Source organism: Canis aureus, chromosome 36 (assembly GCF_053574225.1).
Source record: "Canis aureus isolate CA01 chromosome 36, VMU_Caureus_v.1.0, whole genome shotgun sequence".
NCBI lineage: Eukaryota > Metazoa > Chordata > Mammalia > Carnivora > Canidae > Canis > Canis aureus.
In genome coordinates this window covers 2408640-2696997 of record NC_135646.1, presented here as the reverse complement: position 1 = coordinate 2696997, position 288358 = coordinate 2408640, and the positions used below count along the sequence as shown (strand labels likewise).

The 288358-nt window shown below is 44.4% G+C and overlaps 2 protein-coding genes and 1 long non-coding RNA gene across 5 annotated transcripts; 1 reads left to right on the top strand and 2 right to left on the bottom strand.

The window, feature by feature from the left end:
- Nucleotides 1-122150: 122150 nt before the first annotated feature.
- Nucleotides 122151-221551, bottom strand: PAX3 (paired box 3). Of its 3 annotated transcripts, XM_077885682.1 has the most exons (10): nt 221362-221551; nt 219831-220066; nt 218343-218472; nt 217124-217258; nt 155109-155314; nt 143262-143427; nt 142207-142421; nt 124182-124428; nt 123721-123751; nt 122151-123539 (listed from the first exon to the last, which is right to left on the bottom strand). In XM_077885682.1, the coding sequence occupies exons 1-10, from the start codon at nt 221444-221446 to the stop codon at nt 123443-123445; spliced, it is 1548 nt and encodes a 515-aa protein (XP_077741808.1). In that variant the 5' UTR covers nt 221447-221551; the 3' UTR covers nt 122151-123442. The 3 variants fall into 3 exon arrangements, with proteins under 3 accessions (XP_077741808.1, XP_077741809.1, XP_077741810.1); XM_077885683.1 differs by lacking the exon at nt 122151-123539 and having other exon boundaries at nt 123608-123751; XM_077885684.1 differs by lacking the exon at nt 122151-123539 and having other exon boundaries at nt 123608-123751; nt 218343-218469.
- Nucleotides 221552-241763: 20212 nt separating this feature from the next.
- RNF228 (ring finger protein 228) lies at nt 241764-242766 on the bottom strand. Its single transcript, XM_077884829.1, has one exon. The coding sequence runs from the start codon at nt 242712-242714 to the stop codon at nt 241764-241766; it is 951 nt and encodes a 316-aa protein (XP_077740955.1). The 5' UTR covers nt 242715-242766.
- A 550-nt stretch (nt 242767-243316) lies between these two features.
- On the top strand, nt 243317-246147 carry LOC144305759 (uncharacterized). The gene is made up of 3 exons (XR_013372827.1): nt 243317-243532; nt 243873-244105; nt 245093-246147. It is a non-coding gene; the product is annotated as an uncharacterized LOC144305759 (long non-coding RNA).
- Nucleotides 246148-288358: the final 42211 nt, after the last annotated feature.

The following is a 288358-nucleotide window of genomic DNA, read 5'->3' as shown; positions in this document are numbered from 1 at the left end:
GTTTTCCAAATACTGGGTGAAAATAAACTCCTTTTCCATTAACCCCTACCCACCCCCACCCCCACCCCACCAAGGGCTCTGCAGATGGGGCCAAACTTTCTCAATTTTCAATATTCACTCCTGCTGTACCATTAAGACACCCACACTCAACAGATAATTGTGAGGTCAGTAGGAACGTTGGGTCCCCACCCACATGCCCATTCTAGAGAGAGCCCACACTGGGTGATCGGGGTGCAGAGCCACAGAAAAACTCGAAATGTGAAGACAGTGTTTTCGGAGGGAGGCTCATGAAGATCCTAATCAACCGGGTAAACGCTCCCCGTGCTGAGTTGTCACTCCTACGTTCTCCTTCGCATCAAACTTTTCTAACAGTTTTTTTTTGTTTTTTTAGATTTTATTTATTTATTCATGAGACCCAGAGAGAGATGCAGGCAGAGACACAGGGAGAGGGAGAAGCAGGCTCCACGCAGGGAGCCCGACGTGGGACTCCATCTGGGTCTCCAGATCGCTGAGCCACCCGGGCTGCCCCCTTTCTAACAGTTTTTGATGCTTTCTCGTTTCTTAGGCTTTTTGATCCAAAGTCTCTGCACTAAAAACATCCACAGAATTTCAACCCAGGGCAGCCCAGGTGGCTCAGCGGTTTAGGCCCTGCCTTTGGCCCAGGGTGTGATCCTGGAGACCAGGGATCGAGTCCCACATCGGGCTTCATGGAGCCTGCTTCTCCCTCTGCCTGTGTCTCTGCCTCTCTCTCATGAATAAATAAATAAAATCTTAATAAAGATTTTTTTTAAAAAAAGAATTTCAACCCAAACTTGTAGCACGTGTTACAAGGTGCCTAGTTGATAGGTGCGCTGTCAGACTCGGGGAGCGCATCCCACGAGGGCCTGTCCTGTGGCAGGAACCCGGCGGGCTGCGGACCGTGGAGACGGAGGTGGGATTCCAGGCCGTGGGTAGAGCTCTTTCCCTCTCGGGACCGCGGCCTCCCTGGCTGATTCCACGAGTTAACGAGAGCGCCTGCCCGCCTAATTCAAGGTGCTGCATTCCTGGACAGCCTTCCTTCCAGACGTTCTCGGGCCCAGGGCGTCCTCACGAAGGCGTGCTGGGGTCACTCTGCTTCTTCCGTGATGTGACAAAGTCCAATCGCAGCCACGCGGCCAGCAGGTAGCAGAGCCGGGAATCAGCCCCGATCTCCTGATGCCGGCCTCGAAGCCGAAACCAAAGTTCAGCTGCATCTCAGACAAACAAAAAAATCAGAAGGTCATATTCACTGGAGTGCCCTGGACCTGTCACAGACACACAACCAGCAAGGACTGGGTGCGAATCCTCTGCTGTGTCTCGATCTTTTTTTTTTTTAAGATGTTATTTATTTATCCAGGAGAGACAGAGAGGCAGAGACACAGGCAGAGGGAGAAGCAGGCTCCATGCAGGGAACCCAATGCGGGACTCGGTCCCAGGACCCCAGGATCACGCCCTGAGCCGGAGGCCGATGCTCAATCACGGAGCCACCCGGGCGCCCCATTTTCTTTGTTTTTGACTAGAGTTTCCAAGCTCAGTGGCCACATCGGGCAACGCAAAGCACGAACAGTCCCCGAGAATGTCTTCTGGGTTAGGGGCTCAGGTCACCCCTTCACCTACACCAACTGGCTGAAAGCTCACGCTTCTCCTATGAGATTGGTGGTGTAAATGGGTAAACCAAGGCACAGAGAAGCTGAGTAGAAGACCCAGTGGACTGGGAGTTGAACCCAGGTAACCGAGCCAGAGGCCTGGGCTCATATCTGCTGAATGATGTGTGTTTCAGCTTCATGGTTGGGCCTTCCCTTTACAACAGGGCTCCTGACCCCTCTGTACCACGGACCCCTCTCAGATTAAAGTCTGGAAATGCCTCAAATAAGATACATAGGAGTACAAAGAAAATATGTTATTTTGAAAGCCATTATTTAAATGTTTTTAAAACTAAATTTATGGAGCTCCTGGGTGGTTCAGTCGGTTAAGTGTCTGCCTTCGGCTCAGGTCATGGTCTCAGGGTCCTGGGATCGAGCCCCGTGTCCGGCTCCCTGCTCAGTGGAGAGCCTGCTTCTCCCTCTACCTGCCACTTCCCCTGCTTGTGTTTTCTCTCTCTCTCTCTCTCTCTCTCTGTCTCTCTCTCTCTCTGCCAAATGAATAAATAAAAGTCTTTTATTAAAGAAACTAAATTCATAACACAATAGTATATTTGATATTATATCAAATAATTGATATTTTATATCAATGAGGAGCAATATCGGGTGTCCAGCCAGCAACTCCTCTCCTTAATAAGTGGTGACAGACGTGTACAGTGATAAAATATCTCATTTCTTGTGGTGTCAAAGTCCCAGATGCTGCTAACACTGCTGTGGTTTGTAGCCTACTTTCTTAATTGAGGGAAATGCTAAATTTCAGATTCAGGGTGTGGAAAATAAAGATGCTACTTTTTCCCATCCCCATTTGTGTGGACCCTTTGATTCCCTTCTGTTCCTCTTGAACAGACCAGGGGGGACAGTTGTCTCCCTTTAGAATCTGTTTATTAAAAAAAAAAAAAAAAAATTAAAAAAAAAAAAAAAGAATCTGTTTATTATTGGGATGCCTGGGGGGCTCAGTGGTTAAGCATCTGCCTTCAGCTCAGGGTGTGACCCCGGGGTCCCAGGATGGAGTCCCACATCGGGCTCCCCGCAGGGAGCCTGCTTCTCCCTCTGCCTGTGTCTCCGCCTCTCTCTATGGGTCTCTCAGGAATAAATAAATAAAATCTTCAAGAAGAAAAAAAAGGTTTTAGAATCTGCATATTGTTTACAGGTAAAGGACCTCTCAGCAACCTGATACTTTGAAATAGATGCGACATTCCCTCCTTAAACATCATTTGATGGTTTTAACGCAGCCGTGGTGGAAACACGGGAGTTTGCACGTATTGAACGTCCTTGAAGGGCCCCCTTGTTCTGTGTGACCTTAGCGGTTTACCTCTGCTCCGTGAAGACTTCATCAAAATCGTTGAGCCCTGATGCCACACCGCTGGGCGTGTGCTGGGCAGTGGGTGCCCCCAGCTGAACAGCCAAGCCAGCCCTCCCCAGAGTCCAGCTGGGCCTTCACCGCGGCGCCTGAAATGTTCCCTTTGCTGAAATTCTGTCTTGACCCTGTCGCAGCACTAGATGGCACTGGCTGCCTGATATTCTTCTGGAGGCTCGGGCCTTGCCCCCCACCCCACCCCACACCCAAGATCCACTTCGAAATGAGACACTATCTGGCAACTCTATCCACAAACACAGAGTTGACATCTCTCTCTGAAATGAATTAAAGCCCTCTGCGTTCTATCTGTGTTTTATCTTTTAAAGACCATGACATCACTTTGTGCCTTTGATTCTCCAGAGGCTTTTTCAAGTCCCGTGGGGACTTCAGCAGTTCAAGATGTTTCACACCCATCAGAACTACCCTCTCTCAAACGCCGGGCGCCTTCCCCGCGGAGGCAAGGCCTGGGGAAGCCTGACTTGCCGCCTGGATGCGGGCTGGCCCCGGAGCGCCCGGTTAGGGCAGTCAAAGGGGTCTGTAACGGGCCTCCTGCCCTAGGAGCTGAGCCGCCGGGGGCTGCAGGGCTGCGGAGAAATCAGGTTTTGGGGCCCCTGCTGCTGCCGTTGTGATTCATGAATAGGGCCGGGGCTGTCTTCAATAAACGATTGAACCGAAGAAACACTCTTTGGTGATATGGGATTGGTGAGAAGTATTTTTAAGGGAGTAGTAAAATGTAGCTGTGGCTTAAAACTGTCTCTTGAAATAAGCTCATGCGTTGTATTATCAACTGAAGTGCCGCATGGGCAGGGAGCAGCCCAGGATCTCTCCCTCGCAGTGCTGAAGGCCTGCTGTTGTCCCCCCTCGGTGCAAAACCTATTACTGCCGCCAACTTTTCACAGCTTTGCGTGCTGCGGGCGAGATGACAGGAGGCAGATCTGTGAGTGCCGGCTCTGCATTTATCAGTTGGATCACAAGGAAAGGATGTGATTGATTACCACCGAGGAGGGGGTCCCCCATCCCCTCAGCCTCTGATGGGACTCACCTCTTGATGGGACCTCACATCTGCGTGCGTGGGATCTGACTGCTTATTCTAAATATTTATACCTCCCTTTGCTATCCAAAGCCAAACTTGATTTAGCTTCCCCCAATCGAAAATCTGTTCCCAGGATCTATCAACCTTCAAAATGTTGGTTACATCTCCTAAAGTGAAGATCGTCATGAATACAGAGAATATGGATCTTCCCTTCCAACAAGGAAACGAAAAAGAAAAAGAAAATAAACTCTCGAAGCCCAGGGAGTGTTTGTGAGATGGAAACTTCTATGAGTAACATAGAAGATCAAATCAGCTTTGCAACCAACAGTTAGCACTAATTTTACCTATTCTGTACTTTTTGAGAATTTTTTTTCTAAAGTGCCAATCATCATATCTATTTTATTTGAATGCCCTTGGTTTGCCTATGATATCCTGTGAAAATGATTTTGGACTGTATGGCTAAAGCGATTTGAATTTCCTGCACTTGGAATTCCATGGAGCTTTAAGAACTGTGAACTTTCGATAGAGCAAAAGCATAATGTCACTGAATCCCTCTGTCCCCATTTTCTTACTCAGCATGGTACATAGGTTTTCACTCGATGGGTTCTGATATATCTTCTACCATCAAAATACAACATCCTTAAATTTATGCCAATGCTGGCAGTTTTCATTTTGTGAAGGCAAATGTTTCCATCATGTTTCCATCTACTGCTTGGGGGCAAATATGCATGAGTCCACGCAAGGAAGGGCAGCCTGAAAAGGAGTGGGCTGGCACTTGCCAAAGCCCAAAATGCTTGACCGAGTGAAACAAGACTGGATCACAGAAGGACTGTGTGTCATCTCCGGGTTTGCTCGTAGTTGAATGTATCTGTTTACACAAGAAGGACAATCTACCTCCATGTGGAATTTGAAAAGCACCCGGTTGCCATGCCCAACGGCCCCCACCAGCGCGCCAGGTCCCAGAGCACCCGAAAGAGGACAGTTCACCACTGCGTGCAAGCAGTGACCCCAGGATCCTCCAACATCAGGAGGCAAGGAAGACTCTTTCCTGGATGGGGAGACAAGGAGGGGCTCAACCCCAGAATGTATTCCGTGTTTTAGTCCCAGTGGTTCTTTGAAATATTTCAAGAGCAGTTTCCCCTTTATAATAATAAGAAAAAAAAATGTAAGGAGGCACTTCAGTCTCTGGACATGAAATGTGAAAGAAAAAAAAATATGCTTTTCAGTTCTAATAAACTTGTCTCCCTAAGGGTTCCAATTTGTTTTGTTGTTGTTCTTCCTCAAAATTATTACCTTTAGGTCTGGAAGTGAGAGAACTCCTTCCATAGGTTCCTTTGGGAAGTGCTTTTTAAGCATTTGTTTTGACTTGAGTTGGCCACACTCTTTCTCAGATTGCCCTACAAGTCAGCATGGAATTATTGCCTTATGCCCGCAGAAAACAAAGTGGCAAGTAGTAATAATCGGAAGGGAAATACAGAACAGAACTCGGGATCTTGAAAGAGTTGACTTACTTCCCAACCAAAGGGTTAGTGGGTGGGGGCAACGATATTCCGTGTGTGTGTGTGTGTGTGTGTGTGTGTGTGTGGGTGTGGGTGTGAGACATACCACATAAGAATTATTTTATATTTCAAGAATTTTGTCTCTCTGGAAAACCAACTGTGTGGCAGACAGACTCACCTTTCCCACTGTGTTTGGACATGCGCCCTGGCTACTCTTGCCTCTGAGTCCTTTCATCTGACCTGCTTGCATGATTAGACTACCGATCAATTAACACACCTCTTGATTTTCTGCAATCTGTAACTTTGTGCTTTCGGATGATGTGACAATCTCGCTGCAGGCGGCTTCAGCCAGACGACAGATCTGCCAGTTGCCTCGGCCTGTCCCGGGGGGTAGGGAGGGGTGGGGGGGGACATGGACTACATTTCAGGAAAAACAGACTGATTTGTTCAGGTGTGAGCAGTGGTTTCTTAACTGCCAAAGCATTCCAGTTCGACAAGATGTTCCAGGAAAATATAATTTTGGAACCAGTCGGTTGAGCTCTAGGTAGGAGAGACTCCCTAATTGCTCTCAGGTGGCCAGAGCAGAAGCCCAGGGAGCAGGGTCTTAGGCTGCCAGGAGCGGGTAGGGGGCCCGGAGCCTCCTGAAGCAGAAGGTACAGGCAGGAAGGGAAGGAACCCGGCCAGGTGTCTTTCGAGACAGAAGCTCCTGGAAAGAGCCAGGACCGAGTCTCGGGCAGAGGCTGAAGGCGGCATCCAGGCACGAGGTGCAGGGCATAGTCAGCCTCGATCACTGGTCTCAGATGCCCTAGGACCTCATCGGAGCCACCCTCTGCTGTTCTGCTGTCTGCATGCCTCCCTCTCTCCGGCCCCTTCTTACTACTTTATCTCCCACTTGAAAAAGGTCTTGTTATTTAATGATCTGCAGCATCTTGACAAATGAATCCAGCCCAAATTTTTGAGCATGTCCTGGAGCCACTTTCTCCCTCATTGCGCTTCACATAAACGTGAACAAGGCGCAGGGTTGTGGGAGAGAGACCGCAGAGAGATAAATAAGGCAGCAAGCTCTCTTTGTTTGGAAATTTGGTTATTTCCTGAACACTTAGTTAAATTCCAAAAATCTCGCTGTGCCATGCTATTAAAAATCGGTTCTCTCTCAGCTGTGTAACTGCAGTGCATGCCTTCACTCAGAAAAAGGATCAGGGACTACTGATGGTTGAAGACCACAATTCAGTACTCCCCCCGCCCACACACACACCCCAGCCTCAGGAGGAAACCTACCTTCTGGAGGTGCCGGTTTACGGGTTTACAGGTTCAGGGAGAAAGCATCTGAATGTATAAGCTAAGACAACCTCACACAGAGATGATGAGAAAACACAGTTTGGGAAAGGCTGATCTTCCTCAGACGGTCAGAGAATTTAAAGTCTCTGGTTTGCGGCAGGATTTCTCATACAGTTAAATCATAAATAAGGTTTCACAGGGATCAGAGTCGGGTCCAAATATTAAATCTATCACTACCGACAATCAGTCTGTCTGAGCTGGTGTCTCCAAGTACGAACTTGTTTGGCCTTTTGATGCATCTGAAAATCTTTTTAGTTCTGAGAACAGATTAAATGCACAAGTGCCTTTCCCAACTCCTCCTACACATTGCCAAACTGGCTCAACTGATTGTTTCTTCCCTCCACTATCTGAGCATAGGATAAATAATCACATGTATATTTGAAGCACAAAGGGGAAAGTAATAACGCCTGGAGAATTTGAATAAGGCTTAGCCAGAGTCTGAAGCACTGTTGCTTTGAGAATGCAGTGAGACAACGTGATCAGTGCCATTTGCTACAGAACAGCGATGGTCTAAGTCATGGCATCAGGCCATTCTCCTCATTCTCCTGTTTAAAATGGACTCAGAGCACTTCTCATTTACCCTGCAGAGGCATTTTGAAAAATGAGATAGCACACGGAGCTCTAGAGTGGGGAGGGCTTTCTCGTGCAAGATTTCATTATTGCCACTGTTTGCACGTGGAGATTTCATTATTGCTATTTTCATATCAAGACTTTTTTTTTTTAACACTGTGCCACATCCTTCACCCAGTGTGTAACTCCCAGTAAAGAAGAAAAACATTTTATTTGATCTGACTTACAAAAAGAAAAGACAAAGGAAATTCAAATTAGGTTATGAAACAGGGTAAATAGTTTCACCAAATTCAAAAAATAGTAAAATTCAGTTTTATCAACAGTGTAGTGAAAAGGATATTGGCAAGCATTACTGGGGACACTATAATTAGCGTCAGTCATTGGAGAAAGGTATTTGAAAAAGGACATTCAAAGTTCCCAACAAAATAGCCTAAAATATATATAAAAAACAAAAACCTTTAAATGCAAGACGTTCAACAAAGAAAAACATATAGTGGCAGAAAAGCTGGAGGTAATTCTAACATCTTCTAATAGTATAAGTGGGTGAATTTTATTACAAACTTAGGATCCTGGGGGCACCTGGGTGCTTCCATTGGTTAAAAGCATCTAACTCCTGATTTTGGCTCAGGTCATGATCTGGGGGTGGTGAGATCCAGCCCCACATTGGGCTCTGTGCTCAGGGGGGAGTCTGCTGGACAGTCTCTCTTCCTCTCCCTCTGCCTTTCACCTTCCCCCTCTCTTAAAACAAATAAACCTTAGAATCCCGATTATATGGTCAACGTTGTCCTTATTTTCCAAGAAGCAATAGAGAAGATACTTATAGTAAACTGTGAATCTCAAAAGCAGAACACAATTCAAAGAGTGCAAAATGACATACACAGCATTATTTTTAAAACGTCAAAAGATGGATATGAATAAAGACAAAGCGAATATGCAAAAATGATCATAAGTGCAAGGTTAAGAAAGTGGGATACTTTGCCTTTTTGAAAGAAAGTTTAACTCTGCCAAAAAATGGGGGCGGGGGGAGAGATTCTGAAAATCAGAAATAGGATAGAAGTCACAGCCTCATCAGAAAAATGCCCAAACCAAAGATAATGCGTCTTCGTGGAAGGCCCAGCTGCAGAAACACAAAACCAACCTCAACATTGTGAGTTTATTCAGGTAAAGTCATCGGCCGATTCAGGCTGAAGCGTCAGGCCCTGGTTTTAGTTACTCGACTTGAAAACCACCTCCAGGTTGTAGGGAAATGAGAAAGGGGAAGCTCGGGCTTCTGAAGAGAGACTTGAAAAGTTAAATATGTTTCGTCTGGGCAAAAAAAGATTGAGAGGTGATCTCATTTCAGTGTTTGGATACCTGCCCCAGATAATTCCAGGCCCAAGGATGTGACCTGTCCTCTTCACTCAGAAGCAGCAGAAAGCTGCAGGAGGAAAGGGTCACAGGAGAAAGATTTCCACTCAAAGATCATTACATGTTTCTTCCACTTTTAGTCTGAATGACAGGATACAGTCGCCTCCCCGTCTCTAATCCGGGGAGAGTAACACTTGCCACATAAGTTTTAATGGACATAACATCTGTACGATACTTTGAGCTTTTCAGATGAAAGATGCCATGTGAATGCAAAGAATTATTGCTATTATTTGCGTCTTCTGTCTTCCCTGATGGTATGAGTCTCCTTGTGACATTTATGGGACCCCTCCAGCCAGCCAGCTGCTCTGCAACATGTCATCCCGGGGATATTTTAAGTCCCTCACGTGGTTCCGATCGTCCCCAGAACACGAGCAGCTGAAATGTTAATTGTGTGTCTTGAAGGAAGTAGAAGTCACAATACCCCTGCAGGGCTCAGGGGTCAAAGTTTTCCCTAACATCCACTTGAAGGCTCACGTCCCGGCATCACAGTGGTGGCATGTTTGGTGGGTCCTGGCTCTCCATCTATTTCCTTTGAGCGACATCATCTGATGGCAGAGCCTTGGACAAATCTGCTCCTTCCAAGGCCGCTTTTTTAAAAGACTTCATCCAGAGTCAACTGACATCTCTGAAATCCTACCCTGTGTGCCTGGCCATCTGCAGAGCTTCCACACGCGCCACCCCATTTTGTCAAATAAATCCCCCCCCCAACCCGTGAAGTAGCAGTAGATGCTTCTTCTAGAAAGAAAAATTGTGGAAGGAGCAGGAACATTGAAAGAAGCAAAAATAAGCCAATAAATAATCTAAAATCCCAAAACTCAGAAAAGCCATCACTGTTGGTGTTTTTGATGCACTTCTCAGGGTGTGCAAGGTGGGGGGGAGTGTGCACACATGTCTTTTTACCCACTTGATATTATTTTATGAACATCATCTAGTGTTAGGAAATCTGGTTATAAACACCTATTATGTCAGGGTGACATAATATTCCATCCGAGGGAGGGGCTCTACGTTTTTACGCTTTGCTGTACCTAGTTTCTTTAACATCTGCGATTCAAATGCATTAGTGGATTGTTTGTTTAAGATGTTCCTATTGGACCTTTGCACGATGGATGTGGTCTTCAAAATAACCCAGCGAGATGAAAAGAGCAGCTAGTCTTCTCATTTTTTATGGCTAAGGAAGTGGACCCAGAGGGGTGTAGTCTCCAGACCAGGGTCACACATCTGGGAAATTGAGGGACAGCCAATTCACCAGGCCAATCCACCTGAAGGCGGGTCTTCCCCAGGGCATAGGGCTTGCCTTCCGTGAATGTCTAAACTAAACTGGATTATCTGATTGGTTCCCACGTAGGCTGTCCCTCTCAAATTGTGCTGGTACAATGGATGTCAAAAAATGGCCCTTCGCAGTGGTTTAGCGCCTGCCTTTGGCCCAGGGCGCAATCCTGGAGACCCAGGATCGAATCCCACGTCGGGCTCCCAGTGCATGGACCCTGCTTCTCCCTCTGCCTGTGTCTCTGCCTCTCTCTCTCTCTCTCTCTCTCTGTGACTATCATAAATAAATAAAAATTTAAAAAAAAAATGGCCCTTGAGGGGGGCACCTGGTGGCTCAGTGGTTGAGCATCTGCCTTGGGCCCAGGGCATGACCCCGGGGTCCCGGGATTGAGTCCCCCAACGCGCTCCTCGCAGGGAGCCTGCTTCTCCCTCTGCCTGGGTCTCTGCCTCTCTCTCTGGGTCTCTCGTGGATAAATAAACAAAATCTCTTTTAAACATGGCCCTTGAATAACAGAAGGTGAATAATTCGTAGAGTTCTTGAAAAAAAGATGCCATTTGTCATTTCCTAAACACCTGCTTTCATGTGACTATGAAGGGAGGGCACGTGGACAGACTCCCTCTGTATTTACAAAACACTTTCACGAGACTGTAATTTCTCGTCTGATTTCCACGCTCACCTTCCAGGTCAGGCAGGCCAGGAAATAGGGTCCCTACTTTACTTCTGAGAACATTTGAGGCCCAGAAAGAGCCAGGGACTTGCTGAGGCGGCCGGAGTGATCTTGAAACCCAGTTTGCTGACTCCTGGCCGCGCATCCCAGGGCTGGGATGTCCACGCACCTCTGACTTTGCAGCCCGTGGATCGTTGTCAGTCCTGCTCCCCTCTCGGCTTTCCCGGCAGTGATCCTCCAGCTCTTGCATCTAGAAATAGCTCCATCCCCTCTTCCCATAAATTCTTCCAGGCTTCTTCCTTCCAGTATTGTTGGTGTGAATAGAAAGCTACTTTTCCTGATTGAAAACGCTGCAGCCCTCGGCGCCAAGGGGCACACCAAGGTCACGGAGGACGCCGAACCGATGGTGGGCACCGGCGCTGTGCCGAAAGCCTGGTATTGACCAGCGTGCCCACCTCGACAGCTCTTGGGGTTCTGTTCACAGAGCCCGACCAGGGCCTCCGGACTCCGGCACCAGTTCCCTCTAGCACATTCCCTCTTAAAGCACATTGCTCCAAATGCACTTTTCTTAGCTTCACGTGAAATCACAGAGAATGAGAGCCCCCCAGCCTACCTATTTCTAACAAAACCTTAAGGCAGGCGTGAGTTGGTAACCCAGTGGCTTTACTTAGGGAACCAGGTGCCCCTATTACAAGAACCTGCATTTCATTAATGATTTCCTTTTTTTTTTTTTTAAGATTTTATTTATTCATGAGAGACAGGGAGAGAGGCAGAGACACAGGCAGAGGGAGAAGCAGGCTCCATGCGGGGAGCCCGATGCAGGACTCGATCCCAGGACCAGAGCCGAAGGCAGATGTTCAACCAGAGTCACCCAGACGTCCCTCATTAATAATTTACTTTTTGAAAATCAAAGATCTTGAGAATAAAGTTGTGTCACCCAGTGAAATTTCACCAAGAAGCAGAGCAACGGCAAGTAGATCCAGCCTATTGTGTCTTGGCCAACTCTCAATTACAACTCACACAATGCTGTCTCCCCACCTCACCCCTGCCTCCCTGCATCTGTCGCCATAACTGTAACATCGATGGATTCACATTCGTATAGTTTTAGGCTGGTTCAGAAATTCCAGCTAAAGAAGTGTCTGAGATATGTCTAAAAATGGATAGCTGAGGAATACAAGAATAGAAGATGTACTCCACAATCAAAAATGTTCCTAATAGCAGTATTTTTTTACTTCACAAATCATAGTGCTTCACTTCCTGGGATCTGATGTAACAACTGGTATGAAACTTCAAGGAGAGTTTCTGTTCTGGCTCAATAGAACTGTATAAACAAAAACAATTGAAAGAATCCAAAGAAAAATAACTGCAACCCAATTGTAACCCAATTTGGATTCCATATTTGCAAGGAAACTAACCTTCACATCTTCTTTGCTTTTCCTTCCCGGGGCTGAGCTACAGTGATTTACATTCTTAACCCCCCATGAGACTGGATGATCTGAAACTACCTTCCAACTGCTTCTCTGATCCAGGACTCACTGCACTCCAATCAGCCCTGAGCATCAAATATTAACTCATCTCCCGGTTCTTAATCTCTTCCCTGCCAACCCGTCTATCCTAGCTCTCTATGCAATTGTTTTCCCCAAATACAAAATAGATCTTGTCACTCCCGCAGGTGTGCTTCCTTCATTTTATAAAACCTGACAGCCAAGTGTCATCTCTATAGGTCTCTTTGGCCCATCTGTCTAGATTTTTCTCCCAGCAGATTCTTTCTCAAAACCCGCTGGCCCCCACAGCTTCCCACCCACATTAACCCCACTTCCGTGTCTACAAACTTACAAGGAGAAAAAGGAGGACAGAAGGAAGAGGAGCACCATTCACAGAACATCTCTCATGCACTAGAGTCCCTGTCAGCCACCAAGGGCCACATTTCATACCAAGGCCTTGAGTAGGATGTTTGAAACCATCCCCTGGAGGCTGCTGATGAGAAGCCACTCAGTCCAGGGGTACCAGTGACAGCGAGAAGGATTGCTAGGGTACAAGGGAGAAGCAATGTGACTTGCAGATAGCCAGGTGAGAGCCCACGCAGGAACTGGTGACCCAGGAACAGCATGGCACACGCTGTGCTATTGCCCTCCTGGCACCTTATCACAGCCAGGACTGAGAATCACTGTCCTCTTCTGCTTGCTCCCTGTTGCTACTTTCAAACCATTACACAAACCTTTTCTTTGCAGAAGTTAAACCCATCTTCTTGTTCCATCCTCCACAACTTGCTCCTGGGGGTGCCAGTGAACCTCCCTTGGAGAACTTGGAGGGCCAACTCCAGCATTCAGTCTTCTGTCTGCAGCCAGATGTCACGATCGTGACCTCACCATCCGCGGGGACAATCTAGCTGACGGGCTCTGCTCAAAGCTGTTTACTCTTCATGACTCCAACAATCTTTTGGCTGCTCCTCGTCGTCCAGAAGTGCTCCACCTGGCACGCTTGACTCCAGAAGGCCAAGCCTTAACCACACACCTTTGACCTCATGGCTCTCGGTGAGTCGCCAGCTTCTCAGCCCTCTTTCATCTCATTGCTCCACACATTCATAGAAACAGACTTTCCTGTCCAGCCCAGACCCCATGGACCCGAAGTCAGTTCTCTCCCCTCTGTAGACAGTATTTATTCCTCCAACTTCAGAGAGAAGAAATATATGAGATTGTTGGACCCATATGCCCTCAACTCCTAACCCCTTCCTAAAACTTTGTCTAACATAACCAACATTTTCGCTTTCCCGAGTCAAAGGGAGAATTGATCTTACTCTCAAGCAAGGTTATCTTCCTCCCCTGGAAACTCCATTGGTTAGCCTTTCTTTCTCCATTGTTTTCAATCTTTCCCAACTTCTTCCTTACAGAACTGTCAGTAGGTTCAAGTGCCTCCCATTTTAAAAATCACTTCTGCTTCCCCCTGGCTATTTTTGCAACCCTCTCTCCTTTTCTTCTCAAGTATTTCCCTAGAAGACTGCTCTAGATGGTAGCTCAGAGCCTCTCAGCCTTCATTTATGGGTATTTTTATTCAAATGAGATGATTCAGTAGGTCTAGTTGGGCAGGAGAGTCTGAACTTCTCACAAGTTCACAAGTAGTAGGCCAGTGGAAAGGGTCTCTGGACAACCCACTTTTTAACTCACATTTACTCTTCAATCCACTGTAATCTGGCTTCCACCCCCCACCCCCACCTCCACACCCTGGCAAGATCACCAATCATTTCCAATTTGTCAGATCTAATGAATATGTGTCAAACGTTATGACATTTTGGAGGTATATCCAGTTTACTATTCCTTTTGTGAAACTCCTCCCTTGACTTCCATAGACACTACACTCAGGACTTTTTCTCCTTCCCCGACCACACAGTTTTAGGCTGCACACCTGGCTCCTCTTCCATCTTAGTCTGCTTTGGGCTGCCATAACAAAATACCATTGATTAGGGGCTTACACGACAGAAATTTTGTTAATTTTGTTTTTTAGCTTCTTTTTTTTTAAATTCAATTTGCCAACATATACTATAACACCCAAAACAACAGAAATTTATTTCTCACAGTTCTGAAGGCTGGAAGTCCCACATCAAGGTGCAGGAGGATCAGTTTCTGGTGAGAGCTTTTCCCCTCACTTGCAGATGACTGATTTCTTGCTGTGTCCTCACATAGCCTTCTCTTTGTGCGTGCACATAGAGAGGGAGCTTCTCCTCCTCCTCCTCCTCTTCCTCCTCCTCCTCCTCTTCTTTTTCTTCTTCTTCTTCTTCTTCTCCTTCTCCTTCTTCTCTTCTTCTTCTTCTTCTTCTTCTTCTTCTTCTTTCTTTTCTTCTTCTTCTTCTTCTTCTTCTTCTTCTTCTTCTTCTTCTTCTTCTTCTTCTTCTTCTCCTTCTTCTTCTTCTTCTTCTTCTTTCTATTGGATTGGGATCCATCAATACTATTGGATTGGGATCCCAACCTTGTGACTTCATTTAACCTTAATTATCTCCTAAAGATCCCATTTCCCAAAATAGTCTTATTGAAGGTTAGTGCTTCACCATGTGAGATTTGTTTTATGGATAATTCACTCTATGGCATCTTCCCTTGTTCTATCTCCAAAAGTTCACATGGTCCAGAGTTTTGTCCTGTGCCTTCTTTTCATTCCTCATGTCATTTCCCAACCGTCTCATTTGCATTCCTGGCTCCAGCTACCATTTATATGTGAGAGCTGTATCTTTATTGCAATCCCAGTGTGTGTATCCAAACACCTTCTGGATGCTTCTACCTGAATGACCCACAGGAATCTCAGACTCGATATAATCTGCTCCTTCTGTTGCCTTTTCATCTCCATAATCCATCAATCATACCAGACAAGCTGGATCATCACTTCAGCAAGCCTACATCTCCTGCCCACCCTCCCCTCCTCTCCACCCAAGCCATTCACACTCCTTCATACCACTCTGTTTTTAGACCAGGACCTTCCAAGCAGAAAAGTGGAAGGCATAAGAGTAGTCATTACAGTCAGACTGCCTGGGCTTAAATTCCAATTCCGTCCTACCACTTATTAATGTCGTGACCTAAGGCAATATTCTCACTGTACCTCCTCCTCCATCAAAAGGTGATGGTTATAGTAATACTACCTACATCACTGTGTTGTTAGAAAGAGTAAAACAAATAATCCATTTACTGCTTTTAGCTTGGCACAGAATGAAAATTCTATTAACATTAGTTAATATTATAGTTGTTTATTCATCATTTCCACTCTTCCTAGAGTATCTGTCTCCTTCCTTATCTCCTTAGCAAATACCTACTCATATTTCCAAATTCAATTCAAAGGAAATGTTCATAAACTGATGTATGGTGATTGCTGCACAATCTGATAAATTTACTTAAAAGCTTTGAGTTGTATCCTTGAATTGAGCAAATCACATGACTATAAAAAATGCTTCAAATAAGTTATGTTTCAAAAATTAAACAAAAATTCAGCTCCAGCATGAATTATTTTTTTGTTTTTCCCTGGTCCCCAAAGATTAATGGCCACTCCTCTCTTTATTGGACCTACCTACTTCTGTCATGGCTCCTATATTACTTGTGGGCATTTAAGTCTTGTTTTGAGCATCAAGTCTTAAAAAGCTTTGTCTTATGTCTTTGTATCTCCAGCTCCTAGACCAGTTAAATGAATTATAGGATGAATAAATGGTAAGTTCTCCATGAACAATGGTCCCACAAGGTGCATGCATTTCATTTAGTTGATGTTCATGTCTTATATCTCTTTAATATTTGGCAGTTCTCCAGCCTTTTTTTCCCCATGCTACTTATGTGCTGAAGAAACTGGATTATTTATCCTGGAGAAGTCCCACATTTTGAGTTTGGCTGATTATATTCTCTGAGTGGCATTAATCTGTTCTTTTTCCCTGTGTTTGCTATAAACTCGTAGTTAGATCTAGGTTATATTGAGAACTGTGAAGGGTCTGAAAGATTTTATCTTTCTTTTTTTTAAGATTTTATTTATTTATTCATGAGAGACAAACAGAGAGAGGCAGAGAGATAGGCAGAGGGAGAAGCAGGCTCCCTGCGGGGAGCCCAATGTGGGACTAGATGCTTGGACCCCAGGATCACGACCTGAGCCAAAGGCAGTTGCTCAACCACTGAGCCACCCAGGCACCCAGATTTTATCTTTCTTGCAAGCTAACAGGTCAGTCTGTCTCAGTTCCATGGATGCTGGCAGAAGACAAAGGACAGTATTACAACGATAACAGTAGCCAGAGCATCAGCTCCGTCTCGAGCGCCAATTCCCACAGAGTGACCCAAAGGAGAATTTTACAAGCTCTCCAGGTGATTCTAATGTGCAGCCAGGCTTAAGGGCCGCTGATGGAGAAGCTTGATTGGATTCAGTAAAAGCTAACTGCCTCATTATTTGGTGTTCTAGCCCCAGTGCTTCACGGTGTGCTGGGTACCAAGGCAGTTCTCAATAAATTATCATTGCTAACATTTATTGAATATTTATTATATATTCTAAGCATCTTACACATCTTCCCCACTTAATTTCCCCAGCAGTCCTTTGAATTAAGTACCAGAGCCATCATTCTCCCGCTTATATCTAAGGTGATGAGGCATACAAAGATGAAGTGACTTGCTCAGAGTCAGGAAAGTGGCAAAGCCGGAATCAAGCCTACACTCCAGTGAAAATGCTCTTTGTTCACTACACTATAGTTCTAGACAGGACTGCAGAATGAACGAATATGTACATTTCCTGGTTCCTCGAGCAATGATTGCTTTGTTGTGCTAAATCAACTCACAAATAAGAGATACAATGCCTGTTTCTCTTCTTTGATGGTTAGACCTGGAAAGACCTTACTCCAACCCTTTTGATTTTTCACAAATAAGGAAGGTAGAGTAAAACAATGACATGAAACAAAATGACGTGTCCAAGTCACATGGCTCATTAGTGGCAGAGCTGGAACTAGAACACAAGTAGCAAAGTGCTACACACAGATGAGAACTTGGTAAATACTTTGATGTTGATGAAGTGTTGGAAAACAAATATAGCTTTTCTGTTTCCTTTGAAAAAGATTATTCCAGTTTAACTGAAAAACACATGCTGGAGTTCAGAGAAAGAAAGGTATTTTCAGCGCAAATGACTCTTGCCTGAGTGTATTCTTTCCTCTCCCCCTCATATGAGGTACATGAAGGAAAGGCCTTGGGCACCAGTCCTAGAAGATGGTCACACCACTGGCCTCCATTGGTCAATCTCTTTGGTCTGAAAAGGGAAGGAGAAAAGCAAACTGAAGGGGAGATGGAGTTAGTCACTACCACCCATCCTGAGTGCTCACAGTGGGGAGCCAGATGCTTCCTGCTTCCATGTATTCAAATATAAAACATGTGTACTTTATATTCACAGACAGTGTTCAAGAGCATCACAGGGCATAGGACACTTTTGGAGACAATATTTAAAAAATAAGAACCTATGTTGCCTTAGTTACTTTGGCTGCCTGCCATTTCTCTTTTCATCTACCCCTCCTCCATTTCTCAGGATGACCTGTATTTCCCGGAGGAATATGACTCAAAACGTACTTTCTCTTTTACTCATTCAGTCATGGGACAAAAAAAAATTTTGAGCACCTAGTACATCAAATCCTGTGTTAGATGAAGGTTATCACAAAAATGAACAAAAATGGGGTACTTATCTTCATGAGGTGAGAGAAGACATTAATCAAATGAACATACAATTACATAATTATAAATTATATTAAGTGCTATGAAATAAAAAGGGGAAAGAGAAGATAGTTTTTTTAAGCTTTATTTATTTATTTTAGAGAGGGAGAGAGAATATGGAGTGGGGAGACTGAGAGAGGGAGAGAGAATCTCAGGTAGACTCTCTGCTGAGCATGTGGACCCAGACACAGGGCTCAATCTCAGGACCCTGAAATCATGACTTGAGCCCAAATCAAGAGTTGGACACTGGAGGTGCCTGGGTGGCTCAGTCAGTTAAGTGTCTGCCTTTGGCTCAGGTCATGATCTCAGGGTCCTGGGATGGAGCCCTGAATCGGTCTCTCTGCTCAGTGGGGAGTCTGCTTCTCCATCTTCCTCTAATTCTCTTTGTGCTCTTGCTCTCTCTCTCTCTCTCTTTCTCAAATAAATAAATAAAATCTTGAAAAAAAAGTTGGACACTTAACTGACTGAGCCATCTGGACACCCCAAGAGAAGGTATTGAATAGAAGAAATCTAATGTAGATTGAATCTAGGAAAAGGCCCCTCTGACATTTTACCAGAGATCAACATTGGTGATTTTGGTCAGAGCAAATATAATAGAATGATGAGGACAAAAATATTTGAGAGCCTTCTATATCCAAAGCACTAAACAAGGTTGTCAATAAATGATAGGCAATCATAAAGGTTAAGAGATAATCAATAAATAAGAAACAGTAAGGTGAAAATGGAGTATGAATTTACTCATGACCTTGGATTACTGTGGGTGAAGCATTTAGACACTAGGTTGGCTCTGAATGAGTCTTTCAACCTATTACCTAATGTGCCAAGTCCTGCACTTGGTTTCCAAAGACAGATTCAAAGAGACAAGTCCTCTGAATTGCACAATGGGTCTGAATCCCTTGTTCAGACTTTATGGAGATCTTTACAGACAATAGTTACCCTGGGAAGACCATATTATATGGCCCAGACTAGTCCTGGGGAAACTGGTGGAAACTAATGTGAATGCCAATTCTGTGTAAAATCTAGTAGTACCCGTGTAATTTCATCACATTATTCACCATAGGAAAATAATAACAAACAGTTCCCTGTGAAGTGCTGATTTGCAATACTAGGAAAGCATGTAACCTGAAATATTAAAATGCAATTATTAAATAACTAAGTTCATTCAGCCACAGACATTAATTGATGTCACTACTCCAAAGCATACAACATGATTAAATTGGCCATGGCTGGCTAACGTGGTATTTTCAAATGTCTTCACAAAAGATTTTGTAAAGACAGACCAGGCAGTTATTGTGGCACACAAGTAACAATTAGTCTATCTAGGACTTTCCTCTCTCTTGAAAACAGAACTTCCCTTCTTTTGGAGAACTATTCCTCCCCACTTCTTTATTCCCCCATTGTTACAATTAGGCTTAAAGGAGTCTTCCTTTTTTTTTTCTTCATAGTTCCCCTCCCTGGAACCAGTAACTGTCCCTAAGATGGGCCTACGACCAAACCTGAACCAAGTCTAGTTCATTACCCTCCTTCCCATGGTCAAGGGTCCAAGAATCATGCAGGTAATCTGAAACAAGGCCATCTGATGGTCCTGAGATTTTTTTTTTTTAACTGTTTCTGGGAGAAAAGTCCCTTTCTGTGGATGGCAATGCTGGTAAGATATGATCCCAGGAGCTATTGGTATCAAAGCCACGGTTCTAGCTTCATGGAGAAAGCTGGTCTACAGAGAGAAATGAAGATGAAGCATGGAATTCTAAAAGCATTCCCATCCCACTTTCAGTCTCTGAATCCCCTGGAGCAACCCAGGTCCCTGTATGCCTGAGGCTGTTCCTCAATTCTGTGACCCTTCCACCCAACCAACATCATTCACATTTTACTTGAGTTGGAGTTGAATTTCTGCCCCTGGAAACCATAACCCATCAATTTGTTAAAATGACTGGGACAACTGCATCCAAGGTGCAGGGCTCTTTTCTACTCGTGTAGATATGAGTAACGTAACAGAGCACTCCTGCCCTTGTCAACCACACAACAGAAGTGAGAGATAGATCTCTCTCTCTCTAAACCACTCAGGCATCTTTGTGAGATTCTTATAAGAGAAAAATGCAGAAAAGGACTTTAGAGCACAAAAAAAGTAAAATTACTTGATGAGATGAGCAGTGTCTCATGAACTTAAGAAAGATGGCTTGATTTGCATCATGAAGGATAAGTACAAGCAATCTAGACAGAGGGAACAGCATTTATAAAAGCTTAAGGCCCTTATAAGCCCTTACAAAAGCTTAGAATTTCAAGAAAGCATGACTGACTTTGTTTTACAAACTATTCCTTCTTAGGGTAGGGAAGTTAGAAAAAAATTTTAATTGATTCAAAAGACTACATTATGATAAACATTGGCAATAGCAACAGTTCATTGCAAGCTGGGTGTTTTGATTATTAAAGGTATTCTGCTGGGATGCCTGGGAGGCTCAGTGGTTGAGCCTTGAGTGGTTGACCTTTGGCTCACGTCATGATCCCGGGATCCTGGGATCGAGTCCTGCATCAGACTGCTTGCAGGGAGCCTGCTTCTCCCTCTGCTTGTCTCTGCCTCTCTCTCTGTGTCTTTCATGAATAAATAAATAAAATCTTAAGAAAAAAAATAAAAGCTATTCTGCATAAAAGCAAGATAACTAATTTAATCCAATTCCAACTAGAAAAGATTTGTCTCAAGGCACTGTGTTCTTTACCTATGGTGAGAAAAATAGGAACAAGATCCAGTTCCTGGAACGCTCCAGAACACCACATAGCAAGTATGCACAAAGGAAGCGGCCACTCCATCTACATGGGGAACAGATGAGATTCCACAGAGAAGAGAGAACTTAAGATGCTACTTGAAATGCTGTTAAAATTTCCTCAAGCAACTATGGATTAGAACAGAAGCTCTCAAAGTGTAGTGTGGGGCCTACTGAGACCCTTTCAGTTGATCCAAGAAGTAAAAATGACATCATAAAAATCCCAACTCATTATATGCCCTGTTTCCATTTCATTCTCTTATAAGGGTACATTAAAGTTTTCCACTGTAGAATTAGGAAATCTGCAAAATTCAGAGAACCAATATTTTTTAAATAACCATTGCATGATGCTACAAAACCACATATGGATAAAAGACCCTTCAAAAATTGCAAGAGACACCATTGAATTTTGAAATAACAATATATGAAAATTTATCAACATGGTTTCAAATTCCATATAACAATAACTTTTGTGAAACTGTGATTTGTCAAGACTTGGTACAGTATGATAGAAAATTATCCACAACTAACCAGAAATTCTCCTAAAACAACTCTCCCTTTCTAACTATATTTATGTGTGAAATCAGATTTTCTCCATATACTTCAACTAAAACAATGTATCCCAGAAGTTGAATTTAACTGTCTTCTATTAAGCCAAATGTGAAAGAGATTCATAAAAATGTAAAACAATGTCTATCTTCTCACTCAATGTTTTTATGTTGGGAAATATGGTTATTTTCACAAAATATTATTGTGTCAACATGTATTATGGGTCAAATTATGTCTCCTAAAAAATGTTGAAGTCCCAACTCCCAGGACCTATGACAATGACCTTACTTGAAAATTGGATCTTTGCAGATGATCAAGTCAAGATTAAATAATGAGAGTGGCCCTATTCCAATGTGACTGGTGTTCTTAAGAAAAGAAATTTGTGTACAGAGACAAACATACACAGTAAGGAAACGGTGTGAAGACACAGGAAAACATAACCTGCAAGCCAAGAAACACCTAAAGTTCCCAGGAGTTAGGAGACAGACGTGAACAGATTCTTCCTCACAGCCCTCAGAAGAAACCAACCTTGCCTGCACCATGATTTCGGACTACAAGTCTACCATACTATGAGACAAAGAATAAAGTTGTTAAGCCACTCCTTTTGTTATAGCCGCTCCAGGAATCTAATACAACATGTAATTAGCTTATTATTTTCAATAGATTCACAAAAATATTCTTTTTTGCAATTTCCAATATGATAAATAATTGTAGACAGAAAGCATATAAGCAAAAGCTCTTTGAGTCCTCAATAATTTTTAAGAGTGAAGAGAGACCCTGAGAGCAAAAAGTAGGAGGACCACAGGATTAGAGGGCTCCCAGTAAAGGGACCACATGAACTGAGGCATTGGTTCCCAAATACCTGTCCCTGGATGGCTACATCAGAAAAATACAGACTCCAGGGCTTTCTCCATACCCACTGAACCAGAATCTCCAGAGTTCTGTCCCAGGAAACTGTATTCCCAACATGCCCCCCAGCTAATTCTTACATATAATTGAAAGCTTAGAGACAGAAATGCGTTAGAGGCAGAAATGCCCAAAATAGGTTGAGAAGGGTTTCAGCCAACTCCTTTGGTTTGCAAGAATACAGATGCTCAAGTTAGTTCAAGTAATAAGGAAGTTTCTTGCAAAGATAACTTGTCACCCCTGGAGGAGTCAACTCCCTCCCAAAACAGGTGCTGTAATAGATTCCCACCTCAGAAAGCACTGGGCCATCATAGTAGCTCCAGGGATGCCAGCAAGCAAAAGTTTGTGGCTCGTTATGTTCTTAGTACGACTAAGCTTTATGACTTTGCAAGAAGAGTCCTTCCCAGTGGGCTTCCTTCTGTCCTTCCTCCAAATATCTGCTTCTTCATACTTCTGGCTGCACATAGTTTTGGCTTATGATGCCTCATATTCACCCCAAGGCAACGTCTTAGCTTCCACTTTATTGCCAACTAACAGATTCCTTTGTCTTTCTTCATTTCAATCCTTGAGATGGAAAATCTGATTGGTCCAGTTTGTCTCCTGGGGCCAAGTCATGCTCAAATTTACTGGAGAGGTAATGACTTTGCTGCCCTGGAATCAGATGCTCATATCTGGTTTACTAATCTGTGAGCACAGGGCCTAGACAAACAAGATATTAAACATGAGAGCCAATCATTCAGGCACTATGGGCAGGGAACTTTTCCTTTAAATCATGCAGTGGACAAAACAGATATTAAAATTGTCATCCTCAGAATGATTTTTGTTTATGCTCTTGTAATTCCAAAAACTTTCAATTTAAGTTTTTTATCAAGATAACTGATTTGACTAACTCTCAGGCTTTTTGATATAAGCGCGATCATAGCTAACCTGATGGATTGGTTGGTGACAGTAAGGATGTTGACAAAGATCCTGAGAAAAATAGTGTAGGCATTTCCCTCTGACCCTCTAATTTAACCACTGTTCATTTGCTAACTGACATAATTCTAGCTCTCATTCCCTTCCTTTTCCTTTTTCTTTATTCTTTCCTACACAGCCCTCGATTTTTTCCTCCTCCTCTTTGTTCTACCTGCCTCGTGATCTTAGATTTTTTTAATAAATAAATAAACAAATAAACAAATAAATAAATAAATAAATCTCAAGGCACTTTCTAATTCCATTAGTTTTACATTGGGGTTTGATTAGGTTCTTGAATGATTTTTATATAATGGTGTTGTCCTTTGTTTTTTTATTTTAAAAAAAGAACAAAAAAGCATACATATATTAAAACATTTATCATACATTTAATAACCACTGGGTATTTCAAATATTTGGATTGCCACTTTAGAGCAAGCTATAATTGTTGAGATAGGGCAGATACCCCTTCTTTTGTATATTGGTACCCATAGATTTTAGCATGTGAGACAGTTTAGTTTTGTGTTTGGGTAAATTATTTTTGTGTGTGTCATTGTATAATTTTTTCTGTGTGCTTGTATATATATGTTTGTAGTTTTCTTGGTATGTGTGTGTATCTTTCAATTGAACAAAATTGCATTGTTTTCTTATGTTGTGCTGTATATTTTTCATTTGTTACTCTGAATTGAAAGAAGACAGTTTCTATTTTGACTAAATTGTTGGATTGCTCAAAAAACAAGCAGAAACATCTCCAAGATTTTGTTGAATCCAATTAGTTATATGCAACTTGTAATACATCTGATTCTTATTATATGCTTTTGTGTTTTCTCCAGTAAATCAGTTGAAACTAAGTGACTATGACATTTGACCTACATAGTGAAGGTGTAGATTTGAATTTGCATATTTTATTGTTCTTTGTCTCCTACATGTTAATGTTCTTCTTAGGACACTTCTAAAAAATTAATGTGCTTTTCTGTAGGTATGATAGCATAAACAGCATAGTGTATCAATTGTTCTTTAGGGAATATCATTGATTCAAGTTCATTTAAAACAACTCAGGTTTCCAACTCAACCAATTCATTGATTTGTAACAGAAAGTATTGGCTCACAAAATTCAAAGTTGAGGAAAGAGAAAAATCTCAGGAGAGGTTTGAACAAGATTTCAGCACCATTTCCCAATAGTTGTTCAGACTCTGCTGGCTCTGCCCTCAGATCAGCTTCCTTCATTATAGCAAAATGGCCTCAGATACCATATCACCCAGAGGCAGTGAGAACTTATGTCCTTGAAACCATTGAACAAAAGTCATCAGCTTCTCCATTAAGGACCAACTCCAATCTTGTGTCCACCTTTGAACTAATCCTCATGGCCAAGAAAATAATATACATTGGGTGGCTTAGTCCTGGTTGAATTATATTCAAGGTGGCTTCCCCTCTCATGGTAGCAAAATGGCGATAGCAATTCCAGGCTGTTCTTCCATAGACCACTCATTTAGAAAAGAAAGCACTTCAAACCCAGCAACTACGAAATGAAAGCCCGCAGCTTCACTCTTCTGGTCATAAACCCATCTGTGAACCACTCATTATAGCAGCCAGTGAGGCAAAATTACTCTCCGGCCAGGCTCTTCAGGGTCCACTCAAGAAGTTAGGGGAGGGGAGGACTGATCTTACACCAATAATAGCCGTTCAATGGGGAGAGATGAAGTGTATGTTGGGAAGCCAATCAGCAATGCCTTTTGCACCAATGATCATCCTAGTGCAAGTAGACACCACCTTCTTGCTCTTCTATTCCATGTGTACCTCTCCCAAAGATACATGCTACCTTAAAGAACACAGCCTTTCCTGATGTACAGATTACATTTTGCAGTCAAATACACATGACTTTATTTGAGTTGACTCTGCAGAAACCTGCTGGGGAAACGTCAGTACAGGCACATTAACTCTACTTTTTTTCTGAAGTCTGGTAAATCTTTTTTTGCAAATCATAAAGGAAGTCGGTCCAAGACACAATTCCTCCACACACCCAATTACTTTTAGCTTTTTGTTGCTGTTTTTCAAATACTCACTTTCTACCTAAGCACAGCTCAATTTTGAATTTTTTATTTATTTTTGTGTCTAAGATGGGGGGCTTGCAAAACATATCATAGCACCTTAAAAACACTTCATAATCAGGCTGCACTCCAACATCCATGCTTTTAAAATCAGGCTGTTGTGAATTCTCCAAGAAGTCCAAGAACAACTGTGAATTACTTTCTTGAGCTTTCCTGCAGGTGCACAGGAAAGAGCCCCAGCCAGCAGACTAGGAGGTGCCAGATCAAGGGACAAAACTTCACTCTCCAGTTGAAAAGAAATTCACCTGGGGACCTGCTATCAGAAAAAGCCTGGATAAAACCTTCTAGACCTATGCAATCAGAGAAGACATCTCCGTCTCCTCCAATGCTTTTAGTCTCCTCTTTATTTTCCAGGGACTGAAAAGTTTTGCCAGGAGCACCAGAGAAAGAAAAATATTCTAGCCGTAGCCATGGAAAATATTTATGGGAAAACTCAAAGCTTTTGGAAACTCTTCCATTCATACATATCTTCGTAATTGTAAGAAATGTCACATTTGAAAAACAAGTGAAATGTTTGAAAATACTACACTTCTATTTTCAAAGTGGTTCCAGCCTAATAAAGATTAGACTTTTTAGATCATCTTAAAGTTTCATGGAACAGATCTCTTCTAGAAACCTTCATTAGCTGGTGTTTTTCCCTAGGGATCAAATAATCACAATATCACTAAAGCGTAGTATTATATGGGAAATTTTTCCTTCTGAGGTATTCAAAACAAAACAAAAAAATCAGTGTATATTACAGGTGATCACAGGAGACTATTCCAGAATGCTTAACTCAACCTGTTGACCACTTAATGATGACCTCTCTTGTCCAATGCCAGTTCTCTCTCCGTTCGGTTTAACATCACATTTCCCCAGGCATCCATAACCATTATGGTCTCTCTTCCATTTCCCAGAATTACCCTGGGTAATATCCCTTTTTATGTTTGTTTTGAAAGCTAGAAATTGTGTTTTTTATATGCTACATTTCCCACATGGCATGCGTGTGGTATGATGTGTAATTGGATGTTTTCCACTAATCCCTACTGTTGCACAGGTGGGTAAGAACCAGAAACTGATTACTGGAAAACTGCAGGCCCAAAGGACATATGTTTATGCACTTAGACATTTCTGAAAAGTGAGGCTGGGTCATTATTCCCATTTCCATCTTCAGTGGCCATGATTAAATCATTCCATTCTGAGGATTGTTGTGTTGCTAAGTAAACTTCCCTAGTGTCATTGTTATTTGTCTTAATTGGTTCTGAAAGCTAATCTACTTTCTATTTGTAAAAAGTTTCTGTAAGTTTCTGTTTTATGAAACATTCCAAAAAGTGGAAAATTTAGGAGCAGGAAAATGCCATTCATTGGTTTCCAAACCGAGATTCTGTCGAAGGGACTGAGGGCCAATGATACCACCTCTCCAGTGTTCAGAGAAAACTGAGAGAAAGACCTACAAACCACATATTTGGAAATCAGTATTAGCTGAAGACAAAGAAGGAGAGGAAGGAACCAAGGCTAGATGGGAGGATGTGGCTTTAAAATTATGATGGTAAGTGCTGATACTTCTTTACCTTTGAATTTAACAGGCTTGTCCATTTCTCTGTCCCTAGAGCTGAGAAAATACAAACTTCTGGCCAGCAATAGAACAGAATGTCCAGTTGCTGTAGGGTCATAGATACGGAAAAAAAAATAGGGAGAGAGCCAGAAAAACAGAGAGAAAGAAAGAAAGGGTTATGTCATGTTCTTTCTCCCAAACTAACCCATCAGCTAGCCCTTCTTCACCCCCTGGAGAGAAATGAAAGCAAGCCAGTGAGCAACAGGAGCTTCCCCCTTACTTACGTCTCCCACATCATGGAACCATGAGGCAGTACAAAAAGAAGTTCTCTGATCACTGGAACATACTACATGTTCATGAATGTGACGAGAGATTTCCCTTGTCCTAAGGACCTGAATACAATCAAAGTGCCACCAAAGCTGGTAGTGTTCTCACTTTGAGAAATTTCCAATAAAACAGAGCTATGAAAACAAAAAATGCAGTTAAGGAGCAGTGAAACATTTACAAAGCAGTTAAAGAGCTCAGAGAATTCCCTGATGCTCACTATAAAGTGATTTAACCTATCATCTCACCTTTCATCATGGTCAATCTCCACCTGGATAGCTAACCTCAGTGTCTCAGATAAGAGAGTCATGAAACTGACGTTGAGAGCAGATGTAGCTCAGAGGATGCTGGTGCTGGTCCTAGGTTGTGCTTGCTCTCTCTCAATCTCTCTCTCTCTCCCTCTCTCTCTCTCACATACACGCACATACACACATACACACACAAGATGTAAAACTATAGATGTGCCTGTTGAAAAAGGGGTAGACACGGAAGATATCAAGAGGATGTGGGGACATAACTGAGAAGTCTGGGAGCACAGGCATTTCAAACCCTTACCTCTACATGGATAATTACACTAGACTGGCCTTCTGGAAAAGCTCTTGAGACTAAGAAAAGTAGACTCTGATTTCAGTGAAAGAATAGACCAACCTTGATGGCAATTAACTCTCATAGATTAAAATCCCATTTTCCTCCAACAGAAACCAAGAAAGACCATGGGGCCCCCATTTGGAAAGAATAGAAAAAGGAAACCATTTCCATGTCCCAACGAGGCTGGAAGTACAGGCTATCCAAAAAGCTCAAGGAGATTGATACAAGTCTAAGAGGATGTACTTTTAAATTCTCACAAGGCTTACACATAAAGAGGGGAATATAATGAAATAATAACTTGGGGCTCTTGATTTCTGGTTCAACAAGGTGTAATATTGAAACATTTGCCAAAATTGAATTTCTTAATTATTTTTATTTACTTGGCCTTTATTTTTTTTTTAATTTTATTTATTCATTCACAAGAGAGAGAGAGAGAGAGAGGCAGAGACACAGGCAGAGGGAGAAGCAGGTGCTAAACCACTGAGCCACCCAGGGACCCCTTGCTTGGCCTTTAAACTGTTTAAAGGAACAATAACTTGAAAATAATTTTGGCAAAAGAAATATGGAATCACAGAGCTTTCAGAACCCAACAATTCCCTGGAGAGAGGAAAAGGAAGTCCGGAGAGAAGATATGGCTTTTCTGATTTCACAGAACTCCTTAATCCAGTGTCTTATCAGACATCCATTGTACTCCCTCTTGAAGCAGTGCTTTTCCAGCTGCACAGCTTCAGAAGAGGATCCACATGATCACCTTTATGATCACCTTTATACAGCCCTCCATGAGTCCTCTGACATGAAAGCCCCATGCTTTATAACCATCATTTCCAGAATATCTCAGAGACCAGCCATTGACAATTCCCATGTGACCAAGGAAGTAGTAACTGTAAAGGGAAGCAGGATGTTGACTTGGTTGACTGGCTTTTGATTCGGTTCTCCTCTTTTCCTAATAAATCTGTTTTGAGCTGTTGGGTCTTCTATGATATGAGGTACCCTTCTGAAAGTCACATGTTAAAGGCAGTCTCAGGGCTTCATTGGCCCACTTTATATTTGCAGAAGGTCTAATGGAGTCAGAGCAGGTGGACTTTATTGCCATTGTCAGAAGGGGCAACACTGCTAGGGACAGCATGCCGTGTCTCACGGCTTTGCTTCATAAATAAGCATACATTATTGCTGACGGTCTCCATACACGAATCAGGGATTATTTCATTCTGAAGCACATAAAATTTCATGTGAATTCCATTTTTTGTGTCTTGAAGTATATTCTTTATAGAGGATACATTTCTCATCTGATATCCATGGTGGAATGTATCTAGTATTTTAACGACATTGTTCTGGTGGACTCTTTAAAACTATTATGTTTCGGATGAATCATAAATCAGAAGATGAGGTTTTTAGAAGAGCTGTGCAAACAGCTGAGCAAGGATCTAGTAAGATCATACATTTCTCATCTTTATTAAGTTTGATCTTTACAGCTGACGTGATAAAAATGTGGGGAATACTTCAAAGTAAAAAGTGTCAGTTGTCTAATTTTAAATAAAGACAAAACTCTTTAAACTCCTAATACATTCTTTTAGTGCCATGAACTTAGTGCATGTCTAATGTGCTGCACTGGACACCTTGTGTGAACAGAACAAAAATGTGTCTGTAGGAACCGGAGAAACTAATTCCTATGAATTCTGATCATCCAAAGAGAAAGTCACCCATTTACGAAATAGACTGCCTCACACCAAATTTCTCAGAATGTTGGTAAGCATTTTTTTAGGAAACAAAAGATCTCCATGATAAAATATATTGGTGCATGTTGAGAATACAAAGTCAAGGTATTTCTCCATTGCTGAACTTCTCAGAACTGTGTAGGTGCATGCGTGCATTATAAATCTCAACAATAAAAAAAAATAGGGGATCCCTGGGTGGCTCAGCGGTTTAGCGTCTGCCTTTGGCTCAGGGCGCGATCCTGGAGTCCTGGGATTGAGTCCTGCATCGGGCTCCCAGCATGGAGCCTGCCTCTCTCTCTCTCTATGTCTATCATGAATAAATAAATAAAATCTTTAAAAATATATATAAATAAATAAAAATAAATAAATAAATCTCAACAATACATGTACGGTATGCAGGTCTCAAAAATATCTAAAAATTTCCTTCCCATGGCACCTTTTTTGGAGCCACTATTAATCAGTTCCATGAAAACGCCATGTAGAAAAAGACATTTCTGCATTGAATTCAATCATAGAGTTGGTTTTCATGTTTTAAAACTACCACAATTATAAACTGGGAGCTAGTCGTTGTGTGACAGAATTCTTTGGATCCCCCTCTGTGGTTCTTCTAGTGACCCACCCAACCTCACTCATTTTCTGCCATCTTCCTCTCACTCTACTTAGCCCCACGCAAGCACACCAAGCCTACTCCTGCGTCGGGATTTAGCATTTCCCGTTAGTGTGCTTTAAACCTTCTTCCCAAATATAACCATGTAACTATCTCCCTCCTTTCATTCAAGACTCTACTAAAAGCACTGCCTCTATTATTCTTTATTATTCCTTTTCCCCTTACCCTGTTTTATTTTCCTTCATAGCACATAACATTATCTGGCATGACATCATCTATCCGTTTATTTCTTGAACATCTTGATTCTCATACTGACCACCTGAACACAGGGATTATGCTTCTTTCACTCCCGTACTCCTACTCCCTAAGGCATTGCCTGTTACACACCTGGACATAAATAGTTATTGAAATAATATGTCAAAGAAACCTGCAAGAAAAAGAGGAATCAAAGGAAGGCCTAATCTTTGACTGTGTTAGAATCAGTTCTGTCAAAGGAGCTTCAGGCATCCTGAGTTAACCCCCTGGCTGGAATTGATCATATACATTTCAACCTCCTTGTTCTCTTTTCTTTCAGTTTTGATGGTAGCCAGTGGCAACCCAAGTGAGCATTGAAGAAAGAAGTCCAAGATGAATATCGAGAAAACTATGTTCCTCCCCACCAACTTTGCCACTAATGTGGGCAAGTCATTTACACTCTCTGGACCTCCTCTTTTCATTGTTCATCTATTAACTAGGTCCATAGAACACAGCTTGGAGAAATTCTGCTTTACAGATATGTTAATATCGTTGGTCTTAATCAATTGTTGATGTGATCTATGTTTAGGCAAGTTTAACAGATTTGGGGTTAAAGAGTGAGTGGGTTATTATTGCAAAAATTCTCGGGGATCAGGGGATCATAATATATATATTATGATCCCCTGAGGTGAGGGATAATATAAGCACAGCCCTACAAATTTCTTTAACCAAAGACCCTTTTAACAGCTCCTAAAACCTTCTTCCTTGAAGCACCAATTTAGAAAATACTAAATGTGATCTCCAAGGCAACTTACTGTGTTAACATTACCTGACCATGACACTATCACTCAGGGGACAATCCTAATACGATTGAAAAGAAAAGCCACAAACAGAAGACCTTTAAAAATATTACAGTCACAAAAAGAATATTACAGTCATTTAAAACTTGATAAGAAGAAGACAATCAAGCAAAAATTAGGTTTGAATAGACATTCCACCAAAGAAGATAGCCAAATAGCAAGTATAAGAAAAGATACTCAACGTCACTAGTCATTAAGGCAATGAAAATGAAAACAGCAATGAAATGCCACTACACACCCGTTGGAATGACCGTAATCAAAAAGACTAACAATACCAAGTGTTGGTAAAGATGTGGCGAGACCCCAACACCCAAGGTCGCTGGTGTGAATATAAAGTGACACAGCCATTTTGGAAAATAGTCACATTCTTAAAATACCGTATCTCCAATGATTCTACCACCAGACATTTACTCAAGAGAAGTGAAAAATGAAAACTTCTCAAGTTTTCATGCAGCGTTATTTAGAGTAGCTAGCTAAAACCTGGAAATATCCTAAATGTCCATCAACTGGTCAATGGATTAAAAAACGTGGTTTACCCCTCCAATAAAAAGGAACAAAGTACCTATACATGCAATAGCCTAGATGAACCTAAAAACATGAAGCCAAGTGAAAGAAAGCAGACATACGATACCACATGTAGTAAGATTTCATTTGCATGAAATGTCTAGCAGAACAAAATAGGTAGAGACAGAAAACAGATCAGTGATTCTCCAAAATGGCTGTGAGGACTTAGTAAATACCTGTAAGTCCTAGTTTCCTTACCTGTCAAAAAGGAGAAATAGGGCAGCCTGGTGGCTCAGCAGTTTAGCGCCGCCTTCAGCCCAGGGCATGATCCTGGAGACCTGGAATCAAGTCCCATGTCGGGCTCCCTGCATGGAGCCTGCTTCTCCCTCTGCCTGTGTCTCTGCCTCTCTCTCTCTCTCTCTCTCTCTTGAATAAATACATAAAATCTTTAAAAATTATATTTTAAAAAAGGAGAAATAGAATATTTATTCCATAGGATTATTACAATGACTCAAATAATACATATAAAGTCCTTGGTATATAGTGAGTGCCCCCCAAATGATAGTGATTACGACACTCACAATCCATTTTACCAATTGGTCCATTCTCAGCCAAGAGCAGATTCTATTTATGTATGCCCTGCCCCAGATCCCCTTGACGCACTTGAGTTCACCAGCAGGGATGGTGGACAGTTTCTAGTACAGTCAACTTCCCCCCTTTAGCACCAGTATTGCTCTTCTCTGCCTGAAGGTTGCTCTGGCATCACAAAGACTTGCTCAACCATAGTCAGAAGTTAAGTGCCCAGCTAGAGGCAACCATCCACCCAGGGAGGATGAAGGTTGGTGGATAAATTAACCAGGCTCTCCATCCTCTGGCAGTACATTGCTGAGGCGTGTTCTGCGCAGTCTGGTGGTGGTGGTGTGAGGTGGGGGGGCCTCCAAAGTGATAAAGCCTCAGTCACCCACATGAGTAACCCACTAACTGACTTGCCTCTCTTGGATTTTCTCCTTCCCTGTCACTTCCCCCATTTCCTCACATCTGCTGTCTGTGATCACTTCCCAAATTAACTTACAACCAAACCCCTACCTTAGAGTCCTCATTGAGCGAAACCCAAACTAAAACAAATGATCTGTGCATGCTTAGGAGATCTCAACAGTTCATCTTATCTGTAAAACAGAGTAATAGAGCAGAACAACTTTCATGATTCTAAAGTCCGCCCTATTTATTTTTGTCCACATTTCCAATGAGCCCATGAAAAGAGGAATCTACACTTTTTTTTAATCTTTAAGTAGGTTCCACTCTCAATATGGAGCCCAATGATGGGCTTGAACTCCTGACTCTGAGATCAAAACCTAAGCCGAGATCGAGTCTGATGCTTAACCGACTGAGCCACCCAGGCACCCGTATAGTCCTGTCCCAGTTTTAGGTGAAGCATTAACTAACCTGACAGAGTCCCTGTCCTGTTTTTTGGAAGACAGCCAATGGGGAAGAAGGGTGACTTCCCTGCGACTTCCATGCCGTGTGAAGCCCAAACCATGTGGAAAGGACATGCAAGGAGAGAGGGGCCTCAAAGGGAAGAAGCCATCCGGGAAATAGACCCAAGATCCCCACTGCCCCAGCTAATGCCTAGTGGAGCAGAGACAAGTGGCCAAGTGAGCCCTCTGAATTTCTTGCCCCACAAAATCACAAACAAAATGAATGGTTACTCTGAGTCACAAACTATGGGGTCATTTATGGCATAATAATAAAGAATGAAAAATTGTAAAGTAATAATTAAAACAGAAGAATGCAAAAATTCATAAGATGTTTTCTAGGGATTAGACTGACTTCAGAAAAAGAGCTGTAGATATTGTTTCAGAAATCGTGGTGAAGGTCCTTTCAGGGAAATAGAAACAATGAGAGCACAATCCTATTTGAAGTCTCACTTTTTTTTCATTAGCAGCAGAGTAATGAAAAACAGCCACCCTGCATATCCAATTTCCCCCAATACTTTAATTCTTTTCTTAGGCTGGAAGTTTTAACAATTCATCCTTTACTACAAGTTGAAAAAAATACCTAATGGTTTTTTAAACTTTTTTATTTCTGGGCAGCAGATTTTGAAGGTGAAGCTTTAATCACATGCTAGTCTTATAATCACCGCTGGTTTTCAACTAAAGTATTACAAATTGGGCTTTAGTTCAATTTAAACTGCATGGGCCAAATCCTACCCTTGGTTATTACAGGCAAGTCCCATTGAAATCATTAGTAGTTGTACATGTGTAACAGGAGATAATTTGGCCACATGTGCTTTCGTCTCCATGTGTGTCTACACAGTGCAGGCACCGGGGCTGGGCTGTGTAGGGGAAACATCTTGTGCTATTTGGAATGAGTTATCTTTTTGCCATACTGTGTTCATGTCAACATGATGAAAAGAAAATGTAAATGTAAGGACAAGCAGCATTTCCTTCCATTGCTTTTAGCATGCTGCTGGCTCCTGGCAATGCTGGCTCTCAACACAGTTGCCGCTCCTATTGGTAACCATGAGGAGGGTCCCGTCTGCCCTCCTCCCTTTGCCCACCCCTGCCTCCACTCACAGTTGATCAGGGGGGCAAGGCTTCAATGTCAGGTCCCAGTTCCAATTCTGCCATTAGCATCTATCTTCCCTGGCCAAGTGTTCACTTTTGACTAAACAAACAAATGTTCAATGCATAGGCAATCCAAACAACTGGCCAGAGGACTTTTTTTTACAGAACATTATGGGGGATACATTGTGCTAATTCAACAGTCAACAGACTCTTTTGAGCATTTAGAGCAGTGGTTCTCAATCTTTAGCCTACTTCAGGATCACTTTGCAGAACTTATTAAAAGACAGAGTACTGCAACATCACTCGGCATCAGGGAAACACAAACCAAACCATGATGTGACACCACCTCACACTGATGAGAATGGCTAATGTGAACAAGTCAGGAAATGAAAGATGTTGATGAGGATGGGGAGAAAGGGTAACTCTCTTACACTGTTGGTGGGAATGCAAGCTGGGGCAGCCACTCTGGGAAACAGGATGGAGGTTCCTCAAAAAGTTAAAAATAGAGCTGCCCTACAGTGAGCAATTATACTATGAGGGATATATTCCAAGGATACATACATAGTGATTTGAAGGGGCATCTGCACCCCAGTGCTTATAGCAGCAATGTCCACAATAGCTAAAAGATGGAAAGAGCCCAGATGTCCATCAACAGATGAATGGATAAGGAAGATGTGGGATAGATAGATAGATAGATAGATAGATAGATAGATAGATAGATATAATATTTGGAATATTACCCAGCCATCAAAAAGAATGAAATCTTGCCATTTGCAATGATGTGGATGGAACTAGAGGGTATCCCACTAAGTCAGAGAAAGACAAATACTATATGATTTCACTCGTATGTGGAATTTAAGAAACAAAGCAGGTGAACATAGGGAAAGAAAAGGAAAAATAAAATAAGAAGAAAACAGAGAAGGAGGCAAATCATAAGAGACCCTTAACTATAGGAAACAAATTGAGAGTTACTGGAGGGGCGGTGGGTGGGAGGATAGGGTAATTGGATGATGGGTGTTAAGGAGGGTATGTGAAGTAATGAGCACTGGGAGTTGTATGCAACTGATGAAGCGCTAATTCTACCTCTGAAACTAATAATATAACATAAGTTAACTAAATTGAGTTGAAATTAAAACAAATTTTTTAAAAGACAGAGTCCTGGACACCCCACCTACAGAATTTATGAAGTAGGCGGTTTGGAATGGGAGACCTGGGAATCCCCTTGTGAGAGTCTCCAGATAATGCTAATGCTGCTGGTCCAGGGACCATGTTTTGAGAACCACTGTTCTACAATGCTGTAACACTCTAAACATAGTGCCAAGTAAGATATGGTTGTGAATGTACAAATCTTATACTCTAGCAGGGAAGATAAGAAGGCAAATCAACAGTTGTAGTATGGTCTGATGAGGGCTATTGCGGGAGAAAATTGTAGGCTTCCTGGTGACACACATAAGCTGATTTATCTTAAGAAAGAGGGAACTGCATATAATATTTAGTGATTAAAGAAACCAATTGTAGGAAGAAAGAAGAAAAGAAAGAAAAGAAGAAGAAGAAGAAGAAGAAGAAGAAGAAGAAGAAGAAGAAGAAGAAGAAGAAGAAGAAAGAAAGAAAGAAAAAAGAAAAAAGAAAGAAAAGAAAAGAAAAAAGAAATTAAAAAAAAGAAAGACTAGTTGTAGTGAACATTGGCTGTTCCTGTCTGCCAATATCCCTTGATCCTTCTGATATCAAAATAACTGTTTTCCTTTTGGGAACTGACTACCCTTGCTGACCATAGTCTTGTCAGCATCTACTGTCAGTTATGTGGCCCTTCTTCTCTGCCACTGGGAGCTATGTGACCCAGATTGGTCAATCAGAGCCCTTTTGGGGGGATTGACAATGACAATGGGAGACAAAGAGAGTCTTTATCCTTCAGAGATTCCCAGTAATAAGGACCATGTATGGCTGAAGCTCCTGTGAACCTTCCTTACCACCATGTGGGCAGAGCCAGGTTGAGGATAAAGCCATGGATGATCATATTTTGTCAAAGATGATCATGAAAATGTGTCCCATCTCATACCCTTCTTTGACATGCCTCCTAGGAAACAATAGGGCCTATGTTCCTTTCTCTTGAATCTGGAAAACAGCAGAAGGGGCACCATGTGACTTCTGAGACTAGGACATCAAAGGTAAACCAGGTTTACCTAGTTCTTTTGGGATGCTTGCTCATGGAACCCAACCAAGCAGGCGCAGGGAGCGGATCCATGCCAGTGTTCTGGCCAACAGCTCCAGCTGAGGTCCCAGCAACCACTAGCACCCATCACCATTCATGGGAACAATCCAGCCCCCAGAACCCCAAATTGTCTCCAGTTGAGGCCCCAGACATTGTAGAGCAGAGCAAAGTCATCCCTGCTGTGCCCTTTCTGATTCCTGACCCACTGAATACCACGAATATAGTGGAAAGTTTAGGGTGGTTTGTTTTACGGCAATAGTAACTAGAACCAAAGCCAGCCCAAAGTAAACAACAGCTGAGATGGGAGAGGAAGAGAGAGGGAATGGACTTTAATCCACCTTCAACTTAATTTAACCCCCAGCTCCAACCTCGCCTGAAGTAAGACCCACCTGATCTCAAGCATCCTAACTCCATGAACTAATAAATTCCTGGTTTTGTCTTAATTATTTCAAATTAGGTTTCTGTCAGCTTCAATGAAAACAATCTGAGTGCACCAACTTTTAAGTATCACACCACCAAAAAAAGAAAGAAGAAAGAAAGAAAGAAAGAAAGAAAGAAAGAAAGAAAGAAAGAAAGAAAAGAGAAAAAAAGAAAAGAAAGGAAAGAAAAAGAAAGAAAAGAAAAAAGAAAAGAAAAGAAAAAAGAAAAGAAAAAAAAGAAAAGAAAAGAAAAGAAAAAAGAAGAAAAGAAAAGAGAGGAATACATGCAATATTGAGACAGCTTGGTACTTAGTGCCTCTTAGGATGATATAATATGACTAAAAATCTCAGAAAATTGTTCAAACAGCATGGAAATAATACTAGAATCAGGACAATGTCGGGTATAGGTGAATATCTCAATCAGGCACATCTCGAAATGAGCCAGGACCCTGTACTAGAATGGCTGGGTTCTCCTCTCAGGTCCACCTCGTACATATGGCCAAGTCCTGTGAGATGCACCGAGGTCAAACTGTTGAAAATAAAACATAATACCAAGTGTAGGGTGCTTCTGAGAAAGAGCTGCAGAAAATCTGGGAAGGAGTGTTGGTGAAGGTAAAAGAAAAAGGGCAAGGAAACTACCAAATGAATGAATAATAAAGCATGATTTTGACAAATCTTAGCCATTCTGTGACTTTTGAGGAGTAAACATTTCCTATGGACTAATATTTCCAATGCATTTTTCTTCCTCCAGGGTTTTTTTGAGTCTCTCCGCCAAAAAATAGGCTTTTTTTTTCCTTTTGGGCCTGATTATTTATTCCCAATCATACTAACTATAAATATATATACATATATTTATATACATATATATATGAGAGTTGTGCTTATATATATATGTATATATACATATACCCAGGAAAAAGAAAGGGAAAAATTTAATTTCTTTGAGATGTATCATGATATCATTCTTCTATAGATACCCCAAGAAATAGGAAGAGAAATTATCTTCAAAGTTTACAAATGAAGACAAAAGACTTCAAATGATTCTTTTCCCTCTATTCTAAGCAACAAAAGGCGAAGTCAGTCTTCTTTAACACATTATGTCAATTATTGTGATTAGCCAAAGAAAAATACCCTCCCACACAGTAAATCAGGTTGACTTAGTTCTCTGCAAGGACAAAGTAATAGAATACTGAACTTGGAGCCATGGTACCTCCACCTAATAATAGATTTATTGCTTTGGTCAAATCATTGAACTTCAGAAGTAAAATGCCTTCATCTGCAAAGTCCTTCATCCCACCCATATGAATGCTATGAGTCTCAAAACAAGTCACATGAACATTCTTTACCAACCCCAAGTCCTACACACCACGAAGAGCTGTTCAAGTTCATGTTACACAAGGTAAGTCAAACATATTTAGATCGGATAACCTTCACGTTTCCCACATCTGTATTGCTGCTAACCCTCATAACGGAAAGTAGTCTAAGTATATTATGTAGGTGACCTAAAAGTCACCCTTAATATATATCCTAAAATAAGCCCCTGGAAGCATCACTGCACAGAGTCCTGATAGCATCGTCCAGAGCTAGAAATTCCATTAGATTTTAAGGCATGGAGAACTAGTGGGGAAAGTTACTACTAAAAGAATCCACCGATTAGACAATTTAAGCCAGTCTCATCTGCAAACTCTAGATTTGATTGGAAATCTCTGTGGCTAAATGCACTTATTTAACACAAATGATTTGATGGAACAGTTGTTACCAAACAGACCCCTTGGCCCTCTAAGCTCAGGACTGACCCCCTGAACTCCTGAACTCAGGAAACTCCTAGAAGCTTCTTGCCTAACTGTCAACTTCATCTTTTAGAAACTAACAAATTGCTGGAAGAGGAAAAAAAAAAATTTGAGGAAGATACCTGGGCAGAATCAGAAAGTGCCAATTACCTTGGCTTCATTATAATGTTAAAATCCCCCTTTGAATATTCATCCCAAGCCCCCCAAAAAGGAGCCTCCTCAGCCCTGTTCCGAGAGTCATGACTTTGGAAATCTTCCCAATGCTCTCCTTATTTGTATAACTTTGTGAGGCATCTTCACCTGGTGTGGTCTCCATCTATAGCTCCCTGAGAAGTGACCCACTTTGGTCCAGTGACACAGTTAGTGGGAGGCAAGCAGCGTCAATAGAGAGCTTTCTCCTAAAGCAAGTGTGCCTTACTTAAGAAAGAAACAGTCTAGGACACCTGGGTGGCTCAGTGGTGGAGCGTCTGCCTTCAGCTCCAGTCCTGACCCTGGGGTCCTGGGATCGAGTCCCACATTGGGCTCCCCGCAGGGAGCCGGGAGCCTGCTTCTCCCTCTGCCTGTGTCTCTGCCTCTTTATCTATGTCCCTCATAAATAAATTAATTAAATTTAAAAAGAAGAAAAGAAAAGAAACAGTCTAAGCATCAACCGAAGGGCTGATGGCTTAGCAGCTGGCTAGGTATGGAAAACCAGAAGTAGCCTAGGAGCGTTGGCCCCTTTCTCTTCTTAGAAGCTCATAATCAGGGAGGGTAAAATTTTCCCAGTCATGACAATTCGTGACAAGACATGACTTCCCATGATACTGAGGACACAAGTTCTTCACTCCATAGGTGGCATATGAGTCTATGACAACTCTCTTATGCTACTTCCTCCTTCGGGAGCCACCCAAAGGACAGGGCTGTGTGTCAGGGGGAAATCTAGGGGCAAAAGTCAAAACAACCACTTCCGTGAGTAGAAAATCTTTTGATTAAACTTCTACCTTAGTTCTCCACTTACCTTTCTCAATATACCCACAACACAAAGTATCACCATTCAGGCAACCAAATTATCTCATAGCATTATCAGATAGTGTCAATGAAACTCCCAAATCGCACAACCCCCTCTGTGGTCTGAATTGTGCCCCCAAACAATCATATGTTGAAGCCCATATGTTGAACACCCAGTACCTCAGAATGTGACTATTTTTGGAGATAGGGTTTTTTTTTTAGATTTTATTTATTTATGCATGAGAGACACAGAGAGAGAGGCAGAGACACAGGCAGAGGGAGAAGCAGGCTCCATGCAGGGAGCCTGACGCGGGACTCGACCCTGGGAATCCAGGATCACGCCCTGGGCTGAAGGCGGCGCTAAACCGCTGAGCACCCCCGGCTGCCCTGGAGATAGGGTTTTTAAAGAGAAAGTTAAGCTAATATGAGGTCTTTGAGTGTGCTCTACTGCAGTATGACTGGGGCTTTATAAGAAGAGGAGAATAGAACACAGACGGACGCAGATATCAGACTGTGTCAAGCCACAGTGAACAGAGAGCTGTCCGCGAGACAAGGAGAGAAGCCTCAGAGAAAACAATCCTGCCTGTACCTTGCTCTTGGACTTCTAGCTTCCAGAGCTGTGAGGCAATAAATATCTGTTATTTAAGCCACCCAGTCTATGAGATTTAGTTATGGAAACCTTAGCAAACTAATATACTATCCATTTGCTTTTAGCTAAAAAATTATCTAGGGCACAGCTGTTTACAGATGTCTATAGACAGAAATCCCATATTATTCCGTAGTAAGTGCTTTTTAGAGACTGGCCCATTTCTGTGCTCACATAGGTGTTTTCTAGAGTCACCAAGTTAACTTGATCAAGTTAGGAAGTTAATCACACTCTCCTACCCGCTTCCTACCTGTCCATTACTTTTCCCCCTCTCTTCGGCTTGAAAAGTAGAGCCTGGTGTGATTTCCAAAAAATTAAATTCTGAGCCTCCTTGTGATTGAAGACAAGTGAATTCAAATAAGTCTAAACACCTCAGTATCCATAAAATGGATGTCCATTTTATGTTCCATTATCCTTTAAAGGTTCTTGGACCGAAAGGAACTATTAAGACAAAGTTTGGTTTCATCTTTCAATTTGGCTTCCAGTCTACCACCTTATGAGCCAACACGCAGATTCAACCTTGAACATAAACTTATATCCACTTTGTTCTAGACAACCACATCACTTCCATTCTGGTGTTCCTCTTCTCATTTCTATGATTCCATCGTCAGAGAGCTGGGGTAAACGTGTCTCCTCCCTTCCCTCCAGGGGAGAGAAATGAGTTTTTCAGTCATGTAAATAGACACAGGTTTATGGCTTTCTGCCTTCTGAGTCACAGATCAGAAAACAGACTAAAGATGTTATAAACAGTTTTGATTATAGCTGCTGTTTAGATGTTTAGGAAACAGCATTTAATTCTGTCACTCAACCACTTCAAGCAGGGAAAATCAGAAATTATATTTGTAATAATACGATATTTACCTCAGCAGAGTTTATTAGAATGTCATTCAACAAATTTTGTGCAGTAATTGCGATTAAATTACCTCCAATTGCCATCAAGGGCAAGTAACATTTTCTCAGATTTCAGCATCCTGGTGGCAGGTGTCTTCAACTCTTGACTATTGCATGGATTTTAAAGATGAATTAGATTAAATCATCAGTTACAGCTCTATATTTATTTTATCTTTCCTTGTTGAATTAAAGTCATCAACATATTTCTGTAGCCTAATATGAGGTCCTTTGTTTTTCCGCTTATTTTATGGGATGTGGTGTTTGTTATTAGCATGTTGTATTTTAAATACTTTGTTCAGCCTCTTGAACGTTACAAAGGAAAAGAGAAGTCTATAATCCATTGAGGAGCCCATTTCTGAAAAACACCACTGTGGCATCAAAGAAATCTGCTATATTTGTTTAGATAAATTGTAACTACAATGCAGTGATTGTCTCTGACAAGAAGTCAGAAAACTTTGATAGTTATAAACGTTGATAGTTATTAAACAAAAACAGACAGTGAGAGGTCTATGATGTACAGGGGAATAATTTTCTCTTTGTGTGTTTTTGTTTATTACTGACCATGAAATAAATGATTCAATCCTTCTCCAAACTGTTACAGAGTTAATACGTACTTATTCCCAGAAAGATAAATCTGTGCCTTGTTTAGCTCTAGGTATAATGTATCTGTTGAGAATTAAAAATGTGTTGGCACTCTTTGGGGAGAAAGAAAGTGTTTATTATGACTTTTAGCCTCATATTTCTTTTTGCCAATTGCCAACATGGTCATTCTTTCACAGCATTGCCTGGTTACGATTGAAAGCTTCATATAAACGCCCCTTCCTGAAGTTAACAGCTCTTAATCTTCTGTTTCTTGCAGCATTTTTTCTTAATGTGCATTGGTTAAGGCTCTTCTTGTCACTGGCTGCTTTCTAGCAAAAGCTACCGCCATATGGCCTCAGTTCAACTAGTAAAGGATGGTTTAAAAGTCCATAAACTACTGAAATCTTCAGGAAAAAAAAAAGAGAGAGAGAGAGAGATTGATGTTAGAATTTTTACTACTGTCTTACACAGCAGCTGCCACAGTTGAGGAAATTTATGACTATAATACCTTCTACTGTGTTGAAAGGAATCCATAAATGAGTCTTAACTTTACATGAGGCCAGACACTAGCATTAATCAAAACTGTGATGGTCTATTATCAACAAAGCAAATGTATCACCAAAATTATATACAAGTAAAAGATAAGCCATTATCTCTGTGACCTTGGCTAAATCACTTTTCTTCCACAAACCTCTATTTCTTCTTAATCTTTCAAAAGTTCCTTCCTAGCATAGAATGCTGAGATCCTATGACCTGTAAAGGAATTTTAAATGTCTCTCTATAAATATCAATTTGGGGATTTATATTCTGGAATATATCTTCTGTTTACTTGGAAGATTGGAGGTGCAAGTAGATCTGATCAAAATTAGTCACTGCCTGGGAACAAAGAAACAACCAGATGTGCAGCGGGGTCTGCTCTGCCAGAGTTCTTAAGCTGAGACATTATAACCGAAGGCAACCCTTGGAATGGCTTAATGCACATACCATATGCATAAGCGTATAACCAAAATTTACCAAGCATTCAAATTAAGCATATACAACTCATTACAAATCTCTTATACAACCATATCTACAAATAAACTATGCATATGTGAGTTTCATTTAGATTACCCATACTTCCCCCAACTTGGAATTAGAAACAGAGTTGACATGGGTCTTTGTTCACTTTTCTGCTGTGTTCACAGGAGTCCAGCCTAGTTGAATGTCAGGTTCAGTCTCTGAGCAGGTCTTCGTGCTTCAGACATAAGCAACATGTTTCTTCCATCGAGCCAGTTAACATACATGAGTTAGGAGAACCACAAACAGCAATAAAGTGGACCTGACCTATCATTTATAAAAATGTTTGGCTTGAGGGGCGCCCAGTTGGCTCTGCTGGTTAAGCATCTGACTCTTGATTTTGGCTCAGGTCGTGATCTCAGGGTCCTGGGATCGAGCCCCACATTGGGCTCCACGCTCAGTGAGGAGTCAGTCTACTTTGAGAATTCTCTCTCTCTCTCCCCTCTGCTCTTCCTTCTGCTCGTATTCTCTCTCTCTCTTTCTCTGTCTCTCTCTCTCTCAAGTAAATAGCTAAATCTTAAAAAAAAAAAAAAAAAAGTTTGGCCAGAAAGATTTACACATTTATATTTAGAAAACACAAGTAATTCTCATAGATCCAAATTACAGAATAATTTAGAATAGCCAGAACTTTGGGAATGAGAGTGGACAACTAATGCTACTCATTTTGCAACACCCTTTCTAGACTCTTTCTTTGCCTTCAAAGTTTTCTATGTTCCTTCTCTCTCACTCATAGGAGAAAAGGCTATTTAGTTACCTCTCAGGAACCTCAGATGTTGTTTTTGATGGGAAAAAGGATCCAGAAAGATAGTCCCCTCTCCCCCCAAATAAATGAATTCTCCATCACTAGAACTTCCTAATTCTTGACTACAGTTCCTTCTAATGAGTTTTTTAAGCATGAATATTGAGAGTCTGTGCAGGAGACGCTGCCAGGACCTCACCCATATCTGATACAGTCCACACCAGAGGTCACCTGCAGCTTGGTCAACCCTCCTTGATTATGCTGACAGCATCTTACCTCAGTCACCTTCTTCCATCTTTCAGCACACTTCATGTGACCAGAGGAGAGAGCAACAGGGGAGACTGGAGATGTCAGGAGTTAACAGTTGAGTGAAGAACAGTGAGTGGATAAATACCCTAACCTTTGCACCTCATGAGTTGGATTATCCTGACTGCTCTCTCCACAGTCTCTCAGAGGGTGCCCCTATCCCTTCACCCCATTGAAGAGCTGGATAGTCCCACAGCAGTGACCCCAATAATTAATATACTCTTAGTTTCCTCTACACCCTGTCCTGCTTCCTAACACCCTCTCTGTGCTTCATGAGATTATCTCCCCAATTAACTTTTATACCCAAATCTTTGTCTGAGATCTGTTGTGCAGCCATTCAAGATAAACAAAGAGCAGAGAGCATCAGAATTTAAGCTGGGGGAAGGAAGTGGAAAAAACGATCTGTTCCAGGGACCCGGCTGAGTTAAGACAGGAGAAACTGACCATTGCCAGTAAATGTTCAGGCACGAAGCTGGTCAAAAACATAGATGCAGGTGCCATTAAGCAAAAGAGAGGGATCTTCCTGCTGAACCAGGTGTTTAAGGGTCAAGATGGAGGGATATGAAATGATCACAGGAGGAGGTTCATCAAACAAAGATGGGCCAATTTTGAGCACATGAGCCAGGCAGGAAAAAGATGGAGGCAGAAGCTAATTTAATTAAATAGCTAATAGAGTTAATAGATAAGCTTTAAGTCTACATGTCATAAACTAATGATACTTCAGGGAATTGCCGTAGAGTCTTCGCTGAAAATGGAATCGTGAAACTGGATTTTCCTTGGGAAGTCGAGTTGTGCCAGAGAAAATGTATGTCTGATTCTACTTTGCCAGTGAGATGAAGCCAAGTTTCACGAGCATCTCTCTACCCCACAGGGCATGGTGACTTCTGTGTCTAAGGCATAGATCTAGAATCCAGGTCTTCTGATTCCCTGAGTAAGGCATGTTGTTAACCAGTAAACATCTCAGTACTTTAAAATGCAAACACACACACACACACAAACACACACACACACACACACACACACACACACACACACACCCCAGTCATATCTTAGATTACTTTGGCACATATTTGATGATTGAGTGAAATGAAAAGAACAAGGGCTAAAAAAACCACTAGTGTTTATTCTCAAATCTTCTCATTCACATAAAAAAATAGCTTTTACTGTTGAAAGACTACTCTTCTGTTTCCATTATTGTTGAGTTTCAAAGATAATAAAATAAAGATCCTAATTCCACCAGGGTGGAATCAACACATCAACTCTGCCGATTACATCATGGGTTTATTCCATCTTCCCAAGGCTTGCATTCTTTCTATTGAGTTTGATGTGCCAGGTCCCAAAATTGGGAACTGCATCAAGACAAATATTTTTTAAATAAAGTAAGCATCGTTGGTTTCAAGTATGATTGCCTCAAATATAAGCAACTACACAAATTTGAAACATGTTGGATGAAATGGTAGAAGAAAAACAGAGGAAGAAGCAAAGTAAAAATAGAAGCCCTATACATAAGGGCATAGTGTATGAAGCAGAGGATTCCTTCTGAAGTTATATGAAGCCAGTGAAAAAGATATCACTTGGAACATAGTATTGTGCAATTCTAGTCAATGTAAGAGGCAATCAAACTGTTTCAGGGGGGCTGAAATGTTTGAAACATGAGGACAAGTGTTGGCCCATTCAATACCTCAGAGAAAAGAAAACTATGGGAAAATTTTTTCCAAGGGTATATGCATGAGCCAAATTCTTCACTCACATACTTGTACATGGGACCTAATTCTGCACTTGGATATTTGTGGCAACTCCGCATTCTGCAAACTTAGTGCTTGTGTGAAACAGGAGTTGAGCATATGGCAAACTTCAGCTTGCATGGCAATGTAGCTTCTGTTAGCATTAAACTGCTCATTAGTATGCAATGGAACCTTTTAAAAGGAAAACAACATTAATAACTATAAGCCATTTGTAAGCTATTTTAAAAGTTGGAATTCAAAATAAGATTGAACAACACACAGCAAATATGGGCATAACCTGCCATCCCCATCCATCAAGACCCTCTACTAGAACCAGCCCAATCTAAGAAAGGATAAACCCAAATTAGCAGCCTGTGACATGTTTCTGAGAGGCACACCACAGACATCTGGGGAGACTCACAACTCATAGCTTTATATCATTGGCATGTTCCAGGTGGAGAGAGGAAGGGGTTTGCCTGGGTGAGGGAGCTCTCAGCTGAACCTCCCTAGAAGATAAATGCTTCCCAACCCTTAAGAAAAGAGCTCATCTTAGGCTTCACATCTTGTTTTCTTCCTCATGTTTATGTGGCCGCTATCCTCAAACTACAAAGCAGAGAGATGAGCTCTTGCTTTAAAATTTAAAAAGCTTTGAAAGATAGCAAATCACGTCTGTGAGCAGAATGGTAGGCAGTCACTGTGTTTTCAATATTACAACTTAAAAGTGAGTGGCTGTGGTATTTCAAGGCACCACACACCCACAGTCTCCTTCCTCTTCTCTGAATGGTTGGGCATACTTGACATTAACCTATCAAAACACATGCATCTGCTTGTGGGAGTTCCTTGGATCTTCCAGGTCCGTTCTTTCTTGGCAAAAATTAGACTTGACAACTATGGGGTATGCGGCAAGTACTAAGTGGAAGGACTTAGAAGAGGAAAACAATTAGCTTTAGCCCAAGTTCATTTGGGGTGGTATGGAACATAATGATGAAAGACAAGATGTTGAGAGAGGGAAGGATGGAGGAGAGAGAGAGAGAGAGAGAGAGATCTGAAACTTGAAATGAAAACTAGAGACAACTGAAATGTGTTAAGGATTGAAGTCTTCACCTGTCTTCTCTCTTTTCTGTTTTTTTTTTTAACAATAAAAAAAAAGTCAGAGCATAGAATGTGATGCCATTCAGCAGAAACATACCCCACACAGAGTGTACCAGGGGAATTGCTGCATTTGGCTGAATCATTGCCTGACTATAAATGGACAGAGTGTGAAATCAAAACAGAAGTCTAGGTCAAGGTGCTTACCGAAGAGCAGACAGGGAAAGGACAGTTGTCCATTGGAGAACAATAAAATAAAATGCCCTTAATTTCAGAAACTAGAGAAGGAGAGCATATTACATTATGAACATGATCAACAGAGCCCATTGCCAGAGGAAAAAAAAATTACCAAAGGAGTGCTAAGCTGCTACACAAGCCACAGAGAAACTAGATTATTTACTCAAGAGAAGGATCTCAAGAGGCTGCACGGAAAAGGCAATGGGAACAAAGAAACTGAGTCATTTAACATGCCAAGAGAAATAAGCGGTAGCAACAACATTTTTTAACCCTAATTTATGGGTAAAAGAAGAAAATGATCAGTCTCAGCCAAGAAAAATAATAGCTCTGCATATCTTCAGCTATTGGATCTTTGCATTCCTAAATACATGTCTGTGGTCTGTGATTTTCAAGTCCTTTTGTGAGTGTGAAAACTGACCTCCATAAACTTCTCACTAAGCTATTCTTCTCCTTCCAAAATGCAGATGAGATATTTACTATCCTGACTCAGCTGGGGCACTCCATACCCATAAGAACATTGTCATGAGGATTTTAAAGCTCTTTGATAGTTTAGTGAGCATTTTCCTTATTGCAAATCAGTCCATCCTCTGCATTCTGAGGAGGCAGAGGGCAGAAGGGAGCTAGTACATTGTTTGTGTGTTCTTTGGCCTTAATCATAACAGAGGAAAACCTGGAAGTAAAACAAAAGCCCCAACAGGTATACTTCAATTGTGTTTGCAGAGTTTCATTTCAGTTATTAATAATGAAAAAAGACTCAGCACATTTGATTAAACGTTAACAAGTGTTAATGCTGGGTGGTGAAAACAGATGTTTTTTGTAAATTAGTATTCCCTTTATTTTTTTAAGTACTTAAAAATTTCAAAGGAAAATTAGTCAAAAATAACATAAGCTCAACGGGAGAGTGTATGGTACAAAGTTTAACAGAGAGTGTCTGAGATCTCTACCAGCAAGAATCACAAAATTTAAGAGATAAATGCACAGAATTTCTGAATTGCCTCTCCTGTCATAATGATGAGTTTCAACCCCAGCTATAAATGGCCATCCCAAGTGGGCAATTTGCATAAAGGACTTCTCTTGTCTGAAGCTCACCTGAGGCCAAGTAAGAGTGAGACTCAATGAATGCAGGGCCCAGACATCTGTATTTTGTAAAAGCTTCTCTGATGATTCTGAATGTGTGGCCAGCATTGAGAACAACTCCTATCCTTTGGGATGTGTTAACCTGGGATGGAATCAGAAAGAGTGTGACCACAAAAGGAGAACCAGGAGATCCAGGTTCTGGACCCAACTGTATGACAAGTTGAGTAACCTTAAACAATTCATGTAATCTATTTGGAATCCACTTCCCTTTTCTAGAACATGAAAGCACAGAACTAGATAAATGAAGAGGTAGTGTCCCTGTTCCAGCGCTCTATGAATTATATATAAAAAGAAGAAAACAATTCAGCATTGATAAGTTAATTGGAAATGTTTTCTATAACCGTATTTTCAGGGAAATAATAGATTTTGCACTCTTCAATGTAGCTAACATGTTTGGCTGACTTAATTTGTCAAAGATTCCTACGTCTGGCTAATTCTGGAGAATTCTTTTAAGCCACTGTTGGAAGAAGGGATTCCATCTTTTAATTAACAAAGATGGCTCTTGCACTTTCAAATTACAACAGTAAAGAGATACTCATTTAAAAGGGATAATTTTATTAAGTAGCTTCTTTCCCAGCAAATGACCCTAGAAAAACCTTAAGGCCTTGGGTTTAGCATTCAACAAACTCCTTCCTCACTTCCCCAAGCTGCTGCCCTCCCTCTTTCCAAATCTTCCACCCTCATGAAAACGACCAGCGCACCCATATGTGCCCATGTGTACCTTAAAGTCATGTGTGTAAAGCCAGCCTGTGGCAAACTGGTCAGTCATTTTGGATGAAAAGGAAAATGCTTTGACTCATTCATTTTTTAAAAAATGTTAGATGCAGTCAATGAGAGAAATTCTCTTTTGTAGACTACCAGCCCAAAAGAAAAAAAAAATTACCCAGTGGCCACATATAAGTCAACACTGTGGCGTCTTGTGACATGACCTAGAACAAATGGATTAGGAGCAGGGGGTTGAGAGAGCAAGGGGGCCCTGGGAGCCAGAACTAGACAGTGGAGGTAGGAAGGAGGCACATGACCAGGCCAACAACATGGTTTTTAAAGTGGATGATAATAGATCACCAGGCTACTACCAATCCTGCTGGGATCACAAACAATCACTTCTTCAATTCTGGCAACAAAAAGTAAGGCTCTTCTCCCACAAGGCCTAGAGAACTGGGCAGAGTATTACAACTAGTAATTGGGCACAAGAGGATGTGACAGGAACTTGGATACATGACCCGGGCTACATGGTAGGATTCAAGATCAAGGCAGAGAGTAGCCCAGCAACAAGCTGAGCATCCCAGAGGTAGAACAGGGATGACTGGTTATTGAGTCCCTTGCGTGTAAATGGGGACACTAACCTGCCCTCTAAGACGCATACTGAAGACCGGGACTGAGCTGGCAGTTTGGGTTAAGAGGTCTCTCCTATGGAGAAAAACAGGGCAAGCACCACAGTTTTATAAGAAGCAACTTAGAATTAACTTTAGTGAGTTTTCCTATTTTTAGGAAAAAAACCTGAAATTGAATCATTATCTAGCAAAAGTAGCCACAATGTTATGCCATAAGATAGCCATTAATTAATGGATGTGGAGGAAAACTAGGTATACTCAGGGAACGTGAAAAAGCCAAAGGATTAGAAAGAGGGAAAGATCTGGAAAACCCTAGGAAGAGAGACAAAAAGAGACAGGGCAAGAGAAAGAGAGGAGCCAGCAAATTCCACCCATACAACTTCTCGTCTCTGAAACATCGGTCATCACTCTCTCCTGCTTCACGAAGTGTCCCTCTGGCTTCTGTTTTTTGGTTTGGTTTGGTTTGGTTTCTAAGATTTATTTTTATTTATTTATTTATTTATTTATTTATTTATTTGAGAGAGAGTGCGTGTGAGAGAGAGAGTTTGCACGAGCAGGGGGGAGGGGCCAAGGGAGAGGCAGAGGGAGAAGCAGGCTCCCTGAGGAGCAGGGAGCCTGACAAGGGACTCGATCCCAGGACCCCTGGATCACAACCTGAGCCCAAGGCAGACGCTTAACCGACAACCACCCGGGGGCCCTCACTTCTGTTTGAATACCTGTTTCCACCTTCCCTGTTGCAAGGACAAAACGAGACCCTTCCATGCAGAGATACTAGAACGTCCCTCCTCTCAGCTCTTCCTTACCACAGGGCCAGTCACTAGTTCTGGCACACGCACCTCTAAAACTAGTCTTGACCACTTTGGGTCACTTGTTCTTCTCCTTCCTATTCCCCCTCCAGCCGATTGTAACCCCCTCATCTCTTTGGCTCCACAGGACCTCACATTATCCCTGAGACTTCACCCAGCTCTGTGTTCCTGGAATGTCTCGGCTTCTTATTGTAGCCCCAACCATGGTTCCTTCTCCATCGCAACCACCTTGGAAGACGTCTTTGCTACAGAAAACAAACCCAGCAACTTGGGGAAATGATAGTAGGAAGGCCTACAACACAAACTAGATGCAAAAAAGGATACTTCCTCTGACCTACAGCTGAGAAACAACCTTCTCCCAGTTGATTTGTATCCACATCATTTAATTACATAAGACAAATGGTGCAGTGAACTATGGCCTTTTGGTAAGGATCACAACCATTCTGGCTTCGAGGGGAAAGCATGAGGTTTTCAACAGCAGGATTTATTGTGGAAACCCTGCTAAAGCTCTCCGAGGAGGGTGAAGAGGACACAGAGCAAGGACTTTCAGGCCACAACCATCTCCGACCTCTCCTTACATACCAATATCTGGGTGTAGATGTAGAAATAATGGCAGTGGGATGGACGGTCCTTCATGAGCCTCGGCCTATATAATAGCTTATTCAGCCCTTGTCTTTGGTCTGGCATCTTAGCATAGCCTACTAATTATTTCGGCAAGCTCAGAATCAACTCTGTTAAGGTCAGAAAGACTATTAAAATCTCAGTATTTCTCAATATATAGATCTTAATGTTATTTAATGAGTTTAAGTAGTAGGACAGGTATGTGGTGTTTGTTGCATTGTGTAGAACACAACGAACTGTTTATATTAGTTCTTAAAGGAAAAAAATCTAACTATAGAAGTCTACTCAGTATAGACTATATTTTCCTGGAATGTAAACTTAACATATGACAGAGACCGCTTTCACCTTGAATAACATGGGTTGTCCTCTCTCTGCTTCTCTTGGTGAGCAAGCCATCCTTCCTTCAGAGAACACTGAAAATTTGCTCAAGTTTAGATGGCACTTTGCTGACCCCTCCTGTGCAAGGGTTAAAGTATATTAAGCTATTAATAATAGCTCAGGCTATTTTCCTTTTACATTTGCAAATTTTGAGAGAAAGAAGGCTTTCCTTGGCTTTTCTAGGTGAGTCTGTCATTCCATGAATCCAGAGATGGGGAGGGAGAGAACGGCTAGAAAGTGCCCCCACACTTATGTCCTTCCTTCTCCTTGCCCAAAGGGAAAACACTGTTATTTACACAGATTATCTTTCTGAGGGTCTTTCATGAGTCCTTTCTGGAGTCCTTTCTCCCAAGAACAGAAGCATTCTCTTTTATAGAAGGGGGGAAGCATCCCTTCCTTACTGAATTTAATCATCATTCTCAAAAGAGACAGGTACTTTCATTCTGCACTTCGGTCGTGGTTGACCTCTAGAACTTTGTCATATGAAAATAGAATGAATTTCGCATGGGATGGAGAAGCCCACAGAGCCTTCATTTTAGGGAGACTTGAAAGAGACCAAATAAAATTGAACTGTGTTTAAATCCAGTTTTGAAATTCACTAATCTTAAAAACTTTCTAGCATTACACAAAACCTAGAGGACATAAAGAAAAAGATTAAAACATCCTTAGGAAAAAAATATATATGTATGTATATATGTAGATAGGGCAAAAAACAAAGATACCCAGAAAAAGACAAGATTTGCCATCATATGCTTAGAGCTTTAACAAATCAATAAAGAAGAATGAATAGCTAATAGAAAAATTAGCAAATACCATCAATAGTTCACAAACAGCTAATAAATATATGAAAAGAACCTTAATGTCACACATAATTAAATATATGAAAATCAAACATAAGGGAACTCTTATTTTCTCAATTACAAATTGAAATTTTTCAAATACTTAACTGCTTAAAATCTGATATGCCGGGGGAATCCCTGGGTGGCTCAGCGGTTTGGCACCTGCCTTTGGCCCAGAGCATGATCCTGGAGACCCGGGATCAAGTCCCATTTCAGGCTCCTTGCATGGAAACTGCTTCTCTCTCTCTCTCTCTCTCTCTCTCATCTCTCATGAATAAATAAAAATCTTTAAAAAAAAAATCTGATATGCTTGATGGTGGCATATCAGAAATGGGCTTTTTCATTGATTGTTGGTGAACATACAAAGTAATGCAACATTTTTGGAAGACAGTTTAGTAATATCTATCAAAATATTAAAGATACATACATTTGACCCAACAAACCCAATGGATATGGTCTCTTGAAAAAAATAAATGTATGTACAACAAAAAAACTAGAAACAGTGTTAATTTGCATCAGGAAATGATGATAACTCTTGACAACTGTAGAGAGAAAGTGAATTAGATGGATATATGTTACGTTAGATTACATAAGATTCTGTAATTTGCTAAGATTAAGGCACAAGAAATATATATTCTATAGTCTCCTTTGTGTAAACAGAAAAGGACAAGTATAAAGAGAAATGTTATTATCTGCATAGATATCATTGTGTGTATTCACTTTCTGGAAGAATAGGCAAGAAACTTTTAAGAGAGTTACAGGGCTCCCTCCACTCAGGCTATTTTCCTTTTACATTTGCAAATTTTGAGAGAAAGAAGGCTTTCCTTGGCTTTTCTAGGTGAGTCTGTCATTCCATGAATCCAGAGATGGGGAGGGAGAGAACGGCTAGAAAGTGCCCCCACACTTATGTCCTTCCTTCTCCTTGCCCAAAGGGAAAACACTGTTATTTACACAGATTATCTTTCTGAGGGTCTTTCATGAGGCTCATTTCTATTGTGATCAGCTCTTTGTAGGCCACAAAGCCCTGTGGCACTCACTACACCTCAGAGGCTCCAGCAGCTTCTGCTATGTCCTGGCAGGAAGTTCCTCCAATAACTTGGAGCTAGGCAGTGCAGAAGATGTAGGGGGTGACATTCATTACCAGCCATCACAGGCATAACCTCGCCAGGCTAGTACAGGACCATAGAACCACAAAGAGAGCCTCTCACCAGATACAATTACTCTCTAGCATAAATCATTTTGAAATACCAGCTAAAGGGGCTAAAGGTAGACAGACCAGAAAAGCTCCATTTCAGGAAAATTTCAAAGCTCCTTCTACGAGTGTGAATTATTTTCTTTGTCTTCACTGGTAACTCATTTTTCACTCATTTGTTTTTTCTTCATCCCATTTCCCTCACCTCCAAAAACTCCTCCTATTTTTTTTTTTTTTTTAGGAAGAATGCTTTCTTTGTCTATGTGAGTACAGATCAATGAATTTCCAAATACAGTCCCAAATCCATATGCAGTTGCTATATTCATTCCTCGAAAAAGTAGGTTTAAATATACGTTACATCAATATTTTCAGCCCTAGACTCTGTTAATTTCCAATTCAGTGGCATGGGAAAATAATAACTGTTGTTATATGCATTTTTAATTTATGCCCTGTAAAAACACTAATAGATAAAGAATTTTCCAAACTGGAATGGTGATGACTGAATCGAATTTTTTTAGGAGGATTATTTTCCAAAGAGCTGGTAGGGAAGCATTCCTGAACAGACTGAGGATTTTGTAGAGCATTAATTTCATTGCTCAAGTCTATTTTGGGTGCACATTGTCAACAGATCCTAGTGGCCAGTTTATTTCAAATGCACAGTTAGCATACTTCGCATACTAGGAAATAATGCCAAAAGAAAGCATAACCGAGTCCATGGCCTCAAGTCTTGATCTACAGGACACAGAGAGAAGTCAAATTAAAATGCAGACACAGTGTGATAGGGTGGAACACATGACTGTAGAAGTCTGAAGTCCTGGCTCTAGTCTCAGCCTTGTCTCCACCTATTGGTGAGACCCAGAACAAACCCCTAAAAACAACTGAGCTTCATAGGACAATAAAGGAAATGGGCTTGATAATCATGGAGGCCTCTCCCACCTTTCTTGTCTTGTGAAGGTGGGCAGAAATGTCCTTACTAAAAATCCATTTTCCAATGAGACCTTGTATTTCAAGAAGCTATCATTCCTGCCTCTGGTAACTAAATTCATTTGACCTAAAAACTAGTTTCAAGGGAAGAGGTTCGTTGTCATGCTTGGAGACCATACACCTGACTGTTTCAAACACCTCCCAGACCTGCAGGATCTCAGACCTGCTCACATCTCAGAAATGCAGAGATAATGTGATTCCTTTATGTCTCTGATTGATCTTCCTCATTAACCCACATCAATCTGGTTAGTGAAGAAATTCTATTTTAGGTGGATGCAAGGAGATGAGGCTGATTCAGTAATGTAAACAATCTCTTTAAATCAACACACTACATCTTTTCATGGGAAAGAGCATTGGAGCCAAGCAGAACAAGGTCATGACCTTGACTCTGGCACCTGCTAGCTATGGGAGCTGGGACTAGTTACCTAATCCCTCTCACCCTTAGTTTTCTCATCTGAAAAGTGGGGGAAATGGGTTTGTTATAAGGATTAAATAAGATACTTCAGGTAAAGAACTAATCCCATTTTTTAAAAAAAAAATGTGAAGTATCATTACCACCATTCTTGTCCCATTAATCCCACCACAAACCATAATATCTGCTCTTGGACCCTTCCCACATCTCCCTGCCTTTTCTGCTTCAATGTACTTTGGCTGGATTTTGAAATCTGTCTGATTGTCCCAACCTGCTTTGGAAATCTCACAGTTACTGAGCAAGAGTGATGATCTGGCGGGTGGTAGGGATGGGGAGGTTGGTAAGCATGGGACTCAGCATCTGAAGATTTTGGTTTCAAAGGCTCTGCCATTTACTGGCTGATGAAAATGTGCAACTCCTGCGACTTTATCAGTTTATCCTTCTCAAGTTAAGATGAGGATAAAATAACTATCATACTGCAAGGGGCATTCACTGTGAGGCTCCGATAAGAAAATAAGCTTAAGAGTGACTACCACTTGCCTTACTCAGCAAACATTTATGGGGATTGAATGAAGACGTGAGTAACACAAACGAGGGAATGAAATGTTGTAAAAATTCCAAAGTGATACCAAAATAAGGCCTTCTGATATATTTGTGTGAAAAGAGATTTCCCAACAGCAACTGCCTTTATTCTGCTCTGAGCTCCTACTCACTGTTACCAACTTTCTCTCTGTCATCTGTTCTCTAAACTAAAAGAAACCACCATGTTTTCTCAGCAAGGGTCAGGACCAACTAGCTGCCTCCCACCACATCAAACTTCCAAAACAAAAGTAGTAAATTCTCACTTTGGTTTCCAAAAATTTATGTATTTCACATCTTACAGATAAACTCTTTGATTATCTGTCTAGAGTTGGTAGCATTATGAAATAGATAAGAAGTATGAATTTGTTTCCCAACATTCTGGTGTAAGGCAACTTTTTGTGACCTGGTGTTGCCAAAGCTAAAACCTGAGCACTTAGTCTTCTGTTACTCAGAATCAGTGAGGTCTTATCAAAGGTGTTACTACTCCCAGAATTCAGTGTTAAAGCAGGAATCAGGTGCCTACCTTTAGGGAACCCACCAACCTCTCCTCTGCCCTTTGACCCCCCCCACTCTGTCTTGAATAATCCAAAGGCAAAACTCTATTCTCTCTTAGGGCAAAAGAATTCCCTCCATCTGACAAAGCCATGGTTACCTTCTTAACACTGAAAAAGGGAAATATCTCTCTGTTGTTCACAATGAGCCAACAGCAAAAAATGAGAGTTGTTCATTTTTCCATCAGAAAATTCATCCTCGGGATCCCTGGGTGGCGCAGCGGTTTGGCGCCTGCCTTTGGCCCAGGGCGCGATCCTGGAGACCCGGGATCGAATCCCATATCGGGCTCCCGGTGCATGGAGCCCGCTTCTCCCTCTGCCTGTCTCTCTGCCTCTCTCTCTCTCTCTGTGTGACTATCATAAATAAAATTAAAAAAAAAAAAAGAAAATTCATCCTCATATGTATAACTTTGCTCATTACATCACGGCTCTGCTTCTCCTGCAACAGCCTCCACCTCTAACGGTGATGGTGGATGGGGTGGAGACAGATGCTGATGTTGCCGAAAAGAAATAAGTCATGGGAAGCAAAACGAACTAGGAGGCAGTTTGTATTTACCCAACTTATTGACGCAGTTTACTTGGACTTGGGATACCAAGCGAGGCTCATGGTTGCAACAGACTCTGGATATGGAAGGCAAAAAAAATATCACTGGAAGGATATTAAAGATGAAAAATCATCAATAGGCCAGAGTACCCAACTTAAAAAATGAATGAGCACCAGGGAAATCTAACAATTTGGCAACTGAAATCCCAACAAAAATTTTGCAACAAGAACTGCCTGGTCCATACAACATCCTACTGATGTGACAGTGACTCCTAAGCCTCCTACATCTTGGCTTCCTTCCTTCAGAGCCAAACTTCCCAGGGGCTAGTTGGCCAAGCCCACATCATCTGTCTTCTTTGGCTACAGTGTCACACACACACACACACACACACACACACACACACACAGGGAGCAGACTCGTCCTCTCAAAATTTATCCCTAAGGAGGGAGTTCTCCCAAATGGTGAGATGGGGGGAGTTCATGTAAAAGAGGAGATCACGTGGTGGACACTCACCAATTATTGATCCGTAGTAGATCTCTTCTTTTCTTGGTCTGAGTTTCAATCATCTGCCCATGACAGTGTTGGACTCAATATTATCTAAGGTTCCTTCCAGCCTTCAGAGCTTCTACATCACTTCCTCTGACAGCAGGTTGTGTCTGTGAGGGCTGTCATCAGGGAGAGCTTAGATGAGTGGTATCTAACCGGAGGTGAGGACACGACACATGAAAGAGTGACATTAACCTCACCATCAAGAAAAAAAAAAAAAAAAGGCCTGATACTCCACGGACGTGTCTCCCTGTTTACCTGTCTAGTCCCCCATTTGTTTCTTCAACCGCAAGGGAAATTCCCCACTTCCTTTCCCATGGGCTTTCTCCACGCTGATTCTGCTCTTGGGTCCCTTTCAGAACCAAACTGTTTGCTTCTCTGGACCAAAGCAATCTTCCCGAACTTCTCCAAATCCTCCACTTCACGGCCTCTGCACTTGAACCATCCATCTAACCAAATCTCAAAAGCTCACAATTTATTTATTAAACTACAGTGTAATCATTCCCAGTTGTCCCTCTTTCCCCTTTAAAGAGCTAAACTGGTTGTTCAAAACCCAGCATTCCAGCTCTTTCAGGCTTCTCTTCTCTCGAGCCTATCGTTTTGTTTTTGTTTTTTGGGATTCCTTTTTCATTTTGGATAAAAAATTATCTTCTCATCACCAGTGACTGAAAACAACCAATTTTAATTGTTTATGTCCTTTTTAATTTGTATTTATTTATTTATTTATTTATTTATTTATTTATTTATTTATTTTTAAGCCAGAGTTTCAGATAACTCTCCGTATTCATTTTCTGCGCAGCCACCTCCAGCTGCTCCATCATTTCCATTTAGAAAGCAGGACAATCATTCTGCAATGATTTGTTCCTTTCTCAGAGCTTCACACAGCTCTCCTCGCATTCTCCAGCGGGTTATACACATGCTATTTTTGTTAAGTCCCACATTCTTCTTTTTTCAGAAGGACTGCGGTTCTTTGAGCTTTAATTATGGTGTCTTAAAAGATTCCTCAGCTGCTTTCATGCTCGCGAATTTTATACTTCCTCTTATTGCACCTTATTCACCGGATTTCTTAATTCCCCAAAATTTACTTTCTGGAAATCCGATACCTTTGTATAGCTGCATTGTTCGAACCCACATCTTATTATTCTCAAAGTGAGTCGTCTGTGGACACGGACCTTTTGCCTGTTTGCTTGCTATCTTCAAATGTGATTTTTTTTTTATTTCTCCTTCCACTCTACTGCAAAAAAAAAAAAAGTATATTATTATTTCTTTCCTGAAATTTCAAATCTTACAGGTAATCAAAATTCTACCCCCAAGCCCTGTTAGAAGGACCAGACCAGAATTACTGAGCACAGTGCCAATCTTTGTTTACAGCCACCAGTGATTCCTTTCTTGGTGACATGAATTTAGTCTAGAAAGAAGGAAATATTGTCTATGATCCCAATATTTGAATCCTATTGAAAAAAATTAAGAAGGCGACTAGTTTTCAGACAAGTTGGAAATTTGCATTTAAATGTACAAGCATCTACCTTTTTAAGAGCAAGTTATGATAAATACAGAACTGAAACATGGAAGAATGAAGGTTAAAACCACTTCCTGGAGCAAACGTAGTTCTTGGAATTCTTTTGGCTCAAATGTAGGGTTATTACCGTAAAAGTCGTCATGTACTGCAACCCTGTACTGACTTCAAAGTGAAGTATCACAAAGACGATCACTCTCAAACAGGAGAAAGGGGATCTTGATGGAGGCAAGGCAAATAACATATGAATTCTGGTTGGTTTGAGTAGAAAGAGAACTAGTAATTGAGGAAAAAGTTTTAACCAGAAGGATTTGAGTCCATTTGATTAAAAGTATTTTTAAAGGTCTCACATAAGCATCCCTGAATATTAAAGTTTCTGAGGTTTATCCATCACTAGTCATTTTCCAATTAACTGTACATCCTAATACCCCCTGATCCTGGTTCAATGGCTTCAGTGACTGATAATTTTGTTTCTTTTCAGAACAGATATTTAAAGCTGAAGTCTTAGGATTGTGATTACAATCATTTTTGTGGCTTCGAGTTTGCAATCCTGACTCTTCAGAGGCTGTTTATTTCTCCCAGATCATTATTCAGGCATCAGGTGGCTTCCGCCAGGTAAACTGGGGTGCAGTTGTGTAGATGTGCTGTTTAGGCTTTTCTTAAAACTTGGTAATACAACATCAAAATAGCACAGTTAATTTCTCTCTTTAATAAAAGTTATAAGGAGCCATATGAAATAACTATTAACTGCTACATTTGCATCCATGTGTTTACAATGTTACACACATTGATTTAGCAACAAAAAATGAAAAACATACAAAAAGTACAATATGGATGAGTCTTAAGGAATAATGTTGAGTTGGACAAACACAAAATTAGGTATATTCTGTAAAAAAGGGAGCAGGGAAATGTATGTATTACAAACGTCATTATCATATAAAAAAGAGAAGAAAGGGTGAGGAGATATTCCAAATTAAAGGAAGCTAAAGAGACATGGCAACGAAATGCAACAAGTGACCCTAAACTGGGTCCTATACTAGACAGAAACCTTCCCTGGAAGGGGAAAATGTTACAATGGATTATTGGATTATGGACAGTAGATTGTATTGTATCAATGCAAGTTCATAAAGTTGATTATGTCACTGTGCTGTGGTCACATACAAGCATATCCCCAGTCTTAGGAAATACACACTAAAGCATGTATGGATAAAGTGCCATCATGTATATGACTTTCTCCTGACTGGTTCAGAACAATTATGTATCAATAGGGAGACAGATCACACATAAATAAAGCAAATAAGGTAAAACATAAACAATTGATAAATCTGGATAACGTGCAAATGGGAGGTCTTTGCACTATTTTATTTTTGCAATTTTTCATTTCCAAATTAAAAAAGAAACACGTAACGATATACGACTGATCAAATGAGACAGATTGAACAGAATACGTTCTATGTGATTCCATTTATGTAAAATTCCAAAGCAGGCAAAATTAAACTTTACTCTCAATGACAACAATGACAAAAAATTAGACTGTATTCTTCAAGCATGCATGATTAGCTAGTAAAACTAAACATAAAAGCAAGGAAATAAACTGCAATAATAGGTATGCAGGTAGCATAATCCCATAATAGGATCCCATAATAGGATAGTGGTTATCTCTAGCAAGGAGGGAGGAGATTAGTTAGAGAAGAGCTTGCCAGGGGCTTTGGAGTGCAAGCGACATTCCGCCTTGCATCCTGGGTGACGAGTGTATGCATATTTGTTTTAGAATTATTAAACAAAATGTTTATGTCCTATAAGCGTCTCTGTACATGTTTTCTGAAGGATGAAAGGAAGGGAAGGTGGGAAGGGGAGAGGAGAGGAAAGATACAAAGCACAATTTATCTCCTGCTTTTATGCTCTTCTTGCTGAGGGATTTGCTCTAGTCACCCTTGTCAAGACTACAAAGAAAATTGCCCCTGAATCTTACTTTAGACCAGAAGCCCACTATTGCACAAGCCAAAGTTTTAAATCTGTCCTGTGTGTGTGTGTGTGTGTGTACATATATATGTTAGATAATTGACAGGAGAAAGATCTGGAAGCTTTAATTCCTCACTATAAATTCAGACCACTGGAATTTATTTCTTGGGTTCATTATTTAGCTGTTGAAAAGCTTTATGAAAAAAAAAAGAAAGAAAAGCTTTATGAGATCAATAACTTATTCAAAGGCTGTTAAAAATTAACATCTAAAACATTTTAACCAAGAGCTGGCTTTCCTTTAGAAAAGATTAAAGGTAAGAGTCATTCCTTCCATGTTTGGATGGGAAATCTACCATTGTCCATGGGAAGCTTCTGCTCACTCGTCAATAGGGTAAGCGAAGATTTCTACGGAAAGATTTCTCATGATTTTGCAGGTCTGAGGATGCAGCACTTATCCCTGGGGGCAGACTGATACAGTATGGTTACCTTAAAAGGCAGACATCAGTCCTGTCTCATTGACATATGCAATATAAAGCGATTCAAGTGTACAATAACCCCGATAGGAGAACACGGCTGCTCCTGAAGACTCTTGTCTGACCAGCTCTGCATATAGAACTAATTTAAGGAAGAAGTTCAAAAACAAAAACAAAAAAACAGTGAGGGCTTGTATTTTAATTTGTGCAAATGCATATAGAAACCATGAAATTAATCTGTTCTGCATTTGGGTGGTGCCCAAATCCCTAAAATTTTAAGTAATAGATGACCAGTGTTTCTTTAAATTACACAAACAACTATAACAGTTGGATGATAGTGTTCTGTGTACTGACTAGTTTTCAGAAATATTTCCTGCTTTTAAGTTTAAAGGAGTAATTATAGACTTTCCTTAAGATATAATCTACCCTACAAGGAAGGGTGACATATTTGTTCTGGTCCTAAAAATATCCCCATGTGCAGCCAACCCAAACAGTAGAGTGCAAGTTAACATGATGTTCCATTTTTATTGGGGTGCTGTCCTCGGTTGCCCTGAAGCACACTGATGAGGGACCCTAGAAACCACTCACAGTTTATACTGGAATGGTCCTCCCAGGCACTACTTCACAAAATCTTGAAGTGGTCTAGAAAAACACCTCACTAGGGTCTTATACTTGGGGCATTCTAACGTGGACCACTCTGGGGAGGTTTTTAAGAAAACTTTAGCCAATGAGATGTGATTCAGAGTCCAAAATGAGAAAGAAAAAAATTTTTGCAAACGAATGATGTGTCTGCAATTATGTCTGCCATAGGCCGATCCACAAAGTGTGGGCTGTTCCTCCTCGTATCTACTCACCCCACAGTCATTCCAAACCTTAGAACCAACATAAAGCCAACGCTCACAACCGTCTTAAGGAGACTGAGTCCTGGAATGTTCCTTGTCCCGGTGGAATCCTGCAAGGCCAGCCTAATTCTTTCAACAGACCTGCTTTTAACACTGGTTATTTGTAAAGCATTGGGCTGGGCTTTAGGCTTGAGTCATAGAGGCACACACGCACGTGTATTTCCTTTATCACTGCTCCTTCATGAACGTATTTTAAAATCTACTTTTCTAGAAGCAAAAGATAGGGTTGGTTTGAATCATTTGAGAAATGTTAGTAAGAGTCGATGTGAAAGATCAAAGAATGTGGATTAAAGTGATCACACCTGAAGAATACAAATTATATTCTTCCTGAAAGACTTCTGAAATACAACAGCCTATAGGTAGAGCACAGTTAAGGATCTGAAAGATTCAGGTGGGCAGCCCGGGTGGCTCAGCGGTTTAGCGCCACCTTCAGCCCAGGGCCTGATCTGGAGACCCGGGATCGAGTCCCACGTCGGGCTCCCTGCGTGGAGCCTGTTTCTCCCTCTGCCTGTGTCTCTGCCTCTCTTTCTCTTTCTCTCTGTGTCTCTCATGAATAAATAAACAAAATCTTTTTTTAAAAAAAATGAAAGATTCAGGTGCATCATGGACCAGACCGTACCTCTCCAGGTGTACTATCGCTATATAGCGATCGCCCCCACCTATCACATGCCCTCCGATCTCGTTCCCCAATTCCAAGATTTAAAAGGAAGTTTTAAAGGGCACACTGTCCTGTAAGGTGTGCCTACTGGCCAAGTACTGTGGTCATCCCCCTAGTAGGACAGGTCCAGTGCCACACCTGACATTCGACATCACCAGGGGAACTTGCTTAATCTCATAGTGTCTGTTTGCAGTGGGAAACGGGCCTATAATAGGAGCCACTTTATTCTCTCAGGGAAACTTGAAAGAGAATTTCAAACTCTCATAGGAAGACTTATTATGCCAATGGAGGCAGCTTCTTATTTTAGTCATATCTTTGGTAACAAATAGAAAACACATGGGGCTCCTGGGTGGCTCAGTCAGTTAAGCATCGACTCCCGGTTTTGGCTCAGGTCATGATCTCACGGTCGCAAGACAGAGCCACACATTGGGCTCAGCAGAGAGTCTGCTGGAAGAGTCTCTCCCTCTGTCCCTCCCTCTATTCATCTCTGTCTCTCAAATAAAATGAATACTGGTGCAGCGGTTTAGCGCCACCTGTATCCCGGGGCCTGATCCTGGAGACCCTGGATCGAGTCCCACGTTGGGCTCCTTACATGGAGCCTGCTTCTCCCTCTGCCTGTGTCTCTGCCTCTCTCTCTCTCTTTCTCTCATGAATAAATAAATAAAATCTTTAAAATAAATAAATAAATAAATAAATAAATAAATAAATAAAATAATAAATAAATCTTTAAAATATATATATATAAACACACGGTCTATGTATCAGCTAATAATAACAATAATAACTTAATAATAATATCAAGCCTCTAATATGTCAAACAATCACCTAGCTATTTTAGAGACGTTATCTAATTTAATCCTCAGGATCCTTGTGGTATCATTACCTCCCACTTTTTATATGTGAGGAACTGAGATTCAAAGACGTCAAGTGACTTTCCCAAGACCATACAACTAGTTGTGATGTACACTGAATTCAAACCCCCCTCTGTCAATAGGATTCAAATTATAGAGTTTTTTTCTACTATGCCAGAATTATCAAGTTTCCAATAAAACTACAATTTACAAAGCACCTCCATAATAGTTCTGAAAGATTAAAAAAAAAGTACTGGGTCATCATAAAATTTATTATTAAAAAATTATAAAATCGGTTGTGTATTTGGTATAGGTGGTTAAGTCCCTATAGTCAGGATTTACAAAGTGCCAACAAAAAAGCTGATTAAGCTTACCGTATTAGTGAATTCGGTTAAGCAAATTAGACACTTCCATAAAGAAGGTCCATCAGATTGTTTATGCTTTTCATTTTATTTTTTTATATTGTTTAAGATTTTATTTATTTATTTATTTATTTATTCATGATAGACACAGAGAGAGGCAGAGACACAGGCAGAGGGAGAAGCAGGCTCCCTGCGGGGAGCCCGATACAGCACTCCATCCCAGGACCCCGGGGTCACGCCCTGAGTCGAAAGCAGACACTCAACCCCTGAGTCACCCCGGTGCCCTTAGGCTTTTCTTTTTAAATTTTGCAGACCAAAACTACAAGCAGTTGAATTTTTCATTTCTCTGTGAGTTACGCAAGTGTGTCAAATACACTCACAATCAAGGTCAGATCTTTCGTGTTCTCAAAGGTAGTAGTGTCATGAGGTGGCATGGGGTCAGGGGAAGGTCTGAAGACTATTTTCAGCATTTCAAAGAGCCAACCAGGTATCAAGTATGTCTCTGAGATTAGGCTGAACAGGCTAATTACATAATCACATCCCTAAGCTTCTGACCAGAATTACTTCAGCTCAATGCAATAAGACTACTGGTGATCTCATACTGATCAGAAAGACTGATTGGGAGTTGCATGTGTCTTTGGTTAATGAAAAATTTTTCAAAAAAAAATGCAATGATTCCTTAACGTCATAAAGGTATATACCTGCCAGGATGTTTATACTTAACTGCAGTATTGTAGTCAAGGTGGCCAAAGGCGCAGGAGCAGGACCAGAAGAGGTGCTCGTCAATAAACGACAGCTTAGGCAGGCAACGGCGTACTATCGAACTATATAAAGGGCGGGCATGTCTTCAAAGTAGGTCGTAGAATAAAATAAGCAGGTCACATAATAACGCTTATTACTCGGATGCTACCTACTTTAGGTTTTCACCCAGGCTAAGAAGCTATGGATGGTGCTATGTGTGTATACAGATGGAGATAAGTATATCCTCTGTGTACCTTCTAGTGCATTCCCAGGCAACGAAATGGGGGAGGAGTATCTGAACTGGTAACAGCAGTGACTTCCAGAAAGGGGAAGGGTACACATAAATAGGGCCTTGCGCTTGCGACTCTATAAACTCTTACGTGGCCTGAACTTGGACAGTGAGCACCAACTGTGTCGTAATATTTCCGATTCCTTCACAAAGGCAAGGGGTTTTTATTCGTTTGCTTATCTGGTAAGCCTGTCCAAACAGGAGCTTGATACGGAAACAAACGGAAAGGAGGTCCTGGTGGTGGAATCGGGGTGACCTGCTAGCACAGACATACCCTTCCGAGGCCCTACACAGAGCACACGGATCCACTCTGCCGGGGGCTGATCGGTTCTTGCCGCGTGCATAGAGAACGCCCTGTTGGTGGGGCCAGAAATCCGCATGCCCTGGCTCTTCTCCACAGCCCGAGAACACCGCAAGCTGGTAGCTAAGCAGTGGAAACAAGTCGGAGGACCGGCGTGAAGACCCTTCAGGAACGCTGGCACCTTCTCCAGCTTGGAAGTGGTCCTGCTGCTAATTGGACGCAGGAGTGCCTGAGGGAAGCCGCCCTCTTGAGCGTCCCCGGGAGGAGCCCAGGCGCCAGGCCATCCCACTGCGGGCACCGGGGCTGCCCAGCTGCCGGCGGCTCTCTGGCACAACTGTCCAGCCCAGGAGGTGTGACCTGGGTGTGCCAGGAAGTAGCCAAAAGGCTCTGCTAGGTCTTGACAATCTCCCCCTAAAAAGAAAAGATGCCTGGTAAAAGATGCCACAGGCCCGGTGACAGAGGGACTTCTCAGGCTATACCAGTGACCTCCCAGTGAGGTCAAAGTAGGCCCCAACTACACGCTGCGGATCCCGACAGGAGGGAGGCCCGGGGGCCTCTTCTCTCCCCTGTGGTCCACTGCCAGGTTCTTCGCGCCCGCCGGAATGGCCTGCCACCGAGGACTTCGGGCCCGCGGCCCAGGCTTGGCCGGGAATTACGCAGTGGGACTCTGAGCCTGGGCTGGGGGGCGGTGACCCCATCACATCAAGGACCTGGAGGGGTGAGCCGGGTAAGGAAGGAGGAGTGTAGCCAGCAGCTGAGCCCCACCCCTCCTGCAGGTGGCAGGGTGCAGTGGGGGCCCCGCTCCCAGGACGCGGGGGCAGCGGGTCACCCCGGGCCGAGGCGGTGCAGCCGGCGGGGCTTCCGAAGCTGACAAAGCCAACGCTGCGGGAAAGGGATCCTAAGGAGGCCGAGATCCTACGGCTGTAAACCAAACGTGTGCCGTGTGCCCGGCCTGCGTGTGTTCTCTGACCCAGCATCTTGACCTCCAGAGGCCACAAGGAGCCCCCTCCAAAGTTTTGAAGGAGAAATGAAGGCGCATCCGCGGCAGCCTTGCCCCCCTCTGGAAGGCACTGAGCTGTCGGCCGCAGGGAGCAGGGGGTCAGTGAGTGGCCCTGGGGCCTGGGAGCCCACAGCTCTCGGCCAGCCCTCCACGGCAGTGTCTACTCGGCAGCTCTCTCCTCTCTGGCCCTGGCACCCCCACCCTGCCTCAGCCCAGGACCTCCCGCCCCGTGGGCCCTTCAACAGCATGCTCTCCGCTTCAGCATCCCACCAGGGTTCCCACCTGTCACCCCCCCGCCCCCCGTGTCTCAGGCTTGCCCACGCCCAGGGACCAAGTCCGCTCATCGCAGCTTCTCCCCACCGCTTCTCCTCAGGAGGCTTTCCCAGGACAAGCCCGGCTCTGAGGCCCACAGTCTGGTTTAAACCTGGGCACCCCATCAAGTGTCCCGGAAAAAAAAAAAAAAATGTTTGTGAGCTTGACTGAGTCCGAAGACCAGGCTTTACTTCTCTTCCACACATGGTATTGTTTATTATCTGACTCTTGCCCTGGAAGACGAGTCTCTTATCACGAGGGAACTAGTGTTAGGTACCTCGCGTCCTTGACGCCTGGAAGTGTGCGCCCAAAACTACAACCACAACCACACGCAGCTGCATCGAGCACTGATAGTGGCTCTTCCAGCCAGAGTGTGCTATAATCTGCGAAACTGAACTGCAAAGACCTTGCAGAAAGAAATGAATGAAACATATCTCACGGATGATCTTCATATTGAGCACTTACTGAAATAATGTTCTTTTCAATTTATATGGTTAAATAAAATAGTATTTACATTAATTTTACCTATTTCTCTGCTTTTTAAAATCAGATTATTTGGGCTTTCTTGGTGTTGATTCGTAGAAGTTCCTTATATATTTTGGATGTTTCCTCCTTGTCATTTGCAAATCTCTTCTCCCATCCTGTAGGTTGCCTTGTTGTGTTGGTTTCCTTCACTGTGCAAAACTTTTTATTTTGATCTAGTCCCCATCGTGTGATTTTTGCTTTCGTTTGCCCTGCCCGAGGGGACATATCTAGAAAACATGTTTCGATGGTCAACATCAAAGAAATTAGTGCCTGTGTTTTCTTCTAGGAGTTTTATGGTTTCTGGGCTCACATTTTGGTCTTTCATCCATTTCGAGTTTGTTTTTGGGTGTGGTATAAGAAATTGATCCGGTTTCATTCTTTTGCATGTAGCTGTCCAGTTTTCCCAACACCGTTTGTTGAAGTATTTCTGTGTTTTTTTTAATGTGGCCACTGGAAAATTTTAAATTACTTATGTTGTTTCTATTCTATTTCTATTGGGCACCACTGGCCTAGACTTTTGCCTGACACACTGTAGGTGGCCAATACTTCTTAGAGACATGCATACCCACTGTGGCTCCGTTGGCCTATCATTTAAACTTGCTAAGCCTCTTTTTATTTTTACTCTTTGACATAATAATAAAAATATCTATCCCACAGGACTTGTTGTGAAGACCAGATAAGATAGTGCTGTCCGAACTTTAAAATATTACCCAAAGATATGTTATTTCTATTTAAAGTTTGGTGAATGCCTGAAGAATGAGAAATGCAAGGTAATTGAATAATCCTCTAATTGTTAAGACCGTCCTATTGTCAGAGCCTGTAAACACTGAGCACAACCACAGTGAAGGGATAGGATTACTGGTCTGAAACCACGACCAACTGTCAGAAAGCAGACGTCACCAGAAAATCAAGGGTTTGCCAAATTGACGATGGAAGCCCAGATTTCTTTGACAGCTTAGGGAAAACATAGATACTACTTGTTTTACATCCTAGATTTCAGCGTGGGTAGGGTGTTTCCTCTTTGGATAATTAACCCTTCAGTTTGGCAAAATACCTTTTCCATTATCAGGTAGCAAGTGGCTTCCAATTGAAAAACAAAATGGGATAATGAATTTTTTTTAAGTCACATTAACTCAGAAAAGGACAAAGCAACTTAGAAAAATCACAGCCACTTTGACCCAGGCAAACCTGACTATCTGTGAGTAATGACTATATTCACAGGTCATCCTGGTAAGATTGAAATACACAACCGAGGGGGGTGCGGTAGGCAAAATCAAAAGCATCCCAGGTTTTCTTCTTTGTCACAGAACAGATGATTCAACTAGTAGTGCTTATGGTGGAGAAAATTTACCTAATCTTCAATCCAGTGAGTAACGTATAAAGTTAAGGGAAAGATGGCTATTGACCTAATTTCATGGTCCAAAGTTAATCAAATGAAATCCCTTCTTAAACATTGACATATTCAGGCATCTCTAGAAGATGCCTTTTAGAAGAGGTTTTACTGTGGAGATGGAAGTCTTTGTTCTTTTTCCCCTCTCTGTTACTATATGTTTGCAATATGCTAAAGCAGTTCTTCTCCTCGAGGGGTGGTTTTGCTTGCCAGGGGACATCTGGCAATGTCCACAGACATTTTCGGTTGTCATATGTGGGAGAGTGCGACTGGCATCTTGTGGGCAGAGGCCAGGGATCCTACTAAACATCCTGCAATGCACAGGACAGCCCCCAATAACAAAGAGTTTTCCAGCTCAAAAGGTTAAGGTGCCACTGTTGAGGGACTCTCTACTAAAAGGACTGGTGTCTGTAAGGTGTTTCAGGAAGATAAAAATATTTTATATTTTTCTGTGCTTTTGCTGCACAGAAAATCAAATGAAGTTGGGCATATCCTTGATGGCCTCTAGCAGCCATCAACACATGATTACAAGGCCAAGGAAACAGTAAGTTAACTAATTATAAAAAAACGTAGGGATAAACCATTAGTCTATAAGAATTGATCAAGGAAAACAGCAATACTGACAAAATGCTTCATGTAACTGAGGTCAAGTTTATAAGGATGAAAGACCTCCCTTGACACACTTTATTCAACATTCACTCATTGAGTCTTTGGTATTCAAGAGGGCTGTCCCAGGCACTTTGGAGGATCTATAAGTAGAGAATCTTACTGTTACCACCAGCAAATAAATGTACTATAGACTGGAGCTAAAAAGAAAAGCCCTTCAAAAAGTAGCTCTGGAATTAAAGAAAATCAGGGAGGCATTGAACCATGGAAAAGAAGAATCTGGCTTTGGAATCACCAAAGAATAAACCAGAATTTGAATCAAGACATACCCCACAGAGAGTCCCTTAATCCCTCTGAACCCCAGATTTCTCATCCATAAAATGGGGATAATTACACTCGGTAGCAAAGTTGTAAAGATTATGTGCAATTATTTATGTAAATTGTCTGGCATGATGCCTCTGCCATAGTGGTTACTCAATATACGCCTGTGCCTTGCCTCTTAATTCCCTTGTGTTTTCATCTTAACTATACCCAAGAAACCATAGTTAGGTGAGATAGAAGGAAGGCTTCTTAAAGGTGTTATAGAAACACTGGTACTCTTTTTGGAAAAAAAAATAACTCAAAACAAAACATACAAAAACTCTTAACTCCAAAAAAAAAAATTTACTATAGAGGGAAGAGGCAGTAGAGAAATCTGGAAACCTGGTTATAACAATACTGATGGCAGATCTTAGAAGACTTTGAAGTCTAGTGGTGATGGAACATTCTCGGTTGAAAGGGACACTACTCAGGAAGGCAGTATAATTTACGTTATTTCAATAAAATAAGATATGACCTAGACTTTGAGAAAGAACTTGATATCTGAAGCTAAGTTAAAAAAAAAATCAGGAACTGGTTGCAGATGTTCTTGTATCAAAATTTATTTGTGAAAATCTTTCAGGATCTATATGACAGCTCCTGGATGTTCAAAGGGTTTGAATCATAGGCTTAGTTAAAAACTAGTAAATATGCATTTTTTTTGTATCAAACATATTTTTTAACTTTCCATAGAAATGCTTATTAACTTCTTTGGTGCTGTCATCAACAACAGATTTCTGTGGTTCTCGGTATTTTTCAAATATATTTATACATATAGTTTCAGTTTTTATTTGTCACTGTTCTATATAATAAATAGGGCAGGTATAAATACTTCCATTTTGTTGGTGAGGATATGGACACTGTGAGATTTCGGGGGTCTTCATCCCTAACTGGTGGAACAATTGGTCCTAACACCCTGACTCTCTGTCCAGCCTTCTTTTCATAAAATAACTCTTTCTTGTCACATGCATGATTCAACCAAATAATATTTTCGAGCATCTGGTCAACAAAGATAAGTAATTCCATCTGCCTCAAAGACCTTCAGCCCAGTGTATGCCTAATTTTAACATAGAGGTGACAGAATGACATAAGAAAAGTGCAAGAGATATGCTCTGTGAGTTGAAAAGACAGAAAGGTTATATCAGGTTGGCAGGAAAGACCGGAGGTAGGATTCCACGTAGGCACTGATGTGTGAGTGGCATAGTCACAGAAGATGTGGAAAGGATTTTCACAGAAGAGAAGGAAAGCAGGGTACTTGATGATATTTTCTGAGATCAGAAAGAGAAAACTTGAGGGAAGCATAGGATACCACAGAGCCAGAAGCGGGACACAATTTTGGAAAGTTAGAGCGATGCCCAGTGTAGAAGGATTGAAATGCTTAGGTGAGGAGTTTGCATTCAATTGTACAAACACTGGAAACTTCATAGAGCAGGAGGATGGGTCTGAATTTCTACAGGGCTCCTAGCAGTTTTGCTCCGTCTCCTATTGGATTCTGTGTATAGGCCTTTGTATACCGTCGCCCTGGCCAGTCTCTAAACTCCTAAAGAATAAAAATCGTATCTCCGTGATCTTTATATCTTAGCAGCAGGATTACTCTGCAAATCACGCACTCAGCACTCTGTGAAGGTTTTCAGAATAAGTGAGTAAAGATGAGTGAACTAGTGGATGTGCCAGTGAGCTAAGGAGGTAGCAGAAGGGAAGGGTGTAACCAGGAAATAATGTGGTAGAGAACCGACAGTATTTGGGAAGCCGTGGAGAGGAAAGAGTCGACGTGCTGTTGAGTCTTCGCTTTGGGTTACTGAGGGACTGGCAGGTATCAAAAGCAGGGAAGTGGGAACATGGAGTTTCTCTGGGGTCGGAGACCATGGTAGATACGTGAAGTTGGCTCAGAAGCCCCCGCTGCGTGTCTACATCCTGGAGTACAGGCCGCCTGGATTGCATGCTTTGGCAGAAACACCGCAAGAGGCATCGGATATTCTCTCGATGCAAGAAAAGTATGATTGTCTAGATATTTTCCTTTGATAAAAGTGGAGGGTTTTTTTTTTTTTTTTAAGATTTATTTATTTGTTTATTCCTGAGAGACACACAGAGAGAGGCAGAGACACAGGCAGAGGGAGAAGCAGGCTCCCTGCGGGGATCCCAATGCAGGACTCGATCTGGGGATCCTGGGGTTACCCCCTGAGCCAAAGACAGCCGCTCAATCATTGGGCCACCCAGGTGCCCCCAAAGTGGAGGTATTAATGATCACGGTAATTCATTACCTGTGACATTAATGCAACCTTGAGAAGGACGCTGCTACCAGATTACTGACTCAGGAAGTCTGTGTAACTCCTCCTTTACAGGCCCAACACTTGAAGACTCAGAGACTGGCAGAGGCACCACTGTACAAATAGCACTGCCTATGCAGCAAGTGCTATAGAAGAGGTATGACCACACGACAATGAGCAGAGCTATGTCTGAGGTGTCCCTCGATGCTTCAGCAGGTGACTGAATGAATGTGTATATGAGTGAATGAGTAAATACTGGCTCAGCAAAGCCTACAGAATGCAAAACTGTTTTCATTTTGTGCATCAGGGTTTGATACATTCCATGTCAATCATAGTTCTTAAAGACATTTGTAGGTAGGGCACGTCTGTGGCTCAGTCGGGGGAGTGTCCAGCTCTTGGTTTTGGCTCAGGTCATGATCTCAGGGTCATGGGATTGAACCCCATGTCAGGCTCTGCACTTCGTAGGGAGCATGCTTGAAATTCTCTCCCTCTACATCTGCCCCTCTCCATACCCACACACTCTCTCTCTAAAATAGATAAATAAATATTTTTTAAAAATTCATAGACAATTGAGATAGTATGTGAAAAGTGTTGGAACTTTCCAGCTACTCTGAGGCATTTCACTTTACCATGACAGACCTGAGCACCCCTCTTCTGTCAGGGCATCAGGTCACAGATAAGACTGGCCAAAACTGGGTAAAGGAGAAGATGGGCCACTTCTTACAGAACATTATAGAACAGAGAGCAAATCAACACCGTGACCACCATCTCACCACCACCACCACCCCACATTCATAGGGAAACGAAGGCCAACTGATTCAAGTCCAAGGTTGCTAAGGAGAAAGCAGCACCAAAAGCTGAAGCCAACACAAGAAGCCATGGCAGCCGTTAGTGAGGAGGAGCAAAGTAGATTGAAAGAGAGCATTGCTGGAGGCATTCCCATGCCACTGAGAGGACACCCATCACGTTTCCTACTAGGGCTCCACTTGCTGGTTTCAAGAGACACATGCAAATGCAATCAAAGAGGACAGAATTTTTTTAAAGATTTTATCTATTTCTTTCAGAGAGAGAGAGAAAACACAAGCAGAGGGAGGAGCAGAGGGAGAGGGCCAAGCCAACTCCACATCGACCATGGAGCTCAACACAGGGCTTGATCATGACCTAAGCCAAAATCAAGAGTCGGTCACTCAACTGACTGAGCCACCCAGGTGGCCCCAAAAAGGACAGAGTAAATAGAGTTAATAGAGGAGATTCCTTGTAGGCATTTGTATAATTTTCATGCTTGAAAAGTACCACTTTTTTTTTTTTACTTTACACAAAAGTTTCTCTTATTTGTTTTTTTTACATAAATAGGCCCTTAAAGAGATTTTTTTAACTTTTGAGAATATAATATATTACAATATGCTTTCATAATTATTTATTAGTTTAAGAAGATTCCAATAAGAATCAAAAAGTTTAGAAGATAGTTGGACATTAACATTTCTGGTATAGTGAGAATTTTAATCTCTGGGCATGGGATGCATGTAAATGTTGCTTTTGTAATTAAGGATCCCAAATAGCACAAATGCTTAGTTGGGATTTCACTTATTATAGATATTCTAGAATCGCATCCTAATTTTCATTGAATTTGATAGATGTGAGTGTGGGCTGTGTGGCATTCTTGTCTGATGGGTAATCTTGCCAGGTTGAAATGTTGGCAGTCAAACTACCTAGCATATAGACAGCCTCAATAAGAAACCATAAGGCAACAAAACTATGAAAAGCATGTATATTATTCAATGGTAAGATGCCATTTTTACATTATAAGGAACTTGTGGAAGGTTATTTGGCTTTATGAAGAGATATTGCAAAAGTGTAGACACAAAGTGTTCAGAAGAAGTGGAAAGATAAATCATGAAAGAATATAAAGAGAATGTGAGCTGGGGATAATCAAAGTTCTAAAAGTGGTCTGAAAAATCTCAGAATTGATTAGTTGGGGCCATTGTTAGGAACTTTGAGCTTCAGATGATCAAGGTCAAATGTTGAAATGTCCATCCTGGCAATGATATTTGGAGCAAGCTCCACTGCAACCAATAGGAAGGAGATGATCAGATTATTTGATCCAATTGGAATCTGATTAAATCAGAATGTTTAGGAGCCAGTGATTTCTAGTCAGGAAACAAAGCAAGTCATAAAACACCCCTGGGGCTTCTGTTATTCTCTTGTAATTGTAGAGGAGGAAGGAGGTTGAGCTCTAGATGCCATTCCGTGATTCTTCCATGCTGCCCCATATCATCCATGGTGGAAAATGACCATCCTCTTCCTAAATGGTCGTCTGATCTAAAAAGGGGCCTTTGTTACATGAAAGAGGCTGCTCATCCTCACCATTTTATTTCTTAACACTTAGGACTTTCATGAAAGATGTAATCAAGGAGACACCAGATGTCATAGCATCCTAATTGCTGTAGATAATCATCAAGAGCTTAAAGGCGTTGTACGTGCATGTGAAACATTTACTGGTGGCCTGGTTCCCAGGCAAGAACATGGAAACAGCTGTTTCACTGGAGTGTAAGTTCCTATGGTTAAGGGGATATGTTCTTTCTAAATCAGATCAAATGAATTAACTTTTAAAATAAAAATTGTCCTTCTGTAGTTACACAAAGAAAATGCTTAGTTTTAATCAAACCAAATGCTGGGGACAGAAAGAACTCACTCAAATAATTGAAGTGTGTGTGTGTGTGTGTGTGTGTGTGTGTGGTATGAGACAGAGAGAGAGATGTGTGTGTCTGTGTGGTATAAGATGGGGAAAACAAAAGTCTTGAGCTCAACCATTACTTTTAATAATTTATCTACTTTTAATATTTATCTCTTTATCACTAGCTGTAAGCAAATTGTAATGTGTTTTAATGTAATTTACTTCGTATTTCTGGTGCTGGCCATTTGTTGATCTTTTCATGCCTGTGAATTTAGGCTTTTCATCCAACTTAGAAAGTTTCCAGTCATTATTTCTTCCAGTATATTTTCTTCCCTCTCCCATCCCATATCCTCCCCTAAGGACATGACAATTTCGTGTACCCTCATGTATTTGAAATTGTCCCATAGCTCACTTATGTTCTGTCCTTACTTGTTTCAGTCCTCTTTCTCTTTGTCATTTTGAATGGTTTATATTGCTGTCTTCAGATGCATTTATCTTTTCTTCTGCAATATCTAATCTATGGTTAACTCCACCCTATGCATTCTTTTTAATTTCAGACACTATGGCATTTATTACTAGACAGTTGATTTGGATCATTTGTACATCTTTCACATCTCTATGTAACATATTCAACTTTTCTTCTAGCTTCTTGAATACATGAAATGCAGCAATAATAGCTATTTTAATGTCTTTCTCTAGTAATTCAATTATCTGTGTCCTATCTGGGTCAGTTTCAATTGTTTCTCTCTACATTACTGATAGCATTTGCCTGCTTCTTTGCATGCCTGGTCATTTTTTATTGGATACCAGACATTTTGAACTTCACCTTGTTGGATGCTAGTTATGTGTTTATTCCTGTAAGTATTCTTAAACTTTATTCTGTGACACAAATTACTTGAAAATAGTTTAAGCCTTCCAGATCTCACTTAGGCAGAAGCAGAGCTGTGTTTAGTCTAGGGTTTACCTTCCCTGATACTCAGGAAGGACAGCTCTTAGTACTCTAACTGATAGCCCATGAATTTTGAGATTTTCCACTCTGGCTATTGGAAACAGGCACTACTCCTGGCTGTGTGTGACAACCTTCAAGCCCCATTCCCTCTAATCCTCTGGAGTAGTTCTTTTCCAGCCTCGAGGACTCTCCTCATACACATGTGTTAGTCAGCACTCAAGTGAATATTTAGGAGAGACTTTATGCAAATCTCCACATTCCAACAATGTACAGCTCTCTCCTTTTGGGAGCTCTGCCCTGCCCAGTCCAGCTGCCTTGTCTTCCCCAGATGTCTCCTCAACTCAGAGAGCCTGCGTACATCTTCCTACGTTCTACTTTGTGTGTTGCAGTCTGGAAACTTCCTAAATGAAATAAACTGGGACAATACTAAGGATCACCTCACTCATTTCTTATTTATTAGGGATTACTGGCTTTGGTTGCCCAATATCCAGTATCTTGACTGTTGTCCTTTTATTATCCACTCTTTTAGTTGTTTCAGGTGGGAAAATAAGTCCAATCCCAATTATTCTATCTTGATTGGAACTGGAAGCCCTCAAATCCAATCATTGCTAAGCTATTTAATTATTTACAAAGTAGCAAATGTCAAGGCATAATGTAGAATTTGTAGGTGATATCCATGAGAAAAAAAGAGAAAGAAAAATGAATACAGAATACTGAAAAAAATTGAATCTTCTAAAAAATGTATTGACAAATCTTCATGATAAAAAAAGAAAAATACAAATTTAAAGATAGATCATTCTGCAAATTTGGGGAAAAATGTATTCAAGTTCACAACAATCTGAAATCCTGACGTTTAGAGTTTAGAAGAAGAAAGCATGTTAACAGAAGTCTCATCTTCCAATCATGGGAAGAATGTTACAATTAGGAATGTCTTCATGAAAAGACAGAAACATGCCTGGCATGGTGCCCAACACGGGCGTGTGCGCGCACACACACACACACACACACACACACAAGTAATGCTTGTGCAGTGATACTGATTACTGTGGGAGAATCAAGAAAATACTGGTCAATACATAAACATAACATAGTGTGAGATAGGTAAGACACCGTGTCAAACTACTAGATGCAGAAAATTGTACTGATGCTGCTAAAAATATATACATTCAAAAATTCTGTGACTACGTTGGGCTTCTGGGGCATTTGGTAGTGTTATTTCTTGACTTGGATAAGGACTATAATAGTATCCAGTGTGCATCAATTTGTTAAGCTTTCCTTTGTATTTTATGCACTTTTCTGTATATTTATTGTAGTACACAATTATAAAAGTTTTTTGTTTTATTTTGTTTTTTTTAAAGATCAGATGAGAAACCACAAGGGAGATAGGTTCAGTTGCCAGCTTTGAAACTGAAAAACTGAATGATTATATTCTTCACCATAAAAAAAAGAAGTCATCGTAATATCATCATAATATATTGTCTGTTTACAAGTTTAAGTCAATATTGAAGAAAGCTCCTTTGATAAGTGGCTTCCACATACACTATTTTCTATGACCCTGAGGAATAAGCATAACTGTACAACATTTTGCAAATGGAGTTGCTGAGTCTCCAGAGGCTATGTGACCTGTCCAAGATCGTATACAGAAAGGGAATGTTGGAGTCATGTTATTGTCACTGCACCATAATCCTTTATATTCCTTGATTTTATAATAACGTATTATCTGAAGGGTAATACGAAAGATACTATTGGTTATCTCCAACCATCACTCCTCCACTTTTTCTTTGTTAATAGAACCTGAATTTTGCTTAGTAATCAGGTAGCCATCTCCTGGAAAAGAGTGGGAGTGATCCTCCCCAGACCCAAGAAATAATATCTTAATTTAAGCCAATCATAGTAATCCCACCACCACCCCCTTTCCAAAGACTGCTTCATGAACTGGGCATGTGATGACCAACCAGATGCAAGAAAAGATGTGCTGTGGGGTTTATCATGTAAAAAGACGATGCTTGGAGCTGCGTGAACATCTTGACAAGTCTGAAGATACCAGTAACCTAATGAAGAAGTCTAAATGGAAAAATTAAAAACAAAAACAAAACCCTGGATCTCTGATGACGTGATTGAACCATATACATCAAACCTTTAAATATCTCTGCTTCTGAACCTCTTATATGTGGGATCACAAGCCCTGCCCCCATGGTCTGAGCTATTTTGACTTGGATCTTTCTGTTACCTCCAGACGAAAGCTTTCCTGCTAATATGCTAAGCACCGAACTGATGACTTTCTTGCATTGTCTTATTTAATTTTCACTGGACATTCTATGAGACTGATATGATTATCGCCACGTTTCAGAAGGGGACTTAAGGCTTAAAAAGCACTGAGTAGCTTTCGCATGTTCCTGAAGTCAAAACTAGGATGCGTGTCTATTACGCCTGACTCTAGACATGTCACATGATGGACTCTGCAAGAGCTTTTTTCAAAAGATGATGGCTTGGTCACATGGGAACATTAAAAGTTATTTTGTTCCTATCACTTTACTTGTGGCTACAGTGGGAATCAATGTCTTCTTCTCTTTTCTCCAGCCCTCAAACAAAGTCCTTCAGGGCAAAATTCTTGCCTCCTTTGTACTCTTCAAACTATTCTCTCAGGAAGATTTTCTAAACTCAGGAAGGACAAATATCCCTCATTCTGAGGAGTTTTCCTAACAATGAGATGATTACCCAAGAAAATGAATTAGCTATTTTAGGAAGTAGGTCCCTGTCCTAGGGGCTTTACATTAGATCCTGGGTGCCCGTAGAGTGAAGATGTGGCATTAATCTGGCAGGTAGTTGGGCAAAATAATCTATCCTTAATCTACAATGATAAGGTTTCATGACTCTTTCAAATTTTCTATGGAATAATCAATCCATACCCATTCCATTTGTCCTCTTTTGCATATTCATTTCTCGAAAGAGTAAAAGGATGAATAAGGTAAAAAATCCAAATAACTTCCAATTTCTCAAGGGCAAGATTTTTCAAAGGGTGAGGTATGAATACTGGGATTTTATAGCTTGTCCTTTCCTTCAGTCTGCAAATAGTAAGTCTCTGCTTGATGCATATCTGTTATGAATTTTCTAAATCCAAAAAAAGACATATTCCTTCCCTTAAAAATTTGCAACAACTTACTTGAACAGATGCATACATGTTAAAAGTTAAAAATACAAGACAAATGAAATGGGGCTGTTTGACTGAATATAATCACGGGCAAAATGGAGTAAACTTTATACAGGGTTGAGCCCTTTAAAAAAGAGAGAAGTCCTTGTACCTTTAAAGAAATAACTTCAAGCCAAACAAATAAACCCTTTGGCAGTGGTTGGTTTTTTGTTGTTGACATCCTTGTGGTAAACACCCATGTGGTGAACTCTACTCAATTGCTCAGATGACCAAAATATTAGGTTAAATCTTGACCAGTGCCAAACCTATGAAACAATCTGTTCATGGTCAAGGCCTTATGCTTCATATTCAGAGCAGGACTTTCTAACCTGGGGTCCACAGATCCTTCAGGGACTCTTCCAGTTGATCTCAGCGAGGTCTGTGAAGTTGAATGGAAAGAAATTACGGCATCAGTTTCACTAACTTCGAACTAAAATCTCGTTTCCTTCAACACACCATAGCATTATCAGCAGCTTCCATGACGTGGCCAGCAATAGAAATCATAGATCTTTTCATATCACATTATAACTTTGCAGAGATCTCAAAGGATCACTTATGCTCATTCTGACTTCGAAATGACAGCAGTTATCAATATTAGGTGCATTAATAAACACAGACATCACCACTTCACAAATTTGGGTGTGTGGTACTTTTTTTCACATATTTGGATCAACATGACATTTAAATACAATTGGGGTGTCTTGAAATCCTTTTTTTTTTAAGTTATTTTTTCATGTGGAAACAATATTCTGAGACCTGGTCCATTTACCAGAGTGCCCAAGGGTCTGTGGCACAAAAAAAGCTTAGGAACCCCTGGTCCAGATATCTCTTTTTTTATTTTATTTACTTACTTATGAGAGACACACAGAAAGAGGCAGAGACACAGGCAGAGGGAGAAGCAGGCTCCCTGCGGGGAGCCTGATGCAGGACTCGATTCCAGGACCCCGGGGTCACGCCCTGACCCCAAGGCAGACGCTCAACCACTGAGCCACTCAGGTGCCCCTGTTCAGATATCTTTACCTTCTTCTTAAAGTTTAACAAATGTTTTCTTAGGACTTAGCAAAAATTCTTCAGTGCTCTGTGTTTCCAGTTTCGTCACACATTTGATTTATGATGTTTCAATGTTTGAAAGACTGACTGCAGAAAAGGAGACATTAGTGTTAAACAAAACAGAATTATAACTACTTTAATTTTTAAAATCTGTCTCTCACATATACTTTGGGTATTTGTAACCCTACTCAATAAATGAAAGGGAACTGGTCCCAAGACTTTCTCTATAGCAGAAGTGAAGTGTCCAGATATGATGCATGAACTCATCAAGTCTTGAATCTGGAACGTATTTTATGGGTTTCAGAAGTTTCTACCCTGGAAATGAGCTTCTTCCTGCCATAAGGAGAGGTATAATCTCCTTTTTCTTTCTTTTTTACCTTAAACTCCCTGAGCACAATTTAACCTCAATGAACTCAGCTCTTAAAAATCAGATGGTTGCTCTTTGAAGAGTCTATATTTCTTCTATATACAAAGCAAGTTAATTCATACTGTATAAACACTTTTTAAAATGTACATGTCAAGGCATATAAATTTGCATTATTTCTTTAGACCATGTTTGTTTGCTTTGAAACTAAATGTGAGGTGCATTTATTTCAAAGAAATAAACATCAGAAGATAATTTTGGGCCATTTAAACTCAAATGGCCAATTCCTGTTGCTCTATTCGTGTTACCTAGAATTGTAGGTAAAGATCAATAAAAATTAAATGTGAGATAGACTATTACAAAGAGATGGCTATTATGCTGCTTTATTTTATGTGAATCTGGGAAAAGAACGTTAGTCTGACACATTCAGAAAGAATCTTGTATGTGTGGGGTGTTTCAAATTTATGAATTTCTTAAAATTCTCCCATTACAAACAGCCTCTGGGCATATGTACGCACTGAAGAAAGAAAAACAAGAAACTCCCCATCAACAGCAGCCCCATAGGAAGTCATGGTCCGACCATGACATTTTAGGCCAGAGCCTTGGTCTACAGACTGCTAATTCCCATGGAATTCCGAATAAGAATTTAACCATTTCTGTGTATGTTGATTTGCCCCTCTAGCCATCTGAAAATGTTTTTTAAGGAACAATGAGGGAAATGGGGGTTCCCCAACAAAACTCATCTCTAGCCTTTCTGTTTTTCATGTGATAAGTCACATGAACCCTAACATAGGAAAACAGCACTATTTCAAGTCCTTAACTCTTTAAAATAAGTGAGAATGGTTTTGGCCTCAAGCAAATTTCACAGAAGACATTTCCTTGAAACGGTTGCTCCAGTGAGACTCATTTTTTAATTACCAGCAGTTAAAGAGAGAATTAGGTAACTTTATTTCTTTTTCAACTTGGTCTCAATTTACAGGTTTTTGGATTTTTGGATCACAGGCACTTTATATAAGAATCCCACATGAAAATGAGGGGAAAGTCCAACAACTTACTTTTTTTATATTTTCTTTATGGGGCACCTGGGTGGCTCAGTCGGTTAAGCATCTGCCTTGGCTCAAGTCATGATCTCAGAGTTCTGAGATCGAGTCCTGCTTTGGGCTCCCCACTCAGTGGGGAGTCTGCTTCTCCCTCTCTCTGCATGCTCTCTCTCTCTCTCACTCTCGCTCGTATATAAATAAAATATTTTTTAAAAGTTAAGTGACAAAAAAAAGTTAAATGACTTGTTTTCACAGATATATAAAATTTCAAGTGATATCAGGCCACACATAACCAAGGTAGCCTATAGAAGATGTGGCCTATGGATTCGGCTCAAATGAAGGGAAAATCCTAAAGGACGTTTCAAAATAATGGATCCCAGAAGACTTATACTGTTATTGAAATATGGATTTGCAAGGCAATCAAAAGTCTTACTGTTTTATACCCACCACCATCCCACCCCTCACAATGTTTAAGTAATCTCATTGTCGGTCAGTTAGAAGCACACAGAGTGCAGACTCTGGAAAAAGGTGCATCAGAATTAAAATCCCAGAAGTTCGACTTCATCTCAGGGTGACTTTATGCAACCTACTTAACTTTTCCAATACTCATTTTTGTTCAAAAATGGAAGTCGTCATTCCTACTTGGTGGGGTTAGGTGAGACTTAAAAGGTGTCTATGGAGTTCTTAGTAAAAACCTAGCACCCAGCAGCACACAAGCACTCAGTAAAGGACACCTGTAATTATAATAACATAAATCACTGTAGTGCTATTTGATTCAAAGCAGCTTACAAATATGCACAAAATGCAAGATGAAATAAATGCGCAAGTTAACAACTAAGGGAAAGCAACGATAAGAACATTGTCTGAGGGGCGCCTGGATGGCTCAGGGGTTCAGCATCTGCCTTTGGCTCAGGGTGTGATCATGGGGTCCCGGGATCGAGTCCCACATCGGGCTCCCCGCATGGAGCCTGCTTCTCCCTCTGCCTGTGTCTCTGCCTCTCTCTGTGTATCTCTCATGAATAAATAAATAAAATCTTTTGAAAAAAAAAATCCCGTGAGGCCAGGACTGTACTACACATTCATTCATTCGTTCGTTGGATCAACAAATATTTCCCTGATGCCTGCTGGCGCTCGCATCTGGGCAGGGGACAGTGCAGCGAACAGGACACGTGATCCTGCATTCATGGACCACACCGTCCTGTATGCCGGAGAAAATCGAAGGGCACATGAACTGCCCTCTGTAGTAAGACTTTAACAGTCACTTTCTCTGTGTGTTGTCTTGAAATCACAGTCAAGTTGATGTAAATATAAATTCTTGGGGGACTATCCTTACTTGGATGACTTACAATAGTCTGCAGCAGAGTAAGCAATGGAGAATGCAAAGCTTCCTCTTGCAGTGTGGTTAGCGTGGTGGAAGCATGCAGGCATGAGCACGCGCCCCCATGCGCACACACACGCACGCACAGCTTATGTGGAGTGACTACGGTGCTTTATCCATGTACCTCAGCATGGCCTCCCAGCCCCAGGGATGGATCTAGAAGGCGAGAGTTGGACTCCCTGTGTCTCCTTGTCCTGCATCCCTGGCATTTTCCTGATTACTCTCTCTAGCTGTGTCTAGAGAGTAACATTCACATCCCAGGAGATGCTCCCTCTTTGGAGTCACGTCACTAAAAACAATGGCAATCCTAATTCCTAATCAGATCAGACCAAAAGACGACCAGAAAAATGAGATATGATCAAACCTCTTTGAAGTGTGAGTTTTTACCCCCTGGACCAATGACCTCACCCTACGTGTATGTGTGTGCCGAGATATTATTCAAGGGTGGATTTCAAGTCATCCTGATTAGCAAGGCTTTTAAAACCTAAGCATCAAGAACATGAAATCTAAACTGATTTTTTTTTTCAGCAATTTTTAAAGCCACAGAAAACTCAGTCAGGGCTTTACAAAATTTCTCTGAAACTTAATGGAAAATGTTTTGAAGTCGCTTTTGAGGTTTCTTGCATAATAATGAAAGACAAAAAGCATTTGTCTGGCACAAACAATTCTGAGCTAAGATTACAGAGATATCCTCGAACTTGAAACTCATACCCCACTCAGAGCTATTGCAACAAAGAAGTGAAAGCCAGAAGTGCACAAATTTCTTCAAGAGGTCACCGACGTTCTTACTTTTCAATAAAAAAATAGAACTTCTATAATAGGATGTTCCTCGTGCGATGTCATGAGATGGAGTAATCATGAAAAGCTTTTGTACCAAAGATGTTCCTCCGCCATCACTTAATAAAATAATTTTGAAAGTTGCTCAACTTAAAAAAAGAATGACATATTTTTCTTTTACTATGACACCAAAGTTCCTGATCTGCCACCATTTTCTGTAAGGACCGGTCATTCTCAGTTGTATGCCACCTAGCAGATCTACACCTGATATCTCTATGTATCTATATTTACATCTATTTATCTCTATTTAAACTTCACCTATTCCCTCAAAATAGAGGTTATAGTTTAATAATGACTGAAAAATAAAATTGCTTTTAGAGAATAGTTCCAGCTATGGATTTCAAGCATTTGAAAACAGAAGCTTGCAAATAGTGTCACTGTTACATGACTTGTGGAAGAAGAAAAACATACATCACTAAAAATTCTGTGCCCTCAAACCTGGAAAAGAACTTTCTCACCTGTTTTTAAATTATCCAAATAAGGAATTCTCAGGGTTTTTAATAATTTTTTGTTTAGTAATATAAGAATTCAAGGACACCTGGCTGGCTCAGTTGGAGGATCATGTGACTCTTGATCTCAGGGTTGTGAGTTCGAGCCCCACGTTGGGTATAGAGATTACTTAAATAAATAAGACTTTAAAAAAGAAATATAAAAATTCAGCATATTATAATTGCTTGGGAAAATAACTAAGTGACATCAGAGACACTGGAAATTTCAATAAAACTGTTGTAGGATCAATGGATCGAACTTTTAACTATCACATTTTAGCAAGCCCTGCCATGGACTCACATCTTTCGTTTGAACCTGTGCACCTTTGGAAGGTATTTTTTTTTCAACTATGGAATTTGTGATAATCAAAGATCAAAATAAACTGAACTTTGAGACAGATGTTCAAACACCTGCTTCAGAATATATTTAACCCATATTTTCAAGATCACACTGCTTTTATTAAAATATAAGTAGTAACTAAGTTAAATATATTGAAAAACTCTAGTGAGAGCTAAGAGTATAACAAGAACGAATAAAATAAGGTTCTAAAATTTATAAAGTATTATTTGTTTCTTCTTGAGAGCATCCTAAAATGCTTAACCTCCATTCTCATGTGTCTTTTTTTTTACGATTTTATTTATTTATTCATGAGAAACACAGAGAGAGTGGCAGAGACGCAGGCAGAGGGAGAAGCAGACTCCCTACGGGGAGCCTGATGAGGGACTCCATCCCGGGACCCTGGGATCACAACCTGAGCCAAAGGCAGGTGCTTAACCTCGGAGCCACCCAGGTTCCCCTCCATTCTCATGTGTTTTACAATGTACAGAATGTGCTTATGTAAAAAATTAGAGCAGTAGGTAATTTATAAATAAATTTATAAATAAATGAATGTTAGAGCTAGATGTTCACATATTTACTACTAAGGGTTTCATGGGGTTTTTTCTTTTTTTTCTTTTTTAAAGGAGAGGTGGATGACTCTGCTGCAGATAAGTATTTTTTAAAACGTAGTTTAGGAATTACCTGCCTCTGGGTCATCTGGGGTGTTTGTTAAAAATGGAAATTTCTGAACTTCACCCCCAGAACTACTAATTCAGAATCTCTAAAGGTGCAGCTCAGGCTTTGCATTTGTAGCAAGCTCTTTGGGTGATTCTGATACTACAGCATATAGTTAGCAGGGCCTCTGGCTAAGAAAATCATACCTGACTGTGAGCCATCAGATGCACTCCCTGTGCCCAGAAACCAAAGATTGAGTATAAAGGATCCATCCCCTTGGTTGACAAAGATCAACCCACTAGCCCATTCTCCAACTAATGAAGAATAATGTTACGAATTAGCAGTTGTATGGCCAGGAGGAGAACTCCTTACACATCCTTCCTGAAAAAGGAAAGAATTGGGTTGATTAGGAAATTCTTAACTTTTCCAAGACTTTTCATCCTTAGAGCTCATGGTAATTTAAGGATGTTAACTTCGTTAGCCACACAGATCCCAATGGGATAGTCGAGAGGTCAGACTATGAAATTCTGAATATAAAAGAAAATATCTCAAGGATAATACAGTAAGGAAACATACATATTTGAATGGGCCTTTTAAAAAGATAAGCACTAATAGTTATCTCCAAGTAAGATTACACAGGGGGGGAAACAAGTGTCTTTTACATCAAGATTTCTGAGAACTTGTCAAATCCATGTGTTCTCCCCATTTTAAAATAAAAAGGACTTTGCTGCAGTAATGCAGAGCCAAGCACAAGCAGTCCTCTCCTGGGCCTTATAATCACAAAGTCATATGCTCCTTGGATCTTACCTTACAATTCGAAGGAACATCTCATCTTTCCTCGTCAGGCAAAACCTTTCTGCATTTTCCTTAGTCCTGTTCTGTGTCATCTGCCTGTCAAGAAAGCAGTTGCTTGTTTGATTGTGAATTGCCCTTGTTTTTTATTATAGAACGCATTCAAATTTTGGTAACATGTTCTTCTTTGTAATTAGATATAGTAGTTAAAACATCGTTCAATTCACCATGCCATTTTCAGCCTTTAATCAGCCGGGCTTTATGATGATGGAATCATATCTGTATTTTTACCGCAGCAGCCCTGCTCAAAGAAGATTGTGTTGCGAGTACGTTTGGTGATTGGAATGAAACTCAAAGGTAGAAGTGCTTTTATTTGGCAGGACTCAAATGTGCAAAAGAAAGGAAAATGTGGATGCTTCAGTGAGTTGTATCATTGAGGCCAACGACCTTTCGTGGGGCTTTAGGATCTCTCTCGCTCCAGTCTTCTAGGGACCACAGCTGAAGCGTCCATCGGAGAATGCAGCGGCCAGCATTCTCCAGAATCTGCTCTGCAAGGCCACGTGGCCAGGCCGAAAACATAAGCAGGACGTCTAGGTTGAGGCCTTGTGGTAGATTGTCTTCTTTGGGGAATCTCAGTTTTTGCTCTTAGAGCCTTCAACCGATTGGAAGAGGCCCAAGGATGATCTCCTTTATAGATGGTCCGCTGACGGTGGGCGTTGACCACATCTAGAACACGTGTTCACACCACCTCCTGCATTGAGGCTCGATTCCATCACTGGGAGCTGTAGCCTGGCCAAGCTCATTCAGAAAACTGCGTAGCCGGGAAGACAGGAACATTGTAAACACGTTCCCGTTCCATTCCCTTCCAGCTGCCGTTTTATAGGTAAGGAAATTGAGGATTGAAAAGGATGGGTGATTTGCCCAAGACGGAGGAGGAAATAGGCAGTTCAGGCAGGCCTCCCTGGTTCAAACTCATGACCGCGCAGCACCCATCCTGTGGGTGCCCCTCCCCAGGCCCTGGGAGACCCCGGGCAAACAGGGCTCTGTCTCCCTGCCCCTTGGGTCTTCACCTGCTGACCTGGCCGCTCGGCCCTCCTTTACCTTGAGGCCACCCCGTTCCTGAATGAGGGATCCATCCCAGTGACAAACCCAAAGATGATGGGCCAGTGGGCCAGGCAGTGACTGCGGGAAGTTTTCTCACCTGAAACTCAAATCTGTTTGGCCATTTACAACCTGTGTGAGCTCGGGCAAGAAACCTGTGCTTCCTAAGATTAGAAAAGCATCAGGTGGGGGGCCTGGAGCTGGAGGCCCATCCTGCCTCATGCGGGCTGAGCACCTTCAGGCAGCTGCTCCCCTCTTGAAGCCTCGGTGCTCCCATCCACAAAACAGGACGGTGGGACCACTGCTTTTCAATGAGACAATCCCCGTGAAACACATGGAGCCCAGTCTTGCGCGTAGTAAGGACCCAGTTACCATCTGCCCTTACCTGGAATTCTGCTCCAATCTGCTCCAAGGAGAAAGGGGGGATGCCAAGGGTCCGTGTGGGAACGGGGCTTGCTGGCGAGCTGAGCATCGAGGGCTCAGCCTGGCCGGGGCTCTCTGGCCCATGTGTGGCAGCTGGCAGCTGGCCACTCAAATGCAAGTTCCCGGGAGTGGGGACCGCTCACCCTCCTCCCCACTGTACCCTCACCATCTGACATGTGCAAGGCAATTTAAAACATTAAGAAAGGCACTCAGGAGGATCAACAGCCAAAGAGCAGGCCCGGCAGGATGGCGGCCTGGGACAGAGCCCCTCACTGGAAAAGAAAGGAAGCTGGGGCCTACTCCCATGGGCATGTGCAGAGAGCTCTATACTTCTGAATTCAAAAAATATATATATATATCGTATATATATATATGAGATAAACTACAAACTACTCCTTTGGCTTCATACGTACACACCCTTGACCATACGTATTTCTCTACTTCTGTGATGTCACCTGAGGCAGCAGAAGTAAACCCAGACGCAGCACCCAGAGAGCCGTGGGTGGTGGGCTCTGCTAGCACGTCACCTGCAGGCCAATCCCAGTTGCCACCTGTTTGCTTAGGGCCCACCAGCTAAGAGTGGCTTTTACAGACATTTACAGTTGATACCAGGGCAGACAACTCACTTTGAAACCCCATTAAGTGAAACATTATCCACCCCTCCTCACCAAGACAAAACAAAAAAACGAAAAACAAAACAAAACAAAACAAAAAACACCTCATTCTTCTCATTACTACACCTGCATTACAAAGATTGTACATAGTGGGGTCCCTGGCTGGCTCAGTAGGTTGAGCATCAGACTCTTGGTGTCAGTTCGAGTCATGATCTGGTCATGATCTCCGGGTCATGGGATCGAGCCCCTTGTCAGGCTCCGTCCTCACTGGGGTGTCTGCTTGCTTGGGATTCTCTCCCTCCACCCCTCCTCCCCACTCATACTCTCTCTCTAAAATAAATGAATAAATCTTTTTTAAAAAATTGTACACAGTGATGATGATCGTTATTCAATTTTTTATTTTGTCAACAAAAAATCGTGAAAAAATGTTTTCTCTCCTGTTGTACAAGTACCTACAATTTCGCCTCTTCACTTGCAAGAAATAAACTTAAATAATAAATAAAATATTTATTCTCTAGTTTTTACAGAAAAAAAGTTTGCCAGGTCCTGTCTTGGGAGATTCTGGCTTGGGATCTTTTATTCCCAGCAGCTGGTTACTGTGACCTATGAGCTCTTCCCTGAGGAGCACACTGGCTTTGAGAAGAGGAAGTATGTTGGTATCTCAGCACACTTCTTAAACCACAGGAGAAAACGAGTTCTATGCCTTGACAGTTTTGAAGTAAGAAAACGTTACCCACCCAGTTCCAGTCCCACACTCTTAACTATAAAATATATTTATAAAGCCATGTGATCAGAAACATTGTGTAGTGTTTTCTGGTCGTGGGAAACACGGCCCCATCCTGTTGCCTAAATGGACCCATTCTTTGGGAAGAAGTTATTTCATAGCACATGATTCAAAGTTAGCTTCTTGGAACCTCTACGGAGATTCTGGAAGCTACCATATTCTAAGTGAGTTCACTTATTTCTTTAAAACATCACCTCTTCCCAAGAGCCCACTCTTGGCTCACTCTACCTGCTCACTCTACCTGCTTCATGCTGGGTTAAAACATTCTGGCTGTTAACATTTCTTAAATGATGAAAGCTGATCATTTCAACTAGCTTCAAGCATTGAAAGTCTGTTGGCTTTTGCCATTGCCCAACTGCTAAAAAGTTAAAACTTTGGAGCTACAGAGCCTGAAAGAAAAAGGAATTATAGAGACAGTGCCCTTTCTCAAGATCTTTATGATTCAAACAAGGTTCTCTCTGAGAATTTAAAAATCAGGATCTGCATCAAAAGGCAAAAAAACAAAAACAAAAAAAATAAAAATAAAAAAATAAAAAAATTTTTAAAAAGGCAAAAAACAAAAAACAAACCTAGAAATTTTCAGCAGGGGTGAGGAATATATATACGCATGCACGATATTAACAAAATATCCTAAAGTCTGTCAGAATATGGGAGAAACAAGAGTGCGGAAGGGCAAAAAGAGAAAAAAGGTATCCGAAGGACCTCGCTTGTGGCTTTTATCTCAAGGAACCCTATTAGAAAAATGAGGGTGGAGGCCACTTGTGACACCCAGGGCTGTAAGATCTGTAGATAATCAGAGAACATCACAAACACTGCTCTCCCAAAATAGAAACTCTTCACTTATAGAAGCCATAGGTCACGACCTCCCCGGGTTGGGCCTCCTAGGGATCACCCATTTCTAAAATTACCCTACGCTGTCTGCCTGCAGGGTCCACTCTGGGAAAGGAAACAAAGAGGTTTTGACAATTCTTAAAAAGTAGAGAAAGAGGAAGCAATGCCTTTGCCTGTTTCTTTTTTCCTTTCTTTCTTTTCACCCATTTGGACTAGGGAGCATCAAATCCTGTACACACAAAGTTATCGATAATTTATTAATATAACCAAATATTAAAACAGCTTTGGAGGGCTCAAGATGTCACAAGCATCCATACAATATCTCTTTAAAAAGGGAAGTATGTATAATTTCTCACCGCAAAAATTTAAAATACACATTTGAACAAAATAATGTAAACCCTCAAAAGACTCAGTGGTGCTTTTCATTGACTTTAAGTCCTCATAAAAGGGTCCATATATCTCCATCACTTCTATAACAAGTTTTACTACAGAAAGGAAAAAAATCAAAGAGAAACCACAGAACCGCAAATCTGGAAGATGAAATTGACCTTGAGACATTAATTACTCCATCACTCAGCTGTTCCCACTGTCCTCACATTTACCCCACACCACAACCCAAAGAATATCTTTCATTTTAAGCCTCAAAATATGAGACACCACAAATTTCCAAAACAAGCAATTGCCTCTTAAAATTTGACTTACAGGTGACCTCTGCCTATAAGTGACCACTTCATGCCCCCTTTTGATTCCAGAACCACTGGGAGTAGGGCTACACCTTCTCAAGGAACCACTCTGGCCCCTCAACCTTCCTGGGGAAACGCCCACCCCGAGCCATAAATGTACCAGTTCTTACAGGAGTATCTTCCAAGGAAAAGTCACTGAAGTCTCCAGAACCTGTTCCCAGGAGCCAAGCCAGTGCCTTGTTCCTTCTTCAAGTCTGTACTTGACTGCCCACCTCTTCCCCAATTTTTCCTAAATAGACCAAAAGTAGGATGAGAGAAGCACCGACATTAAAAGGCATATGTTTAGAAACATACAAATAGACTAATACCCAATATATACACACTGTGAATATACATATGCACACGGATACATAGAAAAACATCTATGTGTGTCAGATGTACATACAATTTATAGTTAGAAGATTATATTTACACACCTACATATATAATACATGCATATATATATATACATACACATATATGTGTGTGTATACACACACAAGAAAAAAAAACACTTGACAAGCGAAGCCAGATAGGGTGTGTAGCTGGCAAGGCTGATACCCCACCAGTCTCCCCCTGCCCCCCATTACTGAACTGGTGATCTCATTCCCTAAGCCTAATCCATCCCCTGCTTCCAGCAGGTCATTCACAGGAAAAACAAAGTACAGAGGAACATTCTGAACTGCTCCAGGAGCTTCAATCAGCAAAATCCAGATGGAGGGAGACTTGGCAGGTCAAGCAGGTTGTTCTTCAAAAGATGAGCTGCAAGGAAAAGACAGGGTTTAAGGGATTCCCCGGAAACAGACTCTGAGACAGAGATTTGCATGTAGAAGGTTTATGGGGGAGTGAACTAAGGAACAACACCTGTAAGAAAGTGCGAGAAGGAGGATGGGGGGCGGGGGGGAGACCAAGGTATCATTTGGTTGTTGCAGACGTGCAGCCCATCCCACAGGAAAGTATGGGAGCTGGAGACGGACAGAGGAGGCGCCAAGCTCAGTCAGGTTTTGCCCAGCCAGCCAGTCCCCAGGAAAGGAGTAAATGACCTAGCAACCACCCCCAGTTCCTTGCCATGGGGGGTCTCCCAGTGCGGTCACTTCATCAAACCAGCAAGAAGATTCTCCAAAGGGAGCCTGCTGCTAACAAGACAGAGCCCCACGCAGGGTAACAAAATCACAGAACAGACATTCCATCACCTTCATCCATATTTTATGGGTCGGGAGAAGTCCTAAATCCTGCCTGCAATCAGTAGAAGGGGATTATGCAAAGGTACGGGCACAGAAGAGGTAGGGCCAGCCTAGGCGTGTCCTCCACACTCTCCCTGGCACACGGGGGCATGAGTGCCTCAGTCCTGAGGGGCACCCGGGGGGGCCTCCACAACATCCACTCTGATGAGCAACCTATAGAACAGAAGGCACTGAAAGATCCAAGGGACCTCTACGATTTTCTAAAAATGGGCAAGATTACACCACGGTCCAGAACTGAACAGTTTATTGATGATATAAAAAAGAAAGCTCAAGGAAGTGGCAAATATAAATGTCAGGATTTCTGTGGGGCTGTCCAAATGAAGGGGCTCCCCAGTTTGGCCAACAAGGTTCTGTTACTTGATCTGAGTGTGTGTGGCAGGGGCGACGGCTATGCAGGTGTTTTGCCATATTATTACTCACTAAGCTATGCATTTGTTTTGTATTTCTTTTGTATCTGCATTTTATTTTAAAGTTAATAGCTTCGGGAAAATCTCAAGATAAAAATATGATTGGTCCGACTGAGACAATTGTCCAGGCTCTTGAATTAAGTTGCAGCTAGAGAGTATATGACGTGATCATCTGTAAAAACATGGGCAGCCAAGCCCCCCTGTCAGCAGGAATCTGGCAAGTGGGCAATTTCAGTAAAGGGGGAGTGAGCAGGAAAGAACGAACAGGCCTCTTCGAATTCCAGTCTATTTCCTCGTAGAGAAAAAAGTAATGTCTCGTGGTGGCACTTCCAGATTAGAAGTCCTCTTCATCTGGAGTAACTGAGGTCAAAAACACGTAGATATTTTCTAATATTACCCACACAGCCATACGGGTGATGGACTAAAGCTGTATCAACACTTCTTGCCTCGACGGTAGTAAGAGCAGGCTGTATCATTGAGAATGACACTGGGCTACAAGCCACAGAACCAAACTCAAACTGGCTTAAGCACAAGGGGTCTGTAATGTCTCACGTGACAGCAAGTCTGAGGCGCGATAAAGCTTCCGGGTTGGTCATTCAGCAGACCAAGGATGTCAAGGGGCTCCCAGGTTCTTGAGTCCTCTGCTCACACGGGATACCTCTCCAAGTTGGATCAAAATGGGCAAATGAAAACCAAACATCACATGAAGAAACAACGTCAGGAGGAAGCAGACAGGGCTTGTCTTTTCTTTGGACCTTTTTGGGAGGCGAACTTTTCTTAGAAACCAGGGCAGACTCCCCCTCTTTAAGTCTACATGCCCAATTTTAAACAAATCCCGACTGAGAGGAATGGAACCCCTCCTGCACCAGTCACACCCACCCTGGAGCTGGGGCAGGCCCCTCGGGGGTACACAGCTGCACAGGGTTGACTGATTCCCTGAACAATATCAAAATGCTGTTAGGAAAGAAAGAGGAAATGGTGCTGTGGGGCCCATCAGCAACGTAGCCAACAACGCAGCCAGCAAGTGCGCCACATGGCTAAGTCATCCATCTGTGAACTCGGTTTCTGAAAAGGCTCAATTATTGGCCACGGAACCTTGTGGTTTTCCTACATACAGAAACCAGAAGTCTAAAAAGAAAAAGATCGAGGGGCGCCCGGCTGACCATCTTGATTTCAGGCCAGATCATGAGCTCAAAGTCTTGACATCAAGTCTGCGTCAGGCTCTGAGCTCAGTTGGCAGTTTGCTCGAGGATTCTCCCTCTCCCTCTGCCCCATCCCCTGCTCTCTCTCTTTCTTTCTCTCTCTCTCTCAAATAAATGAATAAGTCTTTAAAAAGAAGAATATTGAGAGGATAGTGCAGTAAATGTGCTAGCATTGCCTTTTCTTGTTTGTTTCTTCTCAATAGGCTAAAAACTGTAATAGAAAGTCAATCTTAACACACATGAAAAAAGTAACAATAATAATTAATTAAATGTTTTACTAACCCCCTATAAGGTCCCTGGCCATATTAATCTTCCTTCACCCACAACCGGGTCAGCTGGCCCCCCATCTCTTCCCATATGTACATCGCAGCCTCGGTCCCTGGAACTGGGGACAGATTTAAAGACTATTATGCAAGGGCTCCAGTTTAGTTATCCTGATCATTCATCAGCCTGTCTCTGAACCCACACTAAGTTCCTACCTCCGGGAAGTCCTAACAAGCTAGGCCTAAGGCCTTGTGACTAATGATAAAAATATATGAGCTTACACAAACAAATAGGGGTTCAAGATCACATTCACTTTTACTTACCATCTGTGTGACAGTGGACAAATTTCTTCATCTCTCTTCGACTCCTCAAAACCAGATACGGTAATATTTACCTCCTAGAATCCTTATGTTGACCAAATCAAATAATGCCAGTGGAGTGCCTACCAAAATGTCCAGCACAAAGGAAGCATTTGATAAAAGTTAGCTTCCATTGTCACTTTTTTATGGGGAATTTGATTTGTACTAATCAAATCATTATATGCTGTAATTTCAAGTATAACCACCCATCCACACCCATAGCTGGCTGAAGTTCTGGGGATTTTTTTGTTCTGCAACAACAATGATTTGATGAATTTATTGAAAACTTTTCTCCTAAATCAGTACTTGGCTATTTATCCATCACTGTCTATCCCAGTTTTATCCATGTGTGTTGTTTCTTCCTCCCCTAAATGAGTTCATCACATCTGAAAAATGAATATTTAAATTACAATATACCAAAGATCCAACCCATTTGCAGCTTATTGCACTGAAAGAATGAATAACAATTTTATCATCAAAAATAATACCTCTCGGGGTGCATGGGTGGCTCTGGGGTAGAGCATCTGCCTCTGGCTCAGGGCGTGATCCCGGGGTCCTGGGATCGAGTCCTGCATTGGGCCCCCCCGCAGGGAGCCTGCTTCTCCCTCTGCCTGTGTCTCTGCCTCGCTCTCTCTCTCTCTCTCTGTCTCTCATGAATAAATAAGTAAAATCTTTTTAAAAAATAAAATAATAAAATAAAACCTCTCATTAACGTGGATGATTTCACTTCTCAATAACGTACGGCTCCAGTCTGCACTAAAATTAGACAAAACCGAGCTGCGGATCATGAACAGAAGCGACCCACAGAGGAAGGACGGAGCAGAAGTGCATTTGGTAATCCTAATCCTAGCTTGTGCGCAACTGGCCCAGCCGTCCGAGCAGCCGTGGGGCCAAGACACATCGTTTCTCGCCGGGACCATTTCGGTAGCCTCCTCGCTGCTCTCCCGGACTCCACTCTTGCCTCCCTAGGGTCTATTCTTCACACAGCAGCCAGAGCAACCTTTAAGAACAAAAGCCCAGGGATCCCTGGGTGGCGCAGCGGTTTGGCGCCTGCCTTTGGCCCAGGGCGCGATCCTGGAGACCCGGGATCGAATCCCACGTCGGGCTCCCGGTACATGGAGCCTGCTTCTCCCTCTGCCTGTGTCTCTGCCTCTCTGTCTCTCTCTGTGTGACTATCATGAATAAATAAATAAAATCTTTAAAAAAAAAAAAAATAAGAACAAAAGCCCAAACCATCCAGTGCCTTCCATTCAGACTTAGAACAAAATCCAATGTGCTTGCTGTACCCAGCAAGGCCCTGCGGGACCTGGACCTTCCCCAGTCTCCCAGACTTATGTTCGCCCATCCCTCCCCTCCCCAGCCTCCTCGCCACAGTGGAATCATTCCTCCAACACGCCAGACTCCTCCCTCCCTTGTTGCCTGCACGCTTTCTGATCCCTCTGCCCAGAATCTTCTTCCCTGAGATCATCACATTGTGTCCTTCACATCTGCTCAAATATCACCTGCTTGGACACCCTGAGTCTAACTCATTCCCTAAAACAGCACCCCCAGCCCAGAGCTTTGACCCTGCTTTATTTTTCTCTCTGCCGTGATGACTTGACCTGGCATTTATTTCTCTTCTGTCCCCTCCATCAGGATGTAAGCTCCTTGAAGGTAAGCGCTTGGTTTTGCACATGCATACGTTTCAGAGCTCTGTCTGTCACGCAATAGACACCCTGTCAATGAACCTCTAGCCCAATGGTGAAAGTTGGCCACAACACAGTAATTGTGATGCCTTCGCAGATAGTGGGAGCCTTCCCTATTCCCTAACAATGTTTGCAGAGTGATGTTTGCTGATCTGGGGGGCGAGGGGGCAGGGGATTGTTCTTACAGCCCCTGTGAGCACGCCACCACACACTCTGATGTTCCCAGCAGGCACAGGGGACCTCTAACCTAGTCCGTAAGGCCGAAGAAAGCATTGACAAAAAAAGAGTTAGACAAGCTGATGCTCTGTAAATAAATACACACTCAATAGACCGTGCCTTTGTATTAACTTAATCAGTATTAAAAATACACTTTTTTTCCCGACTTTCATGGCAATGGTTTGTGGACGTAAATGACCAGTAATGGCCACCAATGAAAATCAGACAAACGCCGGCGTTATAAGATTTATGAATGTTTTCAAGTCATGGAAAGGAAAAATGTCAGCTTTCAACTCCTGGCTTTCCAGTAAAAGGATATAAAACAGCACTGTAATTATGTTCTGCAGATGTTGTGCTAATAATTTTCCCATTGCATATGAACTCAATCCAGTGTTGGGGGGAGGAAGGCTGGCAAGGAGGGAATTGATATATTTCCATATTCAGTGGCATTAGTTCCTAAGAAGGGGTAAAACATGTCCTGCTACACCGCATCTACTCCCAGAGTTAATTCCCCATGAAAGCAAAACCCTTGGTCTTTAGGGCCAGATACTATCATAAGTGACAAATTCCTTCGAACTATTCAGCATTCCTGATTCTAACCGTTTCTCGTCTTTTTCTGCCCATAATTTAAAAGAACACAACCCAAAAAATTCCATTACTGATCTTCCATGATAAATCAGTGGCATGTTTAATACCGGCTTACAGAGGGAAGAAAAAATCATTACGACTTACGCTGTTTCTTGAAAGTTCTTTTGCCAATAAATCAGGTTTTTTTAGAAAGTTAGTCTTTCTTTCTTCAGCTTCAGACATTACCTGCGTGTTGACAATAATTTTGGCTTATCAAGCTGGAACTGACTGAATAAGGTGTCTACGCCCCCGCCCCCCAAACCCTCGTTTCAGTGTTCAAAGAATAATTTCATCTTCAAAGTAATACTTCTCTGCCACGGACGGGTCACATTCTTGTTCCAATGCTTACTTTCATTGAACTCCTGGTAAAGATCTTTCTTTGAAATGGCTTTCTTGGAGCAAGTATAACCCGAAAAGACAGTTAATGCCAGGAAAGAGTAAAACAACATGACAAAGGAAACGAAGAAATAGGCATTGTCATATGGTTTGGATTTTGGATTTTTTCTCTTCTGTAACATTCTTTACTTTGCTTTCCAGTTTTCTTTCCAGTAGTTGAAAAACTCTGAGAGATGCAAGACTCCAGTACTCTTGATTCATGCTGTGGCCTTTTGGAGAATACAAATGGATAGCTTCACCCTGAGATCAAGCTAGCGTCCTGCTCCTTTCCCCTTGGTAGGGTGAAGACTCCCAACTTGCCAAATTCTAGCAACGTGATCATGGGTGATTTGCCCCGAAACCCTACGTGCCCCGAGAAGTAAACTCATTTTTAAAACTGAAACTAAAATACACTCCTGAGTGAACACAAATGCAAATGTTCATTCCAACTTTAATTAAAACAAGTTTCAGTATTAGAGTAACATGCAGGCTTGACTTCCTTCCCTCTGCCCCCCACCAAGGAACAGTTTACTAAAGGTGAAAAGGATACAATGGTTTTGTATATAGTATTTTCAAACGAAAATCTGCATCATGCCTTTCATTTTGTGTATTTGCCATAGGAAAAAAATAAGAGAGAAAGCATCTGGGTGACTCAGTGTTTAAGCGTTTGCCTTGGGCTCAAGGCGTGACCCTGGGGTCCTGGGATCAAGTCCCGCATCGGGCTCCCTACAGGGAGCCTGCTTCTCCCTCTGCCTGTGTCTCTGCCTCTCTCTGTGTGTCTCTCATGAATAAATAAAATCTTAAAAAAAAAAAGAAAGAAAGAAAGAAAGAAAGAAAGAAAGAAAGAAAGAAAGAAAGAAAGAGAAAACACATGCTGACATCTTCAGAGTACTCAAAATACTCAAAATACTCAAAATACTCAAAATGTATATTTTCACTGGAGCCCCCTAAAGAAACCACATTCTAACTTCACTCCCAAGAAGAGAAAAATGCTTTCACGAATTTCTCAGAAAATGAACTCCTTAACCAGGCAATTGCATGGGGAGATTTCAGATGTCCTTTTGGGTCTGTGGGTCCTGGATCAGGTCCCCTTGCTTGGTGTTAGTGACCTGGCTGCTGAGTCCTCTAACTTCCTCTCGTGTGTGACCAGCACAGCCCTCTAAAGTAAACTGTTGTGCTGCAAAGCAGTGAAACCCTACCTCAGCTACAAACATGCTCCAACACACACAAACCTTCCATCTCAGGACAAACGACAATCCCAGCTGTTTCTGCCTGGGATCCGGATCCTCGTGGCTAAGCACGCCCCCTTTGAAGTGGAGAGCACCTCTGCCGACCTGCATTTTGCAAACTTTGCACTGTTTCTCTAAGCCTGACCCCTGAACTGATTGTCTGATGACTAATTCACATGCTAAGCTGCGGTATATCAGTATCACTGGCCTGCCTGCATTTGTCATTAAGGGTTTGTAGTAAAAAGAGAGATGAAAGAGAAAGGTGTAATATTAGACCAGCAGCCAAACATCTTATGAGTGTGTTTTGAAAATGTGACTTATAAGAGCAATAGGCAACTCATTTTAAATAAGTCTTTCAAGTTATATAGAAAGCCTATATATTTTTATTTTTTTACATTACTAACTTTCATTCCTTTCTTTCCAAACTATTGCCTCCTGATAAAAGCCTTCCTTACACAGGAACAACCTCACTGCTGTGTGAGTTTCAAACTGCATAAGAAAGTACAGATTAATTCTCCAACAGTCTCTGCTTCTCAAACTAACCTGTCCTGCCACCATTAACGTCACCAAAGTCGTCTGACAGAAGTTGAAGAAAAGAATGTAGATGGAGAGCTCTGGTTGAAAAAGTGGCTTGTTAAATCAATGCACAATTTTTCTGAGTCACTAAGGTAAACTTTTGTCTTGCATAAGACAAAAGTTTTTGTACATGCCAAAGACAAAAAATCTAATTTTTTTAAACTTTTCATCACAAGAGATAATTTCATGAAACGTCATTTTGTCTACGAGATTTATGTTCTATTAATACTGTGAAAGATAGTCTGTTGGAACATCTTGGCAAAGCTGCCACAGAACTCTTGAAAGAAATAGTAGAGCCTCAAAATGTGGATAATATGCTCTTTGAACAGACTCTAAAGACCCATTTCCATAGACTGGACCAATTCTTTTAAAGAAATCCATAACGAGAAGTCAAGTAAAAGGGGTGGGGCAAAATGAGAAGATTAAAAAGAAAGTAAAAGATTAAAAGAGGGAAAGAATATAAGGAAAATTCAAAAGGAAAAAAAGATCAAAAAGAGGATTAACCATGTTACTTGTTGTTTTTCAGAAATTAAAAAAGTATGGAGGATAAGGAATTTGTTTCCTTTTGGCCCAAGAAAAATGCCAATTATGGTAGCTAAACTGCCCGGATCACATATCAGCATGCTTTGGAAATGTGAGAAATGGATGGGAAATATAAACACGGAGCAATAGCTTACAGTTATGTTATGAATTAAGCCAGAAAAATATCAAGATTTAGTCACTGAATAAGCTGCCAAGGTTAATTTTCCCTGATGAACTTGAGCAAGATCAGAATAGAAGCGATAGCACTGGAGTTGCCTGCTTTGTGGAACCCTCCACTGCTTTCTAGAATCAAATTCATTTTCTAAAAAAAAAAAAAAAAAAAAACCTCAGGCTAAGACAACACAGTCAACAATAATGAGGTCATGAAATTCCCTTTCGTTTCTTGATTTTTTTTTTTTTTTTTTTTTGATCAATGCCCTAAGTAAGTTCTGAGTTTAGATCTCGGGTGGGGAGAAACCAAGTAGCCAACACTGTGTGGAGAGTCACTGAACAATGCTCTTTGCATGTTTTTCCTTCTTGGCCTTTTTATTGTCTGGCTTTGATATCAAAGGAGTAATCATTTCAGTTTGCCTTAAAATATAGAAAGCGTTTTGGGTTGTGTATGTTTGTTGGTTTGATAAAATTGATTTTGCACATCTTAGAGTGGAATACACACTTTATCATTGACTCTGGGTGTGTGTGTGTGTGACCATCTATTTTATTCCTGGGGAATTTACAGCACTTTTCTTATGACACTTTTTCTGGTCCACATAGTCCCTTTTGGGTTTAGCGTTTTGTTGCTCTTGTTGCCTTTACTCCAGCTGACCTAAAACTAAAGACATTCGGTGTTTTTAACCACAGGCTTTTTTAATTGCTTCAAAAATCAAATAACTTAGATGCTCCAAAAGACAAAGCAGACAAACAGCACATCATGAAAGAGCAACTAGAGTGAAAGGGGGAAAAAAATCAAATAGTTGTTATATCACACTAGTGTCAAATGAATTCTAATAAAAATACATGATTTAAATTCTAAATTGTGTGGTGGAATTGTATTTTTTTTAAAGTGTATATGGTGTATAGACGTTCTAATGATATATTTAACATATTCTTTCTCAAACACGAGCTATGTAAAACTTTACCTACAGCCCAGGCGCTTTTAGTTTTTTTCAAATACGTTGAAAGGCAGGTAGCACACGCAGCAATCCAGAAAAGTGAATGAATTTTATATTAATTGCCCCCTTTGTCAGTGGCCCAGAGGACAGACTGTCTGCTTCTGAGGCGGGTCACTGTAAGCAAACAATGCAGGTCAGGAGCCGCAGAAGCTACTTTACCTCCTGCTGTCGCCATCTTGTGTGCCCTTTGGTGAGATGAGTGGGGGTGGGAACCGTGACGGAAGCTAAGGCACGAAGGATGACGGGTTGCTGAAGGGTGGGAAGTTCACTGAAACTGGAGTCCTTACCATGGCAATCCCACTTCTGGAATCCATCCCATAGAAACAAAAGGGCCAATGTGGAAGGAGATACGTATATGTCTCTATCTATCATCTATCATCTATCTACCCATCTATCCACCTACTCAACTATCCATCTACCCAACTATCCACCTATTCATCCATCTATCCATCCACCTATCCATCTCTATCCATCCTTCTATCTATCTATCTATTCATCTATCTATCTATTCATTTATCCATCTATCCATCTACCCATCCATCCATCTATCCATCTATCTTTATTCGAGAGAGAAGCAAGGAAGGAGAGAGAGAGTATTTACCCCAGTATATTTACTAGCAGAAATAAATCTGAATGTCCATCTATCAAAAAAGGGTGTTGTGAATTATAACTGATCTGCCCTCTGCAGGGCCATGTAGCAGATGTCCACTCTGGCATCTGTTAGGTTACAAAATTAAGCAGAAGGTGCTAAAGACAAAACAAAAGAACAACTCTATATGTGCAAATGCAGGTTGTATTTGTGTATATGGGCATGAAGAATAAGTGGAAGGATACTGTTAATTCGGGGAGACTTGATAGAGATGAGCAGACTTTGAGCTTTTTATTTATATGCCTCCTTCTGGTTCGGTCATAAGAAGTGTGATTTCAATTTTACGTACATATTCTAATAAAGGATCATCTTAAAATACACAAGAAAGTTTGTCCCCTATCCAATCGGGCAGGCTGCGGGGCGGGCAGGAATCTTTGGTTTAGAATCTAATTGTTTGAACCTACCCTTTAGGTGTCTGAAGATGGCAAAGAAGAACTGAGGGGAGGGTTTCTAAGGAAGCAAAAGAAACCAAAGTTGCAGAATATCTGAAGAATGAATGTTTCAGGAAGAATAAATATCAAGTGCAAAGACCCTGAAGTAACTGAAGTTTGGAGTATTGAGAAATGGCAAGGAAGACAGTGTGGTCAGGGCTGAATAAATAAGAGGATTAGAAGAGAAGTCCTTTTGGGGCACAGGAGTGGCTCAATCGGTCATGTCAGACCCTTGGTTTCAGCTCAGGTCTTGAAATCAAGCCCAGGGCTGGGCTCTGTGCTCAGTGGGGAGTCTGCTTGGGATTCTCTCTCCTTTTACCCTGCTTCTCCCCCCTTCAAAAAAGGGAGAGAGAGAGAAAGAGAGAGAGAAAGAGAGAGAACAAATTATCTTTTTAAGGGACCCAGGAGACAGATTATGAAAAATAGAGTTTTCATTTTTTTTATTGCAATTCAAAATAAGAAAAATACTTTTGCATGCCAACCACTACATGCATAGGTACATGAACATACATACACACACACACACACACACACACACACACACGCATACACTGATAGGCTTAGGGACCACAAACAAGAGTTTGAAAACCACCGATTCAATTTTACCCTAAGAGTGAGAAAAAGTCACTAGAAGATGTGAGTCACCGCGTGGCTGCTGTGTGGAAAACAGACCTGGGGACCAGGCAGCAAGAGTAGGGAACAAAGGTTCCATGTTGAGGTAGTCTTACCTCTAGGTAAGAGGACGTGGTGCCTACACTAGTGTATTAGCAGCAGACGTCATAAGAGGTTTTGAATGTAGGATATATGTCTAATGCGAAGCTACTGTAGAATGTGTGATCACTTGGTGTGCAGCGGAGAGAGAAAGAAGAGGATAAACCACACCCAGTTTTCAGGCTTGACCAGCTAGGAGAATGGTGACGCCATTTATTTAGGCGAAGATGGGTAGGATAGAAAGAGATGGTGGCAGAGGAGAAGACTGAGTTCTACTCAGGATACAGCAAGTTCGAAGTCACGGTGGCCATGTGACTGCCTTGCCTGGTAACATACGAGCAGTAGGGAGGTGTGACCTTCCGATGAAGACAGATGTCACATGAATCTGGGTGACATCACTGGATGGCTGGCCAGCAAAGCCACAGCACAAAAGGAAATCTTTGAGGGCAGGAGTTTTCAGATTGTGAATCCTGACCACGAAATTAAGAGTCATGAAATTGGGACACCTGGGTGGCTCAGTGATCACAAGCTTGTGACCAGAATCCTTTAATAAAACAAAATTAATAAAAGTGGGTAAGATAAAACTGAGTCAGGGCAGCCCCAGTGGCTCAGTGGTTTAGCGCTGCCTTCAGCCCAGGGCAGGATCCTGGAGACCTGAGATCGAGTCCCACGTCAGGCTGCCTGCATGGAGCCTGCTTCTCCCTCTGCCTGTGTCTCTGCCTCTCTCTCTCTCTCTCATGAATAAATAAATAAAATATTTTAAAAAAATAAAATAAAATAAATTTTAAAAAACATGTATCATTAAAAAAAAAAGATAAAACTGAGTCAAACAGAATCTGACTGCACTGAAAAGAATAGAATAGAAAACATAACAGGACACCACGTGTGCATGTGGCAGAAAGGGCAGCCATTCTGATGAGCCAGGTGCAAGAGGCAGTTGGTGAGGAAGACGTCACAGATGCATGTGTTGACAAACAATATTTTGTATTTTGCACAAATGCATCTCATTTAACTTTCCAGCAGGTACCGTTTACCATAACAGGATAGTTAATGTTGGACACATGTCTATTCAGGACATAGGAGGGGAGAGTAAGTCAGGGGAGAAAATCCCCAGGTCACAAGCTAATGCTAGACCTTCTCCCACTGGTACTTTTTTGCCATGTTCTCTTTCCTTATAGCCATTTACAACTCAAATGAGACACATAATATTAGAAGGACTGAAGGGCTGGTCATGACCACTCCTTCTAATGCTAATTTTTGTGCGCACTCAAGGATCTTGATGACCGTGTTGTTTTACCTGTTCACATCCAAGCCTCCACTCAGACATGTGTGCCTTGGAAATTTAAGGTCATAAAATTAATAAACCCCAGTTCCTTTTCTCTTCTTTAAAATTCAGGTGATCTCACCAGTGAGAATGGGGAAAATTGACAAGGCAGGAAACAACAAATGTTGGAGAGGATGTGGAGAAAGGGGAACCCTCTTACACTGTGGGTGGGAATGGGAACTGGTGCAGCCACTCTGGAAAACTGTGTGGAGGTTCCTCAAAGAGTTAAAAATAGACCTGCCCTACGACCCAGCAATTGCACTGCTGGGGATTTACCCCAAAGATACAGATGCAGTGAAATGCCGGGACACCTGCACCCCGATGTTTCTAGCAGCAAAGTCCACAATAGCCACACTGTGGAAGGAGCCTCGGTGTCCATCGAAAGATGAATGGATAGAGAAGCTGTGGTCTATGTATACAATGGAATATTCCTCAGCCGTTAGAAATGGCAGATACCCACCATTTGCTTTGACATGGATGGAACTGGAGGGTATTATGCTGAGTGAAATAAGTCAATCGGAGAAGGACAAACATTATATGGTCTCATTCATTTGGAGAATATAAAAAATAGTGAAAGGGAATAAAGGGGAAAGGAGAGAAAATGAGTGGGAAATGTCGGAAAGGGAGACAGAACATGAGAGACCCCTAACTCTGGGAAACGAACAAGGGGTGGTGGAAAGGGAGGTGGGAGGGGGTGAGGGTGACTGGGTGACAGGCACTGAGGGGGGCACTTGATGGGATGAGCACTGGGTGTTATTCTGTATGTTGGCAAATTGAACTCCAATTTTAAAAATGTAAAAAAAAAAAAAAAAAAAGTATCCTCCTAAGGGGAAAGAAAAATTCAGGTGATCTACTTGAGAATAACAAATGAGAGAATCTTTGTGGTGTCCATGCATATGAGTGCTTCCTGTAAGATTTGCTGTCAGTAATCCCTGAAGTTCACATCCAATAACTTGAAACACTTGCTTGCAAGATTTATGGAACAGCCCTTAGACTGCAGGAAAATTTCCTTGTTTGTTTCTCATGACAACCCTGTGAGAGATGAGTTGATATCTCTATTTTATCGCTGAGAAAACCGAGACTCTTGAGGTTTAATGAGTGGCCTATTCTGCTAGTCAGTGGGATTTGGGATTACAAACCAGATCTTTCTAAAGCCAAGTCAAGCTGGTTCTTGTTACCCTACACCACGGCAGCTTCACCTAAGTGTGCTGTTAGCACTGTTGTCAAAGGAAGAGATTAGAAACACCCTATTCCTCCATCAAAAAGAAGTGGTGAATTATGGTATATTTGACATTGAACATAATGAAGAACCGGATGATGCACAGAGAAAGGTTTTCAACATCTATTATGTAAGGGAAAGAACCATGTCACAACCAAGGAGGGGAGAGAAAGGCAAAATAATGTTTATTGAATATTCTTATTTGAGTATCAAAAAAAGGGACCCATACATCTAGCCAAATACACACCACATGTTTGCATGTGAAGAGAAAATTTTGAGCAAGATATACCAGAGTCTGTTAATAAGGGGCTGCCCCTGGAGAGAAGGACTGGGAGTCTAGAGTAAGAAATTAAATTCTCTTTTATTGTTAACTTACTTACTTGGTCATCATGAGCCCTGTAGTTAAAGTAATTCCAGATCTCATCCAGAACTAGGCACATAGTAGGATTGCATTTTTCCCCCTTTTGGAGACACGGCTCTGTGGCATGCTTTGGTCAATAAAATGTGGGTGGATACAAAAAGTGTCACATCTGGGCAGCAATTTTAAGAGCCAGTGCCCAAAGCATCTATCCCCTTCTTCTGTCCCAGCCACCCTGAAAGGACACACAAGGACAAAACCTTCATCTGTGAGGGTCCCGGAGCGGCCATGACGAGCAGAGCCCTCCTGCCAACCCACCTTGGGCAGGTGGACAAAGGGAACAGTAAACCTTCATTTTCTTTTAAGTCACTAAGATTTAAGGTTGTTATGGCAGCACCGCACAGCCTTTCCTGGCTGATACCACACAGAAAAGAAAGGCCAATTATATAGAAAATCATAAACCCAACAACTACATTAGAAATTTTTAGTCTTTTCATGTTAAGGGAAAATACCCGTTTTTAGAATAATAAATTGGTTCATTCATTAATTAAGCAAATATTGATTGAGGACCAAGTATGTCCCAGGCACAGAAAAGACCCATCAAATAAGACAGACAAGGTCCTCACTTCTGTAACAAACAGTTCATACGAATAAATGAGCAAGAAGATATCAAGTAATATCCTACATCAGGTGTGCTCCAGTGAAAATAATGCTGCATGAAGATTCGGGGAGAAAACCCGGTGACTCATCCAGGCGGTCAAAGAGACCTCTGGAAAGAAATCACTTCAGCTGATGGTTGCAATTGTGATGATAGTTCTAAAGCCACAAAGAAATTTCTTTAAACTTCTCCATAGTCTCCAAAGGGTCGGGAGCAGGTCCATATTTCATTTTAAACCAGAAAAACACCATAGGATAAATAACAGTGTATAAAGTCATGGGGTAAGGGAGTCTTGACTTAGAAAAGACCCAGGAGGTCCAGCCTTCACCCGGAAAGTGAGGGACCATATTCGGTTACACCTGCAGATGGAACCCATAGAGCCGTAAGTGGATACAGAAGCAAACGTTGGCACCTCTCTAAGCGGAGGAGGCCCCCAATTGAAAATGTATCCCATAAAACATCAATCAAGATAGCAGTAAAAGGGGTGAAATGTGTACACACATAAAAACAATTGAAAACATATTTGCCTAATTATACAGACAAAGATATCAGGATGAGTGTTGAAAGGGGCTGAAAATCTAGGCAATGTGGAATCTCTCCCTTAATGGAACCCAACCAGGGCTGGGAACATGGCCTCGGGGACAAATGCCACCAATCACAAAAACATTAAAGAGTTAATAAAGCCTGTGAAGTGTTTCCAAAGAAAGGAGGATGTGAAAGAGGGAAGCCACAATTCCTCTTTTATTTGCGATTACTCTTTCATATGTTTGTATCAAGCTAACTTTATTGAATCATTCTGCAAAGGTCAAGTGGGCTGTGTCTTTCCTCGCCTATTTTCATATTTCATGACACAGGCCAAGTAACTGGATAATATGCACTGGAATCCCAGCGACTGGAAGACATTTACGCCCAAGCCCTGACCTCCCGGGGTGTGATATTCGTCATTTAGACAATGGAGTTTTATAAGATGCTGCGGATATGCAGCCGCTGGGCCGATTCCTTTTCTGAATCTTCCACGTCGCAGCCACCAGAAGCACAGTGTGACGAGTGGCTGGTGGTCACAAAGAGCAGCCAGCTCCGCTCCCCCGGCCCAGCCGCAGCCGCCACCCCAGGGCGAGTAGGCGCTGCAGGACGGGCCCCAGGGAGCTGCGCATCCCGGCCTCTCCCGCCACAGGTCTCGCTCCCCTGCTGATGGGGGGATGCTCGGGGCGACGGGGCCCCACATTTGCATCACCGTTGTGATCCCCTTGGAAGTGGCGGGAGCCAGCAGGGCACTGTGCTTGTGTTTTATCGTTACGTGTACCTTTTTTAAAGATTTTACTTAAGATCCCCAGGTGGCTCAGCGGTTTAGCCCCTGCCTTTGGCCCACGGCATGATCCTGGAGACCTGGGATCGAGTCCCACATTGGGCTCCCTGCGTGGAGCCTGCTTCTCCCTCTGCCTCTCTTTCTGCATCTCTCGTGAATAAATAAATAAAATATTTTTAAAAAAAGATTTTGCTTATTTATTTGAGAGAGAAAGACAGAGTGATCTAGAGAGAGCATGAGCAAGGGGGCGGGGCAGAGGGAGAGGGAGAAGCCGACTCCCCACGGAGCAGGGAGCCCGACGTGGGGCCTGAGCTGAAGACAGACTCACCGACTGAGCCCCCTAGGGGCCCCCAATTACATATATCTTTTATCCAAAAGTTTCAAAACTTCCCACAAATAGTATGCTATGTTTCTTCTTTTAATGTCCTTTTTCTTTCAGCAGCCCTGACAAGGAGGCAGCTATCTGGTGGTGTCACCTCCAAAGCAGGGAGGCAAAGCAAACCACACCAACCGTTAGCAGAGCTTGTGTTTGGGTAGCGGCTCTTCAGATGAGGAAATTTTTTCATCCTTCTACTTGGCTGGGGTTTCTATGTTTCTTTGATGGGCCTTTGTTATATTTTACAATGAAAATGAATTTTTCACCTTGTGAGGTAAATACAAACAAGTACTGCTACCCCCATAGTAGACCCTGTAAGGCAAGGACTAATGTCTTTTCCTCGGTCTCAGCGTTGTCAGCTCACTGGCCGCCACGCTGCATAAGCTCTTCTTCATTGAGAAGGAGATAAGATAAGGATATAAGGATAAGGGGGTGCTTGGGGGGCTCAGTCCACTGAGCTACTGTCTTTGGCTCAGATCATGATCCCCGGGTCCTGGGATCAAGCCCCATGTCAGGCTCCCTGCTCGGTGAGGAGTCTACTTCTCCCTCTCCCTCTGCCCCCCTCCCTGTTCGAGCTTGTTTTCTCTCTCTCTCTCTCTCAAATAAATAAATAAAATCTTAACAAAAAAGAAGAAGAAATAGATAACATTCTTTATCTACACTCAAGATGGAGGAAAAGAAAGTCAACATTTCTTGCGAGTCCACGCTGCACCAGAACTGAGAGAAGACCCAAGCAATGATCCCAGCTAATCTCATTGTCCTGGGAGCTAAGTATTACCTTCCTAATCTGGAAAACGGCTGCTCAGAGAAACTAGTGCCTCCAGGGCCTTAGTAAATGAGTAACAGGAGGTCGGGTCAGGCCTGGATCCACCGCCACACTCCCTCCAGCACGACACACCCAGGCGCATCCTCATCGCGCTGCGCACCCACGTCCCTATCCTGCCTCCTTCCAGCACAACCTCTACGGAGGATGGGCCTTAACCGACGTTCCTCCTCCGCCTGGAAGCTGCCGGATGCCTCCTGCTGCCCAGAGAACCCGGTCCAAGCCCCTCACCGTGACCTCCAGCAGGAGGGCGCCGTGGCCTCACCCAGGCCAGCCTCCCCCCGGGCCACACACCCCCTCCCCCCACCCCAGACATGCAGACCTAATTTCAGGACGTCAAACAGGCAAAGCTCTTTATCAAATTCAAACCATTGCGCGCAGGCTGCTCCCTCTGTTTAATAAACCTCTGTGTTCGCTCCCCAGGGCTCATCGTTCCTGCCAGGCCTCCCCCGATGACTCAGGGTGAGCCGGTCCCGTGTTTCTCCCTCTCTGTCCCATTCTTTTCCTTCCCCACGCTCAGCACAATGTCCAAGTTCAGGTTCGCCTCTTTACTCATTTAGACCTGCCTTCCCTACGGGAGCTTCAGAATCCAGGAACCAAGTCTGGCTTGTTGACCCAAATCTCAGACACTGAGGTGATTCGTGGCTGGCAGAGGATTCTCAAAATTCTTTCATAAATAAATAGATTAAAGGATTAGGTCTCAGTGACTCCCAGTTCACATTCTAGTCATTCATGTACTTTTTAGCCATTTTTCCAAAAGTCATTGGGTGGGCCTGGGTCCCCCTCTTCCATCCCTTAGCATTTCCTCCTTCTGATCGTAAAGAGTGGGTCCACGGTGTTACTGAAACACAACCCCTCCTCACCCGCCCCCCTCGCCCCAGATTCCACTAAAGCCAGTCTGACCCGAGCACACGGCTGCCACGCAACTGAACAAAGTTGGCTCTCTTTCAGCAAAGACAGACGAATGACCACTTTCTGCCCTGGACCATGAGATTAAAAGCCCACAGACTTGTGTTTGCAAAATCTACTCACAAATTCCCCTCTCCAAAGACAGAACTCTATGAAATCCAAACCAAAAGAGTCATCTCTCCAAGAGATTCCTGATACCCCCCAAAACTGCTCCCTCCCCATGCCACCATCACTGTTAGCAATCAGTCTTGTAGTGGGACAGTCCTCAGTGTATATGGCCAGGGAGTGAGGGACGCTGCAGACTGCAGCCTCAGACTGAGCCTTATGGTTCTTTTTTGGGGTCTTAGAAACATACCTGTCTTCATGACTAAAGTTGCAATGGTAAATAAGCCACCATTGGCAAAGATCCTTTGGAGCGGAGATCAGCTTATTATTTTCTTGTTTATAACTTTAGTCCCATTATTTTGGGAACTCCCAGTGGTAAGCGAGAGTCCTTTAAAAATTATGACTATATATGGCAAAAAAATAAAAGAAACTATGAATACATCTTCCCAATAAGTTATATTCACATAAAACAGCTATTTTGTGACTTTTCCATTCATGGTCATTAAAACTAATCTCTCCACTATATTAGTCATTTGGGTAGGTTCAATGGGCGAGTTCAGAAGCCCAGGAACACATTTTATAATCTGCACATTATAATTAATGTGATTAGATAACACTACTAATAAGTAACTGACACTTACTCATTGCTCCCTACCCACTGGGCAAATGCAAGATAACATTGAACCTTCAGCAGAGCCTATTAAACAAACCATTATCATCTTTCTTTTCTTACAGAATTTGAAATTAGTTTAAGAGACATTAGACAACTCATCCAAAGTCATACAGCTAGTACAGATTCTTGAATTGTCCATCCAGAATTTCAAACCTAGATTTGAAGTCCCCGGAATCTGTAGCATTAGGCTACACAGTATTCTGAATACTACTCTTGGAATGATATGTCGGTTTTAAGGACCTTGAAGATGCAAAGAAGTGGAAGGGGGGTGGTTGTCTCCGAAGAATGTCCCAGATGCTCTGGAACCTTCTCAGGTCCAGCAGCTTGAGGTATCTGTGGGATCCATAGATAGAGGTGAGGTCACCTCCCCTCTGGCACACAGCAAAGCCTATCTTGGTTATCATCCTCCAGAGGGGCTCTCCTTCATGATCTTTCCAACAATATATTTTAGGTGGTGTTTCTCTCTGCTTTCAAACCGTGGTGTATCTTGATGAAGTCCCAATAGTTCATTTTTGCTTTTGTTTCTCTTGCCTTCGTAGATGTATCTTGCAAGAAGTTACTGTGGCCAAGTTCAAAAAGGGTGTTGCCTGTGTTCCCCTCTAGGATTTTGATGCAATCTTGTCTCACATTTAGAGCTTTCATCCATTTTGAGTTTATCTTTGTGTATGGTGCAAGGGAGTGGTCTAGTTTCATTCTTCTGCATGTGGATGTCCAATTTTCCCAGCACCATTTATTGAAGAGACTGTCTTTCTTCCAGTGGAGAGTCTTTCTTCCTCTGTTGAATATTAGTTGACCATAAAGTTGAGGGTCCACTTCTGGGTTCTCTATCCTGTTCCACTGATCTATGTGTCTGTGTTTGTGCCAGTACCACACTGTCTTGATGACCACAGCTTTGTAGTACAACCTGAAATCTGGCATTGTGGTGCCCCCAGCTATGGTTTTCTTTTTTAAAATTCCCCTGGCTATTCAGGGTCTTTTCTGATTCCACACAAATCTTAAAATAATTTGTTCTAACTCTCTGGAGAAAGTCCATGGTATTTTGATAGGGATTGCATTAAACATGTAAATTGCCCTGGGTAACATTGACATTTTCATGATATTAATTCTTCCAATCCATGAGCATGGAATATTTTTCCATCTCTTGTGTCTTCCTCAATTTCTTTCAGAAGTGTTCTATAGTTTTTAAGGTATAGATCCTTAACCTCTTTGGTTAGGTTTATTCCTAGGTATCTTATGCTTTTGGGTGCAATTGTAAATGGGATTGACTCCTTAATTTCTCTTTCTTCAGTCTCATTGTTAGTGTATAGAAATGCCTCTGACTTCTGGGCACCATACACAAAGATAAACTCAAAATGGATGAAAGATCTTAATGTGAGACAAGATTCCATCAAAATCCTAGAGGAGAACACAGGCAACACCCTTTTTTAACTCGGCCACAGTAACTTCTTGCAAGATACATCCACGAAGGCAAGAGAAACAAAAGCAAAAATGAACTATTGGGACTTCATCAAGATAAGAAGCTTTTGCACAGCAAATGATACCGTCAACAAAACTCAGCGACAACCTACAGAATGGGAGAAGATATTTGCAAATGACCTATCAGATAAAGGGCTAGTGTCCAAGATCTATAAAGAACTTATTAAACTCAACAGCAAAGAAACAAACAATCCAATCATGAAATGGGCAAAAGACATGAACAGAAACCTCACAGAGGAAGACATAGACATGGCCAACACGCACATGAGAAAATGTTCCGCATCATTTGCCATCAGGGAAATACAAATCAAAACCACAATGAGATCCCACCTCACACCAGTGAGAATGGGGTAAATTAACAAGGCAGGAAACCACAAATGTTGGAGAGGATGCGGAGAAAAGGGAAACCTCTTACACTGTTAGTGGGAATGTGAACTGGTGCAGCCACTCTGGAGAACTGTGTAGAGGTTCCTCCAAGAGTTAAAAATAGACCTGCCCAAAAAAAAAAAAAAATAGACCTGCCCTATGACCCAGCAGTTGCACTGCTGGGGATTTACCCCAAAGATACAGATGCAGTGAAATGCCGGGACACCTGCACCCCGATGTTTCTAGCAGCAATGTCCACAATAGCCAAACAGTGGACGTAGCCTCGATGTCCATCAAAAGATGATGGATAGGGATCCCTGGGTGGCGCAGCGGTTTAGCGCCTGCCTTTGGCCCAGGGTGCGATCCTGGAGACCCGGGATTGAATCCCACGTCGGGCTCCCGGTGCATGGAGCCTGCTTCTCCCTCTGCCTGTGTCTCTGCCTCTCTCTCTCTCTCTCTCTCTCTCTCTGTGACTGTCATAAATAAGTAAAAATTAAAAAAAAAAGAAAGATGATGGATAAAGAAGATGTGGTTTATGTATACAATGGAATATTCCTCAGCCATTAGAAATGACAAATACCCACCATTTGCTTCGACGTGGATGGAACTGGAGGGTATTATGCTGAGTGAAGTAAGTCAATCGGAGAACAAACATTATATGGTCCCGTTCATTTGGGGAATATAAATAATAGTGAAAGGGAATAAAGGGGAAAGGAGAAAAAATAAGTGGGAAATATCAGAAAGGGAGACAGAACATGGAAGACTCCTAACTCTGGGAAACGAACCAGGGGTGGTGGAAGGGGAGGAGGGTGGAGGGTGGGGGTGACTGGGTGATGGGCACTGAGGGGGGCACTTGAGGGGATGAGCACTGGGTGTTATTCTGTATGTTGGCAAATTGAACACCAATAAAAAATAAATTTATTATTTAAAAAAGAAAGAAAGAAAGAAAAAAAAAACCGTATAGCAGCCTCACCGGTACTTAGGAGAAAACCTTACAGTGGCCTCAATGGCCCTCAAAGACCTTGTAAAACCCAACCTCTTGCAAGACCCTTGCACCTTGCTCACTATACTGCAAATGTCCCCCCCAAAGACTCAATCTGGCCTCCAGGCCACTCGGTCCCCTTTACCTGAGCCCCAGGGCTCAGCTAAAGAAAATCACTCCACCCTCATGGGCCTCAGTGCTGCTCCACATCCTCTGTGTCCCAAGATAAAACCCTCACTGCTCCACTGAGGCTATTTTAAATGCTCCTTGCCTCCCTGCTGCCCTCAGCCTCAGAGACAAGCAGCAGAGGTGAACTCCCTGGATTTCATGTCCCTTGCCCTCCACCTGCAGACCTGTCTTCTTCCCTACTTCCCTTACTAAAGTGGGAAAGGTTTAAAAAGATGCTCTTTATCCTGAATAAAGCCAGCCTGTCTAAATCTACACTGCACCTCACTCACTCACTCACTCACCCCCTTCGGACTCTGCCGGGGCCCACTTGCTTCCATCACTGACCGTCTCTCACCTTCTATACCTTCAACCTCTCTCTGGGCAACAGGGCTTGCCAAGGGCTTTAGAAAAGGTTCTCAGGCTTTCTTCCTTTCTTTCTTTTTTTTTTTTTTTTTCAAGCTTTCTGAGTATCAGATAATGTCACCACATTGTTGAATTGCCATGAAGATTTTTAGATAATACATTTCTGCAAAAGCTGAATATAACTATCATAATTATAATTTCCTGAGTCATTAATCTACATCATCAGTCTTCTACTTACAGGTTCTTCAGTGGCACCCCTCACTTTTAAAATTACACACAAAGCCACAAACATGAAATGCTTAGGCATTCTGGGCTGGGCCCCGGCCAGTTCTTCAGGCTCATCATTCTGTCCTGTGGACAACAGATGCTACATTTATCGGTAGGTTTTGAAAGTGACTAGGATCTCTCTTTCTCCCATTCTCCTTGCTCTCCTCCGCCACTCCCCCCGCAGAATTCCTGGAGCCATCAATACTGTACAGGTTGAGCAACTACATCCATTTCATTTTCTATCAGCCAGCTGGCAACATCTGGCTCTCTACTGTATTCTAGGAAGAAGCGATGGTTCACAACGCCTCATGACACTCAGAAAGCTACTTTCTCATACAAGTTTAAATCATGTAAGCAGAGACAGACAACAACGTTGTGTGTGTGTGTGTGTGTGTGCGTGTGTGTGTGAAGAATCCACTAGGACATGCTCTGCTTGATGCATGATGTTGGAGAGAATCAGAAACTGAGAATCAGAAGACCTGAATTGCCTTCCTGACTGTACCATTAACAGCTGAGTGTGAAACTGTGGACAGTCAGTTGACCTTTAAAACATTCTTGCTGGAAACTAAGAATTGTATTCCTGACCTGCCTTCCTCATAAAGACATTGGGAAGATCAATATAATGGATGTGAACACTCCTTAAAATCCTAAAGTGCCATGCAGCCCATCACAGATACGCAAATAATACTCCTCGAGCTCTTTGATATCTACAGTTACAGAGAAATTCTACAAGTATGAATAGAAGACATTTTCTTACAATCAGTTCTCAAGATGATGTCTTTTTCCAATGTTAAACTTGAGAGTAAAGACAAAGGAGGAAGGAAAGAAATGAGGTCATATAAGAAACCTAAACAGATAAACAAAAAGTTTTTGTATTTTGAAAAAAACAAAACAGATTTAAGGAATTCATTTTTTATTAATGTTTTCTTCATTGCACACTGTAGGTAGAGCGTAAGTCTGAGCACTAAAGAGAAAAAGAATTCCTCAAAAGCTTTATAATCAGATTAAATCATGAGGGTAACCAAAATTCTTGAAAATTAGAGTGGATACATGGAAAAAGAGACAACTATGTAGGAACGGGTATTACGGGTGACTTTTTTTTCTTCCTAAAATTCCCTTTCACTGTTTGTTTAAAGAAGCCTTAAATGTTGCTCTAGACTGAATGTGTCCTCCCAGCATTCATATGATGAAATTTGATGGTATCCCCAACATGATGGTATCAGGAGGCAGGGCCTTTGAAATGTGATTAGGTCACAAGGGTGGAGCCTTCATCAATGGAATCAGTGCCCTTATGAAAGAGACCCCAGAGGATCCCTTTCTCCTTCCACCCACATCAGGACACAGCCCGGAGACCCAGACCTGAACAAGAAGCCAGCTCTCCCCACTGAACCTGCCAGTGCCTTCATCTTAGACTTTCCAGACTCCAGAATTGTGAGACACACATTTCTATTGTTTATAAGCTTCCCAGTCTATGGTTTTTCTGTTAGAGCAGCTCAAACTGACTGAGTTAAATGTAACTGAATGATCATGAAAATATATTGGTATAAAGACAGAAGAGGATACGGAAAGCTGAAAATGTTTCTGACATTGGTGGAAACAACATATTTGTCAAACTTTCTCCAGAGTTGGTCTTTATTTTTTTTAAACTGATAGAACCTGTTTTAAGAAATGCAGCTTTATTATTATCGACTCTATATAGTAACTTATACTCCCAACAAATAAAATGTTTTTCAAAATTAATAAATTTCTATTAGTCCTTTAAAAAATACATATTCGGGATCCCTGGGTGGCTCAGCGGTCTAGTGCCTGTCTTTGGCCCAGGGCGTGGTCCTGGAGTCCCGGGATCGAGTCCCGAATCGGGCTCCCAGCATGGAGCCTGCTTCTCCCTCCTCCTGTGTCTCTGCCTCTCTCTCTCTCTATGTCTATCATGAATAAATAAATAAAATCTTAAAAAATATATTTAAAAAATAATAATAAAAAATAAAAGATACATATTCCTCTGGATTAGAATTATCACAAAACTTTGTTCATTTTTTAATGAGTCCTTTTGTGATCTCAAAGACCTGATTTTATTGACTAGGCTCGTTATATCAGTGTAATCATATTTATACCATAATTGTTTTGCTTAGTGCCTTCTTCAATTTTAATACAAAGGTATACTAAAACTTAGCTTTCATCAAATAGTCTTACAAACTGGGTTATAAATTCATCCAGATATATTTATGAGCTTCTCTAAGTAGGAATCATGATTTGTTTTGTCTTTTCAATCTCCTCTGTCCTGGGAACTAGAGCAGATACAATGAATTCACTGAAGGCCTAAACACTCTCGACATTTTTCTACTTATAAGGAACCATCCATGTTATATTACCAGCAAACTCTAAAGATTAAAACACACATTATAGGATTTAGTATTTAACTCAATTACAGCTGAAAACAAGTGAACTGATCATACTTAAGAACTATTCAGGGACTCCTGGTGGCTCAGCAGTGGAGCGTCTGCCTTGGGCTCAGGTCGTGACCCTTGAGGTCACGGGTCCTGGGATCGAGTCCTGTATCGAGTTCCTGGCAGGGAGCCTACTTCTTCCTCTGCCTGTGTCTCTGCCTCTCTCTGTGAGACACTCATGAATAAATAAATAAAATCTTAAAAAAAACAACAACTATTTATGCGCTTCATAACAACCAAGCATGAATAGTAAGCAGTGATTTGACTCTATCCAATAAACATATCCAGCAGGTTAGCAATGAACAAAAAAAAGCTGGAAACGCAAAAATAACCAAGCCACTGTCCTGATCTTCCAGAAACTTAAATCATGGAGGAGATAGACGAGTTTAAAACGGTTGTAAAATGGCATGGGTGAGGCTGATGCTCCAGATCTCTTGGTATGACAGCTCTAAAAGCACAGTGTCACTTTCTTTTTTACGCCCAGCTTCTTAGAGCGCAGGCACCCACACCGCTTAACTCCAAGAAGCTGCGCCTTCCACTAGATCCCTCTCATCCAAGCGTCCCTGGGACTTGTTGGAAGATGACTACCTCTCATACAAATCTCACTTGCCATCTCAAGCAACCCAGTGCTGTACGTGACACCACTGACCCAACCCATATCGGCAAACAGCATTGACTGTGTCCCCCCTTACCCCCAGCTTGCATCCCTTAGGACCACGGCGAAAGCCTGCCTTTTATGTAGAGCTGGGAACAACAGGAAATGATTGCAAAACGTAGCACTTAAACCCAGCTGCCATTTGTGGACCCTCCCAGATCCTTCTCCATCCTTCCACCCAGCTCTCAGGGCATCAGGGTGCTCTGCAGGCCCACATGCTTGGCTCCTAAGCCTTCTGCCTTCTAAGGATTTGGTCCATGGGACCCTGCCAGTAGGAGCTGAGAGAGAGGTGAAAATAAAGACAGGATATTTTTCCCTCGGGTACCTCCTCTTGTAGTTGCCTCTGGATGTCCATATCCTTTCAAAAGCTATTACTCTTAGAGCCCACTGCTCTACATGACACACCTTCCAGGTTCCAGTAAGTTCTCCCCTTCCCACCCCATAGCAGCTCTCCTCCCCAGCTTCCTACATAGACTCTTATGATTGCCCTGCACCCCTCCAACTTTGTAGGTAGTCTCCTTATTAAGAATCCTTCTCTGGGGGCGCCAGGGAGGCTCAGTTGGGAGTCTAACTCTTGATTTCAGCTCAAGTCATGACTTCAGGGTCATGGGATGGAGCCCCATGTTGGGCTCCACGCTCAGTGTTGAGTCTGCTTGAGACTCTCCCTCTGCCCCTCCACCTGCTCATGCACCCTCTCAAATAAATAAATAAAATCCTTCTCTAAACTTCCAAATTCAAGTGTAGCATCTGTTTTCTGTTGACAGATACCAAACCACGATTGCCTGAGAGCAGAGCACCCCCAGACCCAAATGCCTCCGTGAGGGCTCTCAGCCTGCCACTGTGCTTTTGGGAACAGTTTACTTCCCTCCAGCAGCCTTCTACTCTTCCAAGCCCAGAGAGAAATAAATGGTTTCCTACAAGTAAATATCATAGGCAAACCTAAGACTCCAGCTGCAAAGATAACCTTTGATATCCTTCTACAAAGCCACTTCGTTTCCTAGACTCTGTACCTACACCTAAATGGTCTTTACTCTCCATCCCAGAGAGGACATTTGCTCTCCTTTACATAACCAAAAAGACCTGTGAGAGTGTGTTTGGGAAGGTGGGATGGGTACGGTTTGTCTGAAAGGAGAATTTAAACTTGGAGCTTAAAGATAAAAGAAGAAGAAAGGCATTTCTTCCCCTCTTCAGGCTTCAAGGTTGAGCACAGAGATCTTGGGGCCCATCCCCAGGTGAGCACCCAATTACCCACGTTTGGATGATTACTAATCATGAGTCATCCCAGTCAGCCTGAAATGAAAGGCAGGGCAGCTTCCAGACCGCCAACAACAAGCTCTTCACTGATGAAAACGGAGCGAGGCCACCAAGTAGGCATCACACCCCTACCGAGCTTTGGGGGTCTGTTTAGGAAGGTGATAATTGTAGATAGATGCTCCTTCTCCTCTGAGTTTCTTATCAGGCCTCTCAGGTGGAAAGTCTCTCAATCCATTTTTAAGGAAAAACATAATTGCCCCACTTAACCTAATCTCATATCTTAGACCTCTGTAAACTAGGGATTCCCAGAAAGCTCTGCCTTTGAACCAGTCTTACTGAAGAATCTGGGAGGCCCAGCCCCTGACCGACCTCCCTGGCTTTTTCCGTCTGGCAGCCCCACACCTGCCATCAAACCTACACAGAACTGACTCACCCTTTGGCCCTGCACCTGCCAGGGAACTTCCTCTTTATCCTTAGATGTTTTGCTCCAGGGTCACTTCCTGTGAAAAGTGTCCCAATGCCAGGTGGAATGAGGCGCCCTCTCCTCATATTTCCATACTAACTTTTCCTTACATATCACTTTGTCTCCTAACACATTGTTTACTAATCCAGCTCACTCAGAGGTGGGGTCTTTTGGCAACTAGAACTGCCTTACCTTCCATTAAGGTCTCACTGCCCAGCACACAGGAGTAGCTCAATAAGGATCCAACTAATGAATTAATTAGGAAATAGAAACCACTGCCTACCTCCCTGACTCTACAAGTAGTAAGAAGAGCTGGCATTTGTGGGGATTCTGTTCAAAGCTTGGGAGCTCAGCTTCGTGGAGTGGGTGAGCCGAATGAGCAGGACCAAAAGAAGGGTATGTGTTTAGTCCCATGATTGAGACTCTCCTGAATGCCACAGGATCCCAAGAGCCTGGGGCACAAGATGTCAAGGCACCACTTGGGAAAAGCCCAAGCACTACCGATTTTGGTGTAGTAAGGCTTTGTAGACGTCCAGCCAGAGCTATGACGGTCTCATAGTGCAATGCCAGTCCAAAAGCAATTTCACAGATCTCACCATTGTTTGGCATCACTGAGCTGCTGCCTCTTCACATCTTTCCTTCTGGTTTGAAAACTGGTGGAAGATAAGGCTAAGGGGACTCCATATATCAAAGTGACTTCTCGCAGCTGTGCTGTGATGAAGGACCCTGACCATGACTTCGAGCCCTAGAAAACAGGTCCAGTTGCCTGGTAAACTGTGGCCCAGGATTCAATCCAGCCAAAGGCTTCTCTCTACACTCTTGCTTCATCGATCCTTTCTGTGCCATCTCTCTGGATTCTGAGTCACAGATCTGGGGGGGTCCAGACACTAGAGTTTGTTTGTTGGTTTGTTGTTGTTGTTGTTTTGTTTTTCATAATTAGGTTACCGTACAGCTAGGCTGGGAACCAGTACTCTCAGCAATCAACCAACTGGCTCTTTCACTGCCTTGTGCATCTGCATCAGTCAGAAAACCAGAAATATGGCTCTCAAGTGACTTTTTAGGTCTCCCTGCCTCCGCTCTTTCCCAAAGGCTTTGTACTAATCTAATCTCAAGACAATCTGTGTACCTTTGGTTTTACATTAGCCACTCAGCTAGCTGGTCCCATTACCCAGGGATCACTGCAACATCAAACTTGTTCGCTCTAATCCACACACGCTTGAGGTTGAGCTCCTTCTTCAAAAGGTGTTGTTGGGACAGTACAAGAGAGGCACTTTTCATTCACTCACTTATTTATTCATTTATTCATAAACAGAAACTGAGTGCTCATTATGGATCAGACACGGTGCTAGGTTCTTGGGAGAAAATGGTCTGTGATACCAAAGAATAGATCTATGAGAGAGAGACTAGCTTATATCACCAGCATTGGACAAGAAGCCTGATTCTGGGTCTGTTTTTTCTCTTCCTTTCACATATCATCCAACACAGATTCCAGACCCATGAGTGCTTGTCTAGGGCTGATGCTGGCCTCGTGGATTGCTTTGCATAAAAACTGCCACTTGCCATTTGCTCTACTCCTCAATGTTTGACACCAGTTCTCCTGATCCATAAATGATCAAACACCAAAATTCATTTACTCAGAATGATTGAGGCCCAAGCCTTCATCCCCAAATAGATTTCCTTTCTATAGACATCTTGGTTCTGGTTCCATGTGGTAATTATGTAGTTTGAGGATGGAGTCTTCCATGCCATGTCTGCACAAAAGACATCAATCAATCCATCTCCTCCCCCCATTTAAGACTCTTTTGAAATTCACATCCATGAGCCAGTGACCCTGTCCGTTGTGCTGGTTCCACTGCCAGCACTAATGAAGATTCCTCCTAACACAGAACGTTCCCCAAATATCCAAGTGTGTGTGAAAATATCTTTCCAAGTGGGGCCAAAAAACATGTTTGTGTCCATCACAGATGTGGAATATGACACCTATTCTTAGGAAAATGGCTGCCGAGGATGGAATGACTCAGCAATGGACATTAGTAATTCCATTATTTAATAATTTTAAGTTCTAATGTTTAGTTTTCCCTTTTAAGTTCTCAAACTAAATTGTATAGCTATATGGGCAAAGGCGAACCTCTCTATGCAGAGTCAGATTCAGGCTCAGTTGAAAGTTCAAAGTCCTTAGATATAGCTTGTCCCAGGGAATGAGAGCAAGGACTCTGACAGGGGGAGTTTGGATTGTGGGAACCAAGTCCTCATTCCTCTGGACATTGATTAGATACAAACCAAAAGAGAATTTTTTTAAGTCAGGGAAAAATTGATTTATAGCGATTTTCAACATAGGAAATAAGAACTGAGCAATAGGGGCAGCCCGGGTGGCTCAGCGGTTTAGCGCCGCCTTCAGCCCAGGGCCTGGAGTCCCAGGATCGAGTCCCGCATCAGGCTCCCTGCAGGGAGCCTGCTTCTCCCTCTGCCTGTGTCTCTGCCTCTGTGTGTGTATGTGTGTGTGTGTGTGTGTGTGTGTCTCCCATGAATAAATAAATAAAATCTTAAAAAAAAAATACTGAGCAAGAGACCTCAGAGATATGCAGAAATAAGGGCATAAAAAAGTATATCAAAGAGATATGAGCAGAGTACCTGGGGGACTCAGTCGGTGAAGCATCTGCCTTCGGCTCAGGTCATGGTCTCAGGGTCCTGGGATCAAAGCCTGTGTCGGGCTCCCCGCTCAGCGGGGAGCCTGCTTCTCCCTCTGCCTGTGCCCCTGCCCTGCTCATTCTCTCGCTCGCTCTCTCTCTCTCTCTCGCTCTCTCGCTCTCTCTCAAATAAACTTTTTTTAAAAATTCTTTAAAAAGGGAGAGAGATGAGCCATGTGTGCCAAATTCTAGGACTGAGAGAGGAGAGGATGACACGGAAGGTGGGTTCCTGTCGCGTAGTCTCACCTCCTGGAAGCATTGCTCTCTTGTCCTGGGTGCGAATTACTTTTCGTAATACCTGCTTTCAACCTGCCTTTGACATGAGGATGCGCTGCTATGACGGAGTGCGTGTTGCCGCCAGGATCTGGAACACCAAGACGGCCCGCCCGGCAGGGCAGAGGTCAAAGGCTGCTTCTACTGTTTCTGATGACTTATGATGTCGGCCGGACTAAGGACTAGCTCGGGACCTCGGTGCACTCATCTGTCACTTGGGGCTAAGGTTGCCCACCTCACAGGATTGGGGGAGGACAAGACAACAAAAATGTTTAGTAAAGATCACCTTCCTTTCGTCTTCTTAAAATATTTTTGGAATAGACAATTGTCAGGAAAAGAGCAACATATTTGACTGGAAGGACGAGCACGTGAGCTAAGAACATCTAACACATTTAAAGAATTCGGAAATTTCACCTACTGCCCTTCAAGTCCAGGGTTGTTTGGGTTTTTGTTTGTTTATTTATTCATGAGAGACAGAGAGACAGACAGAGAGAGAGAGAGGCAGAGACACAGGCCGAGGGAGCAGCAGGCCCCATGCAGGAAACCGACACAGGACTCGATCCCGGGACCCCAGGATCACACCCCAAGCTGAAGGTGGCGCTAAACCGCTGAGCCACCCAGGCTGCCCCAAGTCTGGGGGTTTAGGAAGACATGCCTTAGATCAGCACTGAGGAGCAGAAGGTTCTGCAATGACAGCCGGGCCCTGATCCACGTGGCCCCATATGCCCACTTGAGATGCAGCTGGTGCACCTGCGGGGTCAAGTGTTTAGCTTTGTTCACTTCTAATTATTATAAATTTGAAGAGCCACGCGTGGCTAGCCGCTGACTGAATTGGACAGAGCTCCTTTAGATCTTTCTGGATCTTTGACCATAAGGTGGGTTTTCCGTCACTGGTCTGGACTTAAGGAGGCAGAAGGGGGAGTATGGGTGCATAGGCTCTGGAATCGGTCTGCCTGGACTCAAATCCCAGCTCTGCCGCCGGTTCATCTCACATAAGCATCTTATGCCTCAGTTTCCTCCTCTGTGAAATAGGAATGTCAATGACGCCTGCCTCACAGAAGATGTCGGGAGGAGAAAATGGGTTAACGCAAGTAAGAGCCTCAGAGGGTGTTGTGATTATTTGCTCGATAAAAACAGTCTTCACGCTTTCTTGCGACTGTGCATTTCCTCCCCCGGCGCGCCACGAGGCTGTCAGCATCGCCCAATGCCAGGACCAAGCACCACGCTTGGCACGTTCAGACTCTCGGTCAACGGTTTGCAAAGTATTGAAGGGAGAGAGGGAGCAGGGGAGGGACGCAGGAAAGGAAGGGGAGCAGAAGGAGGAGGAAAGAATGAATGAAATGAATGGGCTGCGAGGTTTGCCATGAAGGGTGAAAAAAGCTTCTAAAATAAAATGAATGACCCAATATGAAAGCTTTCAATAAAAATTCCGGTGGCGATGACCACTGGGGATGAAGACGGAGAAGGCACTCTGTCTGGAAGACACGCTCCCGCCGTGATAGTGAAGGGATTTGCTAGCTCCGAGGACCAGAGAGAGGGAAACGTGGACGTAAGGGCCTTTCTAATACGACGTCTACAAATGTTAAAGCTTCCATCACTTAAAAAGTGTGCTTCGCCAAGCTTCTTCCAGAGAACACGAGAGTGGGATGTGTGACCCTATCTGTAGACGTTACCATCTGATCCCAAAGGGCCCCGCTGGCCTCAAAGCACGTGTTCTGGTCACTTTTCAGATGCAAGTTTTTATTGGCGCTATATTCACCGCCAGTTTCCCCAAAAAAGCAGTGCTGGGCAAATTCTCATAACTGTTTATTCATTATAAATAGTAAATATTTACTGCACTTTTTACATGAAAGACATTTTTACAACACATCGTTGTTGGTTGAGGCTGCAACACAAAGATAGCACTTCTCTCGACCCATCACCCTCTACGACCAATGTATGAACTAACCTGAAACTACGTCTAGTCTCACTAACCCACTACGTCATCGCTCCTAACTCTAAAGGGAATGTATTTGTGCCTACCTCGTTCATGGTTCCAAGAATTGAAAGAAATAAATAACACTGCCTTCCACCTTCTCGTTCCTCTTAACACCTCGAAAAACAAATTTATTGACATTCTACAATGTCACCACACAAACGTATGTAAACCTCAGTTCCTATAATCTTTTAATATTGGGTATCCTTGTATAATTTAAACAGTACATGAGAGCCACGTGGACATTTCTGCTCTTGCCCTGCCTTTCATAGAAAAAGAGAAGAATGTAAACGTCGTCATCTTAAAAGTGTTATTCTGGAACACGGTCTCTAGTCCAAAGGAGCAAGCCGGGTGTTGGATGTCCATTAAATGGCGAACGTCACGCATCCTACTGCAATGAATCATGGGCTGCGAAAATAAAGCACCTGCAAAAATAGAGTTCTGATTCTGTTTCTACGGCCCTGGCCGTGGCCAAAGCGTCCGTGAGGTACACAGTATTGCACACCGATAAGCAGCTGTGGGAATGCACGTCACTTCTTCTCCACCGCGCCCTCCCCCACCCGGCCAGGTTGGCTTCAAAATGAAAATGAACGGGGGGAAAATGTCCCATACCTGCCCCCCCCCCCCCCCGGGGAAGGAGACGAGCTTCTCTTCCTGCCATCCCACATCCTGGTAGCAAGGCCGTCCGCCCGGGATGTTTATTGACAACCGGGTTACCAATGAGGACGAGATCACAAATAATTTATTTGGGAGGTCCTTTACATCTAGCCTAACTTCCTAAAAAAAAAAAAAAAAAAAAAAAAAAAATGGTGCCATTTCTTTTTATATCAATTTCCAGTGTGTAAAAGTCAAGGACTCCTCCATTCCTGCTTCGGTACGTGAGCAGTTTTTCAATTGTCTAAGTGTCAGCATCGAGCATCAACCGGGTTATATTTAGAGTGCTCTCCGCCTAGGTTTTAGAACATTCTGCGTGCCTGAGCCAGTCCGGATGAGCCTCACACACACAGACACGCGCGCACGCGCACGCACACACACAAATGGAATGTTTTAGCTCCTTGATCATCGGCACTAAAGAGTCGGGGGATTTGATGTGTAGCCACGTTCAATCATTGCCTTAAAATGTTGCATTTATCTTTTGACTGTTCCAGGCCTGCCTTCCTTCCGCTGCTTCTGTCCGACATGTTCAAAAGAATTTGAAACCAACTACTGGAGGAAAAAAAAAAATCAATCACTCTTCTCCGTCTCCTTGGAGAGACTGCCCCCCACCCCACCCCACCCCAAAAAAAAGGTGATTTGCTTTTTTTTCTGAGAAGATCCTTCACGTGGAGGCTGTGGAGACCGGAAACAGGGCCAGTTTGAGCTTCCAAGTGGACAGTTCACTTAGGCGATATCTGGCTTGAGATAATGAAAGGCACCTGTAAGGAAACACACGTAGCTTTTTAGGTCACGCTAGGACAACTCACAGCACGGGGCAAAATCAGCTACAGGCTGACAATGTCATATTTAATACCGTGGTATCAAAGGATCGAGACTAATATTTTTATTCCTGAGACAAGTTTGACACAAGTCTGTGTCCTTGGGATTATACCCCAGATGATCCTTGAGCTGACCTCATTAAGAACATGTGTTTCTAATGCCAGGGGTTGTTTCATTTTGGCCAACCCTCGTGTTTTACCTAGTGGCAATCAGGTTTCACATCTCAGCAATTAATAACCGCAAGATGTTGTTGACATCGGTCAAGAAAATAATTATGCAAGGGGGCCCCGGCCGGAACCGTCGGCCGCTTCGCCACGAGGCTGCCAGGGGCCGCCGGGCCCATCCCGCCCCCGAGGGACCGAGGCTCACTTTGTCCATACTGCCCGTACTGGTAGCCCGGCACCGGGTCCATGCTGTAGCCCGTGCTGCTGTAGGTGGGTGGACAGTAGGACTGAGACGTCGGCAGGCTGTCCAAGCTCTTCATGTGGTCTAGTCTCTGGCTGCAGCTGGCCGACACCGTGGTGGCAGGTTCCAGGCCCCCGGTGAGAGGCGACAGAGCGTAGTCGGTCTGGGGCTGGTGCGGCACGCCGCCGTGGTTGGCCAGCAGTCCCATTACCTGGAGGGGACAGGCGGTGAGCTCGCGGGGCGCCTTTGCCGACCGGCTCTTACGGCCCAGCTGTCGGCAGGGGGCTGGGTGCCACGGGGGGGGGATGCTGGGTGCCGGGTGCCGGGCCGGGGGGTGCCCAGGGGAACGGCGGGTTCGAGGCGCAGGGGGGACACGCGGAGAGCGAGCCTCGCCGCGCCTCCAGGGATAAAATCGGACTAGAATTTCTAAATAAATAAATAAATAAATAAATAAATAGAATATCAAAGATGGGGGGAGGAAGGGGGAACAGAAGGAAGGAGGGAGGAATTATATCTGTTCATATCAAACACAGAATAATCATATGTACATCTGGAAGTTTCACATGTGACTTTAAACAGACAGTAGCTTATATATTTTTTAAAATTCGATGGATTCAAATAAAATTTTGTGTATGTTTTAAGACACCTGCATCTGTTCTTGTAGTATCCCCTCTTTTGTTTTTTTTTTTAAGAGATTTTATTTATTTATGAGAGACACAGAGAGAGAGGCAGAGACACAGGCCGAGGGAGAAGCAGGCTCCATGCAGGGACCCGATGCGGGACCCGATCCTGGGACTCCAGGATCACGCCCTGGGCTGAAGGCGGTGCTAAACCGCTGAGCCACCCAGGCTGCCCACGTAGTATTCCCTCTTAAGAAAGTTCCTCTCCTTATCTTGGCCATCCTTAGGTCATCAGAGATAATTAGTCTCTCCCTGATGCCCCAGAGGGCTTAACTCATCCCTCGCACTGTGCAGTCATGACTTTGGTCACCTATTTTGAATTATGAGAGTTTTGAGGGCAATAACCTACTCACCTTTATATTCCTAGCACCTAACATGGTACTTGACACATATTAGGGAGGGAGGGAAGGAAAGAAGGAAGGAAGGATGATGGATGGATGGACCTGGTAATTAACTCTCCACCAGGTAAGTAACTGCCTCCATGACTTGTCTTCTCATTTCGTATCTAAACATTTAATATACAAGAAGGTGTTAAAAGGGAAGAAAAGCTCCAAATGCAAGCACGTTGTAAAAACTCTGTTCAGTTTTGTAAATAACCCTGAAGAACGAGAACTGTTAAAAGGAAAAACAAAAACAAAACCCCCCCACCACCTTGTGATCACAGAACAAGGTTCAGATCGCACAGGGATGTGTTTTGCACACTCAAGCTCGCTGACCCTTGCAGCTCCTGGCCATGGAAGTAAGTGGCTAATTAATCTGGCAGCTGGAAAGGCCACCAGAGGGTGGGAGTGACTCTTCTCCACCCTGTCCCATCTAGCGGCAGGGGTCACGAAATAACTGCAGAAGAAATCAGGTACTGGGTGAAGAGCCTCCAACAAAGGGTGACCTGTTTCCCGAGTGTGTGGGTGCAGGAGCCCTTTGCCGCACATGAGGCCGTGATATCTCTGCCATAGCTGAGGAAGCCTGAAGCACACAGGGGTTGAAGTTGCAAGAACAAGAGGGGAGGTTAGCGGGAAGCCCCGAGCCCTGACTTCGGCCTCATGGTGTCCACCAAGGTCATCCAGGACACAGAACCCGGGATGTTAGGGGTGCCAGCAAGGTGGGACAGAGGGACTAGTCTTGCATCCCAGAGAAGATGGCTTAAATTAGATTCCAAAACCAACGATGCCACAATCCCCTTTGGGAGGTGTCTGGGTGATCCTCATAGCTAAACAAAATCTGCTTGAAATTCAGCTTTAAACTGATCTATTTTCAACAGCCCCAAGAGACAAAAGGGGCAGGTCTGCTCACCACCTTCTATGGAAGACCCTTTTTACCTCTATTTTAAACCAACCACCAATTTCCCTCACCTTTCCCTGTATGTCTCCTTGTCTGCCTTCTCATCTGCGTTGTGGGTGTGAGCGTGTGGGAAGTGGGGGCCAGCATGCGGAAAGCAACATGGCAAGACCCACTTTTTTAAAGATGGTCCAGGGGACCTAAATTTTCTTGAGTTATATGGTGAAATAGCATTTTAAAAAGCTTTAAGAACGATTTGTATTCTAAAAAATAATCCTATGTGACAGAGAGTAGTTTTATTTCACTGGGGATTTGGGGAAAGTGAGAGTCACAAAATAAAGAGCCAGTAGATTCAGAATTCCAGGACAGTCACCAGAACGTGGGGCCCTCATGGGCTCTACCCAACACTGTTTATAGTAATTACTTCATTTTCTCATTTAAAAAACCTGAACATAACCCAGAATGCATTTAAGTTATTTTCTGAATGTTCTTCCACCTACATGGCTTTGCTTTGTTTTTGGGGTTTTGGGTTTTGGGTTTTTGTTTTGTTTTTTTTTTTTTTTGCCTCTGAGTTTGTACAGGTGATTTATGGTACATATACTTGAAAGATTCACAAAAATGCTATTGATATACTAATTTATTATTAAGCATTTTATTGCAGCCCAAATTATTCAGGCATGTCTACTAGAAGAAAAGGATCTAAAATAGAGGTTGTTCAGTGTCAAGCATGTCATGCTCCCTTTCAACTCAAAGGTACCTCTTTGGTCTGATGAGCAAGAATGGATGGGGAAGATAAAAATATAACAAGTGTGACCACGTCCATGATAATGACACAGGGTGCAAATATTTTACTGTAAATAAACTGTGCTAAGTAAAAACAAACTCTTAGGGGGAAAAAAGCAATTTTGTGATTGTGTTAATCCAGAGAAGAAAAAAATGGCCAATGGACCGGGATAAAATAGAGTCATGTTTAAATCAATAGCATCCTTCATGAAAATACTTACTTGAAACTTAGTTAAAATTATATCACTTTAAGGGAAAATGGAAAACTCTAAACACAATCATAGTTGAAGAGTCAGAGCAAAATGTTATTCAAAAAATGCACACTCTCGGGATCCCTGGGTGGCGCAGCGGTTTGGCGCCTGCCTTTGGCCCAGGGCGCGATCCTGGAGACCCGGGATCGAATCCCACGTCAGGCTCCCGGTGCATGGAGCCTGCTTCTCCCTCTGCCTGTGTCTCTGCCTCCCTCTCTCTCTCTCTCTATGTGACTATCATAAATAAAAATAAAAAAATAAAAAAAAAATGCACACTCTCCCATGAGCTATATGTACATTTGTGTGATAAACTTTTTTTAAGCCTCTGCCATATATTTCTCGTTTGCATAACTTTGAAAGCAGTAATAATTCTGTCCACGGGAGGAAACCATGAAGATTGTAAAAGAGAAGAAATGACTCCTTCCTGTAAGCAAAATTCAGCTTATGATGTTCATGGAGCAACTTTCTGCAGTTATTGATTTAGAAAATACTTTAGGACAGGTCTTTACATCTAAGACCTAGAAGTACATCTCCCGGAGGATGGATAAGACACAGAGCAACATCCCAGGGCAACAGAAAGATAGTCCCTTAAGGTTCCAGGACACGGTGTCCTTAAGACGTTGGGAGCATGACCCAATGGAACAGAAGGAATCCATGCAGGGTCTTCCTTTCAGTATCACCCATGGCACATACTGGAAAGCCAGGGACAGTTTCTGCTGGAGCAAGAGCCCTTAGCTCAGCAGCCCTGCATTTGCCATGGTTAATGTGAAAAATTAAAAGGACCAACGATCAATTATCCTTGCTCCCCTTGACTTCCCTGATAGAGTCCAAGAGACAGACATTCTACCACAAGTTCTAATTTCCCCTGCGATGGTCACAATTTGTCATCGCGATTTCTTTCTTGAGAATTGTATAAGGAAGGGAAAGAGGCACTAATACTCTCCTACCTATGGCCCAAAATGGAAATTAACAAATAATTAGAAACTAATATGGTTTATTTCTATATTTCATGTGGATAAAACATGAGAAATAGACACATCTTTTTAAGAACTTCTAATTGAAAATTGAAAAGGAAATCTGTTGGAAAATAAAAATAGTGAACATATCAATACAAAATGCATTACTTTCCCCTAACATCATTTAAAACCTCAAACCTCTATGGAAGGGTCCCATTACACTTTTATGTACATTTCTTTAAAAGCTATTTTGTATTTCATGTGGTTGGAGGGAAGCTATGGAAATTTCTTTTTCGCTGTACAAACAAGTTGGTAAATGAACTTCTTAAAACTCCCACAAATATGGTTATGGAATGTCTTCCAGTCATATTGTCTAAGAATATCGTCACCACTTCTTTTATATATATATATATATATATATATATATATATATATATATATATATATGCTTTTCCTACAAGCCATATGTCATTCAAAAATCTAAGATAAAATCTTCATTTGCTGCAAAGTGGGGTGTCTTTCCTCCCACTCATAGACCACTAGTAAGCTGTTTCTACTAACAGGACTGGCATATTTGCCTGATTTTTTTTTTAATTTGGGGTTAAGGGACGTATATTTATTATTTTTCAAAGAAAAATAAATAAACTCAGGGCTATTCATTTCTGTCTACGGAACACTGACCACACTCTTACTAAATGGCAGGTAAGTCCAGGAGATGCAATGACCAGAAAGAATTTTCCTATAATAACGTTCCCTGTTCTGCCCACTGGGAAGGGATGTAGGAAGAGAATTTCGCATTGAGTACAACTCCTAGGTAACACGTCTGGGGAAAAAAACAACAACTATTAAGTATATTTGTAAATCGTTACCTCCAAAAACACTTCTGAGACAACCTTTCTAAACGGTTTTATGGATAACCTTTTTAAAAAATCCAAAGCCTTAGAATCGTGTGCCAACACTTACTCTGATCTCTCCGTCATTTGAATTATTAGAGACATTTTCAAAAGATTCTTGAAGGTCATTTCAAGTTTCAGAATTCCAAATAGGTTGTTTATATCTTGATTGGAAGATTATATGGTTCAGGAAAAATGAGCCTTTTTACCATTGCTTCATGCCATATTTCTCTTGAATTAATTTTCCTATCGTATGATTAAATATAAAAGATAAAAATCTGTAGGCCAAATGAAGACTTACGTTCAAAACGATGTATCTGGAAAATATTTGTCTTAGCCTAAGTGTTATGGTTTTGCTGTCAGTTGCAAGGGCTCAGAGCTAATCAGAAATCTCAAATGATTTAGCAAATTATGCTGTACATCCAGGCGCGTCTTTTTTCCTTAGTAGGGATCCTGGTTCGTGTCCTTACTTTCTTTTTGATTCTTAAGTAATCAGATATCCTTGTGATTTAACATTTAATGATACACGTTTCTGTATGTTTTAGAAAATATAGCTGTGAAATACAGCTACATATGATATAAAGAGGTTTGCTTTTTAAGTTTCTACCTTCCCCCTCCAAAACTGTGTTTACTGGCTATATATATTTTTAATTTGGATACAATTTATTTTCAAAACCAAGCCAAAATGCTCACATGTCTAAATGTGTTTTGCTAGCACAGATGCTACAGGAGTCCTCTGATGGTTAAATTTCACTGACTGTATCCTTGAGCCTTGAAATGCCTAAATGTGAACAACTGAGAACCAGAATGTTGCCTTCAGATTCAAATGCCTTAGGAATTATCCTGCAGTTGATTAGAATCTAAATAATTAGATTTTTGGCCCTGTCTGCTTAAAAGCTGTAAGAGGGAAGTTGCCTGAGGGCAGAAGTTTCTTTAAGGTAAGAATGGTGACCTTCTCACCCACACCCACAGTTACGGGGAGGGCATGCCCGCCCTTTCTTTACCCAACCAGATAGAAAAACCAGTGCTTGTAAAATATCCAGCTAAACACATCCTTCATTTTTATTTCAATCCTTGGCTCCTTAGCTTCTATTTTGCAAGGAGCTATGTTTAATATGCATGATTAAAGAGTATGAGCGCCAGACAAGTGTGGCTCATATGCTGCATGTAATTCTAAGTTCTATTTGTAAAGAGCATAGTAAGTCTTGTCTCAGAAAAACTCTGAGTGACAGATGTGCTCTCCTCTGCAGCCCCATGACCCATCCCAGAATAACTTTTATGTCCTCAGTGCTTTAGAGCACCTACTTCTCAATAGAGCTAAGCTGTTAAATTGATAGCAATATTCTCCAGGCACTGCTGACTAAAATATAAATCCAGGCAAAACTCGACATAGGAACAGCTTGCAACAATGACGTGTACACCCACATACACACACGCGCATATATATATTGTTTACTTCCAGCCAATGATGATCGTGTCCATCTATTATCAATAAAATAAGGCCCATTCAGAAAAAGCCTATGCCACCTAAATGAAAAAGTATGCCAGTTAATACAGTTGGTATTTGACCATGTTAGACCCACCATGGGTCGTCATAAAATTCTCATATGTTTTAATTCATTTACGCATGCCTGCATTTAATATGCTTTGTGACCATGTCTACAATTAATATGATTTATGAGAAAAGAACATGTGCAATATTGGAGGTGGGGGGGGAGTGGATAGCATGGACTTTTTTTCTTCTATGAATGAAAAATATAACAAAACGGCTCAAGGAAAATTGTTGGCTGTTAGCCTATTAAGGTGGACCGACACAGCCCTGAGTTAACTTGAGGGAGTTAATGATATCCTCTTATCTGACCCTGACACATTTGCAGCATGTAATTTACAGAAGCTCTGTCCAGGGAATCTTGACAAATGCTCCTAACGATGTCAGGGCAATGTTCCATTCTAATGTAAAACAGATGTGGGTCAGATACCCTCATTCATCACTTAACATAGAGAGTCTCAAACTCTCTCTGGGAGGAATGGCATTACCTGCTGTTAACTCTTACCACCACCACCACCACCACTGCTGTCCTCCGAAAGGTAAGCCATCAAACCCGTCACCACTTCAAAAACCTGCCTGAACACATGACTGTGGAAAATCCGACATCTATCTTGGTTTAATTTCATGACTACCTCAGGACATGTTTGCTAAATACTAATTGACCCTTTGGGACCTAGGATTCCAAATCTAGGAAGGGAAAAGCTCTACACTTGGCCAGCCCACAATACTTGAGGGAGACAGATTAAAACTTCATCTCTAATCGCCCATAAAGTAAACCTGCATTCAAGAACTGCGGGGCAGATTCACACTCATGACCACTCATAAATGCAAATCTTGCTGCATCTTAACTGCCCAGCTCTAAGATACACACACACGTGTGCACACACACACATACACACAAATATTATAAACTGGAAGTCTATGTTGGCTTCTAGAAAAAGGGATCTAAACTCTGCCCCTCTGAAACAAAGAATGTTGGGCAGCACTGTATTCTCTTTCCCCTGAAATTTTCCCTTGCACTCAATACCCTAACACAGAAGACAGACATTACAGCCTATTAAGGGAGGAAAACGGTGTGGCCCATCTCAACAAGGAAATCTCTTCTTTCCTCCAAACCCAGTGTGATGTAGGCAAATAGTTCTATGGCTGCCCAAAGTCAATGTCATAGGACTCCATCTACTAAATGCCTAAGATCACAGAAGAGAAGCTTCCCTACCCTTCTTTTCCTGTGAAAGAAAGTGTGTTCTCAGAAAGAGGAAAGAGTCAGCTGAAAAGACCAAGTGATACTAATTTAATGAGTAGATGTCAAGAGGGTTATCTCTATTAACCGTGGGAAAGCAGAGGACAGCCTTGCAGAAGCCTAAGAATGAATATACCTCTTAGGAAATACGTTCTGGCCTATTCCACAGGCTTTGTGGTGAGGCGGAATAAGCATCTGTACAAGATGCATGGAACCTTGTAGTAATTCTAGATATCGGACAACATCTGAGAGTACAGTCTCCCAAGAACAGCAGCTACTACCCCACTAACCTAAAAGCCTATGTATTTCAATTCCCTCCATTACCCCAGTTCCACGAGCGCTGAACCAATAGAGATGTTGTGCTGCTTTTCTATCTGAAAATTTACTTATGTCCTTGATCATAAATTGGCCAGTGGCTATGTATCCTCTTGCATAGTCAACTGGATGTGTATGCTGGAACCATCTAGGGCCCACGGTGAAACCACTTACATAGTTCTTTGAGCTGCAGAAACGAACTCTGCTCCTCTAGGACTTAAAAATCCTCTAGGATTTATAAGGACAAAGTCCTTATAAATTTAGCGATTTATATTATTATTAAGGAGTCCTTATAATTTAGCAATTAAAAGAACATTCCCCGCTTGATAACTCAAAATTACTTGGTAAGATCGTCCCTTACTTTCTAAGACTTTTCCATTGCATCTGTTGTTTTAACTACCTTTACTCTTTCCTGAAAGAAATAGCATAGCCTCTATCAGATTTGCTTATCTTTGAGGAATCCAGGACCACAGGAGCTGGCTATAGATCTTTAAAAATGTGTTCAGGTCAATATTACATTTCAGTAAATCAAAATAAGAATAATAAAAGGAAACCATTAGCATAACCCGGTCTTTTCCCCCACTCCTGGCCCCATCCATGGTATAAAGGACCGTTGGCTCTTTTTGCCATCCTGAGTTCTTATGTTATTGCAAACTGAATTTCTCAAACACAACCAAGTTCTGCACATTGTATTTCTAGGGACTATCATGTCTCAAACACATTACAATTACTGGCTCCTGAACGGACACCCGTTCAAGTCCTTAGTTCTTTAAAATGTCTGAGTAGAATACCTGAGAACACTCCAGTCCACCACAAAACTGCCTTTCTTTTCAGTTTCCACATTTGCCATCTTTGGCAGGACAAACACAAAGGTTTTGTTTTGTTCTGTGTCGTCTCCCAGAGGTTCCCAGCTATTTTGGAGTAAACAGTAGTGAGAGGCCTGCTGCAATCGCATGAGTGCTTGACCAAAAAGCGTTTGAATTTCCAAAGTACCGTGTTTCTCAGCCTCACTCTGTAGGACGATTCTTTTTTCAGACCTTCCCAGTCTGACAAGATGAAACAGAGGCTCAGATAGTCTAGGCAACCTGCCCGAAGACACCCAGCTGGCGAGTGACGCCTGAGCTTAGGAATCTGTGCTTTTGACCTGGAGGCCCCTTCTTTACATCAGGGTGTTCCATCCCCACAGCAGTCGAGTCACTATACAGGAGCTCCTTCCTCTCTCTACGTCTATCTGAACATTTTTAAGCAGTTTACAGCCTCTTCCTTAAAATTACTCTTTTGCCTGCTAAGTTATCATACAGATGGGGGTACGATGGTGGAAGGGGAAGATAACATCGGACATCACATACAAAGAAGAATCACGCGTAAAAAAAACAACAAAAAAAAAAATCAAGGCAGACGTCTTAGACGTGGACTAATCGTGAGCGGGTCTCCACCCATGTTTTGTCTCACTCAGCACTTCCTAGGAAATGTTCCTCGAAACCTGATAGTTTAATATGCAGCCAAAGGGCTCCACAGTTAAACCAGAAAACGCTGAGTGAGACAAACATGTTTCCACACTGCGAGACTTGTCAGAGCCTTAGTAGGCTAATGTGCCCTGGGACTTTGAAAGGCGGCGGGGTTGGGGGGAGCCTGGGCGGGGGGCTCTGTTGGTGAAGCACCTGCCTTGGGCTCAGGTCATGATCCTGGGTCCTGGGATCGAGCCCATGCCAAGCTCCCTGCTCAGGGGGAAGCCTGCTTCTCCCTCTGCCTCCTCCTCCCCGCTCGTGCTCGGTTTCTCTCTCTCAAATAAATAAATAAAATCTTAAAAAAAAAAAAAAGAAGAAAGAAAGAAGAAAGAAAGAAAGAAAGAAAGAAAGAAAGAAAGAAAGAAAGAAAGAAAGAAAGAAAGAAAGAAAGAAAAGAAAGAAAGAAAAAGGGCTATAATTTGTAACATTTAGCAAACTGTTGATTCAGAATCCATTCTCCCCAAACCGCCATTTCAGGCAGCCCACTATGGGGTCCGAGGCTTTATGATGAGGCCCTGCTTTTTTCCTGGGTGTTCCAGGATGATCGGGACCCAGTCCCACGCCTCTAGAAGCTCCTGGTGAAGGGGGCCGTGGCGCATTGTCATATAATACAGCCTGGTTGTGTTGTGTGTTTTCACAAGGTACAAAGACACCAAGGTACATCAACGGAGGCTGAAAGAAAAAATTCTACCTGCAGGGTTGCCACTGACCTACAAATTTTCTGGTGGAGTCACACAGATAGAGGCTCAGCGTTGCAGATGGTTCGTCAATCAAAAGTTTAATTAGATCCTTCTAATGCAAGCTGCCCAAAATGAGACCTCAGCTTTTGGTGAGATGAGAAGATAAGTTATTTATTTTAAATAACGCCCGCTGCCTTCAGGGGTTCAGCGCTGGGAACGGGCTGCCATCCTGTCACAGGTAGGAAAGATTCCCTTCCGGGTGGAAATCCACCCTGTGAGTCTCCAAAATTCGTGGTCTCACAACTGCCCATCTTTTTTCGTTGACCAGCAGGAATGATGCAATCACTAACCTCCGGTACTCTAGTTCACTCAACTCTAGCTAAAATGTCAAGAGTAATTTTTAAGTATTATACCGTACATTCAAAAATACACACCTCTGATGAGACCCAGACTGTTTCGCAGAAACAGATTTCTTTAGAAAAAAAAGAAAACAAAAAATAGTACACAACTAATGAGTAAGTCCAGTCCTCTGTGTCTGCAGTACAAAGCATACATTCAGCCCCTAATTGAATAAATATGCAAGTATTCAGATTTCTGTAGATATTGCCATTTTGCAAATGCAGTAATAAATTAAAAGCTTTACATCGCATTCCAACCACATATAAAGGGTTGATTCAGACCCTTGGCCTCACACTAGAATCCAGCACGGCTTGCCTATGCCTTACTGGCTACAAAGACAAACTTTTTATTCTAGTAGCTTAGTTGTAGGCCTAGCTATCGCACTCCATTGTGCCTCCCTGATGGCTAAAGGAATTCAAATGGGCCCCCAAACCAGAGGGTTGCTTCATCCGATGTGTCCAACGTACGGGGGAAAGTAGCTGACGGTGTTTCTCTTTGAATCAGTTCAGCAGACACACACACACTTAATTCGGCAAGAAAGGTTTGCTTGTGGCTCATTTCAGGGAGATGATGTAAGGCTCGGTCACTGATGCTGCTGCTCCCTGCCTTCTTTAAAAAAAAAAAAAAAAAAAAAAAGGAATTTGGGCCAAGTAGTTGTTTCTTGCAAAACTCTCCCGCATTCCGTAACAAAGTCAAGAGGCCCTGCCAGAGGTGACATAAAGCAGGGCTCGCCGCCTCTTCTGTGAGGGGAGCAAGTGCCTGGGCTCCGGCCTGCCCTGTTCCCACAAACGGATTACAGCGACGTGCCCCCCAAGGAGCAGAGCCCACTGGAAACACGTGTGGTCACCGGTGATCCTGGTGGAGCCCAGGTGGGCTCATTGACGGGCATAAGCAGCCTGGAGCCTTCGCAACCCCAGGTGCCTCTGCATCCCTGCCTCGAGCTCCCAGGCTGCCCCAGAGATGAAACAGAAGGAGGCTGGGGGCGGGGGCAGCCTCTTTTGCATGGAATGTCTCTCCGGCCCAGCTTTGTTTGACACCCAACCAATCTCCTTAATCAAAATCACTCCCTTTTCCTCCACAGGTGAGTTTCTGGAGAGTGTAAAGGGAAGGAAGTGCCTCTGTTGGGAAGCGGGTTGGTGGCAGGCCACCTGCCAGTCTGGCTCTGCACGGGGCTAAGGGCATCGATTCTGCAACCTGTGGGTGAGATGGACCAAACCAACGGCCTGGCCTTGAGCAGATTCTGCACGTGTCCCCCAAGATGGCCAAAGAAACAGCCGGAATGGAAGCCGGCCCCGCCAGCAGGGTCAACCTTACCACCTTCCCGTGGATCAATGGTCTAAGAAAAGGTCAAGGAGTTACCAGGCCACGGTGCAAAAGATTTCTCCTTCCATGCATGCAGCAAAAAAACATCCATCACAACTGTTCCTAATGACGATACCTCATCCACGTAACAAGCTGATCCGCGGTAAAGCCCCTATTCCTTCGCTGGACAAAGAACCATCATCTTGCCCTGCAGCTAAGGAATCTGAGATAATTGTGAACACTGTGGTGCAAGAAATGACAAGCAAAATCAAAAGGATTCTTGAGTTCTGTGTACACATATTAACACTTAAATGCTTCTCCCTAATAAGTTTCGGGATTAACAAATGTTTGTCAAAAGACACTGGGCTAAGCAATTGAAATCTGATTTGAAATGGAACCACGATGGTCTAATACATATATGCATGAAATGAAGAAGCTCCCTAACAAGCGTGGCTGCCACCAAATATGCAATTTACATACATTACACACTAATAATCTCAATTTTAATATTATTCTTTAAAGGCAACGGGATGGGTGGTTGACTTAAAGGTTTGCTTTTGTAAAATGTGAATAAGAACAAAAGTTGATCCCAGTTGTCTTCTGCCATTAACCACAGCCTCGTCCGTATGACGGTCTATCTGCTCTTTCTTGGGTCTGTCCCATCCCCACAGAGCTGTGATCGTGCGACCACACTTGACGGACGCGTGGTCCACAGGCTCGATGAGGTGTGCAGACCTATGTATGCTCCATTTCGGAAGTGTTGAGCGGCAAGCAAACATCCAAGCATTTTTAAGCCTGGTACGCAGGACTTTATGGGAATTTTTTTCTTTCCTCAGTAGATTATCCATGAAATAGGACAGGTGTACCGGTTATTCAATTACATCTTATCCAAGACCTGGATGAAAATTTGAAATGAGGCCTCCGAGCATAGCTCTTACCATACGGGTTTATTAATAACAGTTAAACGTTCCTCAAAACAAAACTTTTTTTTGGTAATCTAAGCCTATTTTCTTATTTTGTCATTGGTTTCACTCATAAACCAGAAACAAAAATCTCTGCCCATCTGCTCTAAACATAAAATGTGTTCATAATAATCCAGATTTATACCAAATGTATTTTTAAGTATTGCTGAATTGAGAGAGTGCTCAAAATTTATGGCCTCTGAGGTTGCAAAGAGGACTTCCTCTTTTTAAGGAAGAAAATGCTTAAAATGAACGGAGGAAAGGCTCAGAAAGCTTCTTGGATATCAAATGGCTCCGTAGGAAAAAAAAAATGTCAATGATATAAGAGTAAATGAATCAAAACCATATGGATCAAATTTTCCCTAAAATACACAGTTTGAAAAATTAAGGAGGAAAAGTGCTTGGCAAAATGTGTTTTAGGTTTTACCAAACCCAAAACATTTGAAGAATCATTTGCAATGGTTGATGAACCCTAAATGCAGCCAAGTTGGCCCATTTTTGTATACAACATAACGGAAAAAAGAGAGAGAGAGAAAGAAGAAAAAAAAAAAAGAAAAACTTTCTAGAAACCACGTAACCCCAATGATACTGTATTTCACTCAAGAAATCATTAGACGCTGTCACCAAAAACTATGGCGATTAGAGCCAAGGGACGGGGGTAGGGCACAGAATGATAAAAGTTTGTTAAATTAATTGGCCTTGTTTTTGGGGTTTGGCTCTGAACGTTGTGGAGGAGGGGGCGCAGTAAGGGTAGTGTTTCTTGCGGAGGGAAAGTTAATTGGAGGAACACGGGCCAGATGTTAATTAGTCTCATGTCTTAAGCATATGGTGGGGTTTCCCTGGCACTCTGTATCCCAGACCAGCATTCCTTCTCTCCTGCATGTCCAGCAAGGTGCTGGGAACACGCCGCCTCGGCCTGCAGGGGAAAGGCATGGCCTCCCCGTGTTCTCTCCGTATTGTCCCCGCACAAGACAACACAACCTCTCCCCCGAAGGCCGCTACTGCAGGGGAGAGCCCTCGCTGCAGTGACTCCAAAGCTTTTCTTCTCAGAGGCTGTTTGTCGTCCAGTGAGAGAATCCCCCCATCTCCTCAAGGGCTGTGCGGGTCACATGAAATGCAATTCAGAGACAGTGAGAAGTGGGGAGGTCACAGCCCAGCCCCTCAGTCACCCATCGCTGAGGCTCCTGCCTCAGGTTCCCCCGACACATCCCGTCGTTGGGGGGATGTGAGGCCAAACCTTCCATTGGTAAAGCCTCTGCACCAGGCCTGCAGGAAAATAAGGCCAAATGTCAGTGCCGGGGCCTATGGAAAACTTGCTAGGCCCTTGCGCTTCTTCAGCAAGTGAATTGTGTAATTTGTGTTTACACGAGAATTAGTAACAAGTGGAAAAGAGGGAGATTTGGCTTATTTAGACGATGGTGCTGCATTGGTCTCAGCTTTTCCCTGAGAAAAATGGCCACATTCTTCAGATAGGGACAGATTCTCTCAGAACAAGATACGCTCACCAGCGATGGAGGAGTGCGCAGTCCCTTTCCGCAACTTGAGGAAGGATATGGCCAAAGTTTCTAAAAGTGTTTGTCAATAAATACATACATACATACATACATACATAAAAGTGTTTGTCAGTATTCTGATCTTTTGTCAAAATACATGGTGGCCTGTTGCTACTCGAATCTGACCAGCTGGATTGGTGTGACCATCCTGAGTCACTGCCTCACACCTGTCCCTCACGAAGCTGAGGCCCTCCCTGAGAAAAGCTTGGAAGGTGTTGAAGACATACCACTTGGCTGAAGGCTCTGATTCCAAGTTTTAGAGGCGTCGTTGCTCGAGGGAGCAGATTGGAGGGAGAGGTTGGAGACTTCCAGAAGAGAACCAACTAAAAGACATGCACGCACAGAGAAACAGTTGTCATCCTGGTGTCTAGTAATTCCTCGACAAGAAACTAGAAAGCCCATTCCGCCACAGTCCACACACATTCTAACTCATGAGATCCAAGTCTGAATGGCCAACACCACTAGGGAAAAAGTCAAATGCAAGGCACAAATTATTATGAACATGTCGGACAGCCTCCACTGAAAAGATCTACAAAGATCTGACCAAAACGACTCAAAAACCTTTAGATTCAATTGTAATGATAGAAAGAAAGCAACGTGCAAAACTATATACACTATCATCTCAATTATACATATATTTTTAAAAGATGTAAGACCCCAGAGAGCCAGAAGGCAATATGTAAACATATTAACAGTGGTTGCCCAGGGGAATTTCTTTTTTCTACTCTGAAGACACTTAAAAAAATTTTTTTGCCCATTTTCAATTATCTGGGGGAAGTTAAAAGATTGATAGGAAAAGTGTGTAAAGCCAAAAAGCATGCAGAGGGCATATTAGCGAAAAGAGTCAATTAACCTGAACCCAAAAGTTCAAGAAACTCATCTCCACGAAATGATTTTAAGATATGATGAAAGCCCCCTGCCTTTATTTTTCATGAAACCCATTCCCTCTCTGCCCAACCCTGTGCTACCACGGGGGCCAGCCCAGACTGAGCCCAGCATCCTGGGCTCCAGCCCCCATTCTCTCTCTGGCACCTGATGGTCTCCACAGCAGGCCTCGAGCTCGCTGAGCCTCGGTTGACTTGTCCACCTATTAGATGTCCAGGGAGAAACAGAGGAAGTGGAGGAGGAAAGGAAGGAGAGAAATGGTAAGATTAGATCCATCGTGAATACCGTGTGAGCCAACCTAGTAATAAGCACTTCTGCATAATCAGCAGGAAGGCTGAAGGGCCTTTCTTTACTCTCTTCTTTAGTTACCAGGTAAACCAGACTGTTCGAAGTGGGCTCTTGCCTTCAAATTTTCTTTAAGATATTCCTAAAAAAGCCAGACAACCAAAAGTAGGGTTGATCCCCCCGCACACACACACACACAGTTTGCTTAAGTAGAGGCAATCCTGCAAAGCTATGGATCCCAAGGTTACAGAAATCTGAGTCCTCATTTCCCAATCTCCTACTCTGTTGTTTTTTCGATATGTTTGGCGTGATTCTCATCCACTCACTCTCATTCCCTGACTCTGCTTTGAAGAAATAAGGAGGAACGTCCTTATATTATCTGTCCCTTTTCTAGCTTGTTGGGGGTGCCCCAAGCACGAAGACAACACGGATCCCTAGTGGTGGCTTCAGGAGGAAAGGTATGGTGGAAATGCAAAACACCCGGGATGTGTACAAAGAAGCAAGGACTTAACGTGGTATGTAAGAGCATAATAAAGAAATATAGGAGGAGTTGCCTGTGAATTTTCCACTGCTTGCTCTTGGAATGATTTCCATCCTACTGCCAACGCTGGGATCATAAAATCAAAGGTTAACAGTCTCAAGACGAAGTGCTAGTGACTCCAGCTACATGATACTAATAGACTACAATATAATACACTTATTATAACACACAAGCTCATACACTTCCAAGAAACTAGGAGACCCACTTCTGGAAAACAGATCCGTGTCATTATTTCTGTTCTGATTGAACACGAAAGAAATGCCAAGGGAGTCCTGGGTCCACCTTGCAGAAGCAGACAGGGTTAGTTGACTTTTTATGAAAACTTTCAACCAAATCGTGTTCAAAAAAGCTCTGCTACAGCCCCCAAACTACTGATGTTAAAAACCGCAGAGATAACCACTTCTGATGTTCCTTCTAAACTGTGGAAGAAGCCGATGTGCTATAAATCTGGGCATTTTAAAGAGGAGTCTACTAATAAAAGTCCATGATTTTCATGCAAAATCACACTCACAAATGCCAGCACTTGGAAATTACATTTATTAAAGTCCTGTAGGAAGGCACATTCATTGTTTTCATGTTGTTATTTTTCGGCCGAGGTTTAAAGCCACCTCTTATTTCTTATCCCAGGATGTGCTATAGGAATCTATGAAACTTAATTACATTGACTGTTACAAAAAAGGATTTATGAACTTTTGCCTTTAGGCAGAAATGTTTATTTCATTGCTTTTGCTATTCATTCTTTTCAACTCCGACGGCTTTGAACTTTTCAGCTGCTCAGAGTTATCACCGTTGTGCAGAGCCCGGGAACTGCACTCCCAAGACGCAAACCACAAGTTGAAGAAAACGAAGAAGGCAAAGATATAGGAGTCGTTATTTTGGCCACCCTTTGTGCCATTAAAATCTCATTTTCTGCCTATTAGAATGCCCTCTTGGTGCTTAGGCGGCGGTGATAGTCGGTGATTAGTGTGTAATTGAGTATAATTGTCTTTTCACTTTTCATTTCTGTCATTCTGAGCTTCTCTCTGTTTTTCTAACCACCAAGAGGAAAAAGGGGGTTAAGAAAAGATAAAGCTGTTAAAACTCTCACTCTCGGCCCCGAAGAGATTCTCGATCGCAATTATAGATTGCAACCCCTTTGTGACACTTCTCCAAATTTAGTGGGCAACTCTCCTCGCCACCTGGGCCAAGAGCTCTCTAATAAAATCAAGCGATCTGTATTTAAACAACCGCTAATAATGTCAACCTCAGACAGATGCCACATGGAGGAAATTTATCCAACCCTCTGACACGCAATTATCAAGGCAATTTATTAATACGATCTCTCAAGAAAGGCTCATAGTCCAATGCAAATTAGAAAAACAATTACAACATTCAAATATCTATATATTCCCAAAGTAGCAGTAATTCTCCTAATTTGCGCATTTATAGCTCATTTATCCCAGAGTTCTGGAGTCATCAGCTGGTCTCTCTCCACCCAACTTGCTTGCTTCCTCTCCAATCGTGTTATAAAAGCTTTAGTGTTTTCGGACTAGGTGCTTTTGTTCACAACCCTATCAGCCGATCAAGTACCTTTTTTTTTTTTAAAGAGAAAACAAACAAACGACAACAACGACAACAACACAATGCGTGTGAGCTGCTGACCCAAAGCCCAGAACGAGGGGTGGAGCTGACTAATGCCTTGACAACTACAGATAAACACAGAGCCTCCCTGATTACATTAAAAATCACTTGGATTTTAAGTCCAAGCTACAACTTTTGATACAGCCTGTAGGAAGGGTGGAGAGAAAGGAAACCAGAAAACTGAAATCATGTGGCTTGTATAAAGAATACATTATGGTTTAAATTTGGCAATTCATTATATGACCGCCTCGGGGAATTGACTGTTTGGTTCTGGTATACAGCAAATCGTCTGTCTGGAAACACGGGACTGACCTGAGGTGAAAGGCCATTGCCAATGGCGGGGTTCATGGGGTTGGAGGGCCCAGATGGAGGCACAAAGCTGTCTGTATAGCTGGAAAATCCATGCCTGGTGCTGGGGAGGCAGTAGGCAGAGCTGCTGTCTGGGTTGGAAGGAATGGTGCTTTGGTGGACGGTGCTCGGAGGAAGCGGCTGAGGTCTGTGAACAGTGCTGCTGGGATCCGACACGGCTGCAATGAAGAAGACGGTCAGCTCTGCGGCCCGGGCAGGCCAGCAGGAGGAGCGCACCTCCCCGCGCCACCGCCACCGGCAGCCCCGTCGCTCAGACCAAGCCCTCGTTTCCAACTGCACTCCTTAACACGCACGCACGCAGCCACGTGTCCGCACACGAGCACAAGTACGTGACTCACCTACACACCTCCGTGGCATGCCCCCCCCCCCGCCGACGAATGCAGAAGTCACAGTACCAGTGATGACGAACCTCTGTGGGCAGCGCAGGTTATTAGTAACGAGCGTAAGGATTAACCAGTGTCGGAATGGCAAGTCTCGCAATTCATATCAAATATGCTCTCAAAGCACCTACGTGTTAGTGTGGGATGCCCGCAGTGCTATCTTTCCTAATCAAAATAACTCGGCCTTATCACTGATCCCATCCATCCGCCTCTGTGTGCCACCAAATAGTGACCCTATCAAAGCTTACCTCGGCTCTATTACTACCGCAGTTAGTGACCATCGTGGAGCTGCACTCCACTGCGGACCAGAGCACAAATACAGAAGGAGAAATTTTAACAAAGGAAAAGCAAGTGGCACACTGATGGAGGAAAGTTGTTTTGCGTCAGAATACCGAAATACTACGACATGAGAACACTTGGATCAGAGAGATCCAAATACGTCGTAGAACCAAGCATGCTTCCGAGATGTGACAGGTACATTCAGGATACCCTGATGTCATGTCATTAACACCCAAGCAGCTGCAAGGTCGGCATGGAGGATGATTTCCCTGCCCCTGTAAAATAAGCAGCAGAGAAGGCAATGGGAGTTATATGCGGACCCCTCGACTCCCTCCGTACCTTGCGGAATAGCTGTGGGCTGGTAAGATGTCTCCGACAGCTGGTATGTTGGCAGGGTCGGCATGGCTGTGGGAGGGAATCCCCCCGGAATGAGATGGTTGAAAGCCATCAGTTGATTGGCGCCAGCTTGCTTCCTCCATCTCGCACGGCGGTTGCTAAACCAAACCTATGGATTTAATTTAAAATTTGAGGATTTCACTGATGAAATAATAGTACATTCTTAATGAATTTTTCATGCTAAAACAGATTAAAGGCCCCTTACTGACAGGGCAAATGGATGCAAGAGCCCTCCCCTCCTGTGTTGTATTGTCAGGGGAGAAAGGAGAGTTAAATGTCAGGGGTCAGGAAAGGGGCTTCCTGGACCTTCCAGGGCCCTGCAGAGCTCCCACAAACGCCGCAATGGCCATGGGCAGGGATGGCTGAGCAGGGCTGGAGACCACAGGAACGCCCCACTGTCACCGTCACCAACACCTGCCCACCTCCATCTCTAACACCACTGTAGGGAGGGGGTACGAGCCTCTCTGACCTGTACATGACCTATGTCCAAATTTGGTCTTGCCTATCACACTAAATTTGCATTTGTTATTTTTATCAGGCTGTCTTTGCATTGCTATGATCACTACAGGTAGAGCTTCTGTATCATCATATAAATTGAGCAAGAGGCTAAGTGGAACCATTTTAGCATCCCTTTCCAAGTTGAGACATGGTTCTAATCTTAATGGAAATAAGATCAGACCTCTTTGGCATAAGGTAAGTGTTTTGAGAAATGAAAGCATTTTATCTAAGAAGATCCCTTAAATAATCAGTTTATGATTTCTTTCAACAACAGCTTTAAGCACCTCTAATACTCTGTGCCAAGCGCTATGATAACTAGATACAATTTGGGGGAAAAAATTGGTATAATGTAATGAAAATCTTTCAAAGAGTTCAAAACCCATATATTTTGGCAAGTAGCTGGGGAGAAATGGTGATAATAGGAGTAAGACCCATAACTGGGCGTCTGAAACTTTAAGGAACAGCGATATGAGGTTTTTAATGGGTCCCATCATCTTGCCCAGCTTTTGCATCTGCAGCTTAAATGTGGAACTTTGAATCATTTGACAGAGTGCATTTATGAGGTTTCTCCCAAAACCACAGAGCATCTCTACCAATTAAAGAATATTCTAATTTCTATACTGAAAGTTTATCGAAAACTTCATTTGGATAAAGCACTGTGCCTGCAGTCAGAGGGAGAAAGGGATGAATGAAACGGTGGGAGAAGACGGGAATCCTCCGCTCCAGCAGCTTTCAGACCTACCCTCCCTTGGGAATCCACAGAGCCCTCACGGAAACCCAAATCACTGCTCACAAGACGTAGAGGCTCCATATTTGGAAATGCAGAGAAGCAGGGAAAGTTTGGAGTGGAGGCAGAGTTTGAACTCATTTTGGAGTACGGATACGATTTCAACAAAAGGTCACTCTAGATGGAGGTGATAATGCAGGAGACCAGCGTGTCTTAGGAAAGGTAGGACTGCGTTTCCTCACAGGATAGACTAACAATTACACAACTTAACTGTGATTTTTCTTACGTTGTGGACACTTAGAAAAGTGAGGAGGCAAAAAAAGAAAGAAAAGAAAAGTGAGGAGGCAGGAATTCCTCCCTTTTGGAGCAAGAAAGCCCAGTGTAACAAAGACATCACCAAGGCATCTTCTTAAACTCTTGCTGTTGCCCAAGCATCTGTCTGGAAAGGAATCTGCTCTTCTCCAGGCTTGTGGTAAGACACTGGTCAGGAAAGCTGCTTGAACTTCCTCAAAGTACTCACAGTTAATACTCCTTAAGTATCCAACAGGAAGCGAAGGTAAGTCAATATTTTCCCATGTTGATACATAATTGAATTAGAGTTTTACTTAACTTAATAAATTGCCACCTGGGATAATAGAGCCATGAACTAGCCAGCACTCCGCTTCGGGTCTGCATCAGTGTGTTGGCTCACTGCACATCTGAGCGTCTGTCACCATGATTCGCAGAAGGCCTTGGGACAAGCTGTTTAGGCTGAGGGTAAGAAATCTGGGCCGTTTCCATGCCTGAGTGTGCTGTACTACATACCACACACCGTGGCCGTATTGTATATTGAAAACCTTGAGAGGGCAGCCCGCGTGGCTCAGCGGTTTAGCACCGCCTTCAGCCCAGGGCGTGATCCTGGAGACCTGGGATCGAGCCCCACGTTGGGCTCCCTGCATGGAGCCTGCTTCTCCCTCTGCCTGTGTCTCTGCCTCTCCCTCTGTGCATCTCTCATAAATGAATAAATAAAATCTTTTTAAAAAAAGGAAAAGAAAAGAAAAGAAAAGAAAGGAAAGAAAAGGAAAAGAAAGAAAAGAAAAAAGAAAAGAAAAGAAAAGAAAAGAAAAGAAAAGAAATTTGAGAAAGGGGCGCCTGCATGGCCCAGTGGTTGAGCATCTGCTCAACCATGACCTGGCTCAGGTCATGATCCTGGGGTCCTGGGATTGAGCCCTGCATCGGGCTCTCTACTCAGGGGGGAGTTTGCTTCTCCCTCTCCCTCTGCTACTTCCCCTGTTTGTGTTCTCTCTCTCTCTCTCTCTCTAATAAATGAATAAAACTTTTTAAAAATAAAAACTAAAAAAATTAAAACCTTGAGATTAATAAGTCACACCTGGCTCAGGGGAAACGGCCTCGGACACCTATCTCAACCAACGTATGTGCGGTGCACCACCAGCTCTAGGCTGGGAAGAGCACTGAATTTCCAAAGTTTCGATGCGATTTCACTCATTCAGACTTACGGTCCCTCCATTCCACTGGTGAGATCCTTTAGGAAGATCTCAGAGCTCCCACTTCTGTCGGTGAAAGGACACGCTGCCAATCTCTCTGTGCCAACTTCCTTCTGTAACCTTTAGATAAGTAAACCGAGTTTGATTTACCCAGTGGGTGGCCAAGCCTGATGGCTCTGTCGATCTCAACCTACTTTTGATCCAAGATCAGTCTAACTCCTCCATCACCCAATTTTTTTTACCTCAAAAATGTCTCTGCTCAGACAACAAATACCAAGAAACAACACAACTTTCTAAAGATATCTTCAGATTATTCAAAAGACCCAGGATGTAAGGTTTAGAGGTTTTCTTTTCATTTTTCCAAAATGATACAAATACAGAAGACACTGAGTAAACCCACCAGGAGTTATATTTAAAAGATCTTACATTTACAATACAATCTCTATTATGCCTACTATAAAAGTAGTAAAGAAGCAAATCTGTACTAAAAAATCTTCTACGGGAGGTTCAGAAGTTTCCCAAGGGGAGGAATTTAAATGATGTTTAAATTTAGGCTGAATAAATCCAGAAGGCTATTTATTCCTGAGAGAACCAGAGATTACTGAGGACTGAGGACTATCCTTCCCATCTCTGGACATTTAACCAGACTTTGTTTTATCATCTTGCCATTGTCAGCCTTCTGCATCTCCTCAGACCAGCTGTGTCTTCCAAAAGAAGCATTAAATACAGATAGATAGGGCTGGGGGGCTCAGCGGTTGAGCGTCTTCGGCTCAGGGTGTGATCCTGGGGTTCCTGGATCAAGTCCCTCATCGGGCTCCCCACAGGGAGCCTGCTTCTCCCTCTGTCTGTGTCTCTGCCTCTCTCTCTGTGTCTCTCATGAATAAATAAAAAAAAAAATCTTGAAAAAAAAAGATAGATGGATACACACATACATACATATACTAAGGTTGTAAATGGGAAAGTGGTCCTTGCCTCCTTTGTACTTTGAAACTCATAGAAGACATCTCTACTATTTTTTAATAGGAAGAAGTTGCCCTTGAAATAGCTTTCATTTTAAATACCCAACACTGACCAAGCACAGTGATCCTGGGATCCTCTATGGCCCCATCCTCTACCGAAAGGCATTCCCTTTAGTGCTCAGAGGTCTCAGAGGACTCTTTCAATATTGTCTCACTAATTCCAACGCCAATGAATAATCTGCTAAGTGGGCTGCGTGACTGTCTAACACCGAATTAGTTCATCTAAAATGGGTGGAAGGCATTTGTGATTCAGTTACAATCACCAGAAACCCCTCTTTGTTTTGCAAAGCGTAACAATGGCAACAGAAACAAACTGATTTTTGGCGTTCTAGAGCCGATCAGGCGTGTTCTGCCCATTTCTTAGCCAGAAGGGCAGAAAGGACACATCTCACAAAGTTGGCTATCACCTCTTAAATGTAACCCTATGACCTATAATTCGACATAATCTCACTCTCCCCACACATTACCCGGCCTTCGGCGTCACACCTACCTGGTACGGAAGTGGGGCAGGAGGCCTACGCCGGCCCATTACTACTATTAGCTACAGTTAAATGCTAATAATTGCCTGCATAACATCCCACAACATCAAAACACTCCCACAAGGCAAGTTTCTACTTCATTTGATGAACTGCAACCTGGTTTATCTTCATTGGCCCCTGGATCTTCCCCTACCTGTCTCTCTACAGAGCCCTTCCAGAAAGCCATAGTCATGCTTTTTGCAAACGATCTTCACACTCATTTCTGAAGTAATATAATATCCAGTGAGTGTTCTAAGCAAAATTTAAATTGAAAGATCCTCATCCCATCATAATAACCAGGGAGAAAAGATAACCACCAAAAAAAAAAAGAGGATTTTCATAAAATTTTCTCTTCGTGGGTCAAACAAGTAACCAATTTGTTCAGACTCTCAACAGTGTTAGTTGGGGAAAACTTTGTACTTTATTTTTTCTTAAATATTTATTTATTTATTTATTTATTTGAGAGAGTGAGAGAGGATACATGCGCATGAATGCAGGGAAGGGGCAGAGGGAGAGAGAATCTCAGGTAGGCTCCGCGCTGAGCACAGAGCCCAACATGGGGCTCGATCTCACGATCCTGAGATCATGACCTGAGCCAAAACCAGGAGTTGGACCCTTAACTGACCAAGTCACCCTGGTGCCCCAAAAACTTCATGGTTTAAATGATATACTAATACTTTTTATTCACACAGATGAAATGCAGACTAAGCAAAAGTTGACTCCCAGGACCCCCACCTTGCTAACTCTGGGACCTTGAACCGTTTATGTATTGTCTGTGGGCCTCTGCTTTCTCATCTACTAAATGGGAGGGGGAAAACTACTTCACAAGATTGTTGTGACAATTAAATGAGACAATACAATCAAAGCCCTTGGAAGAGTACCTAATTGGTATTAAGTGTTCAATAAATGGTAGGTATTAAGTATGAATGTTGCCATCTCTGTCTTAGACACCCAAGAATTAAAGCCTTGTTTTGTTTTCCTAGCCTGTGGTCTACAGCCAAAGCCTTTGTGCCCATGAGCAGACAGGAGAATGCCCAAATAACACCTCAAATAATTGAAAGCCAGTTTGGCTTGAATGGAGACTTAGGTCAAATTTGCTTCCAAGTTTCATGGATTAGTGCTAATTGTCCCATGGTGTAAGCCTAATTTTGCCCATCAAGAAATTACTAGTTCACATTTTTGGTGTGGTCCCCAAAGGCAATCTAACCTACATTATTCCAGATGGGTTGTTTCAAATGCAATTTGAAAATGGGGAGAGAACATAATACTTAATGCTCAGAAAGAGAATTCACAGCAAGATTTAAAATGCCCTGAGTGGCTCAGTCCATTGAGCATCCGGCTCTTGATTTCGATTCCAGTCATGATCTCAGGGTCATGGGATTGAGCCCCATGTTGGGCTCCCTGCTCACCAAGGAGTCTGCTCCTTTCTCCCTCTGCCCCTCCTCCTGCTCATGCTCTCTTGCTCTCTCTCACTCTTTCTCTCTCTCTCAAATAACTAAATAAATCTTTTAAAAAATAAAATGCTTGATTAAAGCATTGGATTAAAGCATTAGCACTAGATTCAGTGGTGTCTAATGTGAAAATGCCAAATACAGTGCTTCCCAAGTAGGTAAATTGAGGACCAACTGCTCATCCCTGGTCCTTCTCATTCACTCTCTTCCTCTTCTCTTGCCACATCACACTCTCCCAGCCCTCCCATCATTGCTGTTCTCCAGCTCTGACCACTGTATGAAGAGCAGATTGGGGAGAGAATGGGTAAGGGTGATGAGGAGAAGTGCCCTGCTCCCAAGAATGTCAGAGGATCATGGTCCCACAGAAAAGCATACTCAGCTGCATCTTCGTTCATCCCAAGAGCAAACTCTCACAGAGAATTTCAGGATGATCATATTTATGAAATAATATTTCCATATTATTTTGGAATTCAGGCCAAATATTCCATGCCTATCTTAACTTCTGAACCATATAGATCTGTTGGATAGTGTTAAATCCCCACTGGATCAAAAACACAAGAAACAAGTGTTGGTGAGGATGTAGAGAAAAAGGAACCCTCATGCACTGTTTGTGGGAATGCAAACTGGGGCAGCCACTGTGGAAAACAGCACAGAGATTCCTCAAAAAATTAAAAATAGAGCTACATTATGATCCAATGATTCCACTACTGGATATTTATCCAAAGAGTATGAAAACACGAATTCCAAAAGGTATATGCACCCTCATGTTTATTGCAGCATTATTTACCACAGCAAAATTATAGAAGCAGCCCAAGTGTCCATCCATAGATGGATAGAGATGTGAAATATATACACAATGGAATATTACTGAGCCATAAAAGGAAAATGAAATCTTGCCATTTGCAAGAACATGCAGAGATCTAGAGAATGTAATGCTAAGTGAAATAAGTCAGCCAGAGAAAGACAAATGCCGTATGATTTCACTCATTGGTGGAATTTGAGAAATAAAACAAGGGGAAAAAAGAGACAAACCAAAAACCAGACTCTTAACTATAGAGAACTGATAGTTACCAGAGGGGAAGTGGGTGCAGGGATGGGTGAAATAGGTGATGGAGATTAAGAGTACACTTAGTGTGATGAGCACTGACTAATATATAGAATTTTTGAATCACTCTATTGTACACCTAGAACTAAGATATCATTGCATGTTAACTGTACTGGAATTACAATCAATCAACCAATCAATCAATCCCTATTGGGCTTTGGTGAGAATCTCCAATTACTGATGAAAAATCGTGGAGCTAGTTATTTTTAGTTGGGGTATAAGAGAGGCGGCAGTGGCATTTGAGAATATGACAAAGCCAGCCCCCTCCCCGCCACTGCCCAGTTAATGCTCGTGTACACACACACACACACACACACACACACAGGCAGAGGCACAACATTGTGTGAACAGATCTCAAGTCTCCTAGACTTCCAGAAGTCCATCCATGATTATCCTTGTCATCTGTGGACCCAGACTGAGATCATCTGATCTAACCTATCCCATATTTTAAAATTTAAAAGAGAAAAAAAATAAATCTGAAGCCAGCAGGATTACTGCAGAATTAAGTGACTTCCTTAGCAAAACACACTTGGCAAGATGAGACTTGGAATCAGAAAACCCACATTTTCTGATTCCTCCGTATACGCTGTTTCCTCAAACAGCTTTCTTTGCTGTCTTCCATTATCTTGGTGGTAAAAGAGTGATGCTTCCCTGCTTTGTGGAGTTCTTAGATGGAATATTTACTAAAACTTTTGCACATCATAAATATTTGCATTCTTTCCCACAAAACTTTAATGCTTGCCATTATTTGCATGATAATACACAGGAGGTGAACTAGGCAAATTCGGCTTTGGTGTACAATAATTCTTAGGTTGTGTACTCAGGTTTGGCTGTGATAAACACAACGGAGCTACTGTCTAAACAGATTTTTATGAAATACTGACAAAGGCCTAAGTTATTATAGCTTTAGTGTCATCTCGATCCAGAAGACTTTAGAGATATTTTACTCAGGAAAAAAAGAAAATAGAATATAGACTTGCTTGAGGGGTTTTTTTCATTTGGTGTTTGGTTTTCCCAGGTGCCCCAAATTAAACTAACTCACACTTTCTGGCTATCACTCAAACTGAGTTGACTTTGCTACTGCTTTCCCAGATCCTTCTAAAAACTAAAGGATTTTGTTCTGGCATTTTAATCAGTGATTAACTACTCCCTTCTTTTTCCTGCTGTGTTAAGTAAAAGATCCATATGCCGGGTGTTGTAGGGAATTTGTTAGGCCGTAGATCATAGCTGTGGTGCAAGACATGATGTGTCTCAAGGGAACTAATGAAGCCATAAGGAATGTAAAGAGTCACCGGGTTAAAGCCACATTAGGACAGCTGTTAGGTTAATGAGGGCCCTGCTTTGGAGAGGAGGTCACTGTATAGAAAAATATGAACCACTCTTTATTGGTTTGATCCCATGTCCTCTGCGAGTTAATGGGCCTTTCTTATTCTCCTTTGACATTCATTGGGCCAGATGTGAACGCTGGGCACCACACAAGCTGCACGGGTCTGAGATTTATTCTGTCCCCGTCCTTGTTTTTGTCAAAGGCAGCAATGACCTACGACAACCCAAACACTTTCAGTTTTCCATCACTCTCTTTGTTTGATTTCTTTAAAAGTTGGTGTTTATTTTTTGACCCTGGGTGCAGAGCTGATCTTCTCTCTGTCTAAAGGACAGACTCGGGATGCAGGCTTGGCCAGCCAGGGAATAGAGGGACCAAATCCCGGGATGCAGCGGGCAGTCTATACCGGTTTGCTGGAAGAGTGGATCTGACTTCAGATTTAAACTAGGTAAACACAGAACTGTAATAAAAGCTATTAGATTTGATAAATGCAATGTCTGTAACCCTGCTGTATATAAATCACAATACATACATGACATATTTTCTATATATAATATTTACATATTATGAGAATCTGTGGTTAGCGGTGGTCATTTCTGGAGAGGAGCGCCATATCCCGATGTAACAGGTAAACAGAGTCAATAGCTCCAGCTGTAAAACATCTGCACTATAGGCCTCCCCGTATCTGCGACTCTTCTCTTCATTCACCCTTCCACCCATCTCTTGCTTACGTAATCCATTACCTACACTCCACCTTCTGAATACCTTCTGCCACTGTCCTGTCCTTTCCATTCCCGTGTCCACCAGCCCATTCATGCCCACAGCCTCCACTGCCCATCCCGTTGACTCTGAGAGACCTCACCTGAAACCCAAGCCCTCCACAGGATGTCCTCAGCCTAGAGATCCAACCATATTCCTCCCACCACCCTACCTCTTCCTACCCTCCACCCAAATCCAATGATTCACTGTTCCTCTGACATGAGCAAAAATGAAAGATCATCAGGTATGTAACTCATGTGTGTCCAACCGTCCACGCTTTCGCTCACATCATTTCCTCTTGCTAACGTACTCCTCCCACCCTCGCTGTCTGGAGAGCTTCTATTTAGCTTCCAGTATTCATCTTAAATCTGCCTTATTTGTGAGCCTCTCCTTATCCAGCCAAGATCTCATTCTTTCCCCTTCTCAACTCCCACTGCATTGTTTCTCTTACAGTACTTATCATATCTGATTATTATTATTATTATTATTTGTATTTACTTTATTAACCATATTAGACTGAAGCTCCTTGGGAGACTTGTCCTACTCCATCTTAGCATTCCTTCACTATCTTAGCAGGACGATTATACATGGCAAGTCAAGGTCAATAAGACAATGGCTCTCACTGGGCTCTGTAGCCTGAAAGAGGCCATTTCTGTAGAAGCCTAGAATAGGAGAGGTAATCAGCTGCATAGGAGAAAGTGCTGGTCAATCTAGGGACCATATCAACTGACTAGTTATTGCTGAGTCTCCAGCCTCAGTTTGACTTTGAAAGTCAAGTAGTTGGGAAGAACACATTTGCAGATAAGGTAACTTTGCTTAACAAGTTTTAGGACACCCTAAGATATTTTTAATCCTTCAAAGACAGTGTTTTATTATCTCTATTAGTGATGAAAATGTTATTCTACCAATCAATAGAAACATACCAAAGTAGCCTTTCCAGAGAGTTCAGAGTAATTCTGAAAGTTCAAAAGATAATGCGAACAATTCTTAAAATAATATAGCCTTTTGAAATGCTTCTAGACTGTGGCACCCATAGGAGGAATTGTACTTGATACACCTTTGCCCATCTTCATAATTTGAAAGACCATTAAGAGGAAGTATATGGAATCCAATTATTATATGGAATCCAGCATTGACTAGCTTCATGACTTTGGGTAGTTACTTCAATAGTCTGACAAACTGGTGATAATAATAATAATAATAATACAAACATACAGTTTTAATGATGAAGAAATGGGTTAATTCATGGAAACACTTAGAAAAGTGCCTGGCACAAAGGGATCACTCAAAATTTGTTTGCTCTTGTCTATATACTGCCCCTAACGTCCAGATAGTACCCGGTATATAATAAGGATTCCTGAAATCCTTTTTTTAAAATTACTTCTGGGTGTACACCTGGCACACTTCTGGGTGATATATCTGATATAACCATATCCTCCTAATAATGATAACCAAAGGCCAACATAAGAATGCACATTTTCATAAATAACCAAAAAAAAAAAAAACTGCTCAGAATGCAAAGAAAACAAAAAGGTCACTTTGAAATCTCTCCATATAAAACACTTGTATCAAGCAACATGACAGAAAAGGAGTCAACCCCATTTATCACATGGATAAATTTAAGCGGACTTACCAGCCTATTAAGTGAGAAAAAAGTAAAATAAAGCTGTGACCAGTTAGCCGAGTAAAAACCCCGCTGTTTACACTCGACACACCTAACACAAAAGGGATTCAGTGCAGGGGGATGAGGTAAGTACAAATAAAAATTACAAAGAGGTCACGGTCCTGCCAGCGAGGCAAGGCAAAGAGAAGGCACAGGAGAGGGGAGGGGGAGCTTCGCGGCCGGGCTGCAGCTGCCCCTGAGGAGCCTTCCCTAACATGGCCCCAGGAGCCGTCCCTAACGTGGTCCCGGAGCCATCCCTAAGGTGACCCTTGGAGCCGTCCCTAACGTGGCCCCAGGAGCCGTCCCTAACGTGGCCCCCGGAGCCGTCCCTAACGTGGCCCCCGGAGCCGTCCCTAACGTGGTCCCCGGAGCCGTCTCTAATGTGGCCCCCGGAGCCGTCCCTAACGTGGTCCCCGGAGCCGTCTCTAATGTGGCCCCCGGAGCCGTCCCTAACGTGGTCCTGGAGCCGTCCCTAATGTGGCCCCCGGAGCCATCCCTAACGTGGCCCCTGGAGCCGTCCCTAACGTGGGCCCCGGAGCTGTCCCTAACGTGGCCCCAGGAGCCGTCCCTAACGTGGTCCTGGAGCCGTCCCGAAGGTGACCCTTGGAGCTGTCCCTAATGTGGTCCCAGAGCCATCCCTAACGTGGTCCTGGAGCCATCCCTAACGTGGTCCTGGAGCCGTCCCTAACGTGGCCCCCGGAGCCGTCCCTAACGTGGCCCCCGGAGCCGTCCCTAACGTGGTCCCCGGAGCCGTCTCTAATGTGGCCCCCGGAGCCGTCCCTAACGTGGTCCCGGAGCCGTCCCTAACGTGGCCCCCGGAGCCGTCCCTAACGTGGCCCCCGGAGCTGTCCCTAACGTGGTCCCGGAGCCGTCCCTAACGTGGTCCCGGAGCCGTCCCTAACGTGGCCCCCGGAGCCGTCCCTAACATGGTCCCCGGAGCCATCCCTAAGGTGACCCTTGGAGCCGTCCCTAACGTGGCCCCCGGAGCCGTCCCTAACGTGGTCCCCGGAGCCATCCCTAAGGTGACCCTTGGAGCCGTCCCTAACGTGGCCCCCGGAGCCGTCCCTAACGTGGTCCCCGGAGCCATCCCTAAGGTGACCCTTGGAGCCGTCCCTAACGTGGCCCCCGGAGCCGTCCCTAACGTGGCCCCCGGAGCCATCCCTAAGGTGACCCTTGGAGCCGTCCCTAACGTGGCCCCCGGAGCTCTGCGGGCCGGGCGGGGCCGGTGCCTGGGGTCGGTACCTGGACTCGGGCCTCGGTGAGCTTGGCCCTCTGCGCCAGCTCCTCCCTCGTGTAGATGTCGGGGTAGTGGGTTCTCTCGAAAGCTCGCTCCAGCTCTTCAAGCTGCTCCGCGGTGAAGGTGGTTCGGCTCCGGCGCTGCTTTCTCTTGAGGGGCAAGTCTGGTTCCGAGTCGATGTCCGAGCCTTCGTCCGATTGGGGCGCGGAGGCTAAATGCACAGGAGGGAAAGCGGTAAGCCGGGCGTCGACACAGTCTGGCCGCGCTGAACCCCTCGTCCTGGAGCGTCCCCAGGGGCCTCCCGCGGACGCCCAGCCCCTCCTGCAGGGTTACTTATCAAATGATAAGCAATCTCTTGCCCTACTTTGTCTCCGAGCCCCCCAGGCAGATACCACTGTCCTCGGCACCTGTCACTCCGGGCCCACTCTGAATCTCCGAAAACAGGGACGGGCATTATTCCAGCCTATGGTCCCGGAGCTTCGCCCTGAACGGTGCTCCATTTGTGTTTGATGAAGGAATCAAATTAATGAGGTTCCAAATAAACCTTCACTACCTTTTACATGACGAAAGCTGTTAACAAAAGTAATCTAAAAAAAATTCCAAAACTGACTTAGAATCTAAAAAGTCCATAATGGGGGGGCCCCTGGGGAGGGTACTCAGTCGGTTAAGCACCTGCCTTCGGCTCAGGTCATGATCTCAGGTCCTGGATTCAAGCCCCAAGGTGAGCTCCCTGCTCAGCGGGGAGCCTGCTTCTCCCTGGCCCTCTGCCTGCCGCTCTGCCTACCTGTGCGCTCTCTCTGTCTCTCTCTCTCTCTGTCAAATAAATAAACAAAATCTTTTTTTTCAAAAAGTCAATAATAGCAAATGGTTACAGGATTCCTACAAATTTATAGACTCTACTCCCATGAAAGAAATCATATTTAAATTTAGTCTCTTATCACTAGATACTGAGAAATATTTAAGGAGAGTTTAGATATTAGTAATGAAAACCTCAAGAATAGGCTCAAGGAAAAGCAGGCATCATCTAGCAAACTGTCCCTATGCCGAAGTTCAGAGGCCCTGGGTCTCTCTGCTGAATGGTGAGCAGCTGCCCAGGACTCTGCCCAACTTGAGGAACACAGTGCAAAATAAAAATGTTCGTCCCTGTGTTTAAAAATTATTACAAATTTTGGGATGGCCGCAACAGAGCATAAAAACCAGAGGGCCCTCTGGGCGTGGGGCCACGGGTGGGTGACTGCATAGGTCACACGTCCCTGCAACCAGCCCTGCGGCGGGCCCTTCCCGCAAAGTTTGAAGCAAAGTTTGAAGTTGCCTGTGTTCGCAGGCATCAGGGGAGGAGATCTTCCACACTGAGCATGCAGGTATCTCTACGAAAGGGAAGGAGAACTGGGAAATTAGGAATTTGCCCCGATGATATGGTTTGACGTTGGTGCGTTCTGGCTGTAACAGAGCACCTGTCAGCCTCTGCAGGGGTCTGAGGTTGGAGTCCAGCGGACACAGGGCTCTGGGAAGATAGCAGCCCTCTCCCCGAGGCCTTGGACATCCAGGCGCTCACAGATGGCCATCATGGGGCTCCCAGGCCATCTACTCAGCAGAACTCAGCAGCCCGAGAGGCCTTGCTCCTGAACACATCCAAACACGCTCTGAAAACTCCCCCCAAATAACTGGGGGATCCTCTGGGAAAGGGGCTGAGATTGCTGTTAGCAAACAAGGAAGGAAATCCAGAAACTTGTAGATTGGTAGTGTCACTGTCAAGGTAACTCCTTTGCACGCTCAGGCCGTATTGGACCTGGGGAGATCCATCCAGGTGGTGCCAGGAGCAAGGTCAACATGCAGTACTTCCTACACCACTCATTCTCTTTTACCTTAACTCAAACTCAACTCTGCCCTACAGAAATCCAAAATGTCATTCTACGTCAGGATATAAGCTACCCAAAGTGGCGTGCATCCAAATAACCAAATAAAATGACATATCATTTTAGGGATTTTTTAAAAATGTCTAATACTTTTATAATTTATTCACATTCAAATCGTAAAATTAAGAGAGTGAATTCATAATCTATATGACTGAGGAAAACAGGTGCTTGTAGGGACGCCTGGGTGGCTCAGGGGTTGAGCATCTGCCTTCAGCTCAGATAGTGACCCCAGGGTCCCAGGATCGAGTCCTGTATCGGGCTCCCTGCCTCTTCCTCTGCCTGTGTCTCTGCCTCTCTCTCTGCGTGTCTCTCATGAGTAAATAAATAAAATCTTTAAAAAGAAAAAAAAAGCAGGTGCTTGTACATAAAAGTAGAAGGGAACTATAATACATAGTGCATCTACTCTCTGTTAGCCATTATGCTTACTGATTCAATCATGTTGTGTCATTTGAGATAAAATGGTCTCATTTGATATAAATCTCATTTTAGGATTCTGAAAAAAATAAAATAGACCTGCTTTAAGTATGGGAATAGTTTAAAGGAGAACTAACATGCTAAGAAATGTGCCATTGATTGTACCATAAAATTCAAAAGCTCCCAATACAACTTACATGTGTATATGTTTGCTAAATGTGAGTCAAACTTTACAAAGCGATAATTGGTGCATCATTGCCGAGCAATGGATCTTGAACTTTTGGAGCATTGGAATCACCCAAAAAGCTTATTAAAATCCAGACTGCTGACCACCCCCTCCAGTTTCTGTTTGTGCGGGTGGTGGATGCCAACATTGTGGGTCCTAAGTGACCCTTTGAGAATTCCCTCAATAGAATATTTCAGATTATTATTTTCTCTCTTGAAATTCCCAAGTACATAAAATACTTCCGGCTGCCACTTATCCAAACAGTGTTTCCACATACATATTTTTGAATTATAAATAATATAGATTTCCCAAGAAACAGATTATTCTTTCCCCTAAGACAATAAATCACCACGCAATGGTTACCTTTCTTCACTTGCTCTGACTTTTCCGTCTTCTGTGAATTCAAGTGAAAAACCCAACAGCATTTAAAGACTAACCAAAAGATTCCCCTGCCTGTGAAAACCTTAAATCTTTGCTTCCACTCTCTCTTACTATGATCCCATTAGGATAATAGTATGTGGAAATTTTCATGTTTCCTCTGGGAGTCTCTAAGGTTATTAAATCCTCCCAAGTAAATATGATGTGCCATGCACTGTCAGGTCAATTAATCAAAACCATCTCTAGTTTCTGAAGAAAAAGGGGCTCCTTCAATTTACAAATACCAGTGAGAGTTAATTCCGAGGGTCAAGACCACCATGTTTCACCCTAACAATCAACATCCCCCAGAATATAAGCTTTGTGAGCTCAAGGCCTTTCTCTGCCTTGTTCACTGCTAGTTGCCTTGGAACATAGTAGGTGTTCGATAAACACACGTTGACAGAATGGAAACTAGTGGTAAAATTGCAGTTTTGAGCCAACACTGATTTCTCTGCCATTATTTTGCACCTTTAAATGGGAATTCTGCTCTTCTGAGTCTCCCAACATCTACTCGAAGTGAAATCTGGGAGTTTCGATCCTCAAAAATGATCTAGAAGATTTTGCAAGTATTTGCCTACCTGAATATTTCCGGGAAATAACTGTCCATTTTTTCTGAGGATTGTGATGTTTAAAAAAGGGAGAAGAACCACCAATAGCTAATGATTAAAAAGACTTAGAACATCTGGGAGTTCCGTAGGACAGCCTTCACCACTAAAAATCAAATTTTCTTTAACAGGCTAATAAGTCACTACTTGTATTTCTAGACTGTTTATTCAAAAGCAATCCAATGGTCGTATCTAACTAGGAAAACCTCTGCAAGACATCATTTCAAAAGACACTGAGGCAATGACTTGCCTGATTTTTCTGCTGGAATGCTATCTGAACCAACTAATCCTTTTTGGCAATATGAAGCCACAGTTGTACAAGTTAATTCTAACTTTCCTCCATCTGTACACCCCAAAAGGATGTGGGCTTTAAAATATGTTAAGTCAGCAACCCAAGATTAATCTACCAGCTATGAAATACTAGCTATTTCTAAAGATGGAAATACTACTGGGTTTTTCTTATATCACTCAATAGATATAAAATGTATACTGAACATGACTGACAATAATGTCATGAACTTGAACCTTCAGTTTTTATCAAAGACAAATCTGATACTTAAAACCCATTTTATTTATTTTTTTTAAATTTTTATTTATTTATGATAGTCACAGAGAGAGAGAGAGAGGCGCAGAGACACAGGCAGAGGGAGAAGCAGGCTCCATGCACCGGGAGCCCGATGTGGGATTCGATCCCGGGCCTCCAGGATCGCGCCCTGGGCCAAAGGCAGGCGCCAAACCGCTGCGCCACCCAGGGATCCCTTAAAACCCATTTTAATAGCACAAAAGAAATCATTTTGTTGAAATATCTTTATTCAACTTTAGATACTAGATACAAAGTACCTAATCTGGCTAAATATTACACCAAAGTGAAAAAAAAAAGGCTTTTTTTTTTTTCAGACAGCCCCACGGAAAGATTGCAAGGCAGTTATCTAAATGAGGTAACAGATTGCAAGGATACAGCAATGAGATTAAATACACTCTCTTCGGTAAAATGATCTCTTTGGATTATTTCTGCTGCCTGACCCTAATATTGAGGGGACATTTTCAATTACATTTAAGTTGCTCAGTCATATTCTACACATGCCTTCACAAAGTTTGCTCTATTATTCATTAAATAGAGACATTGTTCCCCAATTTGAAAATTCGGAGTCGTGCTCCTAGGAAATCCATGTTAACATACATACACTACGTGTTCATTAACTGAATTTAAATTTAAAACATTTTTTAAAAAAGAAATCCATGTTAACATATAATACGTGGCTTTTTAAGTGGAGATTGAATTGCTTTAAATTGTGTAATTCTCAGATTTTATCCCAGTCCATATTCTTGTCAGATTTTTTAACTCTATTTTCAAAACTCCTTCACCACCCATTCTCTGACTTACCCATTCATGTGATTCAATGACTCTAATGAACCTGTAGCAAACCTTAGCAAGAAGACAAGGATTTCTCTCTCTTCCTAATGTTACTACACAAAGACCCTGTGAAATAAATACACCATTGTACAGAAAAAGGAAACTGAGACTCAAAGACATTATTCAGATCACATGACCAGGGATGCTAGGATTTGACCCAGGTCTATGGGGCATCAGAGGACATACTTTCTCTCTTCTAGCCTGGTATGTTCTAAATAGGTGCTAAGTTCCTCTCTCTCTTTCTCCCTCTCCCTCTCTCTCTCTCTCTCTCTCTCACACACACACACACACACACACACACACACACACACAGAGTCCTTTTAAAGAGGAGTACCAGAAACAAATCCAAACAGGAATTCCGATGCAAATTATTTAGCTGCTTGCTACCTATTACTCTCCTCTGTCCCAGATTTTCAAAAACATCCTAGAATCAAATGAAATTTATGAAAGCACAACAGTTTGATTAATATTATACACCGAGGGGGATCCCTGGGTGGCGCAGCGGTTTAGCGCCTGCCTTTGGCCCAGGGCACGGTCCTGGAGACCCGGGATCAAATCCCACATTGGGCTCCTGGTGCATGGAGCCTGCTTCTCCCTCTGCCTATGTCTCTGCCTCTCTGTGTGTGTGTGTGTGACTATCATAAATAAATAAAAATTTAAAAAAATATTATACACCGAGTCAAATAATTTTTTAATTGAACTTAATTCAATCAACGAACATTTATTGCATTCTTTGCATATTTAAGTGTAACTGTTAAAATAAGGATAAAGCTCTAAGAAATGAATCAATTTGCCAAAATAATGAACTTAATTCAGAAAACAAAATAGTAAAAAAAAAAAAAAAAAAAATAAGAAAACAAAATAGTCAGTCTGACCATCTGCAGTCCCCTTTAAGAATCACCACCGACTCCTGGTCCTACAATTCCCAGGTCCATCTAGAACATATTATTGATCACAAGTGGTTGAACTGATCACTCATTTTCTATCTTTACTAAATCCTTCTCTCTCTCTCTCCCTTTTCTTTTTTTTTTTTTTTTTTTTTTTTTTTGCTATTAAAAACATGGTAGTGAAAGGATCTCACGTGCTGGAAAGTAACCTCAAACTATTTTTGGACAAAAGTGCAGGAATAAAAAACTTGAAATCTGTTGGGATAGTCACAAGCTATTCAGCAGACACCCTAGAGTGATCACAGGATGATATTGTCTCTCCTCAGGTGCCTCAATGTTTCAGCTCGGAGCTTTGTAAGAAAGTTCTTTTCTTCCTTTTCTATCTCCAGCTAATTGTAGGTCTTAGGAGCCAAAGTTTTTAGTTATCCCAATGATTTCACTTAACTCCCAAGATTAACCTTGGGAAAGTGATCAGCATCGATTTAAAAAAAAAAAAAAGAAGAAGAAGAAGAAGAAAAGAAAAAAAAAGATCAAGCATAGGCCACAATCATACCCCGCAGGATTACAAATTCTTCCTTCGGAAACAAATCAAACTGGGAGGGGAACGCAGAAGTATTACCACCAGCGGACCAACCATGAAGTTTAATTAAAGAAGGAATTACAGAATTAGAGAGTATGTCTTTGTCCGTTAACCCCTTGTGACCTCTTCTGTAGCCCGAAGAAATATTTCATCCTAGTTAACGCTATTATACATGAGATCTTCCCTCAATTTTATAGGGATTTAGTCACGTGGAATTCTATAATTATTGGTTTCCAGACCGATATAATTCAGAGATGGGAGACAGGCAAAAAATGGAGAAACAAAATAATTCACAAGCATGAATTTGGCACACTGTCTTTCTTCTCAGCAAGACCTTTCATTTGAATAATTAAAGAATCAAAACATGACAACCATTTAAACTCTATGTTTGTCCCAGATAGAACACAATGCAATTTACAGACACAGAGGAGGTTTGGGGGGGTTGGGGATCTCTCTCTGCGGGCTCTGAGGCTGACGTCCTTAGTCATCGGTCATTTCCTCGAAGATGGCCCCAGACCAAATCGGATGAGGTCTTTCCATCTGTCATCTTTGCAAGCTAGACTTTTGTACTTAAAGCTGTGTCTCGCTGATTAAAAATAATAATAATAATAATAAATTAAAATGAACCTAGGAATCGTGCCTGAGAGCTCCCTGAGCTCATTTCCTCCCATGTCTGGCAGGGATATTCCACAGGGTCTTCCAACGGGTCAGCTCGAAGTCGGGTGCACCTGCTTGGCTGACCGCGGACTGTCTCCCGTGCTGGCGAGTCTCACCATGCAACGTGAAGGGGACGATGGGACAGCTCACTGTTTTCTGCTGTGAAGTGAGTGGCCCTTTTACACTGAGAGAGATGTGAATGACCTCTCTCGTGTTTACTCGGGTGAAAGCCAGGAGGAGGGAAGCAAGACCGATATTCCCTCACAGACCCAGAGTAAATGACAAATGACATTTTCCCTTTGTGATCTTTGGGATTTTTGTTGACTTATTTGGAGCCTTTTGTTGGATCCCAAGAAATGGCCTGTGGCTGAGGCCTATTCTCCCGATTTCCACGCTCCATCTGTGGAATCCATCAACGGGGCATTTACCCTCATTCAGGGCTCTGACACCTGCCTGGCAGGGAGCAGCAGACACAAAGAAAGCCGGGAGTGGATGAGAAAGGGGAGGTTGGTTTTTTTTTTTCCAGAGGAGGGAGGAGAGAGGGGGAGGTTGAAATGGATGCACAGTAGGGGTTAATCCAAGCCAGTTGAGAGACTTCAGCACCTGGAAGCTTCTCTTCCACATTAATTCACAAGCTGAGAAGTAATCGGTGACATTATTTTTTTAAGTGTGTTTAAACTGTACACACGTCAAGGAAAGAAAAGAGATACAGGAAAGGAAAGAGATACACCTCGGAAAGCAATAAACGGAAGATTTAGGAGAGAATCCCAAGGTAGATCTAGAAAGCCTGCTTGACCTAACACACCATCCAGCATCAAAGTGAACTCCGCAGAACTCCTAAGTCAGGAGCTAGGAGCTGAGGAGCAGTAATTTTGTTAGTTGCTAAACCAGGGGAGATGGTTTATAACCTCATCAGTGGCCCATCTGGGGGGGGCGAGGGGGGCTTGTTTTGTTTCTGTTGCCTCTACAACTTCTCCAAATGTGCCAGCCTCGAATCTTTAACAAAGTCCAAAAAAGATAGAATAGAATAGAATAGAATAGAATAGAATAGAATAGAATAGAATAGAATAATAGGATAAGATGGGATGGTTAGGGATAGGATGGGATAGGATGAAAATAAAATAAAAAAATAAAATAAAATAAAATAAAATAAAATAAAATAAAATAAATAATAAAATAAAATAAAATAAAATGTAGGACAATCTATGGTAAGAATTTCGTGGGCTTTCTGGCAGAAAGGTTCTTTTCAGAACACTAAGTCTAACTCGGAGCCTCCGCCATCGGGCACTCCTGCTCCTGCCCCGCAGCCCGCTTGGGGCTGGAGCACTGTAAGGCTATCCCCCTCCCCTCTGACCCAAGCCCTTCCCTCGGAAGCCGCCTTCTCCCAGCACGGGGTCATTAGAAGGAAAATAAGCTCCTGCCAGGTTGGTGCTAATCAAAATAGCACAAATAAACCCTGACACTCAACAACTCCCCGAGTGCCTGCTGCCCTGGGAGGAGAGTACAGATTGGTTCTGAACCCGCCGGGGGCGCGGGGCGGCAGCCACAGGCCCGCCTGCACCCCCCCACACACCACCACCCCCCCCTCCCCGCCCGGCCTCCAGCCCCGGGCGAGTGCACAACACGGACCGCTGGGTGTTCACCTAAGATAAGGGCGCCCGAGCCGGCACACCTGGCCAGGCAGCTCGCGAGCCAGGTGACCCCAGGGCTGGCGGTCCCGAGAACTTTGAATGTCAGGTGCAGGCTTGGACCTAGAAACCTCGCTCTGGATGCAGTCCCGTCCCAACAGCTGTCGCCACCTCACCCTTCGTCACCCAGAAGGTCCCCTTTGTAACAAGGAGGCTAGAGAGAGGGCCTTGCTTTGCCTGCGAGCGTCGCAGCCCTGCTCGTGGGCATTCTTACTAACAGGACGTTGAAGCACACAGCGTGCTTGCGCCCTTCTCTGCCCCGACCCGGCAGCAGCCCAACTGCTTGAAACCCCAGGCTTCCCGCGAGGAGGACGCGCTCCTTGCTCAGAGGCCCTGACGCTGCCCGCATGAACTCATGGCTCTTAAACCCTTTCTGCCGGGCCGCGTGTGCACAAGGGCTGCCTTTACGAAAGGAATCTGTCACCGAGAAGAGATGAAGTCGCCCTTCCCACCCCACCACCCCTGCGAAGGATTTTTATTTGCAATTTTTTTTTCTTTTTTTGATGATTGCCTTGAAAACTCCATGGTAACTGCCACCAGGGCGTTTCAAAGAGAAAACGAGAGGAAAGCCCCAAGAAAATGTGTTGCTATTCAATTAGGAGAGCTGATGAGTTAACTAATTAATCAGGGAACAGCTTTCGAAGAATAGTCTCCCGTGATAAGAATTTTCCCCCCTCAAGAGCTTCAAAGTCGGTCATAATTAAAATTAAGACCCAGCGCTCTCTCGGCAGGCGAGTCTCGGTGGCCCTCGAAGCAGGGAGCCGGGTTCTGGTCTCCCTGGGACCGGGCGGCACAGGGCAAGGGAAGGTGACTTGCAGGCCGAAGGGGGAACAGGTAAACAGTAGCCGCCGCCGAGAGAGGAAAGGAGCCAAGTGACTTTTATTTACAATCGCCAAGAGAGAGGCTATTACTGACCATATGTGCCACAATTGCCCTCTTATCACGGGCTGGCCATCATGTCCTTTGGGAGCTGTTAATGAACTGGGTAATTGAGCTGCTGACATGTGTTACCAAAACAAAACAATAGGAAGAAGAGACAAATGAACATTTTATTTGCCAATCAGAGTAGGTTCAGCTTTTCACAGAGCTGCCGCTAAGTAACTGGCTGAATGCATAAAACAGTGCATTGAAAGCAAGCAGATGCAAGCACAGTAATAGTTAACTGACAGCTTATGGCCCATCTGTGCTTAACATTTTGTTAAAGAAATTACTTGACTTGCTAAAGAGACAAATCATACAGCTGCCCCGAGCGCGGCATTGTAAGAGATAAATCATTAGCTAAACTGTTTCATGCTTAAAATGACAATGCTTATTAACAGTTATGTGGGGACATTTTGTCAGCACAGCTTGACGCAGTTATTACTTGATAAAAATGTGGCAACTCGTAGATATTCAAGAGGACGGGGTTGGGGGGGATCACCGCGCACAATCTGAAAGAACGGTGGGCGTTTTGAGTCTCTGATGGTGAAATGTGCATTTCTAAGATGACACAAATGGAGGGAAAAAACAAAACAAGACAAAAACAACACACAAACCAACCTGTGAAACGGACCACAAGACCATGTGCCATGGGGCAATCACGGACCTTCCTGCCATTTGCACCTTATTGACCCAGGACGGCAAATGCTCCCATTCTGGGGTGAGAGCCATTGATGTCACCCATGATATCAGAACAAAAAAAAAAAAAAATAAGCAGCTTAAGGAGTAACGGCGTCTAGCCCCTTTACTTTCTCAAACATATTCACCTTCCTCCTTCGGAAAAGGATCTCTCTAAGAGGGAAAGAAAAATCATGCTGCAAAAGATTGGCTTTATGAGAGGACTGAGCTTATGTTTTCGTTACTTGAATTGAAACCACATTTTTTTGGGTCCAAGCGTGGTTCAGCCAGTGCCATGGAGAGCGACTTACCTCTGAAATCATTTCTGTGTAAACTGGTTAACGAGAGGCAAAACAGGGATCTCTCAAAGCCCGTTTTGTGATGATTCCTTTGACATTCTGGGCAAAATTAACTCAAGAGTAGCTATCGTGGTATAAAAAAAGGCTGCGATTCTGACTCACTGACAGCCTATGAGGGCCAACCCCTGCTTCCTTCCTCCTTTAGGTATATTTTCTTTCATCTCTCCCAAAAAAAACCTATTTGGAGGCGGATTGTCATCCCCATCTTATGGATGAGAAAAAAAGGAGGTCTAGAGTAATGTAACCTACGTGGTCCATGAGAACTCGGAAAGGTTATCCAAATATAAGATCATATATATAGAATATGAGATCTAATTAACATCACCATTGGAGGAACAAAACTGATGTGGGTTGGAAGGAAAACTGAAGCCAATATCATCACATTTTTTTCCCTTCCTGGCCTACCGTGCCAGGACTCAGATGTCACAGTCAACCCTGTAAATCAGTTGTGAAAACATGACCATAAAAGGTGAGCCGTATTCTCGGCGGTGGTTGGTGGATGTGAAAATTATGTTATGCACAGTTACTAACAAAGTTTCTGGCAGTGAAATGTAAACCCTAGCTATACATACAGAGCTTTAAATAAGACACAATTAGACTTGTGACACGGTCGACAAAAACAAAGAACCACCCTGCCTTCATCTTTATTTCCCACAATTGGATATTTTTGCGATTATGAGCACCAGTCATGTTCAAGTCAACGAATAAACCCAAGCAGGATGTAGAAAAGAGGTAACAAGTGACACAAAGAGCCTTTCATGGGACAGGAAACAAAAGAATGCTTTTGCCACCCTTATTAAGACAAGACTACAAAAGACACACAAAACCTAAACAACTAAAATGTTATCCACAGCTACATTTTGCCAAGATTAGCATGACAGGAGATGTTTGGAAAAACAGAAGAAAGGCAGATTTTTTTTGTTTTTGTTTTTGTTTTGTTTTGTTTTGTTTTGTTTCGAAAGGCAGATTTAAGAAGAAAGTTAAATACCATACTTTTTTCGTGCCACAAACCTCCACCAAGAGATAAATGACTAAGCGACTGGAGATGCCAGGGCAAAGCATTTACAGAACTGCAGGCTCATCAGATCCCCGGAGGCCAGCCCCTGCGTTTCGTAGCTGAAGCCCAGGGAGCAAGGAGGGTTGCCCCAAATCACACATCCTTCAAAAAACAGCTATGGGCTGCCTCGGATGTGGCTGATACGGTCTCTTCGACACCAAGGTTGCAAATGTGAATAATGTATGGAGGGGGGGCCCGGGGGGCTCCGGGGTTGAGCGGCTGCCTTCAGCTCAGGGCATGACCCCAGGGTCCCGGGATTGAATCCCGAATCGGGCTCCCCGCAGGGAACCTCCTTCTCCCTCTGCCTGTGTCTCTGCCTCTCTCTCTGCATCTCTCATGAATAAATAAAATCTTGAAAAAAACAATGTATGGAGCTGAAACTCAGAAAGTAAAACTCAAATCACCAAGCTCCCACTGCAGTGCTCTCTCCACGGAGGCCACGCAGGAGTCTATATAGCAGATAATCCAGCCATGCCCTGCAGCAACAGGAAGATTAAATGGCCTCTCAAGGCTGAAAAACCTAGATACATTATTTACCAAATAACAGAGCCACAGATTCTGTGAGCCTGCGATCTTTACTATAGAGACCAAATTAATACATAGATGCTCTAGCTGACGCCCCCCATACGGCATTTCGAGATTGTTTCTTTGCTTTTTGTTTCCTATAGGGTTCCACAAGGAAGAAAGGGGGCAGCGCAGGAAGCTTGTTTTGAAAACCCAAATCTTATCTGGATCCATTATCGCTTGTTGGGAGGTAGGAAGGTATTAAGTGGACACAAGTGAAAGAGGAAACTTTTCCTGGAGGCCACAGAGAAGCCTCGGCTCCCTTCTCGCTGGCACAGGAATTAGTGGCGACATCTAGGTCACCATCAGAAATCATGCACGGAACGGCCACCGGGCAGGAAAGGCTTCGCCAGAGGCTGGGAGGAGAAGGATGAGGAAGAGACGGTGATCGCTCCCCTTGTCCCGCACAGGTATGAGGCTCAGGTGTCGGGGGTTGGCCAAGCGGTCAGGATGACTGCGGAGACCATACGAATGACTTACCACCCCCCTTAGATGGGGACAGCTGCTTTTGGAAATTTTGTTTTCTCTTCTTTGTCACCACTGAACTCAGAAGAGGTGATCAATTCCAGAGGTTTTGGCAAACGAACTGTAAGTCTTGGTGGAAGGCCTCCTGCTCTGGAGACAAGTCGATCTACTCCAGGTGCCCACTTGGCTGGCCACTTCCTCTCGGATTTAGGGAAAGTTGTTTAACCCTCCGAGCCAGCTTTTTTCCTTAATAAAATGTGGTTCAAAACACCTGCTTCCAAGACTGATTTATAGGAAAGGTGATAGGGGCACCTGGGAGCTCAGCGATTTAGCGCCTGCCTTTGGCTCAGGTCGTGATCCCGGGGTCCTGGGGTCGAGTCCGCGGTGAGCCTGCTTCTCCCTCTGCCTGTGTCTCTGCCTCTCCCTGTGTCTCTCATGAATAAATAAATGTTTTAAAAAAATAAAAAGGAAAGGTGATAGATTGTAAAGCGCAGAAGGGTTCCCAATAAACGAGATGTCCTCGGCAAACGCAGCCCCCTCTGCCTCCTTCGCTTTTGTATCGTCCAAGCTCGCCGGGCATAAAGGAGTAGCAGGAGGAAAATGCTCTCTGTGTTTTAAGACTGAGAGAAAAGCAATCACCGGAACTTTCTAAGAATTCCCAAATTTGTGAGATGAGAGCATCGTCCAATGTCTCATCTGCTCCCTCTTTCGAAGATCCTGCCCATAATCAGCCAATGTGTATGTATTCACTTAAAAGGATATTCAGCTCTTGCACCATTTCTAATTATCTTAAAAATCCAAAGCGTTGGCCAGGGTACGCTAGTCATGGCCCAGGACACGTGCCTGCGCTGTGGGATCAACGATGAAGGCAGCTATGAAAGTGAATACATTCTGTGCTCCCAAGTACCTCGGGCCTACACGAGAAGGCTGGCTGAACAAAAACCAGGCAACTAGCCTGAAAGAAATGAAGTATACTTGGGCTCTCCTTTATGCCAACATTCATTTTGGTTTCCATGGGAAGGAACCTTGAATGTTGTCTGTTTGGGGGCAAATCCCCTTCTTCCCTCATGCCTCTTGATATGTGTCTAAATAGCAAAATGAAATACAGCTTTGAGCAATTCACTCTCTGATCATTTTGATTCGTGTCCACAGCTGATGCGAACAGGTCAGGCACCCAACCTCAGGAAGAAAAAAAAAGAAAAATGCCAAGCATTTCTTCAGTAGCCGGCTGCTTCATGAATTCCTGGACAACTGCCTTGCCTTTTCAGGAACAAGGTTTCAGAACTGAAGGGGAATGAATAAGGATGTGCTAGGAAGAAGAGAGTAATGGAGAGAAGAAAGAAGAGAAGAGGGTCAACTTTGCCATCCTAGCAAAGACGAGTCAGAATGCGCTAAGTGACTTCAGAGTCAGTGGGCTGACCCCGGGCACTCCTTTCCCAAAAGACTGATGACAAGTCCTTTTGAGTTGGGAAGGCCTGCTCGGAAGGACGGGAGTGGGAGAGCGAGGCTCTGAAAACATGTCCTGATCCTTGGCAGCTTTGAATAAATTACAGACCCTCTTGGATGCAGACCAAAGATAGTCCTACTCATGTTTTCCACCCACGCCAGCCAGTGATTTTTAACTGGGAATCACCCCATCAATACGTCAGGGCAACGCCAATATTTAATTCAATTCAAACTCAAGTCCTGCTCTTCTGCTACCCAAACGTTAAGTTTATTCCTAAGAAGAGTTTGTCGGACAAGATATAGTTCCTATTTTTGGTACATTTTTCTTTTCACATTATAAATGTGTATTATGTTATAAAATGAAATTTGGGTGGTGCCTAAAAATAAAACTAAAAAACAACAATAATCCCAGAATCCAAAACAACACTTGATTTTAAATTATAGGTTAAATAAATGGTTGGTTGGATGGATGGATGGATGGATGGATGGATGGATGGATGGAGCAAAAGTGAAATACTTAGTTTCTTTTCATCCTTTTGTTCTGTGTATATTATTAACAAAATGTACGTTTTTAAAAACTCTTTCTTGAGGACACCTGGGTGGCTCAGTGGTTAAGCATCTGCCTTCAGCTCAGGGTGTGACCCCAGGGTCCTGGGATCAAGTCCCGCATCAGGCTCCCTACAGGGAGCTTGCTTCTCCCTCTGCCTGTGTCTCTGACTCTCTGTGTGTGTGTCTCATGAATAAATAAATAAAATCTTAAAAAAAAAAAAAACTCTTTCTTGATCCACTACACCTTAAAAAGGTAAATAAAAAACTTAAAAACAAAATAAAAAAGTAAATAAAACTTTTCCCTCCTGCAAATAATTCCAATGAGTTTATCTTTGTTGTTTTAGTCACCACAATAGATTTGGTTGATAGTATGACTGACATGTGAAAATTTAATTTGAATTCTGAAATGATGTAGCACTGTTCCTGCCAGTTTGCTCATGTACACCTGTAGATACATTTGAATGTGCAAATATGAGTGTTTGCCCGTCTCCATACATGAGGATCACGATGAATGGCATGTATTCACATTGCGTTCCCATGATGCAGGCATGTAATTCATTCAAACGAGCACAGAGGCCGTTCCTTACATCTCGCTATAAATGAGCCAGTTGTATTCAGATCTTACCAAAGCCTGAAGCGTCAGAGCTGGTTGTCTTTACCGACCACTCCTGTCAATCCTCATCCCCATTTCTAACCAGGCTGTAGCTAAGTAACCAGGGCCTCTGCAATGCTTCCTTCTCCCTGAGAGAAGCCAGAGCAGGACCAGTGCGTGAATATCTGAGCATAAGACTGTGCGCAGAGAGAGACAGCGGCTAGAGAAGAAAACCAACAGAAGAAAATCAGCTGAAGCACAGCAAGACGATACCCCGGGTACATAATAATGTAAACTACAGGGGCAAAAATTAGGAATACGTCACTGTTTAAAATTTTTGTTTCCACTGCTTTCTGGTGATCATGTTGTTGTTGTTTTAGATTTTATTTATTTATTCATGAGAGACACAGGCAGAGAGAGAAGCAGGCTTCATGCAGGGAGCCTGACATGGGACTCGATCACGGGACTCCAGGATCATGCCCTGGGCCGAAGGCAGGCGCTGAACCGCTAAGCCACCCAGGGATTTCCCTGGTGATCATGTTTTACGTTAAACTTGAGGTTTGGCCTAGAATGTGAAAAGCTAGAAATCACTTTAAATCATCATCAGATATTTAACCTTACAGACTAAAAGCAAAACAAAACTGAGTTTCAAACAGATAGCATGACACCTCTATCAACACCTGGCTTGTTAGTAGCAGAGTTAAATCTCAAAATCTCAAAACTCAAAACCTGTGAATGCTAAAGTCTGGCTCTTTCCTCTCTATCACACTGGCAATTCATAATTTTCTGTGGATCTCTAGTTGAATTGACTTATATTTTTCAATCAGCTATAGTAGCTAGAGTCCCCCTACTGAAATCACTGAATCTAAAAGATGATTGAGGAGCACCTGGCTGGCCCAGTCGGTAGAGCACATGACTCTTGATCTCGGGGGTCTTGACTTCAAGCTCCATGTTGGATGTAGAGCTTACTTTAAATAAGTACATACAGTATACATAAATAAAAATACATAAAAATACATAAAGCATTTTTTTAAGAAAATTAAAATGAATAAAATGAAATGAGGCACTTTTGACTCAAATAGGGCCTCGGGGAGAAAATAAGCATTAACCTCTCAAGCATTCCATATACACATAGCCAACATGATGCTGTTTTTGTACCTAAATTTTTTTTAAGGATTTTATGTATGTATTTATGAGAGACACAGAAAGAGAGGCAGAGACAGAGGCAGAGGGAGAACAGGCTCCATGCAGGGAGACCAGTGCGAGACTCGATCCCAGGACCCCAGGGTCACACCCTGAGCCGAAGTCAGACGCTCAAACGCTGAGCCACCAGGCGTCCCTGTGCCTAAATTTTAACATTCTTTACCTCATAGCTTTATTACAACTCTGTGAGTTGGACATTGTCATCCTTTCCTTAAAAATAAAGTTGACGCAAAGTGTTTAAAAGGACTTGCCCAAAGTCTCAGCAAGCCAACTAGGTGTTAGTCAACTAAGCGCCAAGAAGATAATCACCAGTCTTCCTCTTAAAATGCACAAAAATTATTTCTATAATCTATTAGAGTCATTCACAAGTTTCTTCACTCCAGTAACATGTATATTCAAATATTGTTCACTGATAACTATTGTTCTAAGAAATAACGATTTATGTATTTCTGAGTAAATCGGCTTTAAAACATAGAAAGTTATTAATTAATGTGAAGTTGAACATGTACACAAAAATCTGCTAAGGGTTCACTGAGAGGAATTTAAAGTTTTATTTGGACCAGAACAAACCCGTGTTCCAGAACCCCAGGGGCTTGCCAAAATAGGCCAAGGAAGGATTGATCATATCTTACTTTCTTGCCCTCACTCATTGCTCCACCTGGAGTGCCTTTCTGCCCATCTTGACATGATGTCCACATAGGTCTCAAAACCCAGATCCACAAAACTTCACCTGAACCTCCCACTCATCAATACCCTTCCTTTCTCTGTACTTTGAGAGCACTTCATATTTTCCATATATTCAGCACTTGTCATTCTCAACTCAACTACTGACCAAACTTTAAGGTCAACTCTTTAGCAGCCACATAGTCCTAAGACTGACCTCTTCCTTGGATTTGTATGAATTTAGCTGTGGGTCCCAGCAGACTTTTTCATTCAAAGGGTCAAACAGTCATAGGTCAGAAAAGCAACTAGTAAGTCCATACAGACAAATCTAACAAATGCAAACCCTGCCAAAGAGCAGGTTCTGAGAAATCTTGGTTCTTTGCTTGCCAGTTGAGTAGTTCTGCAAGCAAAAAATTAGAGGCCATTCTATGAGCAGTGGCTTCATGTGTCAAAAGTCAATGGTTACTTTGACTGCTGTGATGCTGGGAAGCTTACAAATGAAGAGAAACAGACTGATGGTGCCGTGGCTTTATCACAAAATTAGGGAAGAATAACTGAAAGAGGCATGAGACCATTCTACTTCAATCTTTCCTCGGATTCCAGCTAGTCTGGGAGGCATCCACAGGCCATAGGTAAAGAGACCCTTTCTTGGCTTCAGCAGTTACCAATGAGAGAACAATATGTGAAAGTATTCAGTAAAATGTAATATTCACAAAACATATATGTTTTTATCATCATCATCACCGCCACATTGCCATTATTATTATAGTAGATAGTGCAGCACCAATTATACAAAACTTACAAGCCAATAGTAAATTAAAACTGCATTATATTAAGCCTTTCACTTTCCCTAGAAAATAAAAACACACATGTGTAAGAGGTTCTTCTCTGATCAATTAAAACACTTGCCCCTCTTTCCCCAAACGTCTCTGTTTTCTTTGAATACAGGAAGACACACAGTGTCTACATGTTCCTTTTCCAGAGAAAAGCTTTCCTTTTCACTATTTCTTCTTTAACCTTAGGCCTTAGAGAAGATTAACTCTCGCCTTCCAGAATCTTACATATCTCTCAACAAAGATGTTCTTCTCCCCTTGCAAAGAAGTTTGAGTAAGTCCCCAGCCTGAAAATAGACACATGTTTCATGGAGTCTACAGCCTCTATAGTTGGGGGGGGGGGGGGGGAGGGAATCCTCTAGAAAAAAAGAAGAAGAAGAAGAAGAACACAAAACTCGCTTAATTTTGCATGTTTTACAAAATCACATGATATTGTTGGGGCCTTTGCAGGAATTTAAAAGGAGTGCTTATCAATGAAGGCTCTGAAGTTTGCTTCATTGTAAACCCACTTCTGCTCATGAACCTCTGGTCAAACCAGAGAGGCCCTAAATGCAGTGCATAACGTAGAGATATTCTCTTTCCAATCCACCCTTCCTCCCACCAAAGGTGTCAATCATCCCTCAACAACAGCAATGACAACCCATTCTACCACAAGCAGTAGAGACAGATGAGTCAACCAATACTCATGATTATAAACTACCTGGAGTCCTCAGAGGCACCTGGGTGGCTCAGTGAGTTAGGCACCTGCCTTCAGCTCAGGGTCGTGGCATTGAGCTCTGTGTTGGGCTCCCCGCTTAGCGGGGAGCCTGCTTCTCTCTCTCCTCTGCGCCTCCCTCTCACTCATGCATGTTCTCTCTCTCTCAAATAAATGAAACCTTTTTAAAAATAAACTAAAATACCTAGAGTCCTTCACAGGGGCATGGCATTTCTTCCTCAATTTTGCTGAAATCAACCCTTGAAGTAGGCACTTCCTCAGCCTATCAAGAAAGCTTATCCAATAAACCATAACCATGGAGACGTGCACATCATAGATAGTTCAGAGAATCTAATGGTGAATATGGAAAGCTGTTTTGCTTTGTTTTCTAACCTTAAGGAGGAAGTATCTTGGAACCTGAAGCACATCCTAGGTAGCGATCTCATGAATGTGGTGATACCCTCATGAAATCACTACCATGAGTGTGGCACCTTTATGTGTATGTTGCTGATACTTATGAGGCCTCAAAAGGAATGCACTGAAATAATTTGGAAAATTCTGTTTTAAATACTTTTCTGCAATAGATATGTATGACTTTTATTAATAATGGAAATAGTTCCAGTATTGAGAAGTATCCTCATAAAAGCTGGGGTATTTTTTACAAGAATCTGCAAATAACCTTGTGAGTCAATTCAACATTTTTTAGCCAGCGTGAAAAATCTTTTTATACCTAAAAGATGACACCACTAGTAGCCCCCTAAACTTGAAAATAAAATCAGAGTAAGAATCATAAATCCCACAAAAATGTTGTGCATGTAAGTCAACTTTGTAACATCTTGCCTAGGAAATATTTTGCACTGCGGAGACTTGGAAAGAAATATGGTGAAAAATGAGACTTGCACCAGACTTAGTCCAGTGCTCTAGAAATTGAAGAGGAAGAAATAGGACGATCACAAAATTACAAGGAAAAAATAATGCTTTTCCTTCAATTGTTTGGCTATTCCAGGCACCAGGATATTAGAGCTTCACTTAGCCAAATATTACCTTGCATTTCTTCTTTACTTGCATCTGAAGATGCAGTTTTATTCTCATCTGAGATTTCTTAAATTCTGAATATGATACAGGATTTCACATAACTTTACCCCAAATGACTTACTTGGGACTAGAATTCTTTACATTTCTTCCCACTTGTAAATTGATCAAATACTAATTTCTGCTCATTCAGAACACTTCTAACACATCACATGAGGAAGATTCACTCAACATGAAACTCGGAGCCCGACCTTGCTAAAACCCCACAAAAGTGGAAACGCATATTTGCACTGATAGACCACCTACCCCATCACTTCCATTGTCTTCTAGAAGATTCCATTTGGATAGCCAATTTGGGGTGAGCAAGGAAGACTGCCGACACCCTGTCACATGCTCTGCTGCATAACCAGAAGCTGTCAAAAGAAAGAGCTCGAATGATGGGCATCACCACAAACCCAGATATGGTGCTACGGAATAAAATCATTTCTTCCAATGGAAGACGTGAAGGTCTACACCAGGAATCAGCCAAACACAAACCACTGCCTGTATTTGCATGTCCTATAACCTAAGGATGGTTTTGACATTTTTAAATGGTTGGGGGGAAAATCAAAAGAATAACATCAGCACAGGAACACTTAATTAAGTCTTGGTGTTCATAAGCAGAGCTTCTTAGAATATAGACACACCCATTCATGTATGTATTTTTTTATGATCACATGCTACAAATGCAAGCTGACAGAGACCAAGGGTCTGCAAAACCAAAAGTATTCACTATATAGTCCTTTACAGAAAAAAAAAAAAAAAAAAAAAACAAAAATCAGCTGGCCTATCCAACCACTGACACTATACGGGCACTCATCATACACAGGTACCATGTCAAGCATCTCTACTTGCTCTCATTCATCTAGTCTTCAAATTAACACTATTATCTCTCTCTCTCTCTCTCTCTCTCTTTTTACAGAAACAGTAACATAGTTTGGTATGGAGTGGAGGTGGCATAACACGTGTAGATATTCACGTTCATAAATTCTGTGCCAAACTTCATCCCCACACTCCCTGTCACCACTAAAGCCTGTCATCACTACCACCATCCAAAGGCAAGCGAAATACAGAGCTCAAACTCTCACTCTTCCATGACACGACACGTCCCAGTCCTCCTGCAGTGTGGATGGAGGAGCACCTTGTCCTAGCTCCTCCTGCTGTCACTCCCCCGTGTCCAGGCGTGGATGAAGCCACACCTGTAGGAGACTTTTTCCCACGACAGTCCAGGTCTCTGTGCCATTACTCGACCTTACACGGTAGGTGCCAGGGTATTTCATGGACTACTTACACCCAGGAACCACGCCATTGCTCGATTCACAAGGAGAGAACAAGGAAACGCTCTTGACTGGACACCAGTTTTCCAGGTGATCTGAAGTCTTGCTGCCACGGTTGCTTTAGTATAATGTTGAACCTTGCTTTGACTTCAGACTCCTGCGTTATCTTGCAACTCCATGCTGTGCACTCGACCTGGGCCACGAAACACTCACTGGCTACACCTGCAGAAATCCTGGGACCATACTTGTCGACTCACTCCCTCTGCCCTGATGCCCCATACACTACTCCCATCCTTTTTATCTAAATAGCCACCGCCAGGGCAGCAAATTTACCCATCAGGTAAACAGAGAAGCTTGGGGCAGCGCAAAAGAAAGAAGCGGTGTTCTAGTCCCAAGATTCCAGTCTCAACCCCGATGGCCTGTTGGGCAAGTTGCCTAAACTGCGTTGCTCTCATATTCCCCACGTGTAAGGAATAGTAACAACCCACTGGTGATTGCGAGGAACAAATTTACAGGGGTACGATAGACTGTGCAAAATGCAGAGTACTACAGGAAGGTGAAACAAAGGCAAGCCGCAGTGGTGAAGTATCCAAGGTGTGTCTCGGCTGGCAGCAGCACGCTGACCTTCTCAAACCCTGAAGACATTTTGGGCTGTGACTCGAAGATCCAAAGCTTCACACTGACGAAGATCCTGTCGGTCTACACGAGCCAATGGAGATGATGCACCATCAGCAACAGCAATAAAACAAGCTATCAAAGCTGTAGCCAGAGGCCAGATCACAGGACATAACCTACAGCACGCATATGTTTAGACACATGCTTTCTTTTCTAGGGAGGGAAAAAAGAAGCCAACGTGTTTAAAAGCCTCATCACAAAAAAAAAAAAAAAAAAAAGCCTCATCACAAAATGTTCCCCTCCTTCTACCTTCAGTTACAGAGCAAAGACTACTTGGTGCCCACTGTCTGGCCCATTCTGTGCAAAGCCACACACGCAAAGAGGTGAACAGAACAGAGCTCGCAACCTAGCAAATACCGCATTTTCAAATGGTGACATCCAGTCTCCAGGAAATGCCAATTGCCAATGTCTTGTTCTGTTTGGTTTAGACGGAGAGTTTCACTTCAAGTTTTCAGCCCGACATGTTAGATGGTCAACTAGATAACAGTTGGATTTCTAATCCCATTTTGTGTTCGGCGGATGTGTTATTTGTCGGGGAATGGGGGAGGGGGCTGTCACAGGCGGTCTCACCTTACGTTTACATTGCTTTTGTTGCTCTGAAATATGCTTGTCTGTGCTGACATGCTTCCTCCCGCTGTAAGCACCATCAACGCTTCATTTTTTAATTTTTTTAAAGATTTTATTTATTCATGAGACACACAGAGAGGCAGAGACACAGGCAGAGGGAGAAATGTGGGACTCTATCCCGGGACCCCGGGATCACGCCCTGAGCCGAAGGCAGATGCTCAACCACTGGGCCACCCTGGCGTCCCACCATCAACGCTTCAGGTATACAAGGTTACCCTACAGGTCTGAAATTCAGTGTCTCTTAGAAGCCCAGAAAGACTTTTGGCAATCTGGGTTTCCCAGAGTCTCTGAGTATTATTTTATCACAAAGGCATCTCTGAGGGGCACCCAGGTGGCTCAGCAGCTGAACGTCTGCCTTCCACTCAGATCATGACCCCGGGGTCCTGGGATCGAGTCCCACATCAGGCTCCCTGTGGGACTGTGTCTCTGCCTCTGTGTGTGTCTCTCATGAATAAATAAGTAAAATCTTTAAAAAACAAAAAAAAACAAAGGCATCTCTGAGAACCTCCTCTGGGTCTGCCCCTGAACTGATGGAGGCATCACTGCCGTGATTACTAAGATGCAAGGGAGTACAGTGGCTGGCTGAGAACACGCGGAGATCTCTTCGAGACTATTTTGTAGCATTTTCCTATCACCCTGTCATAAAAGCCAGTCAACTATCTTAGTATCAACAAGCATTTGTCACAGAATCCAACGTGATTACGGAAGACATTCTGTTCTCAACTCAGCTGAGCATGTTGCAACATTAATAGAAAGAGAGACTTTGGTTCAAGAGCCAGACGGGTTGACAAATTTTGCAGAAGAAAGAGGGCACACGTAGTCTTCAGGAGTCACGGGATCTGATTTTATTTTTTTTTATTTTTATTTATTTATGATAGTCACACAGAGAGAGAGAGAGAGGCAGAGACACAGGCAGAGGGAGAAGCAGGCTCCATGCACCGGGAGCCCGACGTGGGATTCGATCCCGGGTCTCCAGGATCACGCCCTGGGCCAAAGGCAGGGGCCAAAGGCAGGCGCCAAACCGCTGCGCCACCCAGGGATCCCAGGATCCGATTTTAATACTGAGAAGGAGCAAGGTCCTGCTCTCGAGGCACCTGGTCGGAAAGGTCTGTCCCGCGTCAGCAGGATCCAGGTCTCCAGCAGGCGGGTCAAGGGGGGTCCGGGGCCGCGGTCGGTGACCACGTGCAAATCCTCCACCAGCATCTTGCTGGGACTCACCTGAGCTGCTCGCGGAACGTGGTGATTTTAAGCTGCACCCAGACCAGCAAAAACCAAGCTCCCCCGAATCGGACCCAGCAGGATTCCTCCCAGCGAGGAGCCCAGGAACGGGCAGTAGCGGCAGCAGCGCCTGTCGGGCCTTCGCCGGGCTTGGCCGAGCGCTTCCACCGCGCCTCGCGCCCTCAGAGCGCAGATGGAGCGCGTCGGTGAACACGGGCCAGAGGCAGTCACCCGCGGACAGGAAATCGTGGCTCTAGGCCCCCTGCGCGGGTCGCTTAACCTGCTCCGACCCCAGGGAACTCACGCGTCCGTTGGGGTGATGAGTGTCACCTTGCGGGCTGTCGTGGTGGCGCGACTCGTCCCCGGAGGGCCCCGGCGCCCACCCGAGCTCAGGCGCGAGAGAAAGTGGCCGTCGTGGGGCCACCGTGAGGCCCACCTTGGGAATGCGCCGTCCCCCCAGGCTTGGGGACCGGTGTCAGGGCCCCGGCCTCCCTCCGGGCCACCTGCAGAGTGCGCCCTGCCAGGCCCCTCCCGTCCAGGGGGCACGCGGGCCCGGGCCCAGCCTCCAAGGCCCTTCCAGAGTTTCCCCAAAGGACGTTGGCTGCTCACAGAAAAGCCACTCTGCCCTCCAACCGCCCACGGACTGTGCTCACATCCCCTGGAAGATTCCTTGATCCCGCCTGCCCGACCTCCTGGCCCCGGGCTAAGGCCCGGCCCAGAGCCCCTGCGGTCCCTCCTTGATCCCTGGGCCCCCCCATGAAGGCACTTCCTGACCCCCACGCCCCTGCCCACTCCCACCGAGACAATCCCCTGGGCACAAAGACCCCCTAACCTCCTCCAGGCTCAGGCCCTGGGGGGAGACTCGGAAACTGCTCTTTGATTTCTCCACTTCGAGGAATTAGCTGTAGCCTGAGGTCTCAACTTCTCACAAACACAAAATAAAAATACTGTATGTGACTGTGATGTTGAGGGGGGCGGGTCTGTGGAAGTTGGGGTCCTCAAAATCGGAGAGGGGACACGAATGCGGGACCCCCAGTGGGATGCCCGACTAGGCGGCTTGTTTCAGGGCCAGTAACCTGACCCCGCCGAGAGCAGCCCTGCAGCCCTGAGCGCTCCCTGCTCGGGCTCCCACGCCCGCCGTCCGGCCGGACTCCCCCTGGGAGCACCCGCGGGCCCCTCAGCGCCACACCCCGCCTCACCCACCTGGAGCCCCGCAGTGGCCAGAGAGTTGAGTTTAATAAGGCAAGTTGGAGACAGTAAATATAACTAGTAATAGTTACAACACACTGTATAATGCACTGGTAAAATCTGGAAAGTATTCACAGAATGAGCACTCCCAGGCCCAACAGGCCGCAGGCTATGGTGAGGAAAGCAGTACGAAATGGGGGGGGGGGGCTTCCACATAGATGCACAGTTTAAACGGTCTACACTTCATTTAAACGTCTCCAAGTGCCTTCTCCCAACAGGGCCACAATAAATATTTGTTCAGTAAACGGCTCAGTGTGCTCGGAACCCTCAGAATTTCTCATGCTTCACCCTCTTTGTCCGACTCTTGGAGTTTGCCCATCATGGTAATTCAAGAACGGATTTTATTTTCCTTTGCTTTTAACTCATGCAGCCAAACATAAAGGGCCAATTAATAACACACTTTCATGTTTTAAAGCATTACTACAAGCCTAGAACAATTATTTTTCTGCACCAACAGCTACCAGAAAAATGAAAAACCCGCATAGCTTGTGAATTTTTAAGGCATTATTTGAGGCTTTATCACCCTAATTATGGAGACCCCTGTTCTCAGAGATCTCCCCTGAGTCACTGCCTGTTTTCCAGACATTGATGCAAAATCGTCCTTCATTTGGGGGTAGAAAAGGTCATCAAATGAGCTACCTGCCTCCATTCAGCTGTTGGAAGGGCCAGAGGAACACAGCCGAGGCCACTGATCCAGAAGTCCCCCTGCCAGATTTTCCCAAGAAATAATGGGGAGTCGAGGAGACTTGGGGGATGGGGTGGGGGGGACAGTTCGCATGTGAGCGCCCCACAGAGCCAGGTCCTGGGGGCTGGGAGGCTCCTGGCCCCCGCAGGAAACCGACCCTTGCCTCTAGCACTGTGGTCGGGCTCCCCCGTCCTGGACTGTGAGAACCCCGGAGGGTACAGAGGAGCCTTGTCACCCCAGACTTCAGACCCTTCTGGGTGAAAGGGGAGAAAAGGGGACAGCCTCAAGGAAGAGTATTCCAGGGACACCTTTCCATTCCAAAACTGGCTTGATTTTCTGGAGTGCTCTCAAGCACATTTATATATATTTTCTGTTAAATCAGATTAAGACTAATTCACATCCTCACCATCCAATTTTTTTTTTTTTTTTTTTTTGGAGGAGGAGCTATAGTAGTGGAAGGAACAGTGTGTTTCTCTGCCTCTTACTATCTGCAACCTCAGAAGAGGGGCCCATCTAAGCCTCAAGTATCTCATCCGCGAAGTGGGCATATTTACGTTGCCTTGACGACTAAACTACACAATGCATGTCAAGCTTTATTTTAATGTTATCATTATTCTTACTCCACGGTAGTTATAAGTCAGGTCAGTTTTTATTCCATCATTAAATAATCTCTCCTAAACCGTACAGGGTGATTTAAAAGACAAAGTGAATACCTTGCCACAAATTTATTTAAATACAAAGCTTATATTCAGAACTCGAAGGATGGCCCTCCCCCCACCCTCCTTTTCACTGACCTAGAGGTCAACTTTGACCCCTTGTTTGATAATCACATTTTTCTGAAGATTCCTTGTTCCTTTCAAGAAGGACAGCTTGACCCCAGAATCTGGAAACCGACATGCTTCAATATACCTCTTTCCTCCCTCGTTGGCTTGCCGGCAAGAACCTTTAACCTTTAGACTTGATTCCTAAACCTTGCATATTGTTTGCAATGAGAGACTATTTGGGGCAGCTGGAGAATTTGTTTCGTTCGAAGTTGTTGTATCGGTTTGCTGACTACTATCTTTCTAAAGTGTGGATCTGAAATTCAATTCTTAAAAAAAAAAATTCTCCTTCTGGTAACGCTGAGATTTTTTTTTCCTGAGTCTTATTCTCTTGGGTCGAGTCTGGGATTGACTGCACGGCGCTGATTTAACACACACTATAAAAATCTCAACCCCTGAGGCATCCTGTGAAGTGAGCCGCTAAAATGACCTCGACGAGAAAACTGGAATCAGGCAACTTTTTCCCGCAGATTTGTACTGTTTATAGCTTCCTTTAAAAAATCAATCTCACATTCTGAACTTTCCTGAACTAAATTTATTCTATATTTTACCTTTTCCACAGCAGCTGAGATGTACTTTCCAAGCATGGTTTGTGGGAAAGGAAAAACTTGCTCCCACTGCTTCTAGCTGAACACACACGTGCACACGCATTTGCACACATGAACACACACGTAAACACTTGGGAGCAACCAACACAACTTATCCAACAAAATATCATTGTTGAATACACCCACTCCCTGCGTCCGGCTGCATTCTGGGATGGAAACTCAAATTTTTGGAATCCTGTTACATTAAAGACAGGAATCACATTGCTTCTGCCTGTTTTATATCTAGATCAGAAGGTAAGACTAAAAGATCACACAAAGCAAATGAGCACTTTGCAGGTAATACATGATATCTCAAATATGAAGACTAGGCATGGCGTGATAACAAGCAACATCTACTAAAAACATCAAAATAAAAGGGGTTTGATGACTACTACTCCAAACAGTGAAAATACGCTGGAAAATAATACTGATTGTGTTCAGAGGGAAAAAAATGCAAGTGACCACATTTTTAAAAAACATTTCAGGGGCACCTGGGTGCCTCAGTGGCTGAGCGTCTGCCTTCAGCTCAGGGCGTGACCCCAGGGTCCTGGGATCGAGTCCCACATCAGAGTCCTTGCAGGGAGCCTGATTCTCCCTCTGCCTGTGTCTATGCCCCTCTCTCTGTGTCTCTCGTGAATAAATACATAAAATTTTTTTAAAAAAATTATAAATATTTCAAAGTCAGAGCTGACACTACAGAATTCAGCACTTTTGTCTTTTTCTTTTTTGTTTTAATGGGGTGAGGGAATCAAATAACATTTGACTTAGCATCAGAAGTTTAGTACTTTGGAGTCATCATTCCCACAGATACTCAGTAGGAATTTATCTAAAAGTAAAATGCCACTCACGCTGGCCTCAGGAATGGGGTTCTCACCCTGATTCTGCTACTTACTACTGACTCAGTGGCCTTGTATCAGTCACCAAAGTTCTCTGAGCCTTACTCTCTTCATCTCTGAGGTGGGGAAAGCAATGCCCTTCTGCAGCCCACCACAACACTAAAGTGGCTAATAAAAACTACATGTAGGAGAACTAGAGAAAAATAAAACACTGTAATTATCATTGCTGGATTGCGATCATTTTACGGAGCTGGATTTCTATGTTTTTATTGAACTAGGAAATCAAATAATTACTTTTCATTTACACGTGGCTATATTTCAACACCATAAGGTCTTAGTTGAGGAACAAAAAAAGTATTTCTAGTAACATAAAATTTAAGAGTCATACTTTTCTTAGAACCATTGAAGAAGCACATAGAGCCACCTACACTTTGTATAAATAATGAACTCCATCAAGTAGCCACAAACATGTCCAGTCTCAATGCAAAACTCCTAAAATTACTTAACTGATAAGCTTTAACCTTGGCTATTCATCTCCACATATAGTTTTTCAGGAGTCACCTGAATTAAGCAGATTTACCTAATCCAAAGTTTCCAAAATTAGACCGACAAACTGAACTCCTCTGGCAGGCCCAGGATGCACATAACAAGCTGCCAAGATGTCCAGGATGACTGGTTTTAACAACCTCCCTCGAAAAACCAGGAGTTTTACAGGCCATCTCTGCCAATTTGAGATTCACATGTTGAATCTTTAGTTATATTTGAGATTCAAGTGTTGGATCATTGGTAAGTGTGAAACGTTAATTCTATTCTAAATGTTAGAAAATGCGTAGGGAAACAACATGCTAAATTCCTGGCATATGTGTCAGTTTTTATAAAACATGATGACAGGGCATTCAAAGTTCATTGGAACTTTGCAATGAAATTCTAGACTGGGAAGAAAAGATATCAAGAAGATTATAACCTCTTTCTCATCGTCCCCTTCTGAAGCAAAGCAGAGGATGGTTTTCTTTCTTCACTCAAAGCAAGAAAAAAAAGCAAAACTTCCTACCTTCTACTTCCCTCTCTGAGTCCTGATATTTTTTAGCTTTTAATTCATGGGCCAGAACATTGACCTGGAAACCCTATAGTATTGCACATTTGCAAATGTTTTTGAAAGGACCCAGACTTAAAACCATATAAATTTAATAAATGATGAAAAAAAAAGCCAAGGGCAGATTGACCTGTTCTTCACGAACATACATCAAATGCCTTCCTTGTTCTCTGAGGCTGATTTTTAAGTGCTGCATGACAAATGCAGGAAACAGGTGAAACGTGTGGTGATTCAAAGTTCATCTCTGGTGTAGACAGCCTTTCCTCGACTTCTCTGACTTACATAGCCAAACGCTAAAACCGGGCACTTATATAGAGGAAGAATTGGTGATAGAACATCCCCAATTTGGGAGATAATTTTATTAATTTTACATGCAATAGAAGTAGATTCATTTTATTATCATTCTCTGATTTCCAAAACTCTTCGACACCGTGACAAAATAGCTTTCAATAAGCAAATTGTTCCCAGCAGGAAATGTATATGGGAAAGCAACAGAATAGTGAAGAATAATTTTGAAAAAGAAAAAAAGGTTAGAGGAATCACATTACTGGATCTTAAGAATTACTACAAAACTATCATGATGAAGACATTGTGGCATTCGTAAAGGGATAGGCACATAAATCAATGGAACAAAATAAAGTACAGAAACAGACCCACACAAATATGGCCAGTTGATTTTGACAAAGGAACAAATGCAATTCAGTGAAGAAAGGCCAGCCGTCTCAACAAATGGTGTTGGAACAATTGGACATGCAGATGCAAAACATAAATAAACAAACCTTGCCCTAAATATAAAACCACATGCAAGAATTTACTGAAAAAGGATCATAGGCCTAAATGTAAAATCTGTATTTTATATGAGAAAATCTTCATGACCCGAGGCTAGGGAAAAAGCTCTTAGATGTGTTACTAAAAAGCACAACCATAAAATTAAAAATTGACAAACTGAACTACACTGAAAGCAAAAATTTGTGCTGCAAAAGACACTGTTAGAAGAATTTTAAAAACAAGCTAGAGACAGAAAATATTAGCAAATCACATATTTGACAAAGGACCTCATCCTTTTTATTCTGTATCCGGAATATAAAAAAGAACTCTCAGAACTTAACAATTTAAGAGATGAAATAGCAATTTAAAAATGAGCTAAAGAGTGGAACACTCACCAGGGAGGATATATGGATGGCAAATAAGCACATGAAAGACATTCAGGATCATTAGCCGTTAGGAAAATGTTCATTAAAACCACGATTAGGGGATCCCTGGGTGGCGCAGCGGTTTGGCGCCTGCCTTTGGCCCAGGGCGCGATCCTGGAGACCCGGGATCGAATCCCACATCGGGCTCCCGGTGCATGGAGCCTGCTTCTCCCTCTGCCTGTGTCTCTGCCTCTCTCTCTCTGTGTGACTATCATAAATAAAAATTTTAAAAAAATAAATAAAAAATAAAAAATAAAACCACGATTAGGGGCACCTGGGTGGCTCAGTCGGTTAAGCGTCTGACCCTCAGTTTTGGCTCAGGTCATGATCTCAGGGTCATGGGACTGAGCCCCACACTGGACTCTGCACTGAGCATGCAGCCTGCTGAAGATTCTCTCTCCCTCTCCCTCGGCCCCACGCTCCCCACCCCCAACTCACACTCACACTCAAAAAACAAACAAACAAACAAACCAAAAAACCATGATTAAGTTTCACTGCACATCCATTAGAATAGCTAAAATCTTAAAAAAATACCAAGGGCCGGCATGGACACAGAGCACCTAGAGTGCCCACGTACTGCTGGTAGCTCGCAGAATGGCACAGCCACTGTGCCAAACAATTTGGCAGTTTCTTATAAAGTGACTCACACGCTGCCCAGGCCATTCAATTCCACGCCTAGGCATTTACTCCAGAAAATTAAACGTGGGTTCACACAACACTTTTACACAGACGTTTGTAGCAGTTCTGTTCGTAATGAACCAAACCTGGAAGGAACCCAAATGTTCCTCAGGATCTATGATTGGATAAACAAACCCATCCACTCAGTAGAATATTATTCAGGATTAAAAAGGAATGAAATGTTGATACATGTAATGACTTAGATGAATCTCTAAGTAATTCTACTGAGTGAAAAAAGCTAATCTCAAAAAGTTACATACTATATGGTTCCATTTATAGGAGGCTCTTTTTTTTTTTAAGATTTTATATTTATTCATGAGAGACCCAGAGAGAGAGAGGCAGAGACACAGAAAGAGGGAGAAGCGGGCTCCCTGCAGGGGACTCGATCCCAGGACCCCGGGATCACGACTTAAGCTAAAGGCAGACACTCAACCGCTGAGCCACCCAGGCATCCCTCGATTTATAGGATATTTTTTTAAAAACAAGACAACATTGATGGAAAACAGATCAGTGGTTTCCAGAGTTAAAGGTAAGAGGAGGGTGTGATTTGAAAGGGTTACCAGGGGGAGCTTGGGGGGGTGGTTAACACCATTCCCTCCCTGAATATGATGGCAGTTACATGAATTTAAATGTGTGTTAAAATTACAAAAAAAGAGGGATCCCTGGGTGGCGCAGCAGTTTAGCGCCTGCCTTTGGCCCAGGGCGCGATCCTGGAGACTCAGGATCGAATCCCACGTCAGGCTCCCGGTGCATGGAGCCTGCTTCTCCCTCTGCCTGTGTCTCTGCCTCTCTCTCTCTCTCTCTCTCTCTCTCTCTCTGTGACTATCATAAATAAATAAAAAATAAAAAAATAAAAAAAAATAAAATTACAAAAAAAGAACAAATACACGTACACATATGTTCCTAGCAGCATTACCCGTAATAGCCAAAAGGTAGAAACATTCCAAATGCCCACCAATGAATGAATGGGCGAACAAATGGCAGGATGTGCATACAATGGAATATTATTCAGCCATAAAGAGGAATGAAGTACGGATATAGCTACCGTATTGATGAACCTCTAAAACATTACACTAAGTGAAAAGAGTCAAGTACGGGAGGTCATATATCATATGATTCCATTTACATAATTTAATCAGAACAGCTAAGGCCGCAGAGACAGAACACAGATCGGTGTTTGCTAGAGGATATAGAGACCTATTCCTTTTACTTTTGCTTAAAGGGTACAGGGCTTCCTTTTGGAGTGACAAAAATGTTTTAAAATAGTGCTGGTGGTTGTACCGCACAATGAAGGTACTAAATGCCACTGAATTATTCAATGTTATTTGATTCAAATAGAAGAAATCCAAAAAAGTCTATTTTACTATATGACAATTTCAAAAAAAATTTTTAAACACAAAAGGAAGGAAAGCATAAAATATTAATGAGTTTGTTACTCCATGCTCTGACTACCTCCTTGAACAACGTATAAAAGAAGGGTCAGAGTAAGGTTATGTTCTAGAAGACTTCCTGTTTCTGTGCATGAGGCTCCATTCTTCCTGAAAATGCTCCTGCAAAATGGTCACTTGTAATAGAGAATTATCTTGTCCATTAAAAAAAAAAAAAAAACCAACTGTATACAATTCATTTTCTTTTCTAACAACATTTAAGAACCAATGTTATGGGACTCCTGGAGGGCTCAGCAGTTGAGCATCTGCCTTTGGCTCACGGCATGGTCCCGGGGTCCTGGGATCGAGTCCCACATCGGGCTCCCCGCAGGGACCCTGCTTCTTCTCCCTCTGCCTGCATCTCTGCCTCTCTCTGTATCTCTCATGAATAAATAAATAAATAAACCCTTTTTTAAAATAACCAATGTTAAAACTGATCTACCTATTGGAACAACACAGATGAACCTTCAAGGCCTTATGCTGAGTGAAGTAAGTCAGAGAAAGACAAACACTGTATGGTCTCACTTATTTTTTTTTTTTTTATGGTCTCACTTTTATGTGGAATCTAAAAAAGCCAAACTCATAGAACCAGACAACAGAATGATGGTTACTAGGGGCTGAAGGGGGACAGGAAAAGAGAGAAATTGGTCAAAGAGCACGAACTTTCGATTAGAAGATGGCTAAGTTCTGGGATCTAATGCACAGCATGGTGATTACAGCTAACGATACTATATTAGATGCTTGGCTAAGTTGCCAAGAAAGCAGATTGTCAATGTTCTCCACCCCCCCCACAAAAAAAAAGCTATTAATTATGTGATGTGACCGGGTCTTAGCTAAGCAATGGTAGTAATCATTTTGCAATATAGAAGTGTATCAAATCATCACAATCTATGCTTTAACACAACGTTACTTGTCAATTCTGTCTCAATAAAACCGGGTGGGGGAGGGACTGACCGAGCCTTTGGAAAATGTGGGTTTTTTGGTTTTGTTGTTTTTTTTTTTTAACCGAAGAGACACAAAGAGAGGAGCTTATTTTGCCTTTTAAGACTGAGGAATTCTGGGGACAGGGCCCCTTTCAGCCGCTTGCCCATTCCCACCTCCACTATGTGTTTGGCTGCTCTGAGCATTTGCCAATGCTGTTCCCTTGGCCTGTAATGGCTTTTCTCTTTTGTGCTTTTTTGCTCAGGTCAACTCCTAGCCATCTTCTAAAATTCAGCTCCGAGGTCTCCTCCATGAAGCCTCCCAGGGCCTGCGGATGGCCAACGGTCACCTCCCGCGTTCCCACAGCGCACTGGCCTTGACAAGTGGTAAAACAGGTGTTTGGGGTGATCCGCCCCTGTGACCACCTCCCCCGGCCACCCTCCAGGTGGTCGGCCCCTGAAGAGAAGGGGGCCTCTCTTGTTCACCGTTATTCTCCCCAGTAACCCCCGCAGAGCAGACATTCACTAAGCCTGGTAGGTTCGCGCGGATTGTTGTATGTTCCCCATAAAACGATCTGAATGGGCAAGTGGACAAGTTCTGGTCTCTCCTCATTCACACAGGTTGCTGCCCTCGCTTTACAGTGAACTTTGATTCTCTGGGTTCTGTTTTCCCAGTTGTTCTATGTTTAAGCCTCGGGTGGATACCTAACATGTGGAGTAAGGGTTTTTTCCCCTCTCGCAGAATACCAGGAGTTAGGACCTTTGGCAAAACAGACTCCAAACAATTCCAGAAAAGGATGATGGCTTCTGGCTTCTTTAGCTTGTGCGCATTTGCATAAAATCTGACGTAACAGCTAGAAGTCTCAGTTAATGCCTGAGAATGACTCAAACTCCTAACCAACCAATCAGAAAAGTAAGCCACCCACCTCCTGCTGCCAGAACCCCGCTCCCCCGGTGCCAGCGAGGGCATCTCTCCAAGGGCTTAAAAACAGGACCATCCCAATAGTGCTGGAAGTATCCAGTAGTTGACCTAGGTTTTGAGGGACTCTCTTTTTAAAATAGATTTACAAACACAGGAAACAACAGGTGTCAGCGAGGATGTGGAGAAAGAGGAAGCTCTTTCACCGTGGGTGGGAGTGCAGGCTGGCACAGCCACTCTGGAGAACAGGATGGAGGGTCCGCCAGAAGTTGAACATATTGCTGCCCTATGATCCAGCAATTGTACTACTAGGTAAAATTTACCCAAAGGATACCAAAAATACTGACTTTAAGCGATACCTGCCCCCCGATGTTTATAGCAGCATTATCAACAATAACCAAATTATGGAGAGAGCCCAAATGTCCATTGATCGATGAATGGATAAAGAAGATGCAGGATATATACATATACACACACACACATATGCGGTGTATGTACATATAGAGAAAGAATATCACTCAGCCATAAAAAAGAGTAAAATCTTGCCACTTGCGATGATGGGGATGGAGCTAGAGCGTATTGTGCTAAGCGAAATAAGTCTGAGAAAAGACAAGTACCATATGATTTCCCTCATATGTGGAACTTAAGAAACAAAATAGATGAACAGAGGAGGGGGAAAAAAGGAGAGAGACAAACCAGAGAACAGACTCCTCACTATAGAGAACTGAGGATTCCCGGAAGGGAGGTGGGCATGGGGGGCGGGGGCTGATTAGACGGGAGAGGGGCATCAAGGAGGGCACCTGTGATGAGTGCTGAGGGCTGTATGTACGTGGTGAATCCCTAGACCCCACACCCGAAACTGTTACACTATATGTCGACTAAGTGGAATTTAAATAAAAACTAAAAAAAAAATAATTATAAAATAAAATAGATTCACAAATACAACATCCAGGTACAAAGCATCCAGGTAAAAAGTGAATACTTGCTTAGAATGGGGGGGACATCGGGGGAAAAAATCATGGTAACTTACTGGAGCTCCCTGTTGTGTGTATCTGTCCAGACGATTTCCAAGGAATGCTTACACAGAAACGATTCATGATCGGGGTGCCTGGGTGGCTCCGTCGGTCAAGCGTCTGTCTGTCTTTGCCTCAGGTCATGATCCCAGGGTCCTCGGATGGATGAGTACCACTGAGGCCTCCCTGCTCCACGGGGAGTCTGCTTCTCCCTCTCCCTCTGCTCCTCCCCCTGCTCCTGCCTTCTCTCTCTCCCTCTCTCTCTCTCTCTCTCTTTCTCTCCCTCCCTCAAATAAATAAATAAAATCTTTAAAAAAAATTGGTGACCACATCCCGGTTTCGTCTCCCCACCTAGAACACTTCACAATGCCCAGCAAACCCCCAGCACTCTCGAGGGTTCCAGGCGTAAGAGCCCTAAACCTTGAGCTCCTTAGCTTCCTGGGAATCTCACCTCCGAGCCACACCCCACAAATAAGATTAACAAAGATAAAACCTGAAGCCTACCGAGGGGCATGAAGCGTCCCTGTGTATTCTCTCCTACAATTAATTTTGAATCCCCTTCTGTAAGGCAAATACTGGTGCCCTTCCCAGGTCCCCTTGTCCCCTTTCCCAGTGCTCCCAGCCGGGATGCGCTTGGCACCCTCCTGGCAACAGCCCCAGGCCTCTGAACCTGCTGAAGGCCGGGCCTTCCCACAAGCCACAAGCCAGTGGCACAGGTGGCAGCTGGAGCCACAGGTCCTGGAGTCAAACCCGGACACCGAGCCCGGCTCTGCCTTTATCAGCTGCACCCCTCAGCCTCCAAACTTCTGCATCCTTAGCCACAAAGTAGGAATCGCATTCTTCGTTTTTTAAAAGAGTTTATTTATTTGAGAGTGAGAGCCATCGAAGGAGACACGTGCCGGGGGAGGCAGAGGGAGAAGCAGATGCCTGCAGAGCAGGGCGGCCCAGGTGGGGCTCGACCCCAGGACCCCGAGATCATGACCTGAGCGGAAGGCAGGTGCTCAACCAACGGAGCCACCGGGCACCCCTGGGAAGTACATTCTTAGGGCTGCTGTGCTGCTCCCTGCCTGGGCCCTGAAGGGCTGACTGTGGACTCAAGCATCAGTTCTCGTTCGGGAGAACCCCTGAAACCAGAAGATGGCCAGGATCACACAGTGCACGGGATCCCCGCAATCTCTAGGAAGCAGCTCCAGATTAGGGACGGGGGCTGGCAGCGTCGCGGCCTAGGAAAGCACGCGTGCCCAGCGGGACCCTGTGGCTCTGCTGGAGCAGGTCCCGCCCTCGCCACCCGCCACCCGCCACCGGGCACCAGGCGGGACAAGTACTCGAGCCCCCCTGCCTGTCGGAGCCCGGCGCACCCAGAGGTGGCTCTGCGGGCTCGGGCGGGCGGGCAAGGCGACAGCGGGAGGAGAACGGGGGTGCAACTTGCTCTCCATCTTCACGGTCCCCAAGCCTTCGCTTCTCCACACAAAAACCGAGGGTGCGTGTGGGAACAGGAGTAGGAAAAGTTGGCGGAGCTTCGTGAATCACCCAGAAGTGGGAGAGAGCACGGGGACGGCACACGTTCTCAGTCTTCCCTCCAGAGCTGACTTTGATCTGAAAGTACATCAGGATTTGGGAATATTCTAGGATCCTGGACATCTCCTACAATTTCCAGATGCTGTGATTTTTAGTCACCCTGAAGTAGGACATCAAAGTGAGTCCTTTGAAGAAATCACTTCGAAATAAGAAATGCCTTCCTTCTAGAAGCAGAAAAGTTTCCATGGTTACTACTGATGAAAATGTCTTAGCTTACGTATTCGATTTTTATTGCCCTTATTTTACAAGGATCGTTTGCTTGGGCTTTTATTATTTTGGAGAGGGGGAGGCAATTCTGTGGTACTTTCCTCCCAAGACCCCTAAAGGAATTTGCAAATTCGTGTAGTCCATTTCTGGGATTTGAGCAGCTACAGCTCTGTTGGCTGTTTCTGTGGTAGAAACGCCCCTTTGCCCCTCAAACATTGTTCCCTTGTAGCATCAAACAGGGCAGGAGGGAGAATGGATAGGTTGACTCTACTAAAGAGCTGAAGTTACTCACAGATTAAAAAATTAACCATATAATTAATTTTTCTAATTTTGTATCCAAAACACCCCCAAATCAGGATTTTCTTAATTTTTTTTTTTTTAAGGAAAGCTTTCAAGCACCAATGTACAATCAGTGTGTTAAAAGGCAGAGTGATTGGGTACTTGTTTCAATAATGGACTTTTTACAAAGGCAGAAACTGTTATATTAATAGCTACATTCTGGAACGGTATGTCAGAAAGCTGTGTAACAGACCCTCAGATCTATTACTGTTCCTCTAAACAAAATCCATTATGCACGAGACAGCGACATCAAACAACAATCTGCAACAGCCCATGTTACAAATAATCTGAACAGAGGCCTCCTCGGGGCCTCTTTAGGAGCCGACCCCTGCCTTTGGTAATCCAGAGACACAGTTCGACTTATGTGCAGACATGGATTTGGGTGCTCGGGGGTTTTCCTCTCTCTTACCTACTCTCCCCTCGATGAGAACCCGGAAATCTTTTCTTAAAATTGGTTTGCTCACACTTTTCAAAGAAACGCTTGGTTAGTGAACGTTGTTTATTTTTTCCCCAATGACCAATAACAGCGGAATGCAAACTTCCCCTCCTCCGCACACTAATAGAAAGCGATCCAGCCGCCCATGGACCCCTGGCCCTTGGAGGGGACGTCTGCACCCCAGGATGGCTTTCCAGCCGCCTCCCCCCCAAGGGTGTGTCAACAGGCAGGCACAATGGGGCAGAGCTGGGACACAATCTCACCCGGAATCTCCTCTTCTCCACAAGGCCAGGGCGGAGCTAAATTAGCCAAATCCTTCATACGCTGTAAGCACAGCTTTTGCTGGCTACTTTTTTTTTTTTTTTCCCTAAAAAAGAACTTTCCTAGATGGGTAAACATGTTTGTCTTTAAGCGTTGTTCAAGAAGAAATCCTGCATACTTCAGCCGGCTCCAGATGAAACGAGTTAAGTGATTCTCCAGCATGCTAATGTTTGAAAATGCCATATTTGTGCCATATTTGGATGTTTTACTAGGAACTCGACTTCAATGCAGCCCCCGCCCCCTTCCAGCCCCCTCCCACCACCCCCCCTCCTCCTTTATGTATATATGTTGCATAATTACGGAGCAGTGAGTATTTATCACCTTTTCTGGGCAGTAAGCAGAAAGAAATATAATACCATTACTTCCAGTTACTGCCTTTCCCAAGATAATTAGGTAACACAGCAGAGGGAGCCTCCGTCCGCCTAACGCTGTCCAAGTTAAGTGATTGACATGGCTCTGTCTGGCTGCTCTATTAACTGTTTCATTTTGTTGCTATTTGCAGTTTGCTTGGCTAATACTCCGAACAAATACAGACTGTTTCTTTAGCCCTTTTTTTCTCTTTGACCTTCTCCTGCCCATTTTCTTTGACTCACTTCAAACTGCCTTGAAAAGGCCTGTTGAATACACACAGTCCATCAGAGGTCCAGGTTCATCCCTACCCTTGCTCTGAATGCCTTACTTCAAAGATGGGCCGCATTCTTTAATTGCCCTTTGAATTAATATCAAAGGGTCACAATGCGAGTGCCAAAAGAGAAAGGGGCTTTAATGAAGCGAAGAGCTGCCATTCATTTGCAGATAAGCACGTTTTTATGCCTGAATGGTCACCCCCAGCTAAAGGCTTGGGGACGGGGATGGGGAGGCTGTCCGGAGAGGTCTTTTCCTTAAGTAGTGATTAGTTCAAACAAACAAGATAAACAACAAAAAAAAAAAGTCTACAAACACTGACAACATAAAATAAATAATAAGGCTAAATTCGTCAGCCGCACACCCCCCTCCCCTACTTCCTTAAAAAAAAGAGAAAGGAAAAGAAAAAACTGCATGTAATTAGCAAATCCATTCACCATTTTTAATCCCATATTTCAACACTGAGACTCCAAGGGCGGGGCTCAGCAACGTGCCTGAGATCAAGTATTTCCAGCTTGAAATTTTACGCCACAGGTAACACGGAGGGAAAATGTTATGACTTTAACATGTAGGAAAACCCATAACTTTCGAAAATAAATAAATAAATAAATATATATATATATATATGTAGTCCCAGAGCTCATGACATCATTACTTTGGATGTGACCATTTGTGTTTAAATTATTGATCCTTCCCTAACTCTTCCAGTACAGAGAATTTAGTTAGGGTCTAACATAGGAAAACACATCTATGTAGCTATCAATCTCCCAGAGGTGGAGGCCAAATTCCCCCCAGGGCCATCACCGTTTGGTGGCCGCTGTCCTCTGTCTCCTTGTGATACATAATCCTGTAGCTGCAACTACAGGAGATGCACCATGGGCCCCGGAGGTCAGCATAAGGTAAAATACAGCTCACATCATAAATGATGACAGAGCGAAACAGTAAGCCACCACCCTCTTTTAGGAGGGGTTGCTGATTAAGGAAAGACTGCAGTCCCAGTGAACTTAGCATCCTAGCGCAGGCTGGAAGGACATCCTTGGTGCCCCGCTACCAGGTGGACCACGACACCTGGACTCCCCTCTCTCCAGCCGATGGCTGATAAGCAGGGTTTCTGTTACTCTTGGTGATGGAACAGGGAAGATCCCTGTTGGAATGTTTCAAATGGTCTCCAAAGGTCAGGTACCAATTTTGGACTGGGCGCGTGTACCATTGCCCCCTCCAGGTCAGACGAAAGGAAGAAAGGGAGTGCTCCCTCATCTTGGAAGAAAGCAGAAGCATCGCCTCCTCCCCGGCCTTATTTTCCATGAGCTTGTCCATCTGGTTCAGAGTTGCCAGAACAGAGGGAGAAAAGGGCAGCAAATAAATGTCAGAGAGTCAGCCAATCTGCATAAATCTCCAACTCCTTCCAGAGCAACTCCTTCCTGGCCTGCTGGGCTTTCTAATCTTGTGACATGAGCCAACAGGCATCAGAACAATGTGGGAATCAAAAGCCTTATTTAGCCCAAATCCAAACCCCCGAGCAGCACTCTCTCCCAGACCCGCTCATCCACCAGATAGGCACCAAAGCAATGTGATCTCAGCAACGACGTCCCTGCCGGCACCGGGGGACAAAAGGAATTGTGTATTTTGGCCTGGCCACAGGAAGATCCACTTAATTCCTATTAACCTGTACTCTGAGGAAGCATCTAGGCAGCTCGAATCGGCTACCAAATCTTGTGTCAGTAAGTACAAAAGCAACGAGCAGGTCACAAGTAAACAACACTTTATGTTCCATCAGAACTTCGAACGTGTTCAAGGCCGCTGACCTATCACAACAAGCCTTCGAGGTAGTGAAGCCGATAGGATCACTGCCACTTGGGAAGGATCCAGCTCAGAGGGGCTGGGGAGTTCCCCTCCATCACACAGCCAGCTGAGCGACTGAACTGGGACAAGTCAGTCTTTTCACCGCCAAAGCCTTTCAGAAAAATCACAGTTGCATCTGGTGCCGAAGTAGATCTGGGCAGTCCAGTGTGCTCTGGGTTCTTCCAAAACCCACAAGTGGAAAAACCTCAAGACACTGCAAATTCAGCTTCATGGGCCACAGGAGAAATGTTTGGACCAGTATTTCAACGCTTCCCAGGGTGCTGCCACCAATACACATGCAGCCGTTGATTAGCTCCATCGCACAAGGCGATAGTAGTGATACCAATGGTAATGATTATCCTTTGCATTTGTCCAGGGTTTTCCACTTAAAAATGTGCGCACACCTGCTATCTGATGTTATGGTATGACTTTTTTGTTTTTTTTTTTTGAGACGAGGAAATAAATGTTTTCACCCTAATTTCAAGTGCCTAGGAATCAAGCAATGTGAATCGCCCATAACGCCTTGGTGTCAGGTGAAGCAAAGCAACATGAAGTTCTCAACCCCCAGCCTGCTGCCTGAAGCCGCCCGAGGGACAGGTTTCTTATTTCCTACTTAACTCTCAAGAACACCGAGGGGCATCTGATACCCAAGCACAATTCATGTTCACCGAGGGGCATCTGATACCTAAGCACAATTCATGTTCCCAAGGAACGAATCACTCGGGGCGGCGTTCTCTCCTCCAGCCACTTGGCCGTGTACAGCCTGAAACAGTGCTCCTGAAATGCAGGCCCCTGGGCAGGACCCCTCTCGGAAGCCCATTATCCCACCAACTACGAAAAGGCAACAGGGACGGCATCCCCACGCCACTCGCAGCTGTCTTAGTAAAGGGCTTGCCTCGACTTAAATGAATGTCTTGTCCAGAGGCCAGCTGGACGTCCGGCCCAAAGGGTGTCACTTTGTCCCCATCACCGAGTCCCGGCGTGGCATGCAACCCTCCCACCACGCCACCTGGACCGCGGCTCTGATGACTGCTGGGCGCAGGCTCCGCTCCTTCTCCCCGTTAGGAATCAGAAGCCCACATGCAAGAAGCTCTCACCTCCGGCGAAGAAAAAGCGGAGCCGCCTGTCCTGAAATGTAGACTTAGAAAAGTCGTATTCCTGGACTTCTTTAAAAAAAAAGACACACACACACATTAACTGTACCTCTTCCGCTCTTGCTGCTGCTTCTCCCAAGAACCAGTGCGGAGTAAGTGTTATGTCAACTAAAGAGGCTTAAAGGGGAAGAAAATGTGATCTAAACAAACCCCTAGGAGCAGACATCCTGCTGTAGCCTTCAATGGGAAACATTTGTTATGAAGTAATAAGAATTTGCATAATTTTGGGGAAGACTATTTTCAAAGTCATTGCCTTTTTCACCTGCTTAGGCCTTTGCCGTGTATGGCTTTGGTTAAGTTTTGTTGATGGAGGCTCATGTTTAACCAACTGTTTTTAATTTACAAATTAAACTTGTCAGAAGTAGAAATCCTTCCCTTGGAACTCTTCCAATATGTCAAGAATTAATTCTAATGAAAACGGCATTGCCTAAATGCAGGATGGCCAGTCACTTATTTTATTTACACAAAGTCCTTCTCAGTTTCTTTGATAAAAGCAGCTAAATCTTTTTCCTCTTTCATGTTTTGTCAGCACTTGATTCCTTTTGTCCCTTGGCTATTTGCCTAGCTGTGGACAATAAGGCAGGAAGAATAGAAGCAGATTGTTGGAATGGCCCTCAATAAACCTAATTATGACATGTTGACTGCCCTCACCATGACACAGTCAAGGGACCCAGGCTTATTCAATTACCCTTGCCAGGTTTCTCTTTCAGACCTAAAGTTATCCTTTGACTGTTTGTATTTCTGAACAGTATTCATGTTCATTGTGAAAGAAAATCCCCTGGACTTTGAGGGGTTTTTAAGTTGATGCTGTTATTGTAGCTAATTTTTATTAACTGAATGATAACATGATAAAGAAATAGACTTTTGTTATGTAATAAGAACAAATCAGTGTGTGCTGAAAGTTACACCTCTCTTTCCTTTCTCTTCCAGCCAGGCTGGCAGGACATGTAACCTGGATTAATAAACAAAATAATTTCTTCAACCTGCGTGTCCCTTACAATAGGATACTGAGTCTAGCTCTACAGAATGGGACCGTTGCTTCAATGGGATTCCTCGTAACTTAAAAATAATAATGACATGATCGGGGGGTGGGGGATGTGCGTGTGTGCGTTCTGTTTTGTTTTGCTTTTTAAGCACCAAGGAGGTTCTCTGCCCTATTAACACCAGAGAACATAAGTTCATTGATACCTTTACGCCAACAGCTATTTCTGCAGCTGTTTGAGATAGACAGGATGGACAGTATTTAATTAAAACTCCGGCTGCTGGTTGGAGGAGCCCTTTCCTCCTCGAACAGATTGTTCAGAGATCACGCCAGTGGGTCCCGCAAAGCCAGTGTATAAAAGCTGTGTGTCAAGTGAACAAAAGAGTGGAAAAATGAAAGAATGCCAAAAATCAGCTCCTGATCCATCCTAGCTTTTAAGTCAACTACGTCTGATAGAATTAATATTCAATTGTATTTAGAGCCGTACAAAGCTTAGCAGGAACAATTGTTTTGGAAGTTACAGCATCCCTGGGTAATTTCTTTTTCTTCTTTTTTTTTTCTTTTCTTTTCTTTTTTTTTTTTTTCTTTCTGTTGAGAAACTCATTGGTTTTTTTTTTTTTTTTTTTTAGGTAATTTGGTAGCCCTCAGGACTATAAGAGAATTAAAATTCAACCACAAAATGACAAAGTAGGTGCTACAATTTCTGAAATTTGTTTGTCGACTCATTCCCTCTGTTAGAAGATTCCCATCATTCAAATAAAAACAAGGAAGCCAAAATTGTGATCTGCCTTGTGAGTGAATTTGGAGTTTGGCGTTTATCTGCTTTCTAGGGAAATGACTTTTTTTTTTTACTCCTCATGTGAGAAATCAACTTCACAACAGGCTTGAAAAGTGAAATACACGGAATCCTTAGCGTTTGAAGAATGTTCAGCACTCTCTAGAATGTGTTCTGCTCTGCTGGCCCCTCTCCTTGCACACAGCAACACTTTCACTTTCTCCAGATCCTAAAGGCATCCTTTTTATCTCAAACATCCAAAATGAAGTGTACAGCAAAGTCTTAGAGCATCATTAATATAAACAACTTCAGTGCAATGTATCTCTACCTTACGTTTTATAAAATGTCATTCCACAGTTGGGCTTTAGCGTGTGATCTCATTTCTTTCATGCACATAAATCTGTATTCACACTGACTTTAAAAATCCCTCTGGACAATTGCAAAAAAAAAAATTCTAATAGCATTCTACTTACAAAATTTTAAAAAACCACCGCCTTAAATAGCGAAGTGGCAAACAGTACATGTATCAATCAGCAAATGTAACCTCCTGTGTAAAAGAAGTCTAAAAAATAAGGCCGCCCTCGCTACTTTATAGTGGAAATGTTGTTAAAATACCCGAGATGTCTCAATATTTTAACCTGAAGCATATGTATTTCCGCCTTCCCCACAATACTTTAATGTTTTTATATAGTTAAATAGAATGGCAACTCTTCTTCGAACCTCCACTAGCACTTCCTTAAGAAAACATGAAAAAAAGTAAGTCGAAGAAATCAAATACTCAGATCAAGTACTGCTCGCCACCCCAAACTTGGCAAAGCATTACAAATGTCTGCCCTTCTAAAAGTTATATGGTTATCTTACTATTCGAACTACATTAAACAAACGTTAGCTCTCACCAAATCTACTCCTTCAGACCTGTCGGAGCACAAATTCGGGCAGCGGTGTAAGTCAGAGGTTCGCTCACGGATACAGAAAGGAGAGTCGACAACTCGAATTGTTTTGATTTGTATGGAGTTACTCGGCAAAAATTCTAATGTTGGCTAAAAGTAGCAAAGATCAGATTTCTTCTTTAATCTACAGGTCAAGTAGTGACTTTCTCTCTTATCAAATAAAAATTTTAATTTGCGATTCAGGGTTCAAAATCGCAGTACATTTGATCTGAGTACAGGATAATCACTAAGAAAAATAGAAACAACCCCTTTCATATGGTAAACAGTAGTACTTATTATTCTGAATGTATAAAGGGGCATATATAGTTCCTCTTCCCGATGTTCTGGTTTTATAACGTTCAGCTTCTATTTCAAAAGATTAGTAGATATTTTGTAGCAATATTCGCTCACATGTGTTTCCACAAATCTATTTGTTTAAGATAAAGAAGGCTACAACAAACCTTGAGCCATAGATTATCAGATACATGAGAAAAATTATGCATGCAAAGATTAGTTTGGATATTTCATGTGCTCTAGAAATTCTTCAAAAAAATAAGTTTTCACAATGCATTTGACATTGTTGATTTTGTCATTGGGTCTTTGCTGTTAAGGTCCCCTGCATTTGAATGATTCATCGTCTATTTTCAGAATATAAACCTAAAAAGTCAATACGTAAATGTTGACTTTAGAAATGATTTTCTTCCGCCAAAATAGAAGAGTGAAAAAGTGAAGAGGAAAAGATTATTAAAATCTCTACTTGATAGGCTGTGACATCTTTCCTTGAATTGTTTTCAGCATAACAAAAATATTTCTTACATTCAAGTTTCTGAAATGCTTAATTGCAAAGTCCTTGCAAAAGCAAGGACTAAGCAAAACCTAAATGTTTTTAGGTTTGAAATTATCTACCGTTTAATCTTTGAGTTTTCCCTCAAAACTCAGCTTTTCATGGAAAAAATTAATTGATTCAAATCCAATCTTTTCCCTGTGTCTATGCATGTCTTTTGACCCAAGGCAAAAAAAAAATTCTTATTTATCTGATTCAGTTTTTGACAACTACTAATGAGGGAGTTAATTTACATTTACAACACCACAGCAGAAACAGATGAAGTGAATGGACCATCACCCGATTCTCTCTCCTCAAGCCTGGTTTCTGGCGTGGACTTGGTCAGCTACCAGAAATCTCATGTGGCCCTCTCTGGTCACACAGAAAAATATCCAGACACAGATGACTTGAAAGAGGGAATGTTACTGTCCTGCTTCAGCAAATCTAACCTAGGGGGAAACTCTCAAAACCATACCCCCAGGGGTCTCCAACTCTTCTGGAAGCCACAGTTTTGACAGGAGGTGTAAGAAACCGTGCACTGCCCTGCGTGCATGGGAAGAGGTGGCCTGGCCACCTGTTCCGCAGCACAGCAAGCTTCTAGTCCTCCTCACTGTTCCAGCACCTTCCAAAGACGAGACAGGTAGGACTTCCTCACCTGCTAAGACATCGAGAGGTCACAGGCCCCTCCATCCCTGCCCTGACTCCCCGGCTGCCTGGGGCTCCCGAGGGTCTGCCGAGAACGGGACCTGGCCGTACGTCCCGCCAGAGCCGGGAGACACCAGAGCCTTCGCCTCACCAGGGCTTCTGCTTCCCGCAGGAAGGGGGAGTGAGGAAAAGCAACCGGGTCATGGGCATGGTTTTGGAGACCTACGAGAGACATCTAAAATTTGCCTCATCTAACTTTTACAGCTGAGGAATCCAAGCCCCCCCACCCCCAAAATTAGGGCTCTTGCCCACCTGCCTGTATCCCACGAGTGGACAGATGTTCCTCATCTTCTTATAAGGAATCTGTGCAGGATCCCTCTAAGGGGCTCCCTGCAAGGACCAGGGATATTGTGTAGTATAAGGGCCACACAGGTCAATTCTTAGCAGCTCTGGGTTGCTACACCCAGACTTTGGCTCCATAAGTAAACAGGATAAGGCATGAGAAATAAGGAAGCCTCCTGACAACCCTAAAGTCCAAGACACAGTAGAGGAGAAATTATTATTATTATTATTATTATTATTATTATTATTATTATTACTATTATTATTTTGCTCTCATACACATCCATGCCAGGCCTTGTCCACACACAGGGACTGTCTCTCCTCGCTTCTAGCTTTCCTACCTGAAACCGAACAAAGACGAGGATAGATGCAGTTTTGTGGGACTTGAAGCCTTCATAATCTAGGGAGCCCCTCTTAGAAGCAAACACCAGCATATCTTGATTTTGTGACATTTGCAGAAACCTAATAGCATGAAGATGGGTGGGGCCCACACAGGTGAGGATCCCTGGAGCTCCAGCTTCATCCCCTCTGCAGTACGCTCACCTCGACAAGGCTCCTCTTTCATCCTCCACTTGAGGGGACCTGGGGGAAATGTAAACTGTTTCTACATGCTTGCCTCTGCTGTCGTTACCTCATACTTATAAAACATCGATCAAGTCTAAATGCCAATTTTGGGGGCTCAGCAGGAATTCAAGATCATTTCATAGTTCACAAACATGACAGGCTCTTTCTGAACCCCATATATCACAGATGGAATAAATCCCAGCTGTTGCCTGGGGCGTTCACGGCCTACAACCTCCGAAGCAAGGGGCTCTCCGAGACCCCAGCACTGAAAGTCTAGGAGTCTCTGGCCTTCTAGAAGCCTCCTGGAAGTGCTTCTGTGCACTTTCCAAAAGCTTTCCCAGCCAGCAGATCCATCCTGGCTGCCCCTTGGGAGCTAGTCCCTTTGATGGGGGGAGGGGAGGACACGACTCATTTCTGCTGACCTCTGACATCAGTCCAGGTGCAGCTAAAAGTGTGAGAGAGCTTGGGGCGCCTGGATGGCTCAGTCAATTGAGCATCTGACTCTTGGTTTTGGCTCAGGTCATGATCTCATGGGCAGTAGGATGGAGCCCTGCATCAGGCTCTGTGCTTGGCAGGGAGTCTGCTTGAAGATTTTCTCTCTCTCCCTCCCCTGTCCCAGCCCCACTACTTCCCTCTGAAAGGAATAAATAAATCTTAAAATAAATAAACAAAAAGTGTGAGAGCTCAGATCAGATGTCTGCTCCTTAGAAAAGGTTTTGAGCTCTGACGTAAGACGGGCCCCACAATACCCTCCCTGTCTACAGCTCTAGGCCAGACCAGACCTTTCATGTTCTTCTGGCCCTGCTCCTTGCCAGGAAGCCCAAAGGACACAAGTCAAGGCCCTTCCCCGGCACCCATGAAGTATGGAAAATCCACTTGTGATGGAGAATGCTCTCGGCCCCACCTGGACCTGCCTCCTCCTGGACAGCTCACCAGTGGATACCATGCCCTGGCAGGTCAGACTCACCGGCAAGGAGCTCCCTCACTTCAGAACCAGTCTTGCCATTCACCATGAAGCTAGGCTCCACAGGGGTGTGTTTTGAGGGGCAGCAGAAATCCATCCCTTTCCTCCCTGCCCCCAAAAGGTTTCCTTCCTACGGGGGCATGTGGAATTCCACCATCAGGGATTCATTCCTCCGTGTTAGGTTATCAGCTCCCAGGGTCCTTCTGGGAACTGCAAACACCCCAGGGAGAGGTAACCAGTCGAGTCTCCAAGCAAACCAGGAAGAGGTTGGTGGAAGGATTCGTCACACGTGTGTGTGGAGTAGGGGTGCACAAGAGGAAGACAGGCTAGATGACGGCAGGACAGTGGTGGGGGACACAGGGAAGGAGAAGGAACAACATCTGAGACAGACCTCCCTCTTTTACCCAAGGTCAGCCCAGAGAGGCCTTTGTAAAAGAAAATGGGGGGGAAACACTTTCAAAGGATTTGAAAGGCAGAGTGGGGCGGGGGCGGGGGGTGCGGTGCGGGGCTGGGAGGTTTTTAAGCATCCCTGTAAAAAGCCCAAACTTGTTCTGGTAACATCAGTTCCTACAAACTCTGGTTTGAGTGACAGTTTTATTTTTCCTAAAGCTTTTCCAAAAGGATTTTCCAAGTACCAGGAATTTCAATGTGAAAGATAGTCATTGTCTTTTCTAATGAATTTAATTTGTGTTTTCAATAAAAAAAAAATAATAATCATAATAAGAAGGATTCATTTCATGGGAAGAATTGTTAGTTTAAACTAGTAACATTCAATTACAGTAATTCAATAAAATGATAAAGCCAGACAGCAAACAAAATTCAGACCAAATTTGGTTTTCTACGTCATTTGTATTTTGTAATAAGGAAATCGTTCCTCTCCTTATCTGCCCAAGGTATACGCTCATACTCCAGTAGGAAAATCAAAGCCTGGGGAGCACCTGGGTGGCTCAGTGGTTGAGCATCTGCCTCCGGCTCAGGACGTGACCCCGGGGTCCCGGGATCGAGTCCCACATCAGGCTCCCTGCATGGAGCCTGCTTCTCCCTCTGCCTGTGTCTCTGCCTCTCTCTCTCTCTCTGTCTCTTGTGAATAAATTTTTTAAAAATTTCCCTAAGAAAAGGACAGACCACACGGCCCAGAGTGCGCCAGGCAACGAGTACCTGCTTGGACCAGCACCCCACTCCGCTGACCACTTCTTGAGCCTCTGAGGAAAACCAGGTGAGGGGGCCTTCCCAGCCCACTGGCTTCCCACCCAGGAATGTCCCAAGACACCCGCTGACACCTTCCCCAGGCAAGAAGACCTTGAAGAGGCAAGGCCCCAGTAGGTCGCTGAGAAGCTTCCAGAACCTGAATCCCACGGAGGCCACTGGCCTTTGCAGCCGGGCCTCCACGCTGGAGCCCGGGCCCGGGAGAGCCTGGCCTCACAGTTGCCACCCGCCACCGGTGCTGAGATCCCGCCCTTCCCCTCGCCAGCTCCTTTGCAGACAATTCAGCAAGTATTCAGAGCCTGGCAGGCCCAGCAACCACAGGCAGGCAGGCGCTGGCTCCCAGGAGGAACTGGTAGACGGGGCCTCCCCTGCACCCCCCATCCCCCCCCCACAGCAGCCAGGCCGCCTGCCACCTGGACAGAGCCCCCAAACCGTACCCCTCTCTTGTGCTGCTGTCCCCCCCGGGGCTATGAGGACACCCCATTCATCAGTGGGACGTCCGGAGACAGACTCCTAGCCCCTGCCCTCAATGCTCTGAGGGGCCTCAGAAGCTCCAGGGCTTTCCACCCAGAAGCCAGGATTGCGGACACTGAGACCCTATTCGTCAGGAAATCATGAGCCCGAAAGTGCAAGCACTTCCTCCAGGGGATCCCTGGGTCCCTTTCCATTTGGAGAAGGTGGCAAGTCTCCAGATCAGCAGAGGGAGCGGCTCTCACTCCGATCCCTGCTCGCCCACCCGAGCCAGCCACCCCCACCACGCCCCGGAGAATGTTCTCCCGTGACCCGGGCGCGTGAGAACAACGTGGGGATGCGTGGGCCTCTCCAGTGCGGTGACTCGGCCTGTGTCACCGACAACCTGACCAACCCATCAACATCTCTGCCAGATGAAGCCCCCTGAGGCCCTCCCTCCTGTGTGGAGGGCCGCACGCGTTTGCAGGTACTAATCAGACGCACAAACTCTGGGCCTGATTCAAACCAAAGTAAGTACAGAGCTGGGGGGGGGGGGCGCTGCTTTTGATTCTTCTCGGCTCTTTGCAGATGCTCTTAACACCGGGCCTGTTTACACGTTCAAACTGACTCCCTCCGAGTTCCCTGAGCAGTTCCCTGAGGGGCAGCGGGGAGAGCGCCCAGAGTGTCCATCTAGCTGCCTTCTCTCCAACTGCAGACAAAAGTTCTAGAGTGAGGAGAGGGTACCTTCCTGCCCTGGCCTAGCTCCACCGTGCTGGAGCCCGGCTGACCAGGAACGGTCAAGAGAAAAGATTGGTTTTGTTTTTCTGATCTTTTTTAAAACCAAACCAAGATACTGCTTTTCAAAAATGAATCCTTAGCTCCTAGCTCAGGCTCCTGTTTCTGAAAGACCCATTCCTAAAAAAGGAATGACCTGAAACAGTTACTTCATCATATGTATTGGCGTTCACATCTTCAGTTTTCCCAGGAGGGTTTGGAGAGGGTTGTTTTTCTCATACGCCTGAAACACAGTTCTTTCTGGCTCATTTCACAGACTTGGACTTCCAGCTTAGGTAAGCCAGGTACTCAGCAGCATCAAGAACTGAATTCCTGGGCATCGGATTTAAGGGAAAATAGGCTGAAATGATTTGAGGGAGGCAAGGTATGTGCAAAAACATAAAAAGTCCTTTGTGCATAGAAAGGAATGGATACATGCCCCTTAAAAGTTCATAAAATTAAAAATCAGCCTTTACCAAGTTCAAGAAACCCCAAGAACACGGGGCCAGCACTTCTCAAAAATTAGAAATATAAGACCCTGTTTTATTATTCATGACCTGCTCTCTTACTAGTTCAGCCATGATTTGGGGACCCTGACCAATTCTTTTTGCAAACTCAACAATCAGAGTAAGTCACCTCTAAATTGTTATAAAATCATCCATAATTTTTCCAGCACAGAACAAAAAATAGCCAAGAATGCTGATCATAAATATGTTCATACATGATGGGAGGCAGAGAGTGAAATGAACAGGAGACAAGGGAGAAAAAAAGAAGAATCAAAAAATTAAAGGAAAAAAAAAGCTTTCCTTGGATTTAGAGAATATTCCATTTGGAACAACAACAGATTAATTTCCAGAGGGTAGTCACTGTTGGAAGAACAAATCCCTAAGCACAACTTTGCTCCAAGAAACGTCCAGGGGTAGAGAAAAGTGTCTCATTTTTCCCGTGCACGTGGCCACAGCAAACAGGCCCCTCCTCCCTGCCTACCAGGCATTCCCCGACCTGTGCTCAGTGCAGTCCTAAAATGCCACCGAAGCTATCAAAATTACAAATGCCTCCCCTTTGTCCCTAGCGTGGACGAGTTATTTTACAAATAAGCTCACACACATGCCAAATGGTGCCGTTCGACTGGAAACTCTCCGATGCTAAATAAATCATCATTCACCAGCGCAATGGAATACTATACAGCTGTGCAAACAGGCCCTGACACGGACTTGCTGCGATCTTGGCTCAGGGGGGCGGGAGAGGGGGTGTGAGGAAGGGGAAGCAAGGCCCAGGATGGCCTCTGTAGTGGGCTACCATGTGCACAAAGGGAGGAGAGAATCTTTTTTAAAGAGGGAAGGAGATGGAATTGCTTATTTATGCCCAGACCCTCTGGGAAGGCGACCACGATACTGAAGGACACGGATGGGAAGAAAACCTGTTACTCTATTTTCCTCTGTATCCTTAGAATGATGTAAGTGAATCTGTTACCCCGTCAAAATAAATAGGGTGATTTAAAAATGAAATCTGACAAAGCATATGTTTCATGTGACTGTTTCCATCAACAGGAGTGCAATGCCCGGAATCAAAGACTGTTTCCCTTTTGAGGCTGAGGGTTGGCCCCCATAATCCAGGAGTCCTCCTGCATCTAAAAGCCTTAGTGGGGTGGGGGTGGGGGGTGAAGGGGGGAAGCACACGATTCAGAAGGAAGGCCTGGTGGCTCGCCAGCAAATTTTTAGCAGTTCACTGGGGGCCGCCAACCAAGGCACCCAGGCTGCCTGCCGGGACGCCTAAGCCCCAACAGCTGCATAAACTTGCTGTGCCCCAGCCTGACCTATTTCGGAGACAGGTCAGACCAGTGCATGCAGGGATAAGAAAACAACCTTGCTTCTCTGCAGTGGCTGCACCAGCGAGCTGCTCCAGCGGGGACACGCGGGGCAAGGGCTCTCGGCACCCCCCTCCACCCAAAGCCTCACAAGCCAGGCTACTTTGTTTTCAGCTCTCGCGTTGCACCCACATAACACACAAGTCCCGAGCTCTGGGAAACGGATGGGGGGGAATCAAATAGAAAGGTCCTTGAAATGTATCCTCCAGCTTAACGCACGTTCCTTGGGAACATTTCTTTAATATTTCTGAACTCATGTTTGAGAGGAGGGAAGGAGAATCATGCACAAAGAGGAATGTATACAATCTCACGTGCGGTGCAGAGCTAAGAAGATATTTAAGAACAATGGAGTTAGAAGAGGGGGCAGAAGGAGAAATGGTGCAAAAGCGATTCTGTAAAACCAGGCACTGCCACAGAATTCCAGGAGTGGGGATGCATGCATGCATGAGACTCATTTTCAAAAAGCAACTAGTTGTCAGTCTCCGATGGAGCGAAAAGAACGTGTACCAAAAAAAAAAAAAATCAAAACAAAACAGAAACAAAGAAAGAAACGTTCAGTTTGGAGGACTCTGAAAAAGCCAAATTAATCTAAGCGAGAAAATCTGCAGAACTTGGAGAAAAAAACACAAACAATTTAGAAATATCTTTTGACAACCCAGTGAATGGCTTTCGAATTTTGTTATTTTTCCTATCTAGTATGTCAACAAAATCTATTATGCTAAATAGTTGCTTACCAACTCAACTTTTTTGACTCAGTGAAAGTGGAGTGAGTGTGTGTGTGTGTGTGTGTGTGTGTGTATTGCTTCATTGTTGCTCCTAAGCTCCGAATTAAGCTTTTTATCTGCCTTTGGGCAGAGCCCATCTGCCAGCAGGCTGGTCACTTTCTGCATGTTCGGAGAATTTTTCTCCCCCAAGATTTTGAGTTTTCCTATGATACATGCGATTTGCACATAACTTGCATCTCCTCCTTCTCTTCTTATATCCCCCTGGATGTTGGTATGATGTGCCTGCCCCATCTTATAGACGTCAGAACTGAACTTTGAGGGGTCACACCTGAAATGTGCGTGGTCTCAATTGCTCTAAAGCTGCAAGAACAGGCCACTTTTTGCCTTGGGTCCTGGGCTCTTGCAGTGCAAGCTAAGGCAGGGAAAGGGATGTGGGGGTGTGTTTAAGTCAGAACAGACAAGAAACACTCAAATGCTTTAGTGAACCTCATCGGGAAAACGGCCAAGTAGGGATTCAGAAAGAAGGAACCTGTTGCTTTTCTTATAATAAAATGAATTGGACCAATTAATTTTCTTTAGTTCAGGTTAAGCTCAACCATGGTAATTGAGACACACACACACACACACACACACTCACCCCCACTGGCCAAGATTTTCTTAATCGTGATAATATATTTGAATATGGGGAGAATTTTAAAATATGTTTGAAAATAGACTCCATAAGTCTACCATTACTTAAAAATAAAATGCCTTTTTATAAAGATAGGCCCTATAAGGGAAATAAGGAAGATATCAGCATCTCCATACCATGCCCAGGTGGTTGTTTGGGTAAGTTATGCCTATATTGGCATTTGTATGTCTATGTACCTGTAAAATCACCAGTCTACAAATGTAGGCTATTAAAAATGCAAATTTGTATGTCACCATATAAGAATTCACTAGGAAAATCCGCAACAATTAAAAAATTAAACCAATTCCATGTTGCAACATAAATTGCACAGCACTTAACTTTCTTTTTGTAACTATTCTACCCTAACTTATTTATCATTTCCATCTAATGACATAAAAGCAGGGACATTTAATTCAGTGGTTATTTCCGGAAATATGCCTACCGGCCGATGTCAAAAATTCTAAAAATTTACACTTAAGCCTCCATAAAATGATACTGTTTGAACTCATGATAGATATGACCCCGGACATTTTTAATGCTAAAAATCAGTGGTATTTCCTCTCCCTCAGTTCCACGTTGGTCAGCCAAGAAGAGTCTCCCATCCTTGTCACAGAGCATTTTGAATGGATTCAAATGGATTCTATTTTTAAATGGAATCAATTGATTGGCTCCTAGAACTGAGATTTTGTTACTATACTGTTGTAGCTGCATTAAATCTGCCCAAAGAAAATTACATACAGTTGTGAAATTCCTTAATGGGTTGAAGGAGACAAATATCCAGCTATTCGGTTATTGCCTGTCATGAGTCCTAATTTGTTTTACTGAGGAAGATTGACTTCCCAATCACGGCAGTAAGGAGGGCACAAAAACTCAGACTACTTTGATCAAGTCGCTTCACCCCAAAGAGAAGACGTTCTTTGTTATTGTTGTTTGCTTAAAATCCTGCAGCAAACATCCAAATGCTACAAACTTTGCTGCATGCAATGTGCAAGGTAAAATTCTTTGTCAGGATTTTCCTTCCTAAGAGAAATGTGCATCAAATCAAATTCTAAATTTTACTTCACCCCTTATTAACATATGCTCTCTTCTTTAAAGAGAAGTGGCCACTTCCATAGCAGAAGTTGTTTGCTAGTTTTTTCTTAGTTCTTATCAAGAAGGAAAGAAAACAGACATTGAAGGTAAGAATTCATAAAACCTTTCCTCAAGCATTCTCAGCAACTATGTTCCATGGTTTTCATATCTCCTTTTGACAGTGGTGAAGTTTCTAACTCATCTCCCTTGAACAGATGTTCTGTAATGTTAATGGGCATTTTGATAATGGTGCATGTTCCTTACAGTTACAAACTGGAAATTGCATTTATTCTCGTTATTTGAGAGCATAATCCTAACACAGATCATTTGAGAGAAAGCTTTCTTAGGAGACAGATGTCCTGATTCCAGCAAAAAAGTTCAACGCTGCTGGGGCTCCGTGTTTGGCCCAACACTGCAAGACAGAGCTGACAGCTGAATGTGACATTCTCTACCAGAGACCAGCAGCAATGGGGCAAGAAAATCTTTCCCAACAGAGCAGAAGATGGTCCTCTGTTCCTACCTTGGTGTGCATCTTCCAAGAGAAGGGCAACTTCTGAAATTCCCTTTCAGTTTCTGGGATCACAGTTTCTCAGATAAAGGCAGCCAGTTCTTTTTGTTGTTTGTTTGTTTTTACTATAATATCAAAATCGTGTTTATTTTCCCCAACTTTATTGAGATGGCATTGACATAAGCCAGGCCCTGAATCAGTAATTCTGCCTTGGTACTGACATCAGGTCCAATTTGGAGCTCAATCCTGCTGCCCTCCCCAGCAGTACATGGACACGTAGCCTGATACCCAAGGAGAAAAGTTACTTTAACTCCATACATGTACAAAATATACATGTACATGTGGAATATGCAACAAAGAACTCTCTAATGCTGCATCTGGACCCAGGACAGGGTAACCATAACAGATCCGAGCTGACTCACACTTCCAGCTTAATCCATTTCAGGCAGTTCTCTACACTCTAATGATTGGGACTCTATCAAAGAACATTTGAGCGTAGGTAAAATATTAATTAATTGGGAGATTATAATAAAATGCATTAGAAAATATCCACTGGAGGGTCTATACATCAAGACCTATCTTGTTCAAGAATGAACCAGAAAGAATAAAAACAAAATGAAATAAAGATAAATAGCCCCATGCACAATTATTTAGCTCCGCAATAGGCACAGAGAAGGGGATTCAGAAACACAGATCTAGGATGCACATTTGAATATCCAAAGCCTGGATCTGGCATAAATTTCACAACCTCACAGTGATTTGTTGGCATTTGCAAATTAAGCGCAGAGATGGTATTTCCAAAAAAGCCCTTGCAGGAATTTTAGCTCTCACAATAAAAGAAAAATCTATCCAAATATATTGAATTCTTGCTCTAGAAAAAGAAAGTCTAATAGTTCATCTAAAAATCATGAGCTGAAAAGTCATAAAATCATTCAGGGAAAGATTTTTCCTAGCCCTCAACAGCAGTACTGAATAATAATTGGGAGGCTGTGCTGTTACCTCAAATTCTGGTGACTCTAGAAAGTGTAATCCACTGGACAAATGAGCTTTTATTTTGTGCAACTGGATATAGTTTACTGCCAGCATAATTCATAGTGACGAACTTATAAATAAACTCTAACGATGTACAAACTATACACACAAATACGTATCTACTCCTACGTTGCGGGCGGGGGGAGGGGGTAAAAAATATACATGAGACTCGTGTAACCATCTATAAACACACAAATATAGAAACACATGTAGAGAAATGCAGTCAGTATAACTCCCAGTTTCCCGTGTATTTAATTATTCCCCACCCAACTTTACATAAAAAAAAAAAAAATCTGACATCTTTCCTTTACATCATTGCAGCTTAGAAGACAACTTTGGTGAAAGTTCCACACTTAGAAATTTAGTGACAGGCGGATAGTAGCTTCCATGCCTCCAGCCACCCTTCAAAAATGAGAATCTATTTGATGATAAATTCACCATCTTAGCCTAAGCTCTAAACAAGAAATCACCATAGGATAATTAAAAACACCCCACGAATCTCTTCTCTACAAACCTACGACATGTAACTGGTTTGGGTTCCAATTTCTTAAAGAGAATTTGGTCAATCCTCCTTAGAGGTTTCAGAGGAAAAGGAGGATTTTCCAAGACAGATAAATTGAAATGATCCCGCTTTGATCTCTGTGGTTCAGAATCCCTCACAATAGAAGATGGCCAGTGAGGGGCCGCGATCCCGGCCTTTTAATGCGTAACAATGCTATCAACAAACAGCTACTTAATCAATATTTGGCCAGAGCTGCTGAAAACTTCCTTTTCAGATTTTAATTCCTAGTTGTAAAACAACCCCAGAGCAGCCGGTGAGATAAGGCATTAAACTGACTGCTTAATTGTCTGTTAGTGTCGTGTTAGTTATATATGTACGTTCTTAATGGTTCTTTAATCTTTATTTACCCGCATAAATAAGTTACCTGTCTAGAACCCCAGAACGGACCCTTCCCTGTCCCCAGTCCCCAGGCTCACTCGTTGTGGCTGCTGCTGCTGCTGCTGCTGCGACTTTTAATTTTCGTTGGCAATTTACTTGCTAGGTACGACTTCAACTTTTAACCTCTCGGTTAGAAAGGATTTTTTTTTTTTTTTTTTTTTTGTCTTCCAAATATATTTATGCATGGATAGTGCGACTGGGTTCGGTGGCAACGCTCCTCCTCACCTGATTGATCTCGGCAAATCCCACTCCTGAACCGCGGCGCACTTGCTGGTTCCGCCTCACCGCCCCGGTGGGTTTTATTGCGAAGCCCTGGGGACTCTTAAATGACCCTTCAGTAATTATTACGCACTTGAAGCCCCGACGTCCCCCGTTCCGGTGCTATCAACAATCAAATCAAGCCCCAAAATAAACATACGATTTCAAGCATTAATTAGAAAATCTGCATGTTTTCAATAAGGCTAGAGAGTAAGCATACAGCAGCCAACCAAACAAGACCAACAAGCAAAAAAGAAAAACCTACAAGACCTGAATTCTGCTGGTTTTTTCTTTTCTCTCTTTCTCTCTTTCTTTCTCTCTCTTTCTCTCTTTCTCTTTCTTTCTTTTTCTTTCCTTCCTTCCTTCTTTCTTTCTTTCTTTCTTTCTTTCTTTCTCTCTCTCTTTCTCCCTTTCTTTCTCTTTCTTTCTTTCTTTTCTTTCTTTCTTTCTTTCTTTCTTTCTTTCTTTCTTCTTCTCCTTCCTTTCTTTCTTTCTTTCTTTCTTTCTTTCTTTCTTTCTTTCTTTCTTTCTTTCTTTCTTTCTTTCTTTCTTTCTTTTTCTTTCTTTCATCATCCCAACAAGAAAATTGCTACTTTTACATCCCTGAAAAGAACGCAGCGTGGGGTTTTAATTTAATGCGAGTCCTGATATTTCCAGGACACTTTTAAATGGGTGCCAGTTCCCTGTTGGGCATCGTAAGGGCTTCAGAAAATATAAAATTCACTCAAGAGACTAGAGGCGACATCGGGGTCAGATTTGGCATCCTGGCAAAGGGACTTGGAGAGTGGGCTGTCCGCGTTAATAAGGGTTCCGAGGCCACAAACCTAAGAGCTTGTACCCCGCGATTCCGGGCTGCGGGAGAACGCCTCCCGGGCCTGCCCGGCCTCCCCGCGCCCCCACCCACCCCTGCACCCCGCCCTGCGCCTCCCCGCGCCCCCCGCGCCCCTGCGCCCCAACATCCTTCCCCGCTAAGTCGGCCTTCCGCTCCTCTCGCCTTCAGCAGCCCCGCTAATGATAAAGTGCTCTTTTCATGATTCCATTGGAAATGAAATAGTTCGAGGGCCTTTCAAACTTTTCTGCGCTTCCAACTGCTTTCTCTCCTGTAAAGCCGACGGCGTCCCACTCATTGCGGAAAAGCTCACAAGTTTACAAACAACGGGACTGGAGCAAAACTTTTGTCGCTTTTACTTTCTCAAAAAAAAAAAAAAAAAAAGACCCGCTTTTCATAAATGTCAAATGGGAAGGGAGAGATAGGAACGGAGGGTGCGCCCCAATCCACCTACGCTGGGGGCCTCGCAGCCTCATCTCCGAAATGGTTGCAAACCTCCCACGCTCACTGGAGATTTCTAAAGGGGGGGAAGCCAAGTCCTATGAAAGTGTATCTCCAGCCCCAATCAAAACAGCAACTGGGCAATCTGGCCTCTCTCCCCCTGCGCTCCCGAGCTGCCACTTCAAAGCCGCGGCAACAAGTCAGTAATTGTAACGTTGCATCTAAATATTTAAGCGAGAGTCTTGCCGTCGCGTGTCCCATTTACAGTCCTCATCTGTCCTCTAATTCCATTACGGCACAAAGCAAAAATGTTTCCCAAAACTCACAAACAGGAAAAGCGTCACCCTGCTGGAGGAGGAGGGGGGGGAGGAGGAGGAGGAGGAGGAGGAGGAGGAGGAGGAGGAGGAGGAGGAGGAGGAGGAAGAGATGAAGGAGCAGTTTCTATTGATTAGTCACTGCTTTTGTGTTAAGGGCTTTCTTTAAAATAAGAAAAAAATGGGGGGAGGTTGCAGAAATTTCACTAATGTGAGCCTCAGGCAAGAGAGAAAAAAAAAAGGAGAAGAGGGGGGGGAGGCGGGCTGCGTCTAGATGAAAGTGAGAAGGACATAAAGGAGGCAATTGAGTCGGCTGCAGCCCGGCGAGCTAAGCTTCGAGCCGGCCGGAGCGCAGGGGAGGGGGCGGCGCGGCGCTTTGGCGCAGGGCGCAGGGGTGGGGGCCGACCCATTGTGGCGGCGCCCGCGGGCCCGCTCGGCCGCGCCGGGGGAGGAACAGAGGCGCCCATTGAGTGGCCGCCGCGGAGGCTGCGCCCGCAGCCCCCGATGCTGCGACCGGGGCTGGGCTCCTCCGACTGCGCCCGTTCCGATCTCGGTGCTGGCCCCGGAGGGCCGGGAGCAGGCAGGGGGGAGGCGGGGGGGGGTGCGGGGGTGCCGTCCCGGGCCTCCCAGCCTTCTCCTTCCGCGCGGGGGCGAAGGCGCCGGGAGCACGCCCCGGGAGGGGTGCGCGGCGTCCAGGGCGCGCCGGGGCGCGGGGCGCGGGGCGCGCGCGCAGCGAGTCTGCACCCCAGCAGCTCTCGGGTCGGGCGAGGGAAAGTGTCCAAGGGAGGAGAGGTCGCCCAGGAGAAGGCCGAGCACTGCACAGAAAGACCAGGGCAGTTCTGACCTCCAGGGCGCCTGCCTTCCTGTGTCCGAGTCTGGCACGTAGAAAGACGCCCCCCTCTCCACCCCCTCGCTGGAACCTCCAGAGAGCGCGGTCACCCTTGCTCCAGGCACCCCAAGATCCTTTCTCAGCCAGCCTCCTCTCCCTCCCGGCTCAGGTCGCTTTATCAACATTCATGTTCTATGTTACAAGCGGGGCAGCCAGTGACTTTTGGTGCCCAAACAACAGAGGTAATGCTTGGAAGTTTCTGGACTTCCCATTGCTACACTTCACTCTCTCCCTTCGCGCTGCCCCTCTTGCCCTCCCGGGCTTCTCTGGAAACGGAGCTAGGGCCGCTGAAGAGAGGGACCCCGCATCTTCTCTGACAACCCCAAATTAAATTAGGCTTCCGCCTCTGCGGAGTGTGTGTGTTTTGAACGGTACAGCCCCCGCTGGGGAGAATACTCTGATTTTAAAAATGGTAGCAATTGCCCTTGAATGGCAGCCGGCCCAGCTAGACGGCCCAAAAGACTAGAAACATTTTGTAGGTGAAATAGCCACTTTTTCCACGCTGGAGAGTCCATAAAACTTCCTGGCGCAGCAGCTATTGGAGCTCATTGAATAATTCATCCCTCATTGCAAGCCCATAATGTCTATTCTCGGCCCTTTGTGGAGCTGTTTTCTCTTCTTTTCTCCTTGAATTATAAAAAGGTTGCCTTCCTTTGTTCACATCAAGCTGCTGCGAGCTGGAGCTTTGTCTGGGCCGAGCTAAAGTGTGAGTTTCAATGGACTCTCCAGGCTTTGTCTCCCAAGTTCATCTCCAAGTGTAGATTGTGTAGAGAAGGCCTTCTTTGTAAAAGCTGGAAAAGTTGTACAAATGTTTGACCAGCTCATTTGGGGCGTTTTGTCTCCTGGGCCTCGGCTGCCTGTGCTTCGAGGGAGCGGCGGGTCTGCCGCCGGCGCCTCCAGCAACAAGTAGCAAAGCCTGCTTCCTGAGCCTCTCCGGGAGCTCTGGGCTTCTTGCCCCTCGGCCCACAGGGGCCCGTTGGGTTTGGGATTGGCTGGTTTCTCTCCTTCCTCCCTCCCCAGTACCTCTGTGCTGCCTCGAGGCCTGCTGGGGTGTCCTCTCAGAGACTGGAGCAGAAAAGCACCCCTCCCAAAGGAGGGGCTTACGCTAAGAATCCCGTGAGTCCCCTGCCTGTAAGGAAAGCAACCGCGTCTGTCCCTCCTGCCCAACCTGTCGCGGTTTGGGGTGTCTTTTCCTGATTGCCCGCGTGAGCCAGAGCATCCAGGCTTCTGTCTATCCCTGAAATCAGCTGTTGGGGTTTCTCACATCTAAATCGAAGTGTCTCTTCAAGGTTCTGCCCAGATTTTGCCCTGGTTTGTAAAGCTGCTGCCCTGCGCCGGGGTTGGGCCCTGAGAGCAGGAAAGGGACCAGCCCCCCTCCACCCCCCCCACCCCCCGGCGGTCCTACTCCAGAGGCCACGTGCTGAGGGCTGGGACCCAGCTGGCCGCAGGGAGTGTCCGAGCCCACCTGGACTGCCGCCTACCCTTCCAGGTCAAGTCAAAGCTCAACTCAACCCACCAGAGTCCTGCCCGGCCCAGAAGCGGCAACTCCAGCGGCAGCCGGGAAGCCAGGCGCCTCCGGCCCTCTGCCACTTTGTGGAGGCGCAGCCATCCCGGGGCCGAAAGTGCTGAGCAGGGAACTGCTGCAAGGACCCCTCTCCTGTTCAGCTTCTACTTGGTTCACTTTCCTTTTTGGGGGGGAGGGGAGGAAACCTTTAGATTCCCAGGACCCTCTGCTGCAGGTATACGGGAAGTAGGCTGTACTGATGGCTCCTGAGCAGAGCCTTTCTCTTTGGCGATGACAGGTCGCAGGCGGCCAGGAGCAGGTGGCCTGCACCTTAGGTGGAGGCAGTGTGCCAACACCAGGGGCGCAAGAATCCACATCTTGGGCGGGTTATACTCCCTGACACACACAGACATCGAGCCCTAATCATTTGAAAACCAATGTAAGGACCAGCTTACATATACGTATCTATGATGTATTATGTATGTACTCCTAAGGCGGCTGGCACGCCCCCAAAGACTTGCGAGTCCATGTCTCCTCTCCCCTCCTCCAAGGATGGGAAACCCCCTGGGGATCTGGACCTTTCCTGAGAGCGCAAAGGTCCTGCGGCCTCCGGAGGCTCACCCGCCGTCCCCTGGCCCCCAAGCCCGCCCCAGCCGCCGCCGAGGGCAAGAGGGTAGCCCCGCACCAAACCGCAGTTCTGGGTCCTAGACCCCGGCGGGGAGAGCGGTGCAGAAGAAAGACTTAGCACGCAGGAAGAGAAAGAAAGGAGCTCTTTTGTGTTCGGTCCGGGGGCGCCTGCGGCCTCCCCCGGGTGCGGTGGATGCGGGCGAGCAGGCCCGTGACCCGGGCGCCCCGACGTGAGAGCGCGCAGGGCCCTGGCTCGCCCGCCCCGGCCGCCGCTTACCTCGCTCGCTCAGGATGCCGTCGATGCTGTGTTTGGCCTTCTTCTCGCTCTCCTCCGCCTCCTTCCTCTCCAGGTCGGCCTCCTCCTCTTCGCCTTTCCCGAATTTACTCCTCAGGATGCGGCTGATGGAGCTCACTGGAGGTGGGAGGAGGGGGGAGCGCGCAGCCTGAGCCTCCCGCCCCGAGCGCCCAGCGGGGCCCGGGCCCGCCCCGCACCTCGCGCCTGCAGCCTGGGGCTCCTGGTCCTTCCAGCGCGCTCACCCCGGCTCCAGCCCCCCGCCCCCGCCAGCTCCCGGGGGACCGAGCCCGCACCTCCGAGGTAGAGCCGGGAGCCGCCGCCTCGGTCCCTCGCGTCCCGGCGGGAAGCATCTCCCCTTTCCGCCCCACAGACCGGGCGCCAAGTCTCCAGGCGAAGAGAATTGCCCGCCAGCCCACCCGGAGCCCCTACCACCGCCTGGGGATTGGGCCTCCGCGGTTCGCGCCAAGGGAGGAAGAACCGCAGCGGACCCATCCCTTGCAATTCAACTTTTTTTTTTTTTCCGGGCTCTATATAGGGTTTAAATTTCAACTGCAGAATCGTTTCCTATTGTAAAAAAAAAAAAAAAATCAAAAGAAAATGCACTCTCCCCCATTTATTTTTTCCAGATCCCAGTCTGGTAAACAAATCCATACTCTGAAATATCTCGTTCTCGCAGGGGGGAAAGGGAGTTTCCTTTTAATTAAAAACAAACTCTCCCGCGCGCCCCCGCCTCGCCCCTGCGCCCGCTGCCGGGGCGCCGGAGGGTCCCTGCGACTCTCGGAAGAAGCGGCCGCAGCGAGGCCTCCCCTCCCCGGCTGCCCGGCGAAGCCTGGGCTGGTGCAGCCCCATCTCCCTTCGGTTGGGGTTACCCAAACATTTGTTTCTCTTTAAAAGGGAGCATCAATATTAATAAACGCTTGGCCTCCGCCTCGCGTTTCCTGCCTTTGCCTCCTCGACAGAAATCCTCTTCGGGGAGCCCTTGGCGGTCTCAACCCCGGGCCCAGCAGCTCAGCCCCTCTCCTGAAACACCGAGACCGCGGCTGGCTCGGGAGTGTTTCAGGGCCCTTGGAGCGGCTGCCTCCAGATCGCCCAGATGGATCTTTGGGGTGATTATGACTCGGATGGCCCCCCTGCGTGCGCCCCGAGGAGGGGGGGACAGCGACTGGCCTCCGCGCCTCCAACACGTTAATGGGCCTGGTACCTGAGGGCACAGTGTTTCGATCACAGACAGCGTCCTTAAGTAATTTGTCTCGAATTTCCCAGCTGAACATGCCCGGGTTCTCTCTTTTGTATTCCTCAATTTTCTTCTCCACGTCAGGCGTTGTCACCTGCTTTAAAAGAACAGGCAGGCAGGCGTTGGTACCCAGTACTCAGGGCCAAATGTGGAGGCCCTGTGGCCTCCAAGCCCTGTGAGATGCACCGTCCTGCACCCCCTGGGGAAGTCCCCCTTGTTAGCAAAAGGACCCCAGCTCTGTGAGGCAGTTCAGTTTCAGGAAGGGGTAGAAGAGAGATGGCCCCACCTCTGGAGACCCTCTTCCCCCCCTAGGCAAGCTTGGACAATCAGGATACATTAACAAGACTTATAACATCTTGTGGGGGTGGGGGTGGGGGAGGTGCTTTCTGATCCCTGAAAATAAGGAAAGTCAACTCGTTACACAGAAACAACAGGAAAATGAAACTAAAAAGGGGGAATGTTTGAAAGAGAAGAGAAAAAAAAATCAGGTTAGATCTGTAACTTGTATCTCTCCCCCAAAAAGCACAAGGTTGGAGCTAAATTGAAGAGCAGAATGAAATGCAAAAGCTGATGGTATAGGTTTAAAAAAATTAATCAGAGTATAACAAATATGGATAATTTGAGAGACTGGTTCTTTTTTTTTTTTTTCTTTCTTACTTTCTTTCAATGAAAGTAATTTCCAGAGACTCTTGGAGAAGGTGCAAAAGGAGCTGAGGGTGGGGGGTGGAGCAGGGTGTTTGGAAGTCTTCAGTTTACCAGAACGCTCTTTCTGATTTTGCCCTGTGGCAACTAGAAAATTATATTGGATTTTCCCCACATCCAGAAGAAAAGGCAGACCCTATGTAATCCCCTCCCACTGAGCCTTAGCCAGTGTGACTCTTTCATTTTTTAAAAAGGAACCAAAATAATTTGAAGATAGTACCAAACTGCTTTTTAAATGCCAGGTCAGCTGTTCATCACAAAGAAAACAAATCACCCTAGCTTTTAACTCCCTGAAGACAATTCGGACTGAAGGGGGTTGGGGACAGAAGGTGGGAGAGAAACCATTAGAAAACCAAAAGTGGCTCCTTAAAGGAGGTTTGGCGAGGGCGAGTGAAGTGGGTGGGAGCTGGGAAAACTCTTGCGGAAGAAACCAGCAACAGGTGGGCACATGCAGCTGCATGCTTAGGTGTCTGCCTATTAAAATGATTTCATGAGTATTCTAGGGTTCTAGAACAGTTTTTAAAATGCTATATTTCCTTTGCAAGAAGGCTGGAGTCTTCCCTTAGCGTTTAGCCCAGGCGGCAAGCGAGTCCTCCCACCTCCACCATACACACACACCCCACACACCCCTTCTCAGTCCTGAAAAATAACTCCTTGGAAAACCCCCCAAGACAGTCCCTGCCCCCTGCCCCATCTTCCCTGAGCCGGAGACCACAGGGCCGGAGGCCTATAGGGCCAGACCCGTGCGCTCACCTTGGGCTTGCTGCCGCCGATGGCACCGGGGCGGATGGAGCCCGTCTCCTGGTACCTGCACAGGATCTTAGAGACGCAGCCGTGGGACACCCGCAACTGGCGGGAGATGACACAGGGCCGGATTCCGTGGTGGGCCATCTCCACTATCTTGTGGCGGATGTGGTTGGGTAGCGGCCTGCCGTTGATAAACACCCCTCCGAGCTGATTGACTCGGCCCTGGCCGAGGGGAGTGGACACTGGGAGCAGAAGGCGAAAGGAGAGGCAGAGGAAAGTCATCGCGAGAGAACAGAGAGCCCCGGAAAGATGAGCCCCCCTAACTTCACACTCTGCTGGACAATCGGCCCGCTGCAGCCCCAGCGCTGCAACTGTGCGGCCTCCGGCTGCCCGCCCCAGACCCTGTTCCAACCACATCTGTTCAAGTTATTAAGCAACTCGGGAGCACTTAACTTGCCCCAGAGAAACTGCCTTCCTTTTGGGCCCACTGAGAGTGGCAATGTTGGAAGGGGGGAGACCCTGAGGCCAGAATCTTGAGGTTTGCTCAAGAAACAGCGCCCTGGCCGAGAGAAAAGTCTACCCAGACGCTGGCCTTCTGGAACTCCGCTCACACCAAACCCTGTTCAACTGGATCTGCTCCCTCTCTGAGGAGCTTGGGGGAGCTGACAGTCCTTGGGGTTTCTGGCTAAGAGTGCAGCAGCCAAAGGTCAAAGAGGGTCCGGAAAAGAGTCTCCGGTGGCAGCGTGTCACCTGTTACACCTTGGGACAGAGATGACAGCAAGGTCTGCGCACAGACCCTTCCCCTCTAGTCACCTTCAGGGTATGACATTCTACTCTAGACCCTGCCTGAAGGCCGGCCCCGCCGGATCAGCATCCCGCTCGGTTGCTCCAACCTCACAAACTATCCAGAAGGGCTCGGACTTGTAAGTCTTCCTGCCTTAGGAGTCCCTTCTGGGTGTAGGAAAGGCAGTTAACCCAAAAGTGTTATGGAAACTTCCAGATGCCACTCGAGATGAATGGAACTCTAATTAATGAATCAATTAATGCTAAAGATTCCAAGCACGGTGCCCCGCACGCACGCACGGCTGCCTGCCCCTACACTTTGCACCGGCAAGAAACTCCTTACGGAGCTAACAAAAGCTTAGCAAATATGGACGCAGCTGGACGATTTTGAGACGCCTTGGGAGGCGGAGAGAATGCGGAGAAGTTGCTTTGGGGGGGGGGGGCAGAAGGCGGTTGACCCCCTCCCCAGCGCGGCATTTCCAAAACTGCAAAGGAAAGCGGCGGCCTGCAGCAGGCCCGGCCGCCGAGCTCCGCCAGGGTTTGCAGAAAGCACTGCGCTCGCTGCGTGCAAGGGGGAGTCGAGTGGGGATCTCGGCCCGACCGTTCCCTCCGGGGCTGGGCTCCCAGGGCCTGCGGGGAAGCCGGGGGAGCCCCCGGGGGTGGGGTGGGGTGGGGTGGGGGCCCGGCTCCCGGCTCCCGGCTCCCGGCTCCCGGCTCCGGCTCCCCGGCTGGGCGCGCGCAGGCCCTCCCTTACCTTCCAGGGGGAAGCCGCTGCGCGGGTAGTTCTGCCCCGGGCCCGGCCGCATCATCCTGGGCACGGCTCCGGCCAGCGTGGTCATCCTGGGGCGGCTGCGCTCGGGAATTGTATCCAGGTGAAGGCGAAGCCGAGGGGCAAGCGCGGCGCTGGCGACCCCCGGGGACTCCGCGCCCCAGGGAGGCCGAGGACAGCGGCGGGGACGCGGGCGGGGACGGCCGCCACTAGCCCGGAGGCGGAGGCGCGCGGGGGGCGCGGGGGGCGCGGGAGGCGCGCGGGCGGGGGCCCCGGAGGCCAGGACCGCCAGCCCGGGCGCAGGGGCCGGGTCGGGGCGCGTGTGCGCGGGCGGCCCCGGGGCTGGGGCTGGGGCTGGGGCTGGGGCTGGGGCGCGGGGCGCGGGGCGCGGGGAGCCGGGGGCGGGGCGCGCGCGGCCGGCCCGAGTCTCCTCCCGTCGTGACACCGAGTGCGAGTGCGGGGATCCGGGCTCGGGAGCATTTATTAGTCCTTTCACCCAAAGCTTGGTCAGGAGCCCTGAGCTGCGATTGGCCGACGGGGAGACCGTCCCGGGTGGCGGAGACACGCGCTGATTGGGCGACAGCGGCCACTTTCTCTTCCCATCCCCGGCGATGCCAGGGCCTCGGCCGGCCCGGAGAGCGACCCACGCTGCGCCCCTTCCCCGGAGGAGAAGGCAGGCCCGTGGAGACCGGCAGAGGCGGCCCGAGGGGGACGGCAGCCGCGCCAGAAGGCTCCCTACTTCTCCCCCTCACCCCACGGGCGCCTCTCTCGCCCCGACTTTCTCTTTCTTTGTCTCTGCCTGTCTCTGTGTATCTCTGTGGCCTTGACTCTATCCTTCTCACCCCACGTCCTTATCTATGTCTCTATTTTTCACCTGTGACTTCTCTCTCTCTGCTTTTGCTTGGTTGACTGCCACTGGAGGGGGTGCCATTCAGTAGGAAGGCATGGGGACCCCCCCCACGTGTGTAGCCTTCCTGCCCCTGGTCCTGCCCCTTGGGCCTAGGTTCATTAGAGGGGTCCTCCTGGTGGGGTTCCTCCCAGGAGGAGACCAGGGTGTGCTGATAAGGTCTTTTGTCCGCTCAGCCTGGAAAGCCCGAGTGGTGTGAAGCTTAGGCAGCCTTGGGGAGGCCCCAGGATTCACTAGTTGAAGTCTGGGGAGGGGAGGGAGAAGAAAACTGTCTCTTCTTGACGGAAAAATCCACTCTGGGAAGCCCCAACTCTAAACCTCGAGGTATAGATCCCCAATGTGGCGTGTGTCTATATGTTAAAGTTTTGCCCGGCTGCAGCGTTTGTTCTCAGGAATTTATTATGGTATTCAGACTAAACTGCTGGAAAAATAAAAGGAGCGAAGTCTTGGCTAGGAGCTGAAGTGTCCCCAGCAGGATATGACGCCAGGAGTGTTGTAAAGACTGTCTGTCCTTAGAGAAGGTACCATTGTGCATAGCCTTTTATTTATAACTTGGTAAGTGCCAGCGAACTCGCCTCCTTTACACCCCCGAGTGCCAGCCCCGCGCTCTGCACTGCGCTTTATGCGCTCGAGTCTATTCAGGGACTGTCACTCTGGGGCTGCGAGGTATTCAGGGCCTTAATCAATCAAAAGGATGAGAATCGGGCAGGTTTTTCCCTTTGAAATAAAGGAAACAATGACTTCTGGGCTTCAAGTTCCCCCTTTTCCTTTTACAATTTTTGAATTTTTCCTGGGCCAGAGTTCTCCACCACCCCCCTCTCTCAGTTTCCCATCCCCCAACTCCTTTTGACAGTTTCTACGTGAACTCGGCCCCCAACCCCACTTCCCCACCCCCTAATTAAGGCAAACACCGAAGGGAAGATGGGGGGGCGGGTGGAGGGGAGCGTATAGCTGCTCGACCCTCTGGGAGTTGGCCCTTTAAAAATCCACTCGCAAGTGGGAAAAGCAGGCAGCTTTCAGCTGGGCTTCAACATTAAAAGGTTGGCCTGACCTCCAGAGCAGCCGGGCCGGGGCTCTGGAAACACGGAAAAAGTCTGGAGGTGTCCTCACCCACCCAAGGGGGGAGGGCCCACATGCATTCATAGTACAAAGGAGAGATGCTCCTTAGAACGAAGCCCTACTTAACCCGATTTTATATAAAATGATTCAATTTGTCAAAGGGAAAACTTTCTCATTTTCTTTCCGCAAACTTGGTGGTCACCAAAGCCTGTGTCTGGGTTTCCTAAGCCCCTTCTCCGGGATTGCCTCTCGGAGCCAGGATTTTTTCAAGTTTTCCGTCTTCAGAAGGTTGAGTGGAGCAGACAGGGAATTTTCTAGGGTTAGAGGTAGTTGGGAGGAGAGGTACCCAGGGTGTATTTTAAGAGGGCAAATGCAGCCTCAACTCGCCCGCGGAAAGAGCCCAGGAATATCCAGGACTGAGTCTCATTTGTTTCTGAGCCCAGGGCTCGGTCTCCAAACCCTGCGGGCGGTGTTCACTCTCCCCGGAGAGCCGGGGATTCGCGACCGCTTGCTGCAGACTCGCTCCCCGTTCCCCGCGTGGCGCGTCCAGCCCCCGTGCTCCGCAGGGCTGGGGAGATCCTGAGATGGAAGGGCTGCGGCTTGAACTGGATCTGGATTACCCATGGGGCCATCCACAGACCGACCACTGCTTGCTCTAAAAATGTACAAATAGAGACCCCGAGGGTGTGTGTGTGTGTGTGTGTGTGTGTGTGTATGCGTGTTGGGGGCCTGCGGCTCCAGGATCTGTCCTTCTCAGCCTCCACCGGGCCAGAGGGCTCTGAGGTTCTTCTGTAGCCAGAGATCAGCTCTGCCCCTCTCCAGCCGGGCAGCGGTCATGGGACCTCAGAGACCCGGGGCAGGGTGACAGGGCACCCTCGGTCTCAGGGCAACTGGGCCAGGAGGGCTGCCGGGGTACTTAGGATCCAAAGACCTCGGGAGTCCAAGTTCCTGCACTTGGTATTCCTGAAGTCCGACCGGGAAAGGCCAGACTTTGGCTGAGGTTCTGGGGCCTCCGGGCCCACTCACAGCTGAACCAGGCCCAGAGCCCGAGGCTGGACAAAGTCGAAAGCAACAGGTCGCACGGGGGGCGGGGTGGTTCCCGGTTGTCAGGATTACTTTTGCAAAGAATGAACCCCGGCCCTACACTTCAGCCACTCCTTCCCCATCTCCGGAGCCCGTGCCTCCCCTTCCTTCTCCGGAAGCAGAAGCTACCCCCGCCCCAGGCCCCAAGCAGGAAGGGAGTCTCCACCCAGGCCCCTGCCCGGGTCCCAGCCGGTGAGCCAGTCTCCCTGCCGAGTCTGGGTGCGACACTGGTGCTAATTAACGAAGGAGTGGCCCCACAGTGGGGCTTGCAAGGTAAGCGCAGCGCCCGCAGCCCTGGACGCAGGTCTGGGAAGCAGCACCATTTCCCAGGCTGACAGATCACCCAGAGAGCAGCAGGGGAGTCTCTAGCACGGTTTTGAGGAAGAAGAGAAAGGAACGTTGTGTCCAGTTGACGCTATCAGTGCATGTGCAGAACGACTGAAGCCTTGAGGGGAATAATAAGATAATTGGGGGCGGGGAGGAAGGGGGGATAACCTGCCGATGCCTCCTCAGCAAGAGTTTGCGAAGAACTGCAGGTGAAATAGCTGGCTGCCTGTCCAGGCCCGGGGCGCCTGTCCCGTCCACTTGAGGGTTCCTGGCTCCGGGCTTGGGCTGGATGGACCGTCCAGTGGCCGCAGGACGCCCCTTAGCGTGCATCTCCCCGACTTGCCGACTCAGGCTTGATGAGCCTCTCAGGGTCCTTGGACTTCCCGTGGCCTCTAACAGGTGACCTCATTTCTAGCCAGACTACAGACCTTAAGAGAAAATTATGATCTATGTAAAAGAATGTCCCCGACTCGCGGGTCCATCCAGGACTTTTTTTTGCCCCAACTGGAGGGCCTGGCGTAGTAGCCCCTCGGAGGCACGCCGGCCGGCCCGCGGGGTCCCAGGCATCTCTCAGGACGCAGTCTGTGGTTTGAGCAAACACCCCAAGCCCTCGATTGAAGGAAATGAAAGGACCGAGTGGTTGAGGCGCTTGGTGGCCCGATGCGCTGATAGGGGATCGGTGAGCGTCGCTTAGAGCCCGGCCAGCGCTGCGCCAGGCCCGGCGACCTCCGTGAGGCCCCCCGCAGTGGTTTGTCAAAAGCTTTGGCGCCGCTATTCTCCCCACTGGAAAATCAGTCGGGATGAGGTCGGATTTAGGGACTGGACGGGGATCTGGGCGCCACACTGAAATGGGGTGTGGGCCAGCCACAGAGATTTTGCCCCTGTGGTGCCCCCATGATGGCCCTGCAGATGGGGGGGGCTGAGAACGTGCGAGCGGGTTCTCAAGAAAGATCATATGGTTTGTGGGAAGCAGGAAAACGAGGAAAGGAAAAAGAAGAGAGGGGAAGAAGAGAGATGTAAAAGAAAAAAAATATTTATAAAAGGCAGCGAGGGAGGGAGAGAATGAATCTCACGGCAAATAGGCTCCTACAGACATTTGGCTCTACAAAAATTATTTTATGTAAATAAGGAAGACAAGATGCCAGAACCTAATTCTCCAGGGGGAAAAAGCATCTTGTAAAAAAAATTAGAATAAGTCCTCTCTAATCTTCAAAAATGCTCTGCCCAACTCAGTGAGAATCCACAGGGGGTGGAGGGATTTGAAGTCTAGAAGAGAGATGCAACAACTGGCAGGGTGTGTGCCTTTAGCAGGGATGTCCTGTGTTCCCCTGGGGTTGAGGCCTGAGGGGTCCTGGCGGGGCATTGTCCTATTGGGGGCACTGTAGGCCTTGGGGAAGAGGCGGGGGATCTGAGGTTGGGGCAGCAGGAGCGCTAGAGAGTATTGATAGGAGTGCTGGGGAGACGGGAGGGGTTGGATTTCTTTGAGGTTTGAAGCAAAAAGCAAGGCAAATGACCACACCAGGAACTCCTGCCCCAGGGTGTTTGGGGGCTGCGTCGGGAGGAAACCCTAACTGGGTTCTGCTCCGGGAGGTGGGGTGGGGGATGGGACGGGGGGACAAGGAGGTGGGGGTGGGGAGAGGAGTAGACAAGGTGGGGGGAAGCCAACAGGCCTATAGTTGGGATCCAGCCAGGTCTCTGCCCAAGCCAGAGCCCTGAGCCGCCGCTGCTTCCCAGCCTGAATATCCTCAACTCCCGCAGGAAATTTTTCCCCGAGGTGGATTTCAGAGGAGGGATGCAAGGAGCAAGAAAAGGGACCTTGGAGGAGAACATCCAGACGCAGGTCTCTAGTTACGCCTGGACTCACGTGATGGTAAGGGCCCGGGGAGCCCAGGTGGCAGACCTGTGAGTAAACCCAGGACCCGCAATCCGCAGGGATTAAAAACGAGAGACTGCATAGCCGACTCCGTGTAGCAAGCGCAGCAGGTGGGGGGAGGTGGAAGAGCCCAGGCGCCCACTGGGACAGGAGGGATGTGGGACGTGGCAGGGAGTGGCGGCCCCTGGGAGCTCATCGTGCACAGGAGAGAGGAGGGGACACCTGCTGTCCTGGGATGCATCCTTTCTGGACCTCACCAGCCTTTCTGAGGGGGGAGGAGGAGGGGAGGAGGAGGAGGAGGGGAGGAGGAGGGGGGAGGGGAAGAGGAGGAGGGGAGGGAAAAGACGGGAAGAGACGGGAAGAGAAGGGAAGGGAAGAGAAAGGAAGGGAAGGGAAGGGAAGGGAAGGGAAGGGAAGGGAAGGGAAGGGAAGGGAAGGGAAGGGAAGGGAAGGGAAGGGAAGGGAAGGGAAGGGAAGGGAAGGGAAGAAGAGGAGAGGAGAGGAGAGGAGAGGAGAGGAGAGGAGAGGAGAGGAGAGGAGAAGAGAAGAGAAGAGAAGAGAAGAGAAGAGAAGAGAAGAGAAGAGAAGAGAAGAGAAGAGAAGAGAAATCACCACAAGCCAAACCGGATGCCTCAACCCTTCCAATTTCTACACATTCCATGACATTCCTTCCCAGACCTAAATGTTCTCTCCATCTCCCTTCCCCCCAGGAAAGCAGCTATTTCGTGTTTTAAATTAGCGGGTGTTTTTTTTTTTTTTTCCTTTCTTTCTGGAGATGGATCTTTAAAGTAGTCTTGGGCTTTGGGGTGAGGAGTGAAAGAATAATTTTGATTTAGAACCTTGGAGTTGGGAGCAACCTGGAGGGGGAAACTCTGAAAAGCTGAAAACTGACCATCCAGGATGCCAAAAGCAATGGAAAGGAGCCTGGCGGACAGGGTGGTTTATCCGGAGGGAGCGGCCGAGGGAAGTGCAGCCCGGCACTGACCGGCTGCCCGGAGCCCTGTCCCCCTCGGTGGTGGCCTGGTGCGCTGGTCACTCTCTCAATCTTGCTTCTTTCCTCTGGAAAACTGCGAGAGAGGTATCCCCCCACCCCTAGACCCCCAACAGCCCAGCCCCAGCCAAGAGTTAAGACAAGTAGCCCCAAGAGGAATGCGCTTCGGAGAGCCTTTTCCTTCTTCCCATTTCTAAACGAAATCTAATACTATCTGGCTGCAAATATATATATCACTGGCCCAGAGACTGAAAGATTAACATTTGGATACGTGGGAAATGTAATCTGCATGGCTAATTGATTCCTAGCGTATCAGTTTAAAGGATAAAGATCGATATCTACATGATGGATATTGTATTAATAGGGGCATAAAGAAAGGCCGAGGAGTCGTTACCGAAACCTTTGAAGCCTCTTCCTGGCTCTCGGGTCCTCCACGCGCCCCCCTGGGTGGGGAGCATCTGCGGCGCCGCTCCCGGGAAAGGCGGCCCTTGCCTTTTCCCCCTTCCCGGGCCCTACGAAGCAGGTGGACAGCAGGACGGGAGGGAGAGTGGTATTTTCGCAAAACTCACCGCTCCCTGCTGCGAAACACACACGTGACCTTCACACGGGGACGTGCAGGTCACGCGCGTCGGCACAGGCGCTGGGACACGGCTCGCACCGGCGCTCGGGCCAGGTTCCCGGGGTTTCCTCGGAGCTGTAGCCCCTGCGTCCATCCCACGCGCCCTCCTGGCGGCCCCCACGGAGGCGGGGCCCGGCGATCCGACCTCCCGGGGGGGGGGGGGGGCTGGGCGTGGGGGAGGGGAGTGGAGGGGGATGGGAGGCGGCCGCCCTCCAGAGGCGCAGCGGGGCGCGTGGGGGCGCAGAGTGCCCTCCGCAGCCAGCCGCGCCCTCGGAGGGATCGCGAGCCCGCCCGGAGCTGCGGTGCTTTCCCGGCGGGGTCGGCGAGGGCGTGTGAGCCCCAGGGAGCGAGGCGAGGGGAACGGAACCGGGGGTTCTTGGAGCCGGAACCAGGCAGCCCCCACCGGCGGTTGCCAATTAGTCCTGGGTCCCCGCAGCCCCCCGCCGTCGAGCCCGCGCGGCCGAAAGCACTTTGCAAATGCAATTAAATCACCCTTCGCGCCCTTCTCTCCATTAATTAAGAGGGACGTTTGGACAAAACGGGCGTAATCTTTATTAATTACGCAGCCCTCGGAGCGCCGTGGGCATCAATCACGCCCAAAGCGAAAGTGCAGGGGGCGCCTAATCCCTCCCCAGAGCGCTTCGGAGACGGAGCCGGGAAGCTGGCGTCTCCTCCCTCGCGTCCACCTTTCTTGCTGCCGCAGCTCGGGACCCTCGCGCGGTGGCCCCTCCCCAGACCCAGAGCCCGCTGCGCGGGGTGGTCCCTCCCTGAACCCAGAGCCCGCTGCGCAAGGTGGCCCCTCCCTAGACCCAGAGCCCGATGCGCGGGGTGGTCCCTCCCCACACCCAGAGCCCGCTGCGCGGAGTGGTCCCTCCCCACACCCAGAGCCCGCTGCGTGGGGTGTCCCTCCCCACACCCAGAGCCCGCTGCGTGGGGTGTCCCTCCCCAGACCCAGAGCCCGCTGCGCGGAGTGGTCCCTCCCCACACCCAGAGCCCGCTGCGCGGAGTGGTCCCTCCCCACACCCAGAGCCCGCTGCGTGGGGTGTCCTTCCCCACACCCAGAGCCCGCTTCGTGGGGTGTCCCTCCCCGAACCCAGAGCCCGCTGCGCGGGGTGGTCCCTCCCTGAATCCAGAGCTCCCTGCGCAAGGTGGCCCCTCCCTGAACCCAGAGCCCGCTGCGTGGGGTGGTCCCTCCCTGAACCCAGAGCCCGCTGCGTGGGGTGGTCCCTCCCTGAACCCAGAGCCCGCTGCGTGGGGCCCCGCGGCTCCGGAGCCTCCACCCTCCCGAGGGTCCCCCAGTCCGGTCCCTGCACGCACTGGGGCCCACACACCCCGGGGCTCGGTCTCCCCACTTCTTGGCCAGGCCCACGCACTTCTCCACCTTCCTCCCTCCGTCGCTCGGAGGAGCCCAAGTCCTCACTGAGCAGCGGTCCTGGGACACTCAGTTTACCCCTGGGTTGAGGCGATAGAGGTGTGGGACAGAAATCCCAATCCAGTGACCCCAGGACGAGGATGGAGGGTGCCCCGAGGGTGGAATGGGGAGGATCTTAGAAGCGGTGCAGGTGGCCCACCAGTCTTGGGTACCGAGGGTGCCAGAAGACCCTTGCCTTGCACAGGTGGAGTGGGAGGGCGGTATCAAAACTCCAGTTCTGGGCAGAGAGCCCCAGGGAAGCTGGAACCTCCAGACCACGCATGGGAGAGCTAGCTGGAGTTGGGCTCCACAAATTCAGGTTCCTTCCCCGCAGCCCCGCTGACCTCAGAGGGCAGGGACCCTGTGCTCACTCCGGACAGGGCCCTAGGAAGGGGTGTCTTAGGCAACCGCCCCTCCCAGTGCGGCCGGGGTTTGAATCTGGACCATCCAAGCTAAGATTCTCCCAAAGGAGACCCTTAAGGAGATTCTGCTGGATTAAAAAAGAAGAAGAAGAAGAAGAAGTGGGACACAAATCTAACAGGACAGTGATCTCTGAGGACCTCTGTGCTCTGACAGCTCAGACCCCGCGGGTCACTGGGTCCGTTCCTAGTTGCCTTTCTGGGTTTTGCCCCCCAATTATAAATGCTGTCAAGCCTGGCATCGGAGGTCAGGCCCTCAGTCAATTCCCACCCGCAGAGGACAGGCCTGTCCACCCTGACATCCCTGGGTGCCCTTGGCCCAAGGAAGGCTCCTCTGGAAGTGGAAAGTCGCATGAGCCCTGAGACCTAAGGGCTATCTCACTGTGTTGGGCTGTTCCTGCCCAACCAAGAGGTTTGGGAGATAGGGGCCGGCTTGTACCACCCTTCCAGCTTTCTCTGAGCCTTCCCCACCGTGTCCTTCTTGCCCAGGCTGGGTGCACTCTGGTGTCCGACATTTTCCCATTCAATCATCTGTTAACCCCTGGGAAAATTCGCATTAAATGCTGAGGCTCCTTTGCTCACCAGTCACCTCCGGGGCCTGAGACGCCTGCAAAGCGTGCCCTTGAAGCCTTTCCCTGGGAAAGTTTCGATTATTTTATTCTACCCCGTATCTCCAAGTGAATGGTCGGCTGGGCCTGTCTTATTCTGTGTCCTCAGCAGATCACAGAGCTGGCACATAAGGACTTTCATTCATTCCACACATACTTACTAAGCTTCTGCTATGTGCTGTTCCAAGATCTCGGGCTACACTAGTCATGGAAACGGACCAAAGTCCTCCTCTTGGTAGAGCTCGGTCCAGAAAATAACTAAAAAGAATATAAATGCCGCTGGTCAGGAGTTGGGTGGCAAGGATGAGGCTCAGCTCTGAAGAAGTCGAAGGACCTGGGAGAGGAGTTGGGGGAGGAGCAGGCCTGGACCGCTGGTGGGGTGGGGGGCGTTGCTCTTCCAGCCACAGAAGTCTGGGCGGCTCCCCTGACGTATCTTACTGAAGAGAAGGGAGGATGGGAAGGAGCGTTTGGTGGAGAAGGCCAAAGGGATGGAGCGAAGGAGCCACATACATTCACTACAGGAGTGAGTAACAACTGTCGTTGGACATTCTGAAATCCTGACCAACTGGGGCAGGCCCTGGCCAACCAAACCTGCAGATATGTTCTGCCCAGAAAGAGGCAGTTTTGGGGTCTTCTTGGGGGCTCAGTGTCCCTCTGGATGTTCCCCCACTCCTCTTTCTGAAGACATTTCCTTCGGGGTACAAAGTAGTGACAGGGGACAGGATCTTCTCAGGAACAGGTGGAGGCTTCCTAGGGACCCGCCCTCTCTCCTCTAGCAATTAGGCAGATGTCACTGTTGGAGTTCAGGGGATTGGGACTGGTGGTTCTTGAAGAGATAAATGGGAAAGAAAACAGGGACATTCAGGAAAGAGGCATCTCCAGACCTGAGCTCCTTATCTCCAAAGCCGGCTAAGAAGGTTCTCAGAAAGCCCAGGCTGCCCTGTCACAGTGGGGTCATAAGAGTCACCCCGGAATAGAAATAGTACTTTCAGGTCCCTCAGAATAAGGTCTCATTTCCCTGGGGCAAGGGCAGGGGTTACACTCCACCCCTCTGATTGGTGAGGAAGCCCCAATTTCAGGAGAGTAAACAGTGTGCTTTCGTGGGGGGTGGATGACCCAGGAAGGCAGGAGCCAGACCCTGGGGCATTCAGGAGCAGAGTGGCAGGTCACCCTGGGAGGGAGAAATGAAAGAAGCTTTTGGAGCTCAAAAAGAGGGAAGTGCCACCAGAATGGAAGGTTTGGGACCGGAAAGAAAAGGAAAGGAAAAGAAAAGAAAACTAAAACTGCTGGATAGAGAAAAGATTGCTTCAAAACTGAAAAGGGGACAGGAGGGAGGGAGAGGGAGAGGGAGAGAGGGAGGGAGGGAGTGAAAGAGAATAAATACAGAAGAAATAGTATGGCTAAAATATTTCTGAAAAAATGAATCCTAATTGATGTCAGTCAAGGTGGGTTCATACTAGACAACAATGAGTGACTTTCTGATTTGAAGGACACATTTACACCGGAAGTGATCCGAATCCCCATTCCACTGTTCTGGAATCTGTGGGCATGGAGGACACAGCAGGATATAGGGGATTGAGAGAAAGAAAAGGACAGTAGGAAGGAAAATACAAGAGTTGTAACCCTTCTATGTGCCAGACATGTCACATATACCGCTACTTTAATATTGACCTAAGAATAATTCTATGTGCTTTGCTCCCAAGGTTTTCAAATTCATTTATATTAAAAAAAAATAAATGACGTAGAGGTTGGGATTTGTCAGCTTATGCATTGACCAAGTGCAAGGTGAGGGAAGAAAGGATGGATCTAAAAATAAAATCAACCCTCAACACAGACCTTTTAAAAGTATCAGCTGGGGTGGGGGTTGAGGGAGGAGATCAGGGAAAGGAGCCCCCCCATCCTTTGTCTGCTACCTCGGGTTGCTTTGCCCTCTCTCCACCTCCTGCCCGGGATTCGGATCACGCTTTCCCTGAGGACGTGCTCGGTGTCCAAGGGGTTGGCAGCATGAGCGCTTAGAAGGCTTCCTGTACCTTGAGCCAGCTGCTTGGGTTCCCAACCTCGAATAAGCTATTTTCTGGAGAATTACAAATATACAGGGGAAGACCCAAGTCCATTATGTAGTGACGACAGTCCTCGATGTTCCTGGCACATTATCATCACACAAATATATAATAGCAATATCATATAATTAGGTTACTATTTCACGGTTATTTTTTTATTTCATGGTTATTATGTTACTCTGCTAAGATGGTGCTCTTGTCCGTTTTGTAATGTCAGATATGTTATTTTATGACACTAGCATATATTTATTGGGTACTTTGAAGGTGCTGGCATTATGCAAAGCACTTTACAGTTTTACAATTTACTTACTTCTCCAGACAGTCAGATTATATCTACCTGAAATGAGGGAAAGGGGGCCCAGAGAGGTTAATTAATTTGCCTTAGACACACAGTCAGGAAGCCTCAGAGCTAAGATTTAAATCGAGCCCATTCTGTTACCAGTCCTGTTCAGTTAGAAAACCCTGGGTTTCTGGGTTGCCTGGCTGGTTCAGTGAGTAGAGAATGTGACTCTTGGTTTCCCGATTTGTCTTGATTTCTTGATTTTGAGTTCAAACTCCACGTTGGGGGGTAGAGTTTACTTTAAAAAAATAAAATTTTAGAAAATAAATTTAAAAAAAAAAGAAAGCCCTAGGTGTTCACTACTCTGATTAGACTCCAAAGGGATGAGATCTGGGAGCTGCCTAAAGTCTTCACCTCTCCGTTTATTTGCTTTGTTCCGGTTGTAAATAATTTTCAACTAAAGTTACCTATAATGTTTCTGGGAGACACTGATCTGTCTTATGTCAATTGAAAAGATTTTGGAAATTTACTCTACCGCAGCCCCCCTTTAAAACACACTCAGTGATATAATCCCACTTTAAAAAAATTGTTTTTTATTTATTCACAGAAGGAGACACAGAAGGAGAGAGAGGCAGAGGGAGCCTGACGGGGGACTGGATTCCGGGTCTCCAGGATCATGCCCCGGGCAGAAGGTGGTGCTAAACCGCTAAGCCACCAGGGCTGCCCTATAATCCCACTTAAAAAAAAATTAAATTAAATTTTCCAACATATAACACCCAGTGCTCGTCCCATCACGTGCCCTCCTCAGTGCCCAGCACCCAGTCACCCAATCCCCTCTCCCCTTCTGCAGCCCTTTGTTTCCCAGAGCTAGGGGTCTCTCGCCAGTTGTCTTCCTCTCTAATTTTTCCCCACTCAGTTTCCCTCTCTTGCCTTATTGTCTCCTTCACTATTATATTCCACGTATGACTGAAACCATATATAATCCCACTTTTAAATTTTTGCTTGTGTGGTTTTTTTAATTTTTTAAAATTTTTGCTTAAACAACTTTTTTTTTTTATTCCCAGGGACAATGTTCATCATGATGATGTATTATGTTAGCCTCTGTTCCATGCGGAGGACACCCCGAGCCAGGTTACGCGGTGGCCCCCCCAAGGCTTGTGGGAAGAATCCGCGTCTTGGAGGCTCCGCAAGGCCCGGCTCTGTACCTGGCACGTGTGTCGCTGGGGCTTCTTGCGGCCTCGTGGGCGCTGGCCCAGGGGTGAACCCTGCCTTCTGCGGGCAGGTCCAGGTGGTGCTGAGAGGTGGGGAGCAGCGCCTGCCGCACCTGCCGGGAGGAACCCAGGGGCGGGGCCCGGGCGCCCTCGCGGTCCTTCCGAGGACAAGGGCACGGGCAGTCCCGACGCCCTTCAGGTCCTTGAAGGCGGCTGCTCCCCTGCGCTGGGAGCCCGGGAGGGAGGAGGGGCCGCCCGCCCCCGCGGGATGCCACAGCCACGCGCCGCATCTCTTTTCTCCTTTACCTCTGTACTTGGGCTTTTCTGCTATTTTTTTTTTAATTTTTTTTATTTATTTATGATAGTCACAGAGAGAGAGAGAGAGAGGCAGAGACACAGGCAGAGGGAGAAGCAGGCTCCATGCACCGGGAGCCCGACGTGGGATTCGATCCCGGGTCTCCAGGATCGCGCCCTGGGCCAAAGACAGGCGCTAAACCGCTGCGCCACCCAGGGATCCCTTCTGCTATTTTTTAAAAAAGATTTTATTTATTTATTCACGAGAGACACAGAGAGAGATAGAGGCAGAGACACAGGCAGAGGGAGAAGCAGGCCCCATGCGGGGAGCCCGACGCGGGACTCGATCCCGGGTCTCCAGGATCAGGCCCTGGGCTGAAGGCGGCGCTAACCCGCTGAGCCACCAGGGCTGCCCTTTTCTGCTATTTTTAAGAATAGTGGAGAACTCAGAGCTTTTTTAAATTAATGTTTTATTTATGTATTCATGAGAGACCCAGAGAGAGGCAGAGACCCAGGCAGAGGGAGAAGCAGGCTCCCTGCGGCGGGGGGTGGGGGTGGGGGTGGGAGGGGAGGGCGATGCGGGACTGGATCCGGGACCCCGGGGTCACGCCCTGGGCCACCCAGGTGCCCCCAGAGCTCAGATCTTTGAGCAGGGCGCTGGGAGGGTCCTGGGGGACCCAGGGACTGCAAATACGCCATCGGATACTAAATAACAGACCCCTCGGGCCCTGCCCTGGGGGCGAAGCGGTCACGACATCCCGGGCGTTCGGGGCCAAGACCGGTTCCAAACACGAAGGCGCTGCGCGGAGCCGCGGGGCGCGGGCGGGCTGATGGGTGCGGTGCCAGCTGCCCCGCCGCCCGCGCCTCGGGCCCAGGCCTCCAGCCGTCGGGGCGAGGGCCCCCCTGCGGCCCCGGAGCCGCCCCAGCCGCTTCCCGGCCTCGCTCCGAGGGAGCCTCCCGGCCAACCGGGCGCAGCCAATCCCTTTACACCCGGGGCCAGGAGCGTGGAATTCGTTGGCGCGCCCAGGGGCTGCTCCGGGGCCGGCGGCTCTCCCCGCGAGGACACCCCCTGGCGCCCGCAAGGCTCCCAAAGTTCGACCTCGACGCTTCCCGGGTTACCCGCACAGTCCCTCCCCAAATCCCCACATTGTCCCTGAATTTCGAGGACTCGGGGGACCTGGAACCTCTTTTGAAGGGAAGAGGGAAGGGGGCCCCCATCAGTGGGGGGGGGCGCAGAGGGGCAGCCAGTCACCCTCCGCCCTCCTTAGGAAGGATCACAGCACTGCAAACAGGGATGCAAATATTTACTTAACTTTCCTGGGAACACAAAGTCAACAAGGGTGTGCGTGTGCGTGTGTGTGTTGGGGAGGGAGGGGACCCACCGGGGTCTGCGGCCACAGCCCCGACTACAGAGCTATCCAAACTTGTTATCTAAACAGGACCACTTGCAAAATCTAAGCTTTGCTCCACCATCTCCCTGTTCCTCAGAAACCTGGTGGGGTTTTAGTTCATTAAAGTGAGATTACGCAGAAGGTCGTATTTCAATAAAAACCCGGTGAAGTACAATGGCTTTCCAATCTCGCTGCAAAGTATAGTCACCTGGGGTGCCTTTTAAAAGCAGGGATGCGCCTCCCCTCCCTGCCAATTAAATATATGTGTCTGGGGGGAGGGGGCTGGTCCGGTGCTTGCCCCCCCCCCCTTTTCTTTCAGCTCCAGGTAATTCTAACCTGTAGTCCCTGCAGTCAGGATTGACAACTACTGCTAAGGTTCCCACCAGGCGGTAAGTCTGCTGTGCAGGAGTTTAATAAGAAATGGGCTCTAGGGACAAATCATTTGCCTTGCAGGGATTGGTCCCAAAACATTCTTCCTAAGGAGTAACTGTCTGTTTCTCACTAGGAGTTAATCCTTCCCCTAAACTACACGGCAGCTACAATTGTTCTCTACCACCTAAGTTTGACTAGAAGATATTTTTATTTATTTAAAAGGTTTTTAAAGAAATTTATTTATTCATGAGAGACACAGAGACAAGCAGAGAAGCAGGCTGCCTATGATGAGCCCCATGCAGGGCTCGATCCCAGGACCCCGGGATCACAGCCTGAGCCAAAGGAAGATGCTCAACAGCCAAGCCACTCAGGCATCCCCGTAAGATATTTTTAAATCACACACAGTAGACACATAAATGTGCTGTTTCTATCCGACGCAGATAACTGTCATTACGGTAAGAGATAGCCGAGCAGCCCAGATATTGCCATGGTTTTTTAAAATGGTAACTGTGAAAATGATAGTGTTCTGTTCTTGCAATGATTAAACATTTTCTCTGTTCTTTGTTGGTGAATCTTTTGCATATCTTTCCTATCCTCTTTCTTCTCACTTCAACATTACCCCACTCCACCCCATGGAGATGAGGTATTTCTAAACCAAAGATAATCCAATTTTACATGCAAAGACATTTTTTTTTCTAAAGGAAGTGTGCACATTCTTCTTGAGCTCCTAGGAATATTCTTGGAAATTGGATATTGAACACTTTTACTTTCCTGAATGTGTTTTGTAATCAGGAATGGTGGTAAATTCATTATAGAAACAAACTTGCACATTCTAGTTTTGCATAAAAAAACAGATGCTCCAAGTTTGTTTGATGGAGAGACACATGCTTACGGTATACACACCAAGCTTTTCTTAAATGGACAGTCAAAAGGTATCAACCAAAAGATGGATAAGATCTCTCTCATACATTGTTCACTCATAAGACTTCAAATTAAGATTTGGTTGCACTCGTTTGTAACATTTATTTCAGAAAAGTTACTGTAGTAAATATTAGATATTCCCCAAATTACACTGTGAGGTATACACAGTGTTTCAAAGGGAAATACGTAAATGCATGCTTGACAGGTATCCAGTTCATTGCCTAAGACATGAATTTAATCAACTTTGGATCATAGCAGAAATTTAAAACACAAATGTTAGCTAATGGGAAATAAGTGATTAAGGAGGATGAGCTGGATCACAGAAGGACGGGTTTACTCAGTTACTAAGATTATAAATTTAGCAAGTCGATGAAGGATAAGTTATTTAAAATGGCAAAGATTGAAAAATTAAAATGGAAAAGGAACAAATGTGGGAAATCCCACTGCAATGTAAACTTATCCCACCAATGCAAGTGTTACTAGCTTTGGAGGGAGTGGTGCAGTCGTGCTCACAAAAAAAGGAAGCCGGGGCGCCTGGGTGACTCAGTCGGTTAAGTGTCTGCCTTCAGCTCCGCTCCTGGTCCCAGGGTCCTGGGATCCAGCCCACTGTTGGGCTCCCTGCTCAGCAGGGAGCCTGCTCCCCCCTCTCCCTCTGGCTGCTCCCCCTGCTTGTGCTTTCTTGTACACGCAGTCTCTCTCAAATGAATGAATCAATGAATGAATGAATGAAAAAAATTTTTAAAGAAAGCCAAAAGCAGTCATACCTCGAAATCTCACAATGCAGAAAAGGATTGGAAATTGTGGCCAAATGTCCTTCAGTCTCTCCAGTGCCTTCTGTCACTGAACATAATATACTTAAGATTTTCCTGGGATGACCTAATTTTTCTCAAAAATCAAACTTATTTTCCAGTATATTTTTATATTTTTCTGAAAATCCTTCTGAAGTCAGGAAAAGCAACTGTTTACCTAGGTCCTCCAGGGCCTTGGGAGTTACTAAGTGGTAGTATGAGTAAGGGGAGCCAAGTTGCTTCACCCTGCAGTCCAGGGTTTCCCATTCAAGCAACTCTACAAACTAGTTATCTGCCACTTACCATATGCCAAGGGCTGACCAAGGTTTTGTGGGTAAAGTGTGTGACCAGACTAGGTTCCTGCTCTTATTTTTGCCTTCTGGTTGCTGGAGATTGAGATATAGCATGTAGCAATGAAATAAGACCACTGCAGACAGAAGAAAGTAAGAAGAAAATAAAACTTTGGTAGATAGTCCTTTGGGATGGAGTGGTCTGGGCAGACCTCTCTAAGGAGGTGATATTAGACCCTTGGAAGTCTGAATGAAAACAAGGCCACAGATCCACAGGGGACTTGAGTTTCCAAAGCATTTTCACTTACATGCCCTCTTGTGTGTACAAGACCTTAAGCCAACCCCATAAAGTAAAGCAGAGCTGATACTTGGTGTTCTCATCCCCTAGCAGAGGAGCCTAAGCTCAAAGAGGTAATAAAATTAATTGCCAAGGTCCTTCCAAAAAAGAAGAGAGCCCGTATTGACTCACATCTCCTGGGTGCCATTACTAGTCTGTAGACCCCACGTCAATGCCCTTTCTAGATATGGACACCGTTCACCACATTGTATTGCATTCAGAGGCTGAACATTTAATCTATCGCCTGCAAGATGAGTTTCTTTCTCTCACTTGAAATTTAGACTCTATAGAATCATGATAATAACTCTAACCTGCAATTCCAGGACCTAAGCAGAACCTAGACCATGGAAACTATGAGTTCTTGAGCAGGTGTGCAAACCAAATTAGGACTGGCTTTTTACAGAGACTTTACTGGCAGTTAGCACTTAAGAGCTGGAGATGTGTCCAGAATTGGGTCAAGCTCTTGCAAGAAGATGAGAATTTCCAGGAGAAGGGAGAAAAGCACTCCCCTGTCACCACGAGGCCTCCCTACAACTCATGGGCCATTTCATCAATTACTTTGTAAACTCCTGTTTCGTCCAGGGTGCTGGTGTACCAGGACTCCCCACATGAGGTAGGAATGATTAAAGCACATCTGCAAAATGGGAGATACTCAAATAACAGAAAACCACTGGAAATAGAACAAATGTTTTCCATTACTCTATCCTGTCACTTAATTCCTGATAAGGAAGTCAGAAATTAGCAGTAATGCAAAGTCAGCCAAGAAATAAAAACAAAAAACAACCCTCTCACCATGTTTAGGTACTAAAATACTAATGTTTTAAAGTATTCTAACTCAAATTTCTCATTACAGGAAATTTTCATGTGCAATTTATGGGAGGAGCAAAAGGTGGCTTGTATTGTGACTGAGGCCATTCAGGTATCTCTCTCATTTATGAGGAATAATTCAGTTTAGGCCCTTGGTATTCCTTCCTCTGTAGAACATAAATAAACTCTGTAAGAAGCAAGCTGGTCCCCCAAGTAACTTTAGACAGACTTCCAGGTTGCCAATTTGAGGGAATGAAATAACAAACATGTGTGTGCACACATGTACACATTGTTACATACACAAAGCGAAGGTCTGTTACTAGCACACACACATCCGTGTAGGTACACTTGTGCAACTAAAGAGTCGTGAATACAAACAATCTCAGCACTGGAAGTAAATAAAAAGTAAAAGATAAAAATGAATATAGAAGTAACACAAGTTACTTGTTGGAGGTATAAACGAACCAAAACTAGTCTCTGAAATGGGACTCTTAACTATTAGGAACATAAAACCCTTAGGAACCTGAAACATTCAGCAGAAACTGAGAACAAAATCTGACAACAGAGTATAGTGGAAGTTATTTTAATGGATGGGTGTACTGCTCCTCCCACCAAAATACAACAGATCTCCCTTGGTCTTTACGGGTCCTGTTAAACCCTTAAGAGATCATTCCATAAAATACCCAGCCTAGCAATGACATTCCTCCCATGTGTGAGTTATTTCTCCCAGCCCCATTCAAAATGTGAAATTGGGATTTGGATGGGGGATGTGTATTTCAAGAAAAGTGTCATACACATAACTCGGACTGTAAAAATAGGTTTTTCTATAAATGCCTCTTGTTTTTTATTAAGACAATGCAGACATAAAACACACCATATGGCAATTCCTAAATTGCAGCCATACCACTTATCAATGACCAATAAGTTACTTCCCTCTATAATAGATACAAATGCTCCATTCAAGTTCAGTTAATAGAATAGTGTGAGGATACCATGCAGACAGCTTGCATAAATACATGAGGAACAACAGCATACCCCTCAACAGCTTAGGGATTTTTAGACATGAAAACTCTGTCTTATTCCAAATGTCAAAAGATGGAATAAAGAATGTTTTCATATAAAATACATTGGGAACAGTGGGGGTTTTTTTCTTTAAAAAGGCATCTAATAGTCCACCCTTTCATCTTTTTAGTTACAAAATCAGGTAGATATGTATCCTTTTTCCTCTGATGTGACAGATGCGAACATCTCAGTGATTTCCCACAATACCAAACGGTTAGATTCAAAATGATATTTTCCTGATAAGTGTGATGTACATTCGTAATCAAAGGAAGAAAGACTTGTCAGTTAAGACCTCACTTTCACCTTTGGGAGCTATTTCCTATTTTATCAGTTAATTGAAAGCCAGTAGTTGTTTCACAGTATAAGATCTTGAATCAATTACCAACACTCCTTTATTTCCTGCTCCTAATTTTGAAATGGACTTGGACGGGAGGTATGGGGGAAATATGTTTATCAGAGTCTCCCGGAAATTTCAATGCCCTAAACTTCCAGATTTATATGTCCTAACATAAATTATTTAAAAAAAAAAAAAAAAAAGGAACTAAAAAAAGGAAAAAGGCGGAGGAGCCTACAGCTTAGATCCTGCGTGAACAGCTTTCGAGATCTTCCAGGTGGGGGCAACAGTAAGTCAGTTTTGAGAGACGAGAGCCGGCTCCGGAGACTCCCCGAGTCCAGTTGCAGATGAAATGAGTCCCCGGCAGGAGCTCCCCGAGTCCCCCGCGGAGCGCAGGAGCCGGGCGGCCCGTCCGCGGCGTGGGGGGGGGGGGGGGGGAGGGGGGCGGGGCGCACGTGCGCAGCGCACCTGCCGGGTGGGGGCGGGGGCGGGGGCTGCGGTCGGCGCCCACCCCCCACCCCGGCGGTGCACGGAGCGCCGCGGCCCGCTGGCCCCCGGGAAGGCCCGGCTCCCGGCGACGTGTCCGCCAGCTCCGGCCCTTCACGGCCGCCCGCGCGCGCTCCGCTCCCCTCCTCTCGCCGGGGCGGCCGCCGGGGTCCCGCTCCTGCCGCTTCTCTCCGCGCATCCTCGGAGTCCGGGGGCCGCTCGCGCGCTCCGGCGGGGACGGGGACGAAGGCGGAGGCTGCACGGGCCGGGGCAAGGCGCGTGCCCGCCCCCCCCGCTCCCCGCCCCTACCCGGGCCCGCGCGGCGGCGGCGGCGGAGGGGCGCACGGGGCGCACGCGGAGGGCGAGGCGGGGGACCAGGCGGCGGCGGCGGCGGCGGGAGGAGCGCCCCTCCCCTCCCCTCCCCTCCCCTCCCGTCCGCTCCCCTGCGGCGGCCCCGCTACGTGTCGCTCCTCCTTGCGCCGCCCGCCGCCGCCCGCGCCCTCGGGCCGCCCCCGCCGCCCCCCGCCGAGCCCGCGGCCGCGCCCTCGGGCCGGTACTTGAGCCAGCAGATGACCCAGGTGACGACGACCGAGAAGAGCGCCAGGATGCTGGCCACCGACAGGCAGATGGGCCCCACGGGCGACGGCGAGGGCGACCCGGGCCCCGGGGCAGCTCCAGGGGGCGCCGCGCCTCCGGGAGGGCCGCCCCCGCCGCCCCCGCCGCCGCCCCCGTAGTGGTTGACGAAGATGAGGCCGGTGAAGAGCAGCACCACCATGGAGAGGAAGGAGAAGACGACGCACACGCAGCCGGCGGTGAGCGCGGCGCGCTTGCAGTCCTGGCAGCTGTCGTAGGCGCCCGGGGCGCGCAGGCGGGCGCGGGGCGGGCGGGCGGCGTCCTCCGCGGGCGGGGCGGGGGCGGGGGCGGGGGCCGGGGCCGAGGCCGGGGCGGCGGGCGGGAGGCGGTCCTGGGGCAGCGGGTCGTGCGCGGCGCGCAGGGCCAGCGGGAAGGCGTCGGCGAGCTTGGTGTTGACGGGCAGGCCGTGCACGCGGCTGTCGGGCAGCGGGGTGCGGTGGCGGCACACGGGGCAGGCGATGGCGCCGGGCGGGCCGAGCCAGGGCGGCGGGCGCGGGGGGCGCTCAGGCGCGGCGGCGGCGGCGGGGGGCGCGGGGGGCGCGGGGGCGGCGCGGAGCTGCAGCTGGCGCAGGCACTCCTGGCAGAAGGTGTGCAGGCAGGCCAGCAGCTTGGGCGCGCGCCGGTCCGCGTCGAAGTAGTTGTAGCAGATCTTGCACTCGTAGTCCTCGAGCGGCGGGAGGACCCCCGCGGCCGCGGCCTCCCCGGCGCCTGCCGCGCCCCCGCGCCTGCCGGTCGGGCTCCGGTGGCCGCCGCTGTCGCTCGCCGGCGCGGCCATGGCCGGGCGCGCCCCTCATCGGGGGCGGGGGGGGGCGCCCTCGTGCCCCGCGGCGGCCGCCTGGGCTGCGGGCGGCGGGAGGCGCCTCCGCGTCCCCCTCGGGCTGCTGTCGCCTGGCGGGGGAGGCGGCGCCGGCGGGGCCGGGCGGGGGCGCAGCGGCGACCGCCTCCCCCCGCCCCCCGGCGCCGCCCGGCCGCGCCTCTCGAGCCGCGCCGAGCCGCTGTCCTGGCCCCGCTGGATGGCGCCTTCCGTGGCGCTTGGAATTGGAAGTGGAGGGAGGCTGGGGGGGGGGTGCGGGGACGGAATTTGGGGTGCGGCCGCTTAGAGATGCGGCGCCGTGCACCCCCTCCCCTCCCCTCCCCGGCGAACGGGGGCGGGGCAGCCTGGCCCTGCGCGCCCCCGCCCCTGCGCCCCGCCGTGCTCCCGGGGCCCGGTCGCCCCGTGCTGACTCCCCTGGGCCTGGGGCCGAGCCCGGCCGAGCCCCCCTCCCCGCCCCCGCCCGCCGAGCTCACCGGTGATGCACTGCGGGACCCGCGCGGGGAGGGGCGGCGGCTGCGCGGGGTCCGGTCCTCGGTGATCGCATCGCTCCGTCCGAGGGTTACACGTTCCACTCGCGCTCGCAAAGCCCAGGCGGCCCTGCAGCCCTGGCAGGCTGGGAGCCGAGGGCGGGCATCCTCATTCCACCCATTGGAGGAAATTTTGGAGCTGATCAGAATCCGTCTGTGCCCCTTGAGATCCCGCTGGCTGAGATTTATGCTCGCGGCCAGGCCCTGCTGATCCTCTGGCGCTGACCACAGGGGAGGAGGCAGCTCTCGTCGGTGCGCAGGCGTTTCCAGAGGCAGCAGGGGGGAAGCGTTGTTGTCAAACAGATTCAGGGAATTTCAAAGTCCAGCTCAACTAACCCCTGGCACCATCCAGCTACTTCCACTTAAACGTTTAACAGGCAAATGTAGAGAGCCCAAAATTCCGTGAGTGAGTGACAGGGCACAGGTATTCCTGATTTATTAAAACTGATGGAAGCGCCCCCCCCCCCCCACTGGGCAGGTTAGCAAGAGGCAGGACTTCTCCAAGGAGCACCTAGTAGGATGTGGGGGGGACCATCCGAAAGGGCTGTTCAGATACTCTTAACCAGAAAGTTCTGTTTCCCCGTTTCTCCAGGTTGGACATCCTCCCCATGAAGAGAGAACCGCAGCAAGGGAGAGGAAGAGGATGGTTCTCTGGGTTCCCATGAAGTAGGAGCATTTCCACTTTTTCTCCAGGTTCTGTGCAGAAGGCAGTGAGACACTCCAGAGAATGTTTGTGGAAAGGGCGAATGAACACGGAAGCAGCTGGAGGGAGAGGACAGAGGGAAACCAAAAAGCCACTAGAGCAGGAATTGTCCTAAACAACTTGTAAGTTTCCGTGACATTTGAAAGTACGTTTACTTTTTACTGTTGGTGAAGAGTGAGTGCGATACATGTCTTTAAGTGTGAGGGATCTTAGGAAAACTCATTAGAGACTCCTTTACCTTTCCATTTCCTAGCTTCAAATTTTATAAATATGATTTGCTTCTTAAAGCATGTTTCTTACAGCATGTCATTTTGTGATGAGAGCTGTGATGAGTAGAGGGCAGGGTGATGGGCCATCAGGACAAAGCCCTCCCCTGGCCTTGGAATATTACAAAATTATCCAAGCCAACTCTCAGTGAAGGAACTGGGTGCCTGTCCTCTTTTCCTCCTTGAGCTGTATGGTTGTGAAGAGCCCAGGTTCATGCATTTTATGTGCAGTTTTAAACTGGGTTTTTCTATTTAAGCCTTTTAAAAATATTTAAATTTTTAAAAAGATTTTACACGTGGAGCGCCTGGGTGGTTCAGTTGGTTAAACATCTGCCTTTGGCTCAGGTCATGATCTCATGGTCCTGGGAGTGAGCCCCATGTCGGGCTTTCTGCACAGTGGAGAGTCTGCTTCTCCCTCTTCCTCTCTCTCTCTGCTCTCTCTCCCTTTCTCACTGTCCCTCAAATAAATAAAATCGTTAAAAATAATAAAAGATTTATCTTGTGTATTTGGGAGAGAGAAAGAGAGCGAGCACAAGTGGGGGGCAGGGAGAGAGGCAGAGGGAGAAGCAGACACCCCACAGAGTGGGGAGTTGGACCGGGCTCAATCCCTGGACCCTGGGATCATGTCCTGGCCTGGACTCTGGGCTCAATTCCTGGACTATGGGATCATGACCTGAGCCACCAAGGTACCCCTCTTCTATCTACTTAAACCTTGATCATCCCTTACTGACAAGAGGCATAATGCTGATGTAGAAAACATTTAAAAACAGGGCATGAGGAAAAAAGAAGCACAGAACTAGGAGAGCTAGTGTGTGTTTATGTCTTGTCCTTCCCACCCACCAGGTTCCTAGGACATACCAAAGAGGGGATGGAAAACGAGTTCTGAAAGTCCACATGTCTGCATTTGGGCAAAACAATGGAAGATTTTGAATTTTCACTCTGTTATGCATTCTCAGCATCAGATGGCAGGATGGAGAAACGGAGCATGGGGCGATGGGAGAGTTTCTTAGCCTCAGCACTATTGACATTTTGAGCTGGATAATTCTCTGTCGTGGTGCAAATCTGTGCGTTGTCAGACGTTTAGTGGCATCCCTGGCCTCTACCCACTTGATGTCAGTAGCCACTCTTTCTCAGTGGTGACATGGGGGTAAGCTGACCCCTGGGAGTAGTTTGAGGATCACAGGTCTCTACTAAAGTCACAGATTTGGTTATGGGGAAACCAAAAGCAAAAACATTTTCCAGCTTTCAACTAGCGCAAGCAAACATTGCCTTGGGAGTCAAAAGGAATTATTTAGAAGCTACCAGCATTTCTCCTACGGCTTATGGTCCCTGAGTTCCCCTAGCACCCTCTTTGAGAGGTCTAGGTACAGCTCTTGTCCACAATACATTCTGTTGATGGGATCATAAATGAGTACCAGGATTTAGTTAGCAATGCTGGAATTTACTCTCTGCGTTTGGATGGCTTTTTAAAGGGACCCAGCATCTCCAATCATTTATATCCTGGGGCCAATCACCCGTTTTTAGGACTCATAAAGGCATCACAGCGGGGCTTCTATCAGTGCAACGAGGAGCCACGACATGCTTGAAGGGTGTAAGTTTGTGTGCCGCAGGCCACGGGCTTCTGCCCTAATGAGCTGTAAGGCCCACTGCTCACAGTGTCGCCTGCAGCCGTGAGTAGTGAAGCTCGGTCATTCGTGTAGGAATTAGGCTTTCCCTGTGGTAAAAAAACTGTGTCAAAAGGGATCTTAGGTCAGGAACAAGGGACTCGATATTCACATCAGAGTTTGAACTGGCTTTGCTCATGAGCTCTGCTCCAGCCTTGATTATGTTAGACACTCAGTATTGGCTGCATGGCTTTCTTTTTGAAGACCTGAATAAATGAAAGATACCAATGGTAACTTATATGTATTTTCTGCATCAACGATCTAAAGAGAGAATGTTTTAGCTTTAGGATTAACCATCCTGCGTCCAAATGCTAGGTGTCCTCCTTCCTCCCCCCGTGTAGCATTAGATTTGCTAGTTAGCCTCTCTGTGCCTCGGTTTCCCAAACTTTAGACTAGGGGTGAGTAGTTCCATAAGTCTGCTGTGAAGCTTGAGTGTGTTCTACACATAACACACCGAGTTCCCAGCCCGTTAACACTCGTTATTGTTTCTCTCAGAGGTTTCTATTTTTGATCTCAGCAGTCCTCACAAATGTCCCCATGAGAGAGGCCTAGAAGGTATGTGTAAGCAGCCTACAGTGACGAGCCAATAGCGACAAAGTGGTTCTAACCCATGTCTTCCATTATTCAGAGACAGATCCAGTTAGCATCTCAGTCAGAAAGACAAGGAGGAGGAGCCCTGACTTAGGAATCTCACCACATATTATTGATCTGTTAGTCACAATAAATAAAGTCCTGTATAAAATATGAGGACAAAGTGAAATCTCATTGGTAATATTGGAAGGCTAGATGTATAGGCAGATAATGCCACTCAGAAGCAAGTAGTACATGAGTCAATCAAAAAGTTGACATTTTGGGGCAGCCCGGGTAGCTCAGTGGTTTGGTGCCGCCTTCACCCAGGGCGTGATCCTGGAGGCCCCGGGATAGAGCCCCACGTCGGGCTCCTTGCATGGAGCCTGCTTCTCCCTCTGCCTGTGTCTCTGCCTCTCTTTCTCTCTCTCTCGCTCTGTCTCCTGAATAAATAAATAAAATATATATTTTTTAAAGTTGACATTTTAAAATAGAAACGGGTTTGATTCGGTTGGACGTTTACTGCGGTCCTGTTCTGGCAGGCATCGATGCCATGTGACGAGGTACCTGGCCTCCAGAAACCAAGACTTTAACAGAGGATGTTAAACATGCGTGCAGAACTCAGAGGCAGAATGAGGCAAGTTTGTGGTCCAGGGACAAGGTCTGGTGGGAATAAAAGAGAGAGATGTTATTTCTGCCTCTAGGGAAATACGAAGGTTCTACAGACTCATGGTCCATGAATTGTAGATGGTTTAGAAGCTGCAGAGAGAAAGACATTCAAGGCAGCAGGGAAAGCAGACGTGCTGAGGGCAGGTGGCCTACTTCAGAGAGAGCGTGCAGTGTAGACCCTGTCCAGGGAGCCGGGGATGCTGTACTAGCAGGGCTGGGCTTAATTCTGTAGACAGCGGGCTGGCCGACCTCAGCACAGGGCAGGAGTGCCTGTGGGAGTTTGAGCCTGGGAGCGGTGGCTAGGCTGGAACTGGAACTCTCAAGAGGGACCCCTGTCAATTAAGAGGTTGCTTTAGGAGCTAGATCTCGTTGCTCTGTACTGTAGAGATACGACTTCTACAAGAACTAACGTGTTCCATTTACGGTGATAAGTCTTCTGTTGTGTAGAGGCAGTATGGTCTAACCTACTGTATGCTTGCTAGCTGTGTAGTCCCGGAGAAGTTACTTAACCAGATTCTGTTCCTCTGTTTTCTGTCCTGGGAAATGGGAGAGTAGTATCTACTTCGTAGGGTTGTTGCAGGGTCACGATGAGTTAATATTTGTTGAGCTTCACAAAAACATTGCCTAGTGCATGGCAAGTGCCACAAACGTGTTACAGAAAGAAGCCACCTAAACAGGCCCAAATTGCCGCGACTCAAAAGATGCTTTTTCTGGGGTGCCTGGGCAGCTCGGTGGATTTAGCATTGGACTTCAGCCCCTCCTCAGACTCTAAACTTGGTGCAGAGTCTGCTTATGCCTCTCCCTCCCCATCTTGCCCTCCTCCACTCGCTCCTGGGCACAGGGGTGTTGTACATGCCCTCTCCCTAAAATATATGAATAAGGGGTGCCTGGGGGGCTCAGCGGTTGAGCATCTGGAATCTGCCTGTGTCCTTGCCTCTCTCTGGGTCTCTCATGAATGGAAAGAAAGAAAGAAAGAAAGGAAGGAAGGAAGGAAGGAAGGAAGGAAGGAAGGAAGGAAGGGAGAAAGAAAGAGAGAAAGAAAGAGAGAAAGAAAGAAAGAAAAGAAAGAAAGAAAAAGAAAGAAAAGAAAGAAAAGAAAAGAAAAGGAAAGAAGGAGGGAGGGAGGGAGGGAGGAAGGAGGGAGAAAAAAAGAAAAGAAAAGAAAGAAAAGAGAAACTTCAATTTAAAAAAGTTGAGAAAATCCGGATTGCTTATGCTAGACTGTTGGCATAAAACCTCCAAAAAGCAGAGCTGGTTTTAGTGATGGCTGTGACCTTTCATTGCATTTCCCTGTTTCTGCTCCCTTCTCCCTCAGTCAACCACCTAGGCCTTTCTTGACCTTCATAGGCCTAGAGGGTCTGCTGCCTTCTGCATTCAACCTTTCCTGAAACATTTATAATTCCCACAAGCAGAGATGCATATAGTTGGATGAGTTCTTTTAAAAAAGATATTTATTTATTTTAGGGAGAAAGAGAGACAGAGAGCAAGTGCCTACATGAAGGGGGAGGGGCAGAAGGAGAGGGAGAGAGAATTCAAGCAGGCTCCCCACTGAGCGTGGAGCCCAGTGCAGGGCTCGATCCCACAACCCCGAGATCATGATACTCAACTGACTTAGCTACCAGGCACCCTATAGCTGGTTGGGTTCTTGAGTGTCACAGAGTCTATCACTGGCACCTCACTGATGACTTAACTGAGACTCAAAGAATTAAAGTCATTTTCCAAGTCTCATGGCTAGTAGTCCTTGGAATGGGGCTGGACAGCTGCTGGACTTTTGCTTAAGTTTAAAAAGGACTATAGACAACAGTCAGGCTCCCGGAGGAGCCTGCTTCTGCCTCTCCCCCTGCGTCCCTCTCTCTCTCTTGTGAATAAATAAAATCTTTAAAGAAAATAAACAAATAAATAAAAAAAAATCTTAAAAAAAAAACTTAAAGGAAAAAAATTTTAAAAACTTAAAGGATTCTCTTTTTAGGGAAATTGTCATTTCTTTTTTGGTAAATAAAAAACAATTCAGAATAAAAACTCTCAGTCGTGCAAAGTTAACATCAATAGTGATTAAGTCAAGTTGATCCCAAGGCCACTGACAGTTCTTGGGATTGAGACATCTCTGCTCACTGTGCATTTGTATCACCTCAAGTAAAATCTAGTAAGCAAGGTGTGCAAAACCTTCCAAGGAAGCATTTGGTTTAGTATTTACCACATTAGAGTATCTTAATACTTTTTACAATGTGCAGATAATAGTAATTTTTAAAAATGTATAGAAATGTTCAACTACTTGGAAGAAAATTCAGGAAAGAGAATTTTATTATTTTTTCAAATATCTGTGTTTGCTTGTTTTAAAATAATCTCTATACCCAATGTGGGGTTTGAACCTACAGCCCCAAAATTGGAGTCCCACGCTCCACCAATGGAGCCAGCCAGGTGCCAGGGAAAGAGAGTTCTAAAATCACCTAGAACCCAGTACTTCAGCATAGCTATTACCATCACTGAGTTTATTCACTTAGGTTTATGTTTTACATACTTGTGATAATAATATCCATGTTTTGCTTTACACCTATTTGATTTATTCATTCGAACGACTATGGTGTCTCCCTTGTACCAGATTGTGTTTTTAGGTTGACAAGGTAGATCACACAGTGAACGAAACAGACAAAATGCTTGCCCTCATGAAGCTTATGTTCTTGTGTGTACGTGTCTGGTGGAGAGACACAGTCAACAAATAAATTAATAGGTAACATGATAGGAAGTGGAAACGACTATGGAATAAAATACATCAGGTGTCAAGGGGGGGGTGGATTACTATTTTAAATAAAGAGGGCAGGAAGTCCCATCTAATAAAGTGATGTTTGAGCAAAGACATTAAGAAAGTGAGGGACAGAACCATGTGGTACTCCAAGAGCGCCCAGGCAAAGCGAAGAGCACGTTCAGAGGCCCTGAGGTGAGAGCTTACCTGATGTGTTCCAGGAACAGCAGCCCACGGCAGGAGCCGAGTGAGGTAGGCGAGGGGACAGGCGATGAGGCCACTGAAGGTGTCAGAGATGATCATGTAGGGTCTTGCACGCCATGTTAGTGATTCTTGGTTTTTAGTTAGAATGAAATGAGAAGCTATTGAAGGTTTTTTTTAATATGATTTTATTTATTTATTCATGAGAGATACAGAGAGAGAGAGAAGCAGACTCCACGCAGGGAGCCTGATGTGGGACTCGATCCCAGGACTTCAGGATTATGCTGTGGGTGGAAGGCAGGCGCTAAAACCGCTGAGCCACCCAGGGATACCCTATTGAAGGGTTTTGAACAGAGAAGTGCAGGATCTGCTTTGGGTTTCAAGGGACTCACCATAGCTGCTGTGCCAAGAAGAGATCAGAGGGCAAGTTTAGAAACGAGGAACCGGGGTGGGTGGCTCTGGTTAACCAAGTAGAGGAAGGCGCCCGGAGTCCCTGGGACGCCCGGATTCGGATTCTGTGCGCGAACACGAGGCTGGCGGCCCTGCTGATGTGCGGAGGGAGGGATTGAGGCCGTTCCTGAGGATGTTCCCAGGCTTTGGTCCTGAGTCCAAAAACCACCGTTTTCATGTCTCAGTTGTTAACCAATATGCAATACGCGTTTTTCCATGACATTGCTACTTTTTATAATCGGGACGTCCTTTGTCTCCTCGCCCGAGTAGCCTAACAGTGACGCTTGATGCTGACCAACTGATCCAAAATCGCTACCTCCTCCCACTTCCTGTCCTTACCTGCCGTATTTCATTCTGTAACTGCATAATTCTGAGGGCCCAGTGCAATTTGAAAACATGGAACGCTTGTTAAAAAATTATTAAGAACTTCAAGAAGCCTTGGGCACCTGGGTGGCTCAGTCGGTGAAGCCCCCGACTCTTGGTTTCCGCTCAGGTCGTGATCTCGTGGTCATGGGATCGAGCCCCACGTCGGGCTCAGCGCTCAGTACAGAGCCTGCTTCAGATTCTTTCTTTCCCACCTCTCCACCCCTCCCTGCTCGGCTCCCTTTCTCTCTCTCAGATAAATAAATAAAATCTTTAAAAAAAGGATTTCAAGAAGCTTGCTGGCAGAGCATTAAAGCTCCGAGTGTAGGGCTGTGTCACAAGCCAGTCCTGCATACACACGTCATATATTCCACTAGCTGTTTTGTTTACTCTCTGTACCCCTCCCTTGTATTCACAGGAGTCTATGCAGGATAGGGTTTTTGTGTTTTGTTCCCGGCCCCATCCACAATGGCTGGGATTGTACCTAGCATATAGTAGATGCTCAATAAATATTTTTAATGAACAAATGATTTTATTTTTTTAACGATTTTATTTATTTATTTGAGAGAGAGATCATGAGAGACAGCAAACGTGCACAGGGGGAGGGGCATCAGGAGAGGGGGAAGCAGGTTCCCACTGAGCAGGGTGCCCCACCCAGGGCTCAGTCCCAGGACCCTGGGGTCATGACCTGAGCCGAAGGCACATACCTGACCACCCAGGCACCCCAGGAATATGTGGTTTTAAAATGGCTAATTAACATTTTTTCCAACAACCCTACCATAATTTTCCTTTTTTAATTTTCTTTTTGGGTGTGGCACCCAGCATGGGGCTTGAGCTCACAACCCTGAGATCAAGACCTGAGCTGAGATCAAGAGTCAGATGCTTAACCCACTGAACTACCCAGACACCCCTCTGTTATAATTTTCTTATGCTTTCTTTCATCAGTGGATATTTGGGGAGAATATTTTGCTGCTGTAGATCACGTGGCAATTAAAATCATCATATAGCTTTTGCTATATTTTGGATTAATTCTCTAAGACTAATTCTCAGAAGTGGGATTTTTGTAGACCATTTTCCTTGAAAAATGCAATTTCCAAAATGTAGTGGCTGGATGACTTCACATTGTATTAAGCATTAATTATCCTTTGGCAATTTGAGTTGTTATTTAGAAACACATTTTTATCACCCAAGGAAATGCTTTCATTTTGTTAATATATGTGTTCATGCAGGAGGAGTTTTTTCAAAAAGAATAACTTTTTTCTTTTCAAGAGCTTCATGATAAGTATATAAGATCATTTCTTTTCCTATTGCTTGTGTTAATTTTGTTCAGCGAGATATGAGTGAAGAAAGAATAATCAGGTAGATTTTGTAGTTGACATAATAAATCCATTTCTTTGAGTATTTTCTAGTTTCGTTGGATTTTTGGTGCTTTTTAAAAAAGATTTTTAACTTATTTATTCGTGAGAGACACAGAGAGAGAGAGAGAGAGAGGCAGAGACACAGGCAGAGGGAGAAGCAGGCTCCCTGCGGGGAGCCCGGTGTGGGACTCGATCCTGGGACCCCAGGGTCACGCCCTGAGCTGAAGGCAGATGCTCCACCGCTGAGCCATCCAGGCGTCCCGCAGTTTTGGTGTTTTAATATTTTATCACTGCTATGTGTTTCTGTGTTTAAACTGTAGTTTATGCAAGAAAATGCATGTCTCCCCATGGACTCCCCAAGGACTATTAGTTACTTTTAAGAGTTTTAGCATTCTGTGAATGTAATTATTAGAGCTGCTCACCAAAAAAGAATAGCCAGAGGCTTCAGGGGTTTACAGTCCCTGTATTTGCCGTTGCTCATGTAAACCAATGACGTGTTTGATATCCCAGAGCTCCCAGCAGCTGGCGGACTGTGCTTAGCTTTTGTGTCAACGGACGGTCACCACGGCTGCTGAGTGTCTACACACCAAAGTGAAGCAGAATTGGTTCTAAACAAGCTGGAAAATAGGTCAGAGCGGCATGGACTCTTGTGTCTTAAAATGGTTTTTTTTCTTTTATTTAAGAAATTGGAAAAGATGCTTTTCCGTTCTTACATGTGTAGACCTTCACAGCAATATCTTGCCATTTCTTTGTTTTTCTTCTCCCGTTTTCCAATAAGGGTGCTAATTTAGGCCGTGAAGCTCCAAATCACTTATCCAAGACCACCGGGTAAATGCAACTAGAATCAAAACTATGTTTCCCTGAAGGCTTTGGCCGGCAGGAGTCCGTTTCCTTGACTCTTCCAGTTGGTGGAGGATGCCTGCATTCCTTGCCTCATGGCTGCATCACTCCCAGCTCACATTTCCTCTGACTCTGGCTCTGACCCTCCTGCCTTCCTCTTCTAAGGATCCTGTGATTGCACCGTGCCCTCCTTCATAATCCAGGATACCCTCCCTGTCTGCAAATCTGTAACTCGTCACATCTGCAAAGTCCCCTTTGCACATATGTAAAGTAAAATATCCATAGGTTCTTGGGATTCACATGTGGATGTCATTGGGGGTCATTATTTTCTTGACCACATAAGCTCTGCAGCCCCCAGTAAGGCTGCTCATAACCAGTGACTGGTCCCCAGGTTGCATCTCCCCCAGGTCCTACTCTGTTGCAAAAGAGCTGAGAGAAGCACTATTTCCCAGCCCATTATAGTCCACCAGTGGGCTGCAGTAGACCCAGGAGAAAACTTGGCCATAAAATAGAATAATGTAAAAGCAGATTTTTTTTTTGTCATAGGAGCACCAGCGCCTGTATTTCCATCCTTGAGAACTTTCTTTCTCAACCAAAGGCTTCTTGGCTGCCTGGAGTATTAAGAAATGAATGCCCCCCATAGTAGCCCTCAACCAAGGACTTATGAGAGCTGGTGTATTCATACCCCAGCTCCCTCATCCCTCCTCAGGCATGTGAATTCTGAGACGTGTGTTTTCTCCTTGCTGTCATTGTTTCCCCAGCAGAATGAAGCTCCCGACGCTCACAGTGGGAGCTGGCTTGACAGGGCACCCTCCGGTGGCTGTCTTCCCTTTCCTGCTTCCTTACTCTCTTATTGGCATTCCTTTGGGATCACCTCTTAGCTCCTGGTTCGCTTCTGGCAGGACTCCAATTGAGATGTGGGGAGAAGCTTTGAAAAGAAGGGGGAGCCGTACAGGGATGTCCAGATGTGTTTGCAAAAGCTTTTCCTATTGAGCCCCTCTTGAACTAAAAACTGGAGTGGGAGTGATAGTAACCTGGATGTAGTTTAGGGGATTCCAGGACATGAATGTTTGTCTCTCACATCTAGAGCATATCCTCTAGAGAGATTCCAAGCCCCTAGGAGAAGCTGCACCCTGAAGGCCCAGAGGATATTTAGCAGTGGGGTCGGGGCGGTTCCATGTGGGCAGAGTTCGATACAGCTCATTGAGCCACCCGGTTCCAAGTGAGTGTGCTGCTGCTCCAGTGCTCTCCGGGAGCACACACAAAGCTTCCTGAGTCTGAGTGCAGAGCTGGTGTGTCTGAGACAGTCCAGAGGGAGATCGTGCTTGAAGAGGAAAGAGGCGGATGAGCCCAAGAGTGGAAGTGCCAGCAACAGAGCATTAGGTGCACTGGGGACCAGGGTGGGGGGATGGCCACCTGAGCAGAGGCTCCTACCCACGCCCTGCCTCTGCTCTCTTTGGCCCCTGATGCCATCCAGAGTAAACAGAGAGAGAAGCCCACAGTCCTGACTGAACCGTTACCCCAAAAAAGGTGATTTGTAAGCTGGAAAAGAAGGGACCAGGTTTTTGGCAAAGCTAAGTTTGTTCTTTGGCTGTTATTCAAGAAAAATGGAAGGGGAGGCTTATAAATCAGGAGCTTATAATATTGCACCTGCCACTGGAGAAGGTCTTTCATTTCCCATTATTTATTTTAACGGTGGTCCACTGTTCCCATGGCACCCTGAAAATAACTCCAGGAAAACATAGGTGAACTGGATAATATGGGCTAATGTGAAGGTATTAAACTAAAACCAGTGGGTTTTTCAGTGTGTACGTGCACATGCACATGCACACACACACACTCCCCCCGAGCTGCTGTACCTTGGTGGCTCTGCAGAGGTGGCAGGGGGATACCACCTCGGGAGAGAGGGAGGCCTGGTGAGGAGCTTAGGTAAGGCTGGCTGGGCAGGGGCCTGTGGGGAGACGACATGCAGGAGACTGAGGTGTTGGCCAGGTGTGTCCCGGCCCCTTCCCTGGGGCCAGGGAGCCCAGGCAGGTGAGGTGGAACCTCCAGACTTGCCATTAGGTGATATGAGGGGGTTACTGTTGATTTTGTTTGCAATAATAACAGCAGTGGGATTATGAGAAAAGTTCTTATCTTCTCTGTCTACCGAAGGATTGGAGGAGAAAGAGTGTGACATCTTGGGTTTGCTTTAATATACCCCAGCGAAAATGTATCAATAAATACACTTAAAAGTGGAGAGGGGCACCTGGGAGGCTTGGCTGATTCAGCTCCAGCTCTTGCTTTCATGTCAGGTCATGAGCTCGGGATCCTGGGATAGAGGCCAGGGTCAGGCTCTATGCGCAAGACGGAGTCTCCTTGTCCCTCTCCTTCTGCTCCTCCTCTGTCTCTCTCTCTCTCTCTCTCTCTTTTTTTTCTCTCTATCAAAAATAAATAAATAAATCTTTAAAAAAATAAAAGTGGGAGAATAGAAGAAATAAGATTGTCACAATGTATAAAAATTGTCAAAGCAGGATGATAGGAATTGAGGTGTTCGTTTATACTACTTTCTTTTGTGATACTTGGAAATGTTCCTATCAGTTCTTAATATTAGAAACAGACTGGGGGGCGCCTGGGTGGCTCAGCGGTTTAGCGCCTGCCTTTGGCCCAGGGCGTGATCCTGGAGTCCCAGGATCAAGTCCCGCATCGGGCTCCCCGCAGGGAGCCTGCTTTTCCCTCTGCCTGTGTCTCTCATGAATAAATAAATAAAATCTTTAAAAAGAAAGAAAGAAAGAAACAGACTGGAAATTGGGAGCATTCTCATAAAAATAGCCCAGTATTGCTCACATTTTTGGAGGTCTCACTAGCACTTTGGTTTGAAGGGACTAGAGAAAATCATCTTGAATTCAGCTCTTTCATTATTTTTTCTTAACTCTTTCCTCAGCCTCCCTTAAGAAATCAAAGAAGAGCCAAGGGTGTGTGTGGGGGAGCAGGAACCCAGGAATCACATCAAGCTTTTCAGAGCTCACTGCCCAGTGCAGGCCCTGTGGGTTCTTGTCTCCTGTCTGTTCCCCGCCCACCCCACCCCCCAACCCCCACGTTGCTCAGGCACCACCGGAGCTCAGAGCCTTACCCTTCTCATTGCAGAGATCTCTGAGTCATGGCTCCAAAACCCAGAATGAGTGGATCAAGGGAGATGAAGAGGATGTGTAGGAAGTTATCAATGAACATTCTAGGAGCAGAAGGGATAAACCAGAGCCTCCTGTGCAGTGACCGTATGTGGTCTGTGAAGCTCCTTGTTACTCAGATCTTTTCAAAGATGCAGCTCTTGGAGGTGGGGCCTCTCCTCATCTGGGAAAGTCTAGGAGGCTCAAATTGCCCCACCTTCATCCCTGGAATCTATTCAAGAGCTCATGCTGTATGTGCCCACCAGCTGCAGCCTCAGTTCTAGAACAGCTTCTTCACGCTCCAGTAATTTCGTATCCTTTGCATGACAAAGGCAGAATTAACTGGACATGCATGCAACTGACATTTCTCCAAAGGGTTTTTCTGCAGCCTGGCCCTTTTGATCAAGTCTATATGTGTCGATAGAGAAAAAGAATTTTTCCTCCTCTTCTAAGTCTGCTGTTTGATTAGATGCTATAAAAATAATTAGGCGGGAAATATGTTTTTTAAGTTAGAAAAGCTCCTCCTTGAACTACGAATCTTCTCTTTGAGAGGCAAAAATCAAGTGCAGTATTTCTAATGAAAAGATAAGCAGCTGCTTGGAGGCCACAGATGAGAAAATGAAGCTGCAGTTGTATTGTGTTTCTGACTAGTGTTTGTGCTGATGCTTCTGTTGCCGCAGTGAATCCCAAAACTCTCAAGGCTGCCCAAATGGGGGAAAATGTAAGACACTGGGGTTCTAGCCTAACACCAGTGATTGTCTTGACCTCTAGAGAGAATAAAGGCCAAAGATGATGTAAGTCCATACACATAATATCTACCTGTACCTTCGACTGGAAGGAGAGAGACTGTGGGTGCTCATGGACCACGGGTGTTGAGGAGATGGCCCAGCTTCTGAGATGCTAGTCTCTTGGATGCTTTGCAAAGTCCTGAGTAATGACAAAGTCCTGAGTAATGAAAGGCTTCCCAGACCCTGGATGGCCAAGCGGCTCCTTGATGGGTTTATTCTCCAGCCACAACATTTCAAAGGAAAGGGTATTTCAAATAAAAACGTGGAATTTGAGAAACAAAACAGAGGATCATAGGGGAAGGGAGGGAACAATCAAGACGAAATCAGAGAAGGAGACCAACCATGAGAGACTCTTAATGGTAGGAGACAAACAGGGTTGCTGGAGGCCGTGGGGGGTGAGGAGATGGGGTCACTGGGGGACGGGCATGAAGGAGGGCACGTGATGGGATGAGCACCCCGGTGTTTTATGCAGCTGATGAATCACTGACCTGTGCCTCTGACACTAATAATGCACTATATGTTAATTAATTGAATTTAAATGAGATTAAAAGAAAAATTTCAGACCCATTGTGAAACTCTCATCGTTTAGCTCTTTTGTTCTACACACCTATATAGTCCATTTATAATCTCTGAAGTATTTTGGCTCCAGGAAAAATTTTTAAAAAGAACTTCTACATGTGGTTAGAACAAAGGTAAACAGAAGCAGCACTAACGCATCTAGTGCTGCATCTGACTCCAGGTCAATGACCTCGAGTCGTCGTGAGTAGTTGTAGGACACTCACTCTTCTTTTGTGTTTGTGCGGCAAAAAAAGTATGTCACACAGAATTTACCTTCTTAACCATTTCTAAGTGCCCAGCTCAGGAGTTTTAAGAATATTCAGGTTGTTGTGAAATAGATCTACAGAATTTTTCATCTTATAAAATTGAAACTCTGTACCCATTAGACAGCTCTCCCTTGGCTTCGTCTCCCTAGCCTCTGGTAAGCACCATTCTCCTTGCAGTTTCATGAATAAATAAAATCTTTTTAAAAAGTGCCATTGGGGTTTTTGATAGAGATTGCCCTGACAGTCACTGTTCTTTAATAAATGTAGCAGGGAAAGCTACTGCAGCAGCAGGCAGGAGCTTGCTAGCTAGAAGCAGGTGTTATTTTCTCAACCTCTTTGTAAAATAAAACTATCACAGCAGAAAATTATGCCAGTAAATGCATTTGTCTTAGTTTGTCTTTTTCTCAGATCTCTACAGATTAAATGGTCCTTAGGAGAAAGGGAAGAGAGAATCTGTTGCTTCCTTTGAACATAATATTTTTTTTTAAGATTTACTTATTTATAATTGAGTGGGGTAGGGAGGGACAGAGGGAGAAGGAGAAAGAATCTCAAGCAGACTGCACTGAGCACAGATGTGCAGGGCTCCATCTCACAACCCTGAGATCACGACCTGAGCTGAAACCAAGAGTAGAGCACTTAACCAACTGAGCCACCCAGGCGCCCCAGGAGCATTGTCATCTTAATAATAACAATGATAGGGTACCCCGGATGGCTCAGCGGTTTAGGGCCACCTTCGGCCCAAGACATGATCCTGGAGACCCGGGATCGAGTCCTATGTCGGGCTCCCTGCATAGAGCTTGCTTTGCCCTCTGTGTGTGTCTCTCCCTCTCTCTCTCTCTCTCTCTCTCTCTGTCTCTCATGAATAAATAAATCTTAAAAAAAAATAACAATGATAAAAGTGATTGCCATGGTATCATGTAATTTGTTTATCTTTTATATTGTATAAAGCATTTACAGTCCATTATGTCATTTTATTTTAGTCCAAAGCAGCATGTCCCAAAGTTATGGTCCCTGGAATCTTGGTTCCTCAAAAAAAGGTTTTGTAATCAAATAATTTAGGAAGCATTGCCAACTATGTTCTTTTATACTCTGCACTTAGAGATTCATTGCTAAAGGCTCTGAGAAGTTCTGCTGCAGACAGATAAAGAAATCAGCTCAGTTTTGTGTAAACAGGTGTTTACCAAACTGTTATGGCTACTATTTTTTTTTTTAAGATTTTATTTATTTATTCATGAGAGACACACAGAGAGAGAAGCAGAGACACAGGCAGAGGGAAAAGCAGGCTTCCTGCCATGAGCCCAATGCGGAACTTGACCCCAGGACCATGATCTCAGCTGAAGGCAGGCGCTCAACCACTGAGCCACCCAGGTGCCCCCATTTTTTTTTTTTTTTAGTAAACTTTGTTAATGTCCCATGCATCTAAGGTATGACCAGAGCAGAGACTTTATTTTATTTTTCTTTTTAAAGATTTTATTTTTATTTATTTATCTATGAGAGAGACGGGGGTGGGGGGCAGAGACATAGGCAGAGGGAGAAGCAGGCTCCATCCAGGGAGCCCCACGTGGGGCGCGATCCTAGAGTCCCACGGACTGCTTTTCGGCCCTGGACCAAAAGCAGGTGCTAAACTGCTGAGCCACCCAGGGATCCCCTAGAGCAGAGACTTTAAATGACCAGTTTTTAAATGCTTTATTGTAAATATTAAGTTTGTTCATAGTGGTGCAGGAAATAAGATGCTTTGGACAGGCAACACACGAGCTGACTTCTGCTTTCCCGCGTATGAGGAGCTAAAGCTGGGGCTGACCGTCAGCATGCGTGGAAACCTGGGGTGTCTGTAGTAACGAAACTCGGCCATTTCTTCCATGTGCTGTATGTATGAACCTGCCTGCCATCCTATTTGCAGCAATGCCCTTGCTGAAGAAGAGCAAATGGGTGCTGAAGTTATATTGAGCCAGGCCAGACGAGATTGGTTAGATGAGATCTACTTAATCACCCCTTCGAGTGACGATGATTTGGAGTGTTTCCTATAGAGCAGAATAAGAGCTAAATTACCTTTCATCCAGCATGATTAATCATATTGGTTGTTTATCTCTTTCTCTCCCTGGCCATGATACATTCTCCTTCCTAATTTCTTTTAAAGAATGGCTTCTTCCAAAACACTAAGCGTTCAGAAAGCTTTAAATGATGTATAATTTATCCGTCTGGCCACACAGATTCCTTCAGAGTCATTACGGACTCATTCCTACAGAGTCATTAAATCCATCAGCGGCACATTTGCTGACTTAATAATAAGCAGATTTGGTTTTCGGGAGACTCAGGCAGCCGTAAAGGGCAGATCCATGAGGCTTTATCCCAACCGCTACCAGCGCGCAGGGGCAGGGTGCTCATGTCACACCAGGGGAATATCTAGGGGCCTGAAGCTTTGACAGATTTGGAGGCCCTTTATAAATAATTCAAATTATTAGATGCAAAATTAAATATTCACTTAGAATCATCATGTAAGTGACCACTGTAACAGCACAATACTTAAAGCTGACAAACTCTGGAAGGATCTCAAAATTTAGAAAATAACGTATTTCATATTTAGCTATCTGATACATTGCTCACTAAAATTACTGTCTGTGTATGCTTGATTGCCTATCCTTGCAACAGTGATTTTGTCCTGCTTTCTCCTGAGAGAATAAAAGGAGAAATCAGACTTTCCTCTGATTGGGTTGGTCCAGTAATGGATGGGTGGTGAATCATCATGGTGGACGAAACGATGTTTTTTTGTTTTGTCTTGTTGCTACGGGTGAAATGATGTTTTTTTTTATTGATTGTGTGGGAAGATTTCTTTTGGCCTCACAAATTATTATGGGTACATTTTTAGGATTCTTAATCAATTTTAGGAAAACTCTTGAGCGTCTGTCATAGACAAACTGTAGGATTTCAAGGCATTTCAGAGGTTTGCTGTTGCAGAAGCTGATCTTAGGTACTTTGTGAATTGATAACACTCATGGACCAGCTTGTCTTCAGTGTCCCTAATGTTGTGGCGTATTATGAGGGTCAGGGCAGACCCTGTACCTTCACTTATCAAGGTGGACTGTGTCGGAGGAGTGGGTGGTAGGACCATTACCAACAGTCCTTCTTGCCCCAGGGCAGCTGGCAATAACTAAACCATACCCAGAAGAGTCTGTGAACCACATAAATATCCCACTAAACCAAAACTATATGTAACCCTATCTATTTCCTGAGTCATGATCCCAAATGCCCCGATGGCTCCTCCTCCACGACCTAACACAGGGAGAGCTATGGTTGAGGAGGAGCTGCAGTGGGAAGGAGTCCGTGGCCTCTGCCATTTGTGGTGAAAACATCGTACTCCTATAAATTTTACAAGAACGTAGGGCCGTGCAAGCATTTACAAGTGCTTCGCATGAGGAGCTATGAAACGTAAGCTTTATTAGTTTCATGGTAAATCCACGTCTTCACGTTCGTCCACTCCGATTTTGCTCCACCAGAGCTGCTGCTGTTTCTTTCGGAAGCTTCCAGGTTTCCTTGTTGAGCGTAAGGACCAGATCTGTAGAAAATGTGACACAAACGTAGAGGCATGCACGTGGCTGTATTTCAACGGGGCCAGTTTATTACATTTAATAGAACAATTATGTGGCGTTAGGAGACCAGTGACTTTTAAATCAGAGCTTAAAACTGTCTACGAAGCTTTTTAAAAATACGCCCAGAAATTCTGATTCTGTGGCCCCATGGTGCAGCCCAGCAATCTCCAATTTTCAGTTTCCCAGCTGATTTCTGATGTGCTGCCAAGTGTGAGAAGCACCAACGTAGGTACAGCGTTTGATGAATGCCTCTGCCTGACACAGCCCCGTGGGGCAAAGTGAAGGGTGAACGTACAAGGAGGCTTTTTTATTTGGTACAAGCGCAAGTGGTAAGTTCTCCCATCAATCAACTGCACCCACACTTGGTAAGGAGACTCTGATAGGTTTTGTAGTAGCTCAGACCCTTTTGGGTGCAAAAGGAAAATCCCATTACAAACCAGTTGAGCCGTAGAAAGGAACCTGCCAGCTCCTGCGGCCAGAATGTCCATTTCAGGCAGGGCTGAATTGGGGTTTCACGTGCCCTTCCACAGAGCGTTGCCCACAGGTAGAAAGCACCCCTTTCAATAATGAGTCTTGGAAGAGTTTTATTGCCCTGGCGGGGTTGAGTCGCTGCATCCAGACCGTCTGACTGGCCAGACCTGAGCCAGAGGCCCACCTCTGTGGCCTTCAGGGTTGGTCAGCCTCACTGACCCATGTGACCTGGGAAAGGGGGTGTGTGTCCCCCTCAGGAAGATCAGGGTTGCAAGCAGAAACAACTGGTGAATGGGTGGTTGGCTCAGTGACCTCTGGAGCCACTTCCAACTGAGGGCACACTTGCTTTGGCTTTGCTCAGTTCTCAGACTTGCCAGGCCTTGGAGCGGTGCACATCCAACAGCCTGTTCCTGACAGCTGGGGCCCTGGGCGGTGGGGAGGGGGATGCTCCAGAACCTGTCTGGTCATCTGCGGCTTTCTACCTCCTGTTTGGGTGAGGTGACTGCGAGCAGTTTTGCAACAGCCCCCACTGAAGTGGTGAATCAGAGGGGTTAAGCAGAGAGGTGGAGTCAAGATCCAAAGCCAAAGGAGACAAAGTCAGCAGGTTGACAAGAGGATGTTTCCAAGTACATGGAGGTGTGGATGTGAAAATAATTTTTGAGCACGGCACAGCCAATCCCATGATCAGTTTACCAAATGTGTTTCTCCATAATGAGATACGTGCTTTTTTGCCTTTAACTATCACAAGTCCCTGGGAAGGTAGACCCAGATATAGGCCTCCCATCCCCGCCTCGAGGAAGATCCACTCTTCAGCTATGGGGCAGTCCATCGCCACACGGCTCCCAGCTGCTGGCCCCCCTTCAGGGCCTGTGGGTCGCAAACAGCAGCTGGGGCTGAGATCATGCCCATCGTCGTGGGCAGCGTGCATCTGCAAGTAGGGTATGAGGGCCCAGCATTTCAGGCCACTGAGGCACAACTTTAATAGGCCTTGCTTCCTCTATAGCTGCCCACCAGTCTGGGGGCTTTGTGAGGCCTGCAGCTCTTCTTCCCCTCTACCCAGTTCTTCCCACATGCTTTCACTGCTGTTGATGCCTAGTAGACATCGTGGACCCCAGACTTCATTTCAGTATCTGCCTCTGGAAAACCCACTCTGTGGTAAGTATCATTAGGTGACATTCTAATCGGCCTATTAGAAGTAAGAGGAAACCTTCCACTTGCAAACTACTTTTTAATTCTTGAAAAAAAAAAATAGACCTAAGACTCCTTCTCTTTTCCTTAAAAAACAAAAGATAGTGTGACACCTGAAACTCATGTAACGCTGATTGTTAATTGTACGGGGATTTAAATTTTTTTTTTTAAATAAGGATAGCACATTAAAAAAATCTGAACTGTGTATTTGTGCACTACTCAGATACAACAGAGTGGTTGATTCTGTTGATAGATCTTCCATAATTTTTTTTTTAAGTGCAGATTTCTGGAATGACATACTAGAAGATTAGCATGGCCCCTGCGTGTGTGTGTGTGTGGGGGGGGGGGGGATGACATGCAAATTTGTAAAGTGCTCCATATTTTTTAGAAAGGAAGAAAGGAAAAGAAAAAAGATTTCCCCCTCAGTTCTATTAGCCTCTCTTAAGAATCAAGGTGAAATGTTTTCTTGAGTGTCGCCAAACTTTGAGGACCATGTAAATTCACAAGAAGTTGTGCAGAGGAAAAGATCTTCAAGTTTAATTAAATACTTGGGTAGGAAATAGTCATTGTCTTCACCATATTTTTTTTAAGATTTTATTTTTGAGAGAGAGAGCGAGACAGAGCAGGAGTGGGTGAGAGGCAGAGGGAGAAGCCGACTACCCCTGAGCAGGGAGCCCTGGGCTCGATCCCAGGACCCTGAGATCATGCCCTGAGCTGAAGGCAGATGCCTAACCGACTGAGGCACCCAAGTGGCCCCATCATATGTTTCAGTCAAAATTTTTAAAAATTAAAGTAATACTAAACACCAAAACTGTTAGAAACATTATTTTTCATTCATAAAGGCATTTCAGTATCTCAAAACATATCTGCATGATGATTTTGAACCTTGGTTTTATTTCATTACAGCTGTGGAGAGTTGGTACTTTATTAAGAATAAAGGCCGAGAGTTTTTAGAGTTTCTGTTAAATTATTTTCTGTAAATGGAGTAAAATATTGTAATTTGGACTTTTAAAATGCATTTTTAAATCCATGCCCTACCTCCCACAGCTAAAAAATGTAAGCAGCTCAGAAAACTTCGAATGAGAAAAGACTAATCCCCGCGTCAGTACTCCTCTCTTCTCCCGCCTTTCCCCAAGCAGCCACTGTTAATCATTTATGCTGTAAGTTCTGTTAGTGGTTACCTAATGCATCTCTAAATTACATACTTACATCGCCACTTCTTGATCTGTCAGCTTTGGATATTAAATATTGATTTTTCTGCTGTCGTGGGTGAGGATTTAGTTCCTCCATTGTCCCAATTTGTGTTTTTGTATTTATATTTTTGGTTTCTTTAGAACTGTAAATAATATGCTAAAAACTTTTCTTAGTCCATTGGTTTTCCTGATTGCTCCTCTTGTGATAAGACTGTTCACACCTGGGCAGCTCGGGTGGTCAGCGGTTTAGCGCTGCCTTAGGCCCAGGGTGTGATCCTGGAGACCTGATCCTTGAGACCCAGGATCGGATCAGTCCCGTGTTGGGCTCCCTGCATGGAACGTGCTTCTCCCTCTGCCTGTGTCTCTGCCCGTCTCTCTCTCTCTCTCTCTCTCTCTCTCTCTCTCTGTGTCTCTCATGAATAAATAAATAAAATCTTAAAAAAAAAGACTGTTCACACCTTTACCCTTTCTCCCACATTTCTTCCCTCCTTCCTTTCCTGACCTCTGATCAGTGTTCCCTAACCTTTATACCATCAGTGTTGATAGACGTTTATTGTTTTGTAATTGTGATTAAGCCTCCTGTGCTTTGTCTCTAGGTTGAATCTACGAGTCGAAAGAGAAGAAAGAAAAACAGTGTTGTTTACCGTTTTATGAGCCATGTCATGTGCTTCCAACATGCCTCTTTGTGGTTTTGTTGTCAGGAAACTTGAATCTCCCAAAGGGAAATGTTCTGGGCATCAAGGTCAAATGTCTTCTCCTTTCTTATGTTGTCGGTTATTCAGAACCACACTCCAGTTTAGTTGCTGTGTGTTAGAATTGTGATTTTTTTTTTCTTAAAAGATGTTATTTATTTGAGAGACAGGCAGGGGGAATGGGAGAGGCAGAGTCCCCGCTGAGCAAGGAGCCCAAGGCAAGCTTGATCTCAGGACCCCGAAATCATGATCTGAGTTAGAGGCAGGCCCTAAACTGGCTGAGCCACCCAGGTGCCCCCAAATGGTGATTTTTTAAAAGGGATATTTCCCCCTTCTTTCTGATTGCTTTCTCTTATTATTGCTAGTGAATGAAAAATAATGGGCCTTAATAACCGTTGTTTGCGTATCTTATTGATTCTGTTGATTGAATTTCTCCTTCTTTTCCTCCTCCTACCTCTTGGAGAATGTCCCCTCGGGAGTGCTCTGATTTCACATTCTAACTTGAACTGATTTTTTTCAGAATAGCGGCTCAAGTGTCACCTTGAAGTGTGCTTTCACTAGTGACATGGTTTGTTAGCTCCCATATCATCCTCTGGCGTGGTGTTTACCTTCAGGTAAATTCTTCAGAAATAATGCAGTCGAAACTTTGTGAGTTCTTGCATGTCATGAAATGAGAATGACTGTTTCCCATTCTGAGTTGATAGCCTTTATATGACACCCTTGATGCAAAACTGTATTTCCTCAGAAATTTGCGGCTGCGAAGGCTGGTGCAGTTGAGTTTTATTTCCTGTGGGTGACCTGTTCTTGCTCTCCAGAAGATTTAGAATATTATTTTATTGTTGGTGCCCTGAAGTTTCACAATGATCTATCTTGAGTCTGGGTCTTTAAAAATGAGGACTATATTTAAGACATATGAAGGGGTGTACAGAATAATATAATGGAAATAAAACACTGGATGTTCTTTAAAAAAAAAAAGATTTTATTTATTCATGAGAGATACACAGAGAGAGGCAGAGACACAGGCAGAGGGAGAAGCAGGCTCTCTGTGGGGAGCCCCATATAGGGCTCCATCCTAGGATCCCGGGGTCACGCCCTGAGCTGAAGGCAGATGCTCAACCCCTGAGCCACCCAGACGTCCCCAAACATGGGATATTCCTTTTTTCCATTTAGTCTCCATGGCTCACGAAGGTCCCCGTTATTAGAATTTTTACTAGTTGAATGGATTGATCCTCTGTGTCTCTTTTTTTTCTCCCATTATCTATTTCTTTGAGGTTTTATTGTCATTGCTATTTCTTTGGGGGGAAAATCCTGTGACTTTATCTTTCAGTGATTCCTTTGATTCTAAATTTTTTGTTAGTTTTCGAATTCAAAGAGCTGATTCTTATTTTCTTTTTTTAGATTGAGGTGCAACTGATACCGAATGCTATGCTAGTTTAAGGTGTACAACATGATGATTTGATATATGTATGTATTGCAAAACAATTACCACAGTACCTTGAGTTAACATCTGTCACCACATATTTACAATTTGTTTCTTGCGACGAGCACTTTTAAGATTCACTCTTAGCGACTTGCAAATTACACAATACGATATTAGGAACTGTAGTCACCATGCTGTATATTGCATCCCTAGGACTTTTCCTGTGGCCTGAAGTTTTGTTCTTGTTTTCTGAGGCCCCTGTTATGTAAGTACTTTTCATGACTATTAAGTCTTTTGGGGAAAAAAAAGATTTTATTTATTTATTTGAGAGAGAGAGAAGGAGTGCATACATGTGTGCACACACACATATGAGCTGGAGAAAAGGCAGAGGGAGAAGCAGAGAGCCCAATGTGGGCCTCGATCCCAGGACCCCAAGATCATAACTGAGCTGAAGTCAGACATTTAAACAACTGAGCCACTCAGGTGCTCCTGTCCCTATATTTTTAGTTCCTGTCTCATACCTGCCTGCCATACCTGAACCCAGAACCCCACGGGAGCTGTGTTGAGAACATCGGTTCCCTTCTTCACTAAAGCTACCTCCTAGAATATTCTGGAGTGCCACCTCCTCAGCTGTTAAACTTCAATCTGTAATCTGTTGCCATCTTCCAGAGATTTCCTTAAATCTCTCATCTGCAAGGTCACTCTCTGAATAGCTTGCTTTTATTCCTGTACTATTATTTTAATGGGATTTCCACACAGAAGAGAATCAAAAATATGTGTTCAGCATGTAGATGCCATCATGACTCCAAAAGAAAAATAAAGTAAGGATTTTTCCATTCTACCCTCATTTAAAAACTTAACAGACGTGGAGAAAAGCTAAGAAGTTTATGACACATTTCTCCCAAAGGACCCTAGGAGGATAAACTTCCACATTGTTTGAATATAAACTCATCAAGTTCTCATCATGAATGAGCGCTCTTTGTGTCTAGTCCCTGACTGATACGGTCTCATTGAATGTTCGTTTTATAGATGGAGAAACTGAGGCTCAGTTAAGCAGTTCACACAAGGTCACACAGTAAGTGGCAATTCAGTTTCAAAACCTGGTTCTAGGGGATCCCTGGGTGGCTCAGTGGTTTGGCACCTGCCGTTGGCCTAAGGTGTGACCCTAGGGTCCTGGGATCGAGTCCCACATCTGGCTCCATCCATGCAGGGAGCCTGCTTCTCCCTCTGCCTATGTCTCTGCCTCTCTCTCTCTGTCTCTCTCATGAATAAATACATAAAATCTTAAAAAGAAAATACACAAACCAAAAAAAGCAAACAAAACTTAGTTCTGGGGCCCCAAGGTGGCTAAGTGGTTGAGAGTCTGCCTTGGGCTCAGGACGTGACCCCGGGGTCCCGGGATCGAGTCCCGCAGTGGGCTCCCCGCAGGGAGCCTGCTTCTCCCCCTGCCTATGTCTCTGCCTCTCTCTCTCTTTCATGAATAAATATATAAAATCTTTTTTTGGTACAAAGTATGAAGGATACCAACAGAAGCAACTTACGAACGTGAGATAAAGACCCTAAATACCTAGTTAGATTGACAGTGACCACAGTCCATGCATACAACAAAGGTGACCAGAAATTCTCTCTGCTGAAGACTGAACGTTCCAAGGGAGCAGGTCTAACTGACCCACGAGTCTTTCGTGGTAAGCTGGCGGTTGTCTTTTATTTCAGTTCTGTTCTTGAGAGGCTCTGCTTAGCTCTGTCCTCAGCAAATGCACTACAGCCATACTGGCATTTCAGTTTCAGAGAAGAAAAAAATCATTAATTACAACGTGCATTATTGAACACCCCCAGGACACGTAGGATCCTGCGACGGGAAGGGCAGTAAACGCACACTGTATTAATCAATTATTGCTGCAAATCCAAACCATACTGACAGTATTAGACATGTGATTTTTTGCGGGGGTGGGGGTGTGGGGAGGGAACCGCTTTACTTAAACTAATCTCATGTTTCCTTTTCTCAGTTTGAAGTTTGAAAAGACTGACATTTTCTGTGGGCTAATTAAATCAAATATTTAATACTATTTTTAAAACCCGTTTCATGACAATGAATCTCACATATACGCAGATGGAAAGAAATGAGAGCTGTAGCTCTCCAGATGGAAGCTCTTCGGAACAGATGCCATCATCTAGACATGTGCTCCTGGAGGAAGAGAATTAATCAAAATAAGGAATAACAATGTAGTTCTTAATGGTTATGGCTGGTTCCTAATTTATAGGCTAACTGACGTATGTGGGGGAGTCAGAGCACAGTTAGGCCGACGCAGAGAGCCGCTGCTTCATACAGTACAATTTGCAAGGGAGTCAGGAACAAGGGATGTGTCTTGTCTTGTTATTTTAATTATTGTTTTAATTAATGGCTGGCCATGAAGTTGCCATCTCTAGGAACCTCAAGATAGGCATGCGGGAAGGAGATGCAGAGCCTCACAACGGGCTCAGAATGCTGGTCCTACAGCTCTGATTTTCTCCCCTTAGCAGGTTGATAGAAACAGCTAACTGAGAGAAAATGTTATCAGCTACTATTATTTTCCTCAATGTACCTTTTTCTGCTGAGCTGATTAATCTCTTTTTTTTTTTTTTTAAAGATTTTATTTATTCATAGAGACAGAGGGGCAGAGACACAGGCAGAGGGAGAAGCAGGCTCCATGCAGGGAGCCCAACGTGGGACTCGATCCTGGGTCTCCAGGATCACACCCCAGGCTGCAGGCAGCGCTAAACTGCTGCACCACCGGGGCTGCCCTGAGCCGATTAATCTTTAAGAAGATTTCTCTTTCTGCACTTTATGGGTTGAGTATTGGTATTCTGCTTGTGCTATTCAAAGAAAGAACAGGAAATTCTTGGTAAAATAGAAGACCTGTGTTACAGTTGATAAGAATGGGAAGACTTGAATGATGAATTCAGATGAGTTCAGCCTGTGCTCGGACAAATATTTTTTTTTCAAATATTTTTTTTAATAGGAGATAAAAGGTTTTTAAAAAAAGAAGAAAAGCAAGTGACAATTTTACAAAAACCTCTGTCCTGTATTCAGATATTAAAGCCGCATCTGCCTTTGAATTCTCTCTGAAATAGCTCTACATACTCAAGGTATACTTGAAATTTAAGCAAGGTTAGTAAAAGGACCTGGAAGCCTGTTGGAAGGTATTAGACCCAGATTCATGCCAGATACAATTAGCCAAGGAAACCGTCTTCATGAGAAGAAAACCTCGGTGAGGTAAGATACCATGATGATACGAGAAGCTGGACCTGAGCTATGACCCTTGGAGTCAAGATCCTCGCAAGGCAGTAAAATAGGACTGAAAGGGAGCTCAAGTGGGGCTTTATCAAACCTGCCCCCTGCCCCTGAGCTGCATCTGGAGCTCAACGCATTGAAGAAATGCAACATGGGACTCCGACGATGTAATGCCATTTCAGATGACATTGGTACCCAGGGGGCAGGGGAGAGCTGGGGCCATGGTGCAGATAATGATGGCACCTCGTCCTTTGTGGGGGACTTTGAAGACTGAGCTGTGATGGGTAAAAAGGAGGGTGGGCTCCATAGACTGAAAGACCACTGCTGTGATCACAGGTGATAAGGCCAACGGCGTCCTTTCCAGTAGCAGAGAACTGGGGTGCAGCAATATGGGAGTTTATTGGTGGTAACAGCAGAGTAGCATATACTTGAGAGCCCCGAAATATATAGTAATCACCGTCCAAAGGAAAGTACACATTAAGCATTATATATTGGATATGGCTTTTTATTTTTATTTTAAAGATTTTATTTATTTATTAATGAGAGAGACAGAGACATAGGCAGAGGGAGAAACAGGCTCTCTGCGGGGAGCCTGATGTGAGACTCGATCCCAGGACCCCAGGGTCATGACCTGAGCCGAAGACAGACGCTCAACCTCATTTGGGGGGGGCGGGGTTTGCCTTTAAATTATGTGAATTTATGTCTATTTTAAAGTCGTGGCTAACGATTTTTAAATGATACGGCAATTAGTGTTGGAATCTAGAAGTGCTGTCTTGGGATCCCTGGGTGGCGCAGCGGTTTGGCACCTGCCTTTGGCCCAGGGCGCGATCCTGGAGACCCGGGATCGAGTCCCACATCGGGCTCCCGGTGCATGGAGCCTGCTTCTCCCTCTGCCTGTGTCTCTGCCTCTCTCTCTCTCTCTCTGTGACTATCATAAATAAATAAAAAAATTAAAAAAAAATTAGAAGTGCTGTCTTAAACCTGCGAGTCAAGAACAATGCCCTGGATACCTTCACTGTGAATAACTTCAGGTCCGTCCTGCTAACGCTGACCAATAACGGTGTGGGGGCTCATGTGAAGATCTTCTTGCAAACTATAGAGTTCTGCATCAATTGCCAGTGTTTAAAAAAAAAATCTAAAGTGCTTCTAAGAAACTTTAAAGATGACAAATAATCAGCGTTTCCTTTTGCCAGCTCTCCCATACATTCAAGTCAACTGCTGACTAGTCATAATGCTTAACTGCTAAAAGTTGAGCAAAATGTCTGTCTGAAGTAGATTTATACAGCACTGGGCTTAAAGTCTTTTTTCAGCGAGGAGCACAAAGTAGGTTTCATAGGATGATGGTTAAGCACACAAGCTACCGTCAGAGAGACCCCATAGGGATCCCACCTCTGCTGACAGCGTGGAAATGATTTCTAAACCCTCTGAGCCTAAATTTCTTCATTCAGGGGCCTACTAACCATACCTTTTCTTTAGGGGTTGTAAAGATTAAATGAAATAATGAAGTACTTGACAAGTGCCTGACTTAGAAGATTTTGTTTTGTTACATTTTAATGGAAATTATTCGACATGATGCTATTTTAATGGACATAATTTAGCTTAAAAACAAGGGACTTTAAATGGACTTTAAACAAACAACAAAATATTCCATACAAGATTTTCTTCGTGATAAAATGCATGATTTAACATGCTCGCGCGGAGTCATCTTTGCAAATTTCTACCTGTGGATGTTTTAGGCAAGTAAGGGAGTTCAGTGGATTGTTTATAAAGGTTCTGACTCAAAGGAGAGGGGTGCTGAATTTATTAATTTATCAATCGATTCTTTGATGACTATTTTCACTCATGGATTCAGTGATCACATTGGCCCTGTCTAGAATCGGAATTAAGAGAGAGGCCTAGGGGAAATATTAATCTGTGAGAGGCTCTCATTTCGAGCAAGGCTGGGACAGTGAAATTGGGCCAAGCAGGAGGTAAGGAAGCAGAAGGAGGGAGGCGAGGGAGAGAGCGAGAGTCAGAGCAACGTGAGTGAGAAACGGGTGGAGACTCAAGCAGAGATGGTGAGCAAGGCCTGGCAGGTGGGGGCAAGGCTTTGAGTAGGACTGATTCTGCGTCTACCGACACATACCGATGACCCTTCGGTTCTGGGAGATTTCCCCGATGGCCTCAATTATTGCCACCTCCCTCCCCGTTTTACCTACCCTCGACTGAATGGGTTTCTGTGTCTTATAACTCCAAGAACCTGTGCAGAGTGGATAAGAAATGATTTCCTTTGGACTTGGTGACTTCCCTGGTTTTCTTGTTGACTCAGGGTAGAAACTCTTGGAAGCTGTTAAGTCACATCATACAAATATCAGTATCTCTTTTTCTGGTTAGTTAGCCCCCCCACCCCCAAAAAAGGGAACATTTAGGAGGAGGTCCTGGTATGGGACTTTGATTCTTGGCATCATTAGCTCACCTATTTCTTTAATGCGACTGAGTTTTCTGGTCAGCAAATGGACGTGATGAGGGCAGTGCCAACATTCGAGGCCAGAAATAGGAATGTTCTTTTTTTTTTTTTTTTTTTTTAAGTTTTATTGATTTAAGTGATCTCTACACTTGACACGGGGCTCAAACTCACAACCCCAGGATCAAGAGTCATGTGTCCCTCTGAGTCGCCCAGGTGCCCCAGGAGTAGGAATATTCTTTACTGGTATATCATTATTCCTCTAAATACATGATCCCTTAGATACATGATCTCTGTTGACAGTTTGGAGGACAGAGGCTCCAGGATGCTGAGCGAGAGTCCAGTAACATTGCATGAGACAAATGCCTGTTTTCCCCCAACTCTTTTCTGTCTTATGGCAGTGACTTGGTGCCATATAGCCTCTCTGCCATGACCTGTCGTGGGGGGGTGTGCTACAATGGATTAACATAATGGCCCTTCATTATTGGCTATTAATATGACTTTTTTTTTTTAATATGACTTTTTCAAAAGTCTTGAATGCTGTCGACAAAAACTGCTTTGAGCTGAGGCATAGCAATGTTGAGCACAGAACCTGCAGGCTTCAGCCAATGGGCCTGACATTCCACACTGCTAATGAAGCGTGATGTTTAAGAGTTGAAGCAAATTACCTACGAGGTCTCAGCCTTGAGCTCTAAATCTCTTATACAATTACAAGGTTAGATGAACTATCCAAATATTTCTTATTGCTTTATAATCATTAGCTCTTTATCCCTCAATAATTATTATTTACTAAGTAAATATTACTACTAGGGAGTAAAGTACTGCACATAATAACAATTATAAATAAAGTCATTATACGTATCATATAGAACTTACCATGATAATTCAAATATCTACTATCTAAATTTATACAGACTATTCATTGTATTACAATATATAGCACTATCCTTATATAATTGCTAGTGTAGAGTAGTATTAGTATTTTATACTAGTAGTACTAGCAGCTAGTAATCATTGACTACTAATAATTAGCATTGTTTAGGTATAAAACAAGCTGGATGTGATAAATATATAAAAATAAATAATTCTCTAATACACTTATACAAATAAAGTGCTATGTAATAATTATTTCAGAATACTTGGAAAATATAGAAAATAGAAAAAAGACAGAAAATCCCATATTATACAACTCTCAAAAACTATCACTTGTTGATGTGTTAGCCTATTTCCCTTTGGTCTTTTTCTACACAACAGTTGTATTATTATTGCTGTCATTGTCCTTGGTTGTGATCATAAGCATATAAAATTTTGTATCGTACTTTTTAAAGATAATGTAGTATCCCTAGCGTTTTCCAAGTTTTCACGAGGTCTTCCTAAATGTCGTTGTTCATCATAATGCAATTTTTCACCGTACATTAGTTTTATTATTTGTAAGTGGAAATTTTAAGTTCTTTCCAAATAATTGTAGTGCTTATTCTTTGAATGTTTTAGAGAAAGTTTTTGTTAGGATGTAGGAGCAGCTTCCTAACGTCTCTATCTTACTTGCCTAAAGCTGCTTCGTTGTTTCAAAGAGATACTCACCATAAATCTTTCTAATTCATAGGCATTCATAATTTCATAGGAAATTTAGATACTTATACTTATGCCGCAATGGAATTTACTAAAAAATGTAAGAGTCCCTCCTCCGAGTCTTCTTAGTTTGTTTGAAGACAGTTTGGGAATACCTAGAGTCTCTGCGATCTTATTCTCAGGGACTCAGTCACTAATGCTATTGGTATTTTGGTTTTCAGAGGTGGTTCTCCCAGAACTGTCTGGGTAAAATGATTTGGTGCTAATATTTGGAACATTTTCCCTATTGGTGTTTTGCTTGCACATTATTAGATGTTTTTTAGAGCGGGGGAGGGGCAGAGGGAGAGGTAGAGAATTTTAAGCAGGCTCCATGCCCATCATGGGGCTCTTTCTCACAACCCTGAGATCATGACCTGAGCCAAAACCGAGAGTTGGACACTTAACTGACTGAGCCACGCAGGCGCCCCTGTTCGATTTTTTAAATAACAAAAGTGACGTGATTTAACAAATCAAACAATACAGAAACACCTAAGAAATTTAACCATCTGCCCTCTACTCCTGCTGCCCCAAGATAAATGTCACAGTTTGCTGTACAACCTTCTGTATCTTTATACTCATATTTTTATATATACATATGTGTACACGCACGCACACACAGGGAGAGTTGGGGCTTTTTTGTTGTTTAAAAATAGCATTACACCAGGCGCACCTGGATGGCTCAGTCGGTTAACTGTTTGCCTTCAGCTCAGGTCGTGATCCCAGCCTCCGTCCTGGGATTGATCCTGGGGTCAGTTCCCATGTTGGGCCTCCCTGCCTGGCGGGGAGTCGGCTTCTCCCTTTCTCTCTGTTCCTCCCCTCACTCATGCCCTCTGTCTCTCTCTCACTCTCTCCTAAATGGACATAATCTTTTTTTAAAAAAATAGCATTATACCACATACATGGTTCTACAGCCTTTTTTCCCTTAGTAATATATCATATCTCCAAAGCAATAATGTCCACCTAATATCCTTTCTAATAGCTGCAGATTAGTCCATGGTATGGGTGTAGCAATTTATTCAACTGTTCCTTACCATGTACATTCAGGGTGTTTAGCGGTGGATTTTTTTACATCATAAATAATCCATAATAAAGATTCTTAAACATATATTCTTATATGCTGCTTTTTATTTCTGTGGGCTACATTCTTCTAGGTGGAATCCTTCAAGCTTATGGATATTTCAGATTTCAGTAGATATTTCCAGATAATTTCATAAAAGGTTGTCACAACTGACATTCTCATCAGCTTTATATGAAGTTGCCAGTATCACTTCTATACTCAATAACATCAGATTCTGTTGCTCTTAATAATTGATAATAGGAAGTTGAAAAATTGTCCTGTTGAACTTGCATTTCCATACTAACTAATAGGTTTATGCATATTTTCAAGTGTTGGTTAATGATTGAATTTTACCTGTGACTACCCTGTTCATATCTTTGCCCATTCTTTTGCTGGGTTATTTGTCTTTCTTATGAATTAATGGAAAGAATTTATATATTAGAGGAAATGACACTTGCCCCATCACTTAAAATGCAGTCATTTTGCTCCAATCTACCGTTTGCCTTTCAATGTGATTTATTATATCTTTCTCAAAAAAAAATAAATATGGAACTTTATTGTTTGGGGGTGTATTTCAGGTAGGAAGTAAATTATGCCAATGCTGTTTGTTCAAATAGTCATACATTATTACCCTGGATTGAAATGTCGACTTGGTTAATACTAAGCTACTACCTGTCTTTGGATTTGTTCCTCTTGTCTCTGTTTTATTTTGTTGCTGTAGTGAGACGTTTACTGTGATATATCGACATAGTATTCTCTATTAAAGTAAGAATGTTAAAATAATTATATTAGCATGTTGACTATGAACATAGGATTCTTAAATTCTTTCAGTTTTGCCCTATAGACATTAAAATATAAAATGTTTCAGACTCATGGACAGGAATGCCATTTTATCATCACAATAGCTTTGTAATAAATTTTAATGTTTAGCAAGGCAGGATGATTTCCATGCTCTGCTCATGTATGCATGCACACCTGCTCATGCCCACGTACACACATCTTCCTTTAAATTTATTGCCTATTCTCAGATACTTATCCCTCCATATAAACTTCATATTCATTTTGCCGGGTTTTAAAACATTGGTATCATGATTGCATTTGCATTAAATTATTGTAACCACCTGGAAATGATTGGCCTTTTTAATATTAAGACTACCTACATGGAATGAGGAAATGTTTTCTATATTCATGTTTTGTGTTATACCTCCAAACAAAAATCGTAGTTTTCCAATTATAGGTCCTGTGCCCTTCTTGTGGGCTTTCATTTGTTTGATTTGATTTGGCTAATATCAATAGAATTATTTTTTCCATTTCTACTCCTAACTGGTTATTGCGATTATAGATAAAATTATTATTCTGGGTTTTTCATATATTTATCTTGTACCTAATCACATTACCAATTTTTCTTATTACTTCCAAAAAACCAGTGTCGGCCTCTAGGCTTTCTGAATATATAAAATATTTAGAAGAAAACAAGATAACCATTGTCTCTTTGTCAATATATAAAATTATCTCTTTTCTTAGTGCTTCAGCTAAAACTGGAAATTATAATTGTGGATGCACTTCCTTATTTTAATGGAAATGACTTTAATATGTTATTGCTTAACCTACTTGACATGGGATTCGTATAAGTAGTCTTTACCATATTAAGATAGTTCCTTTTTTTTTTTTTAAGCTTTTATTATTCATGAGGGACACACAGAGAGAGGCAGAGACACAGGCAGAGGGAGAAGCAGGCTCCTTGCCTGGGACTCGAACCTGGGTCTCCAGGTCACGCCCTGGGCTGAAGGCAGACCCTCAACGCTGAGCCCCCTAGGCGTCCCTAAGTATAGTATTTCTAAGTCACTTTTGCAAGGGATTACATTTGGATTTTTTTTTTTTAATGATCAGCTTTTGGTTTTCCATATCTTTCTTTGTTAATTTCAGGGATTTAAAAAAAAATAAATTCCCATCTCCTGCTTTTTTTTTATTAATCGTTATTATTTGGGATATTTCTTATTTTGTACACTTAAATTACTTTCAGTCTTTTTTTAATAAAGATTTTTATTTTTTGAGAGAGAGAGAGTAAGGTAGCATGAGCCAGGGCAGGGGAGGGAGGGACAGAGGCAGAGGGAGAAGCAGACTCTCTGCGGAGCATGAAGCCCCACGTGGAACTCGATCCAGGAGCCTGGGATCATGACGTGGGCTGAAGGCAGACCCTTAACTGACTGAGCCCCCTAGATGCCCTATTTTCAGTCTTTTTTTTTTTTTAAGATTTTATTTATTTATTCATGAGAGAGAGGCAGAGACATAGGCAGAGTAAGAAGCAGGCTCCCTGAAGGAAACCTGATATGGGACTTGATCCCGGGACTCCAGGATCACGCCCTGAGCCAAAGGCACACGCTCAACCTCTGAGCCACCCAGGGATCCCTATTTTCAGTCTTTTAAACAGCTGTAGGGACTTGACACTTTTAAAAATCATAATTTTCATTCCAACGGACATTTTTAATATAGCTTTTTAAATATTTACAATTGTTCCCTTTTTTCAGGGAAAGTAAGGATTTTATTTTATTTATTTTATTTTATTTATTCATGAGAGAGAGAGGCAGAGACACAGGCAGATGGAGAAGCAGGCCCCATGCAGGGAGCCCTATGCGGGACTCGATCCCGAGTCTCCAGGAGCACGTCCTGGACTGAAGGTGGCGCTAAACCGCTGAGCCACCCTGGCTGCCCCAATTGTTCCCTTTGTATGAATTCCCAGATGTCAGATGAGTCAATAGGGAAAGTATTTGTGAGGATCTTTGTAACATTTTCAAAACTTTACATAGTTCCTAAAATCCCATCTTCTGAAGGCCATATATAAAAGCTTGAAGAGTAGCACACTTTAAAAAATAAATTATTTGGACAGATTTTGGTTCTTTTTTCTATTCATGTTCTAATAGGCAAAAATTTTCATATTGTGCTTTCCACTCAAGAAGTGCTTCAGTTGCACATAGACCAGCGCCATGGAGTGTATTAATTTGTCCCAAAACCTACATTGAAACTTACAGATTCAAAAGAGATTAAGTGTATCCACGAGGAGAAATTTCCCTTTTTGATAAACACCTGGTAAAGAAGAGTAGATTGTAGTTCGCATAATAGTACAGTATCTGTAAATGAGGTTGAACGAGAAAATTGTAGCTTCTGTTAGAAACAAATTCACATTTTGCTGTCCGTTTTTGATTTTCCTATTTTACGTAGCCTTTTGAGCTACTTTGTCAATTAATAAGCATTTAACGGAGTTCGGGAAGCGTGCACCTCTCCAGCGCCTTCCTCTCTGCTAATTCATCACTGGCTCCTATAGCAAAGGGAAACAGATGTGACCCTCTGTGACAATACAAAACCAACGATATAATTAATGATTTTCCCACATGTTCGTACTTCACTATTTGTAGTCATGACTCAACTCTGTAATCACCAAAATATCTTCAGGAGAACTCTTTTCTGATTCTAAAGGAAGAAAATACGCCGAGGGAATTATTTTCAAAACACAGCACCCAACCTTAGATGCGCGAGGCCTCTAGTGGAAACGTCTGGTGGTTTCTGTCTCGCGGTGAGAGCTTCTCCACGACTGAACCCGGAGGAACATGGCGGCTGTTTTCCTTTCTTGAGGTAGACGAGGCAAGAGGTGATCAGGAGACTCCCTTCACGGTGAGGTTTTAGGCCACTGGGAGGAGCCGGGCACTTGATGAATCCTGCCCTGGCTGCGGGCCTGTGCCTGGGCTCCCAGCAGCAGCTCCATTCCCTTAGCAGAGTCCCTTACTTTCATGTCTCAGGTCACGGAACCACTTTGAGAAACCAAGGGAAACCGTGGGATGCATCCCCCGACAAAGCATGTTTCACACCATTTGCAACAAAGGAAATTTCTTCTTTAAACTGGTCCAGGACACAAAAACAGTCTTTATGCTTGTGCTTCACTGCCATTTTGGGGGCAGAAAGTAATGGTCGGTTTGTGAAAAATAGGCAAAATTGTTACAGAGATATGGGAATGGGAAGTGTCCCACACAAATAAAAGATACACTTTGATCTGCTCAAAGTGAATTTAACAGCAAAGCTGCTGTTGTGGAGCTTGAATGAGAGGATGAAATCGGGGAGTGCCTGTGAGACGTCGCAAATGCCGTCTTTGACATTCAGTGGTTTCTCTCTTTTGATTTGGCCCGACAAGTGATGAGAAACCCTTGTTCACAAACAGAGTTCGCTAACATGGTCATAGCATCGGAGCTCCCATCGCACGCTTTCTGAGACAAGGGCAGGCTTGAGTCAGAGTTTTCCAGGACTCGTTGGGGTTAATCCATGTAGCATCCATTCCTTGGTGAGGTCATTTTTGGCATTGCCTGTGTCCCTGATGTAGCAAGTTAAAGAGTATGAGCACACATTTAATTTCAAGGTCACTGGAGCAGAAATAACCATCCAAAGGATTCCGTGGGTTCCAGGTGCCTACAGATTTTTGCCCACTGAGAAATTGGGGGGGAAAAATCACTGTCCCCTCCAGCCTAAAGCAGTGTTTGCCCTGGTGGCGCAGCGGTGTAGTGCCGCCTGCAGCTCAGGGTGTGATCCTGGGGACCTGGGGTCGAGTCCCACATTGGGCTCCTTGCAGGGAGCCTGCTTCTCCCTCTGCCTGTGTCTCTGCCTCTCTCTCTCTGTGTGTCTCTCATGAATAAATAAATAAAATCTTAAAAAAAAAAAAAAAAAGTCCGTGTGACTTCCTCTTCCCGTCGTCTTTTCCAGAGCGGCAGTCTGGGTGGAAGAGAGGCTTAGCAGCTTCCCCAATAGAATGTAAGGCTTTGAATGGAAAGAATGACCTCATTGATTTGATCAGAAGCATCCACCGATAAGCCATGAATAAACTCATCCATGTCCCATCATCCCGAGTAAATACTCATTTACTTACTTCCTACAAGCAGTATTATTACTTGCAACATATTTGTTTTCCTGAAGGCCATTCAGTTGCTCAAGACCCGTCTTCCAGAAAGCAACACATTTATGTATATAGGAACAGTTCATTATTTTCTGCCACCCTTCTTGTTTCAAACAAATAAGCTCAGAAAGTGGTGACCGGAGCTTCTGAAGTGGATGACTTCCATGACGATGGGCCACCAGGCTTAATGCAGGGAAGTTGACAGCGTCCTAGGCCATCAGTGTTTGCTGAGGCAGAAAGCGTGAGGCGCGTACATCTCTTCTCCAAAGCTTGGAGGTACAGATGTTCTGCTGAGCATCACGGAGCTCCAGCTCTGCAGAAAATATTAAGATTGTTTTTCTTTAATTTAATTTATTTTTTAAAGATTTTATTTAATTATTCATGAGCGACACAGAGAGAGAGGGGCAGACACACAGGCAGAGGGAGAAGCAGGCTCCATGCAGGGAGCCCAGTGTGGGACTTGATCCTGCGACCCCAGGATCATGCCCTGGGTTGAAGGCAAATACTCGACCCCTGAGCCACTCAGGCGTCCCTAAGACGTTTTTCTAGTGGAAGTTTTACTTTGCAGATTCCATTCTAAAGTCATCAGTGGTCTCTGCCTGTTCAAAAAGGAATTATAAACAGTGTTCTTTGACGGTGGTAGTACCACACAAAGGAGGAAAACCAAAAAGTGAGCCCAGGGTACATGATACTGAAGGCATAGATCACAAAATCTCCACTTCTTCTTTATTAGGTAGCATCTTTCTACAAAGAGCTTTCTTTCATCACCTGGAGATGAGCTTCCATTCGTTCTATAAGGTCAGAGTTACTGTCTCTTCCTCTCCTCTCAGAATAAAGCTTTGTTAATAGTCACCTCCAATAGAGGCAAATGAATTTCTTCTTTTTTTTTTTTTTGCCTGTTCTTTTCCTTCTTTTTGTTTCAGTGTCCTATGGACCAGGGATTTTTATTTAATTACTGTTAGAGTCACTGTATAGTCATTATCCCTTGTGATGCTCCAGTTATCCTGAACTTAGCCAACGTGAGCTCCTTCATTCTGGCTTCAGAGCCCTTTTGAAACATCCTCATTAGACGTTGAGCACTTTCTTGCCTGAGGGCAAACAGATGTTCGCCTTCACCATGTACTTTCCATGCTCCAGACATGAAATGGCTCATTTCTCTAAGTCCTGCTTCCCTTTAGTAGAAAATATTATTTACAAATCAAGGCCTGGATTCTCTAGCAGTCTCCACGTTGTCAACAGGGAAAAATATTTCAGATGTCACAGCCTGGCAGCTACAGTAGTTATACTTTTTTACCCTTTCGTGCACAACAGCATCCCATGCCAGCAAACACTTTAAAATTGCTTTGAGTGAAACGATACTTTAATAGCATACTTAAACATAATTTTTTTTCAAAATGAATTTTGAAATCAAAGAAAAAGATCGTTTTGGAGATGATTTAAAGAACCCTGCAAAAGTTCTTCAGAGCCCTCCAAGAAGTGCCTAATTGGTGGTTAGGAATTCTCTGTAGAGGGACACCCGGGTGGCTCAGCAGTTGAGCATCTGCCTTCAGCTCAGGGCGTGACCCCGGGGTCCTGGAATCGAGTCCTGCATCGGGCTCCCCATGGGGAGCCTGCTTCTCCCTCTGCCTGTGGCTCTGCCTCTCTCTCTCTCTCTCATGAATAAATAAAATCTAAAAAAAAAAAAGGAATTCTCTGCAGATTAGGACAGTTGTTCTTACCTGGCTACACATTGTTGTATTGTTGTCACCTGGGGAGCTTTTAAAACCTGAACCCCAGTTCCTACCTCAGAACATATTAAACCAGAATATTTCAGGTTCTGTCTTAGCCTCGTTGTCTTTGGCATTTTGTTTTTTCTTAAATCTTCCCAGGTGATTCTGATGTGCTACTAGAGTCGAGAACCACTCTGTTGAACAATCCAGCACCCACGGAGACTAGTAACACCTACTTTTGTGACTGCTTCCTGTTACATCTCATTGATCCCATGGAGAAGCGAAGTAGCCAGGACAATGGGTGTCTGGGCAGTTGTTGGAAAATGCAGGAGAAAAAAAAGAAAAAATACAAGTTTCATATACAAAATGAACTGCTTTTGTGCTTCAACCAAATCTAATGACTAAGACCTCCAAATTGTTTACTCAAGAGGCAATAACGTTTTATCAGGAAATATTTGTTTGAACTACTGGCAGGCGGACAGAATTAATGCACCCTTTGGATGATTCCAGTGTTGACGTCGATGAGCCCTGTCACCATGTCCCAGGGTTTGCCAACCACCATTACTGCTCTTCTGGAAGAACTTGAAGCTGCAACTCAAGGCAGCTACTGTAATGGCCCTTCATTCTGTTGCACAAAATAATTTTCCGAATCTATCATGTCACTAAGCGTCTCTCTAAATATAATGGCCTGAAATCTGAAACAATAGAACTGAGGGTGTGGGGAGAAATGGCTTTCTCATTTAATTTGTCAGACTTCCAACCACTCATCTATGCTATAAGTAAAGTTGCAGCCAAACCTCTGTATTTCAGAATCCAGTTATAATTGATTGAAAATATTTTCTTAATAGCCAGTTGATTAAAGGCAATGTCCTAGCCAGCTTTGTCCTTCCAACTTTTTAATACATATATTTTCAAATATGCAGAAGAGTTGAAAACAGTAGCCCATTGAAAATCTGTATATCCCACACTTAGATTTAGCAATTAACAGCATTTTCTTATATTAGTGTGCCAGCGCCGGCGTAATGAAATAGCACAGACTGGGTGACTCAGACAACAGGGACTTCTGTTTTCACAATTGCAGAGGCTGGAAGTTCCAGATCAAGGTGTGAACAGGGTTGGCTTCTTCTGAGGCCATTCTCCTTGGCTTGTAGAGATGGCCGTCTTCCCCCTGTGGCTTCACATGGCCTTCTCCCTGGATACGTCTGTATCCTAATCCCTTCTTATAAGGACACTATCCAGATTGGGTTGGAGCCTACCCTAAGGGCTTAATTTTGACTTAATCACCTCTTCAAAGGCCCCATTCTTTCTTATTTATTTATTTTATTTATCTTAGAGAGCAAGCGTGGGCAGCGGGGAGGAGACCGGAGGAGCAGAAGGAGAGGGTGAGGGAGGGGGAAGGAATCTCCAGCGGGCTCCACACTGAGCGTGGGCCCTTCAAAGAGCCTTGATCTCACATCCTGGAGATCAAGACCTGAGCTGAAACCAAGAGTGGGGAGCTCAATGGACTGAGCCACCCAGGCACCCCTAAAGGCTCTATTTCTAAATACAGTCATATTCTGAGGTACTAGGAGTGAGGATTTCAACATGAATTTTGATGGGGGGGTCATAATTCAGCCCACTTATTTCTTTCTATCACATATAAATATATAGATGTATTGATTTGATGATCCACTTGAAATCTGTAACAGACACTGTGACGTCTCACTCCTAAATACATCACTTTCTTTTTTTTAAGATTGATTTATTGGGGGGGAGGGGCAGAGGTGGAGATAGTCCTAAGCTTACTCAGTGAGCATGGAGCCCGACAGGGGGTGGGGCCTCTGCTACCCAAGAGGAGGACCCTCAACTGGTTGCACCATCCAGGTGCCCCCTAAATAGATCAGTTTGCATCTCTTGAGAATGTTATCTTAGATAACTGTAATGCCATTATGACACTTGAGAAAATATAAAATGTTCTGTGTATTTAATCCATATTCGATTTTCCCCAATTACCCAAAGAATTTTTTATGACTGTTTTTATCTTCTTGGTTAATGATCCGGGAAGATTCATGCTTGAATTTGGTTGTTATGTCCTTTTAGTCTTTTAAAATCTAGAATAGTTTTGGGGCACCTGAGTGGCTCAGTCAGTTGAACACAGTCAGTTGACCTTTGGCTCAGGTCATGGTCCCGGAGTCCTGGGGTCCAGCCCCATTTTGGGCTCCCTGTTCAGCGGGGAGCCTGCTTTTCCCTCTCCACCTGCCCTTGTTTCCCATTCATGTTTGCTTTCTTTCTCTCTCTCTCTCTCTCCTCTCAAATAAATAAAATCTATTTTTAAAAATACAGAATAGTCTCCCCTGTCCTGCCACCCATCACATCTTTTCTCCCCCTTATAGCACTGATTTTTTTAATTTATTTAATTTATTCTTTAAGATTCTACTTATTTATTCATGAGAGACACACAGAGAGAGGCAGAGACACAGGCAGAGGGAGAAGCAGGCTCCATGCCGGGAGCCCGACGTGGGACAGGATCCCGGGTCTCCAGGATCACGCCCTGGGCTGAACCCCTGAGCCACCCGGGCTGTCCGCACTATTTTTTTTTTTTAAAACACTGGCAGGTTTTCTATGGAATGTTTCACATTTTCGAGTTGACTCATTATTTCCTTATGATATAATCTAACTTGTTCCTCTCCAGACTGTGTCTATATAAACTGGACGTTAGATGTAGTTAGACTGTAGAACGGATCATATTTTCCCTATTAAGTGGCAGAGTCTGTTTCTCCTCCCCTGGACTCCAGGCCCAGCCATGTGACTTGCTTTGTCCAAGGTGACATTAGCAAATGTGACAGAAGAAGAATTTCAATAAAAAATTCAATTTTATTGAAATTGGCTTGTGTACAGGACTTCCCAGTCTTTGCTGCTCTTGGGGGCCCTGTGACTGAGGGGACCAGTCTGCTGGCTGAGGAACAACATGTGGCGACATCTCCATACCCCTGGCCAACATCAAGCATGAAGTGGCTGGCTCAGCCCAGAAGAATCATCTCTCTGATCCAAAGAATAACATGAAATAATAAATAATTTTTCAAAACCACCAAGTTTCAGGGGTGATCTGTTCTACAGCAAAAGCAGGTAATGTAGATCTAGAGATTTGATTAAATTCAGGTTAGATGTTTTGGCAGGAAAACTTCCTAGATGATTCTGTGTACGTCCATCACATCACAACAGAAAGCCCATAACATCAATAGAAGGCTGACTTTCAAACCTGATTAAATGCGGATTAAGAAGGCAGATTCCCGGGGTGCCTGGGTGGCTCAGTGGTTGAGCGTTTGCCTTCAACTCAGGTGATGACCCCGGGGTCCCGGGATCGAGTTCCGCATCGGGATCCCCGCAGGGAGCCTGCTTCTCCTTCTGCCTGTGTCTTTGCCTCTCTCTCTGTATCTCGTGAATAAATAAAATCTTAAAAAAAAGAAAAAGAAGACAGATTCCCGCTTAGGTCGTCATCACTCAAGTTCACATCTCTCCTGGATTTTAGTGTCCAGTCACCCTTCAGTCATCAGGGTTTGTAGGGCACTAATGGTGAGAAGTGATGATACCCTTCCCTTGTGTTCACATTGACCGACACCCAGCAGTAGCACCCACATTTGTCGTAGGGAGATTAACTCACCAAATGATAGCCACATATGCCTGTTGTTCTAAAGCTCAACGCTGATAGGTATATTTCTGAAGACCTTGCTCTGCCTAACTTTGGAGTTGTGTAGATTCCCTTCTGTATGGGCAGGATGAAGCTAATACATAACTTCAGTTGACCAAATTGGTAACCACTCCATTCTACCCCATTTTATTTATTTATTTTTAAATATTTTTTTTTATTTCTTCATGAGAGGCACAGAGAGAGAGAGAGGCAGAGACACAGGCAGAGGGAGAAGCAGGCTCCATGCAGGGAGCCTGACGTACGACTTGATTGTGGGTCCCCAGGATCACGACCTGGGCTGAAGGTGGAGCTAAACCGCTGAGCCACCCGCGCTGCCCTCTTCCCCATTTTAAAGAAGTAAGTAGTTACTACAAAATAAAAGAAATTATTAAATTATGGCATTGTTTTAGTCAGAAGCTGAAATTGATGGGGTGAGGCTGGGTGGCTCAGTTGGTTGAGTGACCAACTAGTGGTTTGGGCTCAGGTTATGATCTCAGGGTGATGGGATGGAGCCCTGTGACGACTCCTGCTCTGTGGGGAGTCTGCTTGAGGAGTCTCTCCTTTGCCCCTAACCCCACTTGCACACTCCCTCTCCCTCTCAAAGAAATAAATCCTTTTTTTTCTTTAAAGCTGAAATTGAATAAGAAAAGTTAAAGGGAAGAGAAGAAGTAAAGAAAGCATTTTTTATGGATTATCTACAGTGTTCCGGGCCTCTTTTTTTTTTTTTTTTTTTAAGATTTTATTTATTTGTTCATGAGAGACACAGAGACACCAGGCAGAGGGAGAAACAGGCTCCCTGTAGGGACCCTGGGGACTCAATCTAGGGACTCCAAGATCATGACCTGAGCCAAAGGCAGATGCTCAACCACTGCTTTCCCAGTCGCTACAGTAGGGAAGTGACATTATTTAAATGATCCAACATTTGGGGTTCTTATCAAATGTCAACTGTTTGTCATTCAATAGAACTCACCCAGGAGTAAAAGAAAATTTATTGGACACATAACAGACCCCAAAGCTGTTTCTATAAATGAGTATTTATAGTAGTAATTTTAAAAGATGTGAGGGAAATTTATAGTTATTTCTTCAGGTTATCTCTTTAGTTTCTCCTCAAATCATCTATATATGACATCATATGACTTTCCTCTTCTCCTTGCTCTTTTGCGGTGTTTTTTTGTTTGTTTGTTTTTTTGTTTTTTTGTTTTTTGCGGTGTTTTTAAAATATTGACCATGTGTTATGTTTGTAATTAGAAACAAAACAGTAAACAATATTAATAAGAACACTTAAAAGTTGAAAAAGGAAGTATGCCCTTTTAAACTATTTTATATGTGGTATTTCAAAATTGTACTGAAAAAAATTCTGCTGAATTTTATATTGTATAAACTTTTAAAAGGTATCCAGAAGTAGACAATATCACAAACTCATGCAATCATCACTGCACTCAGCAGCCACCACCAATGTCCACCATCAGTTTCCACACTAATTGCCTCTATCATTTCAAGTTTTTATTTTTATTTTTTATTTTTTTTGTTTCAAGTTTTTAAAGCAAATTTCAGACATTATGTTATTTTAGCCCGAAACTCTATAGCATAAATCTCAAAAAGGGGAGGGAGCATTTTCCTACTTAACCTCACTGCACGGCCGCACATAATAAAACTAATGATGTTGTCTAAATCTATCTAATACCATAATAAAATCCCCCCTCTTTGCTGAAAAACATCTTGAAAACCATACATATGAAGAAAATGGTACATATCAAGATCCAACCAAGGTCCACCTGTTGTATTTGGCTGTTCATAATCTTAGATCTATCTTGACTGTTAATTTGGAACGATCTCTCCCCACTTCTATTTGTTCTGGGCCATTGACTTCTTCAAGAGAGCTGCTCTCGTGTCCTGTAGAATGGTTCATGGGTGGATTTGACAAAATATAGATTTTAAGCGGCGTAGTAGCAACTACTTCTTCAAAGCAAAACAAAAACTCCTTTGCGTAGAAATTTCAGAGCTTCTATCTCCTGTAGGTGTTGTCATCTTTTAATGGTCATTCTGTGTAGGTCATTTCCTGTCTGCTCTTAAATATGCAAAGGCTTTGCATCACATTTCCTCCAGATGCACTGCCCCAGGGCAAGGTAAACCGTCTCCTGGCCGTCTACCCTCTGTGTCCCGATTCTAGGCTTTTCTGTCTCTTTGACCTCTTCATTACAGAAGCGCACCCCAATTTTGTCCTTCATCTCTTGTTTGACCCACTGATTTGGACTTGGACTTCCACGTTTTTAATATGGCATCCCTGGACTCTCCTTCCACTTCCTCCCTCCCCTCGTGCCCACACATCCACAGCACATCTGGCCTCAGGGGTGTCATACGCCAGTTATATCTGGGTAAGGATAACAGGTTGATTGCATTGATGACCCCAACTTTTCCTGATTTCCCATATCCACCCATACTCTCCCACACCACCTCTGGACTTGGCCATGTGACTTTCGTTGGCTAAAGGGACAAGACCTAACTTGACAAAGCAGAGGCTTGAAAAGTGTGTGCAGGTTTCTGCTTGTCCTCTTGCACAATTGAGCCCTCTTTCTCATACTTGGGCTACGACCTCAAGAACATGCCCAAGCCTGCCTGCTGCAGGAGTGTGAGCAAATGTACAAGCGAACTGTCATCAACTGAGACCATCCTGGACCAGCCAGGCCTTGGCCAACCAGCCAGCTGACCGCAGACACATGAGCAAGCTCAGATCAGCAGAACTACACAGCCAACCCCACACATTCAAGTAATAAATGACTGTTGTTTTAAGGCATTAAGTTTTGGGATAATTTATTACACAAACAATAGTTGACTGATCCAGAGGGTGAGATGAATCTCACACCTAAATCAATCAAAGGCCATCCAATTCTGCATAAAAGTGAGTTACATGAACTTCAAAGTTGGATCAAGTCACTTTATTTTTCAAGAAAAATGTAGTTCTGGATCTTGTGAGGTTCAAATTAGTATTCTCTTAAAACCCCCAGTTTCTACCCCTTTAAGGATGAAAGTCGGGGGTGACAGTCACTGACCTGGCAAATTCCAAGCAAAACCTTAATTTAACTCCTCAGTTATCAGATATGAGAAAAATTATTTCAAGGCCGCTGGGGTTTGCATTTGGGTCCAAAGATTCTGCTATCTCTTAAACAGTACAGATTGATACCATTATTTTGTGAACCATGAAATTGGTCGCTCCTCTCTGATATTTTGAGTTAGCATTTGAAGCTGACTTCACTATT

Excerpts from the sequence above, each read along its gene's own strand:
- PAX3 (XM_077885682.1), bottom strand. The coding sequence starts at position 221,446 with ATGACCACGCTGGCCGGAGCCGTGCCCAGGATGATGCGGCCGGGCCCG. Across the intron at positions 220,067-221,361 it reads CAGCGGCTTCCCCCTGGAAG|TGTCCACTCCCCTCGGCCAG; the intron begins GTAAGGGAGGGC and ends TTCTGCTCCCAG. Across the intron at positions 217,259-218,342 it reads TCGAAACACTGTGCCCTCAG|TGAGCTCCATCAGCCGCATC; the intron begins GTACCAGGCCCA and ends TCCCACCTCCAG.
- RNF228 (XM_077884829.1), bottom strand. The coding sequence starts at position 242,714 with ATGGCCGCGCCGGCGAGCGACAGCGGCGGCCACCGGAGCCCGACCGGC.